Source organism: Rhinopithecus roxellana, chromosome 7, assembly GCF_007565055.1.
Source record: "Rhinopithecus roxellana isolate Shanxi Qingling chromosome 7, ASM756505v1, whole genome shotgun sequence".
Classification (NCBI taxonomy): Eukaryota; Metazoa; Chordata; class Mammalia; order Primates; family Cercopithecidae; genus Rhinopithecus; species Rhinopithecus roxellana.
In genome coordinates this window covers 87958401-88201769 of record NC_044555.1, presented here as the reverse complement: position 1 = coordinate 88201769, position 243369 = coordinate 87958401, and the positions used below count along the sequence as shown (strand labels likewise).

Here is a 243369-nt window from a genome sequence, read left to right as displayed (position 1 = left end):
GAAGATTTTGAAGCACCTATGGATGTAGGCCGATGCTATTAGATGAAAAAGATTCAAAATCTTATTATCCTCAGAATAAAATTATGCCATATAATTATACATGGGGCCATGGGAAAACACAAATACAAAAGAAATAGGTGGAAATTTCAAAGTAACAGGATGATGCAGAGTTTCTTTCTTAAATTTTATTATCATTCATTCACTCATTTCCTCCCCTGCTCCTCTCCTGGACACAGCCACCATCATTTCTTGCTGGGATGATGGCAACCACTTCCTAACTGGTCTTCATGCTTCTTCCCCTGTTCAGCCACAGTCTATTCTCAACACAGCCAGAGTCATCATGGAAATCACAGGTTGGATCTTGTCACTTTTCTGCTCAGAAGTCTCCAATGGCTTCCCATCTCACATAGAGTGAAAAAAGAAGAGTTCTTACAGCAGCCTGTATGACCATGGACAAGCTGAATGTTGTTTTCATCCTGACATCATCTCATTCTGCACTCTTCCTTGCTCGCTCTGCTCCAGCCACACTAGTCTTCTTGCTCTTCTACAAATGTCCTGGGATGCTCCTACCTCTAAGTCTTTGGACTCACTCTTGCCTCTGCCTAGAAGGCTCTTCTGCAAGATAGGTTCTTTGGTCAAACAACTTCCTGACCATGCTATTTAAATTTGCAACACTCTGACATCCACATATTATATCCTCCTCTCTCCTTCATAACAAGTATTACCATCTACTATATCACGTTTCACTTATTTATTTTATTGTCTGACTCCTAGAGTATAATCTCTATGGAAGCAAGACCTTCTATCTGTTTGGTTTACTGCAATATCCTCAGCAGCCCTTAAGAGTGCCAAGCATATAGTAAATGATCAATATTTATTGGTGAAATGAAGGAACACATTTACTAAATGTTTATTCAAGGGCCTGTTATTTTTAAGACCCTGTGCTGAGTGCTAGAAATATAGCAGTGATACTAAAAATATAATAATAAACAAAAGAAAGGCTTATTTTTTGTTTTGTTTTGTTTTAGGGACAGGGTCTCACTGTGTCATCCAGGCTGGAATGCAGTGGCGCAATCATACCTCACTACAGCTTCAACCTCCTGACCTCAAGCCATCCTCCAGCTTCAGCTTCCTGAGTAGCTAGAACTACAGGTATGCTCCACGATGCCAAGCTGACTTTTTTTTTTTTTTTTTTTTTTTTTTTTTAGAAACTAGGTCTCACTATATTGCCCAGTCTGGTACCAAACTCCTGGCCTCAAGCAATTCTCCCACCTTGGCCTCCCAAAGTGCTGGGATTACAGGTGCGGGCCAACATGCCTAGCCCAAGAAGAAGTTTTAATATCATGGGACTTACAAGACAGTGGAGGAAGACAAACAATAGGAAAGAAGAGAGAGAGGAAAGGAGGGAGGGAGGGAGGAAGGAAGGAGAAAACTAGCAACAGTGGTAAGATCTATGAAGGTGCGAGCCAGGTGAGGTGATAGACCACATAGTTAAGGGGTCTAACTTCAATGAAGTTATGTGAAAGACATGCAAAAAGCATTTCAGGCAAAACAGCAAAGGCCCTGAGACTGAGAAGATAGGAGAAAGTTTAGTAAATTTATAGAAACAGAAAGACCACCAATGTAGCTAGAAAAAGGCTATGAAGAAGTGACAGCAGAAGCAGAGAGCCAGGTCCTGTAGGCCCTTTAAGTCAGGGAAAATTGTTTGGTGGTTGTTGTAAACACAACGAAAAAAAATTGCTAAAGGTTTTTTAAGCAGAGGAATGACAAGGCTGTTATAATATTGTTCGTGAAGTTTTGGGCTAAAGTCACCAGAGTCCTGGATTACTCAAATTGCAATATGACAACTAGCATTCTGCCTCATGTGTTGCAGGCAGACGTTAAATGACAGTTGATTTTTTTCCTTATTCTAAATATCACTTAGTACATATCACCAACTGACCTAGGTGAGGGAATACCTTTATTATTACCACCTTTTGTAGTTTTAACATGCTGAATGTTTTTAAGTGGTTTTTATTCAATGCTTATAATAAAATTGAGATACTGAACATTCTGTTCCTAAAAAACCATTTATCCTTAAAAAGGTTTTTGATTGATTTCTTCCCGACAAGCTCTGTGCATTAACTCAAACTCAATCTGCACCGGAGACTCTATGTGTGTGCAAATGAGAGTTGAAATGTGAATCTCCAAGGAGCAAGCTTGGCCCTTGTTGATATGTAAAAATTTCCTCCAGAGCATTTGTGACAAATCCACTCTAGCATTCTCCTAGATGTACTCCTAGGCAGCTTTGGAAGGTACACAGAGATAGGTTCCTTTAATCTCAAATGAATTCTCCAAAGGCTAAGTTCTATGTCTTTAGGAGAAATGAAAAATACCAAATATTCATGTGTGTTTATTTAATGAAATTAGCTAAGAAAAAATAGGATGGGTTTCTGTGTTAAATAAAATCTCCTAATATTCAACAGTTTAAAGGAAACTTTAGACTCTTTAGTTACAGACATTACTGGGGAAAGGCAATAATTCCATATAGAACTGTATCTATAGCAGCATTTCTTTCCAAATAAATTTTTATTGAATATCCCCATTAAAAAATGAAATGTAGACTTCCAGTTGAATGTAGGAGACTCGGATGTAGATCCGCTCACCCTCTCACACAAAAAAGCTAAAAATATATTTTTTGAAAGGTATAAGCCCACATAGACAAAAATAATGAACCCCCTACTAGAAGCAAACTGAAATACTCTGTAGAATACCAGAAAGACTTAGGATTTGGAAGCTCTAGGTAACAGTAAATGTCAGAATGCATGATAAAGCTACAAGTGCTGGCAAGGATGTGGAGAAAAGGGAACCCTTACACACTGTCGGTGGGGATGCAAATTAGTACAGCCAGTATGGCAAACAGTATGGAAGTTCCTTAAAAAATTAAAACTAGAACTACCATATGATCCGGCAATCCCACTACTGAGTATATACGCAAAGGAAATGAAATGAGTATGTTGAAGGGATATCTACACTCCCATGTTTATTGCAGTACTGTTCACAATAGCCAAGATGTAGAATCAACCCAAACATCCATCAAGGCAGGAATCATGTGGTATATATACACAAGGGAAAATTATTTAGCCTTAAAAAATAATGAAATTCTGTTACGTGTGACAACATGGATGAACCTGGAGCACATTATGTTAAGTGAAATAAGCCAGACAACAAAAAGATAAATACTGCATGATGTCACTCCGGTGAAATCTCAAAAGTGGTTCTCATAGAAGTAGAGAGTAGAATAGTGGCTGCCAGAGACTGGGGGGTGGGGAAGATAGGGAGAGGTTGTTCAAAGGATACATAATTACAGTTAGATGGAAGAAATTAATTTGAAAGATCTATTGTACAGCAAGGTGACTGTAGTTAATGATGATTTATTATGTTCTTGACAAATGCAAGGAGAGTGAATGTTAAGTGCTCTCCCCACAAAAAATAACTGCATGAGGTAACGCAATCATTAATTAGTGAGATTTAACCATTCCATAATGTGTATATATACTTCAAAATATCATGTTGTACATGATAAATACACACAGTGTTGTCAAATCTTAAAAAAAATTAAAAAGAATGCATCATAGAGTCAAAACCAAGGTGATTGCTTAAAACTCTCTCAACTACTCATAGGCAGGACCACAAAGATTTTGTTCTCTGGAGAAAGTAACCTACAAACTTTTCGGCTGCAGGGACTGAACAGAGAGGGTGAGGTAATCATGGGGCTGAACACAGGTAGATTTCAGGGAGGTCTGCCAACTGAACTGAGGGGATGCCCCAGCCTGGACATCCAGGACTTAGAGTCACCATACTTAATGTTTGCCTAAGAAAGCACTCAGACCAAACTGGATTCAAATCCACGCTGCCAGTTGCTAGCTAAATGATCATGAATGAAATCATTAATCCCTTCAAGCCTCAGGTCTCTTACCTGTAAAGTAGAGATAATAATATGTCTCCGAGTTGTTGTGATAATTAAATTAGATAATATAAATAAAGCATTTAGTACATGTTTGGCACATTATACATAATAAATGGTAGCAAGCATTATTAGTAAAGAGCAGGGTCTAGAATCCTTTCTGAAGGACTTGAAACTACCATTAAGTATATGTAAACTGACTTCTTTCTTTACATTATTTTCTAACAGATTACTATAGAAGTATAACCTGAAGTCTTCAGTAAGTCACAGGTTACAATCACGTTTGGTCAGGAGAACATTCGAGAATGGGCTCTGAAGTTAGACAAAATTGACTATTTCTGGCTCTTGCAATTACTAATGTGATCTGGACAAGTCACGTGTTTCTCACCTGTGAAGTTGGAATAGCAACAACTATGTGCAAGATTGTTGCGAGGATTGGCCATAAAGCAGGCATGCCCCAGCAGAGTGCCTAGGACATAGTGGGTGTCAACAAACAGAAGCCATTTTCACTATGATTATTATTAGGCCAAAAAAAAGTATAAATGCCAATTGAAAATCTGATCAACTTTGGAATAAATATGCTTTGGGCTATTTTTGCCATTCATCAAATATCACTGGGGTGGGAGGGTTGTCTGACTGTTATCCAAGTACTGGGATTCCACTGACTTCTAAATCAATTTGGAAATTAACACAGTGTACTTCTAAATGGTAAACTATACGTCTTTTTTTTGTCTAGGACATTTGCAGACATTTCAGCCAAACTGGCAGGGAAAATGATACTCAATATTTTAGGTAGCTTTTTACACTGGGATTTTAACTTATGCAGTTTTTCTTTCTCTGTAAAGTGGAGTTTCTGGCCAGAATTAATTAGAACAGCACTTTTGTGGCTTGTACATGGACACTCATCTTCATTTCTTGGACTCTGAGCCTCAATTTCTCATTCAAGTGGAGAAAGCATATAACAAGAATATGGTGAGTAGTATTTTTCATCTCATAATCAATGGAGAAGTAAAAACTATTATATTTAAATTCTCTGAAAATACTGGAAAATATTGCACTTTCAACAATATTTTGTAGGATATTTTAGTTACTTTATCAATGGTATATATTTTAAAAGCTTAGAACATATTATAAATTCATGGCTTTGCCATGGATTCTTATGTTCAGTTACCTTTCTAATTGAACCAATTAACAAAACAAAATACACATTCAAATGAAACATGTATCTAAACCATTTAGGAATAACTAAAATTATAGATCAGGTTTTCTTTCACTGATCACAAATCATGGTAATGCTTTTGTGGTGCTCATTTCCGGGCTCACTTTGGTGTGTTTATTAAAGCACAGTATTGTCAGATCACAGGGAGTATCTCATTTTCATTTTCATATCCCCAATTCTAAAGGGAATTAAATTATCCAATTAAGCTGTTAATTAAAAAGACTCCTACAGAATAAACTGCAGGCTACCAATGGCATTTTCAATTTTCATTGTGCTGTGCTCAAAAGCAATTTTCTAAATTCAAAAGAACTCAAAGTTACTGCCCCGTACTTCACTTTATAAGGTGTGACTGGGAATGCTCCCTGAGAACTAAACCCATTTGTTCTTCATTCTGGGCACATAGCTAGACTACATGTCCCAGCCTCCTCTGCAGTTAGATTTAGCCAATGGAATATGAGCAGAAGTAATATAGGCAACTTCAAGGACTATCGCAAATCTTCCACTCAATATCTTCCATGGCCTTTTTCCCTCCACTGGCTTCTTATAGATGAGCATACTTTCAATCATGTGTTGAAAATGGCAGAACCATAATATGGAAGGAGACTGGGTCCCTGAGTCACCAGTTAGAGGAGAGAAACTCACTGATAATTAATACCCATTATGTGTGTAATGAAAACAAGAAATAAATTGGGTTAAGCCATTGAGATTATGTTTCTACAGCTAGTGTGATCTTAATTAAAAAAAAAAGCAAGTGAACTTGGGGCGCATGCAAATATCTTAAACCTAATTGGAAATAGCCTCTTGCAAATTTTGATCAGGCCCACTTAGATACATATCTAACACTGTCATTTATATGCATCTTTCCTTGTGCCACTTCCCTATACACAAAAATTCTCATTTCATGGATCAGCTCAGAAACTAGAATAAACTCTCCAAGAAGGGCACAACAGGCCATGCTCAGCTGCTTATTACCCACAATCTCTGTGCCCTGTGATGTCCATTTCCTGTACATGATGATGGTATGAGCTATGACATAGAAGGGCTGACCTGGGATCCTACAAACCAGTACTTTTCCAGATCTTAGAACATATCAGTGCCAGAAAGGTGTTTAAAATAATCAACAGGGGACTCAATTTGCACTGTCAGCATAACCCTAAAAGACACCACAGAGAAATCAGTATAAATTCTATTGTACGCCTCTGGATTTGTCTGAACTCAGGGAGGCAGTCAGGCATGCAGAGTCCCATACCACTCAGTCATTGTCTAATGGTCACCAGACACTTCCAGTTCTCTGAAAGTACATTGGGCAAAGAGGGTCCAGTAGCATGAGGGTAGCCATCCTAGAGAGTCAAAGCCAATTAGGAAAAAAAGCAGAGCGAGGATGAGGTAAGGGCACCCAGTAAAAGGAATTTGCTGGGATCTGTGCAGAGGAAACACCAAAAGTATCCACCAGACAAAAGCTGAATAATTCTTTCTCTGTGTTCCAAACCACAATCTGATTGACTTATATATCATAATCACTCAGTGGGGTTATTGAAACAGTTTATATATCCATCTCCCATGTTAGACCAGACTGTTCACTGAAGCCCAGACACTGTATATTATCCACCTAAATATAGCTAGTTTGGTGATTTAAATATGAGTGCTCAGTTACTGTGTGCTGAATGAATAACTATAAATCGACTGGATTGTTAAAGAATGATGATAACACAGAGATTCTTTGATTTGATAGTAACTGTGATGTTCATTGTCACTTTTGTGAGATCAGCTCTATCCCCTATCACCGTTGATAATTTCCTCAGAGGCATCTCTTTCTCTATAGAAATATTATTACAAAGGCAATAAACCATATCTGCTGACTTACATTCTGGAAGAAAATATAATGACAACCTCGTAAATACTTTCGTGTCTATGGAGAAAGTTACTGCATTCAAATCCCACTTTTCTAAGCCAAGAAAGCTAGTATAGTATAGTTATTGTACACTATTTTTTGGCAAATGTGTAAAACAGGATGGAATATGTTAACAGATCTAATAGATTTTAATATTTTTAAAAAAGAAAGACACAGAAAGGCTTCAACCAACTTTTTATTGTCCTTAAAATGACTGTTTACATCGTTTCATGAGTAGAAGAAAATACAACCAGTCTCCCAATAACCATTTAGATATAAAACGTATAATCCAAGAACATCTTTCTTCAAACCAGTAGGACACGGTCATTGGTGATGAGAATGTTGTTATATGAAGCAATCGTATATTCTTCCATAATTTAATATGCAACTGAGGCATTATGTTAAATGTATCAAGGAAGAAGCCTATCAAATGCTAAGTGATTATAGAAATACTGATTGAATAAATGTATTTAGAAATGGGATAATCTAAGGGATAGAGGTTAATCCACAGGTCAGTAGACCAAAGCCCAAAGACTACCTTTCCTTCCTGTGGGATACTTGACAAGAGATTTCAGGCTTCTCCACTTCTCTGGCACAAGCATAATCTGTCTGGCAAGCCATAGTTCCTAGCTGCTTCTTAGTGATGCTCCAGGGCTAAATAAGATAAAACTTATGTGCTATGCTTAAGCTCCATTGAGGCAAGGCACTAAATAAACTTCAGGATAATTTATGAATCGTGTGTTTGCATTAGTGATGTCCAAGTCCATCTCATAAAATGAATAAATGAGAACAGGAGGCCAATGCTGAGCACTTAGTGAAAAGCTCAGTATACTTTGGGCAATGGTCATGAGCCCAAATAAAACCACTTTATATCTAAAATAATTTTTTACTAATCCAGGAGATTTTCACAAACACAAAAACCCTAACTCCTTCCAATGCCCAGACAATAGTTCACTGGCAGAACATCTGGTGTGTGAATCAGAGAACTGTATTATAGCAGCCCTAGTCTGATATCTAATATCTAATATCCTTTTAATTTACCATAATTTTTTTTTAAAAACTTTATGGCCCTACTCCAGTGAATGTGCTTAGCAAGGAATGCCAAAATCCTGTCTTCTCTTCAGAGTCACATCCATAGGCCAGCTTCTCCCTACTTTTTTCTTTCCCTTCCAGTTGCATTTTACCTTTCTCTTTCTACCACTTAATCAGTGTCTGTTAATCTTAGCAATCTGTATCTAAGAGAAAGGACAATGAGAATGTAATTGGAAGAGTTAAACATGAGCATATATTTGGAAATTCAATCCTTCTAATTGTTCTAGCTAGTAGTGATGATTTGGTATTGCTGCTTTTGGTTTGTTGTTTTGTTTTGCTTTGCTTTGTTTTAGTAACGGACATCCTACCTACAGTTTTCAGTAAAACAGTTACAGCAAGTAAAGTGAATCAGGATAAGGTAAGCTTCTTGTCTAGAAACTGTGAGGGCCCCAACTCATCACCAACCACTTTTGCTAAACCAACAAGTGACTTAATTTCTGTTTCCAAAGCCATAATTCTATGCTTTTATCAAACACTTTCTCTGACCTGCAGGAATGTGTTTATTTGGAGTTTCTAAAGGAAATCTAGAAGGGAAACACTATTCATATAAGCATGACAAACCTCAGCTGATTTTAAACACCGAAGTGCAGGAATAAAACAGAGTATGTTATATGTCTATAAACCAAGTCAGAATGCTTCCTCCAGAGAAAAGACACATACATTCCCAACCTAATACTGCTTGTTTTTAGAAATACAAACTAAGGTCACATTAAGCCAGGTTAAGAGGAGGAGAAGGTAGCTGCCCTTCACAAGTTTATCCATTCAGAGAGGAAGAAGTCAAGGGGAAAATCGCTCTCCTCTGACTAATGTAGTGTAATTGTTTCCTCATGATGGTGCCCCTCCATTTTTCTCCCTTCAAACGTTCCCATGGCTACAAAAGGACATGACACACACACACACACACACACACACATATATATATTTTTAAAAGAATCACAAATCGCAGGGACACAAAATGGCTTCCTGTGGTTAATCTGAATTTGTCATTTTGCTTTTGAGATTTTCCTATTGGCCCACTTAACCCAGCACCTCATGTATAATGAATAATGTAAAGGGGGTATGGGGATGCCTATTTTAAGAAACCAAAAATGCCAGGTAACAACTTTAAGGCCATTACAATTTTATCCTACACACACACACACACTCACTAATAAGAAAGGAGTTCACTTAGAAGGATAATGCTCTAAGGATAAAACACATAGTACTGCTCTTTCTCATAACTCTTTAGATGACTTGAAGAGTAAAAATTATGTTTATTTGGACTATGCAGGGAATTTTAAATTAAATTAATAAATTCCAGAATGTCATCAAGAAATTTTTTAAAAAGAATTTTTTAAAAGAGAGGTAACATTAAGCTGAAACAGAAGGGCACATTTCTCCCTCCTCAATGTGATGTTTGTTCCTTTGCACTAAAGGGAAGTGAAAGTCGTATGTTCCTAATGGGGAATCAGAAAATTGTTTTCTCAATGTCTGCTCATTTCAAAACCAGTACAATGCACACATATGAAGCTGATGAAACAAACAAGAATTAGACTAAAAAAAGTGTCTAGCAGACAATCACTGCAGTTCATACAGATTGGACAAAATTTTGGAGATTTCATCTCCTAGTTTCTTCATCTCCTAGTTTCCCTGCTGTTATGTAACCAGGAGGTTTTACTTCCTCTGGGATCTAAAGATAGATCCTCATTCCCTTTTTTCTATTTAATAAACTCAAATCCGTTACCTAGTAGCCTTTCTGCCAGCTTTGTTTATGCTGACTTGAACAGGGCAATCTGCTACATCAGATGCAAGCTGTGACACACGTTTTCATTCCAATAGACTCCAAATCTGAAGGCAAGAACTTCATAAAAATTGTAAAATGGAGATCAAATGTATTTCTAATTTAACTACCTTAGAGTTGAGGAATGCTGTGTAATTACTGTCCATAAAAACTTGCACTGCATTCCGTAGAGCAGCAAGCCCTCCCAGGTGTTCATGCACATGTCTTCATCGAGAGGCTACAAGTTTAATAGATTGAACTTTTAATGGATATATCAATTTAGGCTTCCCACAAAGCTATAGATTGAAATGGTATGTACCACATAACTGTGGCTAACACACTAAAATGGGCAATAGCAACAATTTAGCAGATAGCATTTTCACAAAAGTAGCCTAGGGATTTATTTTTGTTGGTTTGATTTTCTAAAAACACATACTTGGTTCATGCTTGTATTCCATTTTATAAGCCCTACAACTCTGAACAGATGCTGTCTAGATCCAAGCAGGTCACCTACCCAAATAATGAAAATGCACTAAAAATGAAAGTCTCCAGGCCTAAAGCAATGGGCGATGAAGGCTCAGTGCAGCCTCTGCTGGCACTGTGCAACTGTCTCAGGATGCCATAAACCAGCGTCCCAGCTACCAGAGTCGGCAGGAGTCCATGCCTCTGTTCATCGTGGAATTGGGTGGACAGTTAAACGCTTTCTGGAATTCTTCAAAGTTACTAATTGCACCATTGACCCTGAAAAAAGGTATGTCGAAGCATATGTCATACAATTCTTGCACATCAACAGGTTCTGTATAAAACTATAGCAGAATATCGCTAAAAAGAATGTTGGCATTCTTTTAATCTGTTTACAGGGAGACAACTAAAGCCCAAAATGATTAAGTAAATTTCCAAAAACAAAGAACAGACTAGAACCAGCATCTCCTGAATGCCAAGCAAATGCCCCATTACTCGTCCAACAGTCTTCAAATTCTTATAAAACTGTATTGTCACCAATATTAGTTTTTCTAACTTTTTAAAAACTTTATGGAAAATATAACTGACATAAAGTATACAAAATATTACATGTAGAACTTGACAGTTTTTTGTGTGTATGTGCCCGTATTACTACCTGCCAGATCAAGACATTCCAGCACCCAGTAGGCTCCCGCCTGTTCCATACCAACAGCATCTCCAAAGATAACTACTATTCTGACTTCTATTGCCATAGCTTTGCCTGATTTTGAACTTCATGTGAATGGAATCCACAGTATGTACTCTTTGGTCTTTGACTTCTTTCACTGAATATAATGTCTGTAAGAGTCATCCATGTTGTTGCATTTCCCGCTATTTTTAAACATTCAATCTACAAAAACATTTTCTCTGAATTAGTGTTAGGTATGGAAGCTCACAGTTGCCCAGAATTTGATTAATGCAACAATCAATGCATGAATGGTATCTAGTTATTACTGATGAGTAATTCTTCACTGGAGTTAGCTCCAATATATCACATTCTTATAGGCTTCCAACTACAGTAAAGACTGGATTCCTGCTCAGTACTTTGATTGTAGCTGTCTTTTGGAAGTGATACTGCCGTTGTGTGATTTCTGCTGTACTCAAAATCTACAGTTACTGCAGACCTCAGTAACAAGCCAGCACACACACAAAAAAACTTCCCCCCTTCATCTATTTCTTACTCAACTCCATGTTCAAAGGGTTGACTAGAGACTCAGCATTCTCAGTCACTATTTCTTCCCTAATGGCTTTGTTACCTACGGGCATTTGAATAAATGTAATGCACTATATCCAAAAAATCCTCATAACCGCTTGTGTTTTAGCTGAATAAATGGGTAGGGATGCATATTTCATAGTGTAATTCACCCTAGGCAAGTGTTAAAGATGGAATATAGCTGATAATTAGTAAGCATACACTGTAAAATTCAACATTACAGGCAACTAGTTAAAGGAAATAAGTTTCTGAAAACTTTTATCTGTTGAGTAATTAATCTACTGTGTGGTTTCATCGGCACCATTTGTTAGTGGGAACACATTTTAGTACATTCGAGACCGTCAGCCTTCATGACAGTTTAGCCCAGTGGCGGAGAAATTTCCAACACACTGATTAGATTTTTATGCTAGTGGGTAATTTATAATAAATTTCTGAAGCATTTCTAAGGCAAGATCTTAGGAATAAGATTTTAAAATATAGAAGAAATTTTAGATGGCTTTCTTGCAATATGCTAATGGATTCATTTAAACATTAAATATAAAGATATCCAGATATAATGTCCTAAACAAAGAATGAATACATATAAATTATTATGGTTTTTGCATTTCTCATCATACTTATCTTTCCCCTACTACAGAAAATTTCTGTCAACCTATAGGACTGAGTACAGGGTAAGTAATATTAACTTTAATTTTATTTGTACTTAATGTTTTATACATTCTGACAAATAAGACTAATTCATAATCCTCTTCCCTTTTTGTATAAGCTACTGTTTCAAAATATGATCCAAAGTGTAAGCCAAAATGTAGACTCTCTAACTCTAGATATAAATTATAATTGCTAAATAATACTATGTATCCTCCTTTGTGTTCAGAGCTATTTAGAAAGTGGCCATTCATTCATGTTTGCTGGTTGACTGTGTGAAAAAACAAGAGGTATTAAAGGGGATATTCTTTACAACAAAATAAACCAGAGCTCTAGGTGTTTTAAGGCAGAGTACATCAAATCTCATCCTTGCCTAAGACAATAAAGGCTATTTTTTTAGACCAAAACAGTAAGTAGTTGAGTAAGTCCAGTAATGCAGTTTACTGAGACTCTTTCAAAAACTGGAAGATAATGCGATGTAATACTAAAGCTATGATTTGGATTCCAAATTACCTCTGGAGTCTTGTATAGTCTCATTGGCACTTAATGTAGCACTAGACTAGAGATATGTACAAGTACATACCAGCAGAAATTCAGGTGAGAGAGTGCTGACTAAACCAGCTTACTAGTAATGAAAGAAGATACTTAGTTTCTGTGTGGCCAGATATTTTTTGGCTGCAAAATGGAAATCATACAGTTCACAATATGCGATTTTTTTCAGATCACCTATCTGGTAGAGCCCTTGGATGGCTGGGTGGGGGAGAAAGGGGGGAGACGCACTGTTAAAAACTGCCGTCACCCATTTGCCCATTTACCTAAACTGAGGGGGACTGTGAGCACCAATTTGGACTTGTTCTCGGGCAGCTTCTGGTCTGTAGGAATTGCACCTCACCTAGAAGAGAAAAGCATCCCAACAAATGAGCTTTCATTCCAATTATGTATTTTCTACTGTCTTAAATGCTCCAAATGATACTGAAGACTCATTTTAGAATCAATGGATGACAAACAGTTTTAGCAGATCAGATAAAAGCGTCATTGGTAATAACATCTATTATTCTGACCCCCAGAGTAGAAGGTTTTAGCAATGTGAATAATTTCACAATTTGAGTAAGTGAGAAAGGTTTTCAGACAAGTGCTTTAAATCAAGAGAATCGTATATGTGCCCAGGAATCGACTAGTATATTCATTCAATGAATTTAATGTTTGAAATAGTCCTTCTCAAATGTAACCATACTCATTCAAATCAATAAAATGAATCAGCCACCCATTATTGAGGATGGTGATGAGAAGTTAGTAGTCTGCCCCTGAGTGCCTTGCTCGCTTCACCCTAGTCTGGGCCTAGGATTGCTGTACACTTCTCCATCTCCTTTGAAGCTGGGCATGGCGATATGGCTTGTTCTGGCCAATGAAGTGTGAGCAGAAGCAGAAGTAATATACGTTACTTCCTGGCAGAAGCTTTAAAACCTGGCAGAAGTTTTAAGAGCCTTAAGAACAATTTAAGATGCTACACTAACGGCCAGTACACATATCCTTATCTTTCTTTTCTACTCCTGTGTTATCCATAGAAGCACATGCCAAGATATAGACTCTAAAACCCAAGTTTTGTGTTTGTTTGTTTTGACATGGAGTCTGGCTCTGTCACCCAGGATGGAGTGCAATGGCACAATCTTGGCTCACTGCAACCTCCACCTCCTGGTTTCAAGCGATTCTCCTGCCTCAGCCTCCCAAGTAGCTGGGATTACAGGTGCACACCACCAAGCCCAGCTAATTTTTGTATTTTTTTATTATACTTTAAATTCTGGGGTACATGTGCAGAACGTGCAGGTTTATTCCATAGGTATACATGTGCCATGGTGATTTGCTGCACCCGTCATCTACATGAGGTATTTCTCCTAATGCTATCCCTCCCCTAGTCCCCCACCCCCTGACAGGCCCTGGTGTGTGATGTTCCCCTCCCTGTGTCCATGTGTTCTCACTGTTCAACTCCCATTTATGAGTGAGAAAATGTGGTGTTTGGTTTTCTGTTCTTGTGTTAGTTTGCTGAGAATGATGGCTTCCAGCTTCATCCAAGTCCCTGCAAAGAACATGAGCTCATTCTTCTATATGGCTGCATAGTATTTCATGGTGTGTATGTGCCACATTTTCTTTATCCAGTCTATCATTGATGGGCATTTGGATTGGTTCCCAGTCTTTGCTATTGTGAACAGTGCCGCAATAAACATATGTGTGCATGGCATCTTTATAGTAGAATGATTTATAATCCTTTGGGTATATACCCAGTAATGGGATTGCTGGGTCAAATGGTATTTCTGGCTCTAGATCCTTGAGGAATCCAGTTTCAGTTTTCTGCATATGGTGAGCCAGTTTTCTCAACACCATTTATTAAACAGGGAATCATTTCCCCATTGCTTGTTTTTCTTGAAGGTGTAAGGAAGGGGTCCAGTTGCAGTTTTCTGCATATGGCTAGCCAGTTTTCCCAACACAATGTATTAAATACAGAATATTTTCCACATTGCTTGTGTGTGTCAGGTTTGTCAAAGATCAGATGGTGATAGATGTGTGGTGTTATTTCTGAGGCCTCCGTTCTGTTCTGTTGGTCTATATATCTGTTTTGGTAGCAGTACCATGCTGTTTTGGTCACTGTAGCCTTGCAGTAAAGTTTAAAGCCAGGTAGTGTGATGCCTCCAGCTTTGTTCTTTTTGCTTAGGATTGTCTTGGCTATATGGGCTCTTTTTGGTTCCCTATGAAGTTTAACGTACTTTTTTCCAATTCTGTGAAGAAAGTCAATGGTAGCTTGATGGGGATGGCACTGAATCTCTAAATTACTTTGGGCAGTATGGCCATTTTCACAATATTGATTCTTCCTATCCGTGAGCATGGAATGTGTTTCCGTTTGTTTGTGTTCTCTCTTATTTCCTTGAGCAGTAGTTAGTAGTTCTCCTTGAAGAGGTCCTTCACATCCCTTGTAAGTTGGATTCCTAGGTATTTTATTCTATTAGTGGCAATTGTGAATGGGAGTTCACTCATGATTTGGCTCTCTGTTTGTCTGTTATTGGTGTACAGGAATGCTTGTGATTTTTGCACATTGATTTAGTATCCTGAGACTTTGCTGAAGTTGCTTATCAGCTTAAGGAGATTTTGGGCTGAGACGATGGGGTTTTCTTAATATGCAATTATGTCATCTGCAAACAGAGACAATTTGACTTCCCCTCTTCCTATCTGAATACGCTTTATTTCTTTCTCTTGCCCGATTGCCCTGGCCAGAACTTCCAACACTATGTTGAATAGGAGTGGTGAGAGAAGGCATCCGTGTCTGATGCTGGTTTTCAAAGGGAATGCTTCCAGTTTTTGCCCATTCAGTATGATATTGGCTGTGAGTCTGTCATAAATAGCTCTTATTATTTTGAGATACGTTCCATCAATACCTAGTTTATTGAGATTTTTTAGCATCAAGGGGTGTTGAATTTTGTCGAATGCCTCTTCTGAATCTATTGAGATAATCGTGTGGTTTTTGTCATTGGTTCTGTGTATGTGATGGATTGTGTTTATTGATTTGCATATGCTGAACCAGCCTTGCATCCCAGGTATGAAGCCAACATAAGCTTTTTGATGTGCTGCTGGATTTGGTTTGCCAGTATTTTGTTGAGTATTTTCGCATCGATGTTCATCAGGGATACTGACCTAAAATTTTCTTTTTCTGTTGTGCCTCTGCCAGGTTTTGGTATCAGCATGATAATTGGCCTCATCAAATAAGCTAGGAAGGATTCCCTCTCTTTCTGTTGTTTGGAATAGTTTCAGAAGGAATGGTACCAGCTCCTCTTTGTACCTCTGATAGGATTTGGCTGTGAAGCCGTCTCATCCTGGACTTTTTTTGGTTAGTAGGCTATTAATTGCTGCCTCAATTTCAGAGCCTATTATTGGTCTATTCAGGGACTCAGCTTCTTCCTGGTTTAGTCTTGGGAGGGTGTATGTGTCCAGGAATGTATCCATTTCTTCTAGATTTTCTAGTTTATTTGGATAGAGGTGTTTATAGTATTCTCTGATGGTAGTTTGTATTTCTGTGGGATCGATGGTGATATCCCCCTTATCATTTTTTATTGCATCTATTTGATTCTTCTCTCTTTTATTCTTTATTAGTCTGGCTAGTGGTCTATTTTGTTGATCTTTTCAAAAAACCAGCTCCTGGATGCACTGATTATTTGAAGGGGTTTTTGTGTCTCTATCTCCTTCAGTTCTGCTCCAATCTTAGTTATTTCTTGCCTTCTGCTAGCTTTTGAATGTGTTTGCTCTTGCCTCTCTAGTTCTTTTAATTGTGATGTTAGGGTGTCAATTTTAGATCTTTCCTGCTTTCTCTTGTGGGCATTTAGTGCTATAAATTTCTCTCTACACACTGCTTCAAATGTGTCCCAGAGATTCCGGTACGTTGTGTCTCTGTTCTCATTAGTTTCAAAGAGCATTTTTATTTCTGCCTTCATTTTGTTACTTACCTAATAGTCATTCAGGAGCAGGTTGTTCAGTTTCCATGTAGTTGCGGAGTTTTGAGTGAGTTTCTTAATCCTGAGTTCTAATTTGTTTGCACTGTGGTCTGAGAGATTGTTTGTTATGATTTTTGTTCTTTTGCATTTGCTAAGAAGTGTTTTACTTCCAACTATGTGGTCAGTTTTGGAATAAGTGTGATGTGGTGCTGAGAAGAATGTATATTCTGTTGATTTGGGGTGGAGAGTTCTATAGATGTCTATTAGGTCCACTTGGTCCAGAGCTGAGTTCAAGTTCTGGATATCCTTGTTAACTTTCTGTCTCGTTGATCTGTCTAATGTTGACAGTGGGGTGTTAAAGTCTCCCACTGTTATTGTGTGGGAGTCTAAGTCTCTTTGTAGGTCTCTAAGAACTTGCTTTATGAATCTGGGTACATATACATTTAGGATAGTTAGTTTAGGATAGTTAGCTCTTCTTGTTGCATTGATCCCTTTACCATTATGTAATGCTCTTCTTTGTCTCTTTTGATCTTTGTTGGTTTAAAGTCTGTTTTATCAGAGACTAGGATTGTAACCTCTGCTTTTTTGTTTGTTTGCTTTCCATTTGCTTGGTAGACCTTCCTCCATCCCTTTATTTTGAGCTTATGTGTGTCTCTCCATGTGAGATGGGTCTCCTGAATACAGCACACTGATGGGTCTTGACTCTTTATCCAATTTGCCAGTCTGTCTTTTTTAATTGGGGCATTTAGCCCCTTTATATTTAAGGTCAATATTGTTATCTGTGAATTTGATCCTGTCATTATGATGCTACCTGGATATTTTGTCGATTAGTTGATGCAGTTTCTTCATAGTGTTGATGGTCTTTACAATTTGGTATGTTTTTGCAGTGGCTGGTACCAATAGTAGTGCCTCCTTCAAGAGTTCTTGTAAGGCCGGCCTGGTGGTGACAAAATCTCAGCCTTTGCTTGTCTGTAAAGGATTTTATTTCTCCTTTACTTATGAAGTTTAGTTTGGCTGGATATGAAATTGTGGGTTGAAAATTCTTTCTTTTGAGATTGTTGAATATTTGCCCCCTCTCTCTTCTGGCTTGTAGCGTTTCTGGAGAGAGATCCACTGTTAGTCTGATGGGCTTCCCTTTGTGGGTAACTCGACCTGTCTCTCTGGCTGCCCTTAACATTTTTCCTTCCTTTCAACCTTGGTGAATCCGATGATTATGTGTCTTGCAGCTGCTCTTCTCGAGGAGTACCTTTGTGGCGTTCTCTGTGTTTCCTGAATTTGAATGCGGGCCTGCCTCACTAGGTTGGGGAAGTTCTCCTGGATGATATCCTGCAGAGTGTCTTCCAACTTGGTTCCATTCTCTCCATCACTTTGAGGTACACCAATCAAACATAGATTTGATCTTTTCACATAGTACCATATTTCTTGGAAGCTTTGTTCATTTCTTTTCACTCCTTTTTCTCTAATCTTGTCTTCTCATTTTATTTCATTGAGTTGATCTTCAATCTCTGACGTCCTTTCTTCCACTTGATCAATTTGGCTATTGATACTTGTGTATGCTTCACAAAGTTCTCATGCTGTCTTTTTTAGCTCCAGCAGGTCATTTATGTTCTTCTTCTCTAAACTGGTTATTCTAGTTAGCAGTTCATTTAACCTGTTTTCAAGGTTCTTAGCTTCCTTGCATTGGGTTAGAACAAGCTCCTTTAGCTCGGAGCAGTTTGTTACCCACCTTCTGAAGCCTACTTCTATCAATTCATCAAAATCATTCTCCGTCCAGTTTTGTTCCCTTGCTGATGAGGAGTTGTGATCCTCTGAAGGAGAAGAGGCATTCTGGTTTTTGGAATTTTCAGCCTTTTTGCACTGGTTTCTCCCCATCTTCGTGGATTTTCAGGCTCCTCTGCTGCAGGTCTGCTGGAGTTTGCTGGAGGTCCTCTCCAGACCGTTTGCCTGGGTATCACCAGCAAAGGCTATGATTGCTGCCTGTTCCTTCCTCTGGAAGCTTTGTCCACAGAGGGGCACCTGCCAGATGCCAGTGAGAGCTATCCCTGTATGAGATGTCTGTTGGCCCCTACTGGGAGTTGTCTCCCAGTCAGGATACATGGGAGTCAGGGACCCACTTGAGGAGGCAGTCTGACCCTTAGCAGAGCTTGACCACTGCACTGGCTGTCAGACAGGGACGTTTAAATCTGCTGAAGCTGTGGCCACAGCTGCCCTTTCCCCCACATGCTCTGTCCCAGGGAGATGGGGGTTTTATTTATAATTCCCTGACTGGGGCTGCTGCCTTTTTTTCAGAGATGCCCTGCCTAGAGAGGCAGTCTGGTCACAGTGGCCTTGCTGAGTGCTGTGAGCTCTGCCTAGTTCAGACTTCCCAGTGGCTTTGTTTATACTGTGAGGGTAAAACTGCCTACTCAAGCCTCAGCAATGGCAGACGCCCCTCCCAACTCTAAGCTTAAGCGTCCCAGGTCAACCTCAGACTGCTGTGCTAACAGTGACAATTTCAAGCCAGTGGATCTTAGCTTGCTGTGCTCCATGGGGGTGGGACCTGCCAAGCCCTGTACTGCAGGGAATCTCCTGGTCTGCCAGTTGGGAAGACTGTGGGAAATGCACAGTATCTGGGCTGGAGTGCACTGTTCCTCCTGGTACAGTCTCTCATGGCTGCCCTTGGCTAGGAACGGGACATCCCCTGACCTCTTGTGCTTCTGGGGTGAAGCAATGTCCCACCCTGCTTCGGCTTGCCCTCTGTGGGCTGCACCCACTGTCCAACCAGTCCCAGTGAGATGAACCGGGTACCTCAGTTGGAAATGCAGAAATCACCCACCTTCTGTGTCAGTCTCACTGGGAGCTGCAAACCAGAGCTGTTCCTATTAGGCCATCTTGCCTAATTTTTGTATTTTTTTTTTTTTTTGGAGAGACGGGGTTTTGCCATGTTGGCCAGGCTGGTCTCAAACTCCTGACCTCAGGCGATCCACCCACCTCGGCCTCCCAAAGTGCTGGGATTACAGGCTGTGCCTGGCCCAAAACCCAAGTTCTTGAGTAAAAACTACAAGAGCCCCACTGCTGACTCATGTTGGACATGGAGAGTGAACAAGAAATAAACTTTTATTGTGTTGTTTCTGCAGCATAACCTACTTTATCCTGCCTTGCCATATGACTTGAGATATGATATGGTCTTAAAGTATGAATTAAACTAGGACACATAAATATGGAAAAAATATTCTAAGTGAAGGGGGAAATGGGAGCAAAGATATGTTTGAGGGGAAAGAGAACAAGACATTCAGCTAGGCTGGAGTATGTGGTGCATGCTGGAGTATATGGTGCATAACGGGCAGCAGTGGGAGAGGAAGGACAGTGTCAGATTTCTGAAGTCCTGAGCAGCTGGCCAGAGTGTTTAAACTATATTTAAAAGTCATTCTTGAGTAGGAATATAATAAAATCCAGATTTTTAAAAAGATTTATCTAGCAGGGGTGTACAATGGAAGGAAGAAATTAGAGACTAGTTAGATTATTTATAGATACCAGGAAGAATGGATATCCACTAAATAAGCAGAAAATAGAACGGAAAGAAGTAGAAGGATTAGAAGAATATCTGAGAAAAATGAGAGGTCTCAGCAACTACAGGGATATAGAAAGCAGGAAAGGTGATATGATGTTGTTGCTTTTGATGAAGATAAACCACCAGTCACATTGGTTCTGAGTTTGACTTTGAATATGTTTTGTAATGTGATTCCTTAATTTCCTCAGAAGCTGGCTAATGTGAAGTAGTTTCTGGCATTTGATTTTGCCTCTGTTCTTACATTATTTCTTCTTGTATTCTTACACTATAATATAGTATTGTCTTTGCTTAATATATCACTTAAGAGACTTCTGAAAACACATTATGCCTGCTACTGTTTTCTTACTACCTTCGCAGGAGGGGAAGTAATTTTACTCCTTATAAGCAGACTTACTTTAAAGTGCAAAAGATTGCAAAATCTCCACATTCTGTCAGTGGGAAAAGATCCAAGATAAATTTCTCACTAGTGATATAAAATAGCTGTCCACTCCCCGCCCCCGCCCCCCCCCCCCCAACCAAATCTCTTTCGTTTAAAATAAATCAGATATAGTTTGGTATCATATCTGGAAACATTTCAGAATTATAAGTAACATCACTATCAATTAGTTTATTTTTTCTACAAAGAGATACTGTGGGCTAGGATGTAAATAGTAAGAACTGATAGATCACTGTACTTTGTCCTCTAGAGCAGGGGTTAGCAAACTTTTTCTGGAAAGAGACAGATGGTAAAGATTTTAGGTTTTGAAGACTATAAGGTCCCTGTTTCAGCTATTCAACTCTGCCACTGTAGCACAAAACCAGCTACAGATCATGAATAAATGAAGCAATGTGGCTGCTTTCCAATAAAACATTATTTACAAAAACAGCAGGCCATATTTGGCCCTAGTTTGCCAATCCCAACTCTAGAAAGTTCTATCTATGAAAACTAAAATTCTTGAACATTTGGAGAGCAGTTAAGTACTCAACTGCATGGTAATGAAAGTAAGTGTAAAAGGAGTTGAAGATAAAAGAAAATAATAAGGACTGGAGTCCTTGGGAAGAGTTTACAGAAGATGTGGAGGTAATGGAAGTCAACATGGATCCTGAAGGATGAAGCTTACATTGACTAATCTTACATTGAATAATCATCTGAGGGGGAAAGAGTATAGAAGGAGAATCAGAAGCAAAGCCAAAGAGACAGTAATGGGCATGACATTGTAGGGCAGAAGTGAGGATACTTTCCCCATTAAGGCTGAGTTTTTTTCTCACCCAACGGAGTTATGGGAACTTGAATTGGATTGGGTAGAGTTGGATCATACTGAAAATTTGGGAAGCCAGATGGAGGTGTTTGTTTGGCTTCAATGTGGTAGGCATTTGGGAGCCACTGTAGTTCTTTCAAGCAGGTTGGTAATGAAATAAAAGTGGGATTTCAATGGTATGTAAAACAGTGGTTAAAAAAAAAAAAAAAAAAAGCTGAAGTCAGATTAACATTCCATAAGGCTGTTGGGATAATCCAGAGTAGAGGATATTAAGATTATGCCTATATATGATGAGATAGGGTAATGGGGATGCTATGGACTAAATGTTTCTGTCCCCCAAAATTCTTATGTTGAAGCCCTAATCAATGTGATGGTATTAGGAGTTGGGCCTTTGGGAGGCAATTAAATCATGAGGGTGGAGCCCTCATGAATGGGATTAGTACCCTTATAAGAGGCCAGAGAGCTAGCTAGCTCTTTCCACCATGTGAGGACACAGAGAAAAATTGGCAGTGTGCAACCCAGAAGAAAGCCCTCACCAGAACTCGATCCCACTAGCACTCTGATCTGAGACTTCCAGCCTCCAGAACTGTGATAAATTTGTTGTTTATAAGCCACCTAGTCTATGACACTTTTACACTTTGTTATTGTTATAGCAGCCCAAACTGTCTAAAACAGGAGAGAAGATGTTGAATCTGAAAAGCACTTAAACGTATAAAACATCGAGAAGAACTAGAAGATGGCCAAATAGGAACAGCGCCGGTCTGTAGCTCCCAGCTAAATCAACGCAGAAAGTGGGTGATTTCTGCATTTCTAAGTGAGGTACCCAGTTCATCTCATTGGCACTGGTTGGACAGTGGGTGCAGGCCACAGAAGGCGAGCCTAAGCAGGGTCTGGTGTCACCTTACCCAGGAGGTGCAAGGGGTCAGGGAATTTTTCTCCCCTACCCAAGGGAAGGTATGAGGGACTGAGCCTGAGGAACCGTGTACTCCAGTCCAGATACTGCACTTTTCTCATGGTCTTCACAACCTGCAGAACAGGAGATTCCCTCTGGTGCCTACCCCACCAGGGCCCTGGGTTTCAAGCACAAAACTGGGCGGCCGTTTGGGCAGACACTGAACTAGCTGCAGGAGTTTTTTTGTTGTTCTTGTTTTTCTGTGTGTGTGGTTTTTTTGTTTGTTTGTTTTGATACCCCAGTGGTGGTGGGAACGCCAGCAAGACAGAACCATTCACTCCCGTCAAAAGGGGTGCTGAAGCCAGGGAGCCAAGTGGTCTGGCTTGGTGGGCCCCAACCCCACAGAGCCCAGCAACCTAAGATCCACTGGCTTGAAATTCTCACCGCCAGTACAGCAGCAGTCTAAGATCGACCTGGGACGCTCGAGCTTGGTGGGAGAAGGGGCATCCCCCATTGCTGAGGCTTGAGTAGGTGGTTTTACCCTCACAGTGTAAACAAAGCCACTGGGAAGTTCGAACTGGGAGGAGCCCACCACAGCTCAGCAAAGCCACGGTAGCCAGACTTGCAGATGTCACCTCTCTGGGCAGGGCATCTCTGAAAAAAAGGCAACAGCCCCAGTCAGGGTATTATAGATAAAACCCCCATATCTCTAGGACAGAGCACCTGGGGGAAGGGGCGGCTGTGGGCACAGCTTCAGCAGACTTACACGTCCCTGCCTGACAGTTCTGAAGAGAGCAGCAGATCTCCCAACACAGCGTTCGAGCTCTGCTAAAGGTCAGACTGCCTCAAGTGGGGCCCTGACCCCTGTGTATCCTGACTGGGAGACACCTCCCAGTAGGGGCCGACAGACACCTCATACAGGAGAGCTCTGGCTCTCTCTGGCAGGTGCCCCTCCGGGACAAAGCTTCCGGAGGAAAGAACAGGCAGCAATTTTTGCTGTTCTGCAGCCTCTGCTGGTGATACCCAGGCAAACAGGGTCTGGAGTAGACCTCCAGCAGACGTGCAGCAGAGGAGCCTGTTTGTAAGAAGGAAAACTAACAAACAGAAAGGAATAGCACGTCCACTAAAATACCCCATCCGAAGGTCACCAACATCAAAGACCAGAGGTAGATAAATCCACAAAGATGCGGAGAAACTAGCACGAAATGGCTAAAAATTCCAAAAACCAGAACACCTCCTCGCCGGCAAGGGAACAAAACTGGACGGAGAATGATTTTGATGAATTGACAGAAGTAGGCTTCAGAAGGTGGGTAATAACAAACTGCTCCGAGCTAAAGGAGCTTGTTCTAACCCAATGCAAGGAAGCTAAGAACCTTGAAAACAGGTTAAATGAATTGCTAACTAGAATAACCAGTTTAGAGAAGAACATAAATGACCTGATGGAGCTAAAAAACACAGCACGAGAACTTTGTGAAGCATACACAAGTATCAACAGCCAAATTGATCAAGTGGAAGAAAGGACGTCAGAGATTGAAGATCAACTCAATGAAATAAAATGAGAAGACAAAATTAGAGAAAAAGGAGTGAAAAGAAATATGATACTATGTGAAAAGACCAAATCTACGTCTTATTGCTGTACCTGAAAGTGACAGGGAGAATGAAACCAAGTTGGAAAACACTCTTCAGGATATCATCCAGGAGAACTTCCCCAACCTAGCAAGACAGGCCCACACTCAAATTCAGGAAATACAGAGAACACCACTAAGATACTGCTCGAGAAGAGCAACCCAAGACACATAATAGTCAGATTCACCAAGGTTGAAAGGAAGGAAAAAGTGTTAAGGGCAGCCAGAGAGAAAGGTTGGGTTACCCAAAAAGGGAAGCCCATCAGACTAACAGGATATCTAGGCAGAAACTCTACAAGCCAGAAGAGAGTGAGGGCCAATACGCAACATTCTCAAAGGAAAGAATTTTCAACCAGGAATTTCATATCCAGCCAAACTAAGCTTCATAAGTGAAAGAGAAATAAAATCCTTTACAGCCAAGCAAAGGCTGAGAGATTTTGTCACCACCAGGCCTGCCCTACAAGAGCTCCTGAAGGAAGGACTAAACATAGAAAGGAACAACTGGTACCAGCCACTGCAAAAACATACCAAATAGAAAACATACCAAATTGTAAAGACCATCAACACTATGAAGAAAGTGCATTAACTAATGGGCAAAATAACCAGCTGGCATCATAATGACAGGGTCAAATTCACACACAATACTACTAACCTTGAATGTAAATGGGCTAAATGATCCAATTAAAAGACCCAGACTGGCAAACGGGAAAAAGTCAAGACCCATCGGTGTACCGTATTCAGGAGACCCATCTCACGTGCAGAGACACACATAGGCTCAAAATAAAGGTATGGAGGCATATTTACCAAGCAAATGGAAAGGAAAAAGCAGAAGTGGCAATCCTAATCTCTGATAAAACAGACTTTAAATGAACAAAGATCAAAAGAGACAAAGAAGAGCATTACATAATGGTAAAGGTGTCAACACAACAAGAAGAACTAACTCTCCTAAATATATATGCACACAATACAGAGCACCCAGATTCATAAAGCAAGTTCTTAGAGGCAGAGGCCTGCACAAAGACTTAGACTCTCACACAATAATAGTGGGAGACTTTACACCCCACTGTCAATATTAGATAAACCAGACAGAAAATTAACAAAGATATTCAGAACTTGAACTCAGCTCTGGACCAAGTAGACCTAACAGGCAATCTACAGAACTCTACACCCCAAATCAACAGAATATACATTCTTAGCACCTCATTGCACTTATTGTAAAATTGATCACATAATTTGAAGTAAAACACTTCTTAGCAAATGCAAAAGAAAGAAAATCATAACAAACAATCTCTCAGACCACAGTGCAATCATATTAGAACTCAAGATTAAGAAACTCACTCAAAACCACACAGCTACATGGAAACTGAACAACCTACTCCTGAATGAATACTGGGTAAATAACAAAATGAAGGCAGAAATAAAGATGTTCTTTGAAACCAATGAGAACAAAGACACAATGTACCAGAATCTCTGGGACACATTTAAAGCCGTGTGTAGAGAGAAATTTATAGCACTAAATGCCCACAAGAGAAAACAGGAAAGATCTAAAATTGACACCCTAACATCACAATTAAAAGAACTAGAGAAGCAAGAGCAAACACATTCAAAAGCTAGCAGAAGACAAGAAATAACCAAGATCAGAGCAGAACTTTAGGAGATAGACACATGAAAACCCCTTCAAAAAAATCAATGCATCCAGGAGCTGTTTTTTTAAAAAGATCAACCAAATAGATGGACCACTAGCCAGACTAATAAAGAATAAAAGAGAAGAATCAAATAAATGCAACAAAAAATGATAAAGGGGATATCACCACTGATGCCACAGAAATACAAATACCTCTATACAAATCAACTAGAAAATCTAGAAGAAATGGATAAATTCCTGGACACATACACCCTCCCAAGACTAAACCAGGAAGAAGTTGAATCCCTGAATAGACCAATAACAAGTTCTGAAATTGAGGCAGTAATTAATAGCCTACCAACCAAAAAAAGTCCAGGACCAGACGGATTCACAGCTGAATTCTACCAGAGGTACAAAGAGGAGCTGGTACCATTCCTTCTGAAACTATTCCAAAGAACAGAAACAGAGGGAATCCTCCCTAACTCATTTTATGAGGCCAGCATCATCCTGATACCAAAACCTGGCAGAGGCACAACAAAAAAAGAAAATTTTCAGGCCAATATCCCTGATGAACATCGATGCAAAAATCCTCAATCAAATACTGGCAAACCAAATCCAGCAGCACATCAAAAAGCTTATCCACCATGATCAAGCTAGCTTCATACCTGGGATGCAAGGATGTTTTAACATATGCAAATCACTAAACATAATCCATCACATAAACAGAACCAATGACAAAAACCACACGATTATCTCAATGGATGCAGAAAAGGCCTTTGGCAAAATTCAACACCCCTTGATGCTAAAAACTCTCAGTAAACTGGGTATTGATGGAACGTATCTCAAAATAATAAGAGCTATTTATGACAAACTCACAGCCAATATCATACTGAATGGGCAAAAACTGGAAGCATTCCCTTTGAAAACTGGCATCAGATACGGATGCCCTCTCTCACTACTCCTATTCAACATAGTGTTGGAAGTTCTGGCCAGGGCAATCGGGCAAGAGAAAGAAATAAAGGGTATTCAGATAGGAAGAAAGGAAGTCAAATTGTCTCTGTTTGCAGATGACATGATTGTATATTAAGAAAACCCCATCGTCTCAGCCCAAAATCTCCTTAAGCTGATAAGCAACTTCAGCAAAGTCTCAGGATACTAAATCAATGTGCAAAAATCACAAGCATTCCTGTACACCAATAACAGACAAACAGAGAGCCAAATCATGAGTGAACTCCCATTCACAATTGCCACTAATAGAATAAAATACCTAGGAATCCAACTTACAAGGGATGTGAAGGACCTCTTCAAGGAGAACTACTAACTACTGCTCAAGGAAATAAGAGAGAACACAAACAAACGGAAAAACATTCCATGCTCACGGATAGGAAGAATCAATATTGTGAAAATGGCCATACTGCCCAAAGTAATTTAGAGATTCAATGCCATCCCCATCAAGCTACCATTGACTTTCTTCACAGAATTGGAAAAAAGTACGTTAAACTTCATAGGGAACCAAAAAGAGCCCATACAGCCAAGACAATCCTAAGCAAAAAGAACAAAGCTGGAGGCATCGCACTACCTGGCTTTAAACTTTACTGCAAGGCTACAGTGACCAAAACAGCATGGTACTGCTACCAAAACAGATATATAGACCAACAGAACAGAACAGAGCCCTCAGAAATAATACCACACATCTACTACCATCTGATCTTTGACAAACCTGACAAAAACAAGCAATGGGGAAATGATTCCCTGTTTAATAAATGGTGTTGAGAAAACTGGCGCACCATATGCAGAAAACTGAAACTGGATCCCTTCCTTATACCTGATACAAAAATTAACTCAAGATAGATTAAAGACTTAAACATAAGACCTAAAGCCACAAAAATCCTAGAAGAAAACCTGGGCAATACCATTCAGAACAGAGGCTTGGGCAAAGACTTCATGTCCAAAACACCAAAAGCAATGGCAACAAAAACCAAAATTGACAAATGGAATCTAATTAAACTAAAGAACTTCTGCACAGTCGAAGAAACTATCACCAGAGTGAAGAGGCACCCTACAGAATGGGAGAAAATTTTTGCAATCTATCCATTTGACAAAGGGCTAATATCCAGAATCTACAAAGAACTGAAACAAATTTACAAGAAAAAAACGAACAACCCCATCAAAAAGTGGGCAAAGGATATGAACAGACACTTCTCAAAAGAAGACATTTATGCAGCCAACAAACATATGGAAAAATGCTCATTATCACTGGCCATTAGAGAAATGCAAATCAAAACCACTATGAGATACCACCTCATGCCTATTAGAAAAGTCAGGAAACAACAGATGCTGGAGAGGATGTAAAGAAATAGGAATGCTTTTACACTGTTGGTGGGAGTGTAAATTAGTTCAACCTTTGTGGAAGACAGTATGGCAATTCCTCAAGGATCTAGAACCAGCAATCTCATTTGACCCAGCAATCCCATTACTGGGTATATACCCAAAGGATTTTAAATCATTCTACTGTAAAGATGCCACGTACCCGTATGTTTATGGCAGCACTGTTCACAATAGCAAAGACTTGGCACCAACCCAAATGTCCATCAATGACAGACTGGATAAAGAAAATGTGGCACATATACACCATGGAATACTATGTAGCCATAACAAAGAATGAGTTCATGTTCTTTGCAGGGACATGGATGAAGCTGGAAACTATCATTCTCAGCAAATGATCACAAGAACAGAAAATCAAACCCCGCATGTTCTCACTCATGAGTGGTAGTTGAACAATGAAAACACATGGACACAGGGAGGGGAACATCACACACTAGGGCCTGTTGGAGGGTTGGGGGCTAGAAGAGGTATAGCATTAGGAGAAATACCTAATATAGGTGACGGGTTGATGGGTGCAGCAAACCACCATGGCACATGTATACCTATGTAACAAAAGTGCACGTTCTGCACGTGTACCCCAAAACTTAAAGTATAATTTTTAAAAAAGTATGAAACATCTGGCTTCTGGAATACATGTTATAAAAATGAGGACAGATGCATCAAATAAGACCTAAGAATCCAGGCTTTCTAACCAGGAAGATCTAAATATGGGATGAGATGATAGACACAGGAAGACTAAAAGGTCATGTTGGTGACTAGAGTTTGTTGACATTAGGATGCTAAATAATTTATTTAGTTTTTTTATATTAGCTTTAAGAAATAAAAGACCCCCAGGCAAGCAAGAATTCTTTGACCAAAGTGAATTATAGAAGACTTGTGTGAGAATGAGCTTACTTAGCAGTGAAAGCAAAGACTTAGGAACAAAAGGTTGTACTGATGAAAATTTTTGTCTAGCTTTGACCATACACATACACATTTGCCCACTGTGAGGCCATTCATTAGAAAACCTTTATTGACCTATCCCTGACTTCTTTGAAAAGGTTGCCTGTATGTTTATGACATGAACCAGTGTAACAACTAATAAAGATTTGGCACTTGCCTCATTAGCCAGAGACTCAAACTCAGAATTGTGCTGTATTTCATGCACATCTTCCTTTCAATTTCTGCTCCAAGAGCCTATTAAACTCACAAAAGAGTGACATGACTCTCCTTGCCTTTGTTCTTTTTCAGCTCTAGGGGTCTCTGCATATGCATTAGACAGTTGGGAACATGACCCTGAGGGTCCCCCACAGGCTGAGAGTGGTGGCATAAAGTCAGCAAATGAGGCAAAGGAGAAGCAATATAGAGGAAAGGGCAGGCCCGTGAAAGCCAAAGAACAAGTTATTAGAAATGGTTACAAATAGTATCAAACACATTAAGAAATCAAGATACATTGAGGAACTATCAAATGAATTACCGCAGGGCTAGTAACTCATTTGATTTAAAAAATACCAATACACCTTGATTCAATCAGTTAATTATGTACTATAGAACGTTAAGAAGGTGAGATTGACCCTAAAAATAATCAGCAAGATAAAACTTTTGCTAAAAATCAAAGTCATACCATTAAACTTTTTGAAATCTTTGATCAAGGGAGCAAACTCAAGTCCTGCATCTCATCCCTGATGCCCATTCCTCAGTCTACTCACATGAGCATAACTCAGGAAGAAGAGCTGGTTGTTCGTGAATGTGATGCCTGGTAGAAGAGGTTCCTCAACTCCCTGCCTTCTGTCATTTATCCATTTCCTGTAAGCCTGGTGAGAGAAGAAGAAGAGATGAGTCTCTGCAATGGTGGGTTTTTCTCTTTTCTCATCTAGCATAGGAATAGTAAATATCTACTCCTGCCACATGCAAAATGCATCATGTCAAAATTTTCTTTAAGAAAAGAAACACCTGGAAACACAAGTCCATGTCCTATTGCTTACCAGTGAGGCAGGTACACCTGCAGAAAGGCCTTATGCTCAATGTATACCAAAGCAGCTGGACCAAAGCGTTCAGATATTAAACAGCTCTTGGGGAAAAAAAGCTGTTCTTTCTCTTCCTACCAGGGGACAAACAAATCTAATACAATGGCAAGGCCCCATGGCAATACATTTTGGGGTCTGCATATCACCTTTTTTCATTTTAACACGTAAGAGAAAAACTGTCATCTTCTAGTGCCCTCATTTTATAAAATAAAGTATATTTCAACTAGAATATAGGAAGGATATAACTGGGAATAACAGTCTGGTCATTAAATTGAATGCATTTAGCTTTATGAAATCTTTCTGCATTATTCTTATGCTTCTTATTTGACCACAAACTAGTGGATGATGAAAACGTGATTATGAACTGTCACTTGGCCCAGTATATGAGAACCACTGCCCTCTGGTCATAATTTAGAAGTTTGATGTTTTCAGAGAAATTGATAGGAGGACTACAGAAACACCTGTACTCAGGAAAACAAATGAACCTAGCCCCAAGGAGATTGCTGTAGCATGCTTCGATCTGATGGTGAATGTATTTTCTAACAGCTATTCTTTAAATACATGATTCTTAATAAATATTATTCTTTAGGGTGACTTTACACCCCAAAAAGAAAGAAATATAGTTCTATTTATATAATAGGGTCAATAGGGAGATACACTTCTATTTACAGAAATTCCATAATATCTAACTCCTCAAGAACATGGCTGCGGTATGAATTGAGCGACACCCATATGGTGTTTTATGGCTTGATTTTTAGAACCACAGCAAATGTAGCAGTGCATACCCTAAAAGCTTCCCGCAGGCCTCCATTATCAGCAATATTTTCTCCCAGGGTCCTCTTCCCCTTGACCTAACAGAAAGAAAACAGGAAAAAAAAAAAATGAGTGTTTCATGCTCAACTATCATTCAGCAAGGGGCATGAGTATTATAGCAAGAAAAGTATCATATTGTAAACAGAAAATCACATCCAATAAATCAGAGGTAGGCATAATATATTGTAAGATGGCCCACTATCCTCAGCAAGGTGCTCCTGAATATAATACTTTCTATTTTATTATGCTACACACTTCTTTGTCACCTACTTCTTCATTCTAACCAATCTAGCCAGCTCCAATAAAATGTTAACAATATTCTGAGTGACTCTGGTTTAATGGGAAAAAATAGGAATGTCAATACACAGGTTACTTTCTCTGATTAACTCACATAATTTCAGTATTCTTCTCATTGTGCCTGTGTTTCCAAAAATTTACCATCCACACAGGAACAAGATTTCATAGACCAACTATCATCATTTTACCTTCAGCAATTTCCATGAAAAATTAAAAGGAAAGTGGTTCTCCCAGGGAACAAAAATCAAACAGAAGGAGTGCAGATCACAAGGTTGAGGTCTGCAATATGTATGACAACCAGCCAAGCATGGTAAAGAGATTATTCCAAATATTCAAGATTGTTTCTTAAAACTTTAAATGACCTAGGACAAAAATATTCTAAACTAATACAGCCCACAAGCCAAATCCAACCTGCTCCTTGTTTTTGTACAGGCTGCAAGGTAAGACCGGATTTTACCTACTTCAACAACTGGGGAAAAATCAAAAGAAGAAGAATATTTTGTGGCACATGAAAATTATATGAAATACAAATTTTGGTGTTCCTAAATCAAGTTTTATTGGGACACAGTCATGCCCACTCATATATGTATTGTCTATAGTTGCTCTCTTCCTACAGTGGCAGAATTAAATATTGTAACAAGACCATATGCCCCACAAAGCCTAAATTTTATACTATCTGGCCCTTTACAGAAAAGTCTTTTAACTCTTGTGTAATAGACAGAATAATGGCCTCCCAAAGACATCTGCATCCTAATCCCTGGAATCTGTGAATATGTTACCTTATTCACTGCAAAGAAAGATTCAAGCACAGAGGAATGGTCCCTACAAAATGAAGCTGGAAAAATAAAGCATGGCAAAGGAGACTTACATGAGGTGATTAAGTTAAGGATCTTGAGATGCAGACTTTATCCTGGATTGTCCAGGTGGACCCAGTGTAATTACAAAAGTCCTTACAAAAGGAAAAGGGAGGCAGGAGAGAGAGTGTCAGAGTGATGCAACATGAGAAGACTCCACTGGCCATTGCTGGCTTTGAAAAAGGAAGGGGCCATGAGCTAAGGAATGTGGGCAGCCTCTAAAAGCTAGAAAAGGCAAGGAAACAGATACTCCCCTACAACCTCTAGAAAGGAATGTGGCCCTGCTGACACTTTGATTTTAGGCCATTGAGATCCATGTCAGACTTCTGACATACAGAACTGTATGCTAATAAATTTATGTTCTTTTAAGCTATTAAGTTTATAGTAACTTGTTATAGCAAGCAGCAGAAAACTAACATACCTTGCTTGAAACTTTCAAGCCATGGATCTTACCAACTCTTTACTTTTTAGCTAGCCCAGTCACCCAGGTATCAAGCAATATCAAGGAATAAAAATAAATCTTTGGAAAATATTATTCACTGTAATCACTCAGGACCCTCCTAGCTTCAGTATACAAAAGCTATCATTCCTGCTTTATGTATATTCTTTGTTATCCACAATCCTATGAGGTAAGTGCTAATTACCACCATCCTTGCTCAACAAATGAGGATCTAAAGCTCAGAGTGTGTAGCAGATGTCAATATCCCACCAGATCCCCTTTTCTACCTAAACTGTACACCCATTCCCACAACTGCTAACAGCCAGATCAGCCTTAGCTTATGGAAGTCACCTCATCTGGAGACTGCTGGGAGGTTATAACCCACCTTCCAGTAATTGACTGATGTGCAGTTTAAACAGCCCAGTACCTGGGCTGAACAATTTCTGTGGTGCACTTCGTGCTCCAAAATCCTCTGTGGAATCAGGGTGAGGCTAAACATTTCCTGAAACCAACAGGTTTCCCTCATTCCATTATAGGTTTTTCTTGAAACTACTTTCTGAATAAATCACTGACCTAGGCTGGGTGCAGTGGCTCACACCTGTAATCCCGCACTTTGGGAGGCTGAGGTGTGCAGATTGCCTGAGGTCAGCGGTTCGAGACCAGCCTGGCCAACACGGGGAAACCCCGTATCTACTAAAAATATAAAAATTAGCCAGGCGTGGTGGCTGGTGCCTGTAATCCCAGCTACTGGGAAGGCTGAGGCAGAAGAATCGCTTGAACCAGGGAGGCAGAGGTTGCAGTGAACCGAGATCACACCACTGCACTCCAGCCTGGGTGACGCAGTGAGACACTGTCTCAAAAAAAATCAGTGACCTAAGGAACCCCTTCTTGGGCTCTGCTTCTAGTGAACCTAAGTCAGAGTGATGAAGTAAACTGCTCGCATGTCACTGGGATTCAAACCCAAGCAGTCTTCTGTCTCCAGAGCCTTTGCTTCCTAATATGCTACCTTCTCAAGTCCTAATTCCTCTTGGCTCTTGAAGATTATGATTATATCCACTCGTGCTTAAATTTAATCTCCTTCCTTTTACTCTGAGGTTTGTGTGTGTGTGTGTGTGTGTGTGTGTGTGTGTGTGTGTGTGTTTTGCGACAGGGTCTCTCTCTCTGTCACCCAGACTAGAGTGCAGTGGTTTGATCATATCTCACTATAGGGTTCAAGCAATTCTTCCACTTCAGCCTCCTGAGTAGCTGGGACTACAGGCATGCACCACTACACCCAGCTGATTTTTTAAAAAATTTTCTGTAGACAGGATCTCCGTATGTTGCCCAGGCTGGTATCAAACTCCTTGGTTCAAGTGATCCTCCCACCTTGGCCTTCCAAAGTGTTTAGAATACAGGCATGAGTCACTATGCCCAGCCATTCAGTCTAAGCTTTATATCTAAAATAGAGCCTTTTGGAGCAGCCTCATCCCTCTGGCTCCTTGAGCTCTGGTCTGCCTCAGTAGACCACATGGCCCTAGGTTGGACTCTCAAGACTCAACAGCTACAAAAAGGAACAACAACAACAAAAGACTCAACAGCTGCTGACAGTCTGCATCTGTAGTGCCCCATCTGAGCTCCCCCGAATTCATTACAAAGCAAGATTTAGGCACAAAGGAATGGCTCCTGTAAATGAAGCCAGAAAAATAAAGCATGGCCCTTATATCCACAAAGGAAGCCACCTACTCTCCTGTGGGAATGAAACTGAAGCTATTTTCTGATGGTTAAGTGGATTTATGCTAAGACAGGCATGCCCTTTCTATCGTCCTTGTGACAAAGGTACACATTTGTCAGAATTAAGTTTCAATCTCTGACACTTTGGCCAAAATGAATGGTAAAGAGCAGTCCACCCACACATCACCCAGATATAAAATGAATTTAAAATAAGAACCTGAGCATGATATAGGGGAAGGAGTATGGACTTTGGAGTCGTACAGACATAAACTCTAATCTAGACTCTAACATGGGTTTTAATCTCTTTGAACCTCAGTTTAATTTCTTTGAACCTCATATGTAAAACCTGTACACTTAATAATATCTATATCTCTCAGGGCTAGTATGGGGATACATTTGTTTCAATTAAGTGAAAAGTTTCATCTTCGTGCCTGTATATAATAATCAAAAGGAAATATAAATTCCCTTCCCCCAAGAAAACTGTTCTATTTTGGGGGGAGGGGTTTAACTCAAAAATCTTTGGCTTTGTTTTTTCCTGGGATAAGGTACTAATGAGCATGTCACAAAGGATCAGGAATATTAACTATCTTTCATTGATCACTTGCTTTGTGTCAGGCCTTGTGCTAGTGTTTCGCATTGCTTTGCTCATTTAATTCTTACAACAAATCAATGAGTTCAGAAACATTGACCATTTCACAGATGAAGATGCTGAGACTCAGGAACATTAAGTAACTTGCCCAAGTTCATAAAACTAGTTGAACCTAGATTTGGACCCATGTCTGACTCTAGAACCCTTTTCTGCTATGCTTTTCTTGAAGCAACATATACTCCAGATAAATTTTCACAGTGTGAAAACCCCTGTACTATATGGAGATACACAGAAGCACCCATTTTAGTTCTTCTCATGTCCCAGTTGTAGATATTTAAAAATATATAGGTAGAGAAATGGCTGTCCGGGACACTGATAAAAGAGCTAGACACAATTCAAGGTTACTGACTCTGGTTTCTCTGCCTGAATGAGCAGTGGTCTCACTTGGGCTGAGCATGGTTTAAGAACCAGGAGAACCAAGTCAGTGTTTATAAACATTCCCTTTAAGAGAAGCACATGGATTTTTACCTAAATTCATCTACAAGTATAATAGATTTGAGGCATAGCAAGGATTGAGGTATTTTTCCAGCCCTAGCAATATATCAGGACAAAGTTCATGCCTGGTTAAGGGATGACCAGGCCCCAACCCCAAAGATTCTGATTCAGTAGGTATGGGATAGGACTCAAGAATGTTCCCAGGGAAGACAGATGCTGTTGATCTTGTAAATACGCTTTGAGAACCAATGGTTTAAAGCAAGCTAATGTCCAAATGAGGAAAAATGAACCACAAGGTGCCCCCTTAGCCACAGTTGTACTCACATTTAAGCCAGCTTTCTTCCAATAATAGTTGCTATACTGGTTAATCATGCACTTTGTTTTTTCCTTAAACTTTTCTTCTGATTCAGTAGACCACCAAGGATCCAGGTTTCCATTTTTATCATATTTTCTACCTAGCAAAAAAAAAAAAAAAAGTTCGAAGACATTTGTGTTATTTATGGAAAGTAAATTCATCTTCCCTTTCCCTCACCTCGACAAGCCTTCAAAAAACAGTCATAACAGCAGGGAACACTCTTCCTGAGATCAGCTCCTGCATTCTCTCCAATGTCACAGGTTAATTGTAAAAAGGGTGAAAAGGATAAAGACAATTGAAGAAGTGCTTTCCTTCTAAGGAACAAAGAGCACCTTAAAAATGAGATTTATCAATTTATTACATATACTAGTCTTATCCAATCTTGGATTCTGTGTCTTCACCTGATTTGACCCAAAATGTTCACTGGATTATGAAATAAAATGGCTTCATTCAGAAAGCCCATGGAGGCAATCAGAGCATTACTACCAGTGAAATTCCAAACGATCCATAGGAATAGCCCCAGTGAGTCATCCATACTGTGCGATCATAGACCCTGACTCAGCCCTATAAGAACCTATTTCCTCCAAGTTGCCAGGAGCCGAAAGACACATAAAACCTCTGTTATGAATCATTCCACAGCCACTAGTGTGGATAGAAGACCCATCTGTCCTGCTTAGACAAGGAAGATTGCTGTAAAAAGAAAACTTGGAATAAGAATGAAAACCTCCAAAACATAACGGGAAGAAAGATTATACATGCTTTCTTGCTATGTGCTCACTCTTCATTTTCTCTACATCCTTTGAAACAAAATTTGGATGCTGCTAGGCTGTCTTCTGTATTCAAGGTTACTATGAGAATCAGAGGCATCGTTTAAATTTTATTACGCAGCTTACAAAAAAGTCCCCTAAGTAAAGCTGTTAATTGGAACAATCCAAAACTCTTCAGCAAGGCTACATACTACTAACACCACCCCCTGGGATAGTATGGAGTCACTGTCCTCTACCCACTAACCAACCAATCATTAAATAGGTACTGGGCACGTACTTATATGTGCAATGCACTGTTCTAACCATTGGTTACAGAGTGAAATTGCCACCATTAGATTCAGTCCTTTGAGAAAGACTCCAGAAGTTCTCCAGAAGGTTCTGGGGAGGAACTGTACTTAAATTTCCTATCAAGAGGCCCAGAATGAAGAAAGGACTATTAGCTTTTGTTTCTTAGCTAAGACTCTCATCTCAGATAAACCAAACACCCAAAGGCAGAAAGTCTAGCTCTGCAGAGTCAGATAACTACAAGTCAGCCACATTTTAACAGAGAAGGGAAGACCAGGGGAGCAAAAAATCTAGGTGATTAAGGAAGGGCTAGTGGGAATACAGGAAGACTTTTCTAGAAGAGCCAGAGGGTCTCTGGCCCTGGGGTAGACATCCAGGAAAGGATGTTAGAGATACTACAGGGATGGAAGAAAGAGGTCCCCTTCTATATAACGTTGCCTTAGGGCAGCTGGTTCCTGAGACTGCCTGTAAATCATTGTGTGGGTGTGGATGTGACAGTCATTTGCTACTAATCCATAAGTTTCAGAGATTTCATGTGGCCTTCCAATAATACTCCAAAGTTAAAGGACAAGAGTGCTGATCAACAATGATGAGGACTCTCAAAGTAAGCCATTTCTTTAGTTTATGTCATATTCTGCTTTTTCCTTTTGTTTAAATGCCATCAGGATACAAGGTATATACTATTACATAGATTATTAGGAAAGTATAGACTTTAAAATAATCAGAATAGGCTGGGCGTGGTAGCTCACACCTGTAATCCCAGCACTTTGGGAAGCCTAGGTGGGCAGATCACGAGGTCAGGAGATCAAGACCATCCTGGCCAACATGGTGAAACCCTGTCTCTACTAAAAATACAAAAAATTAGCTGGGCATAGTGGCACATGCCTGTAATCCCAGCTACTTGGGAAGCTGAGGCAGGAGAATCGCTTGAACCCGGGAGGCTGAGGTTGCAGTGAGCCAGGCTCGCGCCACTGCACTCCAGCCTGGCGACAGAGCTAGAGTCCGTCTCAATAAGGATAATAATAATAATAATAATAATAATAATAATCAGAATATAAGCCAGTGTAGAGAAAAATAGAGATTAAGCATTGCATAATTTTCGAAATCGTAAAAGGGAACCAGTCAGACAAGCTCCAGAGTCCTAACTCAACAAGTCCTAACTTGGCAGCATGTATAATCGTCGTTGGAGCGGAGCTTGCTCCTCCAGGGAGAATACCTCAAGACGATGAATAAATGACAAAGGGAGAAGCTATAAATCAATCCCTGTAACTATTGTGGCAGCTACAGCAATCCTGATCTAAATGCAAAGCTAATTTTATTGAAATTACAAGGCTGCTTTTTAAAGTCTACCCCGATCACCAATGGGAACAATTGTTTATTTATTGCAAGCCATCACAGCAAGACATGAGGAAAAGTTTTCAATCAGCAATCATATTGCTTTGGATAATCTTCAAGCTATGATGCTGCTGCTATGCAAAGACAATCATAACAATTAACATCTATATAGTCAACATTATTATAAAAGCAGCAGCTTAGAAAATGAACCAGTACTTACCATTATTATCAAATCCATGTGTAAATTCATGTCCAACAATTACTCCTATAGCACCATAACTCAGAGATCTATGGCATAAATACATAATTTGGAGACAATTACAAGCATGAATCTCAGAGCATAATCCTTTAATTTTTTCAATAAAACTGCTTTTTCAAGATAAACTGCTTTCTAGTCAACCATGGTAATAACAATCTAATAACCATACCCAAAAGCTGTAAAAAATCTAAACATACCTTCCAATTGAAATAGACAAAGAAAATATAAATTCTAACATTGTCATTATGACCACATATGAACCTTAGTGCCCTACTCTGTGAAATTAGGGATGTGAAAGATATGATTTCTAAAGTCCCTTTCAGCCTTAAGATTTCTATGATTTTATATCTGCTGTAGCTATATATTTATGAACACCTAAAACGGGGCAGAAAAGATCCTGTCAGTAAATATATAATTTATTTTTTATAGGGAAACTTGCTGAGAAGTCACTATAATCTTAGAAGTTAAATTGTTTTCCAAATGTAGTCATAAAAAAAGGAACAGAGTAGAGATTAAAAGGGATCACTCTATTTTCAAAGGTAGTCACGTTCCTCTTTCTGTTGTAGACAAGATGACAACTGAATAGCAAAGACTTGAAAAAGGTGCCACTTTATTTCTCTTCACCTCGGAAGAAATATGTGGTAGATTATCTATTTCTCTTCACCTCGGAAGAAGCATGTGGTAGATTATCTATAAAACGCACCACCACCAATTCTACCTACCCCTGAATGCATATATCCCCTCCTCCCATCAAGAGGCAATCTATTTCCCTCTGCTTAAATTTGGACTGGCCTTAGGGCTTGCTATGACCAACAGAATGCAGTGGAAGGGGTCAGGTATGACTTCTGGGTCTAGGCCTTAAGAAAGTAGCTTCCATTTTCCACCTTCTTGGAAGTCACCTGCAAAGAAGTTCAACTACCCAGCTAGAGGGAATGAGGCCAAATGAAGAAAGTGAGAAACCCCAGAAGTTGAGAGACTCCAAAGGAAGAGAGAGAGGCCCTGCCATGCCCCAGCCACAAGAGCCAGCCCAACTGGGGCACAGACAGGTGAGTGAAGTCGCCTTAGTTCCTCCAGCCCTCGTTAAGTGACCCCGGCCAGCACCATACAAAGCAGAGACCAGCTGTCTCAACTCAGTCCTGCCCAAATTACAGAATCATGAGCTAATAAATGGTTGCTTGGTGGTGCTTTGTTACATAGCAAAGCATATTAAGAATATATGAAGAAATCAATAATGGGGTTTCCATATATGTGCCTGGGATTTTCTCTCTCAAATATAAGTTCTACTGAGGCCACTCCCTTATCTACTTGTTCATTGCTAAATCCTCTATACTTTGTGCAGAGTAAGAAAGTACCAATGATTTAACTAATTGATTAGTTAACTTTACCATCTCATGCAAGTGACAGATCTATATGTATCTTAATTTAGTCATTTAACCTGTGGATGAGAATTACACACCACTTAGAATCCTTATTGTGAAGATTCTTCATGAGATTTGCAATAATGCTAAAAATATCTCACAGGTAGTTCCTGACATGCAACATCAAAGTCACCCAGCAAATAGATAGGACCCATAACTGGAAGGAATGGAAATTTTTAAAGTGGCATGTTATTACAGGACATAATGATCCTTACCATGCTAATTGTTTGTCTCAACTACACCCAAGGAAGTGGTGTAAGATTTAATTTTTCCCCTTGGTGGTAATTCTTTCCTTTGTTATTTCTTTCCTGTAAGGTAATTTGCATTTGAAAAAAAAATGCTTCCTACTGTTTTTCCATCATTGCAAACCTTCATTAAAGAAGTAAGAGTGAAATTATGCATTTCAATCATAGAGCTATCATAGCAGTGTGGGACAAACTTGTAATTTTACATAGTGTTAATTTTTGAGGCAGTAGCTATCAGTGTGCAGATTGCAACATTTAGTTTTTCCAGGTCTCTCAGCTCTGAGAATAAGTACTTGGTCCTCTACAACCCTCAGTCAATGCTGTTGACTGGATGAATTGAAGGCACGAACAATGGAAGCTTATAGAAATTGCTGTGCAATGAATGTCCTTTAAGAGGGGCTGCTCCAACAAGCTTCCTATTTGCAAAAGGTAATAGAGAATTCAGAAAATGATTGAATCATTGTAAGTTTCAATTCTCAGTTACTTAATCACAATCCTTTGGACAAGAGACAAAGAAAAAGTAATTTTATATGACTAAGCCTGACAATAATAATATTTCATAATATTAGATTCATGTCCTCTATTTTATCAATGAAGAGTATTTAAATTAGCATGTCATTGGCCAGGTGTGGTGGCTCACGCCTGTAATCCCAGCACTTCGGGAGGCTGAGACGGGCGGATTACCTGGGGTCGGGAGTTCGAGACCAGCCTGACCAACATGGAGAAACCCCGTGTCTATTAGCCGGGCATGGTGGTGCATGCCTATAATCCCAGTTACTTGGGAGACTGAGGCAGGAGAATCGCTTGAACCCAGGAGGCGGAGGTTGCAGTGAGATCACGCCATTGCATTCCAGCCTGGGCAACAAGAGCAAAACTCCATCTCATAAATAAATAAATAAATAAATAAACATAAAAAAATAAACTCTCCCTTTTAAAATGCAACCATGACTGGCTGGCCAGAAACTGGAAGATTTCTTGCATTGAAGATCTAGTCTTCCAAAAATAAAATAGAGAAGACACCACTTTTACTACCTACTCAGTTTCTCTTTTGTTCTTATTACTCGATGGGTTTAACATATGCACACAGATTTGCTGTCAACAACAAAACAACTATTCTGCTGTCTAGATTAACCATGATCTCACACTGTTATCAAGAAAGGGTTGCCCTATGCCTGAATCATAAATTCATAAAAATTTCTGAGTTGGAAATGGCTTAGAGGTCATCTACTCCAACTTCCTACTACAGAAATGGGGCCCCTCTAGAAAAACCCGTTCAAATGGTTGGTCCAACTTCTTACTAGAGGAATGGGCCCCCTTTAGAAAAACCCATTCAAATGGTTATAATACTCTGCTTAGGTATTTCCAATGACCAAGAGCTCATCCCCTTCTAAGGTAACCCATTCCCTCTTTGGGCGGGTCTAAACATAATAGCTCTCCATAATGCTGATCTGAAATGTCTTTTCTATGGCTTCCATCTATTGGTCTAGTGTAGCCTCTAACTGAACACCTGCTGAATCTCCTGAATATAATAAGTCATTCTACCACCTTAACTTTCCTTCAAAAATATGCAGACAGTTATGAGGTTCCCCTTCAAGTGTTATTAATTTCTTTCAACTCTTATTCTTCAGTCATGAATTCTAGATCAGCATTTCCCAAAACGTAGGGGAGTTTGGGAACCTCTACATTTCGAAGGATGGTTACCAGAGTCTGGGAAGGGTGGCGGGGGGGGGGGGGGGGGGGGGGGGGGCTGGGGTCAGAAGTGGGGACGGTTAATGGGTACCAAAAAGGTAGTTGTATTAAACACATCTAAATAGGTTTCTTTCTTGCAGAGCTTCTAGGAAACTTTTATGGTGATAATTATTATGATTCCCCAAAACTGAGGGAAGGGGAGGATGACTTACCTCTCTTACTATTTCATGGAACACACACTTTGAGAAACATTGTCTTCAACCATTTACAGTCTTGATTCTCTCCTCTGGAAATAATTCAACTTGTTCATGCCTCATAATTAGACTCAACACTCAGGTGAGGACTAAGCTGAGCACTGTGAGCAGAAAGGATACCCACTCCCTTGTTTCTGGAGGCTATTTATTAATACAGAATAGATGAATGTATGGGAAGCCATCTCACTGGACCGTGACTCCCATGTCTTTAGCATCTTCATATTCCCAATGCTGAGTACCCAAATGATACATAATAGCTATTCATTAAGTGGATGAGGACAAAGAAGTCTTTAGGAAAAACAAATTCTTTCACACTCAAGTATTAACTATGACCTAGCCTAAGGTACAAACAAATAGACACTAACATTAACTCCTATGTTTCGAAGATCTTAGCTTTTATATCAGAAAATCATGCTCACAGACCCAATAAACAAATCACTTAATCAATAACTCCAAAAATCTAACCAGACTGTTTCCTAATCTCCAGCTATATAACCACGGTAATAGAAGCTCAGTTAAATTGTCAACAATAAGCAGAATCAAAGAATTCTAGGACTTTTTTAGTTTGAAGGGAACGTAAAGAATATCCTAAACCTTTAATGTTTTAGAAATATATATATTTATATATAAATATATATTTATACTTATTTTATAAATATAAATATAAATTTATATTAAATTTATATATTATATAAATGTAAATTTATCTTAAATTTTTATATTATATAAATGTAAATTTATATTAAATTTATATAATATATATAAATATATATATATATTTCTAAACTTAAAAGCAGGACAAATTGATTCCAAACATCTGAACACCAAAGAAAACTATGCAGCTGAGGCCTGGGATATTATTAATAGATTTGGTTAAATAAGAACCTGGAATTTTTGTTTATTCTAACAATGGTGCTTCCCTGTAGTAAGCTTTATCAATGACTGCCCATGTCCTCTTAGCCCTATTTTTGAGCACACCAATCTGACAGCCTTCAAATGTCAGCACCTAAAACTAGTGGCCTAAGGACTTTCTCCAGCCACTAGAGCCCTCTTGGCCTAGGATGGGCACTGCCAGGTACCCCTGGTAGGAGTCCTCAATCAATGATGGAAGGTGAGTTGGAGGATAGATAAATACCCCAGCTCCCATGTGCCTGAGGTGGGATCACTCTGAAGCATGTTTTACAGTTCCCCAGCAAGATTGAGCTCCAGTTGCCCATGGTGATAACTGACTTTGTAACATACATGTGGTAGGTGGAATAATGGCCTACAAAAGATGTCCATATGCTAATCTTTGGAACCTGTGAATATGTTATGTTACACAATAAAGGGCAATTAAAGCTGCAGATGGAATTAAGTTTGCTAATCAGTTGACCTTAAAACAGGAATATTATCCTGAATTATCTGAATGGTCCCAATGTAATCACAAGGGTCCTTATAAGTAGAAGGGAGAGACAGAAGATGAGTCAGAAGGAGATGTGACTATGGAACTTTAAAGATGGAGGACGAGGTCATGAGCCAAGGAATGTGGGCCCCCCTCTAGAAGCTAGAAAAGGCAAGAAAACAGGTTTATCTCTAGAGCTTCCAGAAAGGAATGTAGCCCTGCTGACACCTTGATTTTAGCCCAGTGAGAACCAGTTTGGACTTCTGACCTACAGAACTATAAGCTTATAAGTTTATGTCATTTTAAGCCACTAAGTTTGTAGTAATTCATTTTGGCAGCCATGAAAGACTCATAGGACACAATTCATTTGGCTTGTTTCTCTCACTGTCTCAATTCTCCACTCCCCTGCTGGTGTTTCCTTGTACCACCTCCCAAAAGAACTAATTGCACTTGAATACTTATCACAAGGTCTGCTACTGGGAAAGCCCAAAGCCCAAATGAAAACATTGCCAACATATCTCTCTTATTGATGTATTTATGGAAATCTATATCATTTAAACCTACATAATTATTTTTAAATTGTCATATATCCAAACCAAAACATAAGCGACTCACTCAACTTACAGAATCAAGACTAAAATTTTCCATGAATTAAAACACCAGAGCAAGTAAAAAGTATATAATAAAAATGGTGAAATTATTGACATTATCAGAATCTCTACTATGTATGGAAATTGTGAATTACATGAGTCTACAATCTGTTGGTATTAAAATGACCTTTAAACTGGTATCCCTAAGTCCATACACTACCAATTTTGACTTATTCTGTAGCTACACAGGTTATGTTTCTAAAGATAAATTCAATTATCTAACTTGCTCAACACTTTCAACATTTTCTATTGCCTATTAGTATCCAAGCTCCTTACCTGACATGCAGAGCCCTCCAATATCAAACCTCAATCTTCTTTTCCACTACGTCCTTTCATATACCATTTAGGCTAGCCAAACTAGACTCTGCCATTATAGAAACACTTTTTCCTCCTTATCTCACATTGTTTCTTCTATCTGGAATGGTTTTAGACTCATCCCATCAATTCAAATCCCAACAATCCTTCAATGTCCAAATGCTGGTAGTATGAGTTAATGGGTAAGAGAATAAATGCATAAAAATGAAAGCCACCTATGTGTAAGTTGGCCTTCCTGTCCAGTCATACACCCTGGTAATAAGGATCAGAAAACAAATACCCAAAAAGAGTACAGCCGACCCATGCCAGATTCCATGGCATCTTTCTGCTGAATAACCATTGACTTTGTTTCTTCTGTCCTCTACCAAAGCAACATGTTCTTCCCAATTGGTCAGTAACTGGTTTCTTTACTCATTTACTCACCGAGGATATTCTGTTCCCCAAAAGAAAGGCTTCTGGAGCTCTCCTGCTGGAAATCCTATGAGAAAGAAAAAATGTTAAGTGATATAGAGAGAGTGATTCAATGATGAGTACCTGGTTCTAGCTATAACATTGAGGTTTCAAAGACCCATCTGAAAGGCACTCCTCCTGGCACTGGGAGCACTCTAAGAGATCTAGCTGTCTCAATGGTATCAATTCAACTGAGTTTGAAATAAGTGTATTAAATGGTTTCAGGGAAACCATTTTGCACTGGTACACTATTGGCAATGTCTAGCCTGCTGTGAGCTGGGCTCCTTCATACATGGCATGCTCATGAGGCTTCAGGCTGTCCAGCAGCTTTGCCTGATACAGAAAGAGCTGGCTCTGTGGGTGTGCAACCTGTGTAGTCACACAGGCCCCACACAGAAAAGGGTTCTGCACTTAGTTTAATCCTCTCCTGCCACTGTCTTGAAATTCATAATGATTTTATCTTTGAACTTGTATTTTTTTAGTGGAGCCCGAGGAGACAATGGAACATGTGTGTGTGAGCAGAGAAAATGTGCACAATATGTGTCTGCTGTTCCTAGGAGCCCCATTTTTCACACAGCATTCACAATGCCCCAGGAGCACAGGACTCCATCAGGCCCACAGTGCGTAGGAGTTTAGTGAGTTGCCAAACAAATACAAGGTAAATATGATACATCTAGAACTGAGTAAGCTCTGATAGCCCTAAGAGGCCATACTTTCCATTCGAACCAGAATTTGCTTCAATGACCAAAAGAAGGTAGTGGCATTCTAAGAAACATGAATGTCCAAGGAATCCTGCCATAACCTTTCTTATACCTGTTACTTCCCTGTATTGGCCAAACACCTACACTGAAAATGATGACATAAAAGGACAGAGAAAAGGTGAATTATATGGTTTGGCTGTGTCCCCACTCAAATCTCACCTTGAATTGTAATAATCCCCATGTGTGAAGGGTGGGGCCAGGTGGAGATAACTGAATCATGGGAGTAGTTTCCCCCATCCTGTTCTCATGGTAGTGAATAAGTCTCATGAGATCCAGTAGTTTTATATAGGGGAGTTCCCCTGCACAAGTTCTCTTGCCTGCCACCATGTAAGACATGACTTTGCTCCTCTTTTACCTTCCACAATAATTGTGAGGCCTCCTCAGCCATGTGGAACTGTAAGTCCACTAAACATCTTTCCTTTATAAATTACCCAGCCTCAGGTATGTCTTTATTAGCAGTGTGAGAACAGCCTTATACACTAACCTATAGTTTCTTTTCCTTTTAGTCCTTCCTTACTCGTCAGTAAACCAAAGGTAGAGAGTATTGGTAGAATGAACATGTATTAAGAAGTGAAATAAAAACAGTTGAGTTTTGTTCAGCATTTCCTCCATGCTGGTAAGAACAAAATACATATGCACATACAAGCTACAAAATACAAACTCTGTAATTTTGGTGATTCCACGTACAAGTTAAATGCTCTTATGTTTGCATTTAAAACTGACATTGCACAATATTGAGATGAAAAGTAACACTCATGCTAATGACTTACGTCTTTAATTTTTCTTATAGTAGCATTGAATAGCAAATAAAACAATACCATGACAAGTTGAAAGAGAAAAGCCATGAAAGATAGGGCAAGGCTTTATATTTTAGCACCCTCAATGGCATTTTTTCCTGCTTTTGGAACAAGAGGCCCCACATTTTTATTTTGCACTGGGCTTCCCAAATTATGTACCTGATATTGAGTGCAGATGAGTGAGAGACATGCTTTGCTTTGCCCTTGCAGCTCACCACTAAATTTTGCACCCTGGGTTGATCTTAGGAACTGTACTTACAAGTCATCACAGCTGATAGAGCAAAGAATCATGACCAAAGAGAGGGAAAGAAGCCTTCTATAGTGTCCTTCACTGCTCCAGAGCAACTGTTCTAGGCCCTATGAGACTGAAAGCTCTTTTATAAGTCAAAATGTTCTTCCTCTCTCTTCTTTCTCTCTCTCCTCCATTTTCTCTCTCTCCATTTCTCCACACATGAGGAGAAATGAGGACAGGAAAGCAAGTCCTTAATTTAGAAGGGAAATGGTGGTTCTATATAACCCTCATATATATTCTTTATATTTTATTAATAATGTCATAGTTTGTGATTTCAAGGTGCAAAAGCCTAATTGCAAAACAGAGATTGTTCCGGCTACTAGTTCTCTGCCATTTTCACATAAAGGAAAATGCATCTAATATTATTTTGAAGCGGCAACATCATAATAATCTTCATAATTTCTACATTTCCTTAAATATTTTTGGCATATTTACATCAATATTGCATCCTCTTTTTTTTTTTTTGGTGATTACTTTTAGTAAGTCATTCTGACTCAGATATATATATATGCAAATATATATTACATATAAATGCAAATCACAGTGTTTATATGAAAACTCAGTTTCACATAATAAATCATCAAAAAGCAATATTTCCTAATAAGAACAATGATCATAAACCAATGTGATTTCATTATTAAATCATTATGGCTCATCCTGCCTGGTAATGTGCTCAGCTGGAAGCATTTACATCCATTGCCAACCTCTTTACAGGAAAACATCTGACACCTGCATGAGCCACTATTTCTGTCACTTTTGCTGTTAGAAGCCCCAGACTCAAGAGCTGAAGCCATCACATCACTCAGTTCAGCTGTATCTGCTGAGCTTGTTGGGGCCAAGGAACCCAATACTGATAAATAGAAGAATCTGATGCCCTTACACATGTTTTGCTGAAGTGAATGGATTAATAGTGTAAGCTGCATTTTTGGAGACGTCAACCAGCTAGAGTGACAGATGGAATCCCTACAGGGTCAACTCAATATCTTATCTCATAAAGTGGATAAGATATATTTAGCAAAGGTGGAAGTGAAAAATAAGTAGAAAGGAAATTCCTTTTCTCTGCCTTTTTAATAGGTTTTTATGTTTTCTTTCATATCCATTTCCTTTTTTTTTTTTTTTTTTTTTTTTTTTTAGCATTTCAACACCACCTCGCCACCTGTTTCACACTTTTAAAGTTCTTTTTCTATCAGTGTACTTATGAGAGGCATTCCTCACAATGTAAATGTCTCTGTGGAGGTGGGGGAGAAGAGAGAGGGAGGAGAGGGCGGGAGAGGAAGGAGAGAGACATTTAACTAGTGGTTGGCGAAAGTTAATAAATGTGATAATAGGTCATATTGGCCAAAGTGTAGGAAGCATGTTGATGGGAGTGTAGGTTGTTGCATTTTGGAGATCAAATTAGTCATCTCGTAATGCTTTAAATGCCATTTAAAAAAATGAGTAACTATGTGGTGATACGGAAAAAGCTCTAAGAAATATTAAGTGAAAAACAGCATTCAGTACAGTGTGTGGAGTTATTTTGTGTCATGTATGCAAAAGAGTCAGCATCCATACATACAGCTATGACACCTGTATTGAAAAGGCAAATTTATTCCAAGGAAATTGATACATTGGGGGAAAATTTGAACATAACTCCAATTTCACATTTGCTTATCCACAAGACATGCTAGGGAAAAGCAGAAAACGGCACCCAAATGGACTGAGCCATATAGGAATACACAAAATGCACACACGCACACACCTCAACATGACCAACTGCCTCAGTTCACCACGTGGGTTAGGAGCCACACTCACCACATCTGGTGTTAAACCAACTTACCTTCCAATTTCATATAACCCTCCTTCCGCCGCTACCCAAAAACTCACAGGGGACAACCCCTCCAATACCAACTTACACAAGCAAACTTCTGGTCTTTTCAAGGGAAGGTGCCATATTTACTGTAGCATTTGTGTATTTACCCATTTAACATGTATAAAACCGCGCTATCATTTTTAATGGGCTCCCAGCCAGCTTTTGTTTTTAATGTGTCACTGATAAAGTTTTTAACTGTTGTGCCCCAACCTCATTTTTCTCATAAGCCCTGTGGCCTTTTAGTACATACTTTTGCATAGCACAGTGGTGTTTAAGAACACATATGTTACATTATAGAACTGACTGTATCCACACATGTATGTCTGTATATACAGTGGTTTTAAAATTTTCAATGGTTTTCAAATTTTATAATGCATCAGATTCACCGGAGGGTTTGTTAAACTACAGATTGCTGGACCCCACCCTCAGTTTATGAGTCAGTAAGTCTAGGGTAGGGCTAAGAATTTGTATCTAACAAGTTCCCAGGTGATGCACATGCTGCTGGTCTGGGTGCCACAGTGAAAACCACTGCCCAATCACTTGCACAAGGGCACTACAGAGTTCATTGCTGCATGGCTTGTAGTTGAGAAGTGTGCAACAAGCTAAATGTCCAAATAAGATAGCAATTAATTATGGTATAACCATATTGTGGACTGCTATGCAGTAAGTGAAAAGAAAGAGGTAGGTCTTAATATTCCAGCACGGGAAATAACCCCCAAGACATGTTGTTGGCATGAAGGTACAGATATAGATATATAAATACCATTTATTTTCTTACATAACTATCCTACCAGTGTGAGCATATACATGTATTGTGTGTATATGTGTATACATATGTAAATTCTTTAAAAGTCATAAAATACATATCAAAGTGATCACAGTGGTTACCTTTTGAAGAAAATCAGGATTTGGGGTGGTGGCTGATAAAAAGGGCTCTACACATAAATGTCATGTTTTAAATTTGATTATCCAAAGATAATCAGCTTGTGTAATTAAAATTAATTCTTTTAGAAATAAGTGTGTGTGTACATAGGGGCCTGTCGGAGGTTGGGGGGCTGGGGGAGGGATAGCATTAGGAGAAATACCTAATGTAAATGACAAGTTGATGGGTGCAGCAAACCAACATGGCACATGTATACCTATGTAACAAACCTGCATGTTGTGCACATGTACCCTAGAACTTAAAGTATAATAAATATAAATAAATAAAATACCCCCTGGATTTTCAAGCCTTAGTATGAAAAAAGAATATAAAACATCTCTTTAATAATTTTTGTATATTGATTACATATTAGAATGAAAATATTTTGGATATATTGGGTTAAATAAAATATATTACTAAAATTAAAATAAATAAATTTGAGAATTAGTTTTGTTTAGATTTTGCTTTTAAGGGTGACAATGTCAGGTTAATTTAGTTAACAGAGTAATTTCATATGATGACAACAGTATGTATAAAAAACCTCCTGTTTCTTATTTTAGTTATTTGTTTTCTCATTTACGTATTTTCATGGAAATTGTACCCAAAAAACTAATATATTCTTATCATACAAGACTTACTTTAATAATTATTACACAGAGGTAGATTTCATCAAATAGCTACACAGTATGTTATGTGACAAACAATTATTAAAATTTATTTTAGCATCTCAAAAAAAAAGTATGTGTGTATTATAGAAAATTCTTCTAAAGGCTATTGAAAAACAGTTAACTAAGCTTACATAGTATTATTTTGTTCTTGCATTTGTTAACACCAGCAAATTCCACTCCTATTTCAGGCAAAAATACAAACTGTGGTTATACCATTTCAGTGATTAAAATTCTGACAAAAGAAAATATTGGTCTTTGTAATAACCTAATTACTTATTTATTAGTAATAGTGTCTCTTTCAAATCTGCACCTGGGAAAGCCACAAGAACCTGCTTTTGGTTTTCTACTGGGGTCAACCTCTCATTTTTACTGGTGTTTCTCATTACAATTCTCCTATCAGTAAATGTGGAGTAACCTAGTTGGAGCTTAGCAAAATGCTGACCATAAAAGACAGAGTGCTTTTGTTTAGGACACAATTGCCAAAGAACCAATCGCATTCACTGGGTGACTACCCCAGGTTCAACTATTTGACTTTTATAGTCATAAATCATACGCCGACGGTAGCTACAGCTTTCCCAGAAAAGTTAAATGCCTCAATGTGTCCGGGTTTCAGTACACATTATTGTCAGCTGCATTAATTAGAGTTTTTTTAGTACAAACGAGTATAGAGAAGAAAACAAATGTAGCCCATTATTCCACAGCTCAAACCTCAATAAAACAAATAAATAAATATACTTAGGCCTAGCAAATTCACACTGGATAGAAGGACGTGGAAAAAAAGGAATAATCTTCCTTTTGCCCTACCCCTCTCTTCCCCTAACCTAGAACCTACTTTCCGCCACTATCTGTATGGCTCGCTTCAGGTATGTAGGCTAAGATCATCTTTTCATTAACGCCTTCCCTAGTGCTTTTTTAAGGGGCAGGATGTTATCCTACCCACTTTCCTGCTTTGTAACTCATCATAACACTTAACCACCATGTAAGATACTTTACATTTGACTTACTTTGTATGCATTTTCTGTCTTTCCCTGACTAGAATGCAAGATCCATGACAAAAGGGATTTTTATTTTTTACTATTCTTTAATGGTGGTATCTTCAGAGCTAGAACAATACCTGATTCATGGTAAGCACTCAATAAATACTTGTTGAATGAACTGATTCTGTATCTTGTGAAACTCAGACGGATGACTGGGGTTGAAGCATTACCTTTCATTATGAGTACATTTTGTTAGCCAAAGTTTAAAACCGTACATGATACTATTAGTAGTACCAATGTATTACTTCTCGAATTTTCCACATTCAGTACCAGATCTGAGATACATTCCATTATTCAAGCTCTGGTTTTCATTTTCTTTCTAGATGAAAGAATTTGTTGGTTCCACTCTCTTGCTGTCATGGCAGAACTAGTGTAGTTTTGAGATCAGCACATTTTTCCAATAAACTTTCAATCGCAATACAGATATTAACAAGCTAAAAAGTCCTGCCCAGTTTTATGCAAATTCCATCAATCCTGCATCCTCTAAGCCCTCCCAGCTGACCCCCAGTCAAAGTGGAATATTCTTCCTTTTTATGTTTGTGATATATGCTGGAAAGAGAAAATTAGACAAAATATTGATCAAAGGCCTTTGGCCTGGAGAATATTGAACTAATTTAATCCAGTTTCCCTACATTCGTTGTTGCTTTCACTTTACTGCAGCATTAAATTTAAGTTCCATATTCATAAGTGTATGGTTCAGAAAAGTTATGCAGAAAATATTTTTAAAACATTACCTTCCAAAATTTTACGTTATTTGGAAGTTTTTTATTTTTTTAATATTAACCCTTACAAATGCTGATGATGTTAGATAACTGTGAACCAGACTCAGACATCTTTTCCTGTTATTTCCATGTTTGGTCAGATTTTACAAAATAGGAAGCCTCCAACTTTCATTGCCAGGTCTTCAGAAACCCAGACCATGTGCTTTTTCCCTTTCTCTATAGCAAACTTTTTTAAGTATAGTAACACAATGCAAGACAACTTGAACTCATCTACCTTTAGGAGCATTTCATTCTTAAATTCAACATCTCTTTTGACTCCTCTGAAGGAATTAGCATTATTGATTTTTTTCATTTAGGATCCCTCCAGCAGCCTCTGGTACAGAAGTGACAGAGCCAGGGGCAAATGACAAAGTAAATAAAGTCCAAAAAAAGGTGACCAAGGGAAAATTCCAAAGGAAAATTAAATGGGCTTGAGGATTTGTGGACCAGCATACACATTCAGCTATTTATTGAACTAAATCTGTTTCCATATTTGCCGTAGCTGCTTTCTCCAGAAATATACTTGGGTTTTTCATTAAGTGTGTACCTGTATCTGTTTTCTTTCAGTGCGGATGTTTGTGATAGTTTTGTTAAGGGATGGACTATGTCAATACATTCTATTGCATTATTAGTTTTGTCAAACAATGGGATATTTGGTCGTTTGCGTGGATTTTTGGATGTATGAATGTGGCTTTAGCACAAGTTGTGACAGTTTTTTTTTTTTTCAAAAGCCTTAAGTGTGTGCTTGTATTACTAAACTACTCTATGTATCAGTCCACACTTCAGAGCTACTGCTGATATATCATCTTATCTACATTATTGTACTTCTTGGTGAAATTCACTTGTAGTTACCTTCTGCTCACTTCTTTACTTGTCCTGTGCAATAGCATCCACTTCACTAAGTGAATGTATTTTATGATCCTAATTTTGGAGTGTCAGTCTATTTAAATCCCATTATAAAAACTATTGGGAATAGTAGGGTTGGTTATGATGATGCAATTTCTATGCATAACCATTGACTACTAACATTTACTGAGCACCTATGATGTTCCAAGCCACATGGGCAAGCTTTGAACATACAAATGTCCTCAAAGAACCTACAATCTAGTGGGGGAGAAAGGATACCACTAGACAAATAATCCTATTTTGCAAGACCTAAAGAGGAAGGTAAACCTATACCAAGCTTTCTAAAATATGCTTTTTAATTGAAATATGTTTTAAACTCAGTAGAGAAAAAAAATACCGGATATGTGGGAGTAGATGTGCAGAAATGTTTTGAGAGGGAGTTATTTATTCACATGTCTAGCTAATGGGTGATAGATGTGGTTTGTACGATTATTTGGGGTTTGGAGTAGGAATAGTTTAGGAAACTGGTGCTCAAATCTTGGTCTGCAGACCAGCAGCATCAGCATCACGAGGGCACTCCTTAGAGATGCAAATGTTTGCACTCCCACCTCCCCAGACCTACTGAATAGCACTTCAGGCCATTCTGGTACATGCTAAAGTTGGGACCCATTGGTTTATGTCAGGGTAAGTACAGTGTTCTCAACCCCAAATGCGTATCACCTGGGGAATTTTGTTTGTTTGTTTGTTTTAATATCTATGTCCAAGCCCCTGCTTCAAACCTATTAAGTCACAATCTCTGGGATGGAACCCTGAACACAAGCATTTTTTAAAAGCTCCCCAGGTAATTGGACTATGAAAACAGGTTCAGAACTGTTGATTTAGGAAAAATAAGGAATTTTGTATGTTTAAGTGATCTATAAATCGGCCCTCCTGTCTTTCTGTCATCAACACCATGCATGTAACAATGTAACATATGATTACTTTTATTACAATTTTGTACACTGTACTTTCAAAACTGAAACTTTACATGCCTTATACATTATGACTGTAGTAAAGAACAAAAAGAGTTTAAATTGCACCTGCTTTAGAAAATCCAGGATGAATGCTTACTCTAAGAATGAATGTTACATCTTATTCAGGATTAGTTCTTGTAAGCAGATAAGCTGGACACCATTCTAGAATCTGATGCCATCAGTCAGGACATGGAAATTGCTGCAATTACAAAGCACTTTTGGTTATGGTTTTTGCTGTAAAATGATTTCATTGTCATCACTGCTAAGATTAATCATGGATTTTTTTTCAAGTTGGCATCTTGCAGTAGTTTGGTGAATGCCAACCTTCCCCTTTCCAGAAAGTATCAAGTTCTAACAGCTGTGACTCCTGTCAAGGGATTCAGCAAGATGCCTTAGCCATCTGCTGGCTTCCTGCAGGTAACCTCCTGCCACCACATCTATCAGCATAGAGCTGACAAGCAGAAAGCAGCTTCTGAAATCTGCCCTCCATCTTGAAACCTTCTCTGCTGGCCCTTCTATTCTTTTTCTGCCATAATTACCTTTAGGCTGCAATGAAGAGAGCCTTCCTTCACCCCTGCCACCCTTTACCAGGGTGACCAACCATCCCCATCTAGCTGGGACAGAAGGGGCTCCTGGGATGCGAGACTTTCTGTGCTAAAACTGGGATGGTCCCAGGCAAACCAGAAGTTAGTCACCCCACCTATACCCAACAAGTCTGACCTCTTCTGCCTTTGCTGCATTTTTATAGCTCAGTGGTTCTCAATCTTTGGCATCTTGCAGAAGTTTGGTAGTTAAGATCTTGTTAAAACATAAATTGCTGGGCCCAAATCCCAGAGTCTCTGATTCAGTAGGTAGGGCCAGAGAATGCCCATCTATCACAAGGGATGCTGATGATCCAGGGACCACATTTTGAAAACCACTGCTATAGTTCAACATCTGGCAAAGAAAACACTAATTTCCTTCCACTATGAAGCTCAGTGTCTCATATTCTACTTATATTCCAGCAGGTCCTCTCATTTATTGATTGCTGTACTAAGTATTTGAAACTAACACTAGCAGCAGGGATATTCAGCCCAGTCCTGGGAGCATGGTAGGTACTCGACAAATGCTTATGTGGGTTCACTGAACGGTATCTGGTTATGCAATAATAGTCTCAAGAATGAAATGTGACTAACATTTTCCCCATATCAATTAGACAAAAAACTAAGTCTCTCTATTCATTTCCTCCAACAGTATCTTTAAGATGCAACTCATTAAAGGTTAAACCATCTCATCTGTTGTTAGTGGTAATACAAATTTGTACCACTTTCTTGAGAGAAGTTGGGTAAGACGCATTTCAAAACCCTCAAATGGGACACACCATTTGATACAGGAAATCCTCCACTTTTAGGAATTTACTCTAAAGAAATGGTCTCAGATTTATACAAAAAGTCACAAAACTTATCAATACAGAATGTTAACAATAGGGAAACAGCCGAAATGTCCATTAGGAAGTAATTAAGTAAGGTGTTTTCTCAGTTGAACACTACACTCGATGACTTAGAATATGTACTAAATGGAAAAAAATATTCATGTTACAATGTTCAGTGGGGAAAAAGTAGTACTATTGGATGAGTCCGTAGTTAAACTGTAAAACATTTGTAGATAAACGTACATTTCAGTGGTATTCAACAAAAGTATTAACCATGACTACCTTTAAATGATATTAACTTTTTAAATTTTTTTAGTTCACCTAAAATTTTTCTAGATTTTCTACAATAATTATGAACTACTTTTGTAATAAGGGTAAAAGACAATTTATTTTTTAAAGAGAAGACAAATGAGATTGTGACCATCAAGGTCAATTAATGAGATTTCTCCATGACATCCTGTCTCCTGTTCCCATGGCTGGTTTTTAGGTTCCTATGCTCACCTCACCCTGGCTTACTTGTGACAGGCCCCACTCACACCCTGTCTTTAATCAGGGTGACTCTGATAATCATTTCATGCTTTCCTACTACCAGCCCTGCAGCCAACCTGCCCAGTGCACTGTGTCTGAAAACGGCATTTATAAATACCCTATAAGTGGCAAATTGCATCCTTACAGGCATTGGTTCTGGAACTCACCATGGTAACAGGAATCCCATGAGACTGCAGAGCTTTCCAGATGAGGCCAACTTTGTCCTCCCGTGATACTATACAGAACACCATTCTCAGAAGCCTCCTTGGTTAGGCTTCAGAAACTGGGGGGCTGTATCAGGACCTCCAAATTCCTCAACTAGACCAGGACAAGAATGCCTTAAAATAGGTGTAGCAGGGCTGGGCATGGTGGCTCACGCCTGCAATCCCAGAACTTTGGGAGGCCGAGGCAGGTAGATCACTTGAGGTCAAGAGTTTGAGACCAACCTGGACAACATGGCAAAATCCTGTCTCTACTAAAAATATATATTTAAAAAAAATAGCCAGACACGGTGGTGAGCGCCTGTAGTTCCACCTTCTCAGGAGGCTGAGGCAGGGGAATCACTTGAACCCAGGAGGCGGAGGTTGCAGTGAGCCAAGATCGCGCCATTGCACTCCAGCCTGGGTTACAGAGTGAGACTCCGTCACAAAGACAAAAACAAAAAAAAGTTGTTGCGGGTGTTCCACAACCTTGCTAAGTGCATCATCTGCCAATTTCGCAAACTATTCGAAGTTTGTTCGTGACTTCACTTAACAAAACTTTTAAAATCTCAGTGTAAATTTTGGAAAGTAAAGCCTTTTGGGGGAGTATATCTAAATACTCCTTTTAAGCTAGCTTATGGAATAACCCCTCCTCTACTCTTCCCATAAGCTAAAGACCCAAGGAGATCACAGGCTTAGCCAAAAAGCTTGCAGAGAACAGCCCTCTTAGAAGAGGCAATAATGAACTGCTCGATGCCACTGCCCTTTTGGACATGAAATCAGTAGGACTTGGGGACCATCTGAACTTCTCTCACCTCCTGGCTGCCCTACATTCTATAATATCTTGTTTCCATACCAGAAGAGAAACAATCCCCCAACTAGTGAAAGAGCAGCATGGGTGAGGGGATGATATAATAATGATAATTCTAACACATTTATATCATACCCTTAACCTTTTCAGAGTGTGTTCATGTATATCATCTCATAGCTATTTTTTATTTTATTTTTTATTTATTTATTTTTTTGAGACAGAGTCCCATTCTGTCACCCAGACTGGAGTACGGTGGCACGATCTCAGCTCACTGCAACCCCCACCTCCTAGGTTCAAGTGATTCTCATGCCTCAGCCTCCTGAGTAGCTGGGATTACAGGCACTGGCCACCATGCTCAGCTAACGTTTGTATTTTTAGTAGAGACAGGGTTTCATTATGTTGGCCAGGCTGGTCTTGAACTCCTGGCCTCAAGTGATCCACCCACCTCAGCCTCCCAAAGTGCTGGGATTACAGGCGTGAGCCACTGCACCTAGCCTATCGCGTGACTGTAATTCTCACATTTCCTATCCAGTTTTGAACAGTGTAGTGTGACGATAAACAGGATGCAATCAGATAAGCTGGGTTATACTCTCAGTTCTGCAATTTGCTAGTTGTGCAGTCTTTTGCAAGTTACATCACCTCTCTGAGCTTCAGTTTCTTCTTCTGTAAAATGAGCCTATAATGCCAAGTTTATAGAACTACTGTGAAGATTAGAGATAACATACATTAAAGCACCTGGCAAAATGCTTGGCATATTAATGGTTTCTCAGCAAAGTGTAGCTGCACAGAACAGTTATAATCTCTATTTGATGGAAGTCTTGTAAAGCCCTAGTGGAAAAGTTAGAAAATTACAGTAGTCCCTGCCTTGTCCTTGGGGGATATGTTCCAAGACCCCTGGTGGACACCTGAAACCTCAGATAGTACCAAACCAATACACACACGTACACGATGCACAAATTTATTTTTCCTCCACAACTTCATGTATAGAAGATTTGTTCTTACTGTAGATCTTAGCAACCTCAGTATATGATTTCTTTTTAAATTTCCTTAAGTGGAGAACTTCCACCTTCGCACTGAAAGGAAGATTCTCTTTGGCACGCCTGAATTGCCAGCATCACTACTCTTATGCTTTGGGGCCATTTTTAAGTAACATAAGGGTTACTTGGGCACAAGCACTGTGACAGTTGATCTGATAACTGAGACAGCTACTAAATGACTAACAGGCAAGTAGCATATACAGCATGGATACACTGGACAAAGAGATGATTCACGTCCCAGACGGCACAGAGCTGGACAGCAAGAGATTTCATCATGCTACTCAGAATGGCACACAGTTTAAAACTTAGGAACTGTTTACTTCTGGCATTTTCTACTGAATATTTTCAGAACTTGGTTGCCCCTAGGTAACTGAAACAATGAAAAGCAAAACCATGGATAAGGGAGGATCACTGTGCTATCTGCATTATCATTATGCAGTTATTTGAGAATCATCTCCTAGAATTTGATTTATCCACTTCCTACTTCTCCTCACCCCTGTCATCGCCTAAATTTCTTTTTAAATTCCCGTCCTTCTCTTGAGTCATTTGCAAAACTCCTAACTGGTCTTAGTGGCTGCCATCTGTCCCTCTCCAGGCCATGATCTCTAATACTAGGATTAAGGAAGTTGATATGGTTTGGATGTGTTCCCACCCAAATCTCATCTTGAATTGTAGCTCCCATAATTCCCACATGTTGTGGGAGGGACCCAGTGGGAGGTAATTAAATCATGGGGGCAGGTTGTTCCCATGCTGTTCTCATGATAGTGAATAAGTCTCATGAGATCTGATGGTTTTATAAATGGGAGTTCCCCTGCATACACTCTCTTGCCTGCCACCATGTAAGACATGCCTTTGCTGCTCCTTCTCCTTCCACCATAATTGTGAGGCCTCCCAGCTATGTGGAACTGTGAGTCCATTAAACCTCTTTCCTTTATAAATTACCCAGTCTTGGGTATGTCTTTATTAGCAGTGTGAAAACAGACTAATACAGAAGTAAAACTTCAGTTATTTGTGCCCCCCTCCCCCAACAAAAACTATACTAGCTCTCTCTGGCCCATTCTTTGACACAACCCACAAAGCCTTCCTTCTGCATATCATCTCCCATCATTCCCTTTGCTGTCTCTTCCACCAGTGTAAGCTGTGCCCCAGCATTTATGGCCATCTCACAGCCTGTTCCTGTGCTATGTTCCGCCATGTCTGCTGCCTTTGCATCAAACAACAGTGCTTCTTCCTGAATGCCCTAATCTCACTTCTCTGCCCAGAGAAATTTCATTTTCTCTCCGAAGTCCACTCAAACATCAGTTTCATTGGGAATCCAATCTTGACTCCCCAAGGCTTAACTGCCCCTCCACTGTGGCTCCCAGAATGCATTGCACACCCTTCTGTTGCACACTCACCATGATGTCCTCTAAATGACCTGGTAACAAGTCTCTCTCCCAGCTCCTCAAAAGCAAGGACTAATAGCTAATGTTTATTGAGTGCCTACTATGAACCATACTCTATGCCAAGCATTATATTCATATATATACACATATATAAAATAGTAGTAACCATCCTATAGGGTTAAGATTAAATGATATTATATATAATAACATATAGAGGTTATATATAATTTAATATATACTTATATATTACATATTGATATATATTATATAAATATTATATTATATATTATATGTATAATTTATAATATATAAATGTATATTAATATTAGGTATAATTAACATATATTATTATATATTGTATATCTAATATTAGATTATAAAATGTCATACTAGATAACATTAGATATTATATATATAGTATCATTTAATCTTCACAACAACCCTATAGGATGGTTACTACTATTATCTCCATTTTACCGATAATTAAACTGAAGCTTAAAGATGTTAAGTAACTTGCCCAAGGTTGCAAGTTATTAGTGGCCAAGTCAAGATTCAAAATCAAACTGTCATACTTCAGAGCTCACACTCTTAACCACTACACCACACAATGTTATATACCCTCCTACCAAACTCAGTTCGCACCTGGGCATGCTCTAATAGCTATATTAGTTACCTCTTGCTGTGTAACAAATCATCCCCAGATACAGTTACTATCTCCCCATCTCTCTGGGTCAGGAATTTGGAAACAGCTTATTTGGGTGGTTCTATATCAGTGTCTCGGGAGGTTGCAGCTAAGATGTCAGCCTGGGCAACAGTCATCTGAAGGCTTGGCTGTCCTGGGGATCTACTTCCAAGATGGTGCACTCACATGGTGCTCCTAATGGGCAGGGGGCCCCAGTTCCTTCACATGTGGACCTCTCTGTGAGCTCCCTGAATGCCCTCACAATGTGGTGGTTGACTTCCTCCAGAGTGAACAATCCAGAAAACATGACCCAGCCTCAGAAGTCGTAGTCTAGAATTTCCCATAGCATCCTATTAGTTACTGTGGTAAGCCTTACTCAGTGTGGCAGGGGACTAGACAGGGGCATGAATACCAGGAAGTGAAAATCACTGGGGCCTTATCAAGTGAATAACTGGACAAAAATTACTAAGAATTGCTCTGAATGTCAGGATCTCTTTTAGGTAATGAGAAATTTGGATGAGGTGACCACTAAGTTTCTTTCTAGCTCTAAAAACAATGGAAGATTACTCTCAAATTCTGTATATTAGCCTTATTTTCCCATGTCCCCAAATGGAACATCAAGTGGATTCAAAGATTTAATTTCATTACATTCCAACAGAAGCCACAGGTGAGTATTTGCTAACTTAGCTTTTACTTTATGGTTTCAGGTAGAGCCAATGAAGTATGAGAAATTCCCCCAGTTTGAAACATTTCCTTAACAGCAAAACAAATCTATGTTTGATTTCCAGATTAATTCCATAATTCAATGCCAGCATAAGCCCAGCCTCTGGACAAAGGCTTATCTTCTTTAGCAGAATATCTGTGATTAAACTGAGGAAAAAAAATCCCTTGTGTATAACAGCAAAGATAATAAAATCATTGGTTTTAGCCCTTAGGCCATGCTTGTTTTCAAGCCAAGATCTTATCTGTTTAAAATACTTCTTTAACTTGATTTGAGATGTACGAAAATACAAACTAAATACTTAAATGAGGTGCTTTTCAAATATTCATTGATATTGAATACTTACAATGAATTTTCTTCTAAAGATCAATCCATGTTAGTAGAAATGAAAACCAAATATGAGCTGTTCACTCTTCCCACCACTACCACTACCTGAATAGATCCAAAGAACCATGGAAGCTGAGTCAGGACACTCCTCAATGGCACACTGGAGCCCATTCTCTCAAAGCATGCTACTCTAGGGGCTGGCAAACTGCAGCCTTGCCACCTGTTTTGTAAATAAAGTTTTACTGGAACACAGCCAGGCTCACTGGTTTATGAATTGTCTATGGCTGCCATGGCAGAGTTGAGAAATTACAACAAAGACAGTATGGCTTGCAAAGCCAAAAATATTACTATCTGGAAATTTACAGAAAAAGTTTGCCAATCCCTGGTCTATACCTCTAGAGACTTAGCCTGAGGCAACCTATTATTAGCTCAAGATGTCCATGCATACTATATGCTGTTCCAAACATTTTTATGGAGAAAAGGAGCAGTGTTCCCATTTATTTTGCGGTGTCTCTTAACATACAGTAAAAGCATAAAGTTTTGTTGTTGTTAAAGACAGGATCTTGCTCTGTCACCCAGGCTGGAGTACAGTGCCATAATCACAGCTCACTGCAGTCTCAAACCCCTAGGCTCAAGCAATCCTCCCACCTTAGCCTCCAGAGTAGCTGGGACTACAAGCGCATGCCACCATACCCAGCTAATTTTTGTTATTTTTTTGTAGACACAGGGTCTTGCTATATTGCCCAGGCTAGTCTCAAACTCCTGGGTTAAAGCAATCCTCCCACCTTGGCCTCCCAAAGTGCTGGGATTACAAGCATGAGCCACCATACCCAGCCAGACACAAATCTTAATGATAGAACAGAGTGAATTTTTACTCTTGTATCACCTGTGTAACCACCTCTGAGATCAAGATAAAGAATGTGTCACACACCTCCTCTCAGTCAATACCCCCAACAAAGGTAGTCATTATTTTACTTCTATCATATAGATTTATCTGCCTGTGCCTGAACTTTATACACATGAAACAGAACAGTATTTAGTCTTATACCTGGCTTCTTTTACTCAGCATTTAGTCAGTGGCATGCATACATATTATAATGTGGAATAGTTCATTTTTTCGTGGCTGTATAAGATTCAATTATAAGAATATACCACAACTTATTTACCTCTTCTGTTGATGGACATTAGGTTTTTTCCAGGTTTTTGCTGTTATGAATAAAGCTGCTCTGATCACTCCTGTACATGTCTTTTGGTAGGCATACAGATCTGCTTATTTTATTGGGAGTGGAATTTCTGGGTAATAGGAGATATCAACAAACTGTCAAACACTTTTCCAAACTGGTTGTGCCTTATTAATATTCAAAAATGTTGTTTGAATATATATCTTTTTTTTTTTTTTGAGACAGAGTCTTACTCTGTCGCCCAGGGTGGAGTGCAGTGGTGCAATCTCAGCTCACTGCAACCTCTGCCTTTTAGGTTCAAGTGATTCTCCTGCCTCAGCCTCCCGAGCCTGGCTAATTTTTATATTTTAATAGAGATGAGGTTTCATCATGTTGGCCAGGCTGGTCTCGAACCCCCAACCTCAGGTGATCCACCTGCATCAGCCTCCCAAAGTGTTGGGATTACAGGCATGAGCCACCATGCCCGGCCTAAGATCTCTTGAGGGCAAAAGTATGAAATAATCCCCCCTGCCAATCTTTATATTTTGCTGTTTGTCCTGTGACACAATGGTTATCGCAGGGATTCCTGGCATGCCAGGTTTAGATATGCAAGCCCTGAGCTTGGCAATGTGCTGGCACTTTACAAATTCATCTCATTAAATCCTCCCCTAAACCCTATGGGCTAGATAGCCTCAACATGTGGCAGACAGGACAATAGGGGTCTGGAAGGATAAAAACCTCGACTAAGGCCATACAAACTAGATCTCCCATTCATGTTCTTACCTTGCCCCTCTGAAAAGCAGCGAGATCAGTGTCACAGTTATCACAAAGTTAGGGTTAAGCACCAATCATCTCAGATCTTTGTTTTCCTCTTTAACCACTTTATTCAAATATAATTAAATTTGATGACAGCTACTGAGTATAACTCCTCATACAGCAGATTTAAATCATTATAATTTCACACTATGCTCCATGTCTAGAGACGTTGCTACCCAGCTTGACAAGGGAAGAAAAATAAGAAGTTGTAACCACCCTGTAAAAATCCAACATTGAAAGATGGCCACAAATCATAGGGTTCCACACAAAGGCATGGATTTGAAGAAAAAAAAAAAAAATACAGGTTTTTCTATTTTCTACTCAAGTCTCTATTGCATGCAGAAGCAGATTTAAGTGGCATAAATCAGAAAGTGATAATGGGAACTGAATGAAATTGTCATAAATCACGTTACTAAGTATAGTTACATCTTAGATGTAAAACCCAATTAAACAGATGGCCACATGCTGTCAGAATCAGCCCCTAATCAATAAAGATGTTCATTTTAGAGAATCACCTCAAGTTTTCACTTCTTCAGTGAAGCGAAAAGAAGGCAGTTGTAGGGTGGGGGAAGTCCCAGGAAACCCAGTGGGGAAATGTGTAAGAAGAAACTCCACCTGTCTTCATTTGTAGTCCGGAAAATCAGAAAGGAGAGAGGGGGAAAAAAAAAAACTCCCCCAAAAGATTCCTTGTCATCTTGCCTGGGAATGTAATTTACAAGGAGAGCAAGCACTGGTCATTAGGAAAACAGAAACAGCTTGAATCTCTTAATTACAATACTGTTTCAAATTGTTCATGTTAAAAACCCCTGTGTCCATGAGCTTTCATGAAACCATTGGTTTACCCTGAAATGGCTTCTTCCTCAGTAAACTTCTGATAGGACTAGCCCTTCGCAGGGAAGAAAAAGGCTGAGCAGGGGCGAACCCTGATGGAACTATTGTTAGACACACTTAAGTACCCTAAGGAGTAGTAAGCCTTCAGTGACATTTTAAAGTGGATGTGGAAACATTGGCTTTTCTTGCATAAGAGCTGATCTCTTACACTCGCTAGACTGGTGAAAATTAAGTCTACCAATGCCAAGAGTTGATGAAAATGAGGAACAACAGAAACACTTCTGTATTTTGGAACACCAGCTTTGGAAAACATTTGATGTTATCTGGTAGATAACTTCTTCCTGTCAGCCAACAATTCCATTCCTGGGTGTATACCCTCAGACACTTGTTTCAAGAGACAGTCACAAGAATATGCAGAGCAGCACTGTTCATAAGCAAAAACCTGGGTGTGGGGACACATAGGCTGGACAATAGAAGAATAAACAATTTGGGGGTACAGTCATGAAATATTATACAGCAGTGAACATGAAAACAGCCTACTATCACATGCTACACAGACAAATCCTAAAAACATATTGACTAAAAAAACACAGTTGTTTAAGATTGCATACAGTAAGGTACCATTTTTACTATACTAAGAAACAAGTAAAAATAAACAACATTGTTTAGGGATACCTATATAAGTTTTATTTTAAAAAACAACAAAAAAATGATAAACCCTCAAATCAGAAGACTGTTACCTCTGTGGTTAGTGGGAGGGATGGTTCCTGATTGCGTGAGGGCATCATAGGCACATATTAATTTTGTCACGTTTTCATATATTCTTTATAACTTACACGTACCAAATATTAGACAATAAAACGTTTTTAAGTGAATAATCTAAACGATTTCTATTTCCCAATAGAATATTGTAAATGTGATTATAATTAATAATATATTAAATTATTATAAGTATTAGTTATAATTAATAACTCAAATGTCATAAGTTCCCATATAACATATGCAATTTAGTTCTCAAGTTGGCATTCAGGACCTTAAGAAAGCAATGGTAGCTTAGTGATAATGAATATTTATATAGTGAGAAGTGACATTCAAAATATTTAACAACTTACTTGGTTATGTAAATTAACGTATAAATAAAAAAATCCCGCCATCTGCTTGGCTGTCTGCTTTCTGTTCATTTCTCTCTCAGACCAGTCGGGCAGAGACTGCTATTCCTAACAGTGGCCACACGATGGCGGCTCTAAGAAGATGTGCCAGCTAGTAGTGGGCAGCCACAGCCTTCTAGCTGTCCCCTCTGACCAGAGTCCTGTAGGAACAACGGCCAGTATGGAGGACCCACGGCAGACTGGCAGACTGGCTGACTGGCCAGAGGGAAGGCAGGATGCCTCCCTGAGGTGGCCTGGCCTTTGAATAAAGATTTGAAGACAATGGGAGCATAAACCAGGCAGGTCACTTGGGGAAGTTTTCCAAGAGAAAGCGAACCCCAGGTATAAATATCTCCAGAGCAGAGCCTGTCAGATGTGCTCTGCAAACACGAAGGCGGCCAGTGTGGCTGGAACAGAAGGAGGGAGGAAGAGGGAGAGTAGCAGGAGTTACGGGCAGAAAGATAACAGACCTTAAGGCCATTATAAATAATTTGGTTCTTTCTCTGAGTGAGATGGGATGTTGATAAAAGCTTTTGAGCAAAGAACTGACACGATGTGATTGTAAAAAGTCTTAAAATTGCTACAATATTATATTTAGGATAGACTGAAGGGGGGTAAGAACAAAGCAGGGAGGCCAATGAGGAATGTATTCCCATAATCCAGGTGGGAGATAGTAGTGGTATGAACAAGGGTGGTAAATTCCATCCCCTGCATTCAACACCATAGAAATGTGATTAAAACCATGAGATTAGATGTTATCACCAAGCAAGTGAGCAAAGATGGAGAAAAGAGAACAGAAAAGGTGCAAGGACTGAGCCTTGGGGCATGCCATCATTAAGAGATATAGGAGATGAGGAGAAACCAGCAAGGATTTGAGCAGGAGTTGCCCACCTTCCCCAAGACAAGCCACCACCAACCAGAATTTGGTGTCTGTCATTCTCATGAATGTCTTTACACTTACACTGCAAATGGATGGACCGCCAAACAATGTGTAGAAGTGTTCTGCATGAGTTTCAACTTTATTTATATCATATATCATACTTGATATATTTTCCCAAGTTGTGTTTTTCTGCACAACCTAATACTTGTGAAATTCATCCATGTTTATATTGCTCATTTTTCACTGCTTTATGGTATTCCTTTGTGTGAATATGCCACATTTGACTCATCTTCCTGCACAGGAATACGTAGGTTATTTTGCTTTTTCTAGTATTATAAATACTGTTACGAGCATTTTCGCTTGGGCTTCTTTATGCCTTGTGCAAGAGTTATCTAGGGTAGCTGTTCCCAAACTTTAGCATATATTACAATCACTTGCAGGTTTTATTGCACCAGATTTCTGAGCTCCACATCCAAAGTTTGATCAACAGATCTAAGGTGGGGCCTGGGAATTAGCATTTCTAACAAGATTCCCCCGCCCCCCCCCCCCCCATGATGCTATTACTGCAGGTCCAAGGACCACATTTCAAGAATCACAGCACTAGAGCACATTCCAGGAGCACAGGTCATGGTCACAGGTATGCATGGACATCTGCAGCTTTTTGAGATATTGTCAAATTGCCGTGCAAAGTGGATGAGCTAATCTATCTTGCCACCAGCAATGAGTGTGTGTCCTTATTGCCAAGGCTGGATGCTGTCAGACTTTTTATTTGTGCCAAACAGATCTTAATAATGTTTTAAGGCCAGGTGCAGTGGCTCACGCCTCTAATCCCAACACTTTGGAAGGCCAAGGTGGGCAGATCACTTGAGGCCAGGAGTTTGAGACTAGCCTAGTGAACATGGCAAAACCCCATCTCTACTAAAAATACAAATAAAAAAAATTTAGCTGGGCATGGTGGTGCACACCTGTACTCCCAGCTACTCAGAAGGCTGAGGCACAAGAATAACTTGAACCTGGGAGGCAGAGGTTGCAGTGAGCCAAGATCACACCACTAAACTCCAGCCTAGGTGACAGAGGGAGACTCTGTCTTGAAAAAATAATAAAAATAATAATTTTTAAAATTTATCATGGTATTTTTAATTACATATACCTGATACATGTAAGTAGAAAACCTCAAGAGATAACTTCCTAGCGTTAATAAGAATATTTCCAAGCTTCTTTCTTACATACAGATGGTCCTCTCAGGTTCTACAATCTGCTCAGTTACCTGCTGTTTTCCCCACCAATCCTAGGAACGAACAAAATGGTATGAACAAAATCAGTAAGGCCATTATGAGAGGAAAGTGGAAACTTGCTCCTTTTCATGGCAAACTTCATTATGGTTTAATTTGGTTTACTGTAGTTGATTTTTTTCCCATCAATGGTGACATAAAGCTTTAAAAAAAAAACTAGTAAGGTGAAGAGAGTGAGGAAAATTTGGCATATAGGTAGGAAAACAACCTTCCTTCACCAGCATACCCTGCCACTTTTGGGGGAAATAAGGAATGCCTTACCCTCCATCAGTCATGGAAAAGTTCCTTCCATTTTATGCCAGATTACCAAGGAGACAAGGAACCAGTACTCACGGATCTGGTTGGTGGATGCACTGTAGAAGGCATTGACGGTCGTTGGATTTGTAAACCACCTGTAGAAAAAGAAACAAATGCCAGAGAGTAATCATCATTATACAGGCAGGAGGGAAGCAAAGACAGACACAGCATGGCTGGGTTTATTAGCAGATAACCACGGAACAATGGGGATGTTGGACATGAGGGGAAATTATTCCCTCAGTTTAGGGTGACTGTACTGCTCAATGAACAATCTCATCCTAAATTGAACATGGCTCAATGAAAACATATTAACATGCACAGTTATTTATTGTTACTAACTTAACAGAAAAAAAAAAGTCAGCATACCAGTGCTTTTGAAAAGGTTTTAATGAGAAATTCTAGACTCTAAAGGGCTCTCCCTGAAATGGAAACACAGCAAGTATATATTTGCCAGGCCCTATCAATGGGTGGAATGGACAACTGTGTTTCTATGCTGCATCACCGCTGGCCTGTCCTTTAAAAAGTTCTGGATTGGTGACAACACAGAGGTCCATTTAAAGAAAGATGAATAAAGTCCAACTATGCTACCCAGAGGGTCTGCCTGCTCCAGTGGAAAGTGTACTGCCTCTATCACTAACTAGCTGAATTGTGTGGGAAGAGTCACCTACCTTCCTGGAGTTTCGTTTTAGCTATAAAATTAAGGCATTGCATTAGGACATCTTAAGGATCCCTTCTATCTAAGAGGAGTCTACACCCAAATCTTAAGTGCACAATAGGTTACTTGGATCAGCAGTCAGCAAATTTTTTTCTGTAAAGAGTGAGATCGTAAATATTTTAGGCTTTACAGGCAAAGAGGCAAAATCAAGGATATTACGTAGGTACTTAAGAGCAAATTGTCCACAAATTTTATTGATGAAATTCAAAAAATAATAATAGTAATCAAGTACAATTATTTCTTTTTTTTCTTTCAGAGACAGGATTTCAGCATGTTGGTCAGGCTGGTCTCAAATTCCAGACCTCAAGTGATCCGCCCACTTCAGCCTCCCAAAGTGCTGGAATTATAGGCGTGAGCCACCATGCCCAGCTGAGTACAATTATTTCTAATACAGGCCTATTAATGAAAATAATGGAATTATTTTGGGGTGAGATAACATTTTGCTTAATTGGGGTTCTAAGTTATGCTTATCCAATTTGCAGGTTCCTCAAAAAACTAAAAATAGAGCTACCATATGATCCAACAGCCCTACTGCTGGGTACATATCCAAAGGAAAGAAAAGAATTGATGAGATATCTGTACTCCCATGTTTGTTGCAGCACCGTTCACAATAGCCAAGATTTGGAAGCAACCCAAGTGTCCACCAACAGATGAATGGATAAAGAAAATATGGTACATATACACAATGGAGTACTATTCAGCCAGAAAAAAGAATGAGAGCCTGTCATTTGCAACACATGGATGGAACTGGAGGTCATTATGTTAAGTGAAATAAGCCAGGCACAGAAAGACAAACATTGCATGTTCTCACGTATTTGTGGGATCTAAAAACTAAAACAATTGAAATCATGGAGATAGAGAGTAGAAGCATGGTTACCAGAGGCTGGGAAGGGCGGTAGGGGAATGGGGGAGAAGTGGGGATGAGTAATGGGTACAAAAAATATATAGATAGAAAGAATGAATAAGATCTAGTATTTGATAGCACAACAAGGTGACTATAGTCAATAATAATTGTACATTTTAAAATAAGGAAAATAATATAAGTGGATGTTTGTAACACAAAGGATAAATGCTTGAGGGGATAGGTACTCCCATTTTCCATGATGTGATTATGCATTGCAGGCCTGTATCAAAATATCTCATGTACCCCATAAATATTTACAATTACTACATACCAACAAAAATTATTTTAATTAAAAAACAAAAACAAAAAACCAAATGAAGTTAGGGCTTCCCCATCATCAAACCAACTGCAAAAATTTATCTCTAAAAATTATTCTTAGCTCACGGGCCATACAAAAACAGGCAGCAGGTGAGATTTAGCCCGCAGGCATAGTGGCCAACCCCTGACTTAGATGGTTGTAAGTTTCAGTGACTGCTTGTTATGATTAAAACCAAGCAATTCATCTTAAGCTAAATTGCTAAAAATAAACTCATAAGCCCAGCAATGGTATGCAAATATAGTTTCAGCTACTTGGGAGGCTGAGGCAGGAGGACTGCCTGAGCCCAGAAGTTCGAGTCTCTAAAAAAATAAAAAAGGAAAGAAAGAAAAAAATATGTGTATAAATCCCTTTCTAGAACAATTGTTTTACTCATTTATCTCTAATAAAATAATTATGTCAGACTAACAAATTAATTTATGTCAGATTAATATGAAACTAATGCGAAATCCAATTGTTGACACTAGTTGATAAACTCATACCTTCTCCCCAACTGTAAAGAAGTCTAAGAATATGTCATTCTGTTTTCATTGTCCTTATTATTAGCTAACATTCACTGAGCACTTACTATGTCCTAAGCACCTTCTATTCATCAGTTTTTCCCCACGGCAACATAGGAATTATTAGCCCATTTCACAGATGAGGATAATGAGACTTAGGAGCATTATGTACTTGCACAAGGCCTGGTCTGTCTGACTTCAAACCAGTTCTCCTAAGCATTATATTATACTGTAGACATTACTGGAAATCAAGAAAGAGTGCCTCCTCTCTTTTCAAAACCGAAACCTAGACATATTTCCATAAAATGCATATTCTTTTCCTTCAAATTTAGGGTATTTCAATTAAGCCCTAGTGTTTAACATAAACTTGCTGGTTGGCCTACTTTCCTGAGGAAACAGTGAATGGGAAAGCACCTCTATTGACCTAACTTGGCTACCTGTAGTAGGTAAAATTATGGCCAAGTCCTAATCCCTGGATCCTATGAACATGTTACATCACATAGTAAGAAGGACTTTACAGGTGTAATTAAGCTTAAGGACCTTAAAACAGAGAGATTATCCTGGATTATTCAGGTAGGCTCAATGTAATCACAAGCCCTTAAAGAATCACAAGCCCAAACAAGGTTGTCTAACCTTGTTTGGCTGGAATCAGAGAGATGCAACAGAGGAGGAAGTCAGAGGAGCCACTGCAGAGCAGGAAGGCAGGGATAGTCCGGGGTGAGAAGGATTTGACACTCTGCTGGCTCTAAGATGTAGCGGCAATGTATGAGGACTGGATAAAGCCTTCTGAGAACAAAGAGTAGCTTCCAGGCAATAGTCAGCAAGGAAGTAAAGACCTTACCCCTACAACCAGAAAAAACTGGATTCTGCCAACAACCTAAATCCCCTTGGAAGGGGATTCTTCCCAGAGCCTCCCCATAAAAGCCCAGCAGGCTGACACTCTTCATTTCAGCCTTATAAAATCCAAAGCAGAGAAACAACCAAGCTACCCCAGACTTCTGACCTAGAGAACTGTGAGATAATAAATCTGTGTTGTTTTAAGCTGCTAAGGTTTTAGGAGTTTGTTACAGTAGCAATAGGAAACTAATACACTATCCTAAGAACCCAACATTTCTAAGTCAAGAGGGGAAAATCCAGGTGGGTGCCTTGGCTTCTAAATAACATTGGACTGAATCATAATATATACAAAAGATAATGTGTATTCCTAGAGCTTGTCCCTTCTCTTTTTGTTCTTCCCAACTCTCCTCTCTTTAAAATAACAAACTTTTAAAACATTCAGGTAAGGGCTATGCAGGGAAAATGTTCCTAACTGCTGGTAGACAAAGGTAGACAAAGCAAACCAAACAACCAATCTCTGAAACTAGAACTTAATGCAGCTTCTGAAGCTTCAACAAGAATAATGAAAACATCTTATTTCAGACACATGATCTTACCATTCCTGAGCTCCCAGGGCTCTTATTGACTCTAGGGCACGTTTGGAGCCTTGATAATACCCAGAGCTGATATTAAGCAGCTGCACCAGTAGATCCTACCAGTTGTTGATGCTGTTATTTCTTCTATTTGCTCAGGGCCCATGCCAAACCAGCTGTTAAGCATTTTGTATATCTCCCGTATTACATCCAAGTTTATTATATATTTAGTTTTACTATTCTCTAATGTAAGGCTACATGTGCTAGTTTTAATATGTGTTTGTGAACTTTTTTACACTCCTCCCATTAAGAGATGGAATCCAAATTCCTCTCCCCTTGATTATGGGTTAGCCTTACTGACTCACTTCTAAAGAATAATATGCAGCAGAAATGACAGTGTGACTTCCAAGGCTAGGTAACTAAAGGTGATACAACCTCCCCCTGATGCATACAAGCATACCCTCCCACCCTCCCACCCTCCCTCTTTCTCAGAAAAGCTGCTCTTTGAAGTTTCTATATCAATCAACATGCTGTAAGAACACCCAACATACATGAAGAGGCCATATGTAGATGTTCTAATCAACAGTCAGCATCAACCGTTAGCCATGTGAGAGAGGTAGCCTTCCATATGACACGAGCCCCAGCCACTATCTGACTGGAACTACATGAAAGACCACAAATGGCCAGGTGCAGTGGCTCACACCTGTAATCCCAGTGCTTTGGGAGGCTGAGATGGGCAGATCACCTGAAGTCAGGAGTTTGAAACCAGCCTGGCCAACATGGTGAAATGCTGTCTGTACTAAAACTACAAAAATTAGCTGAGCTTGGTGGCGGGCACCTGTAATCTCAGCTACTCAGGAGGCTGAGGCAGGAGAATCACTTGAATCTGGGAGACGGAGGTTGCAGTGAACTGAGATCACGCCAATGTACTCCAGCCTGGGTGACACAGCGAGACTCTGTGAAAAACAAACAAACAAAAAACAAAAACAAACAAAAAAACCCCACAAACAAGAACCATGCAGCTGAGCCTAGTGATCCCCAGAACCATGAGAGAGAAAAATAATTACTGCTGTTTCAATACTCGAAATTTGGGGGAGGTTTGTCACACAGCAATAGATAAATGGAGTGCTGAAAAGTTGGCTATCCACAGACTAAGTCCAACCCAATGGGCTGAATCTTCCCAGAAAACTGTTTTGCTTGCCGAACACAATGGCTTAACAAACGATTGAATTGGAATTTATTTAAGTGGTGTGTGTAGTTACTAGTTTTCCACAGTCCCCACCACTCCCTGTTGTTTACACCCATGTAGGTCAACCATTTGTTAACTGGCTGGCCCCTGAAGGCATCTGAGTTTGCACAGCTTATCTCCCAACAAGATTTTAAGTTGCTTATGGGCTTTGACTGCTGGTTGGCCTACTTTCCTGAGGAAACAGTGAATGGGAAAGCACCTTTATTGACCTAACTTGGCTACCTGTAGTAGGTAAAATTATGGCCAAGTCCTAATCCCTGGATCCTATGAACATGTTACATCACATAGTAAGAAGGACTTTACAGGTGTAATTAAGCTTAAGGACCTTAAAATAGAGAGATTATCCTGGATTATTCAGGTAGGCTCAATCTAATCACAAGCCCTTAAAGCAGACAACCTTGTTTGGCTGGAATCAGAAAGATGCAACAGAGGAGGAAGTCGGAGGAGCCAGTGCAGAGCAGGAAGGCAGGGATAGTCTGGGGTGAGAAGGATTTGACATTCTGCTGGCTCTAGATGTAGGGGCAATGTATGAGGACTGGATAAAGCCTTCTGAGAACAGAGTAGCTTCCAACTGGACAACACATTGCTGTCCAAATGGTATGTGCTGAACAGAAGATCACAAATCCATTAAAATGAATTTATTGCTATGTATACATCCACTTGAATAAACACAGAATATCATTCAAGTGCTTCAAATTCTTCTTACTATGTCTTTAGGGTGCTTCTGCAGTGTGTGTTTGAGAAAGGATTTGGTGGATAAGGTAGGGAGAGGTCTCATAGAAATTTCAAATCCCAAAATAATGGGGACGAAATTATACTGGAGAATGTGATACATAAAAGGAATATAATACCAAAATACAAGAATCTGAAAAAAAAGACATTGGTACCCCTATTTCTTTGGACCATATAAAATAGATATACATCAGGCTAAAGTTTTACATTTTTCTTATCAACTCTTACAGATAGTCTAGGGAATATGGAATGGAAAAGCCATAGTGTATTTATTGCTTTCTTATTAATATCCTGCAGATTATATCACTCCCATTCCATGCCATAGATAATGCTTTTGCAAACAAAAGTTCTGGGCAGGAACATAATTTATAAAGACATTTAATATATCTTTACATTTTTTTCAAAAGATAGAGAATTCAGACATGTTTGGTCACAGTAGAATGAGAGTGAGTTAATAGTGAGACTGACTTAAAATAATTTCTGTCAAAGAAGGTGATCCTGAGGGAAAGAAATTACTTTCAACTCAAGCCGAGCAGTAAGTAAATCCTCTATTTTTAAGCAAGCTGATGAAGTGACAATTCTGTGAACCAACCCCTAAATATGTACCTTCAGGGATGGCCACCCAATTAATTTCATTCTTGCTGACATTTCCGATTGCCTTAGAAACTTCTTAATGCACATTAGTGCAGCTAAAATGGATTCCATGAGAATGAAAGATAAAGGGTCTTTATCTCTTACACCCACAAAGAAGCAAAATGTTATTTCAGGGCTTTGTGAAAATATAATCGTGATGTGCTGTTCAAAGTAAACTAGTGTAGTAGAGCTACTCCAGAATCATCCCCACTTGATTAACTCATGAATTTTCAGAACCGAAAGATGTCAATTCAAGCCAATGAGTATCATGAGGCTAAAATTCTCTACAATGCCTGAAAAGGACCAGCCAGATGTTTCCTTTAAAAAAAGAAAAGGAATTTACTCATATCCCTTTACTATGCAAAGAAGACCTTAAATTTCTAAATGTTATTTCCCTGAAATAGACATATAGACTGAGGAAACAAGAATTGTAAGCATTGCACTGATTTTCATTTCTGGAGAACTTTTCCCAAAAGTTAACCAATTTAACACCCTTGTGAAAGAGCTATTTGTTTTTCAATGACAGAAAAGAAAACCACACAAATCTCAGTTTGCCTAAGCGACAAAGCAGTATATTTCTAAGGCATGAATAAAATATTAGAAATAGTTAAGACCATTAGAATCTGACAGTTCATTAGTATCCCAGGATGATGTTAAAGATAATACATTTAGGAGTTTTTCAATTACTAATCCAGGCCTTTCTACACACCTAAACGAATAATGACATTTTGAAATCAAAGAATTAGACTGGCTGTATTGCCAATATGCAGGAGCCCCTGAAAATTCACCAAAAAAATTGGTGAAACCCTTCAATTTTCCACAGATTTTTTTTTTTAAAAAAAGAGTTGGAACTGATCTGAAGCAAATATTAAAGGGCAAGATTATACAGATCTGTGACTACCGTATTACATGTAGATGGTCATAGGGATACTGGAAATCATTTGCCGAAGTCATCAGATTTGAGTATTGGATTTAAGAAGTCTAAATCTAAAACTACTGAATAATTTAGATTGGGAATGAAACAGGATAGGTGGACTGAGAAATAATGTGATGACAGGAAAGAACCAAAGACGGTGGAGCAAATGGCTTTAAACCATTGTCTATCATTTTTCAAAGCAGTTCTAAAGCCTTCTGCTTTTTTCCTTTGTCCTTTTGACTGGAGTCAGGGATAGGTAGGGGAGAGATTCAGCTTTAGGCCTACCTCTTAAAGTCAGTAACCGCCAGTGAATTCTTCAGGTGCGTATTATAGGAAGGTTTGAAAGACAGAGATCAGGGATGGCCGGATGGAAACATAAGAGGGAGAAGTGGTAATCATCACTTAAGCCAAGGGAAAGCACGGGGGCTCAGAGTTTCTAGAAGCCAGGACAGAACAGGGACTTGAAAGGGAGAGTGGCAAGAGACTAGGGAGCATAAAAAGAACCAGTCAAAGATCGAGAAATCAGAATATTAGCCAAGGTTAAAAAGTGGACCACGAAAAAAAATTGTAACCCATGGAAGCCAGGCTTGCAGTTATAATGGCATGAGAAGGTTGACAAATCATTTCTACAAAAACCAAGTATAAAACTGGACAACACTGTCAACAAACAGCCATTTTAGGAATCTGGGAATTGATCAAGGAGGAGCAATAAATTAAACAAAATTTAATATTTAAAAACTGCTAGAGCTTGGCATTAAGTAGAGCAGGCACTATGGCCTTTTTGCCTGAAACTACTCCTGTCCCTCCTAGCTCATTGAGACCTTAGATTTGTCAGAAAAAGGCTGGCTGGGAAATCAGCAGCTTTGCTGCCCCAGTGGGTAGACTCAACCGGGGGTGGGAGTGAAAAGCCACAGCTTTGTCAGATGAAATTGGCCAACGTAGAGGATGAAGTAGAGCAAGAAGGTTGAAGAGAAACCTCCAGCAAGTGTCCTCCCTGCAGGAACGCCAAACTGAACAACTAGCCACACAAACACACGCTCGCGCGCGCGCGCACACACACACACACACACACACAAAGCATCTTCATAAGAACCAAAATCCAGGTGAACAATCACAATACCTGGTTTTAACATCACATCAAAGAAAGAGGCACTGAAGAGGGTAGGAAAGCCAGTCTTGAACTGCCTACACCACCCTTCCCTCACTCCCCGGCGGCAGCAACATGGGCACAGAGAGAAAAATCTGTGTGCTTGGGGGAAGGAGAGTACAGTGATTGTGGGACTTTGCACTGGAACTCAGTGCTGTCCTATCACAGTGGGAAGAAACACAGGGCATATGATCATGTAAATTGATGCTAAAGAAGCATTTAATAAAATCCAACATCGTTTCAGGATAAAAACCCTGAAAAAACTGGGTATGGAAGGAATATACCTCAACACAGTAATAGCCATATATGACAGAGCCACAGCTAGTATCACACTGAATAGGGAAAAACTGAAAGCCTTTCCTCTAAGATCTAGACAAGACAAGGATGCCCACTTTTACCACTATTATTCAACATAGTACTAGAAGTCCTAGCTAGAGTAATCACACAACAGAAAGAAATAAGGGGCATCCAAATTAGAAAGAAAGAAGTTGGCCGGGCACAGTGGCTCACGCCTGTAATCCCAGCACTTTGGGAGGCCGAGGCGGGTGGATCACGAGGTCAGGAGATCGAGACCATCCTGGCTAACACGGTAAAACCCCGTCTCTACTGAAAAAAAAAATACAAAAAAATACAAAAAATTAGCTGGGCATCGTGGCAGGCGCTTGTAGTCCCAGCTACTGGGGAGGCTGAGGCAGGAGAATGGCGTGAACCTGGGAGGCGGAGCTTGCAGTGATCAGAGACCATGCGCCACTGCCCTCCAGTCTGGGCGAGAGAGCGAGACTCTGTCTCAAAAAAAAAAAAAAAAAGAAAAGAAAAGAAAAGAAAGAAAGAAGTCAAATTACCCCTGTTTGTAGACAATATGATCTTATATTTGGAAAAATCTAAAGACTCCACCAAAAAACTATTAAAATGATAAACAAATTGAGTAAAGTTGCAGGATACAAAATCAACATACAAATATCAGTAGGATTTCTATTTTCTAAGAGAAAGCAATCTGTAAAAGAAGTCAAGAAAATAATCTCATTTACAATAGCTGCAAATGAAATAAAATACCTAGGAATAAACTTAGCCAAAGAAGTGAAAGGTCTCTGCAATGAAAACTATAAACACATCGATGCAAGAAATTGAAGAGGACACAAAAAAGTAAAGCTATTCCATGTGAATGGATTAGAAGAATCAATACTGTGAAAATGCCCATACTACCAAAAGCAATCTACAGATTCGCTGTAATCCCCATCAAAGTATCAATGACGTTCTTCACAGAAATAGAAAAAAAAAAATCCTAAAATTTATATGGAACCACAAAAGATCCAGAATAGCCAATGTTATCCTGAGCAAAAACAACAAAACTGGAGGAATCACATTACTTGACTTCAGATTATACTACAGAGCTATAGTAACCAAAATAGCATGATATTGGCATAAAAACAGACACATAGGCCGGGCACGGTGGCTCAAGCCTGTAATCCCAGCACTTTGGGAGGCCAAGATGGGCGGATCACGAGGTCAGGAAATCAAGACCATCCTGGCTAATACGGTGAAACCCTGTCTCTACTTAAAAATACAAAAACACTAGCCGGGTGACGAGGCGGGCGCCTGTAGTCCCAGCTACTCGGGAGGCTGAGGCAGGAGAATGGCGTAAACCCGGGAGGCGGAGCTTGCAGTGAGCTGAGATCCGGCCACTGCACTCCAGCCTGGGTGGCAGAGCAAGACTCCGTCTCAAAAAAAAAAAAAAAAAAAAAAAAAAAAAAAAAAAAAAAAAAAAAAAAAAAAAAAAAAAAAACAGACACATAGACACAAGGATCTGAATAGACATTTCTCAAATGAAGACATACAAAAGGCAAACAGGTATATGAAAAGGTGCACAACATCAATGATTATCAGAGAAATGCAAATCAAAAATTACAATGAGATATCATCTTACTCCAATGAAAATGACTTTTATTCAAAAGACAAGAAAAAACAAATTCTGGTGAGGCTGTTGAGAAAAGAGAACCCTCAATACTCTGTTGGAGGGAATGTAAATTAGTACAACCACTATGGAGAACAGTTTGGAGGTTCCTCAAACAACTAAAAATAGGGCTACCTTACAGTCCAGCAATCCCACTGCTGGGTATATACCTAAAAGAAAGAAAATCAGTATATCAAAGAGACATCTGCTCTCCCATGTTAATTGTAGAACTGTTTACAAGAGCCAAGATTTAGAAGCAACCTGTGTGTTCATCAACAGACAAATGGATAAAGAAAATGTGGTACCTATACAAAATAGAGTACTATTAAGCCACAAAAAAGAATGAAATCTTGTCATTTACAAAAACATGGGTGAAACTAGAGAATATTAAGTGAAATAAACCAGCCCCAGAAAAACAAACTTCACATGTTCTCACTTACTGGTGAGAACTAAAAATTAAAACAATTGAACTCATGGAGATAGAGAGCAGAATGAGGCTGAGAAGGGTACTGGGTCGAGGTAAGTGGGGATGGTTAATGGGTACAAAAATATAGTTAGATAGAATGAATAAGATCTAGTATTTGATTGCATAACAGGGTGACTACAGTCAACAATTTATTATAGATTTAAAAATAACAATAAGTGTATAATTGGACTGTTTGTAACATAAAGAAAGGATAAATGCTTGAGGCTATGGATACCCCATTTACCCTGATGTGGTTATTACACATTCTATGCCTGTATTGAAATATCTTATGTACCTCATAAATATGTACACCTACTAGGTACCCACAATTTTTTAATTTTTGAATGACCAACTTAGTAAAAAACCAATGAGGAAAACCCAGTCAGAAATTTAAAAGAGAGATCCTGTAACTGACATAGTAATAGAAGAGCTGAATAAGTACTCCACACATCCCTGGCTGACTGGGAAACTAGGCACATGTGCAGGGAAGACCAGTGAGGGCCTGGTGGAAGGTGAAATTGAAGGTGGACTGAGAACTGGCTGTAACTTTGAAGGTACTCCCAACCCACACACAGAGCAACTGGCAGAGGGTAGAAACCCTAGAGACTCAAGGTGTTTGAGCACAAGCTCTGACCTAATCACTGAGCACCGAGCTATGTAGACACAGGGACAACCATTAGGAAGTGAGGCTAAAACCTAAAATAAGAGCTAAAAAACTCAGCAGAGACATCGACAGCTGCATACTACAGAGAAGATCTATTCTGTAGTATAAGTCAGGACAGTTACTTTTTAAAAAAAAAAAAAAAGCCCCAGAAAAATAAATCAGAATCCAGAGTTGCTACAACATACAAACTGTCATTAGCAACAACAAAAAAAATGTTATGCAAAGGAAAAACTGTAAAAAAAAAAAAAAAAAAAAAAAAAAAGCAATCAATAGAAACTAACTCCAGTTAGTTTGAGCCCAGATATTAGATTTAGCAAAGACTTGAAAGTGGCTATTATAGATGACTTTAAAGAACTAAAATAAATTTTATTCAAAGAATAAATAGAAAAATATGATGACAATGACTTAACAAAGAATTACAACAGAGAAATAGAAACTATAAAAAACAAATGGAAATTCTGGAGTTGTCAGCCATAAAAAGGAATGAAATAATGCCATTCACAGCAACCTGGATGGAATTGGAGACCACTATCTTATGTAACTCAGGAATGGAAAACCAAACATTGTATGTCCTCACTCCTAAGAGGGAGCTAAGCTATGAGGACACAAAGGGGTAAGAATGATACAATGGACTTTGGAGACCTGGGGAAAAGAGTGGGAGGGGGATGAGGAATAAAATACTACACACTGATACAGTGTACATGTAGACTGCTCAGGTGATGGGTGCACTGAAATCTCAGAAATCGCCACTAAAGAACTTATTCATGTAACCAACTACCACCTGTTCCCCCATGTAGGGAGACCCCCTGAAACTATTGCTATGGAATAAAAGATGAAATGCTCCTGATTATTGTAAATATAAAATTGCATGAAGGATTGTGTAAAGAAAATGCCAGGTTGGACTGCCAGAATGAGCCAACAGTGCGTGATGTGCTTCCCCCTGCAGAGAGCCTATGAATGGATATGCAGTCAGGGAGGTTTCACATCACCAAGATTCCTATCCCAGAAAAGCAGATGTTCATAGCTCTGGGAATGGAATGTGACCCTCGTGGAGAACCTATAAATGGATGCATGGGGGGGCGCCTGTCCACATGGATAAGATAGGGCTATAAATGCCCTCATCTTGCTGTGGCTCTTCTAGGCCTCTTTAGGGTTAAGGCATACTCCCTTCTGAGAAATTCTGGTCTAACCAGTTGTCTAACTTCACATCCTGTCTCTATGAATTGTTTGTAACCAGCTTTTGCTGCAACTGTTACTGCTGATTAATATCTTGCTAATCATAGGTTATGGAAAGACTGTGTTCCTGTTTTAAGGCTCTGTTAGAAATTAAACTTCATGTCCTGTTTCTATGAATTGTTTGTAACCAGCCTTTGCTGTAACTGTTACTGCTGATTAATATCTTGCTAATCATAGGTTATGGAAAGACTGTGTTTCTGTTTTAAGGCTCTGTTAGAAATTACTGATGCACACACTATACTGTAAATTCTTATCTCTGTATACTGTACTTCTGCATACAGATGTTATGTTAAAGACTTACTTCATCCCCATGTGACCATCTCACCTCATAATCAAATGACCCTAAATCCCTCACCAACCTACCCCCGCACTCACTAAACTTAATAATAAATGCTGGCATAGCCAGTGCATTGTTGGCACCGTGGGACCAGAAGGCAGTGACCCCCCCGGACCCAGCTTTCACTATCTTGTGTGTGTCTATTATTTCTCGACCTGCTGATCCCGCCTGGAAACAAAGAGAGAGCCCCATTGCATTGTGGGCTGCTGGCCAGATCCCGCAATACCCCCAAAACCTATTGAAATAAAAACTAAGTTTAAAAATAATAATACAATTAAATTAAAAAAGAAATTCTGGAGTTGAAAACGGATCAATAGACATCATCCAATCTGGAGAACAGAGAGAAAAAAAGCATTGGAGAAGTGGGCCTTAGCACAACAGAAACCAGTCCCAGGAATCAAAAGCACCAGCAGACAGAACAAAACGTGATCCAAACCTAAGCTGAAGAATTTCTCAGTTGTAAGCCTTTTATTTTCCTGTAAAATGGGGATAACAGTACTTATACCATGCAGAATTCCTATGAGGATAAAATGAATTAAAAATTGTAAAGCACTTTCTGGTACGATGTAAACAAATAATAAGTGTTAGCTGCTACCATCATCATTGTCATCATCACTGACATTTTGCTAAGGGAAGAAATCATAGCTGGTGGGCCCTGGGCCTAAAAGTACCTAAGGAAACCCTCCTATCTGTAGGAAAAACTCCTATAGGCAGCTGAGAGGAAGGCAAATAAACCATAACTGCTATTAGATAAAAACAATATAGCTATCAGTTCTTTGATAGGCATTACCTCAACAAATATTTTCTAGTTGCTTCTATACATTTGATTTGACGTTTCTAATCCTAGTTTTTTTAAGTATTTATTCTTTAAGATCTTCGAAAGTTACTACATGAATGTAAAAATCCAGAGACATTTTTCCCTCTCTATATATTCATAACTAGATCTAGAAATAACTTTAATGTTTGCATCCTAATAAGCCTTCTCTTGATATGTGTTAATGCTAGAAATGGGGGACCTGTAATTAGACTTAAGATCTGAATCACATAATATAAAAAATAAGAGTTGGCAAAACATGACACAGATTTTGCTAAAACAAGTTAACTGGCAAGCCAGCTACTCTGACTTGAGGGGAATTACAAAGTTTAATCTAAAGAGACTCCGCTTCTCACCAATGTATTTATCTATTTAACTTTTTTTTAATACTCACTCTGTTTTTGGAACGGCTTTTCTTAGCCAGAAGAAATCAGACTGTGCTAAATACTTGCGAGTTTGTAGGACGTTGCCAAAGTAGTCGGATTCTGAAAACTTGATCTGAGTAAAACAAACCACAACATCATTGTTCTAAGTAAAGATAAAAGACGGCTCTAAAAAAATTCTTCAGCATAGGAAGAAGCAACTAGCAGAGAAGCTGCAGCAGTCACAGCCTCTCTCCGCTGTTACCAGTTAACCCAGAATTCACAAAGCCATGAAATGGAGTCTCAGTGATTTTCTTTTAACGTAAAAACTTCAAAAATCAATACAGTCATTTCTGGATCACAGTAAAAACACAAGAGAGGCTGCAGTCATTTACAATGCATTCCATTTACATTCTAATTGAAAAATCTACTTTAACTTTTACAAAACATTATCTTTGGTTTGAAATTTCTTGGCTCATGAGTCCTTGATCTTTTTTAAAATGTGTACTTTATTTATTTGTCACATAAGTTGTTTTTAGTAACATACAGTTTAGTTGGCTGAAAACTCATTTAGCGTATAGACAATGATTTAGTCAAATAATTGGTAGTTGTTCATAAAGGAAAAAAATAAATGTGATTCAGGGACCTATTTTCTACCATAAGCACAATGAAGTCACCAGAATAATTGTTAACAGAATGTATCTGTTAACACTCAAAAAGTCTCTGGTCACTAAATATTAATGAAATTACAGAGGCAAATCATAGATTATAGCTTGCATGGGAACACTGGAAGTTGGTACCAGCTCACAACAATGTTGTCTATTAAGACAGGGAAACAGATATAATTGATTTTTTAGTTCCTTTTCTTGTTTTGGAAGGAGAATGGCAGACAGTTTCCATTCTATAGGCACTCCATCTACAAAACTAGCAATACCTAACCTAGCTATTTATTGTAAATAATATCTGTGGAGCTGTTAATGTAGTAGTTTGTAGTGACCTCCAGTGCTTTGGTTTTTAAATATATTACTATGGAAATTAAGAAAAATGCACATTTGAATAAGGAAATAACCAAAGGTAACCAAATTCTTATTAACTGTAATTTTTATAACTTTAATAGTCTTTTAAAAGCAAAAAGTAAAATATGCATGTATATGAAATCCACAGGCATTACATTATAGACATGAATGTATATATGCAATTTGATAGTAATAGGCTTGACAGTCACCTGTTTGTTGACCAATGTCTGGCTTACATTTAGCTCCTCCCCAACACAGAGTGGGTACTCATGTCTGTGGAGAAGTTTTTGTTAACGAGTCATCTTAACAATCTTTCCAGGAGACCAAGCCAAAATATAAAGGAGGGAGTAGAATAACCGAAGGCACATGGAGAAAGGCAGAAATAAAAGTATTGATTCCTGGCATCGTCTGTGTTCTGCTTGGCCAACAAATTATAAAGCTATGACTTTAAATTGTACCTCAAACTGCTTGCACGGGGAAGAGGGGCTGATAACAAATTGTGGTATATTCACATAATGAAAAGCAATACAACAGTTTAAATGATTGTTCTGTATGCATGAACATGAAATAATCTTAAAAAGTATGCAGAGTGAATAAGGTAAGTTATATCTATGAGGAAATTTAAAGTTTTTAAACATGAAAAACAACACTGTATGCTGTTTATGGACATGTGCCTATGTAGCAAAAGCATAAAGAAAGGCATGGGAACAACAATAACAAGACTGAACTCAAGGTACTGTTTATATGCAGAGATGGAGATAGATGCAGAGGAAGGAGACTAGATCAAGGAAGATTACAGACAAAATTTCAAACGCATCTCTTTCATTCATTTAAAATGTGTGTGTGCATGTACAAAGCTAATATGGCAGTATGTTTAATATGTGCTAAAATAGATGTGTTCAAATTATTTTACTCATGTTCCAACATTTGAAATGTTTCATAAAAAAATCATATATATACATATATACATATATATACATATATACACATATATACATATATACATATATATACATATATACACATATATGTATACGTATATATACATATATATATATATATTTTTTTGGAGACAGAGTCTCACTCTGTCACCCTTGGACACCTAGAGTGCAGAGATGAAATCTCAGCTCACTGCAACCTCCACCTCCACCTCCACCTCCACCTCCCAGGTTCATTCGAGTCTTGTGCCTCAGCCTCCTGAGTAGCTGGTATTACAGACATGCACCACCATGCCCAGCTAATTTTTATATTTTTAGTAGAGATGGGGTCTTGCCATGTTGGCCAGGCTGGCCTCGAATTCCTGGACTCAAGTGATCTGCCCGCTTTGGCCTCCCAAAGTGCTGGGATTACAGGTGTGGGCCACCACGCTGGCCAAAATCTTATAATTGATTGTATTTTAAGATAAAGGTTTCTTTTAGCCCGAGAAGAAACAGAGTAAGCAAGTAAGCACCTTGTTATAGAAAGCAACCTTACTAGCAATCCTAAGACATTTCCAGATCATATGGTTAAAAGATGTGTCCACTGTTCAACCCTTTGCCTTTTTCAAATTTTGTTTCCAAGACAGCTCTACCAAAACCTTCAGAATATGATTGTAACTGATAGAAAATTCAGGCATGTTCTCAGCTTCAGAACACATTCTGGGAAATTCTCTCAGAGGAATTTCCTTCAAAAATATTAACTTTTTAAAAATAATATCATTGGGGTCAGTTTTTGCTTTTAGAAAGCTTGTTAATTGTGATACTTTCATTACTGTTCCATCTGAAAAAAAAATCCCTTGACATTCAGGTTGGTCTACAGACATTAAACAGAAAGCCATCTCAAAACTTTCTAAAGGGCCAGGCGCAGTGACTCACACCTATAATCCCAACACTTTGGGAGGCTGAGGCTGGCAGATCACTTGAGGTCAGGAGTTCGAGGCCAGCCTGGCCAACATGGTGAAACCCCACCTCTACTAAAAATATGAAAATTCACCAGGTGTGGTGGCACATGCCTGTAATCCTAGCTACTCGGGAGACTGAGGCAGAAGAATCACTTGAACCCGGGAGGCAGAGGTTGCAGTGAGCCGAGATCGTGCCACTGCACTCCAGCCTGGGCGATAAAGCGAGACTCTGTCAAAAAAAAAAAAAAAAAAAAAAAAAAAAAAACCACTTCGTAAAGAAGAAAAGGGTCCCAAGTCTAAAAATACTTTAGATAAGTAAGGACCTACCAGAACCCTGAAAATAATTGGGGGAAACAAAACTCAGAGGTAATTAATTACAATTTGCCATAGCTTATCTATGTTTAGAAAGATAATTTAAAAATTGTTTTCATTATTAAGTTGAGAGTATTAGCCTGGTTTAATTATCTATTCCATTTATTTAATGGAAATCACAAGTAATAGAGGACAGGTCTTACTTTTTTTCCTTGAGACAGGTTAAGTGTTTGGGGGTAGGCAGGGGCCAATCACTGTTATTCACATACGATAGATGGGAAACAGGGCTAAGGAGATTATGGAATCTGGCAAAGCTACACTGTCCAAGTCATCTGGCTCTGACTCCAATGTTATTTTCATTGGTCTTAATAAGTAAACCAATGATTCAAGGACAAACTAAGATTGAGGATGGGAGTAGAAGCAGTGATTAAATAAATCATGACACAACTTACTTGAAATACTACACAACTGTTAAAATAATGGTAACAAAGGCTATAAAGACAGTAACAAAACAATATGTTAACTGTAAAGGCTGGTATACCAAACTATATAGAAACATCAATTACAGCTGTACAGAAATAGAGAAAAACAAATTAATACACTGTAACAGAAGTATAGATTATGTAGCAATATTATGAGTGTGTTTTCTCTATTTCCCAAATTTTCTGCCCAAACCTTCAGAATATGATTGTAACTGATAGAAAATTCAGATATGTTATTGGGCTCAGAATACTTTCTGGGAAATTTTCTCAGAGGAATTTCCTTCAAAAATATTAATTTTTTAAAAATAATATCAGTGGGATCAGTTTTTACTTTTAGAAGACTTGCTAATTGTAATAATATTTTGATAATTTTAAATATTTCAAAAGGCCCTTGGATGAGAAAAAGAATTGAAGCCCAGCAACTATTAGGAAAGTTCTGTTTGTTGTAGAAGTAGAAACAAGAATGAATTCCCATGAATATTTTAAAGCCGCCTGTAATCTCCAAAATGAAAAAATTAAATTCGGCAAGAGACAATACTTGGCTCAAAAGCCTCTTGTCCTTTCAGTTACTGGAAAAAGTCTAGGTCAAGTTGATCACTTTCAATCAATTCCATCTCTTGACTTTTCGACTGCGTGACCTTTGGGGAATTAATTGGGACTCTCGTGTCATTTCCTAGGAACAGCTGTCCTGATCATAAAATTCAGCAGAGCCTACATTTCTCTTCTTGAATATCCTATCCCAGATCCACAGACTAAATGGAAGAATAAAGTTATTACCACCACCACCACCCCAAAGATGGGGAACCTGTAATAAGCGCATAACAAGGAAACATGTTCAGCTTGTCTGTAGGATAAGTACATGTTTATAAGACAGTACATAGGAATGCAAATGATCTGTAGTATAGCCCTCGGCCTACATGTAAGAATACGCAGATGAAAAATACTGAAGCACTAATTGTGGTACTTTCCTTACTGTGCCAGTAGGATGTGTAAATTCTAGGACACCTTTCATTTAATTTAAATCCATTTAAAGATACTCAGAGATATATCCAAATATCTATTAGAAAGATTTTGTGTTCGGCACCCAAAGGATTTTCTGAATACTTAATGGAATTCGTATTTCATATCTACACGTTCCCTTATTCAAACAACAAATCAATATGCAAGATGGGTGTGTTTGCATGGCTTTGCCCAAAGGTAATGTGTGTCTGTACATGTAGACATACTTAGTATGTTGGTGCAAAAGTAAATGCAGTTTTGGGCATTAAAAATAATGACAAAAGGCCGGGCGCGGTGGCTCAAGCCTGTAATCCCAGCACTTTGGGAGGCTGAGGCGGGCGGATCACGAGGTCAGGAGATCGAGACCATCCTGGCTAACCCGGTGAAACTCCGTCTCTACTAAAAAAATACAAAAAACTAGCTGGGCGAGGTGGCAGGCGCCTGTAAGTCCCAGCTACTTGGGAGGCTGAGGCAGGAGAATGGCGTAAACCCGGGAGGCGGAGCTTGCAGTTAGCCGAGATCCGGCCACTGCACTCCAGCCTGGGCGACAGAGCGAAACTCCGTCTCAAAAAAAAAAAAAAAAAAAAAAGAGAAAAAACACAATTACTTTTGCACCAGCCTAATATATACTGGGGTGATGTTCAAAATGTTTAATAATCCACATATACAGTGTACCATGGAGGATGCAATTCCCACAAACAGCTATGTGAAGGTGGGTCTGAGGGAGTTCCAGCCAGCACACTAGCACTGGAACCAGATGTCCCACCTCCACACTGGGGCTGGTCTTGGTCTGCTCTGATGAGCGGAACAGTCTGGATAAAGGCCAATGTGAGAGAGTTACAGAGGTCTGGCTGGAAGGTTGGGGGGCACCAGGGTGCCCCACCTCCAATGCCCACCCTTAGCTCTCCAGTGCCATGATGGCCAGGGGTCCCTTGAAAGAGCTGAGTGCAATGTTTTGTTTTTTTTAACAAATAGTAAATAATTATTTTAATATTTTAACAACCTCTTTTTCTGCAGCATTCCATCTGAGTATCACCTCACTCTTGCATAGTAGCACTGTCTGTCATGTACACACACACACACACACACACACACACACACACACATGCACATACACACTAGCGTTTCACTGGCCAAAGCAGACCAGATCCACCCCAGAGAATCTTACATAGGTTCACATATCTGCATATCCCTATATGCACATTATATGTATATATGTGTGTATCACTCACCAGAAACTTTGGCCTCTGAAAAATTTATCATTTCCAATTCTCCTAAGTAAATGGAGGTCAGCCATGATTCTGACTTTAGTCCTTACTGCAATTCTCCATTGGCTTTCACAAGAATGAGTAATGTCCTTAATTGTGCTGGTTATTTACCTATAGTTTTTCAGCTACGTGCTGCCTACCTTTTCACTCTGTTCCGTAATGCTGGGGACTGGAAATCTGAAAACTGTTTCCCAAGCTCCTTTGCCAATTACCTTCCTGCAAATAGGAGGCGCTAGAGGAAATCAGTGGGTTGCAGGAGGGAAATGGGTGCTGTGTTGCCGCCTCTCACTCTCTCTCCCCATCTACTCCCTCCCTTTTCTTTTTCTGACAATGACTCTGGAAGAATCTTTCGTTCCTCCTGCAAAGCTCAGCTCTGGAGTGGCAGTTCTCCTCTACTCTTCTAAGTGACGGTACCATCACCTCCTCCCTTCTGTGACCCTAGACACAGGAGTAGCAGCTGCTTTCTAAAGTTACTAATCTGTGGTTTATCTCATTTTTCCCTCTTCTTGCCTTCCAACACATTTCATGTATTAAATTCACTGTTTAAAATACCTAGTGTGCCTTTTGATTTCCTCGCTAATATTGAAATATTTCCAAAATTGGTAGAAACTCACTGCTTGAATCTATTTCTATTAAGAATCAACGAAATGGAATACTTTATTAGGCTGATTTGAAAATGGGCCGATGCCTACCTATTTAGCCTAATAGGTTTTCCTGCACGTTGATGGGGATTCAAATAAAGGGCATTTTATTTATTCTTGTTCTTTTCCAAAACTACAGGATTGTTATTCAGAAATGCTTTGCTGAGTACCTCAGTTTACCTTGTCATCCTTAAAGAAAAAATTTTCTGATTCTTCTGCATATTTACCTCTTAATTCTATCTCATTTGCTTTTATTTCCACATGAGCCCAACTTCCATTTTCAGCATTTTTCCTTGACCTTCATCTGATCCATCAGGTAATTTCGCTCCTCTTTCCTTTTGCATTTGTGCCTGATGAATCATATCTCCACCTGTCTCAAATGCAGCATGCTGTTTTTCATTTGTAACAGCCTCTCATGCTCAGAGCTCATATTACCAGAAATTTCTCATAGGAGTCCTTATCCACATGTTTCTTAAAACTGAAAACAGTCTCATTGTGTACCAGGAATACTTTAGTCTTTTTGCTATTGCCCTCAGTGACAATATTGCAATGTCATCCTTTACCTTTTAGGGTGGATTTTATTCATTTCATCTATCAGTGATATGATCTGGCTCTGTGAGAGCCAGAGTCACGGGAGTAGCACAGCTGCTACTCCTGTGTCTAGGGTCACAAAAGGGAGGAGGTGATGGTACCGTCACTTAGAAGAGTAGAGGAGAACTGCCACTCCAGAGCTGAGCTTTGGAGGAGGGACTGAAGTCATTGTCAGAAAAAGAAAAGGGCAGGGATTGAGGGGGAGAGAAAGTGAGAGAGCCCAAATCTCTGTAATCCCCATATGTCAAGGAAGGGAGGTGACTGAATCATGGGGGCAGTTTCCCCCGTGCTGTTCTCATGATAGCGAGTTCTCACGAGTTCTGATGGTTTTAAAAGTGGCAGTTTTTTCCTGAACTCTCATTCTTCCCTCCTGCCGCCTTGTGAAGAAGGTGCCTGTTTCCCCTTCACTTTCTGCCATGATTGTAGGTTTCCTGAGGCCTCCCCAGCCATGTGGAACTGTGAGTCAATTAAACCTCTTTCCTCTGTAAATTATCCAGTCTCATGTATTTCTTTATAGCAATGTGAAAATGGACTAAAACCATCGGTTTCTGAATACAAATGTCTTTTTACTTCATGTACCTGGAATTTTTTTCACTGTCAGGTTTTTAAACTGTTAGAACTCTTGGGTGTAATTGTGTCTGTTTTGGCAATGAGTCAGATGAAAGCCATTTCTTCAAAGAAGTGATTAAAAAATCTTGGTGTGTAACAGCTTCAGTTCAGGCCCCAGAGAAACAAAGAAGCATAGCCAACATGGCACCCTGTTTGGCATCTGGTTTCTTTTCACAAAAGATATTGCATTCAATGGGTCCTTAAATTTGGGGCTCTCAACTTAGCAACAGAATGCCAACAAAACTTGATCAACTAAATATTGTGAGTAAGCCTTAAGTGCTACCTTATTCAATTAAAGCTTGAGACTGCTCCATCTGTATACCCTTTTAAATCAATTTGAGGGACCTGGACAGTGTATGAGTTAATTCATGAGGACTTTTTCAAACCAAAATATCCACTACCACAAGTGTGAATTGAGGATGTCATAGCTAACACTTACATTGTGCTGACTGTATGCTCGGGTTCATTCTAAACACTTTAAATATGTTAATTTATTTGTTCCTCCCAGAAATGCTATATGGGAGGGATTTGTATCACCTTCATTCTTCAGATGAAGAAAGGCACAGAGAGGATACATAACCTACCCTAGGTAACACGGTAGTACATGGTAGACTGGGGGTTTTACTCCAGGCACTTTGACTCCAGGGTCCCTATTTATAACCACTACACCAAACTGTCTCTCAAACCTTCTCATCCACATCCTGACTCAGAATATGTACCAATTGTATGGAGTTACCCAGGTTCTCCTGCTAAGGTACTTTGTGCCCTGGTGATATTCTTCTTATAGCAACAGCAGGTTAACCTGTGGTTTATCTATTTTCCCTTTTCTTGCCTTCCAACCTATTTCCCATATTAAATTCCCTGTTTAAAATACCCAGTGTGCTTTTTGCTTTCCTGTAAATTCACGCTGCAGTCTATTTCTATTAAGGATCAATGAAATGGAATATTTTATAAGGCTGATTTGAAAATGGACCACAAATGGTCCATATTAAAGCTCCCCTTTATAGGGAGTAGGCCATACTCTGTGTCAGAGTATTATGCCAGGTGCTTTTATGTTTATATAATCTCATCTAATCTTCCCAACAATACTAAGACTTGATTATGATATTTCCAGTAGCCAGATAACCAAAGGGAGGCTAACTGAAGTTAAGTAACCTACACAGGATGAAACAGCTAGTCAGTGGAAGAAACAGAATTCAAACCCAGGCCCATGATACTGGAGCCTGTGCTCTTAACCGTTTGATAATATGGCCTTCCCTCTGCTCTTCTTCCAACAGCTCTGGTCACACTGCCCCCACCAAGTCTCCACCCTGATGCTTCTGTTCCTCCAGCACAGCTGCCTAAAAAGGACCCTCAAGAACCCCTTCTCTGATTACAGGCAGAGCTTCCTGAGCCCAGATTTCAGTCCTGGCTCTGAAACTCTGTGTGGAACTGAGGAGCTCACTTAAATTATTGAGTCTCTCTGTCCTTTTCTGCAAAATGGGAATGAACATCATCTATTTCACAGAATCACTGAAGGAATTAAAAGTTAATGTACATGAATATGTCAAGTGCTTCAATATTTTTAGTTATGATAATAATAATGGAATTTTCAGCATCATCAAAACAGTGTATAATAAGATAGACTGTCTGAGTTTTAGGATGCTATGAGACATAATTATTTTCTTCCAGGGCAACTGTATCAATATTTTGGGAGGCTATATCTTAGAGCCCAATGGAGGAAGATTCTAATTAATGCTTTCTCTCACTTTTGAATAGTCTTGTAAAATTTTGATGCTCGTCTACAAAGCTGGGATTGCTTTCACGTATGCCACTTGTTGAGCCACAATTTCAGGAAAGAGCTATACCTCAGAAGCATAGTTACTTAAAGAATTTCAAAAGACTGCGTTTTCAAGACAATCTAGTGAATGGTAAAAACAGGTTTTTTTAATGAGGAAGAAAAATCGTTTATCAGAACTATTTGTAGAAGAGGAAGTAACAGTCGTTGTGATTAGAAAGGCCTGTAATTAATATACCTACTGGAAAATACATGTCCAAAAATATTGGAATAAAGAAGAATTATGACTATTTTTCATCAGTAACTTACTGCAAATACACAATCCAATTCACAATAAATTACAGAGTCATATGTATATGCACTTAATTTGCCAAAACACTCATAAAGTTTAATGAAGTTAAGTCCCAGTAGGCAGATTTATTACTATTCATTTAATATGAATGAAGCAAATAAAAAGTGTTTAACAACAAACATGATGCATTTGCCATTAGAACATGCTCACTAATTGCAAAATACTCAATTTGCTTAATTCTTTCTTTTATGATCAAATTAGGCCAAACCCAAGTCCATTTGTTTTATGGTACCCACTCAGCTATGCATCGTTTCTGCCACTTCCTTGATTTTGAATCTGCCCTAAATCTTGTGATCTGCCTGGCATATTCAGGCTCATATCTAGCCAAGGAATTAATCAAAAGTTGGTGTTTTCTGGCATCACCAGTTTTAATTGCTTGGACTTGGGTTAGTTGAAAGGCACAAGGCCAGTAAAACTTGCCAGAAAAAAAAAAAAAGAAAGTACAATAAATATAGCACTTACTGCTTTGAGGTCTTCATTAACATGAGTATCATTCATTATAAAGTCTGGATAGCCAACTTTTGCCAAAACAGCTCTCGCCTATAAAAAGGAAAAAGAAAAATAATGTCAGAGTTTCAGCACTTAAATCATTAATAATCACAAGATGTAGAAATGCGCCCTTCATCTGAAAATTCCATTTACTGAATATCTACTATGTGCAAGCCACTGTGAAGGGCAAAAGTAGATAGATATATACTGAGAGACTTCGGTATACTAAAAATGCAGTGAATGGAGCAAATAACTGTCTAGTACAATGTAAATAAAATAAAAATTTTAATAGAAATAGACAATATTGTTATCAAAGTCCAGAACACAGACTGTTTCTGCATGGAGAAAATGCTTAATGGAGAAGGTGACTGAATCGAGTCTTAGAGAATGGTTAGGATTTCAAAATGTAGAGCTAGAAGAACATTCCAGGAGAATAAACAGGGGCAAAGATGGAGGCAAAAATATGTACAAACCATACATCTGATAAAGGGTTAATATCCAAAATATATTTAAAACTCAACTCAATATCAAGAAAGCAAATAACCTGGTTAAAAAATGGGGAAAGGAGGTCGGGCACAGTGGTTCATGCCTGTAATCCCAGAGCTTTGGGAGGCTGAGGCAGGAGGATTGCTTGGGGCCAGGAATTCAAGACCAGCCTGGGCAACACAGTGGGACCCTGTCTCTACAAAAACGAAAAATAAAAACAAGCCGGGCATGGTGGCACCTGCCTATAGTTCCAATTACTTGGGAGGTTGAGGCAGGAGGATCACTTGAGCCTGGGAGGTAGAGGCTGCAGTGAGCTATGATCACATTACTGCACTCCAGCCTAGGTGACAGAACAAGAACCTGTCTCAAAATAAATAAATAAATAAAGTAATTAAAAAGGGAAAATAAAATGAAAATACATTTCTCAAAAGAAGACATACAAATGGCCAACATTTTTTGTAATGATCCACATCATTATTCATCAGGGAAATGAAAATTAAAAACACAATGAGATATTACCTATCACCAGTTAGAATGGCAATTATCAACAATACAAGAGATAACAAGTGTTAGCAAGGGTGTGGAGAAAACGGAACTCTTGAGCACTGTTGATGGCAATATAATTTGATACAGTCACTATGAAAAACACTATGGAGGCCAGGCGCGGTGGCTCACGCCTGTAATCCCAGCACTTTGGGAGGCCGAGGCAGGAGGATCACAAGGTCAGGAGATCGAGACCATCCTGGCTAACACGGTGAAACCCCATCTCTACTAAAAATACAAAAAAAAAAAAAAAAAAAAAAGATTAGCCGGGCGTGGTGGCGGGCACCTGTAGTCCCAGCTACTCGGGAGACTGAGGCAAGAGAATGCCGTGAACCCAGGAGGCAGAGCTTGCAGTGAGCCGAGATCACGCCACTGCACTCCAGCCTGGGCGACAGAGTGACACTGTCTCAAAAAAAAAAAAGAGAAAAGAAAAACACTATGGGGGTTCGTCTAAAAATTAAAAATATATCTACCATACGAAGCAGTAATCCTACTGGGGATATAGCCAAAGGAAATGAAATCAGTATGCTAAAGAGATATCAGCGCCTCCATGTTCACTGAAGCACTATTCAAAATAGCCAAGATATGGAATTAGCCTAAATGTCTATCAACAGAGGAATGGATTAAAAATGTAGTATATATACACAATGGAATACTATTCAGCTTTAAAAAAGAAGAAAATCCTGTCACTTGTGACAATGTGGATGAACCTGTAGGACTTCATGCTAAGTGAAATAAGCTAGGCACCGAAAGGCAAATACTGCATGATCTCATTCATGTGGAATTTTAAACAGTCAAACTCATAGGAGACAGTATAGTAGGATGGTGGCTACCAGGGGTGGAGGAATGGGTTAGGGAGTTGGTCAAAAGATACAAAATTTCAGTTAGATAAGAGGAATAAGTTTAGGAGATGTATTGTACAACATAGTGACTATAGTTAATAACAATGTATTGTACACTTGAAAATGGCTAAGGGAGTAGATTTTAAATTTTATCACAAAAATGATAAATATATGAGGTGATGGATATGTTAATTTACCCATTCTCTAATGTATACATGTATCAAAACTTCATGTTTTACATCATATATATATATATAATTTTGTCAGTATATATATGTAGTCAGTTTAAATACATAAAAATGAAAAAAACTACGAGGAGATAGCAAACACACACGATAATGGCATACTGAAGAGAGGGCGAGTAATTTAATGTAGCAGGACTATAAGTACATGAGGATGGAGAGCAGAAAATAAGGCAGGAAAATTGGCCTGGGGTCAGATCACAGGGATTCCTGAATGCCATGTTAACAAGCCTAAATTTTATTTTACAGCTAAGAGAGAGCTAAATATGTTTAGCATGGGAATAAAAGGAGATGAGTCACGCTTCAGGAAGATTATCTTTGCAACATTATGAAAGATGGCCAGGATGCCAGGAAGATTGGAGGCAGTGGTCTAGAATAATTTAAGATACATCATAATGTCGTAACCATCATTTAGACAGACAAAGGTACAAATTATCCTCTGTGTTTTATAACAGATAGGGAATAAATAAAGGAAAAACAAACAGGCACATATGAAGAACCTCAAGAGCAGAGATTTGCAAAATATGGTCCCTGGGCCAAATCCAGCTACCCTACCCCTGTTTTTATAAATAAAGTTTTATTGGAACATAGCCACACTCATTTGTTTACCTGTCATCTATGGCTGCTTCTGCAGTACAGCTGTAGAACTGAATAATTGGGTCAGACACCCTGTGGCCCACAAAGCCTCAGATATTTTATCTGGCCCTTTCTAGAAAAAGTTCGTCAACCCTTGCTGTAGAGAAACTTTACAGTTCCATGTGAAAAATTTCTCTCTCCCTTCCCCAGATTCTGGGTTTCATAAAAGCAAAAGAGAAGCTTACAAGTACACTGTCAGGGCTCTGACCAGATTCCGTGGGATCCCTTTTATAACTTCTGTGCCTCCCTCCAGCATCTGTTGCTCTTTTCTAATGGCCAACACCTGAGACTTTTTGAAGTCCTGCCCTAGGAGCTACTAGAGCTGCTTGCCTGCAATCAAAAACAGCTAGTTCCTGGGAGTTTATTTGCCTTCTACCCACCCTGCCTGCACCTGCACCTGCACCTGCACCTGCACCTGCACCTGCACCTGCGCCTCCGCCTCCGCCTCCGCCTCTGCCCAAGCGGCCCTAAGCAGCAATGCGAAAGCACAGCCCCCTTGCCTCAATTCAGGACAAACTCTTGAGGTATAATTTGTACTTCCAAAGTTCCCTGCAGGATCAGACTAGTTCTGAGATGTCTCCTGAAATTGGACTCTCACCCCTCCCTGTCTTGCTTCTCCCATTCCCTTACTGATTTCTCTTGGGAGTATTTGTTTAGTAAATCACTTACACAGGAATTCTCATCTCCAGATCTGCCTCCAGATGAGCTAACGTAAGACCTAGGCAACCCCAAACACATTGGTTTTATTCCAGCAAAGCCGCAAAGCAAAACCAGTGACCTTTGGACGCTGCTCTTGGCAACGAGTTCTTTCCTTTAGTCCCTTTCAATTTTCCTCACTCAAGAAATAAACAGAATAAGATAGTACAGTTTCCTTATCTTCCTTGAAATAATTCAAATATTAAACATCAGCAGAATCCTGAAACTCAAGACTTAGGATTTTACAAGGGCTGTAGGACACAGTCAAAATGGGTTTTGCTGTTTCAGAGACTCAAGTATAGCACAGATCAAATTATACCTTCAAAACCCTGTGAGTTACACACACTAAAAGCTTGATGTGACCCAGATAGCAGATAACTAGAGGTTACAACTCTACCCCCAACACCAAACTAGGTCGTATGTCTACAGGTTACCTCATTCTGAGATTATTCTATTATTTCCTGCATTGTATTTAACTTTGCACTATATTTTATCAGCTCACTATAAGTCATATGCATAACTATAGCAAGAATTCCAGATAGTTTGAGAGAGAGAGAGAGAGAGAAGAAAAGAAAGAAAAAGAAAGAAAGAAAGAAAGAGAAAGAAGGAAAGAAAGAGAACGAACGAATGAACAAGCTGAGTCATTCACAATTGTTTTCTGAAGACTGGTCTTTCCAGAGCATGCTGGTGAATTATGCATTGTTTTTTAAACCTCATCTCTGGGATCCCCCACTGCACCACAGAGCCTCACAGAATATATTACCTTCTGCACCATCTATGCAGGTTATTGAATCCTTTTTTATTATTTATTTAGCATCACCATAACTTGAAGAGAATCAGATCAGAACAGATACAAAGAATCCCTATTTACCTCCCAAAGATACATACCTAGAATAAGGTAATAATACTAGTGGCAACATTGCCAACATCTGACTATTCTTCCTAAAATGTGCTATATATGTACACCTCTATTCAGACTCAAATGTTTTTTTCTGCCACAGACTTCGTTGTCAATTTCTCCTCATCCTACATTTTTCCCTGAGAAGCTTCAGAACTACATCCTGCAATATCCCATGGCTCCAGGTTAGACTGCCAATGAGAAGCACTCATAGGCAATTCCAGAGGTAGAAGAGGAGATGCCATTCATTTGCTGTTGGTAGCCATATACAGACATGTGGGCATCTGCAGACAGCAGATACAGCCCTTTTCCAGAAACTTCTAGGCATTCTCATTAGAAAGACCTCTTTGGTGCACAAGCAGCAGAGATCATTGGCAGACTCTGCCCTTCACTCCCCAGCCCTCTGAGTGTTGCCTAAGCCTCCAATTCCCTGTATTAAATGTCTTGCTGGTTGATATACTTAGAAGAGTGTCTGTTTCCCTGAATGAACCCTAAGTAAGGCAAATAGTAATCACATCGCTTTTTAATTTTTCAGAATGGGAGAAGTGAAGCACCAATAGTTTGATGGCTTGAAGGGCAAAGTATTAGTGAGTCAGGTGTGAGATTAATTACCCTATTGGTTACATGGACAAAAAGGAAAGGCAAGTCCCACTGTAAATACTGAGAGAGCAGTGATATAAATATTTAACAGATTGCATATTATATCCTGCAAGAAGTATTTCCTAGGCTGTTTGTGGCTGATCAAAAACTCCAGGGCTTTCCATACCCAGTGCATGCATTTTCATGCTTTATTCATACAGACATCTGGAGAGAAGCTGCACTTGACAGCTGGACGTCCTTCCTCAATAGAGGAGGTTTACGCAGCTGCTGATCTTCACTACCTCTGCGACCTTAGGGAGAGTACTTAACTTTTGAAATAAACACTGCCTATTGTCTACCTAATATCTATTCTCCCTTTCTTCCCTTACTATCAGGACTCCGATTCTGCTTAGGATGACAATGGACTCAACAACAGCAACAAAATAGCTATGTTGCCCAGTTTTCTTTACAACTGGAGTCAGCTACGGGATGAAATTCAGGCCAATGACATTTAAGAAAAACTTCTTGTTGCACTTCCAATAATCCATTTTAAACGGGGACAGATTCATCAGCATGTGCTTTCTGCCTTGAGTCCAGGGTTTCTCAACACTTTGGACCAGATAATTCTTGTTGTGGGGGTTGTCCTCTAACTTGTAGGATGTTTAGCAGCATCTTTGGCTTCTACAAATTCGATGCCAGGAGCAACCCATGCCCCCCTCCGCCAAGTTGTGACAACCAAAAATATCTCCATATATTGCCAAATGTCCCCTGGTGGCAAAATCACCTCCAGTTGAGAACTACTGCTTTAGTCTTTCCTCTTCTTCCTTTCTGGAATGCTGATGCAATGCCAGAGGCAGAGCAGCCATGTAGTAATCAAAAGGCAACACATATAAGGAAAAAATCTACATGCTGAAGATGGTGGGATGAAAAGCTGATGGCATTTGAAGCCCAGCATATTAGACCTGGACTGCCTCCCTCTTTCCCCTTCATGACATACAGAAAATAAAGCCCTTATTTGTTTGAAGCATTATGTGCCATGTTTTCCAATAGCTAATGTAATCCTAACACACTCTCCTTTACATCAGATGTTGAGGGAAAAAACACTAAAAATTAGTACCTACTTCACAGCGTTATCTGCAAGAGTTCAGGATGACAATGCATGTAAAACACTTCTTTTCCCTTGGTCCAGAGTACATGATGAGCAAATGTTAGTTATAGACTACACCAATAAAGTAGAAACATGACTTCTTCCAAGGATTTGGAATAACTGTTGTGTGTCTGTTTGGAGGGTCTTCCAGAGGAGTCCAGGTCATCTTATACTCCTAACCAAATAACCTGAAACCCCTGAGAAATAATGTCACTGTCTTTAGTCATATGTCCAGTTTCAGAAGACAACACTTGTAGTGAGAGAAAAAATAATGAGAAAAGAAATGCCTAGGGAGAAAAGCTATTGACGCAACCCTCTTATCAATGGAAGACAAATGTACAACCTTCTTGGAGCACAGTAGGAGATTTTCCTAGCAAAGCCAGACTCTGCATATGAGTCAAAAGAATCCAGGCTATTTGCAGCCCCCCAAAAGTTGGAGGACTCTTTTGAGAGCCACTATTGGCACACCTCTGAAAACAGACACAAGAAACACTACCAAACCTAACCCTAGAAAAAAATTAAAGATACAGGTTGCCTTTAGCACTTGCCATCTTGGTTTCTGCCTTCCTCCTCTTTCCCTTTCTTGTATCTGTTCCTTTCAATACCTAGCAGGTCCTATGTGTTCATACCACTTGCAATACCATCATACCCTAGTTGGCCTTTCTGTGCTCTGTGCTCCAGAGATATCTCCCCCTTCCCTTCTCATCCATCAAAACTATTAATTTTTCAAGGTTGCTAATCCACTAGCTTCCATTGGGGCCTCAAACTAGTTTATAATAGAATGTAAGTGACTAATAGCAATCTAATATATTTACTCTGGAGAAATACTTTTATTTAAAAGAGTAGTTTATTAGTCAAAGGAATAAATACAATTAAATGAGAGGTTTTGTAGCTGAGAGAATCTTCTAATACTATTCAAATTAAACCAATAGCCTATTCCACCTAATCACCATGTTACCACAGGTAACATAGCAAGTGACCAATACTCAATAAATATTAATTCATATAATGAATAATTTGATAAACCCACTCTGATCTATGTCATCAATAGTATCAGAAAATATAAAAGGCTAGATTTTACATTTAAGCTTTAAATATAAGAGGATTAACATATGATCATAAACATCATTCAGTGCTGTTCACACCAAGGTACATTTCCCCGGGTTTTGTTGTTGTTGTCTTGAGACAGTCTCATGGTGTAATCCAAGCTGGAGTGCAGTGGCATGATCTCAGCTCATTGCAACCTCCACCTCCCAGGTTCAAGTAATTCTTGTGCCTCAGACTACCAAGTAGCTGGGATCACAGGCATGTGCCACCATGCCCAGCTAACATTAAGGTATATTTCAATATTAACTGATCTTACCACAGTAGAGAAAAAAAAGGGGAAAATGAGAGATTTTGTGAGAACATATAAAACATTCTGGAAAATTAAGCAAGGTATAAAGTTCATTGCAACTGATTTTTTTTTTTTTTTTTTTTTTTTTTTGAGATGGAGCCTCACTCTGTCGCCCAGGTTGGAGTGTAGTGGCACAATCTCAGCCCACTGCAACCTCCACCTCTTGGGTTCAAGCTTCTTCTGCCTCAGCCACCAACCCCCCAACCAAGTAGCTGGGATTACAGGCATGCACCACCATGCCCGGCTAATTTCTGTATTTTTTAGTAGAGACAGAGTTTCATCATGTTGGCCAGACTGGTCTTGAACTCCTGATCTCAAATGATATGTCCACCTCGGCCTCCCAAAGTGCTGGGATTACAGATATGAGCCACCACAGTCAGCTTCCAATGCAATTAATTCTTGGTGGCAAACAAAACTATATATTTTTTGTAAGCTATTTCAATCAATCAACAAATACTTACTCACATGGTTTGGCTGTGTCCCCACCCAAATCTCAAACTGTAGCTTCCATAATTCCCACATGTCATGGGAGGGACCCAGTGGGAGGTAACTGAATCATGGGGATGGGTCTTTCCCGTGCTGTTCTCTTGATAGTAAATAAGTCTCAGGAGATCTGATGGTTTTATAAAGGGGAGTTCCTCTGGACATGCGTTCTTTTTTTTTTTTGAGACAGAGTTTCACTCTTGTTGCCCAGGCTGGAGGGCAATGCCACAATCTCAGCTCACTGCAACCTCCACCTCCTGGGTTCAAGTGATTCTCCTGCCTCAGCCTCCTGAGTAGCTGGGATGACAGGCGCCTGCCACCACGTCCGGCTAATTTTTTGTATTTTTAGTAGAGATGGGGGTTTCACCACGTTGTCCAGGCTGGTCTCGAACGCCTGACCTCAGGTCATCCACCTGCCTCAGCCTCCCAACGTGCTGGGATTACAGGCATGAGATACCACGCCCAGCCTGCACATGCTTTCTCTTGCTTGCCTGCTGCCATGCAAGTCGTGACTTTGGTCTTCTTTTGCCTTCTGCAATGATTGTTAGGCCTCCCCAGCCATGTGGAACTGTGAGTCAATTAAACCTCTTTCTTTATAAATTACTCAGTCCCAGGTATGTCTTTATTAGCAGCATGAGAACAGACTAATACACTTACTGAACATAAAATCTAAGCTCAGGACTCTCCTTAATGCTAAAAGAACATACAAACGTAATATTATCCATTACTTAACTGCATTTTTATTTAAAAAGCTGAGGAAAACTATTCTATAACAAGTTATCATCATCATATAAGGTATTAGCAATACCTGAATTTTCTGAATCTCTCTGGTCCTCAGTTTCCTCATCTGCAGAATATGGATACATTTAGTTCTAATACCAATAAAGTGAAATACAGAGTTGAGAGAAGTATTCAGATAATAAAGGAATTATGAAGTTTACCTTACCCAGATCAAGAATAAGCAAACGTTTTCTGTAAAGGGCCAGACAGTAAACACTTTAGGCTTTGCAGCCCATATAGCCTCTGCACAACTACTCAGCTCTGTCATTGTACCTGAGAAAGCAGAAACAAGCTAGAACAACACATAAATGAATGGCTGTGACTCTGTTCCAATAAAACTTTATAGACACTGAAATTTGAATCTCATACAACTTTCATGTATCATAATATATTATTCTTTTGATTGTTTACACTTGGCGTGTTTTTTGTCCTTTTTTGTCATTTTGTTGTTGTTGTTGTTTCTTTGTTTGTATTTTTCCTTTTTGTGGAGAACAAGGTCTCACTACGTTGCCCAGGCAGGTCTCAAACTCCTGGGTTCAAGCAATCCTCCTGCCTCTCCCTCCCTAAGTACTGGGGTTCCAGGCATGAGCCACTGTACCCAGCTGATTTTTTAAAACTATTTAAAAAATGTGAAATCCATTTCTAACTTGTGGTTCACACAAGAACAGGCAGAATGCCAAATATGGCCCAAGGGCCATAGCTTACTAAGCCAACACAGATCATTAAATAAAGCTAGGTTATTCACTGAGTTGCCTCAATTCATGACACGGGGCTAGTACACAGTTAAGTGCTTAACAGTGCTTCCAAACTGATCCATGATCAACAGCATCATTTGTGTGCATGTGTGTACACGTGCATGCACGGCTTAGCTATCAAGATTTTTATTTGTTTCTATTTTGCTCTTTGCTATTACTACCATTTACATGCAACAGATCTCAGTTGCTTGGGAGTTGACTCCCTGCCCTAAAGTCTTAGGGCTAGAGCTTTAAAAATCACAATTAATTTCCATGGAGACAACAGAGAGTTTGTAAAGATTATTATTCGAAGAGAGAGACAATAGCTATCACAAATGAACTCAGAAAGATGAGGAACATTGAAAACCTAACATACAACATGATTTAAACTCTCAAATCACCCCCACCTTCCCAGAATTTTCAGTATGGTATACTACAACTTGATAATGCTGGTGGTAAGAACAGAATCAGGCATAATTCTGCTTTATTTAGCGGTGAGCTCTGAAATGGCATCTACTTTTTATACATGTGAGTGAACTGATTTAAAGATTGGCTAGGTTGACTGCTTTACTCTTGAATTTTCAAAGCCACTTAGTATTAAGCTGATCTACAGAAAGGAAGACAGAAAGCTCATTTATTTTAATCCCCACTGACTTGGCTATTTAGGAGAGTCAGATAAATTCTCAAATGTCTTGCATGTATCACATCAAAGAGATCCCTTTAATCACTTAATTAAATAGCTGTATGTTTTGTATACGTGGTTAAGTCTCATAGCATATTTTTTTCTTTTTTATTAATTTAACCAACACAAGAAAAAAATGGAACAACTGATCACTGCCCTTTCATAAAAAATTTATAGGGCAACTTTCCTAAGCTTGCAGTGGCTTTGAAAGCTTCAGTCAGGCTCAATCATGCCAAGGCCTCGTTTTCTCTGATGAGTTCTGTAATAACTATTAAACATCAATCAAAATTCTGAGCTTTAAGCACCCAGAAGTTCAGGAGACTATACATGAATTACACTATCATTCAAAACAATGGCAGTTTCCATAATGCCAAACGAATGATTGACTAGTATAGATGCCTTAGCTGAAGATACTGCCCTAGGCAGAGCTAATGGTATCGATGAAAATTAGTCAGGGGAACAGGCTTTAATATCCTCTGGGTCTATCAGGATCCCACAAATAATAACAATGCAGTTATCTGATTAATCAAATTGTATTCTCTTGATAAAAATTGCACTGATTCATTATGAGTCTTCAAAAACTTTAATTCTGCAAATTGCTTTTGGGTGTGGTCCACAAGCAGATGCATCATGCAGGGGTAGAAGATAGATAAGCACTTCCATGACTCAGAGGGCTAAGTGAAAATCACAGTTCTAATTGTACAAGAACTAGAAGACAGGAAAGATCAGATTTCAGGTCATCCACCCTCAACCCTATGTGAGTAATGCCCCAGTATAGCAGAAAACCCTCATTACTCTCTGAGATAGACAACGTTTTACGAAGGCATGTTCCAAATTATAAACCAGCACCATCCATACTCTCTCCTAAAACATCAACTCAATGTATCTTGGAGGTGGGCAGTTTCTTCAGTCTGCAAAAGGAAACTACTCTGGCACAAGTACATCTTAACTTTGCCATACTGGCACTAAACATTTCCCTGGTGTCTTTGTGATGCTCCTCATACTTGGGTGAACCCTGTACTGAACAAAGTTAAAGAAAGAAAGTAATATTTGAGTTTTCTTGGTAAATAGATAGAGCAGGTAGTAGCAATAGACTTTAGAACCCAAAGCCACCTTATGACTAATTAATAAAACAACACACCCATCTTCCTGAGAGTGGTAGCAATATTACCTTAAAAACAGAGGCAACTGTCATTTCTTTCCTTTATTTATTTGTTTGTTTGTTTAATATAGACAGGGTTTCACCATGTTGTCCAGGCTGGTCTCAAACTCCTGGACTCAAGCAGTCTGCTCACCTCTGCCTCCCAAAGTGCTGGGATGGCAGGTGTGAGCCACCATGCCCGGCCCATTTATTTCCTTTAAAACTGGGCAGGAGCTGGGCACCATGGCTCACACCCGTTATTCCAGCACTTTGGGAGGCTGAGGCAAGTGGATCACTTGAGGTCAGGAGTTCCAGCCTGGCCAGCATGGTGAAACCCTGTCTCTACTAAAAACACAAAAATTAGCTGGGAGTGGTGGCTTGCACCTGAAATCCCAGCTACTTGGGAGGCCGAGGCAGAAGGATCACTTGAACCTGGGAGGCAGAGGTTGCAGTGAGCCAAGATTGTGCCACTCTACTCCAGCCTGGGCAACAGAGTGAGACCCGGTCCCAAAAGATAAAAATTAAAAAAAAAAAAAAAAAAAAAAAAAAGATGAAAAGAAACTGGGCAGGACAGTGGCCAAATAATAAATTTTTAAATCAATGTTTTTATTAGTTTTGATTATATGTGGTTAACTGCTCACAAAGTTTGCAAATAGAACAGCTGCTAGACCTATTCAAATGAATACCCTAAGCCTCCATTAGCTAAGCCCATTTATCCAGACATAACCAAAATGATAACAGCCCAAGAGTGGGAACAACCCTATATCACATTTAGGCTTTTATATGAGCCAAAATAAATTATGTTTGTCTCTGTTTCACTCACAGGGCTCTATATCAGGGGTCAGCAAACAACAGCCCAAGCCAGTCTACCACCTGCTTTTTGGAAAATATTATTGGTCCAGAATATGCACTGTAGCAAAGGATTATTTTGTGCTGAAGGTATCTGAGAATCAACACAAGCAGAAAGAGGCTTTCTCCATGCTTCCCTTATCTACCTACAAGCAGAGCCTTCCAAAAGAATTCAACTGTCATAAATCCCCCTTTTAAGAGAGACTTCCTGCACCGGGGGAAGGAATAACTCCTCTCACCGGGGATAGAGTTGGCGCCAGGATGAGAATTTACACAAAGAGACGTTATTAAAGCCAGCCTGACTTTGTTTGGTCCTCTCGTGTATTTCTCAGTCATTTCCCACCATTTATTGTCCCTTGAAATCCTAGCCCTACCTCTTCTTAAGACAATATATAAGCCCCCAATTCTGTTTCTTTGGGCTCTGTTTTCTGTAAGCTCTCATGCAGGTTAGTGAATAAACTTTGTTTTTCTCTCGTTAATGCATCTTTTATAGTTTAATTCACAGGCCCTGACATTAAACCTAAAGTGGTAAAGGAAAAGTTTCTTTTTTCTCTCTGACAACAGCCACATTCATTTAAGTATCGTTTACTACCACTTTCATGCTACAACAGCAGAGTCTGAGTAGTTGCAACAGAAGCCATATAGCCCACACAATGCCGAAGATGTTTACTATTTGTCTCTTTACAGAAATGGTTTGCCAACCCCTCTTCTACACAAGAGGTTTCCCCATTTTTCAAAACCAATAGTAAAGATAGCAAGGGAAAAATGAGGCACAAAAGTTAATCTTTTTGGAAAGTTTCATCAAGATAGAAATATATAATTAAATAATACCTAAATAATTGTCTACTTAGCTGTAATACTCATATATATTGTGTTGAGGTAAATATCTACATTTAAAACACAGCCAATATAGAAATATTAACCAAAATCGGAATAGATACTATGAAATACATCAATGCATTTTTTGGGGAATGGGAAAAAATACTTACAAATTATTTTAAAACATTTTCAAATGTCAAGGATGAAAGGGCTTAGAAACACACCTGAAATACCAAGGCCCTAACACCTAACATTTCTCAGAGAAATTTAATCAGCTACTTAATCCTCCTCCAATTGTTAAATTACTTATTTGAACAGGAGGCAAGATGGAGATTAACTTAGATAAACATATCCCCTTGTCTCATCAACAGTTCGAGTGGGAATTGTTGTCATTCTTTCCTTTAAGGTTAGCTCTTATATGAACAATTCTTTACCACCTAAAAACCTTGTGAAGTACCTCCCTCATAAAGTGGTGGGGAGAGATCAAATGAGATAACTTTGGTGAATTATTAAATTAGGCAAGTGTGGGCTGGGCGTGATGGCCCACACCTGTAATCCCAGCACTTTGGAAGGTCGAGGCAGGTGGATCACCTGAGGTCAGAAGTTTGAAACCAACCTGACCAATATGGCGAAATCTCGTCTCTACTAAAAATACAAAAATTAGCCAGGCAAGGTGGCATGCACCTGTAATCCCAGCTACTCGGGAGGCTGAAACAGGAGAACTGCTTAAACTCGGCAGGCAGAGGTTGCAGTGAGCCGATATCATGCCACTGCACTCCAGCCTGGGCAACAGAGCAAGACTCCGTCTCAATCAATCAATCAGTCAATGCACGTGGGAATTTTCATATCATTTTTCTAAAAGAGGGGAATGTCATAGAGTCAATGCCCACATATATGGCTTGTTCCTTTGACACTGGCATCCTCTAGCTTAGGGCTTCCCAAAGCTTTGTCTTTGGACTGGCAGCATCTGCGTCACGTGGGAGCTCGTTGAAAACACACATTTGTGGGACAACGCTAGATCTCTTGAGTTAGAATGCCTCTGAACCGGGACCCAGGAATCTGCATTATAATGAGCCTTACCGTAAGGCAGGGTTTCTCAACCTTGGCACTATTGACATTTGGGAAAGAATCATTCTTATCTATGGGGACTGTTCTGTGGATTGTAGGATATTTAGCAGCATTCCTGGCCTCTACCCACTAAATGCCAGTAACACCCTCTGTCTCCCCGGTTGTGATCAAAAATATCTCCAGACATTGCCAAATGTCTCCAGGTGTGTAATATCACTCTGGGTTGAAAACCACTACTATAGGGGATTCTCATGCCTGCTCAAGTTTGAGACACTCTCTGCTCTAGATCATGGTACTTGCCATGGTACCAAGGCTGCCAGACCCACTTCTGAGAACCCCCAACACTGTGTTATCAGCTCAGAAGTAGGGGATTCATCCTCTGCTTCAATAATCCTTAGGGATTTCACTAACAGTCACCACTACTAAGCTAGTAGGTGCACTTTATGGAGAAAACACTACCACCTTCCCTCCCACTCATTTTTTTTTTTAATTTTTGTGGGTACATAGCAGTTGTACATATTTGTTTTCTAATTTTTATTTTTAATTTTTGTGGTACATAGTAGGACATCAATTTTCTAATGTGCCTCAGGCACTTGTAATTCAACCCAATTTCTGGCCAATGCCACCTAAATCCCAGGATGATAAGGGACAAAGAATAAAAAACTATTGGAAAGTGCTTTGCAGCTGTAAGTCAGGATATAAATACACCTCAAGATCTTAGAGATGTTTAGATTAAAAGTTCTAATAACTTTTCTCTCAGTAACTTGGCAAAATCTATTTTTAAGTACTTTCAGGCATCTAAAAAGCCATGTTAATACAATTACAGTTCACTGAAAAATTAGCACGCAATCCAGTTTGAAAGCAAAAATCAGTCATAGCAGGGTAATATTCCGTTTAATTATAAAGATTAATTCAACCTTCATTTAATTGTGCATGTGTTTGGTCTTTCCATTTTTCATAGAACACCCGAGATTCTAATGCCATCTGGTAGAACTGCCGCACAAGTGTCAGTAGCATCTATTAGAGTTGCAGATTTTATTTCCAAGTAGAATCGATAAAAGGACAAAGGGAGGGTGGGAAAAGAGGGGCATATATGCAATAGACAATCAATTAAAAATGAGGTTTTCCACCAGCCTGATGGGACTGTATCCCCACTCTGTGTCCCCTGCCCTGCCACCTGCAAAAGCTGTCTGAAATTGCAAGTCCTTTCATTTGCATTTACTATATTTTCTGTAACAGCTATGGGAAGATTCAAGTAGTGCTGTGAATAACAGCGTGAATTCGGGCTACAAATTAAGAATTATGTCTACCATGTTCTCCAAAGTGTATGCTACATCTTCCTTAAAATTTGGTCTTGCTCACATGGTGATTAAGATTAACCACTTAGGGCCAGGTGTGGTGGCTCACACCTGTAATCTCAGCATTTAGGGAGGCCAAGGTGGGGGCTTGAGCCCAGGAGTTCAAGACCAGCCTGGGCAACATAGGGAGACACCATCTTTACAAAACAATAAATTAGTTTGGCATTGTGGTGCATGCCTATAGTCCCAGTTACTCAGGAAGCTGAGGCAAGAGGATCTCTTGAGCCCGAGATCAAGGCTGCAGTGAGCTATGATGGTGCCACTGCACTCCAGCCTACGTGACAGAGCAAGACCCTGTCTCAAAAAAAAATTGACCATTTACTTCATCATGACATCCATTAAATATTCAACCTTTTACTGAATGATCACCAAAGGGCAAATAAGCCCTGCATACTGGGAAACATCTTTTAAAATTTTTATTGCGCTATAACATACAAAGTGTACAAATACTATCGAATATTTTTTAAAACATACACACATCTGTGTTAGTAGGTCTGAGACAAGATTTAAAACATTTATGGCATCCCAAAGACTCCCCTGGGTATCTCCCCAGTGAATAACCCTTCTACCTTCAAAAGAACAACTATCCTGATCTCTATCTCCATAAATTACATTTTCCCATTCTTGAACTTCAAAAAAAAGTGTGTACTCTTTTGTATTTGGCTCCTTTCACTCAACAATACATCTGTGAAATTTATCCATGTTGTTGTGTTCAGAAGGAGTGAAAACACACAGTTTAATAAACTGGATTTCTTTCCTTCAGGAGTTCATATTTGGTCATATGTAGAGAATGGGAGGCAAGAGATAAAACAGAAGAAGGTAGAGGATGAGATGGAATGGATGGGAAGGGAAGGGCCTTGTGGAAAGGACATTTTCAAAGAGGAGGAGATCTCAGAGCTAAACAGAAACAGAAACAATAGACATAATTTTTTAAATAACAAAAGTAATGCTTTTCATTAAACCTCTACTATATACCAGGTACTGTGCTAAGTTCTTTACTTCATCATCAGGTCGAAATCCTACCCTAACTGTACAAGGTAGGTACAGATCATCCCCATTTCACAGCTGATAAGCTGAGACTCAGAAAATGAGCATAACTCACCCCAAGTCTACACAGGCAACGGGGGCCAAAACCAACTTCTCACCCAGGTTAATTTAGCCTTAATCTGACTTCAAAGTTCATGTTTTCCCAACATATATTGTCTTCTGAGGGATTAAAAATAATATTCTATTATGTAATTATTATTCATTTTTTATAAATCAAAACCAACTGAATAACATGTAAGGCACAGACCACATCTGCATTAATAACCATATTCAACATGCCAAGACAAATAATATTCTCAGATATAAGGATGAAAAGACACACACAGATAGAATTTTAAGTATGCTTTTAAGAGGTTCTCCCTCCCTCTCTAAAAGTAATACCACTGAGCTTTTGGTTCTGGACATCAGTGGGACTAAACTTTGACCAAGAGCTCCTGGAAGACAAGACTTGGCCAAGAGGGAAGGTCAAAACAGAAAAGGACAGGCAAGAAAGTACAAGATGATAAAGAAGCAGAAAGGAGAGAGGACAGGCTCTCCTGTCAGGAAATGTCAGAACATTTATTTTGCAGACCAGTCAAGGCACTAAGGTAAATTAGATTTTACCAGCAGAGAGAAGGCGGTATTCCAGAAAATGGCACCTCAGGGAGAGAAGGGTCAATCTCATGGAGGAAATTCCCAGCCAAAACCACGCTGAGAAATGGAGTCTACCATTAGCATCCCTGACCCAAGGAATCCTGGCCCACATCCTCCCATTTCAGAAGAGGAGTAACACCTCTCCCTTAGGAATCCTAGCACTGTCATAAAGATAGATGACAGTCTGTTTCCGTTTTGAAGCAATTAAACTGAAAACTTTTCTGAAGCTTAGGCCTGACTTTGGGGTTTGAAATGCAGGAAATTTACCATAACCAGCAGACCAGGAACTTTGCACCTCACTCCTGAAGCCCACAAGACGGAACTCTTCTGAGCTTTGAGTCTTTGGTTCCAAATTTGGGTCCCCCCAAAACTCTGACAACTTGGTTCTGTATTATCTACTTATTAGAATATATTATCAGCAACATTTAATCCTCTACTACCATTAATAGCCATATCTGGGGTATGACCTATCTCAACACAAACTGTACATGTCCAGGAACCTCTCTGCTCTCTACCTCTCAGATAGCCAAAATACCAGCCTCTGTCGCCTTAGACAAAACTCCAGAGATGAGTTGTAAAATGCAGGTCAAGGAAAAGTGACGTGAAGCCAGCCTCTGCCTCCACAGTTCAGACCTGGTTATTTATTCTGAGATACCCATGGGCCACATTTTAGAATAAACCCTAGCTCTGTTTGGATCCACCTCTGAAGAGGCAGTCTAGGGAGAGAAATCAGAAAGGCCACCTATACTCAAGGCAAAGCAATGAGCCACAACCAAGGGACAATTGGGGCTGTTTGTAAACACAGCCTAAATGTCATCATCAATTATTCATCAGTTCAACAAAGCCATTGAGTAACCTCTTTCAAAACCATTTAATTCTATCTAAGATTCAGCCCAACAAAACAGGGAAGAAGCAAGATATTGGTCAAAAACTTGAGACAAGGAAACCTCTAGACCAAGTTGGCAAGTCACGGTCTGTAAAATAAATTCAGGATACTGCCTGGTGTTATAAATAAAGTTTTATTGGCTCAGGGTCTGTAAGACAAATTCAGGATACTGCCAGGTGTTGTAAATAAAGTTTTATTGGCACACAGCCACACCCATTTGTTTGCCTGTTGCCTATTGCTGCTCTGTACTACAGGTATATTTGGGTTGCTGCAACAGCGACCACATGACCTGCAAAACCCAATATATTTACTCTCAGGCCTTCATATGTGAAAAGTTTCCTGCCCTCTGCTCTATATTCTCAAAGTATAGTCCACAGTCCATTGTCCAGCAGCATCGGCCTCCATTGGGAGCTTGTTAGAAATGCAGACTCTCAGGCTCCACTCAATCTGCATTTTTAACCAGGTCCCCAGGAGATATGCATGTACATTCAAGTTGCAGAAGCACTGCTCCAGTAGGGCTCTGCTTCTCAAACTTGGCTGCTCATTAGAATCACCTAAGAGTTTTTGTTTCTTTTTTGTTTTGTTTTGTTTTGTTTTTTTAATATTAATGACCTGGATCTGAAGTGACATCAGGCTGGAAACTTCGTAAGAGCTTCCAACTCCTACTCAAAAGGTCACATGGCATCCCACTATGCTCTCATTCTCATTAGATGCTGATAAAGGATGCTCAAATAAGTAACCGGTGATGAGGGGGGCTTGGGGAGGAAGACAGAAAAGAGACTTTCTTCTTTTCTATTCTGTCAATTTTTCTCATTTCAAAAGTGGTCTCTCTCTCTCTGATGAGCTTATTTTTTCATGAATCCTTTTTAATGGAAATCAGAAATTACTTAGAACAACTCATTGGCCCTCATTAGAACATGATGTATTACAGATCTATACAAATCACTTTGCCAAAACTTAACCTTCATTTTCTTTTTTGAGATGGAGTCTCGCTCTTGTCACCCAGGCTGGAGTGCAATGGCGTGATCTCGGCTCACTGCAACCTCCGCTTCCTGGGTTCAAGTGATTCTCCTGCCTCAACCTCCCGAGTAGCTGGAATCACAGGCAGGCACCACCATGCCTGGCTAACTTTTGTATTTTTAGTAGAGACAGGGTTTCATCATGCTGGCCAGGCTGGTCTCGAATTCCTGACCTCAAGTGATCCACCCGCCTCGGCCTCCCAAAGTGCTGGGATTACAGGATTACAGGCATGAGCCACTGTGCCCGGCCTTAACCTTCATTTTCAAAAGCCTGGAAGAACAAGCTGAATTGTTCCATAAACCTCTAAACTAGATTTATAGCTTAACATCAGAGTTGAGGTTCTGGTCTGTGGTCCTAAAGGACTCAATCTCACTGTTATCCTCGGCTTCACTTTTCCCTGGAACAGGTCTATTCCACTCAGTTCTAATCCTCACAAACCTCTGTGAGGAAGCTCTCATGAGCCTTCACTAAGACTGCCAATGAGAGAACACCAAAATATACCAGGGTGGCAGACCTGTCCCCTTCACCTTAGCTAAGCAAAGACACAGAGTGGAGCACCACCTTTCCAATGCTGAGTCTCTGGTTATGGCGTACAGGACCCCATAAGTCAGTGGAGGGGGCGTCTATATTGGAAAGTAAACTTATTTACTAATGAACTCAAATATAAAACTGGAAAATGATTTGCCTTCTAGGATGGGTTGGGTCTCTCATGGCCTAGTCCAGTTCTGGGACCTAAAACTTAGTAGTAATTTCTTATACCTGTACACAAAGGTCACATATCCCAAGGCTGAATCCTTTCCCCATCACAGTTCAACAATGATTAGGCTTACTCAAATACTTCTGTGAGTCGATGTATACACTGGTCTTGAGCTAAGCAGAAAAAAATAATTCAATCAGTAATGAAAAATAACCTATTCAACCAAACAGGAAAAAAAGAGAAAAAATATGCTAAGCAAAACACAGAAAGAAAAATACTGTATAATCTCACTTATATGTGGAATCTTAAAAAGTTGTTCTCACAGAAACAGAGTAGAACAGTAGTTCTACCAAAGGCTGGAGGGAGGGGGAGAGATAGGGAAAGGGAAGATTTTGATCAAAGGGCACAAAATTTCAATTAGACTGGAAGAATAAGTTTTAGTAACCAATTGTACTGCATGGTGGCCAGAGTTAATAATAATTTATTATATATTTCTTTTTTTTCTTTTTCTTTCTTTTTTTTTTTTTTTTTTGAGATGGAGTCTCGCTGTCGCCCAGGCTGGAGTGCAGTGGCACGATCTCGGCTCACTGCAAGCTCTGCCTCCCGGGTTCACGCCATTCTCCTGCCTCAGCCTCCCGAGTAGCTGGGACTAGAGGCACCTGCCACCATGCCTGGCTAATTTTTTGTATTTTTTAGTAAAGACGGGGTTTCACCATGTTAGCCAGGATGGTCTCGATCTCCTGACCTCGTGATCCGCCCGCCTCGGCCTCCCAAAGTGCTGGGATTACAGGCGTGAGCCACCATGCCCGGCCTTATTATATATTTCAAAATTGCTAAAACAATAGATTTTTAATGCTCTCACCCAAAAAAAAAAAGTTTGTGAAGTGATGGATATGGTAAGTAGTTTGATTGCATCTTTCTATAATGTATATGTACATCAAAACATCACATTGTACCCCAAAAATATATATACAATTATTTTTCAATTAAAAATAATTTTAGGCCGGGCGCGGTGGCTCAAGCCTGTAATCCCAGCACTTTGGGAGGCCGAGACGGGCGGATCACAAGGTCAGGAGATCGAGACCATCCTGGCGAACACAGTGAAACCCCGTCTCTACTAAAAATACAAAAAATTAGCCGGGCGAGGTGGCGGGCGCCTGTAGTCCCAGCTACTTGGGAGGCTGAGGCAGGAGAATGGCGTGAACCCAGGAGGCGGAGCTTGCAGTGAGCGGAGATCACGCCACTGCACTCCAGCCTGGGCGACAGAGCAAGACTCCGCCTCAAAAAAAAAAAAAAAAAAAAATTTTTAAATGTAATAACATTCAGTGGTGAGATGTTAAAGGAGGAGGTGAAGATAGTTAAAAATTCTCTAATGTAATCAAAGAAAAACTAAACACAGATGAGACAGCTGAAGGATGCTGATTGTACGTAGGTAGTTCCCAAAGATGGCAGCAGACAACTCCTCCCCTCCCTGTGTGCACATACTGCTTCTCACATCAAGAGATAAAGCCTATTTCTCCTGCCCTTGGATAGGCTAGGACTGACCTTGTCCCTGGCTTTGACCAAGAGAATACTGCACAAGAAATAGTCTGGGACTTCTGAGAACAGACATTAAAAGGACCAGCAGCTTCTGCTTTCTCCTCTTGGCACTCTTAGCTACCCTGTAGGAGTACCACAGCACCCTGTTGAGAAAGCCACATGAGGAACACTGAGGTGCCAGACACATGTGTGAAGAAGCCACCTTGGACATCCAGCCACAGCCACCATCTGACTGCAACTGCCTAAGAGACTCCAGGTAAAACCAGCAGAAAAGCCACCCAGTTGAGCCCAGCCAACTCACAGAATCATAGGAAATAATAAAATACTTGTTTTAAGCCAGCAAGTTTTGGGGTAATTTGTTCTGCAGCAATAGATAACCAAAACACAGACTACAGTAATTGAATCATTCTACCTAGATAGAAAAAAAATAAAACCTACTCTGTTCCTTGGGCCTTTCACTGATCCAGAACCAAAAAAAGAAGAAGAAAAAAAAAAAAAAACAGCACAAAACTCCAAAATCTTCTATGAGTAATCCTTACATAAATTTCATTTTTTAAAGAAAGAATTTTGTTCATTTGAAACACCAAGAATGATGGTATTTAAAAATGAAAATTAAATTTATTTTGCAAAGTTGTCAGCACCTCTATCAGAATACTTGGTCATGTCATTTCTTCCTAACACTGTTTCCTCTGACTTTTTCAACCCCAAATCTTTCCCTTTTTTCCCAGTATATTTCACTCTTTCTTCTCTTTCACTCTTTCTTCTCAGGCTGTTTCTCCAGTTTGCATATGAGATTCTGTCAGAAATGGATTTGCTGTCATGCCCTCTGCTTGCCTTTACCCAGCTATGCTAGGGTCTCAAAAATGACAACTCAGAACACTGGGTTAAATACAATTTCTCTCTCTTCACCCATTTTCCACTATCTGCCTGTCCGGCCCTGGGGTTATTAATGGAACTGACATTCCTGTACAACTGACTGAGCAGGACCAGCAGCCAGATAACAAGGGTGCAGCTGACAGCAGCAGACGCAACCCTAGAGATAGCACAGAAGCAGACACATTGTGGCTATTAGTTTCATCTTGGGCCAAAGAGAATGAGCAACACAAAATATACACAGAAAACCTGAACATTCCTAAAGGACTCTTTCCCCCATGAGATTAAAAGTCAATACATCAAAACTGATTATTTTTATTAAACCAAAGTAAACATGTATTTTTAAGTGAATTCCTCACAGAATTTGGATTTGGATTTGGATAAGGCGGAAAAAAAAAAAAAAAAAAACAAGAGACAGGCATTAAATCACCACCACCCACCCCATGAATAAAAATAATAAATATCCGCCATAGTTCTTAAGAGGCATCTCTCTGCTTTGGGTCTCTAGAATTTTATCCTCAGGCTATTGTGGCATTTCCCAACTGCTTTCAAAGTCCCACAGACAACCAGTCTCTTGCATACCCTTAAAAACAAAACACTTTTACAGTGCATGTTTAAACTATTGCTACTTGTTGATATTAGAATTTTTAAGTATTTACTATTCCAAGTTTCATCTTTTATTTTTTAAATTAACTTATTTATTTTATTTATTTATTTTGGAGACAGAGTCTCACTCTGCTGCCCAGGCTGGAGTTCAGTGGCACAATCTCAGCTCACTGCAACCTCTGCCTCCTGGGTGCAAGCGATTCTCCTGTCTCAGCCTCCCAAATAGCTGGGATTACAGGTGTGTGCCACCACGCCTGGCTAATTTTTGTATTTTTAGTAGAGATGGGATTTCGCCACATTGGCCAGGCTGGTTTCAAACTCCTGGCCTCAAGCGATCCACCCACCTCAGCCTCCCAAAGTGCTGAGATCATAGATGTGAGCCACCACACCCAGACTCATCTTTTAACATAGTCCCACTGTTCCACAAATTTGAAATTAGCTATATTCCTCAATACTAGCATTATTTGTTTTTAAAATATATGACATGGTTATATACATATTTGTATTCTTGATGATCAACACTGAAAATGCAACACTGCAGAGGTTTTCAAAAGCCACGGAGTATATATTACATGTATTTCTGTTGATATAAGCTATTGTCCCTTACAAAAGATAATTTACATCAGTCTCTAACAGATATTTCTGCAAATTTGCTCATTAATGAAATGCTGTATTTCAAGTTGGTAACGTACTGCCCTTTCCCCATCAGAAAAAAAATCAATATACTGCTCATTGGTGGGAGAACTAATTTAGGCACTGATTTATAAATTGTTCAAAACAGCTTATGATTAAATAGAAGTTTAACATTAAAGAGGATATCTTGTGCCTGGAGGTAAAGATGCTTTCAAAAACAACTAGGGTCATGTCAAAATTCACTAAAGGAAGAGCTTCACATTGGCCAAGATGGGGCAATTTGAACTTCAGTGAATGATGATCATAATAAATTCAAACACATCAAATACATAAGATTCCCTGAGTTGGTGATACTAAAAAGTAAACTATTTTGGCACCTCTGGAGGTGCTTAGGGCACCAACTTGTGAAAATTAATCAAGACAAAGATAGCCATTTATTCTGCTTTCTTGTATAAACTATATGTCAGAGTATTCAAGCGGTTGAGTAGGAAAATCCTTTTTTATAAAAAGAGCCTAGCTAGTAAATGCAAAAAGAATGATAGAATTTGAAAATCAAACACTGCAACACTGAATGGAATCATGAATCAATGAAATATTATCAATGACCACTGAAACAATTAAGCCAGTGGTTTCAACCCTGGCTGCACATTTGTACCTCCTGGGTAACGTTTTTCTTTTTTGAGACAGAGTCTTGCTCTATCACCCAGGCTAGAGTACAGTGGCATGATCTTGGCTCACTGCAACCTCCACCTCCTGGATTCAAGTGATTCTCCTGTCTTAGCCTCCCAGGTAGCTGGAATTACAGGCGCATGCCACCACGCCTGGATAATTTTTGTACCTTTAGTAGAGATGGGGTTTCACCATGTCAGCCAGGCTGGTCTCGAACTCCTGACCTCAAGTGATCTACCCACCTTGGCCTCCCAAAGTGCTGGGATTACAGGCATGAGCCTCTGCGCTGGGTCCCTCCTGGGAAACTTTAGAAAATGCCTGTGTCCTACTCCCAAAGAGTCTGATCTTCATATGGGGTGTGGCTTGAACCTCAGGACATTTAAAAAGCTACGCAGGTGATTCTAATGTACAGTCAAGACACAGGATGGCTGCATGAGGGTTGCTAAGAAAGTTCAAATGAAAGGATCAGACTGACAACACCTGAACACACAGTTCGCCCTTCACTTTGGAAGTGGGACAACGTGGGATTGTGAGCCTCTTGATAGATGCAACAGGAAGCTCACAGCACTGCCTATGAAGTCTTCTTGCCCAAAGAAAATTGAACCTGAATCTAATCAAACCTCTAGATGGAACTACCAATTACAGAAAATGTAAGAGAGAGAACAACATGTTAAAAGACAACATTAGGAAATAACCAGCAAAACAAGATTGTTGAAAATTCTACCAAATGACCCAATTACTTTCATAAATAAATTTCATTGATGGAGAGGGGGTACTCTTAAAATTTAAAAAGCTTTAAAAGATGTATCTATTAACTGCAGTACATAGACCTTGTCTGGATACTGATTCAAATCAACTTTTTTTTTTTTTTTTCAAAAAAAAACAGAAGCAAACAATTTTGAGATAATTATAGAAAAGTGCACACAGACAGGATACTAATAAGGAATTATTGTTAATATTGTCAAGTATGTTAATGGTATTATAGTTAGGTTTTTAAAATTCCTTATCTGTTGGAGATACACAATGAAATATTCATAATAAAATGGTGTCAGAGATGGAATCACAGTAAAATGATTTCATAGATGGAATTAGCTTTAAAATTCTCAAGCATAAAAACAAGTAGGGGAGTAGATGAAATCAGCATGATAAAATATTACTAACTGTTGAGTCTGGGTGATAAGTATATGGGGATTAGTTATGTACATTTTTGTGTACATTTTTAAATTTCCATAAAATTTTTTTAAATATTAGAGTAAAGGTTAATAAAATTCTATTTTGTACTTCTGCCCCAAAGAAAACAATGTAATTGGCATCACTTTTTCATTCTCAATTTAAAGAGACTATAATGGAGCATGTTATTTAGTGAGGGAGGCAGTAAGAGGAAACTTGGAAAAAAATGAACATGTCATCTTACTAATACTGAGCACTTACTCTGTGCTAGCCACTGCACATATATTGTTTAATTTTTCCACTCAGTAAAAATAGGGATGAAAGTATTTGTTCCCATTTCATGAGTGCGGAAACTGAGGCCCCCAAAACTGTCCATCTTGCCTGAGGTCCCATAGCTAGTGCTTGGTAAAGCCATGGTTCTTACTAAGGTCTGCCCAGTAGTCAAAGAATGGAGCATCACATCTACATTAGGTTCTGAAAATACAAAAATAAAGCAGTCGGACATACTTATTTCCCTTACAGGGGTTGCTTCAATTCAGTAATACATATCTGGGTTATAGTTTTTCAGCTATGAATAAACACTACGATGCTACTGCAAAAAGTTCAGAGAAGACAGGAAAGATCTCACTATCAGAAATGCTACAAGGGTTTATTTTGCTATTCTTTTTCCAAGACTATCAATGGGGATGCTGATTAAACAGAATGAGAAGATATATGCTACAAAGTGGATGAGTCTTGAAAACAATGCTAAGTGAAAGAAGCCAGTCACAAAAATCACCTTGTTGCGTGATCTCATTCATAGGAAATATCCAAAGTACATGAATCCATAGAAACAAAAAACAGATTGGTAGTCGTTAGGCGCTGGGCGAGTGGGAAATGGGGAGTGACTGCTTAAGGGGTACAAAGTTTCCTTTGGGAGTGATGAAATGTTTTGGAACTGGATAGAGGTGGTGATCACACAACACCATGAATGTTCTAAGTGCCACTGAATTGCTCACTTTATTTTTTTTCTTTGATACATAATATTTGTACATATGTATGGGTACATGTGAGTATATTTTTCCTGCATAGAATGTGTAATGATCAAATCAGGGTATTTGGAGTGCCCATCACTTTGAATATTCATTATTTCTATGTGTTGGTAACATTTCAAGTCCTTTCGTCTAGCCGCTTTGGAATATACAATATACTGTTGCTAACTGTAGTTACTTAATCTGCTATTGAGCCTTAGAGCTTATTTCTTCTATCTAATTGAGAATTGTTCACTTTAAAATGGTTAGTTTTACACTAGGTGAATTTTACCTCAATTTAAAAAAAAAATGTTTAAGGATGAGAAGCTAAGAGCGGGGGTGGGGGGAATAACTAAAACAGAAATGGTATAAATTTGAGAGCTGGTAGAAAGAAGCAACAGGATTTGTGCTTACAAGTTGGCTAAAAGGAAAGACTGAGATTTCTGATTTGGTTGTCTGAACAGCTGGCTGTTTTCACAGAATGATATAATCTGCACTTAGGTAACATGGGACTTCAGAAAAATGAGAACCCAGTGAAGCTTTGTTCATTTCCTCAGGTTTCTACTTTTTTTTTTTTTTTTTTTTTTTTTTGAGACGGAGTCTGGCTCTGTCGCCCAGGCTGGAGTGCAGTGGCCGGATCTCAGTTCACTGCAAGCTCCGCCTCCTGGGTTCACGCCATTCTCCTGCCTCAGCCTCCCGAGTAGCTGGGACTACAGGCGCCCGCCACCTCGCCTGGCTAGTTTTTTGTATTTTTTTTAGTAGAGACGGGGTTTCACCGTGTTAGCCAGGATGGTCTCGATCTCCTGACCTCGTGATCCGCCCGTCTCGGCCTCCCAAAGTGCTGAGATTACAGAGGCTTGAGCCACCGCGCCCGGCCAGGTTTCTACATTTTAAACAGAACAACACATTGGTAAATTAAGGAATGCCCTAAATACAGTATAACCGGATGATATCAAGGCATTGCTAAATATCTCATGGTCTCCTTGCAGGCAAAATGGAGAATTTAAATCATAGTTCCATGGAGTTTATCCAAAGTAGAACAACTAGACCAAAAATCTATTAGTCAAGTGAACTGACTGGCACTTAACAAAAGACTCACTGCTTAGAAGTTTCTCCCTGAATATTTCTGTTCAATAGATAAACCTGGAAGGGTATCTCCAAAGGATAAGCAAATTGGCTGATTCCAGTTCCCTTTATTTGAGAATGTCCATTAGTAATTCCCCCAAAATAATAAAACTAAAAAACAAACTTATCTTAATCCAGTCTGTCACTGATGGACATTTGGGTTGATTCCAAGTCTTTGCTATTGTGGATTAAGCAAATGTGGCACATATACACCATGGAATACTATGCAGCCATAAAAAAGGATGAGTTCATGTCCTTTGTAGGGACATGGATGCAGTTGGAAACCATCATTCTCAGCAAACTATCACAAGAACGGAAAACCAAACACCGCATGTTCTCACTCATAGGTGGGAACTGAACAATGAGATCACTTGGACACAGGAAGGGGAACATCACACACCGGGGCCTATTGTGGGGAGGGGGGAGTGGGGAGGGATAGCATTAGGAGATATACCTAATGTAAATGACGAGTTAATGGGTGCAGCACACCAACATGGCACATGTATACATATGTAACAAACCTGCTCGTTGTGCACATGTACCCTAGAACTTTAATAGTAAAATAACAAACTTATCAAGTTATGAATGATATACAGATAGAAACAGCAGTTGATACACTGAATGAAACAGGAGACATTTTTAAAGGTTGTCTGAGATGCCATTCTAAGGAATTAGTCCTAAATTTAGGGAGAAGGCATTATGAAAAAGATGTTAATCATAGTAATAGCTATAACAACACAACCTAAATATGCAACTAAGGAGAAATGTTTAAGTAGTATCTCCTGTGCCACCACTAGAAGAATATGTAATAATAGTGAATATTGTTTGTTTGTTTGTTTGTTTGTTTTGTTTTTTGAGATAGAATCTCACTCTGTCGCCCAGGTTGGAGTACAGCGGCATAATCTCAGCTCACTGCACCCTCCGCCTCCCAGGTTCAAGTGATTCTCCTGCTTCAGCCTCCCAAGTAGCTGGGATTACAGGCGCCCGCCACCACACCCAGCTAATTTTTTGTGTTTTCAGTAGAGACGGGGTTTCACCATGTTGCCCAGGCTGGTCTTAAACTCCTGACCTCAAGTGATCCACCCACCTTGGCCTCCCAAAGTGCTGGGATTACAAGTGTGGGCCACTGCGCCCAACCAATAGTGAATATGCAATAATACAAGAAATGCTTATAATAAATGTTAAGAGAAAAAAGAAGAACTCAAATTTTTATAAACATCATTGTTCAAGAACGCCTTTCAAAGCCTATGTATGGGAAAAAAGTCAAGGTAATACATCAACATGTTAGCAGCAGTTATGTCTGGGTAATGGAACTAGAATTTTTTTTGTCTTTCTACTGTTGCACTTTATTTTCCAGATTTTTTAAATGAGTATAGATTTTTAAAACAATAATAAACATGTAGGAGGTCCAGAAATATATTTTTTGAAAGCCAGAGCCATGAACCAAAACAACTAAATGGATTTTAATAAGAATAACTGTGAAGTTCAGGGATGAGGAGTTTTTTTTGTTTGTTTGTTTGTTTGTCAAGTTTAGGACTACAGCAACAGGGCTTAACAACAGCTCCTATGAGGGGGAAAAAAGACCTAGAAATTAACTGACTAGAAATTCATTATGAGCCAACAGTGAATGGCTGAGGGGAAAAGATAGCCATAATATAAACTTTGGATTTCTTAATATAATTCGTATGCAAGACAAAGGCAGTAATAATTTCCCATTGTGCTGTGTGAGTTACACTATACCCAGAATATTGTGTACAACCTTGAACTTAAGCTTCTAAAAAAGATATTGAAAACTGGAGAGCAGCCAGCAGGATGAGGTATCAGAACCATACCTTAGAGCAGTGGTTCTCATACTTGGGCTGCATCAGAATCACCAGCAGGACTTATTAAAGTACAGATTCCTGGGGCCTCTTCCAGAGTTACTGATTCTATAGATGTGGGATACAGCCAAAAATCTGCATTTTTAGCTAGTCCTAGGTGATGGCGATGCTTCTGGGCTGGAGACCACACTTTGAGACCCACTGGCACTGCAGATAAAAGCACAGACTGTGAAACCAGACCGCTAGGGAGGGAATCCCAGCTCTTCTACCTACTAGCTGTGTGACTTTGGTTAAGTTTGCTCACCCTCTCTGTGCTTCAGTTTCCTCATCTGTATTAAAAAAAAAAAAAAAAAAAAAAAAAAAGTACCTACCTCATACAGATATTATGGCATTGAGGCAGCTAATATTTGTGAAGCATTTAGAACATCCAGTCTGACTGTAATGTTGGTTAATTTAATATGAGAAACACTAAAGGTGTTGTATCTGAAATAGAAAAAACAGCTGGGCGCGGTGGCTCACACCTGTAATCCCAGCACTTTGGGAGGCTGAGGCAGGTGGATTACTTGAGGTCAGGAACTCAAGACCAACCTGGCCAACAGAGCAAAACCCCATCTCTACTAAAAACACAAAAATTAGCTGGGCACGGTGGCGCACACCTGTGGTCCCAGCTACTCGGGAGGCTGAGACAGGAGAATCGCTTGAACCCAGGAGACAGGGGTTGCAGTGAGCCAAGATTGCACCACTGCACTCTAGCCTGGGCCACAGAGCAAGACTGTCTTGAAAAAAAATAAATAAAATAAAATAAAGAAAAAAAGAAAACATTTAAACATCTTCAAACGTTGGAAGGGCTTTTATGTGGAAGACTTAACCTGGGTAGATCCTGGGGACAGATGTGGAGTCAAGGGGCAGAAATGACCAAGAAAGAGCCTTTGGATCTCTCTCAAGAAGGGCTCTTTAGCAGAGACAGCAATGGTAGAGTAGGTGGCCTGGCTGGATTCTGGGTGTCCTAATACTCACTCAGGGGACCCACCTGTGAGAAATGGTAAAAAGGGGACTCCAGTGAGAGGTAAGACAATAACTAAACGAACATTATACCCTTCTATTAACACAGACTTGGCATAAGGAAATATTCACTTGTAATCACCTAGAGCTCTCAAAGCACAGGCCCCAGACCAGAAGCATCAGAATCGCCTGAGAACTTGTCAGAAATGCAAATATCCAGGCTCACCTCAGCCCTACTGAATCAGAAATTATAGGGGCGGGGCTGGCAATTGCTGTTTTAACAAGCCCTTCAGATGGTACTGATGCGTGCTCAAGTGCGAGAATGAATGACCTAAAGCATCCCCTTAAATGACATTTACATGAGGCTCTAGAGCATGGAAACTCACTCCGATAAGATATCACATGTACTATGCCTTTAATAAATATATGCTGGCTGGGTGTGGCAGTGGCTCACACTGTAATCCCAGCACTTGAGGAGGCTGTAGCTGGCAGATCAGTTGAGGCCAAGAGTTTGAGACCAGCCTGGGCAACATAATGAGATCCCATCTCTACAAAAAAAATTAAAAGAAGCCACTAAGCTTGATGTGGGGGCACACACCTATAGTTACAGATACTCAGGAGGCTAAGGTGAGTGGATCGCTTGAGCCCAGGAGTTTAAGGCTGCAGTGAGCTACGACTGTAACACTGCACTCCAGCCTGGGCAACAGAGCAAGACTTTAACTCGAAAAAATAAATAAATATATGCATCAAACTCCCACTTATACCAGATATTTACTTTTGTGTTTAAAATATCACAATGGCAATACTGAATTTGTTCAAAACCACAAAATCCAAAATCCAGAGAAAAGCAATGCATCCCCTCCAACACCCTCTCAGCAGGGGCTGCTCACAAATATCCCTCCTCTCACCATCTGGTCCAGCCAAATCCTCCCCTCCCAGAGGCACAGCCGTTTGGACCAAATGGCTGACAACTTGGGGAGCCTTTCTCACGCTCCAGGCATTCTTCTAAGTACTTTAGGCATACTGGCTCTTTTAATCCTCATAACAAATCTTCTGAGATAGGGACCAATCTCCCCAGTTTACGGACGTGAAAACTGAGGGTGGAAGAAGTTAAGTAATTTCCCAAGGGTCATACAGCCAATAAGGTGTAGAAGTTGGCCTGGAAACTAGGCAGTCTCTCACCTGTCTATTCTCCTGACCTCTATACTGTACTTCCTGTTGAGGCCAGTGAGAGGAAAGAGATACAAGTATGAAGGCCGCCATCTTGGCCTGCATGTGTGTGAGAGAGACTGAGAGACATGAAGCCAGAGAGAAGGGACAAGCTCGGGAAGGTGGCACATGGCAGGGAGCCACAGCCCTCAGTTTCCACGTTGGTCTACCAGTCACTGTCCCTGGTGAGCCCTGGAGTGGATGCCAGATGCAGGGTGACTGCATTCTTGAGTGGTTATGCAAATATGCTAGAATCTGTAACTGGAAAGGTCAGAAGGCAGTTTGATGAAAGCCCTTCCCTTTGTTTTCTCCTACAAAACAATTTAAAATGCACAGTGAGGTGAAGCAGGAGTGAAGGTACCAAGAGGAAGTGACAGCCAGATGCGGAGTTGGGATTAGTAAGGAAGGAAGAGGAAGACTTGCCACAAGGCTGCAAGATAGGGTGTGGGAACAACACAGAGGAAGAGAAAAAGGGGCAGAGTAGGTACTTCCCAAGTAAGGCGCCCTCACATGTCATGTTTGGGCTCAGCAAAAGCCTCCTCCCCTAGACTCCCAGGACCACTTTGCATCTCCATCACATTACCTAATACTTCTCTAGGTCAGCCCTGCATCCGTGGCCTCCTGTGCTCTCCTGGGAGCCTGAAGGCCCCCGCAGAAAAGGGACTGCGGCTGCTCATCTCTGAGTCCAAATCCTGGCTTGGCACCTGGCATGCTGTTGGTGTGCTAGAAATGTTTGTGGCATTGAGCCTGCTGAAGCGGTGCTAGTAACCAGACTCGGTGAAATTTGCTGTTGCCTTACAGGCAAGGAAGCATTAGGAAAACGTATACCCCCAGGGGCTGTGTCCTAGTTGGGAATCCCCCAGAAACAGACTCTAAGACAAGGATTCAAGTGCGAGCAGTTCATTTGGGCAGCAAAAGAAACACTGGTAGGAGAAAGAGGAAATATGTAGAGAAAGAAAGGCAGTCAGCAACGAGTATCTTAGCTAGTATAAGAGCTCTAGCTCACTGGAAAAGCTCCCAGAGCCCGTGTGGAACATGCACTAGAGGGATGAGGGAGCGGGGGCCACACAGAACAACTCCCATCAACTGTTGGGTGAGGACTTCTGAGGAAGGTGTGGCCATTCCCCATCCTTTGGGCCCTCTTTATGAGTAGCAAAGCAGGCTGTAGCAGGGAGAGAATGCTCTTAGCCAAAATGCAGGTGGCTGCAGTTGGAAGTCAGGCAGGTGTGCTGTGAAGTGGTAAGGACAAGGCAGGGGTTCCCAACCTTTTTCATGCAGCAGAATCACCAGGTAAAACACAAGACACTGAGCCCTACTCCCAGAGCTCAGCAGGTAGGGATGCAAAAATGTGCATCTCTAATGAGTTGCCAGGGACCACTGCTGCTACTGGTCTGGAATCACACCTTGAGAACCACCAGGCTCGGGATATACCTGGGAGAAATCCAGTACCTAGGCCTGGTAGAGCTTAGAAACAAAGCCAAAGAAGCGAGCTACACCTCTGTTTTGCCCTCTGCAAGAAAACTCTCCCCACCTCACTCAAAGCCTGTGTGTGGGAGTTAAATGCCAATAAACTTAGGACCATGCAGCCGACTTCTCTGCACCTGCTGTGGCCAAGGTTAAGGCCACTCCCTCACAGCATCGTTAGGATGCCACCTCCCTGTGAGTCCCATCCTGCTATTTTTCTTTGGATGTGACCTGACAAACTTAGGTCCCGGGGCAAAGAGCACAAAGAAACAAATAATCCCGAAGGGATCCAGCTTTTGGTTATAGAGTCAAATCCAGCTGGAGATAAGCCAAGCTCAGGAAGTTGCTCCTCCTGATCTGACGCTTTCCTGCCAGGCCTCAGTCAGAATCCTGATGTAGCGACCTTGAGATCCTCCTCTTCTACTCCGGCAAGGGCAAATCCTCCAGGAGACACCCCTAAAATCATTATTTTATCACCTGACACTCATTCAACAGCTGTGGTCACCAGAAAAATAACAGATGCCCTGTCCTGTGCTGCTTATTTACAATAAGAGCACATGCTTGCAGGGAACAGGGGGTGCTTATTTCACAATACTGAATTTCCACTTGAAACCTACACCATCAGTTTCACTATACAAAAACCACTCGTGACCTCTTAAGAGATGAGCAGGACAAGGCAGGGAGACACAGATAACAAATTTACCCTTCACGGGAGCAGAGGCGTCCTCATTTATCTTTTACAGTGCTCACCCCTAGCAAAGAGTACGACAAAGCCACATCCACACACTTCCATTTTGAGACGAGGTCACTGCTACAAAAGCCAAGGTATTAGGCCTCAGAGCACTGCAGCTTTCTGTACCTGCCCGGTTCAGGAGGTCGGTCACTATGGAATGCTGAGGTTAACACTTCTTAGGAGGCTCTGCAATTAGCCGCGGTCCAGAGCTTCATGGTGAAAGAAAGAAAAGCTTCTCCCTTTCACAAATCAGAACATTTTTCCAGCTTTCCCAATGGGTTGCCAAGTGACTCAGCATTGGCCCAGTGTGGGCACTATTATTGATGAGAAATCTTCCGCCTGGGTGATATACTGCATACAACACATGCCCAAAGAACAGTGCCAAGTCATACCAGGAAGAGCAGGCGAGTTATTCACCTCCACTTCAAATGCAGGCAAATCCTTTCTTAATGCAGGGGCTACTCAGTATCAGAAAGACAAAGCCCTAAGATAGTGAGAGATTTCCATCTAAGATTCAAGGAATTATTAGGCAGAGTCTCTCCTTTATTGTTGACTATTAAAAGGCAATCAAATCGAGGACAGCAGAGAAAAAGGGCAAGAAAAAAATTTTTTTTCAAAAACAACCCCGGAGTAGAAAGCTGCATAAAAGCTTGCAATGCCGCAAGTGTTCTTTGTGAGCACCACGAGCTCCGCCCAGAGGTCATTTTCAGAACTGCATGTTCATTCAATTTTGAAAAAAAAAAAAAAAAAAATTATATCTTCTGGGGGTCCCGGGAAGGACCTACTTCAGAGAACTGCTGAAATTGCTTCGACAACATCCATCTTTCTTGCATTTCATTAAATAAACTTCTCTGAACTCTGAAATGCAAGATATAGTCAGGGAACTTTGTGAGATCCAATTTGCCTTTGATATTTGTACCTGCTGTGGAACTAGCAGAGTTCCTAGCAGGTTGAACTCAACTCAAAGAAAGTAGAGTGTTCAAAGAGCGCTTTCAGAAGAAAAACTGACAGCTCTCATTGAAATAAAATAGGGGACTGGAGAGCAACTCGGGAGGCAAACAGGAACATGTCTAATATTAGAAGAACTGAGAATAGTCCTGCTTCAAGAAGGACCCATGGGCCACTTGCCGAGAAGGGCCAACTGTGAGGCACCCACTCCCTTATGCAACTCAGAACTCCCTGAGGCAACTGCAGTCCATACTGCTCAAAGAACTGACTTCCCAGAACATTCCCCTGGCATCCAGCTATTCATAACACATTACCCCCAACACGCATACATACACATACACTCCACCCCACCCTCCACCCTGGTGGTCCTGTACTAATTCATGCAAGCACCTATTCAGTCCATGTGAGGTCAGGCGAGGATAAAGAGCCCTTAATACACTAAGCGCTCAACTGCCCAGGGCAAGACACATCCTGTTCCACAGCTAGCTTGTGGTAACCAGCTAGCTCAGCAAATAAATGAAGCCTTCATAAAACAACAATATGTTGGTGTTGAAAGTTGTCTACTATCTGGAGAGTTTCCCATCACAGCCCATGTGCTCTTGCCTTCATCAGCTTGTGCCTTATGTGACTGAAGATAGCTTTGACAGATTTTTGAAGGGGAAACAAAAAATCAAAACTACCCTTTGTCTTCCTCCAACACTGCCTTGCCACCTACCATTCCAGTTCTTCCTTCATTATAAACACTGAGCAAACAGCCTTTTCACATCTATTGACAAAAGTATCTATGGCAATGTTTATCCATCTTCAGTACCATGAGTTTAAAGCACTAGAAAATATCCTTGCTAAACCTCTCCGTGTTCTCTTTTCAACAAGGTTAAGCATTCCCAGAATACTGTCCCCTTTGTTTCTTGACCATAAGGCAAAAGTATTTGTGCTCAGTATGACTCAATATGACTCCAAGCAGTGTTTCCCCAGACCTGCCTAGTGATAACAATCACCTGGAGACTGGCTAAACTGACAGATGTTCAGCCTGCATCCATGATCCATTAACCCAGGCCTTGCTGGGAAGGGGCCCAGAAAGCCAGAGCGTCCAGGCAACCCAGGTGATTGCTATACTCAGGTAGCTTTCAAAAATACCTCTAGATACAAGAAACGCTCCTCATTTCAGAATCTCTCAGCTGCAGAGTAGCATCCATCAAGAGTCTAGCAGGTGTGCTCTACCCACTTGAATTCCAGCTCTATCAGAATCTCTCGAATTCAAAATGCGTCCCATTCATTCATTTATTCAGAGACGGAGTCTCACTCTGTCACCCAGGCTGGAGTGCAGTGGCACGATCTCAACTCGCTGCAACCTCTGCCTGCCAGCCTCAAGCAATTCTCCTGCCTCAGCCTCCCAAGTAGCTGGGACTACAGACGCATGCCACCACACCCAACTAATTTTTTGTATATTTAGTAGAGATGGGGTTTCGCCATGTTGGACAGACTGGTCTCAAACTCCTGACCTCAAGTGATCCACCTGCCTCAGCCTCCCAGTCCTGGGATTACAGGCATGAGCCAGTACGTCCAGCCCATTTTCTACTTTTAAATAGCATGGCTGTCAATACTTTTCTCCTTTATTCCCTTATTGTGTCGCACAGTATCAGAAAATTTTACAAGGCCCAGCAAGTGTCCACTTCTATTAGGAAATACTTTTGTAGTCCTAAGCAATGGTAGAACACTGGTCTGCAGTGTAGAAGTATACTATTTGGGTCATTTGTGCCAAATGATGGGTCAGGGAGGAGATATGCTTGGTTACAGGAAAGGATTTGCCCCAGGACATTTGCACGCATCATGCACAGAGCAGAAGGACATGTGGCCAATATGGGTTTTCTTCTTCTTGGTGTCTTAGGGGCTCTTCTTCCAGCTGCTCCCTGTGACTCCCCACTGCTCTGCATTCTGCCATATCCAGTGATGGTTTATGACACAATTCAGCAGGCAGCAAGCCATGTGCCTCTTACAGACGGCAATTAGGAGAAAGGAAAGACAGAATTACAAGGTATTTGAAAATGCAGTTCAAAAAATTCCGGTATTATTTTCTCTTACCTCCTGGTGAAAAAAAAAAAATCTATGTATTCATCCAAAAGTAGACAGCTAACTCTGGGGTCAGAGTCAACAGTTCAGTCAATATAAAAACCAACTATACAGTCAATGTCAAGCATGAAAATCCATTAAACCAGAAGTCTTATTGTTTTCATCAAAAGGAATCCTTACCTTTTCTTTGGCTTTCCTTTTCGTTCCTGCATCCATCCACTCATTTTCTTTCTCTAGCATGTCAATAAAGGCCCAGCGAACGCCCTCAATCAATTCCTCCATCTACAAGAAAATACCCAAAGAGGGAACGTCAAAGTCAAGAAGTTTCAGTTGAGGTTTTCTGGAACAAAATTGGCTTGCATGAGAAATGACTCAATACTCAACATGGTAAGTAAGGGGTTCCTTCAGCTTGACTCCATGCTCTGGTAACACTTCTTTTTCCAGGAAAATTCCCTTTTTTCCACCACTAAAATATAACTAACCAGGCCCAGCACGGTGGCTCATGCCTGTAATCCCAACACTTTGGGAGGCCGAGGCAGGTGGATCACTTGAGCCCAGGAGTTCGAGACCAGCACGGGCAACATGGTGAAACCCCATCTCTACCAAAAATATAAAAATTAGCTGGGCATGGTGGCTCATGCCTGTAATCACAGGACTTTGAGGCTGAGGTGAACAGATCACTTGGGCCCAGGGGTTCAAGACCAACATGGGCAACATGGCAAAACCCCATCTCTACAAAAAATATAAAAATTAGCTAGGTGTAGTGGCAAATGCCTGTAGTCTCAGTCACTCAGGAAGCTGAGGTGGGAGGATTGCTTGAGCCCAAGAGGTAGAGGTTGTAGTGAGCCATGACTGCACCACTGTACTCCAGCCTGGGCAACAAAGCAAGACCCTGTCTCCAAAAAAAAAAATAAGATGATAACCATTTCTTTCCATGAGAATAATGTGATGGCCCAGCCATAAAATGAATTATACAGGTATACAGGGACGGGAATTCACCATAGATTATGACAAACCAATAACTTACCTGTCTGTAGCTACTAAACTGGTTCATCCTTATCAAAGTACCAACTAATTTTAATCATTTAATAAAGGACTGAGAGAGAAAGGCAAAGGCATGGGCTGTGCATTTCAGATAGGTATTGCAGAAGAAAGCAAACAGTTGAAAGAGATAACTGTTAACACAGAGAAATGGGCAGGGAGAGTTAGCACCCCAAAGGACACTTCACCAATATGAATCACACTTATGTCAGGACCCCAGTTCTTTCCAAATTTAGTTCCGTGGGTTAAAATAAATGTTCGGCTGTGCTATATCATCTTCCTACTCTCCTCTCTAGTCCTTGGCAGCTCAGAAAAGTCTTGTTATTTCAAATTTAAAAGGGTAGGTATAGGCCAGGGGCAGTGGCTCACCCCTATAATCTCAGGACTTTGGGAGGCCGAAGTGGGAGGATTACTTGAGGCCAGGAGTTTGAGACCAGCCTGGGCAACACAAGAAGACCTCATCTCTATAAAAACAAAATTATTTTTAAAAAGCTGGGCATGGTGGCGCCTGCACCTGTAGTCCTAGCAACTCAGGAGGCTGAGGCAGGAAGATCACTTGAGCTCAGGAGTTTGAGGCTGCAGTGAGCTATGACTGCACTACTATACTTCAGCCTGGGTGACAGAGTGAGACCTTGTCTCTAAAAAAATAATGAAATAAGATGGTAGGCCTAAAGGGGACTGCTACAGAAAGGTGGTCTTCTGAAAGACCTATTGCAAAGCATTTGAACAGTGAGGCCACACTCATAGTGAGGATGTGTGTGCCTGACTTTGCTGCCAGTGTCTGTGGACCAAAACAGAGGACTGGAGGCAAGGAGCTGCTGACATGTCACATTAGAGGCCACCTGCAGCAATGTGAGGAGGCCCTGCCTGTTCATGGATACGAACCCCTCAAAATCCAGTTGTCCTGCAGAGACGCTTTGGCTTTCTCAACGGGACACCCAAGAAAGAAAAAATACTGGGTTTGGCCCCAGAATGAACTTTTCCATTTGAGAGTATGGTGTTGTAAATCAATTGTTAACATTAATTCTGGAAGAAAAGACGTTGAAATGTTTCCTTGGTTCTATAATAGTCAGCACTAAGCTTAAAATAATGTTTTTCTGTTTAATAAGTTTTCAGCTATGTTTTCAGTTCAATAACAGTTGTGAGGGAACCAGAGCTATAAATCAGTGGGCTGGGTTCCATCATATGTAAATAAGAACAAACAGCAGATGGAAGGGGGTCGGAGGAGCTTCACAGCTATTTCTTCCCAACTTGGCAAAAACATTAAAAGAAGAGAAACTTCAACTTGGGATAAAACACAAACTGTTAGAAGAGCAAAGAGCAAAAGGTCCTTTAAAACTCATTAAGTCAGTGGTTCTTAACTTTGTCTGCCCATTAGAATCTTTGGAGGAACTTTAAAAAAATACCGACAGCTGGGCGTAGTCACTGACGCCTGTGATCCCAGCACTTTGGGAGGCCAAGGTGGGCGAATCACTTGAGGTCAGGAGTTCAAGACCAGCCTGGCCAACATGGTGAAACCCTGTTTCTACTAAAAATACAAAAAAATAGCTGGGTGTAGTGGCAGGCACCTGTAATTCCAGCTACTTGGGAGGCTGAGGCAGGAGAATCGCTGGAATCTGGGAGGCGGAGGTTGCAGTGAGCTGAGATCACACCACTGCACTCCAGTCTGGGTGACAGAGCGAGACTCTATCTCAAATGAAAAAAATATATATATACTGACAAAAAAATTTCTAAATAAAATAAAAAATCCTGAGACCTGGGCATCAGGATGCTAGTATCATTGTTCTGAGGTCCAGCCTGGGCACTGGGAGGGTTTAAAAAGTTCCCCAGGTAATTCTAATGTGCAGTCAGGGCTGGGACCCACTGGACCAGGGGAAACCATTTATTTGACAGATAAGGAAACTAAGGATCAAGGAGTCTATGATCTGCTCAAGCTCATACAGCTAATGAGGACCAAAGCCAGGACCTGACCAAAGAACTAAAATAACAGTAGAGAGCTCAGAGCCTCTAGTAGAAACAGAGGAGTCCTCCCAAAATCAGAGGGAAATGCCAGGGAGTAAAAGGGAATCAACTGAGACATGCAGAAGTCACCATTTCAAACAGAAGACCCACATCAGGAGGATATTAAAATGACAAGGAAATCTCCAGCAACTAGATCTTTTGCCTATTGGCATGCCTAAGTCTTTTTTTTTTTTTTTTTTTTTTTTTTGAGACGGAGTCTGACTCTGTGGTCCAGGCTGGAGTGCAGTGGCGCGATCTCGGCTCACTACTCACTGCAGCCTCCACCTTCCAGGTTCAAGCGATTCTCCTGCCTCAGCCTCCCAAGCAGCTGGGATCACAGAAATGCACCACCATGCCAGCTAACTTTTGTGTATTTTTAGTAGAGACAGGATTTCACCATATTGCCCAGGCTGGTCTTTAACCCCTGAGCTCAGATGATCCACCCGCCTCAGCCTCCCAAAGTACTGGGATTACAGGCATGAGCCACCGTGCCTGGCCCGAAGTCTTTAGGACCTCACCATGTAGCAACATGCATTGGCTGGCCCATCACGTTCGCAGAGAAAAATCAATTATATCTTCCCAAATTAGGGAGGGGCAATGGGGAGGGAAAGAAGTGGGTGGACTCAAAGGAGAGATTTAGTGAACAAACCAATGGAAACAGGTAATTCATTTCATGTGGGAAAGTGAGGAAAGTAGAGTCAGATTCATTCCTAGGCTTCAGAAAGGTATGGGCAACCACCACCATTCAATAAGACTGAGAAAGCTGGAAGAAAAAGAGGGATGAGGACAGAAGCCAAACTAGTGGGATGAAGAGTGTATGGGAAGCGAAGACAGCAAGTCTGCTCAAATTAATTGAGTTTGTCTATGAAAGAGAAAAAGCAAAGATAGGAGAGAAGGAGATGTAGGGTTAAGGGAAGGGTCTGAGGGTTTGGAGTTTGGGTTTCATGCATATGCTTGCTGATGCTGCTCCTACTGTTTTTGTTGTTGTTGAACAGCTGCGAGATTTGACTATGTTTAAATACCAATAGAAAGGATCCAGCGAAAAGGAAGAGACTGAAAATATGGGACAAAGAAAGCCATGAGTGGTATCTCAGAGGGCAAAAGAGGTGATGGGATCCAGAGACTATATGGAAGGATTCACCTTATACATGAGACAGACTTATGAGAGGAGAGAAGATTAAAATGATAGACAGGCATGCAGAAGAATCTAAAGATTAGATGTAGAAGGTTGAGAGTCCTGGTATAAAGGTAGGTCTTTTCTCCATGAAATAGGATTGAGACCTTCTGCTTAAAGGGAGGTTTCTCTAAAAAATTATATTTCTTCATACATGGCTATGTGCATCCTGGCAGCATGAACATATTACCAGGAAGAGAGGTACAGTAGTAGCCCCTTATTCGTGATTTTACTTTCCATAGTTTCAGTTACCTGTGGGCAACTGTGGTCTGAAAATATTAAATGGAAAATTCCAGAAATAAACAACTCACAAGTTTTAAATTGCACACCATTCTGATTAGTGTGATGAAGTTTCACGCCATCCCAACCCGTCTGGCCCGGGATGTGAATCACCCTTCATTTGTCCAGCATCTGCACCCTGTATATACCCACCCAATAGTCACTTGCTAGGTATCTTGGTTATCAGACAGATCATAGGAAGTACAAGCATGAGTTCAGTACCATAAGATACTTTGAGAAAGAGAGACCACATTCACATAACTTTTATTACAGTATATCGTTATAATTGTTCTATTTTATTATTAGTTATTGGTGTTAATCTCTTACTGTGCCTACTTTATAAATTAAACTTTATGATAGTTATATATGTGTAGGAAAAACATAGTATATACAGAGTTTGGTACTATCTCCAGTCTCATCCACTGGGCTGGGCGGCGGGGTCTTGTAAAGTATCTGTCTCAGATAAGGGGGAATTACTATATATACAGATAGGGACAAAGAGGACAATAAAAGGTTCCCTCTCAATACCTTGGCCAGGATGTAGCAATAATAGAAAGCACCCAATAAATAATAAAAGATTGAACATGTCCAAAGAAAATATTTATTTGGGATAAAGTATACAAAAGCAAAACATTTTATTATGTTTTAAAATAAATTAATTCGTCAAAAAAATAAGCACTCTCCAAGCTAAAAAGATCTTTGGCAAATTTTGGAATTTTTGGATTCCTATGATGAATCTTCAGTTTCCAGATACTTATCTCTAAGCAGCTTGGTTTCACAGGACCCTCCCCGTCCAGCATCTCCTAGGCGTTAAAATGGCTATCAAATTCATTAAAACTTAATGCATTTTGAAAAGATTTTCAGGATGGGCACAGTGGCTCACGTCTGTAATCCCAGCACTTTGGGACGCTGAGGCGGGTGGATCACCTGAGGTCAGGAGTTCGAGACCAGCCTGACCAACATGGTGAAACCCCATCTCTACTAAATACAAAAAAAGAAATTAGCCAGGCGTGGTGGCACATGCCTGTAACCTCAGCTACTTGGGAGGCTGAGACAGGAGAATCGCTTGAACCCGGGAAGCGGAGGTTGCAGTGAGCCAAGACTGCACCACAGCACTCCAGCCTGGGCGACAGAGCAAGACTCCGTCTCTAAATAAATAAATAAGAAAAGGTTTTTAAAGTTCTTTGTCTGCAACCCGTTGATTGGCATTCTAAATGAAAATAAAAAGAGGCAAAAAAGATTTCAGCCCACTGCCAGAGTGAAAAATGACAAATAGTTTATTCACATGCCACTTCCTTCCTCCTCTGCCTTTTCTTCCACCTCCTCCCCTGCCACCACCACCTCTGTCTTCCCTGAATCCACACTTCGGTAACTCACTCTCTTTGTGGCTGTCTCACATTTGTCAAAACGTGGGTAAATCACTTTTTGTTTTCCCGTGAGCCTCAGCTGCTCTTTGCCCTTGTCTTCTCTGGCACCTCCACTCCCCACAACATCCCCCATCTCAGGTTCTCAATTTTTTTCTTTTTCTTTTTTTTCTCTCTCCCTTTTTTTTTTTTTTTTTTTTTTTTGCAGACTTTACAGATTTATTGTATAACATTTTCTGTAAAACGGTGTTGAACTACCCCAGCAGACTTCAAGAACAAGGAAAATCTTTGAAAGTGATTAATTTCATTGGTTGACACGTCAATGCAAATAAGAGAAATAATTTAATTATTTTAGCATGCTGGAACTAGGAAGATAAATCACCGAACACTTCTGATTTTTATCTTTAGACTACTCTACAGCATCACATAATAACATTGCCTTCAGTCAAGTCAAAAACCTGCTGTAATTTTAAAGTAAGAAGAGAGAAATAGTATTTCTTCACTAAACTTTGACCTCATACCTCAACCAGGCAGCATATAACATTAATAGATATCCCTTAAAGTGGAAGTCTTAAGGTGAAGTTACCCATAGGAAATATTTAGAGCCAGTCAAAGGTCAAAATATAACATATAAAAATTAACTCAAGTGTTATTATGGTAAAATCTGCCATATTCAGGCTAAGAGCCCTCTAGGCAAAGCAACATTTTGTTAAATATCTATTTATTTCAGGGGCAGGGTGCGATGGCTCCCACCTGTAATACCCAGCACTTTGGGAGGCCAAGGTGGGTGAATCACCTGAGGACAGGAGTTCAAGACCAGCCTGGCCAACATGGTGAAACCCCGTCTCTACTAAAAATACAAAAATTAGCCAGGCATGGTGGCAGGCAACTATAATCCCAGCTACTCCAGAGGCTGAGGCACAATAATCGCTTGAACCCGGGAGGTGGAGGTTGCAGTGAGCTGAGATCACCCCACTGCACTCAAGCCTGGGTGACAGAGCAAGACTCTGTCTTTAAAAAAAAAACACACACACACACACATTTATTTCAGAGTTTATGGAACCACACTATAAAAATATGGTTCATTTGGTTGATCTATGGGCAGTTCTTAGTTCTTTTCCTCAACCAGTATTATCTAAAAACAGGTTCTTTCTTTTTCATTCTTTGCACCCCAGGATTTTGCCCATAGTGTTCTGCATCAGACACCAGACATTGGTAAGTCACATATGCATAGGCACTTGTTACCCATCCATCCAGGGCTTTGCTTTAATGAGATGGTTAAAGTAAAGCCCTCTCTTTACTTTAAAGAGAGGGCTCCTCTCTTGCCCTCTCCTTACCCTTCCTCCCATCACATGGATGGAAGAATTCTGTACTTTGTATAAATGAGTCATGATGGTTCTATTAATACATTTGAAGGGACATATGCCAACATTGCTTTAAGGAGGGGTCAGTTTGCCCCATTATCAGTTGTAGTTTTCTTCAAAGCTTTGTCCCTGACAATAAAGAAATCCCACAAGGCAACTCAAATCCCACCTCATACCTATGAATCCCAGACACTTAAACCCACACTTTCAATTCCCTCTCTGAGTTCCTGGGAGGCTTAAAATCGGAATAATACATATATGTGTGTTTAATTCTTGTCTTTTCATTTATATTTATTTGGTCTCCCTAACAAGACCCACAAGCTTTGAGAACAGGAACCATGATTTAGATCAAATGAGATCATGAATATGTAAGCAAACAAAAAAGTATCCTGCTAATTTAAAATTTTGTTTTATGATTTCATATCTCATGTGATGTGATTTTTCACGATATGAGTCCATATCTCACATTCACACCTAATATTAAAATATAGCAGATGCTCAGTAAATACAAGTTGATCAATTTATGCTTTTTGAAACCTTCAATTGGTACCTAGCAGAGTTGAAACTGAATCAAATATCTTACATATATGCTAACAGTTAATAGTTATTCCAATAGTATAAAGAGAAAATATGAACAAACTCACTCATAGAAAATATGGTGTTGTACAGATATGATCATGAGATTTAACAACATGAAAGCTGAAAAAGGAAAAAAAAAATGCATGGTACCCTTTTTAGGTGAAGTCATTTTTGAAAAGAGAGACCTACTCTGATTTAATAATTCAAAGCCTGAATCCATGAATAGAACTTATCAGTGAGTAGCAAATCCATCTTTATATTAGGGGACAAGGTTCACAGCAAATGTCTCCGTAATGACTGTAGCCTACTACCAAACACAAACGTTAGTGGAAATCAAATGACTCAGTAAGCTAGCCGAGTCCATTCTAAGATAGGTGATGTCAACATGGTACAGCTAGGAATGGTTTAAAAATACAGTACATATCTAGGAGGAATAATTATAGGCTAAGAGTTCTGAAAAAGGAAAGAAAGGAAAAAGAAAAAAATCAGTAAGGTTGATTATGTGCATTAACCTTAAACTAATTTAATGTTAATAAAATTCTTAACGAAAAGGCTTAATGTTGAGTAGGCTTTCCTCTTTAATATAGTTAGAAGTTATAATATCTGGAAAAAACCACGAGATTAAAATGTTTCCAGTCTTCCCATTGCTCTAGAACAGGGCAAGTTTTCTTGAGCTGTAACCACTTGATTAGTGGAATGTGAAAAATGGAAATCATTGTTAATAATTTATGTGGATAACCCTGAAGAAATAGGCTTTAATCTCAGGGGGACTCTTAAAAACTTTTCTTTCTGGCAATTGTCACTTTACTAGAAACACAGACATTAAATAAATCAATGTACCAATAAATAGTAAATATTAATTCATTACTTATACTGTAACTATTTATAAAAATGACCTTGGATTGGCTCCTGATAAAAAATAATGGCAACAAAATAAGTAAAAAGTGACCTATATTGAAGTGGGACATGTGGTTAAACCAGAAAAACTAAGGATAGCTAGAAAATGCTGAGGTTTCTGGCAGCCAAGTGAGTGAATAAATCATATCAGTTTGTCAGGATTAGCAATGTTACATATCTATTAAACATGTTGGCAAAAGAAGAAAAAATCAAATTATTTGGGCCCAAGTCATGCTATAAAGTGGGTTATTCTGGTGGTACAGGAAGAGTTTCTCATGTCCTTTTATCTAAAGGCATATATTCATAAGACTCAGGTAGATATTTATATTTATATTTGCTGGATATGAACATATAGGCTGTGTTCTAATTTTATAACTCATCTTTTCCTGTTTTCCACTTTCCAACTTTAAGAGAGGATGAATCAGAAACCAGAATAATATTTACAAGTCAATCGGTCTCAAATAGTCTAGCCTTTGGCTGTGAGTAAATTCTCCCCAGCAAGTAACTGTGTCTGGTCACTTCCAACATTCAGATCTGTTGAAAGGCATAAATGTTTTCTTTAGGTAAATGAATTTCTAATACAGGGTCTTCACATTCCATAGGTCTGACCAGATCTGCTTGACAAGACTGTGGCTGATAATATGTGGCAAAGGCAACACTGCCCAATGCTAGCCAGAAATGGAGAAAACAAACAAGAAAGGTGAGCCAATGTGTCATTGTCATAGCAGCATACGCAAGGACAAGGACAAGAGTAAATGTTCACACTTATTTCAAAATAATTCCCAATGAGCTATCTAAATTACTTGTTTTGCTGGATGTTACTTGACCAAAGATTGCATAAATGAGCTGTCACGACTGGGACCTGTTATTTGTTGCAACAAGATTTAGCCTGCAGAGGGTTGTGAAATCTGGACCTATTCTAGAAATTATACGGCTGGGCACAGTGGCTCATGCCTGTAATCCCAGCACTTTGGAAGGCCAAGGAGGGCAGATCACGAGGTCAGGAGATCGAGACCATCCTGGCTAACACAGTGAAACCCCATCTCTACTAAAAATACAAAAAATTAGCCAGGCGTGGTGGCATGCACCTGTGGTCCCAGCTACTTGGGAGGCTGAGGCAGGAGAATGGCGTGAACCTGTAAGGTGGAGGTTGCAGTGAGCCAAGATCGCACCACTGCACTCCAGCCTGGGCAACACGGTGAGATTTGGTCTCAAAAAAAAAAAAAAAGAAAAAGAAAAAAGAAAAAAGAAATTATATTTGGCTCCTCGAGTAATTTCATGAGACTCTTGTGTGAGCCAGACTTGGCATTAAATGATAGGGTGGGTTCTGGAATGTGGCCAGGGCACTAGCATGAAAAGGATCTTTATTCCAGTGAAAGCTACTACACTAGGCATGTATGGAGGAGTAGCAACAGCAAAACCCCCCAGGCACCTCCCTCACTCTACGATAAATTTAAAAGAGGCAATCTAAATGCAGAAGTTGCCACAGTCCATGCCAGGAAGTTGATGTTATAAATTCTATCTTAATTATTAACATTAGGCATGGCAATATTAGCAATAAGAGTAGCTGACATTCACTGAGCACTTGTTGTACACCAGGTATTTTGCTAGGCCTTCTACATAGATTACCTCATTTAATTCTCACCACAAATGAAACAGGGACGTACTACTTTTATCCCTATTTGTGATAGACAGCACTGAGAGCTTTAATGCCCTAACCTTCATTTATCCACACCCTTTACTGTGTGACTTTGCGCATCCTCTCATTAAAAATGCAGTCACAGGTGGCTCATACCTGTAATCCCAACACTTTGGAAAGCCAAGGCAGGCAGATTGCTTAAGCTCACGAGTCCAAGACCAGCCTGGACAACACAGCAAAACCCCGTCTCTACAAAAAAGACAAAAATTAGCCGAGCATCATGGTGCACACCTGTAGTCCCAGCTACTCGGGAGGCTAAAGTGGGAAGATGGCTTGAGCCTGGGAGGCGGAGCCTGCAGTGAGCAGAGATGGCACCACTGCACTGCAGCCTGGGTGACAGAGCCAGACCTTGTCTCCAAAAAAAAAAAAAAAAAATGCAGACCCTGTTTCCTAGTCTGTAAATCTGGGCCAGCCTTATGACTTGCTTTGGCCAACAAAATGCAGATATTACATTATGCCTGTTCTGAGCCTAGGTCTCAGGAGACCTCACATGCTTCTACTTGCTCACTTGAACTTCTGCCATCACCATGAGAACATGCATAGGCTAGCCGGCTGAAGGAAGTAAGACACATGAAGCAGAGCCGAGTCATTCCAATCACCTCTGCCAAAGCCAACCTTGATCAGCCAACCCCCAGAAATTCAAGCCAGCCTGGCCAAAATCAGCAGAGCTGCATGGGGGCCGCCACCGACTCCAGATGCATCAGCAGTAACTGCTTATTGTCAGATGCCAGTGAGGCTTTGTGATTGATTGTTACACAGCACTACCATAGCAACAGAAACTCTTGCATCATTTATAAACAGGAAAACAAGCTCAAAGAAGTTAACTGATTTACCCATGTTGGTAAGAGCAGAGCTGGGCTATGAGCTATCAATGCAACTTTGCAGAAAACCAGACATAATTTCTTCATTAGGTCAATATTTTATAAATATATTAAAAAGCCCTTAAGAAAAACCAAATCATCATGGTTTGCCTTAATTTGGACAGGTCTTCAGCAACGTTTCTCTGGAAAGTGATCTTGATAATAATAACCAACACCACTTACTAGACAAACAGAAACAGGGGTATTTGGTAGCCAAAGAGAATATCCTTTCTTTCACCGTTTGTGATGAAGGGACCATTGTCTTTATCTGTACAATGGCCTTACTGAGAACAACCCTTGTGAGCAGCTGAATTTGCAAGGAACGAAAACCCTTCAGTATAAGGGCAATGCTATAATGCATGACACTGACTTTCATGTGACTTCTGCCATCAACGTTATAGTTACATCTCATTTACTCAACCACTGAGAGAAACAGTGAGCGAGGGAATTGGAGAATTTAAAGAATATTAATGGCAGTACATCAATTCAATTATCTTAGTTCACTAATGAGGTGAACTTCTAGTGTATTGAGGTTGCAAGTTCAAACTCTTCCACTGCAATTGGACCCACGTGGGTATTTAAGGCTTCGACACCAGATGTAGCAGTATGCGGTGGGAGGAGAATTCTTTCCTTAGGATAAGAATGACTACTGCAATTGCTCAGGCAGAGAGCAGCTCAGAAAAAACGGAAGATATTGTAGGTCATCCATGGCATTACTTGGGAACATCAACAATGTCTTTAAAGAGAAATAGAATAGCCGGCTAGAGTGCAGGAGGAATTAGTGAATTGTTTTACATAGGGAGTCAAGATTTAGTTCTTCACTTAATAAAGTCTAAATCTGAAGTGTAATAGATTTGCTCTGCTTTAACTAGATTAACCTTCTGCATATAGAATGTTTTCACATATGATAGGAGATCAGTGACTTTAGCTTTGATCTGAGAGCTGACAAAGACTCTCTCCTTGACTAAAGTTTAGTCAGGCTCCTCTGAGCCCTCTTCTCAAGTATGTCTTGCCCTTACCCTCCTCTCAGCCTCCCACCCCCATCCTATCCTTGTCAAGCCTGCCTAGTCCAGTTGTAGCAAGAATCCTGCCAAGTCACTTTAGAAAGCATCCCCATCCTGATCACCTTGGCCTGCCTTCCACAAGAATCCTGTTAAGTTGGTTTAGCAAGAATTTCCCTTCTCCTGATGTCTCCTCTTCATAATTTTCCATCCACTGACCCCCTCATTCTCCTCACTGGCTATAAATCTCCAGCTGTCTTTGCTGTATTTAGAGTTGAGCCTAACCTTTCTCCCCTGTTGCAATAGACTTGACACCTCTTGCAATAGTCCTGAATAGTCTTCATTACTATTTTAACAAGTGTCAAAATAATTATTTTCTTCAACTGGGTTTACTCTATAACAAAAATGCAGAAAATTTGAGGGAGCAGCAAAAAATACCTACTGGCGGAGATGAGATATATGAATAAAGGTAAGTAGTCGGGGGACACAGTGTCTACAATGAAACAAACCAACACATGGTTTATACAGAAGAACTTAGCCCAGCCAAAATGTTCACATGGGAACTTCAACTTTACTGAATTTTCTAGAAACTAGAGTTAAAGCAACAAGGCCTTTTTTCCCATCAACACAATAGAAAAATTTTTCTTTGATGTATGTATTCACATTTCTGCCTTAGTAGAGAATGGTAAACATTTTTTTAAACTTTGATAATAAATCTTACAGAGCCTTTGGGTTACCACTGCAAACATGAGGGATCACTCCTTAGAATGATGTATGTACAAAATATGAGAAATTGAGCTCAGTGTGCAGACTGAGCCAAAGATATAGCTGCAAAGTTGTTCTTAGATTAAATCAATAGTAGCTTGCTTCTTATCATTTCCGTCTTTCTCCTGAGAATTATATGAATGCAGAAACATGATGTCAACTGGTTGGATTTGAATTAGGTTTCTACTATATTTATATTTAAAATATTGAAATACCAGAAGCCAAACCTATTCCGACTGTTTCCTACCTGTGAAATGTTAAAAAAATATGAAATGTGTGTCTTTTTAAGATCTTAATATTAGAATAAGTAATTTGCTAACAAGGGTAATTATAAGATAAGCCATTAAGAAGGTTCTGGTCTCCTCATATTCATAAAATTGGCAAAGATTCAAGTGTCTTCAGAGAGAAGCAAGGAAATGGAACATTGGTTTCCATGTAGATTGTCTGTGCTTGAACCCCACCAAAGCCATTTTCAAGCTGTATGACTCCAGAGAATTTACTTCAACTCTCTGAGCCTGTTTCCTCATCTGGAAAATTAGGGCACTAATAGCAGTAACAGGGTCATTGCGAGGATAAGTGAGTTTGCACACTGAAAGCACTTAGAAGAATACCAGACACCTAATTAAACCTCAGTGAAAGCTAACTGCTACTGTTATTATCATCACCACATTTTAAAACCAATATATCCTGACCATCACAGTCACAACTAGGCCCATGGTGACAATCCCTTCATTCCCTGGCCTTCGTTGGAATCTTCACCTGCCCTACATGGACATGAGTATCTATCTGGGGCACTTACTTCTACATTACAGATATGAATAATAATAATAATAATAATAATAATCAAACAAGGCCAGGCACGATGGCTCATGTCTGTAATCCCAGCACTTTGGGAGGCTGAGGGAGGCAGATCACTTAAAGTCAGGAGTTCAAGACCAGCTTGGCCAACGTGAGGAAACCCCATCTCTACCAAAAAAAAAAAAAAAATACAAAAATTAGCTGGGCGTGGTGGTGTACACCTGTAATCCCAGCTACTCAGGAGGCTGAGGCACAAGAATGGCTTGAACTCAGGAGGCAGAGGTTGCAATGAGCCAAGATCATACCACTGCACTTCAGCCTGGTTGATGGAGCAAGACTCTGTCTCAAAAAAAAAAAAAAAAAGAAAAGAAAAGAAAAAGAAAAAGAAAGAAAGAAAAGAAAGAAAAAGGAAAAGACAAGAGTATTAAAAAATAAAAATAAATAAATGAGAAAATTAGCAATTGATAACTTTAGACATCCTTCCTGAACACAATTAATCCTCTCTCCTGCCATTTAGGTCATGAGCATATGGATCAGGGCTTGTCGCAGTGGAACGAGAGCATCATCCCTAGTTACGGTGATGATACATCATCAGTTCTCTGAAGGAGTCCCACTTTCATGTAACTTTCCACAAAAGTAATATTAAATGCTTAGCTAATGGAATATGTTTTAAAATTATAAATAATCTTCATCTAAATAAGATAAAAAATTAAAGAAGTCCTCTAATGGACGAGGTTATGATTTTTAGTTCTGGAGAATGGGGGAAGAAAGGGAGGTAAGGAGGGAGAAAATGTTAATATAAAAGTCAATGGAGGCCAGGCACAGTGGCTCACACCTGTAATCCCAACACTTTGGGAGGCCCAGGCAGATGGATCACGAGGTCAGGATTTTGAGACCAGCCTGGCCAACGTGGTGAAACCCCATCTCTACTAAAAATACAAAAAATTAGCTGGGTGTGGTGACACGTGCCTGTAATCCCAGCTACTTGGGAGGCTGAGGCAGAAGAATTGCTTGAACCCGGGAGGCAGAGGTTGCAGTGAGCTGAGATCGCACCACTGCACTCCAGACTGGGTGACAGAGCGAGACTCCATCTCAGTGGGGGAAAAAAAAAGTCAATGGCAATGGTATCCGCAGGACATATTTAATTTGACCTCCAGAATACTGACCAAGATTTAAAATATGAGAGATTTCACATAAAAATCCAGATATTTAACTTCTCTCAGAGAACAAACCAGAAACCTGTCTAGCCCCCAAAGCCCTGCATTTCTGCATGAAAATAGTTGACTGGAGACAAGTCGTGGCTGAATCTTGGATAGCACATTCACCACCCCCACAAGCGAGCTTCACTAGTATTGCGTCCCAGACACCAAGGTCAATGGCAATTACCATTTATTATTGTACTTGCCCTGGTTTTTGCCTATACCCAGTCAGTGTTATTCGTGAATGTTATTTAATGTTACTCCCTGACCATGAGGATATCTGAGCTTGGAACCCCTGGCTTCGGCTTGATGGATTCCTTTGTACCTCCAAGGCACTGAACATCTTAATTTGCAGACTACAGTTCATGCAGTCCCTGAGCCAATGAGAACTATGCCTTTGAGGTGCTTGCCTCAGAGTAGGGTCTGGAATTTGTTTCTGCTTCTAAGCTGGTATTCCAGAAAACCTGAAATATCTTCACCAACTAGCACCTTGACTCTAATTCCCATTCCTGTTCCCAGACCATGAATCCTAGTGTTGCTTGAGTGAGTCCTGCCTCTCCGATATTAGAGCCCCGCTTGAAACAGTTGGCCAGGGACCAAAAAGCGCCACCCTCCCAGTCCCAGTTACTAGTACCCTCTCACCTAGGGACTGAATCCTGCCATGCTGAGCTCAAGGGATCCTTCTTATGTAGACCCGCAACGTTTAATATCATAGTCACTTAGCAACATTGAAATGTGGCTAGTCCCAAATGAGATATGCTATAAGTATAAAATACACATGGAGTTTAAAAGACAGTATGAAATAAGGCCCATAAACTATTACATTAGTAATTTTACTGTATTTTTTTGAGAAAGGGTCTCACTCTGTCACCCGGACTGGAGTGCAGTGGCATAATTTTGGCTCACTGCAGCCTCAACCTCCCAGGCTCAAATGATTCTCCCACCTCAGCCTCCTGAGGAGCTGGGACTACAGGCGTGTGTAATCTTGCCTGGCTATTTTTTTTTTTTTTTAATTATTTTTTGTAGAGACGGGCTCTCACTCTGTTGCCTAGGTTGGTCTCGAACTCCTGGCCTCAAGTGATCCTCCCACCTCAACCTCCCAAAGTACTAGGATTACAGGTGCGAGCCACCATGCCTGGCCTCATATTAGTAATTTTATATTAATTATGTGTTGAAATGACAATATTTTAGATAAACTGGATTAAACAAAATATATTATTAAAATTAATTTCACCTGTGTTCTTTCACTTTTTTATTGTGGCTACTAGAAAATTTAAAATCACATATGTGGGCTGGGTGTGGTGACTCATGCCTGTAATCTCAGCACTTTGGGAGGCTTAGGCAGGCAGCTCACTTGAGGTCAGGAGTTTGAGACCAGCCTGGCCAACATGGTGAAACCCAATCTCTACCAAAAATACAGAAATTAGCCAGGCATGTTGACAGGTGTCTGTAATCCCAGCTACTCAGGAGGCTGAGGCAGGAGCATCCCTTAAACCCAGGAGGCGGAGGTGGCAGTGAGCCGAGATCATGCCACTGCACTCCAGCCTGGGCAACAGAGTGAGACCCTACCTCAAAAACACAAATGTGGCTCATATTCTAGTTCAATTGGATAGTGCTATTTTGGACTGCAAAGACAAAGCAACATTTGCAGCCAATCCCATATGAGTTAAGGCTCTGTCCCACTAGCTGGAAGGCAAGGGAATGTACTATATGACCTCTTTTGGTGGCTTTCTGTTGAAGGACTCTCCTTTTCTACATGCTATTCTTCTCATTTCTAATTAAATTTGCTAAATTCCCATGGTTACGTGGGTGAATGAGTATGAGAGTGTTGGTGTATCAGTGTGTCCAAATGTACACTTGGATGTGGGAAGTCTTAACGAAACAGTAATGTAGAATTATGTGTTTTCCCCAGTGAAAAAGAGGAGAACCCTGATAGGCAGGAAACCTCAATGTGAACTGCTATCTCCTACTCACTCTCTAGAACAAAGGGTGCCAACCACAGGCAGTTGGGCCAACTAGGTCATCAAGAGGTTCTAGAAACAGAGATACCGAGGGGAAGTGGGGTGGGAGTCTCTTCGTAAAACCCAGGTATCAGTTTTCAAAAGATAACTACCTAGTTGGTGGGTGGGGAACTAAGCCTGGAGGTCCTAAGGCAGGGTTTTTCACAGTCCATTTAAACCAATCTGAATTACAGAAACTTTCAATAATCTGAAAATTAAAGCAGTTACCTGCACTAATGCAACCAGATTTGGTAAATTAAGTATTGCTATTCACGTCAACTGGCCTGGCCTGCTCTTGTGAGTCACCAGGGCTTTTTTTTTTTTTTTTTTTTTCTGGCGCTGTTTACAAACAAATGAATCATGAGAAGACCTTGCTGCTCCAAGTGTGGTCCGCGACCAGCAGCAGCAGTTGCACCTGGAATCTTGTTAGGCAAATTCTTGGGTCCTATCCCAAACAAAAACTTTAAAAACAAAACAAAACAAACCTTGTAAAAATGCAATGAGAATCTGCATTTTAACAAGCAGATGCTCATGTGATTTGTGTACACATGTAAATATGAGACATACCTGAAGTTTAAGCTTCTGACTGTATTCATTTGCTTAACAGACTTTTTTGGTAAATAAACAATGGCAGCCTTCCATCTGAGTTAGGGTCTCTGGAATTTGCCCCTTTGGGGATCTTTCTGTTTTTCTTTTTCTTTAGACTGTAGCTAATAATACTGAATGTTTTTCAAGTAAATCAGTGGTTCCAGGTGGTTCTTGGATAGGAGCCCTGTAAAAAAAAAGGCTATAAAAGGCCAGATAATTCTCTTGTAAGTTTCCAACTTAAGTATTCCCTGAGGCAAACAGCTTCAGCACAAGGGAGGCAAATAATTTTACATTAAAGAGATGAGTATCTGCCTAACTACCACACTACCCCCATGTACATCAAAATACATCAAAATAAGAGGAGAGATTGCCAAAATCAACTTTATTTTAGAATGTCACACCCTGACACAAGGAAAAGGGACTTTCACACCAAAACTGAGGAAAACAAGTTTAATCCACATACTTTTCATATTAGTTAAAATTCTTCTACTGCCAGAAAACCTCCTGCTATAATTTTTTAAATCTTTCTTTATCCTTTGTTTTTATAGCCTTCCCAGAGCTTATAATATTACCACTGTGATTATCTGATAAGATCTCAAACTATTTACTCTGACCAAGGAGCAAAAGAAAACATGCAATGAGAATATCGAGCATTTTGAAATAAGCCATTAATTCTTCAGAGGAATTGTTTGCAAGAGAACTTTCAGGTTCAAACATAAAGTCTCATACTTAGACAGTAAAAACAAGTTAACATAGGCCAATTTGTTCCCAGACCAAACTGAGGGTCAGGCTGCTATTTCTCACAGCCCAATAACAAGATGCAAATGAACTGGGGAAGAAGAGAGTTTTATTTTCTGCCACTGGTTACAGGAAGAAAGCCTGGAAATTATCACCAGACCAACTCAAAATTACAAAGTTTTCTAGAGTTCATATACCTTCTAAACTATATGTCTACGTGTAAGTGTGCATTTGTCGAAAGACATAAGTGATAAACTTCTTTTAATCTATAACTAGGTCTGAGTCTTGAAGACCTTCTTCTGGAGCCTCAGTAAGTTTACTTAATCTAAAGGGGTCTAGGTGCTGAGGTGATTACCCTTATCTTGTCTCCTACTAAATCATAAAGGTTTGGGGAGTTCCTTTAGACCCCAATAAACTTGTTTGTGGAGGCCTGGGGAGTTTCTTCAGACCCCCAATAAAACTTGTTTAATCCTAAAAGGGTCCTGTTGAGAATTCATTCATTGTCTTGTCATGCTTCAAGGCCCAGGAAAAGCCTAGGCAAAACTCTTGGTGGGCTCTTTGTTACATTCCAGCCTTTGTATATGGGCACTGGCTCAATCAGCTTTTAATGTTTAACCTAGCTACTCAGTTCGTGCTGGGACAGTTGTGATGGAGGCCTGTGTTAGTGAGACCTGGCCTACCACAAATGTACTTAGATATGGTATTGCAAAGCAAACTTCAGTGCATAAAACATAATCATGTATTATGTATCAATAATGACTATGTACTGACACATAATACCAACCATTTGGTATTATTATGTATCACCACATGACACCAATCATTTGAACAATCATGACATTACAATGCCTTTGCCCTTAAATTCAGTGTTTATTGACCAACCTGCACCCAAGCTGCTCATATATTTGTATCTGATTGACTACATGGATTGTTATTAATCATGCCTGAATCTTTTACTTCATGACATTTGTAAAATATAATTCATCAAAAATAAAATGCAGACAAAAAACCTGGCCAAATCCAAATTCCTAATTCAAAATACACCCTCTCAATAGCGAAAAAACAAATAACCTGATTAAAAAATAGGCAAAAGATCTGAATAGACATTTTTCCAGAGAAGACACATAAACAGTCAGCAGGTTTATGAAAAGGTTTTCATCAGTAATCATCAGGGAAATGCAAATCAAACCATAATGAAATACCACTTCACTACCTGTTAGGATGGCTCTGATCAAAAATTTAAGAGGTAAGTTTTGGCAAGGTATTCCTGGAAAAAAAGGGAATGCTCATATGTTGTTGGTAAGAATGTAAACTGGAACAGCCATTATGGAAATAGCATGGAAAATCTTCAAAAAATTAAAAATAGGACTACCATTCAATCCAGCCATCCCACTACTGGGTATATATCCAAAGTAAGTAAAATCAGTATATGGAAGAAAGATCTGCACCTTCATGTTCATTGCAGCATTATTCATAATAGCCAAGATATAGAATAAACCTAAACACCCTTAAATGGATGAATACATAAGGAAAATGTGATGTATTCACATTTTGTGAACGGAATATTCGGCCATAAAAACGAAGAAACGAAGAAAATCCTGCCTTTTGCAACAACATAGATAAAGCTAGAGGACATTATGCTAAGTGAAATAAGCCAGACACAGAAAGACAAATATTATATGATCTCACTTATACGTAGAATTTTTATAAAAGTTAAAATATAGAAGCAGAGAGTAGAACAGTAGTTGCCAGGGGCTGGTGGCAGGGAAATGGGGAGATATTGATCAAAGGGTACAAAGTTCTAAGATGAACAAGTTCTGGGGATCTAAAATATGGCATGGTGACTATAGTTACTAATTATGTATTGTATACTTGAATTTGCTAAGGCAGTAAATCTTAAGTGTCCTCACACCCCCTCCCCCCACCACACACACACACACACACACACACACACACACACACACAAACACACACACACACACAATGGTAAATAAGTGGGACGACAGATGTGTTCATTTAATTTTGGCAACCATTTCACAACATATGTCAAATCATCATGTTGTATACTTTGTTTGTGTTTCTTTTGAGACAGAGTCTCGCTCTGTCGCCTGGGCTGAAGGGCAGTGGCACCATCTCGGCTCACTGCAACCTCTGCCTCCTGGGTTCAAGCGATTCTCCTGCCTCAGCCTCCCAAGTAGCTGGGATTACAGGTGCCCGCCACCACGCCCAGATAATTTTTGTATTTTTTTAGTAGAGATGGGGGGTTTTACCATGTTGGCCAGGCAGGCCTCAAACTCCTGACCTCAAGTGATCTGCCCGGCTTGGCCTCCCAAAGTGCTGGGATTACAGGTGTGAGCCACTGCACCCGGCCGTATACTTCGAATATATACAATTGTTATTAGTCAAATGTACCTCAATAAAGCCGAAAGAAAAAAAACACACCTTTTCCTCCAGTGCAGTTGAAACAGATGGGGAAGAACACGTTGCCACAGTGATGAGACCCTCTTTGAATTCATGACCTCGAACCTCACCTACATCTGGACATGCCACCTTCAAGCAGCTACACTACATTCCCTCAGTTTATTCACTTGCCCAGTCCCCTGGACAACTACACACCTTCTCTCTCCTCTAACCTTCAATACTTGCTAACTCATCCTCACTCTCATTTGATGACCTTTCTTCCTATTTCACTTAGAAGTTGAAAGAAGCTGAAGACAATATTCACAGGCCCCTACCACCTGGAAGGCTGACATTAGCCTGCTGAATATACCCTTATCAGATCTGGCTAAATTGTCATGATTGTTTGCTAGCTGGGGAGCACCACTTACCATTTCCTTCTTATCTTCCCGGAAGTGCACATCTACAAACATCTTTCCAACAACATAAGGGAGGGCACTTTCAATGAAGTTTACACATTTGTCCCACTGAGGCAGCAAAATTGTGGTCCCCTGGATTACCTGTAGGAGATAATTGATCCAGATTAAACTTCATTTGGATAAAATCCATGGCTGAAAAAAAATTCAAACAAGCTGAAGAAAACAGTCTACAAAACATTGCATACCCTAACCCACATATATGCATCAGATAGTAGAGGCAAAGGTAAAATAGATGAGGAAAAAAAATTCTGCTTGTCCCCATTATATTTCAAACTAAATGTAAATGTTTTAGGCCGGGCACAGTGGCTCACATCTGTAATCCCAGCACTTTAAGAAGCCCAGGTGGGCAGATCACCTGAGGTCAGGTGTTTGAGACCAGCCTAGCCAACATGGTGAAACCCCGTGCTTACTAAAAATACAAAAATTAGCGAGGCAGGGTGGTGCATGCCTGTAATCCCAGCTACTTGGGAGGCCAAGGTGGGAGAATTGTGTGAACCCAGGAAGCGGAGGTTGCAGTGAGCTGAGATCGTGCCACTGCACTCCAACCTGGGCAACAGAGTGAGACTCTGTCTCAAAAAAAAAAAAAAAAAAAAAAGGAAGAAAAGAAAGTGTTTTAACAGTTAAAATAATATATTTATCCTTTCTTCCCAATTTTCCCCATTAACAAAGAATCTGGAAAATGGTATCATCACTTTTCTGCAGTCAGCAGGGACATGAGAAGATGCTATCCAAGTGTCCAGATAATATTTAATATCTACTGAGAACTAAAGTTCCACCAACAAGGTCTAGATTCAGTGGGTGAGCAAAGTTCCTGCCCAGCGAAGGTTTCCTTGCTCCGAGTAGCACTCAACAAGGCAGACCAGGAGAACACGGTCCACCATGAACAACACAGGGAGCATATTTACATTGTGTCACAGCAAAAAACACACTGATGAACAAGCAAAATACAGATGTAAATGCTGTGCCCATCTGTCCCAGTTATACCATTACAAGAAAACATTTACAAACAAGTAAGAAGGTTCCCGAGCAGGACCTGGAAGGGTCAGAGGTTTACTCTTGGGGATACAAGCAGAGAAATATAGTGTAAGTTGCCCTTGGAAGTTGGGGGTACAGGCAGGGAGGAAGGGAGGCCCTGAGAACGGTGACCAGAAGTGTCCTTTGCACAATGTTAGACCCAGGTTGTTTTGAGGAATGGGATTAAGGCTTAATTTCATCTATTCTTCCTCTGATTTCTGGTAACCTCTCTCAGAGGTAAGGGATGAATCTATTTTTAAAACCTCTAGAGAAAGAGATCCTACAACCTTCTTCGGCAATTCAATATTATATTTAGCACTTCGTGCTCAAGAAACATCCCCTCATACCTAACCTTAAATGTTCACACACTGCTTCTTACACCTCTCTCATTCTCTTCACAGTAGGGGTGGAAAGCAGCTGGGCATCATCTTTTATGTGATTCATAGCAGTTAAAACATACACACACACGCACACACAATCTACTTGTTTTGCATCTTAACCCATCAATACGACACACACACACACACACACACCATATATATATATATATAGTTGTTTTATGCTGTTCTCTGGAAAAAGACTTTTTTTTTTTTTTTTTTTTTTTTTTTTTGAGACGGAATCTTGCTCTGTTGCCCAGGCTGGAGTACAGTGGTGCCATCATCTCAGCTCACTGCAGCCTCCGCCTCCTGGATTCAAGCGATTCTCCTGCCTCAGCCTCCCAAGTAGCTGGGACTACAGGCGTGTGCCACTACGCCTGGCTAATTTTTGTACTTTTTGTAGAGACGAGGTTTCACCACCTTGGCCAGGCTGGTCTCAAACTCCTGACCTCAAACAATTTGCCTGCTTCGGCCTCCCAAAGTGCTGGAATTACAGGCGTGAGCCACTGCACGCAGCCCTAAAGTAACTTTATATGCTAGTGACTTTATAGGGTCAAAGCATATCCAAAATAATTGCACTACTCTTCCAGAGTAATGGCCCACTAAGAATTTCTATATTTAATAGTTCCTCTAATAACAAAAATGCCTCTTGAATGAAATCATAGCTTACAAGATTCACCATTCACTTCACTTTAAATTGATAGAAAAATAAAAACTGTTTCCAAGATACAAAATCCTTACGGCCTCTAGTGGAAGGAGAATTAGTCAGATACAAGCCTCAAAAACAAAGATGACAGTAACATGGCTATAAACTGGGAGGTGAGCCAAGGGTGGGAGAGAAGCCAAGATTAAAGAGCCAGGTGAGGCCCGACACAGTGGCTCATGCCTTTAATCCCAGCACTTTGGGAGGCCGAGGTGAGAGGATCATTTGAGCTCTGGAGTTCAAGACAAGCCTGGGCAACATGGCAAGACCCCATCTTGAATAAAAATAAATAAATAAAGAGCCAGGTGAGCAGGTGGAGGAGGTCTCAGAGAAAACTAAATTAGAGCCTCTTGGACCTAGCAGAGGATAGATGCAAAGATGGAAGGTACAGGCAAAGTTTAAGACAAAATTCCATTGCCAAATTGAAAATGAAATTCTACCATCTAATATCTCTATCATGCACATTTTAAATATTCAGAATACTGAAAATAAAAGATAGTTACAAATATATCACAAAGAAATGTTAAAACTATAATTACAGTGACCCAGTTAAAAACTCTGGGGGAAAATGGGAATCCACTGATAAGACGGGGAAGTTTGAAAACAATGTGTGGCCTCTAGCATTTCTCTAAATATCTTCATATAACCCATCAAAGTAGAGCTTGAGTGTATCTTATCGTATGTAATTTATACCTAAATAAAAATAAATAAGGCACACACACACACACACACACAAAAAAAAAAAAAAAAAAAAAAAAAAAAAAACAATAGAGCTTGGGCTACAAATGCCCTCTGTCTAATCCCTGAAGATGATTTTTATTGGATCAGTTAATATATGGACGATTCCAGCATGAAAGTTATCCAGCGATGTAACATTGCAATCTTCTTAAACTTACCCTTGAGAATTCCAGCCATCTATACTGAAAGCGCCTGCTAAGGTTTGGAATTCTGGAATAAACCATTCTCCACACCAAATAGTTGGCAATGGTCCTGTTAACAGAGAGAGATGCTCATTTATTGTATTTTAGGTCAATATCTGATGCTCTGCAGAACACCTTGAGAAAAACAGTTGGCAAAGCTCCACCGAGGGACCTCTTACTCATACAAAAATGCAGAACTTTCACTTGAGAAATGACATAAGATGATAAATGTCAATAAGCACAACCAAAATTGGCTTGCTTTTCACCACCCAACAGAGATAGATGAAGGAAAGATTCCAGCCCCAGCCCTCAGAGTGAACATTTTGCTTTCACTCTCAGGGTATAAAGTCCACTGTTACACAGCCTTTCATGTCTGGAAATTGTGAGTACCTTCAAATTACAGCAGATCCTCAAATAGCATCATTTCATTCAACATCCTTTTGTTATACAGTTGATACGAAAAAGATCCATTCTGGGCCAGGGTCACTGTCTGTAGAGTTTGCACAGTCTCCCCAAGTCTGCACAGGTTTTCTCCAGGTACTGTTGTTTCCTCCCACATCCCAAAGATGTGCCTGTTAGGTTAATCGGTATGTCTACACGTTCCCAGTGTGAGCGAGCGTGGTGTGTGAGTGACTGCACCCTGCAACAGGATGGCGTCCTAGCCAGGGCTGGTTCCCGCCTGCTGCCCTGAGCTGCCTAGATAGGCTCCAGCACCTGCAACCCTGAACTAGAATAACTGGGTTAATAATCATCTTACTTGCTTTTATTCATCTTTCTTAAATGTATGCATGGCTCACATGTATTCAATGTTCAATATTAGAAGCGTTTTGGTCTTTATTTAGAAGTTTGATGATGTTTTTGTGAGCAGGAATATGCCATAGGAACTTAATTCTTGTTTACATCAATTAGCCTATGGTAAAACTGATTTCATTATCTGTCATTCTGCTTAAAGTCACAGTTTCCAAGAACCTATCGATGATGTTAAGTGAGGACTTACTGGATTAGGTGACTTGATACCATGCCTATGTATTCTTTGCCTTTGGAAACTAACAGCAAAATATTGGCTAATACCAATTATCTAATTTTGCACCCTCATTCTATACTTACTAAATATGTGAGTTTGGACAAGTCACTTAAGGTCTGTGATTTTACCTTTCCTTGTCATACAATGAGGATCATCCCCACCTTACAGGGTTGTTGTAGGGTTCAAATAAATAACAAAATGCTTGACAAATCTATTTCTGGGGTTTTGTCTTTCACTTCCAAATGTATGAATAAGCTCATGTAATGCCTATAATACATATCTTTAAAAATATGTTAAATTTGAAGGGTTGCCTTTTTCTATAAGCAAAAGATGACCTGACCTCATAAGAATGTGTGATCTGAGTTAATTTCTAACCCAATAGTGATGATGGATTTTTAATGATCCATTCCCGTCCCAGCTATGCCATTACCATGGTGAGTAATAACACACATTCCTGAAATGGCTTTCTGGTCAATCATGTGAGAGCAGTGTGACATGATGACACTAAAAGCCCATCAAGAACAAACCACACTCTCATTTGTATGACATTCTGACAGTGGACATGTGCTCCTACTAGTAAAATATTTTTCAGCATACATACCCAATACATGGATGTTTAATTTCTACAGAGATATACTAATAGACTAATATATTAGGAATATTTTTAAATACAAAAACGGAAATTTCAAAAGATGAGGTAAAATGAGATTAAAAATCTTCAAAAGTCATTAATCCTTCAAACACCATTGGGTTAATTCTTCAAGACATAGTGTCCATATAGGATTTGGTTAATACAACGACAATGAATATAAATCCACATTTCTTAGAGTCTTCTTGACTATTTCAAAAATTTATGGCATGTCTTTGTCAGATTACCATTGTGCTTGTTCCTGTTAGACTACCATTGTATTTCTCTTGTCATCTGGCTAACCAACATGGCGTACCAGCCTGGGAGAAAGGGTCACTTCTGCCAATTTCTAGCTGTTCTCTTGTGCTTACATCATCAATAATCATTTCAATTCCTGTTTCTCTGGAAGAATTTTTAAGCCACTTATCTACGCTGTATGTAGTAAACTAGACAAACTAGAGAATAAAATTCATAAATCCACAGATATATGTAAACTGCTCAAGATTTTTTTTTTTTTTTTTTGAAGATGGAGTCTCGCTCTGTCACCCAGGCTGGAATGCAATGGTGCGATCTCCACTCACTGCAACCTCTGCCTCCTGGGTTCAAGCAATTCTCCTGCCTCAGCCTCCTGAGTAGCTGGGATTACACGTGCCTGCCACCACGCCTGGCTAATTTCTATATTTTTAGTAGAGAAGGGGTTTCACCATGTTGGTCAGGCTGGTCTCAAACTCCTGACCTCAGGTGATCCTCCCGCCTCAGCCTTCCAAAGTGCTGGGATTACAGGCATGAGCCACCGCACCAGCTGAGATTATTTTTAATACATTGAACGAAAACAAGCCAGTGAGGGTAACAGTGGCCCTCTCACGTGTTCCACGCAGATCAAATGAAGGGTCCATAGCCATCAATATAGAACTCAATAAAGCATAATTATTTTTCTTAAAAAGTTTTTTTATTTCAATAGCTTTTGGGGATATAAGTGGTTTTTGGTTATATGGATAAATTGTATAGTGGTGGGCCACGTGCGGTGGCTCAAGCCTGTAATCCCAGCACTTTGGGAGGCCGAGACGGGCGGATCACGAGGTCAGGAGATTGAGACCATCCTGGCTAACACTGTGAAACCCTGTCTCTACTAAAAAATACAAAAAACTAGCCGGGCAAGGTGGCGGGCACCTGTAGTCCCAGCTACTCGGGAGGCTGAGGCAAGAGAATGGTGTGAACCCGGGAGGCTGAGCTTGCAGTGAGCCGAGGTCCAGCCACTGCACTCCAGCCTGGGCGACAGAGCAAGACTCCGTCTCAAAAAAAAAAAAAAAAATTGTATGGTGGTGAAGTCTGAGATGTTATAGTGCACCCATCACCCAAGTAATGTACACTGGATCCAATCTGTAGTTTTTTTTATCCCTCATCCCCTTCCTACCCTCCCTGCTTCTGAGTCTCCAAAGTCCATTATATTACTGTGTATAAAGTTTAATTATTTTTAAATTTAAATAAAGATATAGAAGTTCTAAAATGTTCTTCTCAGACCCAATGGATCTTGTTAGGGTATGCACATTCCCCTAAGATACCACTGCCCTAATCAGCAAAGTCTGGCCCTTGTCCATCTCTGTTGAGGCCACTAAGTGGTTTGGGGTCATTCCTTTGGCTCTTTTGCATTCACATCTCCACTCCTTAATAGGGTAAGAAGTGCTCACTGAGCACTTACTGTTGGCCAAGTATTGTGCCAGATGCCATGAGGAACATAAAGAAATAAGAACCTAGCACCTCCAGTTAGAGAACTCAAAGTCCAGCTGGGAACACAGGACTTCAGATTTCAGCTTGTTCATGTAATTGGGTTGTTTAATTGAAGGGACACATGGTAAGTATATAAGGGATCTTTCTTTCATTCACTCAATCAACACATCCTGAGCGCCCACACATATACTAACAGTTCTACGTGCTGGGGAGATGGATAGTCCCTGATTTCCTTAGCTTTTAGTTGAGCAGGGGAGATGAGGCAAGTGCATAAATGATGATTTGGTAGACTCTAGCACCGAAAAGTGCATGCCGGACACTTCACTGTAAGGATAGTACATCTCAAACTGAGGGCTAAGGGAAGGCTTCATGAGAGGAACATGCCGAAAGGTTAAAAGGCTTTGGTGTTACAAACAGGAACGTGAACTCTGGACCGGCTAAATAATGGTCGAATCGGCTGATGTGTTGGAGAGGATGGTGAACAGGATCATCACTCAAGAAAGTGGGCAGAAAGGCCAGCCACACTGGGGAGATGCAGACAGTGACCAGGGCATGGTCTCTAGCACATTCATGGGCCAATCCTGGTCTTAGAGCAAGGACTTTATGTTCTTTGTCTCTAAAATACCTCTTGCCAGGCGTGTGAACCATGCTGGATCCATAGGTGGAGACGAGAAGGAAGTCAACAGCCAGCAGATGTCCTTTCATCAGTTCAAAAGATATTCCCTCAAAGGAGTGGTGATGAGCCAGAATAACTGGGGAAGTTGTTAGGGGGCCCGATGGTGGCGGTGGAAGAGGCAGTATGGCAAAGTATACTGGGGTTTGAGAAGTAGGGGCCCTTCCAGCTCCCCTGAAATCATCCCATTTAGGCATCTCACATTAACTATGATCCTCACAGTGCTGCTGTAAGAGAGATGTTATTATACCCATTTTACATATGAGGAAACTTCAGGCTTAGAACCATTAAGTAAACTCACAATCACATATTCGATGAGTCTCAAACTAGAATCACCCGCGGAAGTTGTTAAAAGTCCACATGCCTAGGCCACCCCAGGCCAATTAGGTCACAATATCTGAAGTGGTACCCAACATAAATATTGCTTATAAATCTCCTCAGCTAAGTCCAATGTGAGGCCAAGTTGAAGAACCACTGTAACAAACAATGGAGGCCTGACCAGACCCAGGTGTGTCTAACTCTAAAGCCTGCATGCTTTTCGTTATGCCACACAGTGATGAATTAAAGCCTCTAATTTTTTTTTTTTTTTTTTTTTTTTTTTTTTGAGACAGAGTTTCACTCACTCCTGTCACCCAGGCTGGAGTACAATGGCACTATCTAAGCTCACTACAGCCTTGACCTCCTGGGCTCAAGGGAACCTCCTGCCTCAGCCTCCCAAGTAGTTGGGACTACAGGCACGTGCCACTGTGCTCAGCACATTTTTTTGTATTTTTGGTAGAGACAGGGTTTCACCATTTTGCCAGGCTGGTCTCAAACTCCTGGACTCAAGCGATCCATCCAATTCGGCCTCCCAAGTTGCTGGGATTACAGGCGTGAGCCACCATGCCTGGCCAAGCCTCTAATTCAGCTAAGATTTCCCGGCCAATCACAGAGACCCCAAAACACTCCAACAAAGATGCTTCACAGAAATCTAAGGGCATAAAAATTATGAGGACTTCCTGGACAAGGCATTACAAAGGGTGATAGCATAACAACCAGACCTCTGCAAGCGGGAAGCTGGAATACTGAGAAGTTCACACAGCGAGACAATGGCACTGATGAGTTTCTTCAGTGTGTTATAAATACACTGACAGAATGCTATGGAGCACAGCTTTGGAGTGCTAATATTACCACGCCAGGAACAGATATAACCATAATGACTGAATCACTGTCACCTAATGCTCAGATACATCAAAAAGCAAAAATCAGACTCAGCAACAGTCCTTGAAAATAACACATAATATCCTTTTTTTCCAAAAAACACATTTTCAGCCATATGGTAATTTCCCCAAGTGGCAATAAATAAAATAGAGAAAGGCCAAGCATCTCAGAAGAGAACCCACCACAAAGAGAGCAACATGAAATCATTTCCTAAAGCCTCTGACTTGGAAGATTTTTTTAATTTTTAGATTTGGGATGCTCAATTGGTAAGTATATTGCAAATATTCCAAAATCTGAATAAATCCAAAATCAGAAACACTTCTGATCCCAGGTATTCTGGATAAGGGATACTCAACCTGTAGAGGCAGCTTACATTTGTATTACATTTCAGAGATCATAAAATACCTTCTTTGATTTTTATAACAGTGCTGTGAAGTGATTATTATTATTATCCTTATTTTCAGATGAAGAAAACAAAGGTAAGAGGTCAAGGTACTTCCAAGAATGTATCAAATCTAGGACCAACATCTGGGTTTTCAGATTCCAGAGCTTGCATTTGCTCCTCTCGGTCATACTATCTGAAGCGAGCCACAGAGGTTCTTCTTAAAGGTTCTCAAAGCCAGAGATCTTCCTAAATCCTACAGGCTGCCCAGAGGCATATGTAAGGCAGTGATTCTGAAAGTGTGTCCCTGAGCCAGCAGCTTCAGCATCATCTGAGAACTTGTTAGAAAATTCCGAGGCCTTACCCCCAGACCTGCTGAATCAGAATCCGTGGGGCGGGGGGCCAGCAGACTGTATTTTAGCAAGCCCTCCAGGGGATTCTGATCCGTGTCAGTTTTGAAAACAGCTGGTCTAGGAAAACTCCATCTCCTCATCATTCTGCACATACAGCTCAACTAGGACTTCCTAAATCCCACATCAGTGCTTCTGAAACTTGAAGGTATATATGAGTCCCCTGGGGATCTTATTCAATTTCAGCCTCTGACTCAGTAGGTCTGGGGCAGAGCCTGATAGGCATTTCTGACAAACTCCCCAGTAATGTCTCTGCTGCTCATCTGTAGGCCATTCTTTGACTAGCAAGACCCTAGATCACTCTCAGAAGAGCTGGCCCCCAGGAGAGGTCCACATAACAGCACATTTTCCAGGTCATCCTTTGGGAACATGCAACAAGAATCATCTTACTTTAATGTACATTGTACTTGCTTTATATGAAAAGAAAACTAAAGACAGGAATACTTACAGGGTCCTTGACAAAACTCCAAGGGTTTGCTCTAGGCCAGTCTGCTAAAAAAACAAAACAACAACAACAAGAAAAACAAAAGAAAACAGTCCTGGTGCAGATGATCTCCATGGGGCCAGGCCTGGTCTAGAAGAGGAAACCACAGCAACTCCTCCTGATGCCAACCTTCCTTGGCCTCTCCTCCTCCCACTCTTACTCCTCAGATAAAAGTAGATGGGAAGTGTCTGAGGCAGCCTCAAGTCAGGAGTGAGAAGGAGAATTGAGGGTGGACAGAAAGGGAGGGAAGTCTATAGAGCTCCTCACCCAGTGATTTGCTAGTAAATGTTACCAACTGCCTTGTCGAAGAAAAAAAAAAATGATTTGTTACATTTGCCAATTTCCATGGTGTCAACATCCCCCATGGTTGAATTCAAACTATCAACATGAGATCACTGAACATGTAGTTAGGAAGAGATGCACATAACATGAGAGATCATCACTACCTCCTTAACGCCTTTCCACCTTAAACACCAGCTCTTGTTCCCCACAGGCAGCCTCCGGCTCATTCCTCCAAGGGTCCCTCCCTGGCCACCTACTCCCTTGGACTGCAAGGTTTGGCACCACCACCACTGGAGGATCTCATTGCTCTAATTCTGTACCATGCACCACCTACCAAAGAGTCAGTGCCACTGTCCCCACAGCCACTCAGTCAGAGAGAGAGGCCTAATCCCCTAGACTGGCAGTGGGAGTGATATAAGAAGGGAGAAGCAGCAATTGAGAAATAAACAGCTGAAAGAAAAAAAAAAAAACAAACAATCCCATCAAAAAGTGGGCAAAAGACATGAACAGACAATTCTCAACAGAAGATATGCAAATGGCCAACAAACATAAGAAAAAATGCTCAACGTCACTAATGATCAGGGAAATGCAAATCAAAACCACAATGCGATACCACCTCACTCCTGCAAGAATGGTCACAATCAAAAATTAAAAAATAACACATATTGGCATGGATGCGGTGAACAGGGAACACTTCTACACTGCTGGTGGGAATGTAAACTAGTACAACTGCTATGGAAAACAGTGTGGAGACTCCTTAAAGAACTAAATAGAACTACCGTTTGATCCAGCAATCCCACTACTGAGTATCTACCCAGAGGAAAAGAAGTCATTATACAAAAAAGATACTAGCTCACGCATGTTTATAGCAGCACAATTCACAATCGTAAAAATATGGAACATACATAAATGCCCATCAACCGACAAATGGATAAAGAAAATGTGGTATACATACACCATGGAATACTACTCAGCCATAAATGGGAAGGAAATAATGGCATTTGTAGCAACCTGGATAGAGCTGAAGATGATTATTCTAAGTGAAGTAACTCAGGAATGGAAAAATATATAACGTACGTTCTCACTTTCAAGCAGGAGGTAAGCTATGAGAATGCAAAGGCATAAGAACGATATAATGGACTTTGGGGACTCAGGGGGAGGGTGGTGAGCAATAAAAGACTACACACTGGGTACAATGTACACTGCTCAGGTGATGGTTACACCAAAACCTCAGAAATCACCACTAAAGAATTTTTCCACGCAACTAAACACCACTTGTTCCCCCAAAATTATTGAAATAAAAATAAAAATTAAAAAATAAGAAATGAACAGCTGACACCAACACAAGATGGCTTTGAACCCCTGAAAATTGCAGGAGAATTGCCAAAGCTAGCAATATCTAACTATCTGAGGGTACATACAACATGCTAGCATCTCCAAAATGAGCAGCGAAGCATCTGAAAAGTATCTCTTTTCACACCAAGACATTTACGGAAAAAAAGAGGTAAGACATAGAAATGAGGGTGACCCCATTTAGAATCTCAGCTGTTTCCTCTTAGAGGTGTGATCTTGGCCAAGTCACTTAACCAAAGTTTCCTCATCTGTAAAGTGGGAACAACACATAGAATTGTAAAAATCAAAGATGTTAACCATAATGGTTACCTGTATATGATTTTCATAGGCAGATTCTCAAAACAGAGGCACAGCAGAGATGCCCAATGTGAGAAGGCTTGGCTGGCTTTTTCTTCAATGGTGCCTCCAGGGGAAAGGTAGGAGGTGGGAGGATCCTCATAACATTCATCTGATGCCTTTCCTCTACATATCCTGAGCCCAAGCTGGCCCCTCAGCTCTCTAGCCCCCTGCCTTGCAGGTGACACCCAAGTTCATGCTAGTTCCACCACTCAAGATGCTTACCATCCCCTTTTCTCCATTCTCCCGTACCTAGAAAATTCCTCTTTATCCTTTGGGGTTCCATTCATATGTCACCTCCTCGTGGTGGTGATGGGGTATCTGGTTAACTTCTAGAATTTTTAAAGTGTCTACTACGTGAGAAGCACTGTGCTAGGCCACAATGCTTAAAAGAGCAATCACAAGAGAGCCTGCCAGAAGAAACCTAAGTGTCCATCAACAGATAAATGGATTTAAAAAAATGTGGTACATATACACAACGGAGTACTATTCAGCCATGAAAAAAAATGAGATCCTGTCATTTCCAGAAACATGAGTGGAACTGGAGATCATAATGTTAAGTGAAATAACCAGGCACAGAAAGACAAACTTCACATGTTCTCACTTATTTGTGGGAGCTAACAACTAAAATAATTGAATTCACAGAGATAGAGAATAGAAGAGTGGCTATTGGAGGGTGGGAAGGGTAGCAGAGGAGAAGGACGGAAGGAGGGATGGTTAATGGGTACAAAAAAATAGAATGAATAAAACCTAGTAGTTGCTAGTACAACAGGTAACTATAGTCAAAAATAGTGTAAATGTATATTTTTAAATAAATAACACAGTATAATTGGATTGCTTGTAACACAAAGGACAAATACTTGAGGGGATAGATACCCCATTTACCTTGATATGATTATTACGCATTGCATTCCTGTATCAAAATATGTCCTGTACTCACAAAAATTAAAAATTTGACAAAGAGTGCCTGCCATCAGGTACCCACAGTGTCATAGAGGTAGGGAGCAGGGAAGCATTTGCCATTGAGAGAAAAGTCGTCATTTCAAGAAAATGAGATATGCTCTTTGATAAAGGCATGTCTAGGGAAACTCCAACTCCTTTTCCTCCTGGGCATATAGCTAAACTATATTTCCCAGTCTCCCCTACAGCTAGAGGAGTCACAAGACTGAGTTCTGGCTTATGGAATATGGGTAAAAGTGACATACCCCAGTTCTAGGCCTTCCCACCAAAACCTATACAATCCTCCACCCTCTCTGTTTCTCCATCCTCCAGCTGAATAGAGAAGATGCCAAACATCCAAGGGAGAGCAGAGCCACAAGATGAAAGGAGTCTGGGTTCCTGAGTCACTATTTAGAAGAAAGCTCTCTTACAGGGACACCCATGTTCAGACTGTTCCATGAGCAGAGGGTACAATTTAGCCAATGAGTGTTTAGAAGTGCTGGTTATAGCAACTGGCATATCATCATCAATAGAAAATGATCATCAATGGAAAAACATCACCATAGTATGCAAATAAAATACTGTCAGACTTCTCATGATGTGTACATTGTCTTGAAATACAAGAATACACAGAATACAAGTTGCCTTTTTATGAACTGGTGGTTGAGGGATAAACTGTGTGAAAGATATTTGGGTTTTGGCTTTACTTTTATTTTATTTATTTTTTAAGACAGAGTCTCGCTATGTCACCCAGGCTGGAGTGCAGTGGTGTGACCTTGGCTCACTGCAACCTCCACCTCCTGGGTTCAAGAGATTCTCCCGCCTCAGCCTCCCAAGTAGCTGGGATTACAGGTGCCAGCCACCACACCCAGCTAAATTTTGTAATTTTTTAGTAGAGACAGGGTTTCACCATGTTGGCCAGGTTGGTCTTGAACTCCTGGCCTCAAGTGATCTGCCGGCCTCAGCCTCCCAAAGTGCTGGGATTACAGGTGTGAGCCACCGTGCTTGGCCAATTTTTGTCTTTATTTTTAAATGAAGTTGTATATGTACATAATGTCTAAGGTGATTTTTCCATCTATGTTTTTTCTACTGTTGTTCACTATGTTTACATTTGTCCAAGTTATCATTTTGACAAGAATCAGAGTAAAATCTCCCTCCAGTCATGGTCTTTTCCACTGTTACAAAAGGTCCTGCAATTACCAAGTAAAATCATCATGACAGAGATGCTTTTTCTAATAGAGTAAACCAAATTCCAATCTATCCCCTGATTGTAAATTAGGCTTTTTTTGGAAGTAAAATTAATCAGTGTTCAGAAGTACCTACTCTTTTAACACAGATACTAGAAGACACTGACTCACGAGGTGAAGGAGGAATCTCTAGCAGGCCAAACTCCATCTTTCAATGGAAATTACCACCAAAATTTAAAATGTGCTCCGTAACTCAACGGCATATGAGTAGGAAATCATTAGGGTCATATTTTATAGTATTTGAGAGCTAGGAAGTACTTACAAAGAAATTTCCAAATACAGTGATCCCCTTCTGCTCCCCTAAAAAAAGTTAATCGTAAGATTCTCCTAGGGTACTTGTTTAAAATAAAGATTACTTGGCCTCCCCTCCAGCTCTACTGTATCAGAATCAATGGAGGAGAGCCTTGGAATCTGCATTTTTAACAAGCACCCGAGGTGACGCTGCTGACATTCCTGGCTCATGGATCAAGGCTCTACCCTGCAATATAATTACCTACCTCTAGATTCAATTTTCATTTAGAAAATTTTTGAAGAATCCTGGCTTATCTCTAAATGACATAATTTTAAGTAAATTGTTTCTTCTCTCCCTTTTCTGTATGTTATCCTCAATGAACACAGACTACTTTTCTCATCAGAAATTATCTTAAAAAGAGCAGCAGCTCCTCTCAGGTGTCTAAGTGTTTCCGTAGGGGATAAATGCTACATTTTATTCCTAGAATTGTTGGAAGTGCCTTTTTTTAAAAACATAACTTCTGGCAACATAGCCTTGTCTGAGTCCAAATAAGAAAATATGATTTTAATCATGGGTCAGCAATTAACTCAGTAAAGTGTTTTGTAAACTCATTGATTCATTTTGTAAACTCTGTGATTCCTTTTCTGTAGTCAAAGCTGAATGCCTTAATGAACCTGTAAAATTCTCCTTCCTGGAAATTTTGAAGATTTTTCTTTGTAGTACTAAACTAGCAAAGCAACAAATTCTAAAACATTCTTTAAAATAAGAAAAACCTGGCAGTTCCTAAAGTTGTTTTATCAGTGCAATTTTTCTACCGCTCTCAAAGTGGTCTTGTGTCTTTTCAATACAGATACTTTTGTTTATTGCCACAAAGTGACTTACTGGTTAAAAAGGAACCAGAAAAAAAAAAAAAAAAAAAAAAAAAGCAGCAAAAGATTGAGAATGAACTGGGGAAAAAAAAGATGTTCACACAGAAATTTTAGAAAATAACATCATTATATAACTTGTTCCCCAAGCTCATAAACAATTTAGGATCTCGAAGAGAACAGCACAGAGAAAGACCAGAAATAAAGGACAAAAACATTTGTTATCATTGCAGCAAGTAAATTACACCAGACAATGGTTTCGGCCAGTTCATCACAAAGGATACCGGGATTTTCCCTATAACTCTTTTGATGTAACATTCTTTAAAAACAGTTTTCAAAGAATGTGAGAAGGGAAGCCCTTATAATTTAAAGAAAACACAAAAGTCACAGTAAAATTCACATAAAGTTCTTACTTCTTTCTCTCAGACCCTAATATCCTAAACAAATCTTTAAAGTACTGCGGGACGCGGACCACCACATTCTCGGAGGGGCTGATGTCTTTCAGGTGGGGGTAGAGTCTGGTGTCAATGACCTTCTTGATGTAGCCCAGCCAGTCGAACTGAGGGGAGAGAGAACAAAACAGAAAGAGAGAACCTCTGTTAGGTAGCAAGTAAGAAAGGCAAATAGAATAGATTGAGCGTCATTCATTTCTTTTGATTTCACACCTAATAATTCAAGATGCAACTACTCAAGTCTAGAAAATAAACTCCTGATCATTGCTATTCAGACCTATTGTCTTTTTTTTTTAGACAGTCTTGCTCTATCACCCAGGCTGGAGTGCAGTGGCATGATCTGGGCTCACTGCAACCTCTGCCTCCTGGGTTCAAGCAATTCTCCTGCCTCAGTCTCTGAGTAGCTGGGATTACAGGCACCCACCACCACGCCCGGCTAATTTTTTTTTTTTTTTTTTTTTTTGTATTTTTAGTAGAGGTGGAATTTCACCATGTTGGCCAGGCTGGTCTCGAACTTCTGACTTCAAGTGATCCACCCACCTTGGCCTCCCAATGTGCTGGGATTACAGGTGTGAGCCACCGTGTTCGGCCTGACCTATTGTCTTAATCACAAATGGAGCATGTGTTCTGTACCATCTACATCTGGACAACACACATACACACACACACACACACACACACACACACACACGAACACAGTAATATGCAACCTCACTCCCTTGGCCCCCTCTAGCACTCTTCCTCCTTCCTGAACTCTCCCCTCTGTCTTTCTCTCCCCATTCTGCTCTCTCTCCCCGTCCTGTACACTTCTTCTATTCTATACTCTCTTTTTTCCTCCTGTACTCTTCCCTCCTTCTCTCTTGCATTTCTCTTTCTTCTTCTAAATTCTTTCTCTATACTGTACATTTTCTCTCCCTCCCTCCCTTTCTCTGTCCTGTACTCTCCCTCACTCTCATATATACACAGAAACAGATGCCCCAGTACATAACTAGTCTCTGTGACACAGCCTTTAAAAAAAAAAAAAAAAAAAAAAACAAGAGGAAATAAGCAGCAACAGAAAGTAAATGAGGCCAGGCATGGTAGCTCATGCCTGTAATCCCAGCACTTTGGGAGGCCGAGGCAGGGGGATCATTTGAGGTCAGGAGTTTGAGACCAGCCTGGCCAATCCCGTCTCTATTAAAAATACAAAAAATTAGCTAGGTGTGGAAGCAGGCACCTGTAATCCCAGCTACTTGGGAGGCTAAGGCAGGAGAATCACTTGAACCCGGCAGAGGTTGCAGTGAGCCAAGATCACGCCACTGCACTCCAGCCTAGGCGACACGGCAAGACTATGTCTCAAAAAAACAAACAAAAACACAGAAAGTAACATGCCTCCATTCTTCAGAGCATCCCTATCTTACCTAAAACACCGTATGGTGTTTCTTAGATTGGCTACTCTAAAAGTCTTTTCCCAACCTTTTCTCTGTTACCTGTGTCCACTGTTGAAATGGAAAACCAGTTACTCACTTGCCCAACCTCCCCGGTGGTTAGGAGTGGCCACGTGACCCAATCCTATTCAATAAGAAATAAAGGGAAGACAGGCCGGGCGCAGTGGCTCAAGCCTGTAATCCCAGCACTTTGGGAGGCCGAGACGGGCGGATCACGAGGTCAGGAGATCGAGACCATCCTGGCTAACATGGTGAAACCCCATCTCTACTAAAAAATACAAAAAACTAGCCGGGCGAGGTGGCGGGCGCCTGTAGTCCCAGCTACTTGGGAAGCTGAGGCAGGAGAATGGCATAAACCCGGGAGGCGGAGCTTGCAGTGAGCTGAGATCTGGCCACTGCACTCCAGCCCGGGCGACAGAGCGAGACTCTGTCTCAAAAAAAAAAAAGAAAAGGGAAGACATCTGGAGATGTTCTGGAAAAGTCTGTTTGTTTTTCCTAGTAAAAGAGTTAGACACATCACTGGCCCTTTCCCCTTCTTCCTGCTCTGACACAGATGTGATATATGGAGCTGTGACGGATACCTTGCAACCGTGAGTCATCAAACATGAAGTCAAAAAGCCAACACACTAAACAGAGTAGGATGCAAAGATAGGAAGAACTTGGGCCTTTGACAACACTGTTAAACAGCTGAGCGAATGCCAACAATTACCTATGTCTAGACTTTTGTCATGTGAGAAAATAGGCTTTAAGTTTCTAAGCCACTGTTGGAAAGATGTTTTGTTCCCTATAACAGAAGGCATCCCAATACACAGACAAGGGATATTTTATTTGATTGTTGACAAAGACGATGATAACCAAGACTGAGAGTAGGTTTTACAAGACAGAAATTTACACACAGATGAAATCCAATCCCTTCTAAAATGACCAGTTGAGAGAAAGTTTTCTGGATAGTTTTCACCAACCTGGGGAATCATAGCACTCAGTTCAGAAATGTTCATTTTGTTGTACATGGCCTCACTGGTTCGGTTTTCATGAGGAATCATTATCTGTTGGAAAGAGATTTTGGTTATTTTTTTTTTCAAGTGAACCATTTCTTACTGTATGATTACTTCCTACATGTGCCAAAACATCTGCAGAGTATTATAAAGTTTTTCAAGGCTTTGGTGTGGTGCCCAACTTCGAGGGAGAGAAAAAAAGACATAACTTTAGGCAGGATTAAGAAAATAAACTTTCATATCCTCCTCTGCATCAAATATTGTCCCCAGTACAAAAAGAACTACCCCAAATCTCCCTCCCAATCTATAATGTGGATGGGCAAAATCTATTGCTGGCTCAATTTTGACAATTAAACTTAAGTTGGACAATTGAGGTAAACATCCCACTGTCACCTGTGGTTTCCAGATAATGATCTCAATATTTCATGAACCATCGACCATCCCTTCATCTCTAGGGGCAAATTTTCACTGATGACCACAAGACTATCTGAATGCCACTGTTCCCCGTGATCATTCTGTCAACAGCTCATTCCCTCATTTCCCCTCTTGTTTCTTTGACCTTGAGATTTCCCTAGTCCCATTGCTGGGAGTATGGATTCAGTCACCACCTATTCACACATTTCAAAACCTGCCTCTCTCCAGCCCTGACTCTATACTCTTTCCATTCCCAATACTCATGCTCTTGGCCATTTGGTCAACACCAAATCTGAGCTTCTAGCCTCCACTATGTTTAACTTAAGAAGAACAGCAATGATTGTCTTCCACAAGGATCATCTTAATCACTTCCATTGACCAGCAGTAGCTCCCATATCCACCCTTCAATCATGTCATGACTTTGCCTTCGGGCCTTCCATCATCTAATTCCCTTGCATTAAACTTGCCACCTTCCCACCGCACACATGACTCTTCTACTCTTGCATCTCCTATCCACCATCACCACCTCCATGGTTTGAACTATGACTCAGGACTGCCCAAGATTCACCGCTTCTAGCAAGCCTTTCCAATTACACTCCACTTGGTTCCAATCACAAGGGCTACTCCATCAATAAGACCTCTCCTTGTGCACACATCTCTCTAGCTGGATTGGCTAAGTATATGCTTCCATGGCTGTATTTACAAGGACTTATTTGTGCTAGACTGGACTGTCTTGTCTTCTCAGCTTCAGAAGTTTCCCTAGGACTACGTATCCCACTAATTTTGAAAGTACCTGGTGATGTGTAGTGTAAGATATGGAGGTAAGCATTACTAGCAGTGATTTTTCAAGGTAAGTATTACAGAGGGCTTACTGGCAGACGTCTGCCCCCTCTTTGCTAAATGCTTCAGTGTCCTTAGCTTCCCTTTCTTCACCCTCCACAGGAGAGACCACATGTAACTTACAAACAGCCTCCTGGCTCTGTGTGAATCATTGCCTCAGAGAATATCCACACTCCTCTTCCACCAGCCCCTCCTCCGCCCTCGGAGTCTCACAGCCCCAAGTTGGAGACCTTTGGCCTCAGAGCTGTTTTCAGCTCTCTGCCAGCCACTCCCCTCCACACAATAGATTTGTCACTTCATTTAGCCTCTTGACAATTCCCAGTCTTGCCTCAGCCCAGCTGTTTTTAGTTCCCTTTTTGGTCCAAATCCCTGGCTCAGGGCAAGGCCTTCCCTGCTGTTTCAGAGTTTTAGTCCAAATGAGAGCCCTGGGCCTCCTATGTGCCTGGAAAGAGAATTCAGACAGACTCTAGACATGGCTCAGAGGCACAGTCATGGACCTCGAGACATCTGCAGCAGTCTTCACAGTCTTCAAAGGTGACATGCAGGAATGAACTTCTTGCACTACAAGTAGGAGTTTGGAGAGAGCTGTACACGAACATCATCACAGCAAAGACAGACAGACCAATTCCTCCTTACCCTTATCCTTCATCCCTACTCCCATACCTCAACACACCACCACCACCTCGCCAGACAAAACCAATCAACATTTGGACTCTTATTCACCTTGAGATTTTTACTAACTTCTCTTGTAAAAGATTTCCAACACATGTGCAAAAGTTTCTTGGTAAAAAGTATCATTTTCTTTCACTACAGGGTTTCCCCAGAAGCAGATTTTACCACATTTGTTCCCTCTTGGCCTAGGAACATATAGAGAGATTTTTACACTTTGTTTCTTCTAGAAAAAAGTTACTCCATAAACAAAGCTAACCATTTAGGAGTTCTCATTATTTTGCCCATAAGTTTGTTTTTACATCTTTTTGTCTCTACAATGAGGCAAAAAGAAGGTAAGGTAATTTATGCAGACATGTAGTTCTGTGTCATGCATATGACACAATGATATTCATTAAAGTAGGGCAAGAAAAGAATGAAAAACAGGGGCAGATACAAAGTAATACCAGAAAGGTCATTTAAAAACGTTTACCAACATGTCCTACCTACTTCTATATCAACTTTTATATCCAGTATTGGTGGACAGACTTCCCTGAGCCCAGAACTTAAGCCAGAATGACTCTGAGTGGGGATAGCATAAAACATGGACTGGATTAAAAGCAACCTTCCATTCAAGCCAGATTACTAAGGATTTTTTAAACATCTATCTTCTATTTAAGCCAAACATGAGTTTCTCCAGGAAAAACAGTCAAAGGGTCTCTCTGCTGCTATTCTTTGGCCACAGCTGAGCAACATACGGACACTGAATGGGCTTAAACCAGGGAGGTGGAAGGAGTGAAGAGCTCTTCTGTGGCAGTCCTTGTTACTTCCCAGAGGGAACGCTACTAGTTCTACCTTAGGCCCAAAGGGTAATGATACAAAATACTATTATTTGGTTGCAATTTATATTTTCGTTCAGAATATACTGCCCTTAATATAAGGAAAAGAAAAGAAAGGAAAGGAAAGAAAGAGATTTTCAGTGAAGACTTACCTCAGCTATCTTAATTTCCAATCTAAGCACTGACTTCATGTCATGCTCTGCTCTGGAACTGTTAGCTCCTAAAAGCACGGCAGTATCCACCATGAACTTGTAAAGGGCCTCCCGATACTATAAGAAATAAAGAGCAAAGTGACCATGACAATAGCTTATTAGAAAATATGTTTCGGAGACACGGAAGAGCAGAAATAGCAGGCGGAAATAAATGTCTTTTATTTTCACTCTGTACGCAAAGTATGGTGCAGGCATTATGCAATACCAGCCACCCACATAACACTTTGGGAGAAAAAAGAGTGATGGCTACTTGGGTACTGTTTCCATGACAGACAGAGATGCCCAGCCATCAAGCATCAAGAGAACTAGTTTTCTGGCAACCGTCGATATTATGGATACATGAAATAACTCCAAATGAGACAAGAATAGAAAGTTAAAGGTCAGACGTCCTCTTTCCAGACAAGTGAGGCTTTAATAAAATAATGGGAAAGAACTGTTTCTAAAAGCAGGAGGCCTGATCCATAAAGAATGGTGGGAGGTGTGATTTATTCTCTTGCAACTCAATTTACCCACCTTCACACTAAGAAATAAAAGACCAGTGACAGCAGCCCTGTGTCTTTTCAGTTTTTTACAGTTTTCACAAAGTTCTGCTCCCTAGCTCAGGAAAAAAAGGAGAAAAGAGGGGAACGATGATGTGAAACCTAACAAATAGCAAACATAGAATTTCCTTCCTACATACTCATAAACCCATTTTGGGGCTACTCATATGTCATTGGGTGGGGCGGGGGTGACCTTATATCATGGGAATTAAAGAACTGCCTTAGGCCCACCTCTCATTTCAGACGTATTTGTGAGATCTCAATGCACCAGGTATTAAGTGACCTCCTTCTCATGCATTGGGAATAAGATTTACTAACATATACCTTGCCTCTGTAAGCTATTCTTACTATGTGTGTGACCTTAGGACCTATATGGTACTTAGACTATAGCAGGCCTTTAATAAATATTTGTTGAATCAGTAAGCAAGCTTTGAAAATAGTCTTAAATAGGCCAGGCGTGGTGGCTTTTGCCTGTAATCCCAGCACTTTGGGAGGCTGAGGCAGGCAGATCACCAGGTCGGCCTGGCCAATATGGTGAAACCACATCTCTACTAAAAACGCAAAAAAACTAGCCGGGCGTGGTGGCGCACTCCTGTAGTCCCAACTACTCAGGAGGCTGAGGCAGGAGAATCGCTGGAACTCAGAAGGCGGAGGTTGCAGTGAGCCGAGATTATGCCACTGCACTCCAGCCTGGACAATAGAGGGAGACTCCATCTCAAAAAAAAAAGAAAGAAACAAAATAGTCTTAAATAGAAATAATATTTTGCTATTCCCAGTTCAATTCAAAACAAAACATATTTATTGGCTGGGTGTGGTGGCTCACGTTTGTAATTCTAACATTTTGGGAGGCCGAGGTGGGCAGATCACTTGAGGCCAGGAGTTTGGGACCAGCCTGGCCAACATAGTGAAACCCTGTCTCTACTAAAAATACAAAATTAGCCCGGCATGGTGGTGCATGACTATAATCCCAGCTACTCGGGAGGCTGAGGTTGCTGAGAATCGCTTGAACCCAGGAGGCATAGGTTGCAATGAGTTGAGATCGTGCCACTGCACTTCAGCATGGGCAACACAGTGAGACTCTATCTAAAAAGAAAAACCAAAAAACGTATTTATTGAGTACCTACTCAAATGTACAAGGTGGTTTAGTAGGCCCTCTGCGCATATGTTAGGAAAGAGTTGTACTGACAAAAATATAATAGGTGCCTGGTTCCCAAACAGTGAGGGAGATAAACATGTAATTATTAACTATAACATTAAAGACATCAAAATAACTTCCTTAATAAAGCTGCTACATGCTTGGAAACTGAAGAGCTGGAGAGAAAATCTAGCCTGGAGAAATTGGGGACATAGCATTTGAGGGAGACTGGTTCCGACGCAGTGAAGAGTCCTGTGAGGTAGGTGATATGGTTTGGCTGTGTCTCCACCCAAATCTCACCTTGAATTGTAATAATCCCCACATGTCAAGGGTAGGGCCAGGTGAATATAATTGAATCATGGGGGTGGTTTCCCCCACATATCTTCATGGTAGTGAGTAAGTCTCACGAGATCTGATGGCTTTATAAATGGGAGTTCCCCTGCACAAGCTCTGTTGCCTGACACCACATAAGACGTGACTTTGCTCCTCATTCACCTTCCGCCATGATTGTAAGGCCTCCCCAGCTATGTGGAAGTGTGAGTCAATTAAACTTCTTTCCTTTATAAATCACCAAGTCTCAGGTATGTCTTTATTAGGAGAGAGAGAATGGACTAATACAGTGGGCAAGCTGCTTTTGTTGGGGGAACAAATCCAGATGAGATAGGAAAGATGACTTGGGATGAAGTCATGAGGCAGCCTTGAAAGCCCTCTAAAGAATTTAGACCCGGCCGGGCGCAGTGGCTCAAGCCTGTAATCCCAGCACTTTGGGAGGCCGAGACGGGCGGATCACGAGGTCAGGAGTTCGAGACCATCCTGGTGAACACGGTGAAACCCCGTCTCTACTAAAAAATACAAAAACTAGCCGGGCGAGGTGGCGGCGCCTGTAGTCCCAGCTACTCGGGAGGCTGAGGCAGGAGAATGGCGTAAACCCGGGAGGCGGAGCTTGCAGTGAGCTGAGATCCGGCCACTGCACTCCAGCCTGGGTGGCAGAGCAAGACTCCGTCTCAAAAAAAAAAAAAAAAAAAAAAAAAAAAGAATTTAGACCCTGTCTTGGGAGCAAAGGCATGCTGGGAGCAGTGCTTTGAGAATGGAACTTGCCAACTGGTGCTAAGGAGACAATGTGATGAAGGAGAGGCAGTAACAGTTAAAAGGCTACTTGTTGTAGCCAAGGCAAGTTAACAAGAATCTGACCTATAGTAGTCAGGATAGAAAAGAGGGACCAAGGGGATGGAAGAGATATTTTTAAGGTGGAATCACTAGGACTTGACTGATAGGTTATGGGGGAGATGACTTTGAGCCTAGTTGCTGAGACTCCATGAAAACCAGGGGTACACCTTCCCCCACATTGGCAAATGTTCATTCTGTCTACTTTTAGGAAGGTAAACTTGCCAACTCTCTTTGACGAGTGTCCTCGGCAAGAAAGCTGCCCAGCATCTTAGTTAGCGTCCCTCCAGAGCCTTCTATGTATAGAAGTTAGTAACAGCATAGACCCAGGGGACCTAGGTCTGAGGCTTCTTTGGAAGTTCAATGAAGTTTCCAAAATAAATTGAAAGTGTCAGAAATGAACTAGCTCTTTCCAATATTCAGGAAACTGCTAGATTTCTAAGCCAGCCCAAGAAGTCTAACTTGATTGATCCTTTCTGATTCTTATTAAACCTCCATTAACCTGGAACACCTGTTAAAAATATAGATTCTCAGACCCTACCTCAAGTCTACTAAGTCAGACTCCCCAGAGCTGTGACCCAAGAAGCAACATTTAATGAAAGACTCCCAAGTGATTCTAAAGCAGTACAATTTGGGAACCATTTGTCTCCTGGGTATCCCTTCCAACGCTTTATTTCTGCAACTGATAGTGAGCTCTCTGCATTTCTGAGGAATGAATGACTGCAAGCTCATTTCTTTGTTATTTCATTTGGGCCTGCTCTCTCCCAAGCTAGATAATAAGGGCATTGAGTACTGAGACTTGTACAGCCTTGATGAGCAGACTTCTAGAAAGACAGGGAGTGGAATTTATCTGTCTGAATAAAAGTCTTCCTGTATTGGGAATATGGTCATTGAATAGCCACACGGCTCATTTCCAGTAAAGAAGCAGTGACCTTAGAACAAGTAATGGACCTGACAGCAGTCTGATAAGGCACATAGTTAAATATGAGTAAAACTTACAGACTTGGCTTCTGTACTGTTATCAAGGTAGTCTTCCCTCACGGCTAGGGAGAGTGTTGCTTGGTCCAGCTGTAAAAACAAAAACAGAAAGCGTTCTGCTAGCACTGTAAATTCTTACATACCATGTTAACAAGAGTGATGAAATCGTCTGCATCCCAGCCATATTTTGAGCTCATGTCATCATTACAAAAATAATTCAGTACACTCAGAACTACATGCAAATAGGCACTTTGGCAATGACCACTATAATAAAGTATCAGAGACCTGCCCCTGCTTTTCTAATTTATGTTTTCTAAACCTTTTGAGGTCCTATCAACACTGAATAACAACAACAAGGCTATTTCAGTTGGAATAGATCTTAGAGATTATTAGCTATTCCCCCTTATTCAATGGAAGGAGAAACAAAAGCCAGATAATTGATGTGACTTTCCCAAGGTAACATGATTGGGCAGAGCTCAGACTAAAATCACTGTCCCCTATCACCAGATCCAGTATTTTTCTCATTGCAGTATTTTGCAAAATGCCAATCTGGATGGAGTTGATTAATCAGACTTTTCCAACTCCTTATCTCTATAATAACATATGGCATTGAATTTTTTTTATTTGAATGGAATCAAGTAATAATTTTGTTTTGAGAAACCTTTGCAAATGTTAGTACCCTCTCTGGAAGGTTTAGGATAAGTGATAAAAACACAAATGATAACCAGACAACTAAATAAGTAGAATTATGATGATAGAAAAGTATAGTATAAATTCTTGAATTAAAACTTTCAGCACCTTAGGCTGGTGTGGTGGCTTACACCTGTAATCCCAGCACTTTGGGAGGCCAAGGCGGGTGGGTCACTTGAGGTCAGGAGTTCGAGACCAGGCTGGCCAACATGGTGAAACCCTGTCTCTACTAAATACACAAAAATTAGCCCGGTGTGGTAGCATGTGGCTGTAATCCCAGTTACGCGGGAGGCTGAGGCAGGAGAATTGCTTGAACCCGGGAGGTGGTGGCTGCAGCGAGCCGAGATTGCACCACTACACTCCAGCCTGGGCAACAGAGCAAAACTCTGTCTCAGAAAAACAAAAACAAAAACAAAAACAAAAAACAACTTCCAGCACCTTAAAGGTAAAGACAAGAAAGAAGACAGTCTTTTCAAAGAGTGTGCTAGAAAAACTGGACATCCAGGCCTTGTGTGGTGGATCACACCCATAATCCCAGCACTTTGGGCAGCCAATGCAGGCAGATCATTTAAGGCCAGGAGTTCAAGGTCAGCCTGGTCAACATGGTGAAACCCAGTCTCTACCAAAAATACAAAAATGAGCCAGGCATGCTGGCACACACCTGTAATTCTAGCTACTTGGGAAGCTGAGGCAGGAGAATCACTTGAACCCAGGAGATGGAGGTTGCAGCGAGCTGGGATGGCACCACTGCACTCCAGCCTGGTGACAGAGTGTGACTCCATCTCAGAGAAAGAAAAGAAAAACCGGACATCATAAACAAAAAGAAAATAAACCTTTACCCATACCTCACACCTTATTCAAAAATTAACTGAAAATAAATCATAGCCCTAAATGTAAAACCCAAACTTCCGGAAAGAAATATTGGGAAAAATTTTTGTTACTAGGGGTTAGACAAAGAGCTTTTAGACATGACAATAAAATCGCAATCCTTAAAAGCAAAAATTAATAAATTAGACTTTATCAACATTGAACAAATTTGCTCTTGAAAGAAACTTAGGCCGGGTGCGGTGGCTCATGCCTGTAATCTCAGCACTTCGGGAGGCTGAGGCGGGTGGATCACGAGGTCAGGAGATCGAGACCATCCTGGCTAACACGGTGAAACTGCATCTCTACTAAAAATACAAAAATAAGCCGGGCGTGTTGGCGGGCGCCTGTAGTCCCAGCTACTCGGGAGGCTGAGGCAAGAGAATGGCGTGAACCCGAGAGGCGGAGCTTGCAGTGAGCCGAGATTACGCCACTGCACTCCAGCCTGGGGGACAGAGCGAGACTCCATCTCAAAAAAAACAAAAAAAGAAACTTAACAGAATAAAAAGACAAGCTACAGAATGGGGAAAATATCTGAAAATCACATATATGACAAAGGATATGTATCTAGAATACATAAAGATTCCTCAAAACTCAACCATAAGAAACAACTCAATTTAAAATTGAGCAAACGATTCTAACAGACACTTCATCGAAGAACATATGAAGATAGAAAATAAGCACATGAAAATATGCCCAACATCATTAGTCATTAGGAAAATGTAAATTAAACCCGCAATAAAACACTACCGTAGATCTGTTAAAATGGAAAAAAAAAAAAATCTGACAACTGCTGGTGGGGATGTGGAAAAGTTGAATCACTCATGTATTGCTGGTAAGAATGCAAAATGGCACAGCCACTTTGGAAGGAAACCAATTTTACAGTTTATTATAAAGTTCAACATACATTTACGTAAGAGCCAGCAATCCTACTTCTAGGTATTTATCCAGGAAAAAAATTTAAAAGTCACACAAAAACCTGTATGTAATTTTATTCATAATCACCCAAAACTGGAAACAACTCAAATGTCCTCCAACCCATGAAAGCGTAAACTGTGGTATACAATGGAATACTACTCAACAATAAAAGAGAATGAACTGATACAACATGGGTGAATTTTACTTAACATCCTGAAAAAGCCAAACTTTACAGGAACAGGGAACAAAGTGATGGCTGACAGGGTTTGGGCATGAGGAGAGGGCTTGACTTAGCAAAGAGATAACATGAGGTATTTGGGGGTGGATGATGGGACTATTCTATTTCTTGATTACAGTGGTGGTTACATGACTCTCTGCATTTGTCAAAACAGACAGGTACATCACAAAAAATGAATTTATGTAAATTTTAAGATACTTTAAAAACATTTCCAGCACCTTCTCTAAATCTATGGTTTGTTCTTTCTTGAGTATCAGCAACTGACTAAAGATGAACAAAATGAATCTCAAGAAGAGTAGATTTTTCCAAATTAAATCTCTAATTCACACATTAAACATGAAGCCAAAATAAGAAACAAAATCTAAATAACAAATTAAAAATTAGTAGTATCTGAATAAAAACTGAATCCTACATGCCCATACCATTAGTTTATATGACTTTAAATTGTTTTGATCTATCTCCTCCAGCTTCTTTTTCATCTTACTATAATCTTAAATATTTTATTCTTAAATACATAAATTTGTTTTTTTTTTATTTTGTTTTTGGTTTTGTTTTTTTTTTTTTTTTGAGACGGAGTCTCGCTCTGTCGCCCAGGCTGGAGTGCAGTGGTCGGATCTCAGCTCACTGCAAGCTCCGCCTCCCGAGTTCATGCCATTCTCCTGCCTCAGCCTCCCGAGTAGCTGGGACTACAGGCGCCCGCCACCTCGCCCGGCTAGTTTTTTGTATTTTTTAGTAGAGACGGGGGTTTCACCGTGTTAGCCAGGATGGTCTCGATCTCCTGACCTCGTGATCCGCCCGTCTCGGCCTCCCAAAGTGCTGGGATTACAGGCTTGAGCCACCGCGCCTGGCCAATACATAAATTTGTATAAGATTATAGTTTTCCATGAAACTGCCCTTAATATACAACAAATTTTACAAAGGCCACGTTAAGAATTAGTGATATTACGAAAAATTCCAGGAAAAACATAACTCTTGTTTCAAGGGAAAAAAGGCACTTTCAAAACATCCATCTTGTCTGTGTATACTGCTAAAATCCTCTAATTACTTTGTTCAGCCCTCTCTAATTGGCCTGAAACAACGAAGTCACAAGCCTTCCTGGCTTTGTCCTATTGCAATTCCCAATGTGCCACTATTTCTTCCAAAAATTAAGCAAGCCACAATCATGAAACACAATATTATGATTAAGACACTTTGGCTTTCCATTAAATTTGGACCCACTTGAAGAATCTTTTGAGCTTGAGTCTCATAGGAAAGGAAACTGTGTAGACATTATCAAGAAAGCCAAAGTTCCTCTCTCATGAAATAAAGTTAAATCCACTTATTGTGAAAGTTTAGATAATTCAAGTGAGGTTACCAGACCTTTTATAAACTTTCAGATTGTTATGGTTTCTAGGGAACATTTTAAACACACCAACCAACAAATTGAATAAGGTCAGTCAAATAAATCTCATTAGAAACATACAAACTCTTGAGGCAAAAGACTTTCTCATGAAGCCATCAGGACACTGTTATTTGAGATTTTTTAAATCCTTGCATTTACAACTGATCTGAATACTGTGAACAAAAAATAAAATATTTTTTTTAGGAAATCCAACACATTTAACTGAAAAATATAAATGTTTTCTCCAATTACAACTGGCATTCCAGTGATAATAAACCTCAAGTTATAATACAAGAAGAAAGAGCTTACAAATTATGAGGTAGGAAATGGAGTCTGGACTTCAGGTTTCAAAACGGTGGTATAGACAGAACCTGGCTTCCCTCCCCACCCCAACATATACACAGGAAACTAAAAACAAATATACAGCACTAAGATTCTCACCAGCAATATCCCAGAACTCAAATATAAGGATGAATCAGTTGCTGAGGCCACAGAAAAGTGAAAAAACTCCAAGCAAAGGAGAATCAAATTTCTCTATGATGCCCTTCCAACCAATCTGTCCAGCAATAAGCATGCAGAAATTTTCCTTGACTCATAGTTTCTACACTGGAAAAACTGAGATCAAGGTGGACAACCAGCTTCCCGACCATCTTGGGTTCTTTGACAGAAGACCTGCCCATACCTTAACCCACAGAAGGCATCATGAATGCCTGAAGGGAGATATATTCCTGAAGACAGCAAGAGACAAAGAGGGGAGATGGGACTACCATACCCAGCCCTGGAAACTCTGCTCCATAACTTGGTCAAAGGAGATACCAAATCAGAGTGGCTGTTCAGCAGCATTATGCTAGAGGAGGTTCATTCCATAGGTCACCTGTACACCAGCCACCAACCAGCTTTTCCACACTGCCAGGATCTCCTCTTTAGGATCTCCCCTATATCTGGACTGGGAGTGCTCTGATCTTTGGCTAGAGTCAAAGCAAAGGTAGGCTTAAGGCGCCACTTAGTGCCAGAAAAACAGGCAAGGACCTAGTGGAGAGATAGTAATATATTGCCTATATCGATAAATACCTATGCATCTAACACTGGAGCACCTAAGTATATAAAGCAAAAATTAATAGATCTAAAGGGAGAGGGAGACTGCAATACAATCATAGGGAACTTCAACACTCCATTCTCACTAATGGACAGATCATCTAGACAATCAACAAAGAAACATCAGCATTAAGCTAGACACTAAGCCAAATAGGCCTAACTGACATTTACAGAACATTTCACCCAATTGCTGCAGAATACATATTCTTTTTATCACCATGTGGAACATTCTCCAGAATAGATCATATTTTAAGCCACAAAATAAGTCTCCACAAATTCAAAGCAGTAGAAATCATATCAGTTATCTTTCCTGACCACAATGGAACTAAAAATCAATAATAAGCGGAAACTTGGAAAATACACAAACATATGGAATTTTTTTTTCTTTTTTTCTTTTTCTTTTTTTTTTTTTTGAGGTGGAGTCTCGCTTTGTTGCCCAGGCTGGAGTGCAGTGGCATGATCTCCACTCACCGCAACCTCCACCTCCCAGGTTCAAGCAATTGTCCCACCTCAGCCTCCCAAGTAACTGGGATTACAGGTACCCGCCACCATGCCTGGCTAATTTTTGTATTTTTAGTAGAAACAGAGTTTCACCATGTTGGTCAGGCTGGTCCCGAACTCCTGACCTCAGGTGATCCACCTGCCTCGACCTCCCATAGTGCTGGGATTATAGGCATGAGCCATCATGCCTGGCCAAATATGTGGAAATTCAACAATATGCTCCTGAATGACCAATGGGTCTATGAAAAAAATAAAAATGAAATTTAAAAATTTCTTTAGACAAATGAAGATGAAAATACAACAAATTAAAATCTATGAAATACAGCCAAAGGAGTACTGAAGAGGAATTTTATAGCAATAAAAGCCTACATCAAAAAGGTTGAAACACTTCAAATAAAGATTTATAAACAATCTAATGATACAACTCAAGGAACTAGAAAAATAAGAACAAACCAAACCCCAAATTAGTAGACAGAAAGAGATAAAGATTAGAACAGAAATAAATGAAATTTAGACTATAAAAACACACACACAAAATCAATGAAACAAATTTGGGTTTTTTTTTTTTTTTTTTTTGAAAATCAACAAACCTTGAGCTAGACTAAGAATAAAAGAGAGAAGACACAAATAAATTAAATCAGAAATGAAAAAGAAGACATAACAACTGAGACCACAGAAATACAAAGACTTATAGAGACTATCATGAACAACTATATGCCAACAAAGTGGAACACCTAGAAGAAATGAATAAATTCCTGGACATATGCAACCTACCAACACTGAACCATGAAGAAGTAGAAAACCTCAACAGATACCTAGTAACAAGATTGAAGCCATAACAAAAGGTCTCCCATCAAAGAAAAGCCCAGGACTTGATGTCTTCACTACTAAATTCTACAAAACATTTAAAGAAGTCATACAAATTCTATTCAAACTCTTCCAAAAAAAAAAAAAAAAAAAAACTGAAGAGAAGGGAATACTTCCAAACTCATTCTGTGAGTCCAGCATTACCCTGATACCAAAACTGCACAAGGACACAAGGAGAAAAGAAAACTACCGGCCAATATGACTTAGGAACATAGATGCAAAAATTGTCAGCAAAATACTAGCTAACCTAATTCAACAATACATGAAAAAGATCATTCACTATGATTGAGTGAGATTAATCTAGGGATGCAAGGATAGTTCAACATACACAAATCAATAGACATGATATGCTGGGTGCAGTGGCATGCACCTGTAGTACCAGCTACTCAGGAGGCCGAGGCTAGATGATCACTTGAACCCAAGTCCAGCCTGGGCAGCATAGTGAGATCCCATCTCAAAAAAAAAAATAAATTAAATGGAAAATCCAAATGCAAGTAACTAAATATAAACACATCACATTATCAGAACCAAAAACAAAAATCACATAATCATTCTAATACATTCTGTAAAAGCATTCAGTAAAATTCAACATCCCTTCATGACAAAAACCCTCAACAAACTGGGTACAAAAGGAACACACCTCAAAAAGTAAAAGCCATATCTGACAAACACATAACCAACATCATACTGAATGGTGAAAAATTAAAAGCCTTTCTTTTAAGATGTGGAAGAAGACAAGGATGCCTGTTTTGTCCACTTTTATTCAACACAATATTAGAAGTCCTGGCCAGAGCAATTAGGCAAGCGAAATAAATAAAGGGCGTCCAAACTGGAAAGGAAGAAGTCAAATTAGCCTTGTCCACAGATAACATGATCTTATATTTGGATAAACCTAAAGGCTCTACCAAAAAACTATTAGAACTGATAAACAAATGTAGTAAAGTTGGAGTATACAAAATCAACATACAAAAAAGATCAACAGCATTTATATACACCAAAAGCAAATAATCTGAAAAAGAAATCAATAAACAATATCATTTACAATATAAAACACCTAGGAATCTATTTAACCCATGAAATAAAAGATTCATGTAAAGAAAACTATAAAATGTTGATGAAAGAAGTTGAAAAGGACACAAAGAAAGGAAGGATATTCCATGCTTATGAATTAGTACAATATTGTTAAAATGACAATACCACTGAAAGCAATCTACAGATTCAACACAACCTCTATCAAAATACCATTGACATTCTTCACAAAAGAGAAAACAAATCCTCAATTTTATACGGAACCACGAAAGACCCCAAATAGCCAAAGCAATCCTGGGCAAAAAGAACAAAGCTGGAGGAATCACATTACCTGACTTCAAAATATAGTACAGGGCCTATGTCTGGAATAGCATTTCCTCGATTTTCTTCAAGGGTTTTCACAGTTTTAGGTTTTACATTTACATCTTTAATCCATCTTGAGTTGATTTCTGTATGTGATAAAAGTAAGGGGTCCAGTTTCAATCTTCTGCATAAGGCTAGCCAGTTATCCTGGCACCATAGTCCTTTACTCATGCTTGTTTTTGTAGACTTTATCAAAGATCAGATGGTTGTTGGTGTGCGGCTTTATTTCTGGGCTGTTTCCATTGATCTATGTGTCTGTAGTTGTACCAGCCACACTGTTTTGGTTACTACAGCCTTATACTATAGTTTGAAATCCAGTAATGTGATGGCTCTAGGTTTGTTCTTTTTGCTTAGAATTGCTTTGGCTATTCAGGCTCTGTTTTGATTCCATATGAATTTTAGAATAGCCTTTTTCTAATTATGTGAACAATGTCATTGGTAGTTCGATAGAAATAGCATTGAATCTGTAAATTGCTTTGGGCAAGATTTCATGATGAAGACGCCAAAAGCAATTGCAACAAAAACAAAAAATGACAAATGGGACTTAATTAAATCAAAGAGCTTCTGCACAGTAAAAGAAGCTATCAACAGAATAAACAGACAACCCACAGAATGGCAGAAAGTATTTGCAAACTATGCAGCTGACAAAGGTCTAATATCCAGAATTTACAAGGAACATAAACAAATTTATAAGCAAAAACCAAACAACCCCATTAAAAAGTAGACAAAGGACATGAACAGACACTTTTCAAAAGAAGACATACATGTGGCCAACAAGCATATGAATAAAAGCTCACCATCACTTATCCGTAGAGGAACGTGAATCAAAGCCACAATGAGATACATCATTATCTCACACCAGTCAGAATAGTTATTATTAAAAAGTCAAAAAATAATAGATGTTGGCATGGATGTAGGGAAAAGGGAATGCTTATACACTGCTGGTGGGAATGTAAATTAGTCCAGCCACTGTGGAAAGCAGTTTGGTGATTTCTGCAAAAACTTAAAACAGAACTATCATTTGACCCAGCAATCCCATTATTGGATATATTCCAGTTACCATGATGTGATTTTATGAATGTATAAGATTATCACATGTACCATGAAAATGTGTAGTTATGTATCAGTAAAAAATAACAAGAATAAAATAAAATTCTAGGTTCTGTCAGTTCCTGAGAAAAAAGGAAAAGGAAAGAGAAAGAAACTTTTCAAGTTTTCTTAGAGTTTCTCCTTGCTATTTTTTACGAGTTTTACTGAGAGCCAGAAAAATGCGGGCTGTTGAGAGATGATGACTTTAAGTTGTTGTCTTCATTAACTAGTAAATACACACTGGGGCAACCCTGGCCTTCCAAATACTCTTTCAGGATCACATATACTCACGTCTTTTATTGTACCTTAAATCCTTATACTTACTATCTCCTGACATAGAATAAATCCAAACATGTGTAGCAAGATAATGTTTTTGGTCACTAACTTCTATTGTTTTCTGTATTTTTGAAATCCCTTTATCTCATTTAAGCCTGTAGCAAACCCTGTGTCATTTCGCCACAGGGGAGCTTTGCAGAAGTACGTTGTATAGATTGGAGCAATCCCTGCTGGCCAAATTGCATGTCTTTGGCATGGGGATATATCTACCCCTTAGAAACGGTGCCTCTCTCTTCACCCAAAGGCACCATCTGCTCACCCAAAAGGATGCCCACAGTGCTGTGCCTGCCCAGAAGGCCATTCTCTTATTCCTGTGGGTTTGTGGGATTAGAAAAGCTAGGCACACCGAGGAAAATTGAATTTGATGGAAAAGGAAGCCTAAGGACATTGACAGAAGAGATTTTCAGGTAAGAGGGATTTCCCCCAGAGCAGAAAGAGGATCTTTCAAGCAGCAAAAGAAGTCAAGGATTCTCATAAGCAGAGGAACTGATCAGTGTCTCCGAAACATGGCAGGATCTGAGAAGGAATGGGAGTCGCAGGACCTCAGCATCAGAGGGGCACACTTGAAGGGGCTACATGGTTCCATAGTGGATTTCTTCTCAGAAACCAGGTAACTGGTATTGGAGTTTCCCAGTACCCTAGGAGAAGACTGAGAAATGGGGCCACCAAGAGGGGAGGTAAATGCCTAGACTAAGGTTCAGTTTCCCACCAAAAGGTTGGGTGGGAGCTCAGAGTCAAAGATTAGGTCGAGTAAACAAAATGCCTATTCCTCGCACAACTGAATTTGAGCTCTGAGAGGCCTATCGGGTACACATGTCAAAGAAAAACATTCTCCAAATGTTCCTGACCAGTTGCTCAGTCATCCTTGAAAAGTAGGTTCTGAACCTTGTATCATGTGCTACTGTGGACCAGTATCTACCATGAAAACTGTCACAAAAGTCAATTCCTTCGAATCTCAATGACAATTAAAAGTAAATTCTAATTCACCCTTCCGTACACATGGGAAAAGTGAGATCAGGGAGGTGAAGTAATTTGCACAAGGATATTCAGTAAGTAAATCACAGAGCTAAACTGCGAACCTCAATCTTTTAAATACCAAAGCCTATTTTTTTTAACTATACCAGTAGTTTTCAAACTATGTTTCATAAAACCTATAAGAGAGGGCTCCAAATGTTCATCCAATTAGATTTTGTCTTTTATAGTTTTAACTATTTTTAAATGAATAAAAAAGCAACACTTGCAAATTCTACAACTTTGGCAGCCACCAGTACGCTAATTTTTGTTATCAGGTTCGTTGGGTTTCATGCAGCTCTCAGAATAAAGCTTCTCCTACCACCTCTAGATACATGCTCGAACTCTTGTAAATGTGTCATCAGGGAGACTATAGTTATATTATATCTGAGGGCAGGCAATTAGTTCAGATATGTGAATATTCAGTCATGTAAAATGGTACAAACAGGAACAGAACTTAAGCAAACGTTTGCCGCACTCAAATGCCAAACAACGTTAAATACCAGTTTGGAACAAGCTGCCATCTTGGCAAAAGAGAGCAATAATAAGTACATGGGTGCCTCCTTACATTTGGAAAGTATTCTATCATTGACATTTTAGCGTTTCTAGGATCAGTTTAATTGAATATTAAGTATACAAGGCAAGTTATTAAAAACTGGTTACCATGTTTCTCTATTCCTCATGTTTTCTGTAAGCTCATATTAAAACTAGAGGCTCAATTGTGGGGGCACAACAACATCACTGGTGATAGTGTGCACTTCCAACTGATACCAGGAGGCACACAATATCCAGTTGCCCCACTTGTAGCAATGCTATCATTGATATTAGGGTACAGGTGATATCGGTCTGCTCTATCATTAATTTCTCAATCAACCATTTACCTAATAGTTTTAAGCAGCCATTGATGATAATTACCAAATCCATCCTTTCATTAGGGATTTTTTTTTTAAATAGATAGCTTCCTATTATTTATTCTGCATTTTTAAGCTGTGATTCTCCTGTAAACAAGAAGTTTTGTCAGCTTTTAGATTACCCTGAAAACAGTCAAATTCAGAATGTAAGACAGTTTACAGGAAAAATATTCCAGTTTCTTCAACAAATAAATGTGGTTTAAGAAATAAAAATAGGGGGATCCCTTGTGGAGTAAAACAGACATATCAACTAAGTTCACCTGTGATTCTTATTTGGAGATTGAATCAAAGACCAACTGTTTTGTTTTTTTAAGGACATGTTTAAGACAATCAGAAAAATTGAAAATTAACTAGTTATTAGATGTTAATTATGGAATTATGATTATCTTTTTGGTTGTGATAATAGTCCTTTCCACTAGCTAAGCACTGAAGTATTTACTGTGCAATGATATATTTTTGATTTGCTATAAAACGTTCTAGCCATCTCCCCAAAAAGGAGGGGTCTAGATTAAAACATAACCCCAGAAAGAAACATAACAGCAGAAGGTTGAGAGTTGTTGAAGCTGGGTTGATGGATACATGGGAGTTTATTATTCTATTCTTTAATTTTGTATCACATTTTGATAATAAAAACTTTAAAGAAATAAATTCAATTGAGTAGATCCAGAAATAGGTGAGAAAGATAATAAAATGGCTACCACTTGCAATTATTCATCAGTGTGTGAATCAAGATCTTCTATCACTCAGTAGAACGCATAAAGTTAAACTCAAGTTTGGAAAACAGCCTTCAGTTTACTTCAAAACACCACTTAAGGTGTTTGAAAGAACATCATAATAGTTCTGGAATTGATAATGATAGTCTTAAAACCTAGTTTCAACACAGTACAGAGATCAGATGGGTTATCATCATCGTGTCTTACATAGCACATCTTATCCTGATAGCATTAGAAGATGGCTCATTTCATCACCAAACATAGACACACAATTGTCTCTGAAACTCAGAATTTCCTCCCGAGTAGAGGGGAGTCCTTTCAATGACCAAAGATTTTTACTGAGAATTTCATTGTCTAACCTAGAGGTGAGAAAACTACAGCCAATGGGCCAGCCCGCCGCACAGCCATACCTTTGTTGTCCACAGTTGCTTTCCCAGACACAATAGCAGAATTAAGTAGTTGCAACAGAGACTAGGTGGCCCGCAAAGCCTAAAATATGTATTATCTGGCCCTTTACCCAAAAAATGTGCTAATCTCTGGTCTAAATCAAAAGATGAACTTTAAGATTTGGATTTTAGAAGGTTAAAATACATGAGATGAGGGCAATACCTGTCTAAAATTTGAATATCAATATTTCATTAATATTTTCTGATTTGACTAAGGACAGAATTGGGGAGAAAATCAGTCATGCAATAACATTTTCATTATCAGTCAAAGTAACTGTGGAAGTAAGACAAAATAAAACCCAGCAGGATCAAAGCACAAAACTATTTGACAAATGTTATTTGAATTCTTGCATAGCTCTTTCATTGGTGAGTCTTTAGCTGTTGGTAGTTTTCGGACAGGCTCCTGATTTTACCAATGTGATCTGCCTCAGGGTATGTCCATGTGGCCCATTGCTTTATGGAAGACATGGTTAGTCTTCCAACAGAAAACGCAAGCAAGTACTTGGAACAGAACAAGTTTTGCTGCATCTTTGAAAAGGAGGGAGGAGATATTCAGAGTGAATTTGATAACTAAAATTTAGGTGTGTGCACAAGAAAATGTTAGTGAAAGAGGAACAAAAAATCATGGCATGTGTTTTCTCCTGTCAAGAGAATGCAGAGGCAAGGACAAGAGCAGGACACAGAAAGTCTCTGCTAACAACAGGAGACCTGTAGTCCCCTTCCCACTGGAATTTAGGAACCTTAGACTTGCTCTGAGTAGGCATATGAGGGCCAGATCACAGATCACTTGAAACTAATTCACTAGTTTTCCAAAAGGCTTACAAAACTTGTGTGGTAATGGCGTACATTCTGCAAATCCGGGAGAAGGGAATATTCTAGATTCTACTAGTCAATAAAAATGTTTTATGTTATTATTTCACTAAGGCAGCATGAGTGTCTTTCTCCAGGATGGCACCCCAAAAGGCTAATTTAGGACTGAGCAGAGAAGATGAATGGGTCCTCATTATACCTTCAAGATATGTTCATTGGATGACTTGTCATCAGGGGACACATACAAACGGATGAACACAGAATTGCTGTATTGACCACGAAACGTTGCAAGTGTCTGCAGAAGGCTGAACTTTCTCTCTGACCAAACCCCTTCAGGGCCAATATTAGATTCAAGCACGGGCCAGCGGAAAGGTGAATGCCGTAGGATGTGTAGCAGTGGCCTGGCATCTGCTTTTTCAATCGCTTCTGAAAGGGAGCAGATATGAAGAGAAAGTTAGAATTGCAAACTGGATCAACACACTAGAATTCAAGTGCATCTTCTCAAGACAAAATTCCCATAAGGCTCCAACTTAAAATTTCAGCCATTAGGGAGTAGGTAAAAGAGGTGGGGTGAGATGAGCATAATCACAGAGACAGAACTACCTACGATCCACACTTCAATGTGACCGTCTACACCTAGTGTTCTTGCCAGGACAGCTGACCAGTGAAACTGCTGGATATTCACTACAATAAACATGGACTCTCTACATGGAACCCAGTCAATGAATAATACTTGGTGGGACTAAGGTACAACCCTAACTAAAGGAATGCCTCAATAAAGCCAATCACTACCCAACGAAGAAGTGATGCTTCAGATTCCTGTCTTTTATTGCTCTTTTCTAGCTCACCACATGATACCCCAAATCCTAGACCAGTTGACACACTTCCCACAGGCACTGGCTTCTTCCTGCAATGGCCTTGAGAAGGCAGACTAGGTAAAGTGACCAGTATCTGTTCTAATTCCAATCAGACCCAAGGTGTTGAGACAGGGCTAAGGACCGAACAAAGATGCCTGTTAGGCTGACACAGGAACCTGGCATGCCTGGGAATCTGGATTTCTCTAGGCTCTAGTAGGTGCACTCCCTCCCAGTCTCTTTCTCAAGCCAGACTTGGCCTGGCTTCTGGATTCTGGTTTCTGAATAGATACAGTAGAGTTTGCCCTGTTGACTTTTTCTAAGTTTCTCAGGGAGTAAATGATACCCAAAGAATCCAACCCATATAAATAAGATTATTTTCTCCACCAAGCCAGTACCAACATTAACTAAGATGGGAGTAGTCAAAATCCAGTCTTTGACAATCATTCCTTTAACACTTTTAAACATTAATAGAATTCTTAGTAGTTCTCTTCTTCCTCAAACAGTATATTAAAACATTAATAGAACTCTAAAGGATAGGTATGGTAAATATTTTATTTAGTTTTCTTCATCACTCACTCTCATTCATGCAGGATGAATAAAGGATTTTGGCTTTCTGTATGGCTTCGGTGTCCCGCCTTCTACTGATCGATTTCTCCAAAAGTTCTGGGAAGGTTAAGAAAGGATTCATTAGTATCCACCCACATGTGCTGCCAAGTTGGAAGTCATTTGATAATCACAACTCTAACCTCCAGAAAATTAAATATAAAGACAGACAACCCTGGAAAAGACAGATCTATCAAAGATATGCAGACAACAGAACAGTTTCCAAGTTGCATGAGGTTCAAATAAAAACAGTTTTACATTCTCTTATCCAGGGCACTCCTAACTCAAAAGAAACCAAAAGTTCAATTTCCAACTGAGACTGGATATTCTACAGGGGTCAATTTCTTCAGCCACCTACACAAAAGGAAACAGAATTCATTTGTTCAAGAATCAAAAATAACTGAATTCTGTCCCTTGTTCCTGGACCAAGTAATATTCTCAACCGAGCTAATTTCATCGGGGTTGTGTTTCTTGAGATTTCTCCACAGCCCAGTCTCTCAGGGAGGTCACCCGGAAGAAATTTCCCATTAGAAGTTTTATCCAATGTTGAATAAACATGCTGTGGACATGGAAGAAGTTCTTTAGACAGGAAATGGAGAGACAAGATTGGAAAATCTACCCGAATTGCCTGAAAACTTGCCCATTTACACATGCAAAGTCCTAGACATCTAAAAGAGTCCATGTGTATACAACGGTAGCCAGCACAGACATAGGCCCAACTGGAAAATAATTTTCTATTTATAAAATCACTAATAATAATGTTTGAAGGTAGAAAATGATAGTTGTCACTATTTCCTTAAATAAGGAAAGAGGAAAGCCAGGACTCAATGAAAACAACCATCTCCCGAAAAAGAGAACCTGGAACATACTTGAGAGTATCAGTCTACCAACGTGAAGCCAAGATGAAAAATCCCTGTGGTGACTGCAGCACCAGGGCATTGCCTTCACCAAACTATGTCAAACTGCCTTGTCAAGGCATTTGGGGAAACAACCCAGCAGCCATCATAACCATAGTATAACAGATGTTCCTATAATACTCTGAATAGCTTCAAGACAAAATATACAGCACTAATTAAATTAATACATAATTATGTATCTCCTGAAGAGGAATCTTCCTTCTAAACTAGAAGTTCTACAGTTTAAAAAAAAAAAAAATGCAACCCAGAGCTCCTGTCCAGTTTTTTAAAACTAAGCACCTATACCTAAAATGAGTCCATATAACTAGATAGATTCCATTGAAATAAATTAAATTGGGTTGGATGTATTTTCAATTATTTCAGATTGTTTGGTGTTTCTTTCTTGTGTATCATCATAATAATAAAATCAAGACAACTAGCCCCAAGGATTTTTTTTTTTTTTTTTTTTTGAGACAGAGTATCACTCTGTCGCCCAGGCTGGAGTGCAGTGGCATGATCTCAGCTCACTGCAGCCTCCACCTCCTGGGTTCAAGCAATTCTCCTGTCTCAGCCTCCCAAGTAGCTGGGATTACAGGCGCACACCACCACACTCAGCTAATTTTCTGTATTTTTAGTAGGGATGGAGTTTCACCATGTTGGCCAGGCTGGTCTCAAATGCCTGACCTCAGGTGATCCGACTACCTTGGCCTCCCAAAGTGCTAGGATTACTGGAGTGAGCCGCCGCACCAGGTCCCCAAGGATTTTTTAAAGGAGACTTTTTTTTAATAGACAAAAAGATCTAAAGCCATATCCACATATATTTCCATTCAAATCGGCTCCTGTGCCCTTCCACTATATTGCTTACACAGTCATTAGACTGTTTGGGAAACATACTTAGAAGTAAATAATCCAAATTTCATTTAGGGTTGTGATGATGTTCTGATGCTATAAACACTCCACGGGCTAAAATGCATGAATGCCCTAAGGGCCAAACAAGCCACAGGAGCAAAAAGAACTAAAAGCATGAAATATTTACCTGTGTCTGCTCCCAAGGCGTGCTATCTATCACAAGGAGGGGAAAAAGAGGACCAGCATATGCTAAATAGGGCAATCGCAAAACACTAGCCATGCCCGAGTATCAATAATTTGTGTATGTCAAAATTCTGGTTTCTGTACCAGAATTTGGCTTTTAAAACAGATTCGGCTATCACAAGTTCCTTATCATACCCTTTTCCTTCTCTGCTTTCCTTCTCTCTTAGCCCAAGCAGACAGGAGAGCATTGATATGCAGACAGTGATGTGGCAATCAGTTGACAGCATCCATTTTACGTATCTCTGCATGTGAATTAGCAGTAAGAAGAACAAAATGTAGCCTGGAGAGTTAATGAGTAGAAAACAAAGCCTGCCTACCACAGGTAATTACTCAGGTTATTAAAATGTCCCCAAAGCATTGAGAAAGGCTCATGGGTCACCCATACAGGGGCATTCCAATCATAGCCTGTGTTGTTTCTTGGAGGATTTCTCAATCCCCAACCCACCCCACCCAGGTATTTCTTACCACCTTACAACCGCAAAGGACAACTGCAGTTCATAAAACTGCAGGCCAGGCACGGTGGCTCATGCCTGTAATTCCAGCACTTTGGGAGGCTGAGGCGGGCAGATCACGAGGTTAGGAGTTTGAGACAAGCCTGGCCAATATGGTGAAACCCCGCCTCTAGTAATAATACAAAAATTAGCCGGGCATGGAGGCGCACACCTGTAGTCCCAGCTACTCGGGAGGTTGAGGCAGGAAAATTGCTTGAATCCGAGAGGTAGAGGTTGCAGTGAGTCAAGATCTCGCCACTGCACTCCAGCCTGGGTGACAGAGTGAGACTGTATTTCAAAAAAAAAAAAAAAAAAATACTATAGCACAGCAAACCTCAGACTTTAAAATTGGTTTGAGAAGTTCTTCTGATCATCAAATTTGAAAACTAAGTATTTTTCTTCTTACTATGTTCCATCAAATAAAAAAAAATTTTTTTTAAAGGCAACATAATAGACATGTGGGAGGGGGGTGCTTTGGAATCACACAGACATGGGTTCCAGCTGCAGCTTGCTGCAACTTGCTAGCTGGAATTCTAGCGAGTTATTTAATCTCTCTAAGCCCCAGTTCCTTAATCTGTAAAGTCAAATAATAAGAGTACATGCTTCCCAGGATTGTGCTGAGGATTTAAAATTTTTATTGCACAGAAAGCCCCCATCTTGGTACCTGGGCACATGATAACGGGGATCAATAAGTGGTGACTTAAACAGGATTACAGGCAGAATTAGCCCTATACAAAACTGTCAAGTAATCAAGCTTGTTTCCAGTGCTTCCTCCATAATTGTTTTTGTTCTCCTGCTTGCTTCTCAGGATATTGGTGGCCAAAGGACTTACGCTAACCTAAGACACTGCCAGGCTGTGTGTAGGACTATTTCACAAACCGGACCTGCTCTAGCCACCTTGCAAAGCCCCATGCTCTCAACATTTCCTCTGCTTCTATAGTAGAGGCAGTTCTAAATGGGGAGACATATTTTGCAATCAGTGTTAACCTCCAAAAATATTTTGCTCACATTCTTCATCCTGGACAACAAAGCATTTTCTTTTCTTTTCTTTTTTTTTTTTTTTTGAGACGGAGTCTTGCTCTGTCACCCAGGCTGGAGTGCGGTGGCTGGATCTCAGCTCACTGCAAGCTCCGCCTCCCGGGTTCACGCCATTCTCCTGCCTCAGACTCCCGAGTAGCTGGGACTACAGGCGCCCGCCGCCCTGCCCGGCTAGTTTTTTTTTTGTATTTTTAGTAGAGACGGGGTTTCACCGTGTTAGCCAGGATGGTCTCGATCTCCTGACCTCGTGATCCGCCCGTCTCGGCCTCCCAAAGTGCTGGGATTACAGGCTTGAGCCACTGCGCCCGGCCCATTTTCTTTTTTTATATAAACTTTTTCAATGAAAGTACAGAAAAGTACACAAATAATACAACATACAGAAAAGTACACAGATCATAATGTGAAGAATGTTCACAAAGTTAACACGCTCAAGTAACCAGCATTATTAATTACTGGAACCCCAGAAGCCCCTTGTGCGCCCTTCCAATCACTACCCCCAACCAAGAAAACTAACATCCTTTACGGTAAAATACTTATTCAAGTCTATATCACATATTTATAGAGCAATCTACCTTTTTGTTATTGTTTTGTGGAAGCGCTTTCTATATTCTACATAAAAGTCCTTTTGAACATATTATAAACTATCCCCTATTACATAGACTTCATTTTTAATGGTATCTTGTAATAAACTGAAATCATTTAATTTAGTTCAGCTTGTCCATTTTTCTCCTCCATGGTTACCACATGTAACCATATCCTGTTCAAGAAATCTCTGCCCATCTCAAACTCAGAAGACAGTTTACATTTTCTTTTCTTTTTTTTTTTTTTTTTTTTTTTTTTTTTTGAGATGGAGTCTTGCTCTATCACCCAGGCTGGAGTGCAGTGGCTCAATCTCTGCTCACTGCAAGCTCCACCTCCCAGGTTCACGAGATTCTCCGCCTCAGCCTCCCAAGTAGCTGGGACTACAGACACGTGCCACCACACCCGACTATTTTTTTATTTTTTGTTTTTGTTTGTTTGTTTTGAGACGGAGTCTCACTCTGTCGCCAGGTTGGAGTACAGTGGCACGATCTCAGCTCACTGCAACCTCCGCCTCCCGGGTTCAAGAGATTCTCCTGCCTCAGCCTCCCGAGTAGCTGGGACTACAGGCATGCGCCACCATGCCAGGCTAATTTTTTGTACTATTAGTAGAGGTGGGGTTTCACCATGTTAGCCAGGCTGGTCTCGAACTCCTGACTTCAGGTGATCCACCTGCCTCAGCCTCCCAAAGTGCTGGGATTACAGGCATGAGCCACCACGCCCAGCTTGTATTTTTAGTAGAGATGGGGTTTCACCATGTTGGTCAGGCGGGTCTCGAACTCCTGACCTCTGGTGATCCACCCACCTCGTCCTCCCAAAGTGCTGGGATTACAGGCATGAGCCACCGCGCGCAGTGACAGTTTATGTTTTCTTCTAAAATCTTTATTGTTTCACATTTAGATCTATAGTCCATCTAAAATTTGTTTTTGACCATGGTGTGGACAACCATGCCTTTGTAACACAAGCCTAGTCTCAAAGGGGATGAAACATGTGAGAATTTTAATAATAAAGATATTTTTGGTCATTGGGACTCAAATAATATCACCAAGAAATACTTTTGGTATAAAACACTGGCATTAACAACGGCTATACTCCATTAGATTGAATACTCTTTTGGGCAGGGGCTGGGTCACATTCATGTTTGAACACCCAGGACCCAGAGCTTGGCATGGTTGGTGCTTAGTTAATGTTCGCTGAGTTGAATTCCTGACAAGGAAAGTCGGAGAGAGACTTTCGTCCAGTTGAAAAAGAACTATGAGAAGCTGGACTACTTTTATTATTTCTTTTTACAATCAGCAATGCCCTGATCATACTAACACCACAATCTCTTTTTTTCACATCTCAGTCCTTATATCATACAATGAAATCCAAGATTTCATTCATCTGTTTTCATGAATGCCAGTTTTAAGGGTACCTACGTTTTATTTTCATCAGTGGTCTCAGCTTTATCATCCATTCCCAATGCCCTGCTCTTCTATACTGGGGAGAAAAAAATACTTAGTTATGCTCGGAAGCTGAAGGAGGACTATCAGTCCTCATTCAATTCTGCTGCTCAGACACGACATTTATTGAGTGCTCTAGAATACAAAAAGGAAATTCCAAAGGAAGGATGAGGCCTTTGAGGATTTTATAGTACCCTGCTTAGTCAAGAGTTCATAACAGCCATCTGGAGCTCAGGCCAATCATTTAAAGTTTCTACAATATCTAAAACATATCCACCTAATACATTTCTCAAAAACTCCACATATGCAAAGTTTTAGGCCTGTGAGCAACAACCTACCAAGAACCTTGATGTTGAGCTGACATTTGAATGAAGCGGCTCAGGAGCACAGGAACTCTTGAAAAGCACCCTCCTTTGTGTTCTTTCTCCTGACCCTACAGTATTTCCATGTGCCTATTCTAAAAGGGGTCCTCTGGCTACTTGCTAAGAGACCAGTGAATCCCGGAGCCATTTGCTTGATTTGCTTAATGGGTACTCTTAGAGACAGCGTCTTATGTGTCACCCAGACTGGAGAACAGGCATAATCACAGCTCACTGAAGCCTCAACCTCCTGCGCTCAAGTCATCCTCTCACCTCAACCTCCCAAGTAGCTAGGACTACAGGTGCACACCACCATGCCGTGGCTCATTGTTTTATTTTTATTTTTGTAGAGATGGGGTCTCGCTATATTGCCCAGGCTGGTCTTGAACTCCTGGCCTCAAGTGATCCTCCCAACTCAGCCTCCCATAGCACTGGGATTACAGGCATGAGCCACTATACCTAGCCAGCAATTGCATTCTAAAATCTTCACATCAATGTCACCAAGGTAAATTCTCAATTTCGGGCAGATTATGGTAACATTTCTCTTTTGGAAATTAGAGGGAGTGCCCTGATTCTGGTGAAAGAAAGAACATGGAAAATTAAAACTCTGGAAAACCAAATCTACACTTTAAGCTTCCACATCTACATAATGAACAGGATGTTCTCTAGACCTACACTTTTTTTAAAACTTATTATATCATGGCCTGGTTTCTCCTTTGGTGGTACTTAGAAACTACCTTTGGATGGTCTACGGTTGAATGTGGCCTCTAATCCTATTTTTAGCCCTTGTTGATTTTCTAGGCTACAGATTTCAATTTGGTTTCCAGGTTCCTCAGTTTATTTACTATACTGAAAATTTTCATTTTTCTAACTCGCACTGCGTGGGTATTAAAGGTATTAAACCCTTATGCAGTTAAAACTGCAGACTCTAAATCAGCTTGCAAAGCTTGTTGTTATTCTCATTAAAAAATAAAATTCAAGTTAACTAAGTCATGGTCCGTGGATCCTGTAACTCTCATATACTTTCACACGAATTGTGTGACGCTCAGCTTGGCAGTTCCTCAGCCCCACAGCCAGCCATGCATGGGATTAACTGAATCTGTTTGACATACTGAAAAGCCAATAAGAGCTGTTATTTCTCATTCCTCTAGAAAACTCCCACCTAAATATAGGGATAGAAGCTGTCAGAATTATTTTCTCTGTTCATTTTTTATGATCATCTTATAAATGATAATTGTCGTTAAGCATCAACTTAAGAAAAAGGTGCAGAGATGATTTTAAGGAGATTAATATCCTCTAAATCAATCTAAATCATGGGTTACCAAATAACACAAAAATGTCCCCTTTTAACACAAAAGACCTCTTTGTCCATAATGAAATTAATTATATAAAATTGCTAGATACTACAAAACTCTAACAGAAGGTAACTCTTTTATTATGTTCACTTATAAGTGAATTTATAAGAATTATCAAGGTGATACTTCAAAATAATTTCAATTTTAGCATTATTCTTTGATAGCATAGCATTATAATGAATCTGCCAATCTGATGTTTTAACTCAATATAAATAGCTTTCCTATTTAGATATTTTGTATCTTAGCAGATAATTCCATGTAAGGTCTGTGCCAAACTTGAGGTTTAAAATAAATCTATCCTGTTTTTTCATATCACATTTTTACTACTAACTCTAATTATATATATTTTTTCTCCTTCCTATTTCTTTTGAGACAGTCTCACTCTGTCGCCCAGGCTGGAGTGCAGTGGCATGATCTCAGCTCACTGCAACCTGTGCCTCCCGGGTTCAAGCTATTCTTTGCTTCAATCTCATGAATAGCTAGGATTACAGGCACTTGCCACCATGCCCAGCTAATTTTTTTGTGTTTTTAGTAGAGTCGGGATTTCACCACATTGGCCAGGCTGGTCTCAAACTCCTGGCCTCAAGTGATCTGCCTGCCTTGGCCTCCCAAAGTGCTGGGGTTACAGATGTGAGCCACCACACCTGGCCTCTAACTCCTATTTTATCCATCTTAACATTACAAGGAAAAAGCCGTGTGTGGTTATATACTCCCTGCAATGGTCCTTCCTGAACAATCCTAAGACATCCAAGGACCAGTAACAACAGTGTTCATTTTTTAAGCGCCAGCTCTGTGCCAGGTGTATTATATTAATACACAACCTGAATTAACCTCCCCAGCAATCCTAAGAAACATATATCATAACTCCATTCTACAGGCAAGAAAACTGTAAGAACTTGTCCAAGGAGACTCAGTCAGTAAAGGTTAGAGCTTGGATTTGGACTCAGGTCTCTGACTCCGGTTAATTCAACCATCAGATACCCAGAAAAATTCTGCAAGTTGCTTTCCTGTGAGAGTGGGCCCCCAGTGGCTAAACCAGAGGCAGCTATACCCTCATGGAATTCCCCGACAGATCTCTCCACCATAACTGAAGGAAAGACCTTCCCTGGTTACATCATAACTTCTTTTTGCAGTGGTGGAATGACTTTGTGATGAGCCATCTACTCCGTTTGTCCTGTCACCCTATTTTTGACCAGGGACACACATTCCTGAGGCACCTAACCAGAGGTAGGAGGCCTAGTGAGGTTAGAACAGAACAAAGTTGGCTGGTCCTCAAGGCTTGACCTCACATTTTGCTCTAGTCTAAGCTAGTGGTTTCTAAACGTGAGTGTACATTGGAAAAATCAAGACACCTTGTTAGGCCAGGCACGGTGGCTCATGCCTGTAATCCCAGCACTTTGGGAGGCAGAGGCAGGCGGATCACCTGAGGTCAGGAGTTCGACACCAGCCTGGCCAACATGGTAAAACCCCATCTCTACTAAAATTACAAAAAAAAAAAAAATTAGCTGGGCGTGGTGGTGGGTGCCTGTAATCCCAGCTACTCGGGAGGCTGGGCAGGAGAATCACTTGAACCCGGAAGGTGGAGGTTGCAGTGAGCCAAGACCGTGCCATTGCATTCCAGCCTGGGTGACAAGGAAACTCCGTCTCAAAAATTTAAAAAAAAAAAAAGTGGGGGGGAGCTTGTTAAAATGCAAATGGCTGTGTTTTAACTTGAGTGTCTAATTCAGTAGGTCTGGGGTGGGGCCCAGGATTTTGCATTACTAACAAATTGCCAGGTAAAGTTGATGCTGCAGGTCAGGGGAATACACTTTGAGAATCACTACTTTAAACCAACAGCACTCACCAGTCTTTCTTGATGCCTGCAATCCCAGGAAACATCACCAGCCCAGATTCCCACCTCTGCCATTCCTACCCTACCTCAAATCAAAAAAGGAACTTTTAGCCGGCGCGGTGGCTCACGCTTGTAATCCCAGCATTTTGGGAGGCCGAGGCAGGTGGATCACGAGGTCAGGAGATCGAGACCACGGTGAAACCCCGTCTCTATTAAAAATACAAAAAAAAAAAATAGCCAGGTGCGGTGGCAGGCGCCTGTAGTCCCAGCTACTCGGGAGGCTGAGGCAGGAGAATGGTGTGAACCCGGGAGGCAGAGTTTGCAGTGAGCCAAGATCACACCACTGCACTCCAGCCTGGGCGACGGAGTAAGACTCCATCTCAAAAAAAAAAAAAAAAAAAAAAAAAAAAAAAGGAGCTTTTGTCCTGTCTTTACTGATTTCCTCACTCTGCAGCTCCATTTTAACTTGGTGTCAACATTCTTCAAGGAGGACACTAAACACTTTGTTTTGTTTTGAAAACACTCTCCTTGCATTGGCCCATTTAGGTCTAAGTTAGTTTCTCAGTTCTGCCAACCTCAGTTTTAAAAAGTTCTTTTCTTAAACGTAAAATGCAATAGGGGTTTGATGTGAGGGTTGATTCACAGATTCAAGAGTGGAAAAAATATCAACAGTATGCCAGAAAGACTCTCAAAGTGAAAGAAAGAATACCATACAGGGTATTTCTTTTTCTTTTCCCCGAGACAGGGCCTCACTCTGTTGCCTGGGCTGGAGTGCAGTGGTGCGATCCCGGTTCACTGCAACCTCCACCTCTTGGGCTCAAGAGATTCTCCTGCCTTAGCCTTCTGAGTAGCTGGGACCACAGGCATGTGCCCCAGTGCCTGGTTAATTTTTATTTTTAGTAAAGATGAGGTTTCGCCATGCTGCCCCGGCTGGTCTCGAACTCCTGGGCTCAAGCGATTCACCCACCTCAACCTCCCAACATGTTGGGATTACACGCATGAGCCACCACGCCCAGCCGGCTATCTATTTTCAATTCCAGTTTATACCACACCCTCAAGAGAGGAAGAGAGATAAACATCACATCCCTGAAATCCTAAAAAATCTAAGCTTCAGACAATTCCTCCCTCGTCTATGAAAGTGGCATCAAAACACTGTAAACATAGGTTTAAAAAGCCACTTCCCAACTAACCCCTGTTTTCACTCCCACCTTCTATGAGGAGGTGAGAGAAGGAGGGGTTCTATTCCTGGCTGTTCAAACCACAATGTGTGGTTGAGGGAGACTACTCCTCCAGAACTGGGTTTCTGACAGTGAGAGATTAGACGTAAGCGTTTCTTTCCTTCTCTATCCAGAATCATCTCCCCCAAAAGCGGGGAAGCAACATCACCTTTGGCACAAGCAGTGAACCCAAAGGGGCAAAAGTGCTGGTAGAACGAGTGCTAACTACCATGCCCACCAGTAGCTGCCATGGCTTCCCTGGAGGATTTTGCCCCATGAGTGGGGGTGCTTGCTTGACAAAATACCTTCCTAAGTTCAAAGAAATCAAGGGCAACAAAGAAGAAGCAATGATCTTTCATGTTGACCTAAGGAGAAAACAGAAAAAAGGATAAACAATTATGCCTTGGTATTTCCTGTAACAAGGAAGTCAAACTCTACCTTCGTTTGGATATCAAGCTAGAAAACAGGTCAGCGTGATGGGGCCGGAAAAGCATGAATTGGTCACCATGTGTCAGCTACCTCCTCCAAACCATTCTCCACAGACAGCAGCACGCTCTAGCAAAGCATATTGTTCATTGCATCCCTCGACATGACATTTACAAACACCTTCCCATTGCCCTAGGATAGAGTCTAAAATCTTTACATGGCCTACAAAGCCTGTATGCTCTGCCCCCGCCTTTCTCTTCAGTTTTGTCATTTATCCCTCTTCCCTTCCAACTCAGAGCTCCAATCACACTGGGCTTCTTGGGTTTCCTCAAAGGCACCAGCTAGACAGAGTCTCTGCGCTTGCAACTCTTTCCGCCGGGGTTAAAATTGGAGACATTTGAAATGAGAGACCCATAATCTGTGGGGGACAAATTATATGGCTGGATCAGTTTAGGCAAGTCACATAATCTTCTTGACCTTCACTTCCTCAGATATAGGGCAAAGACAGAAATAAACAATGGTGACTGCTGACATCAGAAATTAGAGTGAAGACAATAGAGAAAACAAATGATTCTCTAAAGAAATAAAATTAGTATCAAGAAACGCTTGGACCGGCCGGGCGCGGTGGCTCACGCCTGTAATCCCAGCACTTTGGGAAGCCGAGGCAGGCGGATCACGAGGTCAGGAGTTCAAGACCATCCTGGCCAACATCGTGAAACCCCGTCTCTACTAAAAATACAAAAATTATCAGGCTGTGGTGGCGTGTGCCTGTAATCCCAGCTACTTGGGAGGCTGAGGCAGGAGAATCGCTTGAACCAGGGAATCGGAGGTTGCAGTGAGCCGAGACTGTGCCACAGCACTCCAGCCTGGCAACAGAGTAAGACTTCGTCTCAAAAAAAAAAAAAAAAAAAAAAGAAAAGAAAAAAGAAAAAAGAAATGCTTGGGCCTTGAGGAAGTGGACTTATGAATTTAGAATAGACCAGCGGGTAGCAGAAGCAGTTCAATTCGGAACTTAATCTAAATGGCCACTATAGGAAGTCTTTCTGCCTAGTGACATAGGCAAACTTGTGAGTATATTAGCACATATTTGTGTTTGTGCTGCTCTCTTTCATAAATGTCAGTCCCTACACCTATTTTAACTGTTCATGAAAATAAAATTTCCTTCTCATTTTACAAATTAAAAGATTCATGAATGTTTTTAAAAAGTACCTCTCACTGTGCAAATATCAATACTAATGAGGCTTTCCAAACAAACATATCTTGTTTGTGACAAGCTATTATCCAAACAGCATATAATTAATTTTCCTGTTACGGGTAGTGCCTTTTTACATGGAATGTTCTCTTGACACTTTAAAGCAAATAGTCCATCATTACAAATTCATTAAGTATTCACATAGATGCTATTAATCATGATGAACTAATGTGGTATTAATGGGTAGGTTATTAATCTGCAATTACATGCAGATTTCCTAATAAATTCGTTTCCCAAGTTTGAGAAAGAGAGCAAAGGAAAAGGAAATGAACAAATCTTTCATAAAACAAATTAAGGGGGAAAAAATCTCTCTCCCTGTACCATAAGATCAGACATACAAAATTCCTGCTGTCTTTGTATTTACCCAATGCAAGGCAAAGAAATTTGCAATATATATGTTTTCATCAAAATAATAATACAAATGGAAGAAAAATTAAAACATCCATGTACCCTGGAGAGGTACTGAATTTCTTCAGGGACATACTATGTCCTTAGACATACTAAAGTCTAGCTATTAAATGTGTGGTCCCCAAACCAGCAGCATGGGCATCACCTGAGAACTTTCTGGAACTAAAGACTCTCAGGTCCTTTCTCAGACCTAGTGAATCAGAATCTGCATTTTAACAAAATTCCCAGGTAGTTCATGTGTACATTAAAGGTTGGGATGAACTACAAAGCTGCAAAAGTACAGCTTTGTAGCTACAAATTGGAGTAAGTGGAAGAAGGAAGTGAGGGAGTGTTGCTTATATACCATTGTACACTAAAGCGAAGGTATGCTGAGGCAGGGAATCCCACAAGTCTCAGCAAAATTGTTTAAAGCAAATAAGCATGGTGAATGTGACAAGCAGTTGGAAAGCCTGGATTCTCAGAAATATAATTTACATGCCATATTTCATCAGTTTTAAGATGCACATTTATTTCACATCTTAACATCACTGAAATTGGAATCCATCTTCAAACCATCCACCAGGCATAGTCACAATGTAGTTACCATTGCCTGTCCATACAGGAATTTGATTATAGCCATTCTTAGTGTCGGCATTTCAAATGAGTTGGGTACATGGCTGGTAAATTGCCACTTAAAATGTCTTCAGGAAAATTTCATCATGACTTAGCAATGAAATAAAAACTTACTGCATATCCAAAAAGGCCATCTTGGACAAAAATCCCTGAGGCAGTTAGGGAGTACTTTTTCAAGAAATGTTGAATTGCCACTGTTCTTGATGAGAGACAGAGAGCACAATATTTTGTGAGAAAACAAAAACATTGATGATTTTAAATCAAAGAGACTCTGTGAAGAAATTTTAGAAGTACTTCAAGCAATCTTTTTACTTTTGTTCTCCTTTTTAATGGATGTAAAACAATGATAAATATTAATATCTGACATGCACACACATGTTTATTGCAGCACTATTCACAATAGCAAAAACATGGAATCAACCTAACTGCCCATCAGTGATAGCCTGGATAAAGAAAATGTGGTACACATACCACAGAACACTATGCAGCCATAAAAAAGAATGAGATCATGTCCTTTGCAGGAACATAGATGGAGCTGGAGGCCATTATTCTCAGCAAACTAATGCAGGAACAGAAAGCCAATACTGCATCTTCTCACTTACAAATGTGAGCTAAATAATGAGAACACATGGACAGAAAGAGGGGAACCACAGATACTGCGGCCTACTTGAGGGTGGAGGGTGGGAGGAGGGAAAGGTCCAGAAAAAAAAACAACCATCAGGTACTATGCTTAGTCTCTGGATGACTAAATAATCTGTACACCAAACCCCCAAGTCACAAGTTTACCTATATAATGAACCTGCACATGTACCCCTAAACCTATAATAAAAGTTAAAATATTTTTAAAAAGTAATGTCTAAGTAAGGCTAAAAGAACTTCAATGAACACAAAATAAAATTCCAAGTGATAAAAAAGCATCATGTAATAGCTTACTCTTTAGCTCATGTGAAACAATGGTACATCTTACAGTTGACAATATTTTTGATTTGATGAAATACAGTATTAATTTTGGTAAGGCTGTGGAAGACTCTCCAGTGTTTGTATATTCTCCGGCTTAATTTGAAGTGAAATAAACATAACTAACAAAATTGAATATAACTAAATAGCTACCACTTCAGAAGACCTAGTATTTTCATTCTGGAAAGTAATAAATATGTCAGAAATATTGAAGTTATATTTGGATTTAAATGAAAGAAGCCAATATAGAAATTATTCCAAATGACTTCAAAAGCATTATAAGGGCAACTGAACCTCCGGGTGAGATGAGACATTTTAATTCTTGAGTATTGGGTTTCATATCCAGGGTTCAGGGGCAGAATCAAAAGTTTGGTCCAGTGGGAAGGTGGACACGAGGCCTCTGGCGAGGGCAGCTTTGTGAATGTCCTGAAACACAGCGGGCTGTGCAGCCTTCAGACCTCAGGCGAACCACAATTGCCTCCTTTCTTCACCCAGCACCTCCCACGCATTCCCCACTAGACTTGTCTCATTCTGGCAGCCACCTGCAGCTTTCAAACCCCAGCTTCCTCTTCTCCACAGCTCAGAGATTCCAGGCTGACACCAACACCTTTGACCTCAATTAAAAGAGTAGAATTTTATGTCTGAATCTACTTTCAGTGGTATGTATCCAGAGCAATGTGTAAATCAGCAGGAGAAAAAAAATCTCTTCTTTTCTTATGTTATTCTGGGGACTTGGTCAACACGTTGGGGAATGTAAATGGAGAGAAATTAATAAATTAGCTAGGGCACTGCTTGGCATTCATTAATGTCAACTAGCAAAATATACTACCAGAGTGGTCATTTTGAATGGTTCTTATCTCAGAAAACTCACAGAAACTTAGCCAATGTACAAAGGTTACAGTTTTCTTTTCAGTTAGTTTGGGCATGCCTGGTGGGGAGGGAGGTGGTTAAAAATCCTCACATCTAGCCAGGCGCAGTGGCTCACACCTGTAATCCCAGCATTTTAGGAGGCTGAGGTAGGCAGATCACTTGAGGTCAGGAGTTCGAGACCAGCCTGTCCAACATGGTGAAACCCCGTCTTTACTAAAAATACAAAAATTAGCCAGGCATGGTGGTACACACCTGTAATCCCAGCTACTCAGGAGGTTGAGGGATGAGAATCGCTTGAACCTGGGAGGCAGAATTTGCAGTGAGCCGAGATCACACCACTGCACTCCAGCCTGGGCAACAGAGCAAGACTCTGTCTCAAAAAACAAACAAACAAACAAAAATCCTAACAGCCAAGCAGCACCCCAGATCAATTCCATGAGAATCTTTGAGAATGGGCCTCAGGCATCTGTGTTTTATAAGCTCCCTAGTAATTCCACTGCACAGCCAGGGTCAAGAACCACCACTCTAGAACTGTTCTTTTCAGTAGTCCTGTGAGGCTACTGGGTACTTGCAATCTGGCTGGTCCAAATGGAGAAGTGTTGCAAGTTTAAGATATGCACCACATTTCAAAGATTTAGTAGGAAAGAAAGAAGAGAAAATGCCTCATGGATAAGTTTTCTACATTGATTACATGTAGAAATGACAATATTTTGGATATATTGGGTTAGATAAAATATATAATTCCAGCTGCTACTATTTTTACTTTTTAAAATGCGGCTCCTAGAAAACATAAAATCACATGTGACTTGCATTTGTGACTCACATTTTTATTGGACAATACTACTCTGGAAGTTATCTTTATCGGTCACTAGCTGTGTGAATATGGGTAAATTACTTAACCTCTTGTTATGGTTTGGCTCTGTGTCTCCACCCAAATCTCACCTCAAATTGTAATCCCCACAATCCCCACGTTTTGAGGGAAGAACCTCATGGGAAGTGATTAGGTCATGAGGGCATTTTTCCCCCATGCTGTTCTCATGATAATGAATGAGTTCTCAAGAGATTTGATGGTTTTATAAGGCAATTTTCCCTGCTCTTGCTCACTCTCTCTCACCTGCTGCCATGTAAGACATGCCTCCTTCTCCTTCTGCCATGATTGTAAGTTTCCTGAGGCCTCCCTAGCCATGCAGAACTGTGAGTCAATTAAACCTCTTTCCTTTATAAATTACGCAGTCACAGGTATTTCTTTATAGCAGTGTGCAAACAGACTAATACACCTCTCTAAGCCACAGTTTGCACAACTGTAAAACAGGAATAATATCACCTTTCTAGTTTTCAGGGCTTTTACCAGGCGGTAAAGGTCAAATGGCCCAAATCTAATCCTGGCTCAATTGCATATCAGCCGTGTGACCTTGGGCTAGTTATACTGCTTGGTGCCTCTGTTTTCTCATCTGTAAAAGGCAGATAAATCTTACATCTTACCTGTTGGGAGCTCAGTGCAGAGTCCAATAAATGATAACTAATGATATTATTAAATAAGGTCACCTCAATAAAGTGCCCAGCCCTGTTAGGTCCTTCCCTAGGTGATATACTCTTACAATTTTTTAAATCTATTAAAGGCTCACTTCACAGTAATGAATTGAAATATCTCCCCATTAGTAGTAAATCAGAGGAGAAATGGGGATTTTGTCACATTGTAAAGATGCTTGACCCCTCCACACCTCAGTCACAGTTGAAAAGTTCTCAGAATTGGGGGTGAGAGCATAACTGAAACCATCTAATCAGAGAGTATGGAAATACAAGGATAAAATTTTCAACTCGGTTCCACTATGAATGCTAGCATGCAACCAACTTTTTAATTTTTATAGCGCTTCCATTCTGCCATTGACCAACTCAGAGCATGGTAAAGGTAAGGGATTCACCCATCTCTCTAAGGTGCAGGACATCTGAATCATCTGCTTCTGCTGTGAAATCTGGATGCCCCTGAAAGTTCTCACTAAAATCCCATATTCTCAGTTCCATTATTATTCTGGCTTCTGGCAACCAACAGCAGGAACACGTGGATCCTTGGAGAAGCTTCAGGAATTGTTACCACCAAAGCTCACGTGGGTATGCCTCCCAACTGTTACCACCAAAGCCAACTAGGATTTTTCTTTCCTTTCCAAACAGTCATCCTCTTTCAGGAAATAGTTTTTCAAAAATATGCAATCCTTCTGAACAAGTGCAAAGTAAAATACACTTAAACATACCAACCTTGTAAAACAGGACCTGGGTGTGGGCAGGTGGAGAAGTGTCATTGTGGGTGTATATGTCTTTCTCAGGATGCACATATCCTGTGTCATTAGTCATGCTGAGGAACTTATATTTAGTCAAAGGAACCTAAATTTAGTCCACAATCTTCTAAAGTGAAATGTTTCTTTCCTCCTACAACATTCAAGCTAACTCACAGGAAACTTTTCATAATGTGTGGCAATATTTATGCTACAAAAATGCCCCCTTGTCTGCTTTCCCATTCATTTTTTTCAGCCAATATTCCCATGCATAGCATTTTGCAGGCTGTTGCTCCACTTCTCAGAAACCTTAGCATTCCCTGCTGCAAGTCAAAAATCTCGCCAATGGATTTCAACATCTTTTATCTCCTGTCGTCTCTCACCAAGGGCCCTGTTCATTCCTTCCTTCCAACAAAGCCAAGCTATATATATTGGGTCTGACCCTTAGGACTTAGCTCCTAGCACCTCCAGGTTTGCAGTTCCCCCACTCCCTTACTCCCCAACCTTCTAAGTTCAATCAAGAGCCCCTGTCTTCAATATTGAATAACAAGCTAGCTCTTTTGTACACCACGTATCTACTTATGAATAAACACTCTACTTGGTGTATTACTATTTTCAATCACTTGCACTGTTCACAAATATTATTAACTACACCACAGCAAAAGCCATATCATTTTAAATAAGAATTGACCTTTTTTTTTTTTGAGACAGGGCTTTGCTCTGTCACCCAGGCTGCAGTGCAGTGGCACAATCTTAGCTTACTACAGCCTTGAATTCCTGGGCTCAAGCATTCCTCTCTCTCCAATTTCCTGGGTAGCTGGGACTTCAGATGTACACTGCCAGGCCCAGAACTGACCTTTAATGCCCTGCTTTCATGATAAGCACATGGCAAACCTTAGTAATTTCACCTGAAAAGATACAGGTTCCATGGCATAGACAATCATAAAGCCTGCATTTAATCAGTTCAAGGGTTGGTACTGGCACAAACTCCAGTTTCATCTAATATTCTCATAAACACATTTTAACTGTCAGTAACATTCTTATTACCCAGGGAGTCTAGACAGTGAAGTACTCAAAGATTTGGGCATGAGTGGACCCATGAGGCCATGTAATAGCCAATGCCACTCCAAGCACCTGAATTAAGATGGATCAAGAAGCTAGAGCTAAATAAAACTATGCCTTGTTGAATCTTGCTCCAGCAATCCTTATATGCACTGGGGTTCTTAATGATTTTTTCCGCCTACATCTCTTGGGCAGTCTGTTGAAACCTATGGACCATTCTGAGAATAATGTTTCTAAGTGTATAAGAAACATAGGCTTACAAAGGAAAACAGGTATTTCAAAACACGGCAAAACATTTTTTACTGTGTGAAATTATTAATATATGTATGCTATTTGATTAATTCATTAAATACCAAGCCCTAATGAGTCTGACAACTACTATAATTTTGAAGTAGTGATACATGTACATAACATTTCAAGATACCTGCAACATCTGCAATAAGGTAGAAAAATAACCATAATTGCTGTTGGTAACAAAGTCACAGGCACTGCTAATAGTACCAGGGTTTGTTGCCTACATTCGTAAACAAAATGCCAAAATTCTGTGAGAGGTTAGTGAAAATAAAGGTGCAATTTTTCCAATCCCTACCTGAATTTTATTGACAGCCCTCTTGTGGGAAGACTGTGGACTCAAGTTAAGGATCTCCTAGCGATGAGAAAGAAGAGAGAACAAAGGGAAACTGGGGCTGCGCACGCTGGCTCACACCTGTAATCCTAACACTTCGGCAAGCCGAGGCGTGTGGATCACCTGAGTTCAGGTGTTTGAGACCAGTCTGGCCAATATGTTGAAACTCTGTCTCTACTAAAAAGTACAAGAAATTAGCCAGGCATAGTGGCAGGTGCCTGTAGTCCCAGCTACTCGGGAGGCTGAGGCAGGAGAATGGCGTGAACCCGGGAGGCAGAGCTTGCAGTGAGCCGAGATCTCACCACTGCACTCCAGCCTGGGCAACAGAGTGAGACTCTGTCTAAAAAAAATAAATTAAATTAAAATTAAAATTAAAATATTAGCGAGGTGAGGTGGCAGGCGCCTGTAATCCCAGCTACTTGGGAGGCTGAGGCAAGAGAATCATTTGAATGAGTGAGACTCCGTCTCCAAAAAAAAGAAAAAAAACAAAAAAAAAACAGGAAATTGGTAGCAATTTTTTTAAGTGACATCCAGAGAAGCTCTAGAGAAGCATAAGAGAATACTTGTTCTTATTTTTACCAATTCCCCTTCCTCTTCTTTCTCTTCCTGTAGGAGTGATTTAAAAATCATATGGCCTCCAATGAATGCGTTATCTGACAATTAGATTATCAAAACTGTCCAGGGTTTAGGGTCATGACCAAAGTCTGGCAATGAAAGTTGGGAATATGTACAAATGTCCTCATCTGCTATTTTTTGTCTCCAGCCTTGCTTCTTTCAGAATCAGCTTCCTTATTTACAGGTATGTGGGGAGTTTGAGAAAAAAAAACTAGATCACAATATTTTAATAGTGATGTCAAGGTCTTCTTCTAAGTTATTTTTATTTGACTGGAGAACATTTCTTAAGCATCTACTATGTGCCAAGCGCTTTTAAAACATTAATTTAACCCTTGTGAAATTAACAGTAACGGATTCCATTTATTGAACTTTGTGTAGAAGACTTTCTACACATCTCATTGGATTTGTCCAACAGTATTACCAGATAAGAAACTGAGGCTCAGAAAGAAGAAGTTTGCCCATGGCCACACAGCTGATAAGTGGCAGAATCCTTTTTTTTTTTTTTTTTAATTTTTTCAGAACCCAAACTTGAACCACATCCTGCAAGTTATTTTTCTTGTATGTAGCTTGCATCAGATCCCACCAACAGAGAGTCTTAGAAGGGCCCAGGCCTGTCTCATTGCCCACATCCCTGTCCTGCCTTCCTGAGGCCCAGAACACAAATGGAAAATGACTGATGATTTTGCTTCCCCTCCTTTCAGGGGCAAGCCCCAGTTGCATCTCAAGAGTCTTCCGGGACTATGGGCACAGGAGGAGATGGAGTGAAAGGGAGAAGAAAAAGCCACTCCTCTCTACCCAGTCAGCTGCCCCGACAACTGCATTCAGCCAACCACAGAGGGCACATTCCTTTTCTCCTTTCTTTAGGAAGTATTCACTGAGCACCTCCTACGGCAGGCACTATGCTTGTGATGCAGTCACAGTGACACCCAAAATGGAGTTTCTCATGGAGTTTAACATCTACAGGAGTGGGGGTTGGGTGTAAGTGAGAAGAACAGCAAGCATGTACACAAATGAGATCATTTCAGATGGTTATAAGGACCACAAAGGACACAAATACAAAGGGATTGGAGATTGGGTAGGGGACTATTTTTTTCTTTTTTTCTTTCTTCTTTTTTTTTTTTTTGAGATGGAGTCTCACTCTGTTGCCCTGGATGAAGTGCAGTTGTGCAATCTCGGCTCACTGCAACCGTGACCTCCCTGGCTCAAGTGATCCTCCCACCTTAGCTCCTGAGTAGCTGGGACTACAGACATGTGCCACCAGGTCTGGCTAATTTTTGTTGTCGTTTTTTATTCTGTTGGCCAGGCTGGTCTCGAACTCCTGGCTTCAAGTAATCTGCCCACCTTGGCCTCTCAAAGTGCTAGGATTACAGCCGTGAACCACCGCACCCAGCCAGAGGACTATTTTAAATCAAGGTGTTCTCTGAGCTTTCTCTAGCACTGAAATCCATCTGAGTTATTCCCAGATAGTTCACCTGTTCAGGGCTCTAGAGCAATGCTTTCTGGTAGAAATATTACCCAAACCACGTATGTAATTTTTAATTTTCTTGTAGCTAAATTTAAATAAGTAAAAAGAAACAGGTGAGATGTTTAATGGTATATCTTATTTGCCTTACTATAACTCAGAATATTATTTCTACACGCAATTACTTATTATAAATGAAACCATCAATTTATTAATGAGAGTGCTTTCATTTTAAAAAATGAAGTATTTAAAATTTGGTGTATATTTTACACTTGCATCACACTTCAATTCCACCTAGCCATATTTTCGAGTACTCAAAACCCACAGTGGCTAGTGGCTGCCATGCTGAGCAGGACAGCTCTAGAGCATTGATTACAGCACCTATGGGAACACTCGCGAAGTGCAGATTGTAATTTCCATTAGGATAGTCTAGGGGACCTTATTATTATTATTATTATTATTATTATTATTATTAGAGACACAGTCTCGCTCTGTCACCCAGGTTGGAGTACAGTGGGGTGATTTTGGCTCACTGCAACCTCTGAGTAGCTGGGATTACAGGTTCCCGCCACCACACCCGACTAATTTTTATATTTTTAGTAGAGACAGGGTTTCACCGTATTGTCCAGGCTAGTCTTGAGCTCCTGGCCTCAGGTGATCCACCCACCTCAGCCTCTCAAAGTGCTAGCATTACAGGCATGAGCTACCCCGCCCAGCCTAGGGGACCTTATTAATCTTTGTACTTCTATATCCCTTCTATCTAACACAATGCCTCTTGCTAGATATGAATGAGGAAGTATAAATTCTGGTTATTAGCAACAATCTCATGACCAAACAGAAGGAAATATGACATGGTGGATGTCAGAGTAGAGACAGGAAGAAAAAAAAAAATGTGATCCTTAATGTTCAGCTGCTGGATCAGCCCTTACCTGAAGTCTACGTAATTACTAGATTTTTTGGTTACATGAGTCAGCATATTTTATTGTTTAAGCCAGTTTGAGTTGGGGTGTCTGTTACTTATGGCTGAAAGCAATTAGTGCCAGGAATAAAAGTAAATGCTTGGTAAACAGGACTATTTTCACAGATCAGTTGGTACAATCAAAATGCTGTGCATTTCAATCTATTTGAAGCAGTGAATTTCCCCCAACTGAACATCATACAACTTAGAACAAATGTAATGAACAGAGCTGGTTCTTATTAAGCATACCCAACTTATTTGTAGTAGAAACCACTAATGACAGAGGAGCTACGTTAAAGCAATAGGGGAAGAGATCAAATCTTAAAATGGAAGGCTAAGAGCAGACAACAGTCAAAAAGTAAGACAAGGACATGCACTGAGGGTGGAAAAGCACACATAAGAAGAAAACCTGGCCGGGAGTAGTGGCTCACACCTGTAATCCCAGCACTTTGGGAGGCAGAGGCAGGTAGATCACCTGAGGTCAGGAGTTTGAGACCAGCCTGGTCAACACGGCAAAACACCATCTCTACTAAAAATATAAAAATTAGCTGGGCATGTTTCATGTGCCTGTAATCCCAGCTACTCAGGAGGCCGAGGCAGGAGAATTGCTTGAACTGGGGAGGAAGAGGTTGCAGTGAGCCGAGATCACGCCAGTGCACTCCAGCACTCCAAAAAAAAAGAAAAAAGAAAACCTGACAGGCTGTCAGAACTACCAGAACACAAGCTTTTACACACGGTAGTCATTCTGATGGCCTCTTTAGTTCATTTAGCTATTTAGAAAGAGAACATATCCTAGAGATACACTCACATTTTCCACAGAGCGTTCAGAAAAAAAAAAAAAAAAAAAAAAAAAAACTTATTTCTATATTTTTCCAGTTTTCCAATTTTTAATGTTTATGGATATAGTTTACATATTTATAGGGTACATGTGATTATTTGATACAAGCATACAATGTAATGATCAAATGTGGGTAATTGGGATATCCATTGCTTCAAACATTTATCATTATTTTGTGTTGGGAATATTTCATATCTAGCACTAGGTCTGTTTTTGTTTTGTTTTTTTGAGCTGGAGTCTCACTCTGCTGCCCAGGCTGGAGTGCAGTGGTGCTATCTTGGCTCACTGCAACCTCTGCCTCCCGGGTTCATGCAATTCTCCTGTTTCAGCCTCTGGAGTAACTGGGATTATAGGTGCCCGCCACCATGCACAGCTAATTTTTTGTGTTTTTAGTAGAGATGGGGTTTCACCATGTTGGCCAGGCTGGTCTCGAACTCCTGACCTCACGGGACCCACCTTCCTGGGATTCCCAAAGTGCTGGGACTACAGGCATGAGTCACGGCCCCCAGCCCTAATCTGACAACTTCTTACCTTCTCCTCACACTCCATGCACCATGCACACCTACCGATACTCAAATGGTGTATGAGAGCAGGAAAACCCTGTACAACAACAAACTTTTCAAGTAAAATTATTTCATCTCACATTTGGGCCTTCAATACAGGCCCAAATCTTCATGTTGCACCCCTTTGCACATATAGGACTGTAGTGATGTATTTGTAACTTGGCAATTGGTTGCTTCCTGTGTGGCCACATGAAAAAGAGCCAGCATGATCTGAGAAAAATGGGACTCTTCTCTGAGGGGGTGCACCCAGTTTACATAGGAGACTCACTCAAAATTACAGAGGCTGAGTTTTCACTAGTAATAAAAAACCCACCACAATGGATGGTTGGTCCTTAGCACTTCCCCGCTGTATCCCCACATTTACCAGTCTGCTATTTGTTTCAAAGAACTTCATGAAGTAGCCGGGTGCAAGTGGCTCACACCTGTAATCCCAGCACTTTGGGAGCCTGAGGCGGGTAAATCACCTGAGGTCAGGAGTTCAAGACCAGCCTGGATGACATGGGGAAACCCTGTCTCTACTAAAAATACAACAATTAGCTGGGCATGGTGGCAGGCACCTGTAATCCCAGCTACTAGGGAGGCCAAGGCAGGAGAATCACTTGAACCTGGCAAGTGGAGGTTGCAGTGAGGCGAGATGGCGCCACTGTATGCCAGCCTGGGCAACAAGAGTGAAACTCCATCTCAAAAAATAATAATAATAAAATAATTAAAAAATTAAGAACTTTATGAAGTCAAAGCTCTACTATATATACAACATGAGGAAAATGACAATTCACTGTCTTCAATAATCTGAACTTCCTAATTACTAAATGACGTTATAGGAACTGAAGTTTTCAGTTTCCCATTGTCTGCAAAAGATGATTTGGCTAGGAAAAAAAGATTATTTGGAGTGGGGGGTATTTAATTACGAGAACTATTTGAATCTCAGTCAGAAGGTATTTACAAATAAATGGTCTATGAATCACAATCATCTCTATCTGTTCATTAATGCAGAGTCCCTACTTCATCTTATTGTTCTGCTGAAGCTGTGTTTGAAAATAATATATTGCATTTCTTCACAAAATATTGGCAAAGATAGCTATTCCGTAATAGAGCTGATCTGGCTGTACCTTGAGTCATCTGTCTTCTATGTGACATAAGTGTTCTAGCTCATTCATTGCCTCATGTTTCATAAGTGCTCATTTGTTACATTTCCATCTGCTCATCCATAAGCAATGCATGCTGTGTCTTCTTCATGGTCACATGAAGACAAATTTGGGGGGGTTACAGAATGTGGATCTTAAGACAAACATCTGATTATATTCGACTTTTTAAAAAAATCTTACTTCTTGGAGAGAAGAAGAAGTAATTTTATTTGCCAAGTAGGAATCTGAGTCTTATATGCCATTTAAAGAAAAAAATTCACAAAGCCAGGTTGCTCACTTCAGTAGAGGGCAATTTTTCATCAGCCAGGTCTGTCAAGTCCATTTTATTTCACAAATTTGGACAGCCATATCTGTGTGTTTTCTATCAGCCTTAAGAAAATGGTACTCTTTTGATTGGTAGTACTGGGTTTTATTTTGGGATGTTCTCTCTTTTTATCAAGAGTGAGGAAAAATATCTTGACAGTATTCAACACTTTTGAAAGCACATGATATTTACACAAAGGATAAGACCAGAATAAAACTGAAAGCATTTGATAGACATTACTTCATGAATCTTAGAACTATCTTTGAAACAAAGTGAGGAACAAAGGACAAATATTTACGGAAGGTCTGCTATGTGCCAGGAACTGGACTGGGTAATTCGTATAAATCATCTCCTTTAATCTTCACAAAACCCCTATGATATGGGTCTTCTTTTTTCCAAATATATATATATTTTATTTCAATAGCTTTTAGGGCACGAGTAGCTTTTGGTTATGTAGATTAATTGGATAGTGGTAAAGTCTGAGATTTTAGTGCACCTGTCACCAAGAAGTGTATTTTGTATGCACCCTATAGTTTTTTTCATTCCTCACCCTTCTCCCACCCTCCCCCTTTTGAATCCAAGGTCTATTACATCACTCTGTATGCCTTTGCATACCCGGATATGTGTATTCTTATCTCCATTTTAAAGATAAGAAAACTGAACCAGGTGAGATCAGTAATTGGCCCAGAGTGACACAGAGGGTAAATGAAAGGGAATCAGGATTCAAATCCAGCTCGATGTTTCTAAACTCATGCTCCAAGGGGCTTACAATGAAGAAAACATTAAAAATAACTTCAATAACACAGGCATTGATTAAGTAAATTATAGTATATTCGGCTGGGTGTGGTGGCTCACGCCTGTAATCCCGGCACTTGGGGAGGCTGAGGCAGGCGGATCACCTGTGACCAGGAGTTTGAAACTAGCCTGGCCAACATGGTGAAACCCCGTCTCTATTAAAAATATAAAAATGATCTGGGCATGGTGGCACATGCCTGTAATCCCAGCTACTTGGGAGGCTGAGGCATGAGAATCACTTGAACCCAAAAGGCAGAGGTTGCAGTGAGCTGCAATTGTGCTACTGCACTTCCAGCCTGGGCAACACAGCAAGGCTCTGTCATAAATAAATAAGTAAATTAATTAATTATATAGAATGTATTATATGGTCCCTCAGAAGAGAGATGTAATTTTATGTCTATATTTGCATTTAAAAAGTTGTTACTGCTGGGTGGTGAAGTATACTTCTTTTGTTGTTTATTTACGGTTGGTCTACAGTGAGCCTGTATTACCTGGATGGAATGATAAATGAGTAGATAGTTGGATGACAAGGCAGATAGACTGACAGACACATAAAAAGATAGATGTAGAATATATTAAAAGATATAGATAAAATTTAAAGAGTCAGTGTTTCAGGAAAAGAAGTAAGATTTTTAGCACATTTGACATTTGAAAACCTCTATACACTTTAGGAATATCTAATCATCTGTAACATACCTGCAGAGTTCAGAAAAAATCTATATATCTGTATCTATATCGATATTTATCTATACATTTATAGATATATTTTATCATATACCATCTGCCCATACATATAAAAGTATATAAATGTATATGTAGAGGATGATACACTATATATACATTTACAGATGGACAATGAAAGTATATATATAATAGAATAAATGTAGTAAATGGTAATAATCAGGGAATCTGGGTAAAGGGTACATAGATGTTCCTTGTGCTATTTGTTCAACTTCTCAAAGTTTGAATTATCTCAAAATAAAAAGTTTATAAATCTAATAGATATTTTGTGTAGTTGTTTTTTGTTTTTTTGAGATAGAGTTTTACTCTGTCACTCAGACTAGAGTGCATTGGCATGATCTTGGCTCAATGCAACCTCTGCCTCTTGAGTTCAAGTGATTCTCCTGTCTCAGCCTCCTGAGTAGCTGGGATTACAGGCGCCTGCCACCACACCTGGCTAATTTTTGTATTTTCAGTAGAAATAGGTTTTCGCTACACTGGCCAGGCTGGTCTTGAACTCCTGACCTCAAGCGATCCACCCACCTCGGCCTCCCAAAGTGGTGGGATTACAGGCAAGAGCCACTGTGTCCAGCTATTTTATATTTTACCTATTTTTGTTACAAGATACTAAGTTTAAGAGACCCTCTTCCACCATTTGCTCTCCTTCTTGACATTTGAAACAAGAATCCCAAAATCAGTTTGCGAATTTGGCCTTTACAGTGCTTGTCATAGAGTAACTTGGGATTTATTGAATTATGTCTTTCCCAGAGCATAGAAACATATATAGGAAGCCTCCCACTTTGTTTGACTATGCCAGCACAATCTTAACAACAGAATTTGACAAATCTAGTACACAAAACAATCACAAACCAATATGAATCATAAATACAGACACAAATGTGTGAAACAAAATGCTAGCTTCTTCAATTCTGGTAATGTCTTAAAAAAATACAAACCATTAATAGGCAGGATTTATTTCAAAATTATAAGTTTAGTTCAGCATGGGTAAATCAAGATAAGGTAAAAGAGATACTCTATCTGAGTCTCTTGATAAATGGCAAAGAGGCTTTTTCCTTGGGCAGCACCCTTTTGCAAACTAGGAACAACAGAACACACACAAAAATAGCTACTAAAACAAACAAACAAACAAACAAACAAAAAGTGTATGTTTTCAGGGGAAATACTGGAGGCATTACCACCCAAGCAAGGAATAAGAAACTTACACCCATTATCATTGCTATTATTCAACACTGTTCTGGTATTTTTTTTTTTTTTTTTTTGAGATGAAGTCTCACTCCGTCGCCCAGACTGGAGTGCAGTGGTGTGATCTCAGCTCACTGCAACCTCTGCCTGCTGGGTTCAAGCAATTCTCCTGCCTCAGCCTCCTGAGTAGCTGGGATAACAGGCGTGAACCACCATGCGTGGCTAATTTTTTTATATTTTTAGTAGAGACGAGGTTTTACCATGTTGGCCAGGCTGGTCTTAAACTCCTGACCTGAAGGTGATCCACCTGCCTTGTGTGATCCCAAAGTGCTGGGATTACAGGCATTAGCCACCACGCTCAGCCTGTTCTAGTATTTCTTACCTTTATTATTAACCATCTAAGAAATCCAAAGAAGCTATCAAGGAGCTATCAACTAATTAGGCAGTTCTAATTGAATCTAATACATACATTCAAAGCTTTACTTTATACTAGGCATCAGGGACTGGCAAACTGTCTATAAAAGTCAAACAGTAAATATTTTAGGGTTTTTGGGCCATCCAGTTTCCATGGCAACTATTCGGTTGTGCCACTGGAGGGCAAAAGCAGCCATTGATAATGCACAAGTGAATGGATGTGGCTGTGTTCCAATAAAACTTCCAGGCAGTGGACTGGATTTTGTCTACTGGCCATGGTTTGCTGACTTCTACTTTATACCACAGAAAGCAGTTGATGGGAAAAAGTTATCCTTTAAAACATCAAAAAAAAAAGAAATATAAAGACCCAGAAACAAACTTTTTTTTTTTTTTTTTTTTTTTTTGAGACAGAGTTCAGAGTTTCACTCTTGTTGCCCAGGCTGGAGTGCAATGGCACGATCTCGGCTCACTGCAATCTCTGCCTCCCAGTTCAAGCGATTCGCCTGCCTCAGCCTTCTGAGTAGCTGGGATTACAGGCACCACCACGCCCGGCTAATTTTTTAATTTTTAGTAGAGCCTGGGTTTTGATATGTTAGCCATGGCTGGTCTTGAACTCCTGACCTCAGGTGATCCACCCGCCTCGGCCTCCCAAAGTACTGGGATTACAGGCATGAGCCACCGTGCCCAGCTGAAATAAACTTTCTAAAAGGCAATCTGGCTATATGCATCAAAAATGAAATCTAGAGTACTCTTTCAACACAGTAATTCCATTTCTGGGAATTTATCCTAAGGATACATTTAGATCATTTAGGTAAGGACATAAAGATGTGTACACAAGGATGTTTATTACAGTGTTATTTATAATAAGAAAAGTTGACCAGGTGCGGTGGCTCACGCCTGTAATGCCAGCACTTTGGGAGGCTGAGGCAGGCCAATCACTTGAGGTCAGGAGTTCAAGACTAGCCTGACCAACATGGTGAAACCCCATCTCTACTAAAAATACAAAAATTAGCCAGGCATGGTGGCAAGTGCCTGTAATCCCAGCTACTCAGAAGGCTGAGGCAGGAGAATCGCTTGTTTGAATCCAGGAGGCTGAGGTTACAGTAAGCCGAGATAGTGCCATTGCACTCCAGCCTGGGTGACAAGAGCAAGCAACCAAGAAAGCAAGAAAGAAAAGGTATCTACTGACATAATCTATGTCTATGAGGAATGCATAGTTTCTGAAAATAAGTTAGAGTAGTACGCATAATATCAGCTAATTTTAAAAATATATAGGTGTGCATATGAAGTTATGCATATGGACCCACACGTGCAACAAAACCTGGAAAGAAATATCTCCAACTGCTTTATTAGCAGTTATTTCTTATGATGGATTTATGAGCGACCTTTCTTCTAATTTTTGCTCTCTTTTTATTTCTTCAATGGAGCTGGGAAATAAAATTTTTGATTTTTAAAAGGAAGCTAGCAAATACAAAAACCCTGTGCTAAACAATTTACTCGCATTTCTATTGATTTTGAAGGAGCCTATAGACAGTACCCTCCTCAAACAAAGCATATTGATATACTGATTTTAACTTTTATGTTAAAATTCCAGACACCCCTGAAAAGTTATTTAAGTTATCGTTAACCACTTCATGTCCTGAAGATGGAAATCTTTGGGTTATAACTAATGCAAAAGGAGCATATGTCTGGAGATCTTGTAGTTTTCTTATCCTTCAGTAATGTTTCTGCACACACGACTGTGCGTGTGTGTGTGTGTACATGTGTGTGTACACATCTGTCTATTGAGTAAGAAAAGCAAGATAAGGTAAATAGGAAATGGACAAGAATGGTAAATCAAAGACCAACATGAATTAGTGTCCTACAGGGAAATAAGTATTAGTAAACTCACTCCTCAAGGTCTTATTTATGATTTTATAGTATGAGAATCTTCCTTTGGGTTTAGGAGAAAACCCTGACATCCTTGTAAATTCTCATTTATAATTTACCAAGACTGAATTTGGGTCTCCTAATAGAAAATATTAAATCCATGTGATTTATATCTAGTTGTGAAATTTAAGCACATTTTTCCTCATAATTGACAATAGGTATCTTTATTTTGCCAAGAGTTTTACTTATTGTAAAATGATACATATTTAATTTTCAAGTATTTAAAATCTTGGGAAAATGTAAATGGGAAGGGAAAATGATTTTTGTAACTTCTCAGGAGTTCTTTGTAGGTGTTACTGAATGCAAGTTACATGGTGTAACTCACAGTTGTCAAAAAGAGCCAAAAAAAAAAATACTATTTTTGCCTTCTCAAAACAATTACCTTATCTGGCTTTGAAATCTTCCTACTTCCCTCCTGAGGTGGCCTTCTCCAAAAACTTAGCATAAAAATTAGATCCAATGCTAACAGAATATCCTCCAATAATAGACATTTCCAACTTTGGCGGGGGGCGGGGGGATTTCCTTGAGCACATATGTATGTTTGTGTGCATGCACGTGTGAGTATGTGTGTGTGAGCTTGTCATTGCTAGAGTGGCCATGGGAGAAAAGTGAATCTCCCTAGAGCCAACTTAGAAGTTAACAGGAACAATATGACAACCACAAGGTCATCCAGAGTTCTCAAAAGTGATGTCAAAAGATGATGAGGTGTTAAGCACATTTTGTAAGCCATGAAAATCCAGGACACAATCAGCAAGAAATGAAGTTTGCTCTGAATACGACAGACAAATGAGTATATTGATACAATTTTCATTAACTATTCCTTTGCTTGCAATCTCAATCAAATGCTCTTTATCCTTCAGCAGAATTTACTATTACCAAACATGAACATAACAACCTACATTCGTCTTATGTTGAGATCTGGGAGATCAAAATTCTGCAAACTTTCCTTCCAACCTTTCATTTAAAAAATTCTTGGAGGCCGGGCGCGGTGGCTCAAGCCTGTAATCCCAGCACTTTGGGAGGCCGAGACGGGCGGATCACGAGGTCAGGAGATCGAGACCATCCTGGCTAACACCGTGAAACCCCGTCTCTACTAAAAAATACAAAAAACTAGCCGGGCGAGGTGGCGGGCGCCTGTAGTCCCAGCTACTCGGGAGGCTGAGGCAGGAGAATGGCGTAAACCCGGGAGGCGGAGCTTGCAGTGAGCTGAGATCCGGCCACTGCACTCCAGCCTGGGTGACAGAGCAAGACTCCGTCTCAAAAAAAAAAAATAAATAAATAAATAAATAAAAAATTCTTGGAAATGAATTTAGCATAGTTAAAAAGTGAGAAGTCATGCTTCAAATCCCAAACTATGTTTTTCCTGTCAAATATTGCTCTCTGTAAAGTGTATCACCAAACCCCAGTAGAAACTTACCCTTCAACTTGAGGTCAACATTATGTCTCAGCCAAGGATAAACCCCATAGCTTGGCATATCTTCGGGAATTGGATTATCGCTTATCCAGCCATCACAAGCGAACCGGAAGAAATTATCACAAGGATCCACAGACAGATTTACTTTACTTAAGATAGCAGCAGCTATTTAGAAAGAAAATCATAGGATTAATGATAAGCACTGAATGTTGTGTACTGTTCTTTTCCAAATTAAACACAATGATTTCATATCAACCAGTTTCCAAGCCTTGGCATTTATATTTCCCCTTAAAAAAAACTCTCTGAATCTACCTCACCATATGAAATGACTACATTCAAAGTGAATGGACAGGCTGGGCGCAGTGGCTCACGTCTGTAATCCCAGCACTTTGGGAGGCCAAGGCAGGTGGATCACCTGACGTCGGGAGTTTGAGATCAGTCTGGCCAACATGGTGAAATCCCATCTCTACTAAAAATACAAAAATTAGCCAGATATGGTGGTGCATGCCTGTAATCCCAGCTACTCGGAGGCTGAGGCAGGAGAATTGCTTAAACTCAGGAGGCAGAGTTTGCAGTAAGCCAAGATCGCACCACTGCAGTCCAGCCTGGGGTGACAAAGTGAAACGGTCTCTCAAAAAAAAAAAAAAAAAAAAGTGAATGGATAAAAGTTTGGTGGTATTATCATTACTGGCTTTTGCAGGATCATCCCTAACATCTGTGGGGTATGGGACAGGAATACAAATAGAATGTGTGGTCAATTATTTGCAAAGATAACTGTGACTCTTTCTTCTATCCTGCTTGTCCTTCTGCAAAGTGACCTTGCTGCTCTTCCCATCAAGTGGTAGAGTCTATTTCCCCTGCCTTGAATTTGGACTGACCTTGTCACTTGCTTTGACCAACAGAATTGGCAGAAGTAACTTTCTGTGAGTTTCAAAGCTAAGCCTTAAGAGGCCTTGCACCTTCCATATTAACTCCCTTTGAATGGAGCCCTTTAGCTGCCCTTTGAAGCAGCCTCCTGGAGGACAAGAGGCTACATAGAGAAGAACCAAGCCAGCACAACTGCCAGACGTTGACTGCGGCCATCATTCACCTTCCAGTCCAGGCGCCCCTCTAGCTGAATGCAGCTGCACAAATGAGCCTAGGCAAAAATCAGCAGAGAAACCATCCACCAAACCCACAGAATCATGAGAAATAGCAAATGATTTTTGTTCCAGCACTCTATGCTTTGGGTGGTTTGCCTCACAGTGAAGGCTAATGGAAACAGAAGTCCATATGTCATCTATCTAAACATTTAAAAATTATATTTACAATATACTTTCAAATTCTTGAGCTCCTTGATATTCAGTGTAGCTCTCAGAGAAATAAAGCCCCAGAAGAGACCCACACAGATCCTGGAAGGAAGCTTGGGGCCATCGGGCAGGGAATTCTAGGGTGTAGAAGGAAAGGGCTGCCTACTTGGCTCCACGGATGCCTTGACTGGAGGAGAGGCATGGCCAGAGGAGGGCCAAAGTAGGGTGTTCTAAATGAGGGACCCAGGTCTAGCGGTAGAACTGAGTATGTGTGTAAGTTAACAGAAAGACACAATAGACTGATCTACCATTTTTTTTCCTCTTTCATAAGCCCATACACAATTACATATAGAAGACAGCCCATAGGTAGATGTGTGCATAAATACGTAACCATGAGCTTTAAAAGAAAACCCTTCATTACAAAATGAGAAGTTTCCAAAATTCCCAATATTGAACTCCAACGCCCTTCCAACTGCCATACAATTGCTGGCTACCACTCTAGCACAAAGATATGTACCAACTGACTTTTTAAAAACTAGCCAATATTTTAATGACATTGGAAAGATGACATTCTGGGCAATTTTCATACTTTAAATAATGCCAGAATATATTTTTGTTTGAAGTAATGAAAACCCAATGAGATTTCAGCTAAATATGAATGAACTGCCCCAAAAAAGTATAATCTGTGTAAATTTAGATACATATCTTACAGTTTGGTTACATGTGTGGTTCCTTCAGGTTTAAAAATAAGGCTAGATATTTCTCCAGCCTAGATTTTCTACAAAAATTTCAAACAGCCTTTTGTCTTCAATGAAGTGAATAATATAAAAAATTCTAATTTCTATAGGCCCTCAAAATCCCCACCATTTTCAAACCTCCCCCAATAACACACACACACACAAAAAAAAAAAAAAAAAAAAAAAAACTAGCCAAAAATTGGTTTAACGGCCAAACACTCTGGCTCATGCCAGTAATCCCAGCATTTTGGGAGTCTGAGGTGGGCAGATCACTTGAGCCCAGGAGTTGGAGACCAACCTGGGCAACATGGCAAAACTCCGTCTCTACAAAAAAAAAAAAAAAAAAAGACTCAGAAGTTTGATAAATTTCAAATTGGCTTAACATTTTCATGCTTCAGAACTAGCATCAGTTGTGTCTAATTACATTTTTACTTACTGCTACTATTTTATCATTAATATTTAATGTGCAAATGTGCTAGGACATAAAATCTTTCTTTTGGTTGGTATTTATACATATATATTTATATATACACTTACTGTATGCAGCCACAGAATGAATCTGCTATGTGACACCTCAGAGACATGGATCACACGTCTCAGTCCCACACAACATTTACAGTTACACAGAGGAGCCCTCACATGCATTTTTATCCACATAAGTACACTGTTTTCCGGCCTCCTCCTCAAATTTTCCCTGCCCCCAGCCCTCAAATGTATCCTCTCCATCTCGCCAGTATTCTTGCAGGTACCTAGAAAAACTGCAAGGTCAGCTCTGACCTTGGCCCTGATACAAAAGTTGGGGAATACATCACTCACATTGAATTTGGAAAGAAGCCTGCTGAGTGAGAAAACTCTAGCTTCAGCCTCCGAATCCATCATTCACAACTCACAGCGGGGCACAGGGCTGCACTTTCTGCAGGGGAACTGTGACTTCAAATTGCAAGGGACCATAGTTGTCAAGACACCGAAACGCATTTCCCCCTACTCAGCTCCATGGAGAAAACCCAGAGTCTTGTTTTAATAAAAGAAATATGATGATGAAGGAAATCTGTGACAGCTCAGGCTGCGTACTCTTCCAAGTCATTGTATATAAGGTTAATTGTCACACAGTCTCCAGCTGGTGTTTATGTGGTAGAGGTGGAGGCATCCTAAATACCAGCCTCTGTTTTTAGATTTAATCAAGGATGAAGGGAGACAGTAGTAATAATAATAATTAACAATAATAAAATCACCAATATTGAGTATTTCCTTTGTGCCAGGAACTATGCTAAGCCCTTTTTAAGCAATATGATATCATGGCAAACTCTAGAGCCAGACCACTTGTGTTTGAATGAGATAAACACCATGCAGTAGCTAAGACACCTTAGGCAGGTGATTTAACCTGCGTCTTAGTTTCCTCACCTGAAAATGGGGATAATAATAGCACCCCATAGAATCATTATGCAAATTAAATGTATGTAAAGTGCTGGGCACATTACCATATAAATGCAGGATGCCCGGTAAAGTTTGAATTTCTGACAAATCACCTTTTAGAATAAGTGTGTACCAAATATTCCATGGGACATACACCAAAAAATGTAGTCAGTGTATATCTGCAGTTCAAATTTCACTGAGCATCCTGTATGTATGTATGTATGTATTTAGCTAAATCTGGGAACTATAATTCTACAATCACTTATTTGAAACTCTTGAGGCTAGATACATTTCAGAGCTCATAGATTTTTCAGATTTTAGAAAAAAAAAATACATTGCATATAACCACCGATCATGTAATACTTCAGCAATGGCTGGAGTGGCAGGCCTGAAGCCAGTGCATTAATATTTCCATAGGGAAACATATGCATATTCTTATAAGTAGGATAAATGAAATCTGAAGCAGCCTCACATGAGTTAAGATCCAATTTTGCCATCAAAGGAATTGAGATCAGGCCCCCATCTTGCCAACTGAGGGTTACAATATTTTCTGGGTTTGGGGTTAAGAATGAGCATTGCGAACCTAGATTACCGCTACTACCATTATTATTTTCTTTTTCTTTTTTAAATTTTTTGGGTTTTTTTAAGACGGAGTCTCACTATGTTGTCCAGGCTGAACTGCAGCCTCCCCCTTAGGGCTGAAGTGCAGATTCAACCTGCAATCTCGGCTCACTGCAACCTCCACCTCCCAGGTTCAAGTGATTCTCCTGCCTCGGCCTCCCAGGTAGCTGGGGTTACATGCGTGTGCCACCATGCCTGGCTAATTTTTGTATTTTTAGTAGACAAGGGGTTTCACCATGTTGGCCATACTGGTCTTGAACTCCTGGCCTGAAGTCATCTGTCTGCCTCGGCATCCCAAAGTGCTGGGGTGGCAGGCGTGAGCCACCGGGCCCAGTCTATTATTATTTTCTTTTATTCTCACAACTAGTGTAAGTAAAAACTGTTATTCCCATTTCACACGTGGTGAGACTGAGGCTTAGGGTGGCTATATATTTAGCCCAGGATCATGTGGCCTGTAAATAGCTAGATCATGCTTCACACCCAGTCTGTCTGCCCTTATCTGTGATCATGAGCATGCATGCCCTTTCCTTGTTTCTTTGCATTCTTCATTCAGCTCTTGTTTTGAAAGAGGGATTAAAATAAGAGAACACAGAGAAGAGGAGAGTTAAGGAGAGGAGGCATCTCAAAAATGGTTGGCACCTGCTCAGAAATGGTCCAGAAGGCGATCAAACACTCTAGTCTTCTGAACTTTCAGCATGCACGCCCACGCACGCACAGCCTCTTGTTTAAGGCCCTGGCTTGGCCGCAATTCTCCTGTCATGCGTACTCAACAGCTGTTCTGCAGACCCCTGGGCACACTGAGGCTCATGCTACACTAAAGAGAACTGTGTCTTTGGTGAGCCTTTCACTACATAAATAGCAAAATCAATATATATTTTTTCAACATTAGAAAGCCATTCGCCAATGTGAAAATTAAAAACAGGACAGCAAGGCAAAACACACTAGCTGGCAGGAGGCAACATCTTTGAATGTCAGTCTGTAAGTTTTACACTTGTATTATTATGATGTATAATACACAAAACTCACAAAATAAGTGGCCTTCCATACCAAAAAAGTGTTCTAAACTCAAGTTGAAAATGTATGAGCTCAAAAATTCCCATTTCACACATCTGCAAGAACCCTACCACAGTCAAAGCACCAGGTGACATAAACTCTAAAACCTGTCCTGATAGTTCTACCTGCTCTCTCACCCTACTCCATGACATCCTCTCGCCACTGGAGAAAACCCCAGGTCAACTACTCAAGCCTGGAGCAGGAAAGGGCCGGGGAGTTCCCAGATCGTTCCAGGGCCAAAAAGAGAGTTGCCTGGCATGGCCCCATATCACCAAGGAAAAGATGGAAAGGAGCCAGACATGGACACGAAGTCCAGTTCTGCTACTAACTCAGGATGAGACCCTGGGCAGTTATTTAGCCTCCAGAAGCCTCCATTTCCTCATCTGGAAGTGAGGATGGTGATAGCACCAACTTCAACGGGGATCTTTTGAAGGTTTTATGAGATGGTGCCTGTAAGTCACTCAACACACAGCCTGGTTAAAACAGATATATTGATCATTTAGGAATGGAACAAAAAAAGAACTCTACTAACATAATTATCTAAGCCACTACCTTTGTATAAGGCCTCAGAGTTTACAAACTCTTTCACCTAAGTGTTTCCCATCTCAACAAACACCACTGCCCAACCATCACCAAAAATCTAAGCATCACCCACAATTGTCTGCTTTTGTTCACAGCCCAAATCGAATCCTTCAATAGGCACTCTACCTCCTAATCCTTCCCCCATTCTCCCTCTCCATCTCTTGAATTCAAGACAGTATTGCCTCTCACCTGGCATACGGAAATAAACCTACCTGAGTCACCTTCTTCTATTCTTGTTCCCTATGGCCTCTTCTCCATCAAGAAAGACTCCCTCTAATGGAGCCCTCCACCGAGACATCTTTTGAAATGCTCATAAGATGTACTCTCTTTCATAAAAGCCTCCAGAGGCTTTTGAGTGTACTTAAGGAAAGCCCAAACTCACTGGCACTTGGGCCCCCCATTGACTCCTCATCGCTTGCACCTCACCTAGCAAAAGCTCCTCCCGTTCCTCAAGTCCATGCTTCTATCCACCCTTTGCCCCATCTGTTCCCCCCACCTGGAAAGCCCTTGCACAGTCTTCACACAGCATTTCCCTCCTCATCATTCAAAGGTCACCTTCAACGTCATGTCCTCAGGCTTTTCAATCTAGCCATCCTGTCACTTGCTATCACATTGTTCTATGTGTTAAATTTTCTGTATAACGTGTTCCACTGACTGATCTCTTTCTTTCCTTCTTTCCTTCTTTCTTTTCTTTTCTTTCTTTCTCCTTCCTTTCCTTTCCTTTCCTTTTCTTTCTTTCTCCTTCCTTTCCTTTCCTTTCCTTTCCTTTCCTTTCCTTTCCTTTTTCCTTTCCTTTCCTTTTTCCTTTCCTTTTTCCTTTCCTTTCCTTTTTCCTTTCCTTTCCTTTTTTTCCTTTCCTTTCCCTTTTTTTCCTTTCCTTTCCTTTTTCCTTTCCTTTCTTTCTTTCTTTTCTTTCTTTTCTTTCTGAGACGGGGTCTCACTAATTTGCCCAGGCTGGCCTCCAACTCCAGGGCTCAAATCTCAGCCTCCCAAGTGGCTGGAACTAAAGGCGTGCGTCACCACGCCCAGTTTCATAATTTTCTTATTGTATTAATTGCCGTATTGTCTTTCTTCCCATACCTGGTTCACTGCTCTATTTCCAAAACCTAACTCAGTACTTGATGTGCAACAAATATTTGGCGAATTTGTTCATTAACCTCTTAAGGCCAACAGGAAAGTGAAAGGGCCACATGCTTAACTTGTTTGATGATTTTCCTTTTGCAAAAAGGAAAAAAGTGTCCCTGCCCACTTAAAGAATGAGGGTGAGGGCTGGAATCTGGCTCCCTCAAATCTAGGCCCTAACACTGATTTAGGAGGGAAATCTAATAGCTGTGTGTGGGACCCCCAGGTATCCCTCCTCCTCCCGCCCCGCCGCTTTCGGTGTCCTAACCAAAAATTACAGAATACCCTGATCACTCTGTGACCCAGCCAGCGGCAGGTTTGTTTTGTTTTGTTTTGTCTTTGAGATAGACGTTCCCTCTGTCACCCAGGCTGAAGTGCAATGGTACGATCTCAGCTCACTGCAGCCTCCACCTCCTGGGCTCAAACAATTCTCATGCCTCAGCCTCCCAAGTAGCTGAGATTACAGGCATGAACCACCATGCCAGGCTAATTCCAGCTGCAGGTTTTTCCTAGCAGGCTTAGGCCCAAACTGGACCCTTGAACATTCCCAGGCACTGATAAAGGTATCGAGGTTGATGCACAAAACACTGAAAGAAACCAGTACTGGCTCTGAGCCAAATTCCTTAAACCGTCATATAGTCTCCACACCCTAATACCCTAAGCAGAACACCCCTTTTCTCTCTGTCTTGAGGATACACTGCAGCACTTTCAACATAAGCTGCACTAATAAATGTTTTGGACTGACCAGCTGCCCTGGCATTTATTGAGTGCTTCTTTCTTTGGAATCCCAACTGGCCCCATCTCGGGATGGGGTACTCCTTCATGGGAACTTCCCTGTCACTGCTTTTGGGGCAACTCCAGCCATGAGCTCGATGGGATAAGACACTGTGGCAAAACTGCGGCAACTTTAAGCAGTTCATCTTCACCTTGGGATACCCACTGATACACAGCCTGGTCACCTTAAGAGAAGTTTGACTTGCAACATGTGACACAAAAAAGGATCCCAGTCAAGCACAGTGGCTCTCGCCTGTAATCCTAGCACTTTGGGAGGCCAAGGCGGGTGGATCACTTGAGGTCAGGAGTTCGAGACCAGCGTGGCCAACATGGTGAAACTCCGTCTCTACTACAAATACAAAAATTAGCCGGTGTGGTGGTGGGCACCTGTAATCCCAGCTACTAGGGAGGCTGAGGCAGGAGAATCGCTTGAGCCCAGGAAGTGGAGGATGCAGTGAGCTGAGGTCGTGCTAGCCTGGGTGACAGAGCAAGACTCTGTCTCAGTTTTAAAAAAAGAAAAAAAGGATTCCCACTGGCAATGGAAGCATGGATTTATTTACAAAGGAGCCTTGCTTGGAGGCAGGCAAGTCAGACCCACAGACCAGAAAATATGCAACTGCTTAAGCTAAAGAGGAATCTATAGCCAGTGGAGCCATAGGAAGACCAATGTTCTCTGCCTGTGGGTCTTAAGAGAGGCCATTCAGCCTTCCAAGCCCCTTTTCCTGATTCCCTTGCAACAACGCTTAGAATACCACAGCTGTTTTTTGCAAGGAAAAAGAAAACAGGAAACCTAAGATCCACTATTTCGCACCAAAACTTGAAAATAAACTTAAAATTTCTTCAAAATTGCATTTCGTACTTGGTAAACCTCAAGCAAACAGAATACTAAAAATACCACCTGTCTTCTCTTCCACTTCCCAAGGTACCATAATTATAACTTGACACAGGATGGAAAACTGTGACTTACCAGCTTCGATGCATTCTGGCTTCAGGCAGTACTCCTGTTTAGCTTGGAGACTTAAGAGACCTTGACTCACTGAAAAAACAGACCAAAATAAATGGCTGACTTGTAGCAGACCACCATCCGGTAAACCACCCAGGGAAACATATGCAACACATTTGATATCAGTTCATCCTTCTCAGTGTTGACACGGTATTCCAAAACCCAGTTGGTTCAATGTCACGAAACCAGACTCTAGTTGCTAGCTACATAACCTTGGTAAGACTCTTGGTTGCTTTGAAACTCAGTTCTCTCATATGTAAGATAAGTGAGTATAACTAGACCAGAGCTCCTAAGATTGTGGTCTCTAGAGCAGCAGCAGCTGCTGCTGCTGCACCTGGGAGCTTGTTAGAAAGTCACTCCAGATCTTGACTCAGAAAACCTGGGGGTGGGGCCCAGCCAGCTGCAGTTTAACAAGCCCCCCAGGTGATTCCGATACATGCTCAAATATGAGCACCACTGGGCGAGATACTCTCTAAAGTCGTTTCAACCTCCAATTATCAGTGGTTTAAGTCTCATACTTTCACTCTATTGGTTATAACTCCATGTCCATGTTCAAGATGGGAAAATTGAAACTTAAACTATGTCATTTGGAGGCAATCAGAGTGGAAATAGAAAGCTAGCATGTATGTCTTTTAGAGTTCTGGATCTTATCTAAACCATCCATACACATATGGACCAAAAAAGGGGTAGGGGTAAAGAATATACTGAACATATCTCAATCACCTATTAGTAGCAACAGTCATTTTCCGCCTGCCCTGAACCCCACAAACCCTCCGCCCACCAGGCCCAGCTTAGCTACCAGACATTTGCAACTCTGTGTAACAAGCTTCCAGCTATTTCCTCCTTTCCCCGCTTCCAAAAAAAAAAAAAAAAGTCTGAAATTGAAATGGCTTTTCACCAATGGCTTAATGTCCCCATCTGGCTGGCAACATTATCTAAATAGGTTTCTGCAGAAGTACAGAAGGGTGCCCATTTGTCAACCCCAGGTAGCACCTGGGCATTAGCAGATGTGAGTTTAAGATTTCAAAAATATTTGTGGTAGCTGAGGAAATTCTGGGGAATTCATTCTTGCTGTGCTCTGTGAGCAGAAACAATGAATCATTTGGAGATGTGGCCATGGGGAGAGGGATGGTGGGAGGTGAATGGGGACCAAGGCCCTCTGTGGCAGGATCAGAAAGCTCAGCTGTACCTATATTTCTGCTAGAGATGGAAGACCTATAGATTACTAGCCAGTGTGGCAAGTTTTTGTAAATGGAGCCTTCTTTTCCTTTGTTCTTTTCTCTGCTGCCATCCTCCAAGCAGCCTCTTTGCATTGTGTTACATTATAGATTCAAGAAAACTGCCTAGGGAACATCTCAGTCCAATTTTTTTTTTTTTTTTTTTTTTTTTGGAGACGAGTCTCTCTCTGTCGCCCAGGCCGGAGTGCAGTGGCGCCATCTTTCTCAGCTCGCTGCAAGCTCCGCCTCCCAGGTTCATACCATCCTCCTGCCTCAGCCACCTGAGTAGCTGGGACTACAGGCACCTGCCACCAGGCCCGGCTAATATTTTGTATTTTTAGTAGAGACGGGGTTTCACCATGTTAGCCAGGATGGTCTCGATCTTCTGACCTTGTGATCCGCCCACCTCAGCCTCCCAAAGTGCTGGGATTACAGGCGTGAGCCACTGTGCCCAGTCCATCTCAGTTCTATTTTTAAGAAAATAAGTTTCTTAGCAAAAAGGTATGTTTTGATTTCTGTATAAAGCAAAAAAAAAAAAAAAAAAAAAAAAAAAGGTAAAAATACATATATGGGCAGCATAAAGATTAGTGTGCAATATTCCACTATGCCTGGGTGGTAGAACCTCAGGGGGAATTTTCCCCAACAGTCAATTTTTATATGTTCATTTAATTTTCTTTAGTGAGCATGTGTTCTTTTTTATAATGCAAAAATAAGCTTTATTGTAAATAATAATAATATTTTTATAATTCTGGACAACATCTTCTTGATCCTAGCCTTATTTTAAAAAACAAAAGAGCTAATAAAATCATTAAAGATTTATTCCTTTCGTGAGAAATAATTCTTGACCCAAAACCTTGAAGAAGTAAAATCAGGTATCTTTATCTAATGATGAGTAGAAGGAAGGTTTTAAATGTAACTAATTAGGCCGGGCACGGTGGCTCAGGCTTGTAATCCCAGCACTTTGGGAGACCGAGGCGGGTGGATCACCTGAGGTCAGGAGTTCGAGACCAGCTTGGCCAACATGGTGAAACCCCGTCTCTACTGAAAATACAAAAATTAGCTGGCGTGGTGGTGCGTGCCTGTAATCCCAGCTACTCAGGAGGCTGAGGCAGGAGAATTGCCTGAACCCAGGAGGTGGAGGTTGTAGTGAGCCAAGATCGCACCACTGCACTCCAGCCTGGGTGACAGAGTGAGACTCAGTCTCAAAAAAAAATATATATATATATATGTGTGTGTGTGTGTGTGTGTGTATAATTAATTAATTGGGACACTGACAGACCCAACCCCTCAAGGAAGAGCATTATCTCCATGGATGGGGTTATTTTAAAATCCTCCAAATAAATGAGGATCAACAAGCCCAGATAATGTGAAGGTGTAAGTGAATGAAATAGAGACAATAAAGAAAATATTTTTAATATAAAAATTAAGATGTTACTTTTAAATGGTTAGGAGCTTTGAAAAATACATGTAAATAGCAGTTTGGTTTCTCATTGTAGATTTCTCTATAACCAGAGGAAATGTCCTCAGGATGCAGTGGAGTCATCCATAGATCAAGAGCATAAGAATGGCCAGAAAGCAGGGGTCAGCAAACTATGGCCCGTAGGCCAAATCCACTGCCTGTTTCTGTACAGCCCATGAGCTATGAATGGCTTTTATATTTTTTTCATGGTTGGGAAAAAAAAAAAAGAAAAATAATATTTCATGACATATGAAAAGTATATAAAATTCCAATTTCAGTGTCTAGAAATCAGATTTCCTTGGCACACAGCCATGCCCATTTGTGTACATATTGTCCGTGGCTGCTTTTGTGCAACAACAACAGAATTGAGTACTTGCAAGAGGCCGTATGGCCCACAGAGTCGAAAATATTTACTATCTGGCCCTTGACAGAAAAAGTTTGCGGGCCAGTGCATCTGAGAAACAGATTGTGGGGAGGAAAGAGAGGGAAAGAGAAGAAGAAAGGACACTTGGAAATAAATAAACTGGTTACAGGCATATATGTTTTCCATTCCGGTGCCCTGTAGCTTCTCTGAAGCCACCGCAAGGCCACTGGCAATCACTCTTACTATAGAAGCACTAAGGTTTTGAGAAAAGATTATCCCGGAGCCTCAGATACAAAGACGAGGTAAGAAGGGATGCTAGAAATTGCAGGCATGTAAGTGAATGTGGAGAGGCAGAGAAATATACCGCAAAGTCAACCAGGAAGCCCCCTGAAGAGAAGACGACCCTAACTAGAATATTGTCATGAAGAGCATTGCCAGGCAGGTCCCTGGAGCTTGTCAGACAAGCGCTTTGCCTGGGTGCAGAGTGGAGGTGGGTGGCAGAGTTGAGGAGAGGGATGGGGAGAGGGGGTAAGGGGGTGATTCTAAAATAGTGCAGAAATATTTAACAAAAAGAAGTGTCCCTGAATGTATACATCCAAATAGATGTGGTTACCTGAAGCAATGCTTCTCAAACCTGTATTTGCAAACAATCCCCTGGGGGTCTTGTGAAAATGCAGATTGTGAATCAGCGGGTCTGGGGTGGAGCTCCAGCTCTCCAGTGATGCTGATGCTGCTGGTCCACAGACCCCATTTTGAGAAGCAAAGTTGTAGAGGCCACAGCCTTAGTTTGCCCTTATTCTCTAACATCATTTGAGCTCCTCTTAGAGAGTCAAGGTGAGAGCCAGGTTATTGGGCACGCTGGAAAGTTCTCTTTCATATGTTATGCAGGCCTCCTTATCCGTAATAGTAGTGTCTAGCTTGATGAATTTTACTTTGCTCTAAAAACATCAACACTGTTTCCTAAGAATAATTTTCTCTGGAAGAACAAAGATTTGCTGCCATGGAGAATCTTTCAACGGATATGCCACGGCCTCAGGATGTAATCATAAAAGTAGAGCTTTGTAAAAGTTTCATGCAGTGGTAATATCATTAAAAAGAGTACATATTTTTACATAAACAATAATTATTTGGATTTTTAAGTTTGGGAGCATTTGCAAAACCTAACCTTGCAGTCACGTTGCACATAGCATGTAGTCTTTTGGCATGCTCATAGAATTTTTCCTCTCATTTTGAATTTCAGCAGAGGACACTTATCTGAACCCGAAGTACTGAGAAATCTCACAAGAGTTTTCAAGAGCCACAGATTCAGTTGCAGGAGTAGGAGATTTAGCTTTACCAGAAAGCAATAAACCCATCTAATTTCCTAAATCTTCAGCCACAGAAAACAGGGAAAGATGGTTTGCTCATTTTAGCAGAGTTTTCAACCACACAACCCTAACTCTTTTAAAGTTTAATCACTGGTTTACCCCTGCCAAAATAAACATGGCCTCCTGCATCCTGTATATGCCAAGGAAGGTTTCCAGGTTTGCTACATTTCAAACTGCACTTAGAATCTCCTCATTCCTACATAACGTTCAAGCTAATGAAGTATTACGGGTTGTATGAGAAAAATTAAAATGGTAATAGTCAAGGGTTCAGCAAGCCTAGAATTTTAGAAAATCCCTCACTCCTTTCCAAGATATTTGATTCTTTTTCATAGGAATACACTTCTATCATCCTATATACTCTCTGGGTACATCATTCTCACCAAGAGTCATTAAAATAACTGAATCACAATATCTTTCAAATCTTGGGGGAAAAACCTCTGTTTTCCTTCATATTAATTTGTAAAGCAAATTGCATCTCAGCAGAGTCACTGGATAAGAAAGGAATTGAAGAATATCATTAAAAGTACACTTTAAAGGACTGATTTGTGTTTTGTGAATTAAATTTCATGATTCGTTCAAGCAAACATTAATAAAAGTCAATGGAAAGACACTCCAGCATGATTTTCATCACAATGTAAAGTCTTTCCTCAAAATATAAATGAACTATGTGACTATGAATTCATAAACACTGATTTTGCTAAATGTGCCACAGAAAAACTTTTCCGTCCAATGCAACAGAATCAGCCAGCTACGCGAAGCCATTTACACCCACTTTGCCTTCTGGACTATACATTTGGTACTTGGGTGTATTTATTTATTTAGGCTCCTTAAAAAAGCCTTCTTTATCATTTGCATATTTGATAGAAACTAAAGATGCACCACCTAGGAATGCAGGCAAACAGCCCTATACCTGTGTTATGACAAGTTTTGCTACAATAAAGCACAAGGAAACTTCTCGACACACACCCAGCTCCCCCGGCCTCCTGCACTCCACTTACCTAGAAAGAGGATCGTGCCCAGAACTAGGGTGCCACCGACAAACACGACCAGGGCAATTCGAGTGCCTCTGTTGGCCTTCTTTCCAGTCTCCACGCTGCTCCCTGTTTCTGCTTCCATCAGAAGGGCCGTAGAGAGCACACGAGAGGAAAGTCACTTTTCGTGGTTTGGTGGCTGGTCTCAAGAGCGAGGTGTTGACATCCAAGGCTCTCTTGCTCTTCTACTAATGGACAGCTTAAAAAACTCCCGTCAGGAAATCTCCCCTCGCCACCCTTTCTCAAATAATTCTTCACAAATGAAAATTATAAAAACCAAAATATTGGTTGCCTTGGCTTTCCCCCTGACTAGACAAAACAAACAACGTTGCTTTATCTTGGTGCTCTCCCTCAGCAAAGTCTCTCTCAACCGATTGTTTGGCAGGCTTTTCTCTCAAGCGTTCCGAGTATACATGTTTTACTATGTTGCTGAACAGATGTTTTAGCTATTTAAATGTATAGTCACTTGGGGGGAAAGAAACAATTGTTTTATCAAAACTGGATTCTCGTGAAACTCCCCCAAATCATGATAAGTTAGGTGGCCAGGATTCACCGGACCCACTTCAAGTTCTCAATTAATCATGTAATTCTGTTGCAAGAATCATTCTGCTTGCCTGAATTGTCTTCATCAAAGATATTCTTTCAGTGCGTGAGTCCCTTTTTAAAGCCTTCTAAGAGTTCCTAGGATATCCTGGAGCATTTTATTTTAGGAACTTTGTGTATGATAGCATGTGCCAAAAATCAGTCATAGTCCAGTGCAGTGCAAAGTAGCAATTAAGACAACCTACAGAGGCTGATGGTTTGAACTGGAACTTTTTCTTAAAGGAAGGAGAAAAAGCACTTCCTCTTTGTGGCACTAAGAATTGTACAAAAAAAAAAAAAAAAAAAAAACCCACAAAAAAACACAAGTGCGTGAATTAAGTTTATTAGCAACTACAAAAGATATGATGAAAAATTTTCTCCTTGCATGTTTTTGATGAAAAGTGCACCATGTGTTTTGTCTGCCACTCCCACTGAGGCAGCCATTCATTAGGATGTTTTTGTGTTTACATAAAGTGTCCACTTCAGCAGATTCCCCAGGATGAATTCAAAGGCAATTGGTTTCAGGCCGGGCGTGGTGGCCCACGGCTGTAATCTCAGCACTTTGGGAGGCTGAGGCAGGGGGATTGCTTCAGGCCAATAGTTCGAGACCAGCCTGGCCAAGAAGGTGAAACCTTGTTTGTACTAAAAACACAAAAATTCGCCGGGCATGTTGGTGAGCACCTGTAGTCCCAGCTACTCAGGAGGCAGAGGTGGGAGAATCGCTAGAGCCTGGGAGGTGGAGGTTGCAGTGAGCCAGATCTCGTCACTGCACTCCAGCCTGGGTGACAGAGACCCTGTCTCAAAAATAAACAAACAAAAAACAAAGGCAGTTGACTTCACTGGAAAGACTGATGAACGACTGGGTCTTTGATTTTTTTATTATGATAATGATTTAAACAATAACAATGTGCTTTCTTCATGGGGAAGGTCAACTGATATTCCAATGCTACCATTGAAATGATACAGATTTTATTATCCAAAGATATAGATATCATTAATTCACAATACAATTACTACCTACCTGCTTTTGTTTTGCTGGAGGTCATAGGGCAGTGGGAGTAGCGGTAGAGAATTCAACTATACCTAGAAACCGGTAGAGCAATTATCTCAATGCAAAACTTGTGCACATGGCTTTAAAGGTGACACAAGGAGCTCAGCGGGTGCTGATGAGCTCAGTATAACGTGGCCACACATTCATGGTCCTGTCTGGCTTGTCTTGGTCAGGGCTTAAGCCCTTAGCATGGAATTCTCTCAAGTTTTGGGGCTTATTCCATAACATACCTTACTTTCTGCTCATTTCATGTTGCGCCAAAGTCAGGGGATCATGTCTTTGTCCAAGTTATGACATCATGGTGTGTTGAAGTTATCCTGTGCTCATTGGTTGTTGATGTTACTTTGTTGCTGTTATTCCATAACACATCCTAGCAGGCCTTTGGCCCCTAGTATCAGATTCTCCCAAGAGTTTTTGGACTTGACTCTAGCATGCATCTTAGACCATGAACTCCACAAGGTCAGGAACCATGTTCAATGTTGCAGCTCTAGCATCGACATTTCCTGGCCCTTCACAGTGAAAGGGAGAAATAAGAGCAATACAAATCATCCAAGTTAGCCCTAGCCACTAACTCTTAAAAACCAGCTTCAGCTGGGCACGGTGGCTCACGCCTGTAATCCCAGTACTTTGGGAGGCCAAGATGGGTGGATCACGCGGCCAGGAGTTCGAGACCAGCCTGGCCAACATGGTGAAACTCCGTCTCTACTAAAAATACAAAAAATAGCTGGGCGTGGTGGCAGGTGCCTGTAATCCCAGCTACTCAGGAGGCTGAGGCAGGAGAATTGCTTGAACCCAGGAGGCGGGTTGTAGTGAGCTGAGATCATGCCACTGAACTCCCGTCTAGGTGGCAGAGCAAGACTGTCTCGAAAAAAACAAAAACAACAACAACAAACAAAACAAAACAAAACAAAACAAAACAAAACAAAACAAAAAACCAGCTTCAGGGCCAGAAGTGGTGGCTCACACCTGTAATCCCAACACTTTGGGAGGCTGAGGTGGGCAGATCACTCTAAGTCAGGAGTTCGAGATCAGCCTGGCCATTGTGGCGAAACCCCATCTCTACTAAAAATACAAAAAAATGGCCAGGTGTGGTGGCACGTGACTGTAATTCCAGCTACTCAGGAGGCTGAGGCACAAAAATCGCTTGGACCCGGGAAGTGGAGGTTGCAGTGAGCTGAGATTGCGCCACTGCACTCCAGCCTGGGGGACAGAATGAAACTGTGTCTCAAAAAAACCAAAAGGCCAAGGTGGGTGGAGCACTTGAGGTCAGGAGTTCGAGATCAGCCAGGCCAACATGGTGAAACCCCGACTCTACTAAAAGTTTAAAAATTAGCCAGGCGAGGTCGCAGATGCCTGTAATCCCAGCTACTTGGGAGGCTGAGGCAGGAGAATAGCTGGAACCCAGTAGGCAGAGGTTGCAGTGAGCTGAGATCGCACTACTACACTCCAGCCTGGGCAACGGAGCGAGACTCCGTCTCAAAACAACAACAACAACAAACAACAAAACCAGCTTCAGCTTCAGGAACCTCACATGCTAAGCCCTAATTATTCCTTCTAAATGCTCAGCTGACAATGATACTTCATATAGGCATAGAACATTTGCTTTAACCTCATGGTAAATCTACATACTTGATAGCAAAGGTATTTTAACTCTGTTTTCCAAATAAGGACCCTGAAATCAAGGAATGGCCTCAGGTGGCATGGGAAAATCACAAATGGATAGATGGGAGATGGGATCTTTACCATACATGGCATGTCTGCAGCTTGACAAAGCTTCCTGTGCACAGAGAGAGGACAGTCACCCAAGCACGACACCAGGACTCACTTCTTTCCTCTTTCCTTCCTCCTCCCAATCTCTTCACAACTTTCAGCGTCCCCACTCACACTGAATAGTGGCCGTGAGTTCCTAGCTGAAGTAGTCTTCACCTGCCTTGAACTTGCAATTCCCCCAGAGGTGAGAGCAATTTGGGGATTCCCCTGAAGTTAGACCTACCCATCACTTACCAACAGGAATTCATTCTTGAACGGTCAACTGCTGAGTGAAATGCCATTAAACCAAAAAAATACTTTCATTAATTGTAATAGGAAAATTACGATGTATTCTATCACAAACTAAGATATGCAAACACAGACAGAAAAATGTATTCATTGAACTTAATTGTACATTTTAAAATAACTGAGGCCGGGCGCGGTGGTTCAAGTCTGTAATCCCAGCACTTTGGGAGGCCGAGATGGGCGGATCAAGAGGTCAGGAGATCGAGACCATCCTGGCGAACACGGTGAAACCCCGTCTCTACTAAAAAAAAATATACAAAAAACTACCCGGGTGATGTGGCGGGCGCCTGTAGTCCCAGCTACTCGGGAGGCTGAGGCAGGAGAATGGCGTTAACCCGGGAGGCGGAGCTTGCAGTGAGCTGAGATTGGGCCACGGCACTCCAGCCTGGGCGACACAGCGAGACTCCGTCTCAAAAAAATTAAAATAAAATAAAATAAAATAAAATAAAATAAAATAACTGAAAGACTGCCATTGGATTGTTCGTAACACAAAGGATAAATGCTTGAGGGGATGGATACCACATTCACCATGATGTGATTATTTCATATTGCATGCCTGTATTGAAACATCTCATGTACCCACAAATATATACACTTGATACGTACCCACAAACGTTAAAAATTAAAATAAGTAATTTTAAAATGTATTACTTGAACAATGAAAACAAGTCTATAAAAGTAATATAGAACTGTTGAAATATTGAAAATAAACATAGTTTGTGTAATGTAATGTAATGAAGCTTTCTTTTATTCACCAAAGGAATAAAGGAAAACTTGAGAGCGGCGGGATTGACAGAGCAAAGGATGTAGGAGAATCATTCATTATAAGGTACATTGTTCATTCTGTGCCATTTTCTGCATTAATTTTTCAACCTTTTAGGAGATGATGATTATCTTGCCCTCAAAATAAACCACACTTAAAGCAGCACAGAAAAAAAGAAAAGAAAAGAAAAGAAAAGAAAAGAAACCCTTTAGGGCAAAATAAAGAAGTTCAAAGCACAGGGAAATAATAGGTACTCACAGGACTAAAGTGGGGGTCTGCAAACAAGAGTACATGGACCAAATTTGGCCCACTGCCTGTTTTTGTAAATAAAGCATTTTATTTTTCAACTTTTTTTTTTTTTTTTTTTTTTTTGAGACAGGGTCTCACTTTGTTGCCCAGGCTGGAGTGCACTGGCGCAATCTTGGCCCACTGCAACCTCCACCTCCTGGGTTCAAGCGATTCTCCTGCCTCATTCTCTCGAATAGCTGGGACTATAGGCGTTGCGCCACCACGCCCACCTAATCCTTGTATTTTTAGTAAAGATGGGGCTTTGCCATGTTCCCCAAGCTGGTCTCGAACTCCTGGGTTCAAGTGACCCACCCGCCTCGGCCTCCCAAAGTGCTGGGATTACAGGCGTGAAACATCATGCCCAGCCTGTAAATAAAGTTTTTATTGGAACAAGGTCACACCTATTTGTAGATTGTCCATAATTGCTTTCATGCTGCAAGAGCATAGTTAAGTAGTTTTGCAACGGAGACATTTTGGCCTTCAAAGCTTAGAATATTCACTCTCTGGCTCTTGACAGGAAAAGTTTACCAACCTCTGCACTAAAGAGTAGTAAAAGATGCTACCTCTAGCCGGGAGCGGTGGCTCATGCCTGTAATCCCAGCACTTTGGGAGGCCAAGGTAGGCAGATCATGAGGTCAGGAGATCACGACCATGGTGAAACCCCATCTCTACTAAAAATACAAACATTAGCCGGGTGTGGTGGTGCGTGCCTGTAGTCCCAGCTACTTGGGAGGCTGAGGCAGGAGAATCACTTGAACTTGGGAGACGGAAGTTACAGTGAGCCGAGATCACGCCACTGCACCCCAGCCTGGTGACAGAGTAAGACTCTGTCTCAAAAACAAAAAACAACAACAAAAAAGCTACATCTCACGCCATCTACATGGCACACAAAAGAAAATGTTTATCCACACTTGACTTGTAACTCAAAATTGTTCCATTCGAGATTCTTTGAACGGAAATTGCTGTGTCAGGGAAACTGGTGAATGTGTCTTTGCCTGAAACTGTAATATTGAAACTGTGATTTCAGTATTATGATTTAGCATACAATTTAGTGTGATTCGGAGTGAGAAGTCATTACTCTGGGAAATAAAAGGGGAGGGGCGTTATTCTAAAAATTTTTACAACTATTCTAGAGCTGTGAAAATTACTTAATTGAAAAGTAATTATGCAAGGTAAGTCTGTTAGTAGTCTGCTGTACACTCACCTATTTCAATTAAGAACATTCAGGACTATCTTGGACATTCACTGGATTAATCGATGAATCAACAGAAGTTTTCTGAGCATTTCTCAGGTGCCTAGCCCTGTGTAAACCCTTGTGAAGCAAGACCAAGAACTCATGCCGGAGGTTCAGGACTGGTCAACAGGGATGAAAATACTGTATAGGAAACCCGACTTGGCCACATAACCCTAAAGCATGCAGGCCTGACCATAAGGGCAGTCAGTGCCCAGAGAAGCAGAAATCCCTGAGCGGTAGATTCGTTGGGAAGACTTCCAGAATGTTTGCGAGAATGGGCAACCTGCAGGACAAGAGGAAGGCTTCCAGATGGGCCGAGCCCCACCCCAAGAGGGGACTTGCACTGGACATTTACCACTCTCCCTGCAGGACTCACAGGTACAATGATTTATCCCGAGGTAACGGAATCCAGTAACAACGGCCCAAGCTGCTAACGGGCCGGGATGACAGCTGAAGCCGTCTTTATGCTAGACATGAGTGCATCTGGTCATTATTTGGATGTGCAGGGTCCTCTGTTTCAAGCAGCAAAATCCCATGTGGGCCATAATTTTAGTGAGAAAGAAGGAAATGATTCAAATTCTGAAAAATGTTTTCATCCATCCATTGGAAGGAGGAGGGAGAAGGGAGGAGAGGGAGAGAAGAGCTATGAAAATAAATAGTGAAAGCTCAGATCTGGGGATTGTGGTGGGCTCTGTTACTTACTGGCAGGTCCTTCAAGGCCTTTCACTAATGAGATACATTACTTACATTGTATCTGATCTTTTTAAACATCTTCCTTAGGTAGGTGTCCTTATCTCCTTTTACAGATAAGGAAACTGAAGTTTGAAGCTATTAAGTGATTTGCCGAAGGTCACAGGGCCAGTATTTGTCTTAAGGCCAGAATGGTTTCAAATTCCAACCTCTTGTCTCTCTGCTGTGGTTCTTGATAAGTTTGCTTATCGGGTAATTAGTGAAGGTGGGTGTAGCATCTCAAAGTGACACTTGAGCAGAGGCAGAGTGATAAACTATGCTTCCTTTAATTCTCTTGTTTAAAAGAGTAATTATCAGGTTTTATTTCCTTAACAGGAACAGCAGCCATCATTTAATATGGGAGTGGGGGGACATTTTTCAGTTGAGGAACAAAAATAGCAATACATGAACTATCTCCTGATGTGTTGCTGCTAGTAATTGAACATGAGGCAGGATATATACATCTGAGAGGCTATCTATCCATGTGTAATACTTGTTCATTTCTGAGCCTTAAGGGGGATTTTATCCATTGATTTTTCTCACCTCCTTTCCACACAGCTACTATTTCCTCAGTGCCTGCTCACTTTATGTGTATTATCAGTCCTTAGAGCAGTCCTACAATATAGGAATCTTTTGCAGATAAGGACACTGGAGCCAGCTGAGGATAAGTTATATTCCAAAGGTCACATAATGGGTAAATGACAGAGCCCAGTTGGAACTCAAATCTATGTGGCTCCCGTGTTGAAATGTACTTGGACTTTGTTTTAATCTGGTATGGTTAAGATAACAAACGTGGAGACAGCCCTTGAAAAGGGTTTATTACAGTTTCGAAGATGAGAGGGCACGCTGATACAGACAGGAGACAGGGAAATACTGGGTACAAGAGGGCGGTTCCCTGGTAAAGGCCCCACCCTCAAGCATGAAGACCAGAGGCCCCAGTGAGGACAGGCATTTCAATGTTCACACCCAAAAAGGTGCCTTTTGGTCCACCATATCCCCTACCCTGGCCCCATATAAACCCTGAACCCTAAGCTCCAGAAGAAAGAACCCCAAGCAAAGAGAGGAGGAGGCAAGCAGACCAGCAGACCAGTGACGGCAGAACGACGCAGCAGAGAGAGAAGAGGAGGGACATCTGGATGCCAAGGGGAGTTCGGCCAGGGGCAGTCAGAGAAGAGGGGAAGACCACCTTCCCACTCCATCCTCCCTTCTGGCTCCCCATCCATCTCACTGAGAGCCACCTCCATCACTCAGTAAAACCCTGCACTCAACCTTCAAGCCCACGTGTGATCTGATTCTTTTGGGACACTGGGCAAGAGCTTGGGATACAGAAGGCTGTCACACTCGCCCCCTGCCCTTGTGATAAGGCAGAGGGTCCACTGAGCTGATTAACACACAAGCCATCTGCAGATGGCAAAGCTAAAGGAGCACACTAACACATGCCCACTTGGGCTTCGGGAGTCACAAACACCCACCCACAGATGCTGTCGTGAGGCCAGAGCCCAAAAGCGCTCACCCTGGTTCCTGCACCTGCCCATCTGTATGCTCCCCCTCCCATAAGGGGTCTGAAATGCGGGGGCAACCAAACAGGCAAGTCACACTCCTGTCTCATATCCTGCAAGGGGAATCAGGGAACTCTCCCATTCCAACGCCTTGCCACACAGGGCCATATGTGGGAGCATCAGGGAGCAGAAGGAGCAAAAGGAAACCATAGGCACTTTATTGTGGTTTTCAAGGAAAGGAATGGGCAAGGCAAGGTAAGGAGCTGAGCAGGTTTAGGATTGGGTGGATAGCATGAATAATTTCAGCAGGCTGTGGTCTCTAGAGGTGGTCTCCAGTGCTCTAGTAACTAGCCCTGGGATGATTTGGGGTGGAGAGGTAGGGGCATAGGGTCCTCCACTACAGAAGTCTGGTAAAAGGCAGTGGGGGGTATATGAACATGGATTGGTTGATTTGCATATCAAAGGCATGCTCACAGGCAAGTTAGTTACTATCTCTAGGAATTAGCTAACCCTGGGAGGGACAGACCTTCCCTGGGTCTGCAAGGTGCCAAGATGTCAACACATCATAAAATATAGAAAATTAAAAAACACGATTGATACAGCTCCCAAACCCATAATATTAATACCTTTTCCAAAGCACTCCACTGCATAACGATTTTAAAATGTAATAACTATTCATCCAACTAGTGTTTACTTGCTGTGTCCTTAAACTGGTCACACTCACCCTACTCATTGGTTAGACTATTAACCTATAGAAGTTTGTATGCCCTTGATTAATAACACCCTGTTGTTCAAGGATGGCTTACCTAGATGTATATGAGGACAAGGGGATTAGAGAAGCGGGTCTCAAATTTGAGTGGGCACCAGAATCTCCTGGAGGGCTGGTTAAAACACAGACTGTGGCCAGGCATGGTGGCTCGCACCTGTAATCCTAGCACTTTGGGAAGCCAAGGCAGGTAGATGGCTTGAGACCAAGAGTTTGAGACTAGCCTGGGCAACATGATGAAGCCCCGTCTACAAAAAATACAAAAACTAGCTGGGTGTGGTGGTGAGCTCCTGTAGTCCCAGCTACTCAGGAGGCTGAGGTGGGAGGATTGCCTGAGCCTGGGAGGTCGAGGTTGCAGTGAGCCTTGATTGTGCCACTGCACTCCAGCCTGGGTGACAGAGTGAGACCCT

General features: G+C 40.4%; 1 protein-coding gene across 2 annotated transcripts; it reads right to left on the bottom strand.

Annotated features, from left to right (window-relative positions):
• Nucleotides 1-7239: 7239 nt before the first annotated feature.
• Nucleotides 7240-234768, bottom strand: PHEX (phosphate regulating endopeptidase homolog X-linked). 2 transcript variants are annotated; one of them, XM_010381555.2, is made up of 22 exons: nt 233960-234768; nt 228519-228587; nt 219964-220125; nt 188792-188878; nt 187558-187784; nt 174118-174186; nt 170221-170337; nt 167295-167378; nt 164867-165012; nt 152646-152739; nt 149608-149736; nt 128613-128714; nt 91873-91950; nt 81517-81620; nt 67170-67228; nt 44635-44689; nt 38221-38288; nt 35583-35713; nt 30847-30912; nt 29744-29848; nt 13082-13158; nt 7240-10648 (listed from the first exon to the last, which is right to left on the bottom strand). In XM_010381555.2, exons 1-22 carry the CDS (start codon nt 234075-234077, stop codon nt 10546-10548), a joined length of 2250 nt encoding a protein of 749 aa, XP_010379857.1. In that variant the 5' UTR covers nt 234078-234768; the 3' UTR covers nt 7240-10545. The 2 variants fall into 2 exon arrangements, with proteins under 2 accessions (XP_010379857.1, XP_010379865.1); XM_010381563.2 differs by lacking the exon at nt 13082-13158.
• Nucleotides 234769-243369: the final 8601 nt, after the last annotated feature.

What these genes read in the sequence shown, in the direction of transcription:
- PHEX (XM_010381555.2), bottom strand. Translation starts at nt 234,077, where the DNA reads ATGGAAGCAGAAACAGGGAGCAGCGTGGAGACTGGAAAGAAGGCCAAC. An exon ending in GATGGCTGGAATTCTCAAGG is followed by an intron (nt 149,737 to 152,645) that starts GTAAGTTTAAGA and finishes TATCTCCTACAG; the next exon opens with GTAATCCAGGGGACCACAAT. An exon ending in TTAATGAAGACCTCAAAGCA is followed by an intron (nt 81,621 to 91,872) that starts GTAAGTGCTATA and finishes TGTTTTACTCAG; the next exon opens with ATCAAGTTTTCAGAATCCGA.